Source organism: Aethina tumida, chromosome 1 (assembly GCF_024364675.1).
Source record: "Aethina tumida isolate Nest 87 chromosome 1, icAetTumi1.1, whole genome shotgun sequence".
NCBI classification, from domain to species: Eukaryota; Metazoa; Arthropoda; class Insecta; order Coleoptera; family Nitidulidae; genus Aethina; species Aethina tumida.
In genome coordinates, this window is record NC_065435.1 from 73,970,915 (window position 1) to 74,245,720 (window position 274,806).

Below are 274,806 nucleotides of genomic sequence, written 5' to 3' on the forward strand. Positions count from 1 at the left end.
TAACAGAACGGATACATTTTTAAATATTTTTAAAAATAGAAATTTAACTATTCAATTAAAATTTTTGTAATTACCTATTAAATTATGTATGTATGTATGTAATTACATATTACTAATAAAACTAAGAACTTTTAAATATAATATATGTTATTTAATACTACAATATATACTTCTAAATATTCTTAACAAGGTTATAATTGTATTCATATTCTGAAACAATATACTAATTTGTCAATTTATATATTAACTTTTTTATTACTTAAAATCAAAATTCTAAAATTGTGACAAACAATTTTTTATTTTTTTATGTGTATAAAACATGAGTGACAAAAATTATCACAATTAAATTTTATTATTCAATTACGAAATTGAAACATTAAAATTAATTAATAAAACTAACTAATTAATAAAACTAACTAAGAACTTTTAAATATAATATATGTTATTTAATAATACAATATATACTTCTAAATATTCTTAACAAGGTTATAATTGTATTCATATTCTGAAACAATATACTAATTTGTCAATTTATATATTAACTTTTTTATTACTTAAAATCAAAATTCTAAAATTGTGACAAACAATTTTTTATTTTTTTTATGTGTATAAAACATGAGTGACAAAAATTATCACAATTAAATTTTATTATTCAATTACGAAATTGAAACATTAAAATTAAGAACTTAGAGCAAAGATTCCCAACGTCAACAAAAGATAAGTTAAGTTTAAAAGATTTTATTTACCTATAATATATTGTGTAAAATAGTTGATAATAATAATTTTCATTGTGAAATAAAATAATATATACTACAAAAACGTTTATTAAAGGATTAATTACAAATACATTTCTAAAATTTGGTGGCGCAGTGGTTAAAAATCACTGAATATATTATATTTAGGTTTAGCATTTCAGACAAGTTCTAAATTTAATAAATAAATAAAATAATTTAATATTTTTTTAAAAGTAAATAATATTTATTTTATATAATTCGTCACATCTCTTTGAAGTTATTTTAATCTTTATTTAATCTCCAAAAAATGAAGGACCCAATTACTGAATTATACCATTAAAATTGGTATTTTTGAAACTGAAATTTCATACTTTATGTGACTGAAAAACAAGGAAACATTTGATTTGAATAAAAATATTTTATTTAAGTTTTTACTTTTTCTAAATTTTTTGTTATAATACATTATACAGTTACAAATTACAATTTTAAAACTATATGTAAAGTAAATTACAACCTCGATATGTTTTCCAGCGTCATATGATTCCAATATATGAAGATTCAACCACAAATATTTTAAGCCCTAACAGACAAAGAACGAATAACTAATAAAAATATTATCATAGAAAGAAATTTAAATTTACTACAAAATTTCTATATAGATGAAACCATTTCAATGAATTTGATGAAATAGCTTCGACATAAACATTTACGTTTTTTGTCGAGGGAACCTCCTCTCACAGAAACCTACAATAGTTCACCATCATTCATTTAGGGGAACCGTTACCCTTGGTTTTTAACGTCCAAATTTTGTGAAAAGGTATCCAAATTTCTGAAACAAAAGTTTATTTTAATTGGCATATATCTTTGTAGCAATATTAAATATGACTTTCCCAAAAAATGAAACTTCTTGCTCTTAATATTATTTAAACTCACTGTCGTTATTAAATATATGAATTTGGGGACCATCAATAGTAAGAGTTTTTTAGGTCGTCCTTAATACTTAACAGTAAAATTCAATAGACATTTAGCACAGACCAAAATGAAAAATATTGTGATTCAACATTAAATATATTACAATTTCTTCTATCTATCATAATATATTTTTATCATTCAAATGTTTGAGGATACTGAAATTATACGTTAGAAAAATATCTTAAATGAAGGAAATCGGCAAATATTGCAAGAAATGTGAGTTTCCATCAGCTGCAATATAGTTATTTTTGATCCTATCGAAACAAATTGAGTAAGGGGGCGTAATTTAATCACGAAAACCTTGAGCAAATATATATCTCTTTAAAATTTGAAATATATACAATTTTTTGGAAACCATAATCGAATTTTCATTATAAATGTCACTTGTCCAAAAATATATAATTTCTGATATAGTAAATTATCTTCTGTTAAGATATCACGAAGGTTTTGATAAATTTTGAGATATTTAATATATAATATTTGGTTAATGTATATTAGCTATTGTTATTTTGTTTAAAAATTTTAAGTTATATTACATTTTACCAAATGACATAAATAAACTACATTATCAAGTTAGTTTATGTTAGTTTTTCTCAATTCTCAGTCTGTACATAATAATTTTAATTTTAGATTATAAAATCAAAAATTATTTTTGTTTTTCAAATAAATTATTTTTCTGATTTTCGGTCGACTTTTATTTTGTTATTGATATGTCTTCAGGTTCAAGAGTTCTCATTTTTAATGTAAGCTAATGTAATTTTTGACTACATTTTCATGCAATTGTTTACTGAAATTACTTATTCAAACACAAACACAAACACAACATCGTATTTTAATGCACATGTTTAGATATAGCTATTTATATTCATATATTTTTCAATTTAACGTAAAAAAATGAAAACAGCCTCAGGGATTTCCCCGAGCCGAAATAAAGTTACGACGAACGATTGGCAAATAAAGAATGATAATCCGAAACAGAACACATCATTTCATAATAGTTGTTTCTTTCCCATTTTTCTCAAAAATCGAATCGTAAACACCGCAATGAATATTTGTGCGTTTCCATTCCCTTTTTCCAATTCTAATACATCCGAAATAGTTTTTCCCCGGCATCGGAATTCGGAATTGACTTTTCGCGATGCATCGATACATATGTGATTCCGATTGATTGAAAACAGGCAACGAACGAGACAAGGAATCACTTATTCCATATTCGAATGCGAACATATAAGTTAGTCGGGCTCACGTATTCCATTCGGAGGCAAACATTTTTATTGTAACTGCTGAAAATTGACGGCGACGCCATATTTTATTCAGCGACTTTCCTATTGCCTTTCGGATGAGTTTCGATCACATTTTATGAATTGATAATGATCCGCCTAACAAAATTTTATTTCGACACGACATTTCAACATTCAAATTTCAAACCGGACTTTTTTATTCACGTCTTTCGTATTATTTAAAATCACAATTTTCATACGGCCGGTGGATGCGCCGGCATACATGAATTTAAAGCCGGCGCATTCACCAAAAACTCGCGTAGATTTCACTACGGCAATTTGCTCGTGTCCATAAAACTGCCCTTAAAAAGATATACGTCGGCCATTTTTCCGTTTCGGGCTCGCGTTTAGCATGGTTTATCTTATCTACCTGTTAGTAGTGGAGCTCGAGCGTGAAATATGAAGACACTTTTGAAATTTGAGGCATTTAAAGTGCCCCGGGCAGCCGTTCAGTATAATCGGGTTGCTTGCAAATGAGTTATTCATTTTGGATTTATGGGAGGAGCGCCGTCGAACATTCTTTCTCGCCCCCGGAAAATTCGATCAGGTTTTCATGGTTCAGCAATGTTTTCGACCGACACGCGAGTAATTTTTGATGAGGGTGCTATTAATTCGACGAAAATTACAAGTGGAAATGAATAAGGAAAGTTTTAATTATTGTTCGTAGTCTTGCGCGGGCAAATGGAATTATTTTTTTCGGCTGGAGCTGAAAAAGTACGGCGAAAAGGACCTTAATGAAATTATGTATAATTCATACTTGATGGGGATTTTTGGATTATACAGATTTAATCTGCGACTTAATTATAAAAGTTGTTTTATGAGTTTTTGGTTTTATTTCTTCATTTACTAATTATAAAGTCTGAATTGTTTTTAAATAATTACCAAGTTATATAAGCGAAATTGGCTGCGGGAATTTCATTTGCAGATTACTTCTCTTCCGCTTCTTCATATTCACGCTGTCGAATGAACAACCCTTTTTTTCTTATTCTTTTTTAATTTTTAACTGGAAAATAGCCTATTTTACACAAGCGTTCATTTTTAGTCTTTTTAATTTTTTTCATCGTTTTAATTAATTATTAATTTATTACACTCTTTTAAATGTTTTTCCATTAAATTCATAAAATAAAACACTGGCTACTTTTAAATAATCTTTATTTAATAATCGTAAATTATTGTTACGATTCTTTTTCGCATTTTTTGCCTTTTTGAACAAATTCAAAAAAAAAAAATCAATCAGGATATAAATTGAAAAAATATATATTTTTTAGATACAATTATCACAAACAAAACGAAATTTATTTTATTTTAATAAATTAAGTAATTTCGGAGGTATGAAATTTTAATACCGCGACCGGTCTCGGGTCTCGGAAGATCTGCTGAAGTTTTCAGTGGCCTAGTAGTGTTGTGTGCCGTTTAGTGAATATTAACAATTGATAAATTATATTTGCAAGGTATATAATTGTCAAAATGGAAAAGGGATTTCTACTAGGTGAACTAGACAAAGATTAATTATTATAGTAGCAAGTCGTTTTATATATATTATTCACTCTAAGATTAAAATAGTCACACTGTAAAATAGAGATATTTTTGTATGTACAAATTTATTATGCATTATATGTAAAAATTGTAACCGTGAACCTAGCTAAACTGTAAATGGAATAAACTGTCAAGAAATATTTTTTATTGAACTATGTACATAACTTTTAAAGAAAGTAAAATAAATATACTAATTCTGAAGTACTAAAACTACTATAATGTAGTTAAAGTGCAACAAATTTAAATAATTGCTCACAAAAATAGGATAAATTTTATATATATATATATATATATATATATATATATATATATATATATATATAAATTTAATTGCAAATGAAATGTGTTAAAGCATGTTTCTTCGTGAATCTAAATAAAATTCAAATGTAATAAGATTTTTAATTCATCTCGTATTTAACTTTTAAATAAAATAAAATAAAATAATATTTTCTATCTCTGAGATGTAAATAAAATACAGTTAAATAAGTGTCACAAATTTAAATTAAAAATATAAAAATTACCTCAAAAGAGCTTTATGTTACTTTTCGTTTTCGAACGTTTTCAAAATTGTCACCTATTTCAATAATTTTAAAAATTGTGAAGCATGAGCGCTACAGAATAAAATAGAATGGTAATATTAAAATTAGGTAATGAAGAAAATAAAAAAATATCGTTTATTTTATTAATGAATATTTGCTACATCAGGTATTATATTTTCTAAACCCACTTTTTATACCAAATTCATGGATTAATTAAATTACTATTTTCCTTTAAATCACACCTCACCATTTTGAAATATATGAATATTTTTCAATTAAGCAAATAAAAATATTTCGATTATGTCATATTATGTATAATATCATTAATGAATATTTGATACAACAGATATTAACTTTTCTGAATTCATTTTTTATACCAAATTGATAAATTGATTAAATGCAATATCTATAACTTCTCACGATTTCGAAACATTTTCTTCAATTAATCAAATAAATAAATATCCTTTTTGTCCTCATTTGATACAACAGATATTAAATTTTCTAAACGCACTTTTTATACTAAATTCGTGAATTGATTAAATTGCCATTTTCCTTTAAATAACATCTCACCATTTCGGAACATATGAAGGGATATTCTCGGTTTCGGTGGTGGCGGTGGTGGTTGGAGGCGTTCTCCCGTGGGAAGTCCCGATGTATTGCCCGTCAGGATCGTTTACTCGTTCGCATCAGTCGCGGTTCGCATGCAAACGGCGCCGCGGCCCCGAAAAGCCCCCCAGGACCTGGGATTTATGGACGCGAACCCGGATAATCATTTCCTAATGCGACCGAAACCGAAATTTTTTTTTTTTACGGCCACGCACGATTTATGCGTGGGCGGGAAGTTTTGCCGCCCGCGAAAGCGAAAGTATGGCAGTGTGTCGATTAGTTCGCGAACGCGATTAGGGAAAAGAAAGAGGTGGCGGACTGAAAATCAGGCGCGGGAAAAGTCTGGAAGTGAGTTAACGTTGTTTAAGTTGGAGGCTTGTTAAGGATGGGATGGGATTAAAGGTGGTTGGCGCAGTCTTCGGTTGTTAACTGTTAACCGCATCAACTTGCCACTAGTACAACTAATTCGGGTAATCCAGTTTGCGTACAGTTCGACCAGAAGCGATAACGGATAAATCGATTTTCCAAACTTTTCACGATTTGTCCATTATACGTTGATTTTTTACACCATTTTTTTTTTTTTTGTTCGTTTGTGTGTGTTGCACGATCCGGGGGGAAAATATGGAGGATTGCGTACAGAAAATCACTGGCAAACTGAATATGGGTATAAAAGTGTGTAAATGAAACAAAATTGTTGGAATCTAATGGTAATTTTGTAAAAGCATCAGATCAAAAAGACTACCAAATTGATATGCAATTTTGTCGCGAGGATATTGAACGTATTTATAAGCAACAAAATGTTACAAATTATCAGAAATTATATTTTAAGTCTTTAAACTCAATAATATCATATAAATATATTAGGTTCCTTCATTATGCCCTTGATTAGTTTTTATTTTAATTCACTGCAAAATATTTTTGACTGCAACAAATTTAGGAATCATATCTAATTTATAACATATTTATATTATACTGATTTATAAATAGTGGAACATGAAAATTGGTTATTTAAGTTTAAATCAACAGTTTAATACCAACATACAAATAATTTAATTCCTTAATTAAAGATCTAAATATTTAAAATAAAGAAATTTACATAATGTAAATTAATTAATTAATTCTTTAGTAAATTTTTAAAAATTTAAAAACGTAAGTTGTTCATTTTCAAAATCAAATATAATTTTATCACGTTTATATTTTTCCTTAACATAAATAGCATTTAACATACTATAATTGTTATTTAATTAACAAAGAATTTCATGTAAACATTCAAGAAAATCAATGGGAGTCCGCCGGTGAAATTTAGACATAATCGACTTTCATTCATTTATTGTCCATCAAAGGCGAAAGTTCATAATACCGAATTAGATTACATTGTTTCAAACGGTAAATAAAATGGGACCTTGAAAAATTCTCCATTACAAGTGGGTCCTTTCGTGATTAGATAGAGGAAACTTTTGGAAAATTTCTGTTGCATAGAAGTCAGGCCAACGACCGACATCGACGATGTGCCCTTTTCGGTTGTCACTAGCTGGGGACGTGTCCCAGTAGCTGCGCCGTGCCAACCTTTATTGCATTATCTTTGAGCGGCTTTGATTTTAAATTCCATCCATTTCATTGTATATCGCTCCTCCATCTCGCCGCTCCATCGCCGTTTGTTTCCCACTTCGCAACAACATTAATTACCCTTTTTTTCCATTTCAAATCTCCGTTGGAAAGAATGAATTCGGTTAAGGGTGGCGTCCGGTTACGGTGCCGGATGCGGGTCCGGGTTTCGCAGCACTCGATTCTCGCAATCAGGCTGCAATTTGATTTGGTCGTGACTTGAATCAACTCCTTAACCGCAACCAGTGACAGAACGAACATTTCCTCCGCACAAAAAATACAATTTGCACATCGGAACAATTCTACAACTACTTACGGAACATTTAAATTACTAAATTAAACTTCATATTTATTTTTAGACGTAGAGTTTCTCTGCACTGAGTTTTTGGAGGCAGTATTTTAGGTTGTGACGAACCAACATTGGCTGATAAGAGATGTAAGTGGAGAAAACGAATTTATTAGTGTCGCTAGACTACACTAGATTGGAGCAAATTGATTTAGAACTTTAGCAACGTAAAGCCTGATGCGGTTTATTATCTACATCAAACAGTCCCGGAATTTTTATGCGGCACCAATTTATTGTCACTGAATTCTGTTAGAAATTTAGACAATTTGTTGAAATTAATTTAAGTATGCTTTATTTTATGTAATTAAATGCTTTTAAAAAAAAATGTTTGTCAATTCGTTAACAGGTAAAAGTTTTATGTAGATAAAGTTAAAAGTCACGTTATTGAGAAGTTGAATTACTGTTAATGTGGAAAATATAGAGGAACAAATACAATGGAAAAATAGTAGAGAAGTGTTCTTAGGGGGCTGGTTTTAAAGCCGGAACGCAGTCGAATCGAAATCGCTACTTGCACCATAAATTATGCACGGGCAGATATAAAAGTTAAGCTATTGGATTAGGCGGGAGGCGGCGGCCGCCGTTGCACACAACTCCCGCCCCCTTCCCGTACACCCCTTCCATCCTCCGTCTAATTCAGCTTAATTGAGGAGCCGTCTGTGGTGCATTTTTACCAATTATCCGTTTGCTTTAGATGTTTACCCGATTATATTTGCATTTTCGATTAACGCCATTGTATTTGCACAGCCAGTGGCGCACGCACCATTGTTTTAACATCAAGTCAAGTCAGTGTTAATATTTACTCGGTACGAAACAAAACAACAGTGCAATCGTGGGTATTGTGCCGTATCGGGAGGCGGAAAAGAAAAGGGCGAAAGCCGCGGATCTTCCCGTCTGATCCAATATCGTAATTCGGTATTTTATCAAGTGATTGGGACCACGTCCCGTTCGTTCGTTCGTGGATCCGTGAGTCGGAGCCGATGGTATTGCGCCCGAGGTATGAATAATGAATAAAGTTATCGTTTAGTTCATATTTTTGATGGGGTACGGGTAGAGGAAAATGAAATTTGCATTTGTAAGAGATATGGCGAGATCAAAGCCGACTGTTCGCCCGCTCCCCTCACGCGCCGTTCCGACCCGTCGACTTTTTGCCGTTCGTTCCTCGCTGCCTTTCCCGCACGCCCGTTCGTCTTCGGTCCAACTAGGCGCTTTTTCCACTTTCGATAACCTTATCTATTTACCAATTGTTTCTCATATACATTATGTATTATATATGAGTCGGCGCTTTTATTTTTTTTTTCTCTTGAAGCTCGCAGAAGCGCGCGCCTTCTGCAACTCGATTTACATTTTTTATAGATGTTACGTCCGACAACATAAAGTGATTCTGATTCGATTGTTATTGGATTTTAAATTGGCTATCATCATGTTGTATGTATAAATTGTACCTAATACTGCTGTGCTTTTACATTTATTTTTTTTTTAACATTTTATAAAAAAAAATGGACTTTTGATTTCTTAATTCTGGACCGAGATATTATACAATTGTTAACTGATGGTTATAAAATTTGAAAGTCTAATCTGCCAACTAATAAAATAAACGAGTTTTTAGATAAACTGATAATATTACAAAACTATTGTGGAATAATTCTAATTCTCAAGATAACGTACTATTATTAAATATGAAACTTAAACATTACTTAATTTATATAATTTCTAAACAAATAATTTTATTCACATAATTAAATTCGGATTCGGCAATATAAAGTCACCTATCGGCCAAATTATAGAAATATGAATGTATCACTAATGTTACTTAAAATCACCTACATTACCGACTGCAATGTTTAAAATAATACTCAGTAGATGTCGTTATAAGGTCTTTTTTCAAATTTTTTATCTATTTAAATTTAATTTATAGAAAATAATTTTAATCAATATTTTGTAATATTTCTAATCACGAAAAAATTAATTTGATCGATTTTTATATCATTTCTTTAAAAATAATGCTTATGTTAACGTGCACAATATAAACTTGTTATTCCCAGTATTTAACAAGTGCCTCCGTGGCGCAATTGGCTAGCGCGTTCGGCTGTTAACCGAAAGGTTGGTGGTTCGAGCCCACCCGGGGGCGGCAACTTTTTTTACCAATTTCTTTACGATTACAACTGATACACTTCCTATTTTCACCACTCACTAATTTGTTGCTGTTGTTTTTTTATTAATTCCCATTCATTTGTCGAATTCAAAATTTATAACAATTATAGAATTATCGACGGAGGTGCGGCAACGCCGAATGAAAAAAACACGCGTTCCCTTCCCCAACCACGTGTACAGTCCCAGCAACAAGTGGTCGCAGCAGGAGTAGCAGGAGTTGAATGAGCTTTCGCGTTCGTGCAATTTACAACGTACATAAATCAAACACATTAAAACCGATTTATAAGTCTTGTATTCGTTTTGAACATTCATTCGGTTGGATCGCAAAGCGAGTGGAAACCGTTACAAACAAACAACTTTGGGTTCTATTTATAAATGTTGAAATGTCCAGCGATATTCTGTGGGTGGGGATGACGTCAAGTTTAATCGGACTCAACATTTTTCTGATGTGAAATACAACTTGTTTTGTAACGTTGGATATTTATATTTCTGGGGTTTTATTAAGAAATAAACAGTGTAATACTTTTAAATTGATTTATTAAATGCACACAATGGAAAGACTGGATGTTTCAGCGCACAAGATATTAACAGTCTAGAACGTACGCAACAATTAAAAGAACTCATTGTTGTAAAATGTCAGTCGTTAATTGTTGCCAATATCGAAAAAGTTTCACTTAAAATAAAACCAAATCGCAATCGTAAAAAAGGCCACTCTTTTAACAACAAATTAAGTCGTTTGTAAGTGCGTGTCGAGCACGAAGCGCGGCGCACGGACCGCGGCAACAACGCAGACAATCTAGTGGCTGCGCAAAGCGGGCGGCCAGCCACAGTCCACCTCGACCGGGACCGACGAGTCGGTGCCTCCGTGTTTCATCTCGTCCGAGTCGCGTCGCCTGTTTTCCCATTGACAGAGAAAACCGAATGGAAAAGCGGACGTCGAGGGCGCGTCGCCCCTTACCAGTTTCGCATTTCGCCGGGGCCTGCTGACGGGAAGTTTTCCGGGCCCTTGTTCGCACGTGTCGACTCCCTTGTTTTTGTTTACGGTGCACACGTGTTCGGGTTGTGTTTGGTTCTTGTGTGGAGCACTCTCGTTCGTTTGGCCGGACGGTGCGTGGAACGGTCGGTGCGTTCGCCTGTTCCAAGAACGGACAGGCCGTGGTTTTGATGTAGGTTTGTTCGAGACATCCTTTCCTATATATAACCCTTAAAATTATTATGCACACAATAACCTGTCGGAATTTTTGTACTGATGTCAGATACAATGCGTCCAATTTATAACAACAACCAAAAAGACCTAGTGTCGCCTGAAAAAAAATTTCTGTGTCCAATAATCAAGTCGGTAATATACAGTGTGTACTTCTTAAATAGTATTCAAGGTCAAAAATTACGCTTCTTTAAAGTTATTACAATTATTTTAATATGTACCAACTAAAATCTCTAATATTTTATCTTATTCTGATTGTTTGCTCTAGTTTACATATTTACGTAGTTTGTTTTATAAAACGTTTATTTATGATTTGTAATTTCATGTATAACATAATTAATTATCATTTTTTATACTATTTAGTGCTAAACAGACTATTTTGTATTAAACTCGATCGATTCCATGTAATCGATTTCATGTAAAGTAAAAACTAACAAAGATTGCAGCTAGAATTTTTTACATTTGATTGATTTTTATAATTGATACAATAAATATTTAGTTAATACCAAAAATTGTAATATTTATTGAGTATTAAGTAAAGTAACAAAAAACTGTACCTAATTTAGAATTTTTATTATATGGTTATGATTAGTATTAATAAAAAAGAAATTGATGGATAAAATACAGTAAACATTTATTAATTAAAAGATACCAAAGGTCAAAATTACGTTTTTAGACTTAGCTTGGTTAATATCAAAAATTGTAATATTTGATAACTAGCTTTAGCTAAAGTAAAAACTAAATAAAAATCGAACAAAGTCGATGCTTTATAAAGACAAATTATTTTATAAAATACAATAAAACTAATTAATAATCAACAGGTATCACAAAATTAGTAATAGTCAATTTTAGATAAAGCAAAAACTATCAAAAAATGGCATCTAATTTAGAATTTTTACAATTTTGATAATCTAATTATAACATGTAAAATTATAAATAAAAAAGAAAATAGTTTTGAACAACAAACTAATGAATAAAATACAATAAAAAAATTATAATCAACAGATATCAAAGGTTAAAATTACGTCTAATTTGTAAACGTAAATTAGATAATAACAAATATAGTAAAATTTAATTAAAAAAATTAAAGTAAAAACTGACACAACGTCGCAAAGAATTTAGGATTTTCTACATTTTATAATAAACTGTCTATTAAGTATTAATAAATAACGTAGTAAAAATATATTTTTTAAGTTAAAAATACCATAAAGCAAATAAATTCCAAGGTCCATTATCAAAACATTGACTCACCTAAAACAATTTTGTAAATTTTACGTCCTTCCTGGAAATTCCAAAACAACAAATACAACCCAATTAAAAAACAGCATACGTAGGTTTTAATAATATTTTACAATTAATCTAAAACAACAGATATAAATCTTGTTGAATGTGAACAAAAGTGACGTACAGTTGTAACAACGACAAAAGTAAAAATAGCTGACCTTCGTTTTGATAACTTGAGTATCAGTCTTACAGAATGGTTTCATTACAAGACGTTTGATAAGACGTGTCATCAAAACCGCAAAAGTTACAATAACTTTTGGTTAATAAAGCAATGGAGTAAAAACAGGTGACCTTTCCGGTAAACCTAATGGCGTTTCAATTTAAGAAAAGGTCACAGAAGAAAAGCGTTACATAGTTCTGCGGGCAGCAGAAAAATTGGTTTTATCTTGTTGCTGGTCGGAAACGCAGGACTAGGCTCTCAAGGCCACAGTCAGTATGTGTATCACGAATGCGATTTAAATAAACATAAATCGTATAAATTGACTATTGACTTTACTTATGTAACATGCGGAGGAATTTACTGCTCGTTAAGCCGACCAGAATTCCATAAACTATACTCCTTTCTTCATGCCAGTTTCGGTCGTCTATTTTTGGGCTGACCTTTTGTGCTTGACGATTCAAGGACGATTTATTTTTAGTGCACAATTAGAAGACACCGTGCTTATTAAAAGCTGGAACGTTACAAATTACTCTTTATGGTTTCGAATTGCCAACTTCCGTTCAAAACTACAATTGATAACGAACGCATTCTAGAAATTGAACGAATTTAACACTACAGATATAAAATCCATGATGGTTTTTCCTTTTTTTAGTATGTAGTACAAAACTATTAACTATTGATGACATAACAACGAGATTGTTTGCCTTAAACGAGACGCACTAATCATGTCAATGTCTCGAGATGCAGTGGGAAAAATACCGTAATCTACTCAATATTTGATTTTGATAAAGGTTTATCATCACATTTTGGGACTGTTTTTATGTATCGAGTCAATTTGAAAGTGGATAGACGCTAAGATAACTTTCCATATTAAATAGTGTCCGTGACATTTTATCTTAACATTGTTTATTTTCAGTTATTTTCCGATTTAGTTTCGTCCAGCCCTGCATTAATAAATATTTGCACAAACACATACGTAATATTTTGATTGATTTTTAGCGTTCATTAGGACATATCGATCAAAACACCTCAATGCCAAGCTTTGTTTAACCATTAGCTTAATTAACGGGATCCACGTACGCTACTGTCACATCTATTATCTTCAATTAAGTGGAATTATTACTTGAATACAAAGAAAAATGTTATGTCCAAGGACAGAGACAACAAACAGAGTTGGTCGACTCCTTTCGGGTACAAATCAATGTCTTGATTTCATTCGCGGCGAATGAAGAAGAGGGAACAATTGTGGGCAGATTGCGAATGCATTTGGCCACAATCCCGAGCGGGGTCTAAAAATAGGTCCGCGCCACTGTTCCTCGGGCCCCCTCGTCGCGTCCTTGGACGGCGCCTTCTTCTTCTCAACGCTTGTTTTATCATAATTAGATGCCCATCGAGCCTCTCGCCACGGTCAACGCCAACTACTTGTTCGCTTGACACTCTGTTGCCACGTCTTGGGATAATTTTTATCTGTTAGAGGAGTCTCTGGTTCATTAAACGACAGTGCGAACGTTTTGTGCAATGGTCGGATTTCGAGTTATGATAATGAGTGCGTCTCCCTTTTATTTCGGGTATTGGGGGGACGTAATAAGCAAATCAAGTTTTCTGCTTTGATTGCCGACGATTTTCTGATATCGATACGAACCGGTCAGTTGTGGTTTGTGTCAGCACGTGCGACGTTTTGACGTAAGTCCACGCAATAAAACTGAAAATTATTCAAATTTTTCTTTGAAGGGCCACTAATTTGTCACGCATAAGTTTTGGAAGTATACTAATTTTTTTTTATAAAAACCAAAAACCAAAAAGAAATAAAACAAAATATACGTACGTAAGTTGAATTGTTTGTACTAAAATTTTTAGCACTCGATTGTAATGAATTCCAGGAAACTATGAAAGTTAATCAATTAACAGTCAGAGAGAAAATGATTTAATTGTCTAGTTTAAAAGTCTAAAACAAATATACAATTAAAAATAAATTGTATGTATAAAAATATACAAAACATCGAATAGTACATTATAATGAACATAAAAATGTTTTGATAATATTGCAATTTAAAAATAATTTGTATTATAATTTTTTATATTTCTAATTTAAACTTTGAGTGTTATTTAATTGACCAAGTCCATGCAGGTCGCAGAAAACGTGAAGTCTTTGCTTAAATTAAGACATGTCACATAATTATTAATCTATGATTCAATGTAGTTGAATCCATAATATACCACATTGATTATATTACTTTAAATATGTAATGTGTAAAACAGGACCTTGAAAATTGCCACAATAATAATACTATTCACTTTGATCTATTAAAAATTAAAAAACAAAAATATTTGATATGAGCATGCTCTAACTACTATAACATATTCTGGAACATTATTAAATACGTGAAGAATGTAGACAGTTCATTTCATTTTTTAAATATTTTTTTTACGGTGTGACCCATTTGAAAGCGGAACGAACACCCTGATATAATTTGTTTTTTTGGTTCAATTTTAACAAACTTTTTGTAAAGCGTGAAAATATGTACTTATTGATAAAATGTCGCGTTTTTTATCCATAAACCAAAACCTACTGAGTAATTTTTTTAGACATGAAAATAGAAGAAATCATACTACCAGATTTTTTATAGTAAATATATCTACACCACCCCCTGAAATGGGTATATATCAAATTTCATAAAAAAATTATGCATATTCATAATTCGGTGAAAAAATAGCACATATTTTTCAACAATATTGGAATATTATATATATTATATAATTACGAAAAAGATATAATAAATGCATTGAATTGGACAGTGGATTGGACGAAGCAAACAAAATTTGGGACATCATGCACGACAGGCAGTGAAAGTCTGCAAATTGGAAATCTTTTACTGTCTCTATCATGCATGATGTCTCTCTCAAAATTCAGTAGGATCAAACGCTTTCAGTATATAAAAAATAGTTAATTATGAGTCGCAACTTAATATTGGAAAATATTAATATTAAATTACTGAATTCGTTTGGACAATGACTTAAGTATCTCCACTGTTAAGGGGTAACGTCAAAATGTATTCAATTTTGGCCTTAAAAATGGAAGGCTGTTGCCTTCTGATACAGCAGAATTTAGATCTTGTTTATGTTTCGTCGACATACTACCTCCAATTAATTCTTTTAAATATTCTAACAATATTTGCAGAGCGTATTTTCAGAAAATGTGTGATAATTATGAGAGTCTTACTCCAATGAAAACAAATTCTATTTATGTAATATAAAATAAACCATAACCATATATAAATAAAAAATGTATGTATGTATATATGTAATATCCAACAAAATGAGGAAAGTGGGGCTTTATTATTATAATTACAATATATACTAAGTATTAAAACTTACTTCATTTTTTAAATTTATTGACAATTTTGTTTCTACGCAAGAAAATTACCAATGAATTATAGCTTAAAAAATGAAATACTAATACCCGTAATATCTTTTAATAATAACTCCCACATTTTGTTGGACGTTACATTTTTTATTTGTGTATGCTCATTTTTCATTCTAAATTATATAAATAAACATTATTTTTCATTAAACAAAAGGTAAAATTAACTAAATTTGCATATATCCTATTTAAACACACTTAGTTGAGTACGACGCTGGTATATTATTAGATTTTTTAGAAAATATGTCTTAAGAATATTATGAAAATTTTTAAAAGAATCAACTGCCGATGAAAAGTCTAAAAGATCTAAATTCTGCTTTAGTTTCCTGGTAAATGACTTCTAATTCGAAATTAAAGCCAAAATTGATCAAATTTGGAATGATTTTACCCCTAACTATTGTAGATTTTTAATTGAGTTTATGCTTTGAAATTAATTATCACATACATATTGTCAATAAACCTGTTATAAGAAATTATATAATAAATAAAATAAACAATGAAATATTTAAAATTTACATGTATTTAATATTGTCCTAATATATAATATAGAGCTCGTATTATTTAAAATTTTTAGCCATTTTATCTTAAGTTAGTTATGATACTTATTTTTTAATATAAAATCTACAATTGTAAAATTCGAAAATATCTCATGTGAACGTCTTGGCCCATTTAAGATGGGAATACCTTTTCAGTAACAGTTTTATTTATAATACAATTTTAAGTTGAAAAAATAATAAACACTCATTCGATTAACGTTTTTTATAAAATGTTTACTCAAAAATAGAGAAAATTAAGAATTATAAAATTCACAAAAAAAATATTGGATATTAAATTTTAAAACTAAATTTTTAAATGAGTTTGTTCTTAATTATTATGTCAAAAATATTCCATAATTTCATATAGTGTGTGTGACGCATTAGTTATCACAATTAATTCAATTCTTAGTAAAACAAAACGCACGAGCAACTCAAGTTTCACTTATGACACCACTAAAGTATTTTATATCAGTAAACTGATTGTAACATGCGTTACTGCATGATACTTTTACATTTAATTCTGCAATTTAATTATTGATTAGATCTTGTATGTTTAAAAAATAAAGTGATTTTTTATTTCTTACATATTAATATATGATATTTTTTGTTATAAGCCGATTTATTAAAATTCGAAATTCAATAAATGAATTCACAAAAAAAAAACATTTTTCTTATTATACAAACTACCACTATAACTATACAAAATGTGGCATACATAGTTTTTATTGTAGTGTATCTTTTGAGCTATTAATTAGAAATATAAATAAAAAGGTTACACGGGAGATTCCAGCCTAAATGAGTCACAGTGTATATATGTATATAAAATTATAAATTCACCTCGTTAAAGACTTTTAAATATCTTAAATAAATTATAAAATATTCGTTATTGTTGTAAATGGTCAATTTTTGGCCACAACATTTTTTGATTGTTAAAATTACATAATTTAGCATGTGGCATTTTTCATCGACAATTACCAATAACTCTGGCATTGGCAAAACGAGCACACACCAAATTAACAGTGAAGAATGTTTTGGGTGCAGACAACCCGATTGTAGGAATTTTGGCTTGAACACGGCCGGCTATATTTAACATGGAAAAAACAGTGCCATGAAAACGAAAACCGCTTATTTATTACCAGGTTCCATTTATTAAAAGCGGTAATTTGTTGAGTGTGTGCGCGTTTTAACATTCCCGACGTTTCTAAATTATCAACAACTCGTGCCGGTTGTTTATTGCTATTCGCGATTTTTGCGGGCGAAAGTGATTTCACATTTGAAATCGATACTTGCGTTTTGATCACTGGAATGCGATACTGCTATTTTAATATCCGAACAAAGCATTTTACTTATCGTTTGTTTGATAAAAATGAACAATACTTTAGATTTGATGTTACTACTTTTATTTAATTGTTTAAATAATATGAAATAGTCTTGAACAGTTATCAGTTGTTACAATATGCAGGCGTTTATACAAAAACCAGATTGTTACTTAACGAAATTGACATTTATTGCTTGTTTACAGTTTATAATTTTGCGATAATCCAACAGTTGATTTATTGCTATTGTGACTTATGCACAATCATTGATAACATTGACAACGTTTGTAAATCAAATGTTTCAGTCAATAATCACTTTCACTGTATATTTCTTTAGTTAATAGAAAGAGAAACAAACTTTTATTGCCGTTTACAAACTGCAACTTGTTTGTCACAACCTTAATCAATGGATGAATGAACTGTTAACAACTGTCATCATTAAATGATAAAACTTCTGCACGACCAAATAAAAATAAAAACGCTTCGATATCATTTGCTTAATGAGTGCAACTTGTTGCAAAGTTCAAGGATTTCATCTATTTATAGACGATTCAATTAACATAGGTATCGAATAATTGGCATATTAAGATATAACGACCACAAATTCGGAGGCGGAATCGAAATGGATTTCGTTGCTTGATAACGGCGTGGTTCAACAGTCGAATTTCATTTTCAGCAACCGCAAATTACTTGTTTCTTTTTTGGGAAGTATTGAACAATCAATTAATCCCCCACTAATAAATCAGTATTTTCTTGTTGGTTGTTATAATCAGTTAGTTTATAATATATAATAATGTTAATTCCATTTGACGCAACACCAGCACAATAAAACCATTAAAACACGTGTATGTATTAGTTCGAAATCTTCTTGGCGAATTTATCTGACAATAACAATTCTTAATCTTGGCGCACAGTTGTTGTTTATATACTTTATTGCGGTTGTATTTGGCTAGAGTACCGTTATAAAATTAAGATAAATCTGTATCTTGTTGCAGGTCACGTTACCGATAAATGCCAGGACACTCGAGCAGAAAACACCGAAAAAATAAAAACCAAAACAATCCGCACTAATCTAATAATAATCTAATCGAGTATCATAATTGTTAGTGATGCGAACCGTCGCGGCGACACGACAATTCGCACCGCGGACCTCCTGAATCAGCTTGGCGCCGCACCAAAAACCGGGAACGGAACCGTTCGAAAAGCCCGTCGCGTGATAACCGAGTTTATGCGTGTGTGTTTCGGTACGCTGTGCTTCTCGTCGGGCATTCGCGACGAGGAAGCTCCACCCAGACTCCAGACGCCGCCCGTCTATTCAACGATGGCCTCGCCGCACGAGGATCTGCGCGCCCTGCTCGCCCACAAGGACGAGAAGATCGAGGAGCTGACCAAACTGTTGGAGAACAGGGACAGGGAGATACTGAATTTGCGGTCGCAGCTCGACAAGTTCCAGAGCGTGCTGGTGGTGTGCAATCCCGCCAGTCCGAAACACGTCGGGCTCAACAACAACGTGGGGCTCAGGCCCAGGAAACAGAGGGCCGGCATTTCGGCCGAGCCTCAGAACGAGGCCTCGATTTTGGAACTCAGCAAACAGACCTTTCCCACCATCTACAAGGAAGAAAGGTACATATTTCAATTTCTTTTATTAATCACTCTCGTATTGATAATTAATTCATCACATTTTTGTGGTAAAGACAAAAGGCCAGTGTGTTATTGACAATATTTCTAATTATAGATTATTTGGAATTTGCGAGGTTGAATATTTGTGTTTGTTTGTCTCAAATTTATTGTTTTCCTAACAAGACTTTTAATAAATTTTAAAAATGTGAAATGACAAACGCAATGTTACTTGTGTATTATCATTGAATTTCTTTCTTTTCATCATACCTTTTCGATTTCTTTCGAAAATGTCGTTTATTCATCCTTTTTCCTATGTTATATATCTTTTTCAATGTGTCGATCAGTATTTAAAACGCTGATAATAAAACACTTTTAAAATATCCTCTTAAATCTTAAATGTGCTTACAACATAACTTTCTACTAATAATACATACAAAAAAACTCGTTAAAACTTCATAAACTTGATACAAAAATATGAATTTAATAATTCCTCATCAATATTTAACGTTTAAACATTTCCTGCACGTAGACAAAGACTAATAAGCAATTGTGAATAATCGCACGCAGTAATCGCAAAACGTCGTCGTTTGTTATTCCGCAAACATTCCTAATAAACTTATGATTAATTAAATCTAGAACATTACGCGATTGCATTAATCATGTTCCGTTGTTTGTTCGTTCGCATTTAATAAACCGAAATCGCTGGAATGTTATCGTAGCGAATTATCAATTAAGATAAATCGCGGCGTTCAATTAAACAATTACACACCTGTTACCGGTGATTTACACAATCCGCTCACGAAAATAATTCAGGAGTATTTTTACATACGGAAGCGAGAAAATTTCGACAAAAAAAATTGTCAGAAAATAAACCTTGACACCTGAACTGTTTTCGGTTTTGGCAACCCACCAGTAATTGTGGTTTCAACAACTATTTTCGCATCAATTTTATTCTGATTAAAGAACTGTTTATAATTGATGGCGGTAATTAATATTGAATCTGCTAAATAAATCATTGCAGGTATAAATATCTACGTATAATATTTATAATGGATGTCTTATGAATAAAATATGATTACAACCGGTTTACGTCGCAAAACTAGACAAAAACCAGATATCAAATGTACAATTTCGCCGTGTAATCTGGGTTGCCTATTCGTCAGGTCTATTTCAACGCGATTGATAATTAATATAACAACATAAATCTAAATGATCGGACTATTTAAGGCGTTGGCATTAGACAAATCGTTTGCGGCCAACCACTAACGTGCGAAACATTAATTAAACGACGTGTTTTCAAGATAACGAAGTTGTGTAGCTATTAATGAAAATTATATCGGGCAATTACATGATTTAAAACAACGAAGTGTTTTTTTAAACAAGATTTTTTGTTGTTGAATCGTTTTCTAATCAATTAATTTCTTCTAAACCATGTTTTTCAGTGAAAAATTATCTAAACTAATGGGACAAAGTTTTCAGTTTGGTTTATACATAGTTATACACAATGATTATGTAAATATAATAAATGATAAAAGTAAAACGAAGTTATCTAACCAAAATTTAAATTGATACTGCAATAAATAAACATACATAACATAGTTTAAATTTGTACAAAAATTTATTTACTGTTAGCAAAAAATTGTGTGTGTTGAATGTTTGATTCGACAAAATTTTTCAGTTATGTCAGGTATTATTTAAAGTATTTCAAAAGGGATACGACTAGAAAATTACACATTTTTTCAAACCACTTCAAGTAGAAAATTTAAGTAAATTGGATTCGGGAGGATAAATAACAAGAAAGAAAGATGTTTGGTCTATATATTATTATATTATTGCACTCAAGTTTTACTTTTCCATTGGAAATTTTTAACCAATTTAAAAAAAAATGTGATTATAGCTATTACCTAGTATTAGATTATACAAAAATTGCAAAAAAAAAAATATTTATTATCTTGAAATTCGTCGAAATGTCATTTGAAAGTATAAAAAAAATGCGCGTGTAAAAACAAAGGGAGCGTCTGCAGACAAACGAACGCGTCGTCAAACCGACGTTTAATAAACCGACATCTGTTTCCACAACAAAATCACAAATATCCAAGTACAGCCAGAACAACTTTAGCTCCCAAATCCTGCGTGCATCTGAAAGTAAATAATCACCAAGTAAATCACCAGTAACCGAAAATGACGGACCGTAAGGCAGTGATCAAGAATGCGGACATGAGTGAGGACATGCAGCAGGACGCGGTCGACTGCGCCACCCAGGCGATCGAGAAGTTCAACATCGAAAAGGATATCGCGGCGTACGTCAAGAAGGAGTTCGACAAAAAATACAACCCGACCTGGCACTGCATCGTAGGTAGAAACTTCGGCTCGTACGTCACTCACGAGACACGTCACTTCATCTACTTCTATCTTGGACAAGTCGCTATACTCCTGTTCAAGAGCGGATGAGCCGGCCCCCAATTTTTAACATACCCGATTGCTCTTATCGATTTTTAACAATTTTCATTCAATAAAGATTATGTAGATGCTTGAATCAGTTTATTTTTTCTATAATTGTGTCATAATTTGATTATGACAATTTATTCGCGAAATTTGACAATTAATTGTAGAAGTTGCTTCAATCATTAGTTCAGAACGGGTCGCACTGTTATTCCTGAAAGGTAAATAATTCAACTCTTAAGTTGGCTTGTTTTCGAGCAACTGTATCGCTAGACAGCGTAAGTTTAGTCCCAAAGGAATAATAGATTTCAACGCAACTGTTATTAACCAATTAGAGTGTATATAATTACAAGAGTGGCTTTATTTTTGGTTGCGAAGAGCTAGATGCACGTGGAAACGGAGCGTCGAAAAGAGTAGTTTTTGTTGAACCTGTGACATTTGATGTCGGTGGGTGCCCGGTTGGCGATTGGCTGATCAGTCGAACCAATATCGCAAGTGCGGGCAATTGTCGGCGACCTCAGTCGCCGGCTAATTTGCACAAGCCCTGGCCCCGTTATCGATACGAATACGGAATTTTAAACCGTTTTCTCTCCTGCCCGTTTTATCCGATACGTTATGATTATTGCTCGCGTATTCTGACAGCCCGACTCCAATCGTTTCTGATGATGTTTAGAAAAAAGGCCACGACGAAGAAATTTTATAAAGGAACGTTTGGCACTGACACATTTCAACTCATTGTCACTCTTGGATAGTGTTTTTACTCCTCGACGGACGAAAATGTTCAAAAGCGTTCTCGGAATGGTTGTCGGACAAATTACCACGCTGATTGGCATGAATTAGACGCATCGTTCTATTTCGGTCCACGTACGCCTCTCCAATTATCCAATCGCGACTATTTAAAATATAAATAGAACCCGGACAATTTACTTGATAATATTGTATTTTTAGAACGATTAAAAGATGAAAGAAACTGCAACCTCGAGCCTAAGAAATCGTAAAAATCTCCGCACCTCCAACGTTATTTATTGTTTTGCTAATTAACATATACGTAACCAAAAGAGAGAGAGAAAAATGATAAGTGGGTTAAAAGCGCCGCCCAAATAATTAAGTTGTAGAACGAAAGCCAAAATGTCAGACACCGAATTCGCCATGATCTCTTTTCTATTGCCTTTCGATTGTGATTCGCCACAACCTTGGAACGATTCCTCGAATCAACCAAAAAATGATCGTCACAGACGTTAATAATTTCGGTGTTCCAACATAATTGAACGATCTCTCCTGAATCATCTCCCAATAAATAGACTCCCGGTGTGCGACGAAAAAAAAAGCGATGATTACGGTCGGGTCTCACAAAAGCGTACAGTAATTACGGCCATTCATACAGTGGCATTATTAATGACGCACACGAACTTGCATCAATCAAGTTGTTATTATCTATCTTTATTAATTTATTTACTTTAATTTGTCTCGTACACGTTACTAACACGCGTTTTCGTTTGTTTCGGATAAGAATCTGTTTGAATCGATTTGAGTGCGACGCCATTGGAATCTTGTTAAAACATCAAAGGTTGTTGTAAAAACACATTCACGTCAGTTTTCTGTGTACACATCATTAACCAAATCGTATTCTAAACGATTCAAATTACGAAAAATCGATCTGATCCAATATTAATCACGCTTGTCACCAAGTCGGACGTGATTAATTACCGGACATGTCGACAAGCTTCACACTAATCAATAACAAATTGAGTTGTTCAAAATGCAAATGATTTTTTTCCTAACGAAAATCTGTTTTATAGTTTTGTTAATTGGGTTGCACGGCATGCGTTTTAGTTGGTATTCGTATGATGGTTAATTGGATTTCATTTAATCTCTTGTACGGATTTAAACGGTGGAATTTGCAACCTGAAAACGCATAAAATTCGGGTTGTTAATTAGTGGTTTTAAGGTGCGCCATCCTCCTTTTTGTCACATCCATAAAAAGATTAAGCTATTATCCATAATTCTTCCAGCGATCATCGTTATTTATATAAGATTACGGTGAATGAATTTACAATTTTTAACCGCCATTAATTATTGAATTTACTGCCTTAATCGCTAATGTATTCGAAAATAGTCGAGATAAGACCGAAACGAGGTGGTTGTATTTCCATATCTGTAACCTAGTTCAAGAAATTTATATATTTCTGTTTAAAAACCTCCCATATATTTTTTTATTGTCCGATCGTAAAAAAAAATGTAATGGTCACCCGAGGCGTTTTGTCCTAATTGAATTCGAAGGATATTTTCGTGTTTTGCGTGTTGGTAAATGGACGACGTTAATTTGGCGGGACCTCCCCGAAATTGTGCACCTTTAAAATGATGCCGAATTAATTCGGAACGCCTCCGAATCACGAATGTTTTCGATGTTTTAAAAACAGTATTCGGATGGTAAATTGAAAGATTTTTGTTGGCTTTTTTTTTATTGTGGTGAAATTTTTGTCTGCGTCTTGCTGATTTTTTTGGACTGATGATCAGTGTTCGGATATTCCTGCTATTTTTTAAAATTACTACTATTAAAACGTTACTTCTCAATGGTGGAAATTGTCAAGTTTTATGTACAGCTGTTGTCTTTAATGATTTATATTCTTAAATAAAATTAGTATTAAACATTAAAATCTGTTAAAAAAACAGATGTGGTTAAGTTGAATAAATTTAGATTGGCGTGCTACAAAAGTATGTAATTATTTGGCACACATGTAATTATATTTCCCCATGTAAATCATGTAATTAATTCTTGTTATAACAATTAAAACCTCCGCATTGAATACAAAGCTCTTCTCGATTTGACGTTTCGCAATAAATCCGATTGCTGTGTGTTGTATAAAATGATGTAACGATGTTAATCACCATTTTAATTGCAAAAAAAAAAACTTTCATAACACAACCTTCTTTTTTCTGTCCTAAAATGTTTGTGTGTTTTCGTAGCTTTAGGCCACGAAATTAATGATTAATTAATTGCGACAACCTAAAATAGCGAAATTTTTTTTAAAAGCGGTAGCGGTGTTTATTGATATTGTTATTTCGTTCGGTAGTAGTTTCATCATGTTGTTGTGTTGTTTATCGCCCGGTCTCATGCAACAGGCGTTTTGCGTTTGTAAACCAACATGTACGTAGTAAAACCGTCGAGGTGTGAGCGTAATTAATTGAAGACGAAATGGAAAAACAATCCGTGAAACCTGTTTAACAAAACGTTCCGGTGCGATATCGCGAAAACGGTCCGTACAAAAGGATCACGTCCAAACGCACGCTTAACTATTTTGCCCGTAAGTCCGTAAGCGACCGTAATTTGCATGTGCGGAATAAAAATAGTTTTACGATCGTTTTATGAAACGAGTCAATAAAATTTTTAACTGCCACTTTCAGTTAAAACAATCCCGCTTTAGGTAATAATACAAAATCGAAGGCGGATCATAAAAAGGCACTTAATATGGCTCGCGCACTGTCAGGCAGGTTGAATCAACAATGGCCAACAACTAATAATTTGACACCGCACGGCTCTTCAACGTGTTGAAACTTTTTCAACTTTATTATCACTATTTAATAGTGATAACTGTTGATTACACAAGCTTCACAAAGCACCCTGCAATTACTTTACATTATTTGAACCGTTTTTAGGTCACCATCTACGATAAATTACTGAATTTAAGCAAGAAATAATTTATTAGTTTTGGATTATTCACTAAACAAAGGTTGAAAATTTGCTATAAAATAATAACACTGAAAAAGCATGGCTTAAAATTAAGATTGGACTTATAGAATACACAAATAACATTCAACCCTCCACTTCTTAAAATGGATTATTGATGTATAAAATAAATTTATTTGTTCATTAAAGCTTACACACACATACAACCAATTTTGTATGCCTCTTATAGCAAACAATTTCATCACCTTCGTTGAATGTAGCCTTTTATTCAATGATATGATTGCCGAAGTTTGAATCTTTATTTTTTAAATGTTCATTGATACTGATTTCAAAATTTCTTTTTTCAATATTCGGCCAGTGTTTAATTGGAAATGGTATTGTATACTATTACTTGTATTTTTTTATTTTATTTTAAGGATATTAAACAACTCAAATAGGATTTGGAATAGGATGATATTATGATGATTTAGCACATCCTTTCCAATTAAAATTTAATGATATTGATCCACAAAAAGTGGATTTTTTGCGTTTGAATAACAGTATGAAGTCTGAAACATCGGTACAAAGACAATCCAAAAGGAGGCAAAAAAGGAGAAAAATCTTCATTACAAAGTTGTGGACAAATACTTTTTTGATTAGTAAAAAAATATTTATATTATATATTCTTTTTTGAATTATGAAAATGGATTGTAGTTTCATTCATCTAACAGGTTGCACTCAACACTTTGGCTGTTGGTCTCTCGATCATATTGATGTGACGTTACTAGTTACAATGTTATAAGGGAAGTTTTTTTTCTTCTTTGAATTTCTTAACAAAGTATATCAGACTCTTGATTCAATTATTGACAATCAGTCAGTTCTATTTACTTTGGAACATACCTTGTATGCATATTGTAAATAAAGTCGAACTGTAATAATACGAACTATTATTTATCAGGAAAAGAGTTAACTAAAAGAGAAGTTGATAAACTGAGAATCAAAAGTAAGAGATTTTTATGCAAATTTTACCTTTTTTTACATCAACAGTAAGGGGGAATAATATGATCAGTCATAAATCTGGCAAATTATTATTTTATGTTATTATTTTTGTTTAATTTCAAGTTCTTTCAAAGATATAAACTATCATTTTGGTGTTTAAATTATCAGTTAAATACAGTGTCAACTTCAGCTTTTGGAGACTAACATGACCACCCTATGAAATTAAACAAATTGTTATTTTGTGCTATCATTTTTGTTTAATTTCAATGTCTTCTCATATATTTAAAAATATACAATCATTTTAAATTATTAATTAAATACAGTACATGACTGCAGAAAGTCATAAAATCCATCGAACAGAACGTTAATATAAAGGTTAAGGCTTTCGTGAACATTATTTCCATTTCTATATTTGTTCGGATTTATAGATTGACGTTTGTTGGAATTATTTCCTGACGTTTAGCTAGCACGAGTGGCTAGCATCTTCAGAGGTCCAAAAGTTCGATAAGTTATTTTTACATCAGGATTTAGAGAGACTAATTTAACCAATCTATAAGATTGACAAATTGCTATTTTGTGTTAATTTCAAAATCCTTTTAAATATTGTTGCAAAAAATATAAACTTATATTACAGAAAAATCCATTTAACAGTTAACAAGGTTATTAGGGACCCTCTATAAAAATTTGATCATTTTTACATCAAATTATTTAGAAACTAATAAAATGGGTCCCTATAGAATTAATAAACTACTATTTTATGTTAATATTTTAGTTTAATTTCAAAGTCCTTTCGAAGATTTTTCCAAAATTTGTAAGCTGTTATAAATTATCACTTAAATGCAATAGCTGAACCCATCCAGTCCATCGAACATTTAACAACGTTCCTAATTCTCATTTAGAGAGACTAATAGGACCACCACATAAAATTATCAAATTGTTGCTTAAAGTTAATATTTTTCTATAATTTCAAAGTTAAATACAGAAATTTTTAAAATTCATCAGTTAATAACTTTCTTAGAAACTCCTACCTTATCAATTTATCGAATTTAGTCCTAACTATTCATTTAGAATTATCAAGACATTCGAGTTATGAAAACTTTATTTTACAGAATTTTGATTGTAGTTTAAATGCATATTAATATTAATATTATATTTGCTAAATGTGTTGAGACTTTATATATTACATATATATTTTTATGATTCTTAATTAACTTTTACTTCCTTAATACAATTTTATGGCACCCAACCTATTACTAAAATACCTAAAAGAATGTATTCGAATTTCTTTCATAGGTGTAATTTTTCTTCAATCTGCGCTTGGAAATAAGATTTCATTATCATTTACAAGATCGAAATTAGTTCGATTTCCAAACATTCAAAAAATTGAATGCATTTGGTCAACGCCAAGTGGTGCGGTCGATCGGACGTGTTTTCGACAGCTAGTGGTGCGGGCCCCTAATGCGAAACCGAAAATCCGACGACCGCATCGAATAATCTCTCTCGCCCGGTGTATTTTTAATTGAACCCGCGGCCCGTCAATCAAAACAAACACGCCGAAAATAACACATCAAGGTCGCGCCTTTTGAATTATTCATCGTTTTTATTTTTCCTCGACTTTTTGGGGGGCGCTTTTGCGACGTTCCAGCCATTTCGCATCGGGAATCACCAAAAAGTTTTGTCTGTGCGACTTCGCTCTGGGTCGAGTAGCGCGCCGGAGCTTTTGGCTCGCGCGCTCGTCGCCGTTTTAGTTCCATGTAAACCGTCGTCGCGTTCTAACATAAAATCGATTTGGTGCGTGTTTCTTCAATATTTTTTTTACCTCACAGTTAACTTCGTGTTTCGCCACCGTTTCTCGGCCGGGTTGTTTCGGGTGTTTCGGCAACAGGTGCGATTTTGCTACACGGTGGTTTGTGATTGTGGTCGATTTTTTTTTTTTTTCTTTTTGAGAAAAGTTTTGTCGATTTCATCGCCCGACAATATTTTCGGCATGTTTTTTTTTTTTGGTTTTGGTCGTGTTCCACGGACGCCGTTCGAATTAAACGTTTTAACATTTTATATCGCCTGGTATTAGATTCCCTTCGTAACAAAAACAACATTATCTAACAATTTCCGCAAAAGACGATTATGCGCAATTTGCATTGTAAAAACCGGGGGGAAATTATGCAACGTAAAAATTGCTTGTTTAATTAATGTTACCATCACGGACTTATTAATTATTAACATCATCATTATTATAAACACTAAAGAATTCAAAGCTATAATGATGATTGGAGGGAATGATTTAATTGGAAATCTTCGCCGCGTAAATCGTAATAAATTAATACAGATATGTTGCTCGATCAGTATTTAATATAATGCGATAAGGCTTTAGTTACACACAGCTTCTCGGTCATGCCGTCGGATTTACATCACGGCGTTATAAACTCGTTTGCTGTAACAGCTATTGAAATAAATCGTGTTTAATTTAATGTCTCCGTCGACTGGTGTGTTTTTTTAAGATGCGATTGATCCGATTGATGAGGTCAACAATGTACAGAACGTTGACGCAGAGAACCGTCAAGACGATACGAAACGCAGTCGGTCACACACATGTGACACGAAACATTGGTAATTCGCATTGAAGATTATTAAAATTTTAAACCCACAAATAAACGGTTTAAACACCGACAATTCCCATACATAATGAACAGGTCCCATCCAATTATACGGCAACGCAAACAAAAATATTTATGGCTCAATTACAGATGTAAAAAAAAAACGTTTGAATGGGCCCATATTCGTCCAATTACCGGGCAACAATGGTACCAGAGGCCGGCCATCATAACCGTCATAAATTCGTAACGGGTGTGGCTTGTGAAAGTCACACCGTTTCGTGTCGGTGCGGTTTTCCACCATCGAAAGATGGAAAAGTATTAATCGTCGCGGATAATTTCTTCATCGGCCGGCACTTAATTAACGCTAACGATTGCGAAGGGAAAAAAATGGCACTAACGGCCGATTGAATTTTATGGCGCAGCCGATGTGCGGGAAACTCATCAGTACATTAATTCGCTTGTAACTGGTGACTCGTACTAAATTTAAACCCATAAATCACATTGCTTTTGTTTGTGTGTTCGACAATTAAATCGCAGATGCGGGAACGAAACACTTCACACTTGTTCCGTTCCTTTAGCATCGTCATTTTCTCGTGCGAAACAACAACAAACACACTTACCATACAATGTGCAGGCACGAATTGCGAATATTAATAAAACGACACGCGCATACGAAATGTAATTTTCATCCGGGTGAGATCAAAGCGATGCCGCCGTTTCTTCTTCGGCACGGGGGCAAATTAATTGGATCGGTTTCGATTCCCAGAAACGTAGACCTTGGAACAAAACCCGAAACACGAATGAAAACATCAAATTACACGCGACCTTACGGATAAATTAATAATTTAATTAGTTTATCGTCACCGCGACCTCAACTAGAAACAATTAAATTGTAATAATTTTTGTGCACGACGAAAATCATTAACCCAATTATGCAAGTGTTTTTTCTTTTAGTATTTTAGTACACCTGTACGTTGCACAAAACTTTATTGTTCTCTTGTACACACGAGCATATTAAATTTGTTCCAAGACTAGATTTAATCCACACTCGGATCGTGCATAAATGTGTCAATTGAATTACGGGCGTCGTAAATCTTTCGCGATTTGTTAACTATTTAATTATCGTTTAACCGATCTAAGTTACAGTTTTTCACAAGCCATTAATCAACGCGTGCAAATAAATTCGTCGTTGTCAGTTGAGCGACGCAAGATACACCTTTAAAAATGTACGTGCCGACCCAATTAAAATATGCAAAAATTAACATTTCAATCCCTTTCTTCTTCTTATTTCTTTTCTTCGTCGTCGGTCATTTAAATTGCACGGTCGCTCCGAATCCTTCATCTCGTTTCCAGGGCGAAGATTGATGGTTGCCACCTCCGCATTTATTGTTCGATCATAAATACCTCCCATTGACAAGAAAGTTATTAATGTTTTCTTAGAATTTTATCTAATATGTGATCTAAATTGTTTTTTGAAAGTGTGTTCGATTGTTTTTGCACGAGCCTAGGTCACTTTTATGCCGAAATGTACGTTGTAGGTCGTGTTGCGTTTCTCTTTACACATTATTCAAGATAAACTCTTATTCCGGAACGTTTTGGTTCAAATTTACATGTTTTAAAACCAACACTTAAAAATTTAAATAACAAATTTCCTCAATTGAATGAAATTTGTTGTTTTGGAAGATTATAGTGTGTAACTACCCAAAATGGTTGTTGATAATACTTCACCATTGACAGTCGTAGCATTAACAAAATATGTACAGATAATTTATTCTATATGTTTCTAATTAAGTAAATTGAGTCGTGTTTTTTTTCTAAGATTATTCTGAGATATAAAATCACTTTTTTAAAACAGTTTGTCCCAAAATTACAAATTCTAAATTATTTAAGAATATAATTCATACATTTATTAAATTTAATTTTAAAGTTTTAGAAACTTGTCACTAAACTGAAATGGTACTACTGTACTTTAATAGTATTCATCATATTTAAAAAAATATCTATAATGAATAATGCTGTTTGGTTGTAATTAAGCAAAATAATTCATGTTTTTCTTCTTATATTATTCAAAATAAATAATCTATTTTAAAAAGCTTTTATTTAAATTTGTTGTATTTTAATAATACTTAAAAATCTTCTTTAGTGAATGAAATTCAAATCAGATAACACATCACCATTGAGAGATATAACAATTTTGAAGTCTAAAGTAACATTATTTACGTTTCCGTCACAGTATTTGAAATATAAACTGCATTTGGTTCATATTTACCTGTTTTCAAACATGAAACTAATCTAAATGTGCTTAAATAATGCAATTATAATTAATGCAATTTAGATGTAATTTTATAAAGGTTTAATTCAAGTTTTCCAACTTTTAAAACAAATTTGTATTTAAAATATCAAATAAGAAATCTAAAAAATGGAAACAAACTGAGCAGTCACTACTATGAGTGACATTAAAAATATATTTAATTAATATAGGTTTGACTGTAAATAATTAAAATTATTTATATATTTTTCAAATATTCGAAATAAAAATTCTATTTTAAAACGTGTGTTGGTTCAGTTTAATGTGGGATAAAAGTATTTTCTTAAAAATTCACATAAGTCTCCTAGAATGAATAAAATTTGAAGATTAAAACATGAAATTAAAATAAATAGTTATATAGTCTCATCATTGAATGTTCTAACTTGAAAAATACAATTTGGTTGTAATTAAGTAAAATTTTTTCTGTTGTTTTTCTTACATAATTCACAATAATTATTCTAATTTAAATGTTTTTGTTCAAATCTACAATACATTAAAAATACATTAAAATACAAATCTGCTAAATTGAAAATAAATAAAATGCTTATAGTTATTGAGAATAGTGATAATTTGTAATTATTATTCAAAATAAAAACTATTCTATATCATTTTGTTTCAAATTTATGTAATAAATTCGGTAAATTGGATGAAATTTGTTGCTTTAGAAAATTAAAATTTCAAATTATACGAAATTGTTATAAATTAATTAAGAATAAAGTCAAAAAATGTACATCATTAACAAATTCAATTCTATTGTAAGTAAGTTAAATGATACAATTTTTTTCCTTAACTTTATTTAAAATAAAAAAATAATTAGTATTGATTCATATTCATATGTTTAAAATGAATACTTACCTAGAAGGAAAAAGATTAAAACACCGAATCAAACAAAGTGGGGGGCATTGATAATACTTCACCATTGACAGTAGCATTACTCCAATTACACATTTATTAAGATTTCCCATCGAGATTAATTCAAATGTCGTTCGACAGTAATTAGATCGAACCGGTGGCATGTAAATCAGCGATACAAATTACGGCGAGGTAAAAGTAAACACCGCGTCGTTGATATGACGTGCGGCGATTTATCGTTATTAGAGCCGCCATTAATCCACTTTGCCCCGTTGTTCTTGGGGGCCTTTACAAGCCGGCTTAATGGTCAACCGATCTGGACCAATAATGGGCGCAGCTTGTATCGTACCGGCCAAGATATACGACTCCTCCAACATCCTGCGGATATTGTTAAATGCAACAATTCTCTTAATTGTGAGCCTTAACTGCCAAACACGGATCGTAATTGCACAACCGGCAATCAAGGCCGTTTTATTTCAATCGTGCACGTTCCAATTTGACTCGACATTTTTTTCCCGTTTCCACTAATTGCACCAATTTGTCTGACGGATTCGTTGTAAACATGCCGAAAGTATTGCCGAATCAAATCGAACCGCGGTCACAAACCATTTTGCTCGTTAGGATGGCGTCTCTGTGAACATCATCAATGAGTTGCTGCAACTTCATCACCAAGCTGCTCCACCGTCCCAAGAACGAATCGAAAGAGATGCCAGGCGAACCGGACTCGATCGCCGGCCTGCGGACGCTTCTCGACGACAAGAATCGCGAGCTGAAGCTGAAAGATGATCGCATACACGCGCTCGAACGTCAGCTGGACGACAAGGATGCGCTCATCAAACATCTGCAGAACGAGATCGACAAGTTCAGACAGGTCGTTAAGCCGATCACACAGAAGATCATAACGAAGCAGATCAACCTGGGTGACGAGTTCTGGCCCGGGCCGGGAGTGGAGAACACCAGAATCCTGCCGGTGACAGAACCGAGAATCAAACGGCAGGCCATCAGTGCCGAACCGTTGAACCATCAGGGTGGCGACTTGCAGATACAGAAAATCGCCAAGTCCGCGACGTAAGTAAACGAAAATTGCACGGTCCGATTTCCGAGAAGTGATTTAGAGGAGGTTGGGCGCTATAAATCCCAGTTGGAAGATTAATTCGGCCGATAAGCAAGAGGCACGACCGACGTTCGGCTACTTACCAATTAAATCGGCCGAATTTCTGGAAATACGAACCACTTAAGTCAACGTATTTATCGCCTGCGATTCCGTTAATTGGAAAATGATTCACGTCAACATTTTTTGCACGTTTCAATAAAGATTTTCGTAAATTGCACGCCCAAAATAAATACGATTGAATTACGGCTTTCATCTAAAAATTGCGGCCGAAAATATGATGCATATTAATCTAATAAAACCTTCGCTCGCATAAAATCCTCACATTTCTCCCAAAACTTCAACACATCAAAAGATTAAATATTGTTTTTGGCTTGTCATCGGCGAAACATAAACAAGCGTCGTTTTACCGGGCCAATAAAACGCCACGCTTATACATCATTCCGTTACGTTCAGCCGCCAATTAGATTCAATAACATAATAGCTATTAAAACGGCTTATAAATATTAACACGTTCGCATGTAACACGCAACATAAAAGGACATAAACCGAATTAATCGCGAATTAATTATGGTCCCAGACAAGACATCCATTAATCGGTCGCTCGTCGAGAATTCGAAAACGAACTTGTTACTTTTTTTTAATATTATTATTTGGTGCACTTTAATTTAAAATAGCCCGATTTGTGTACAGAAAGCCGTCGTTGTTTTATTGATCGTCTGAAAATATTTATTCCGAAACTATTTCGGGCTGTTTGCTGTTTTAACGGGCCGATCGATCACTTGCACACCATCAATTATGAAGTTTTCGCTAACCGCCTCGCTTGATAAATTGCACCAGTTTTAAATTGTTTTTTTCATTTATTATTTCGCTTTTGAATATTTAAATTAAGCGATGCATCATCCGAGTTCGAATCGGGGCGGCAACGATGTTTTTGATGGTAATTGTTTCTGTCACATGTTAATCGTGAGGGAATGACGAAACGAGGCGTAATTTAATTTAATTTCATTTTTTGCGATCCTCTGCGGCAATTTTAATTCAAGTAGATTATGCTCTATAAATCAAGATCACATCAAAAGTGCGCTTGCAAATACTAGCTAGACACATGCGTGTCATCGTTCCATAAATAAAACATAAAAACAATCCGCCCACCAGGGCGCACAGGTTGCAACAAGTGGATTTTAATTAACACGAGCGTTTCGTTTCAGTTCTCGTGAACTCATCAAGGCAGCGATCTTAGATAATGATTTCATGAAGAACTTGGAGATAACGCAAATCAAGGAGATTGTCGACTGCATGTACCCGGAGGAGTACAAAGCCGAAAGCATCATCATCAAGGAAGGAGACGTCGGCAGCATAGTATACGTACTCGAAGGTAAATTTTCACACAATTTATCTAAGCTCCATTGTTATATTTCAAATTCGAAATTGAATTCAGATGTCAATTTTTTTTTTCTTGTGTAATCTGGGTTGCCTACTACGACATACATACACCTTTGCCTACATATCACTTTTTGGTGTTGTGGATTAAGATTGTATATTTTGCAGTTTTCTTACACCTGTTCCATACACGATTAACAGATGTCGCGTTGCACATTATTTATAATTTTAAAATGTTAATTTACTAATTACGATTGATGAAAGTTTTATTGTTTCATATTTACATACATTTCGAATAATATCGATAATTTTAATTATATAATTAGTGTAATATAGTAAGTGTAATCATAATCATCTCTATGAGTGTGAATTACTAAAAAATTGTCTCAAAAATTAATGAGACAAAATTCAACAACTAAACCCTTTTGATAACATCTATTAATTTGCTGATTAAAAATAACTAGTAATTACTAAAAGTTATCGACCTCAGGTTGGTCTATAATTAGGTACATTGTTTTCGTCTGGCATTGTTGTTTTGTTACGTTTCGCTTTGCGCTCACTTCATTCACGTATTTCGACATTGATTTTCGCATTGTTCGCCGTCAAACTCGAGTCGAACATCGACTTGTCATAAAAAAGTACAACTTATGAAGTGTAGGTCGTCGGACATATCTCAGAAACTGCTACTCAGATTGGTCTATAAAAAATTAATATAAATGGCACTAAAAAGTGGTAAATTAAATTTTTTTATAATTAACATATTATAGTCACGCCTTTCTAATTTATCAACAAAAAATGAAACTGGCCGAACATAACTTAATGTAAGAAAGGGTTTTCTTTGATCTATTCTAATATTTTCTTCTTTTTCTTTTCTTCTTTTTTACATTAGACACTCTTAATAAGTTAAGTGTGATGCTTTAACAAAATTCATCGAACGGTTAACAACGAATTAGAGATTCAGAAGTTCAAGTTATCACGTAAAATCAAAGGTAATTTCTCATCCTTGAGCCTAATGCCAATTTGATTCAAGTTATCAAACCATTAAATTACTGAAGTTAGACTGTATTTAGTTTGATTTTTAAGATTTAGGCCCCTTTAATTATTTTTAGCGGCAAAATTTATGTTTAACAAAGTAGGTTGACAAAATCGAATAAGACAACAATAGGAAGCAAATAAAATATATAACCTAGATAAACTTCAATTCAAAAGAGTATTTATTTGTTTTTTAGGAAATAAACACTATTAATTGAGTTCGTCTGCTAATTAAATTAAAATTCTCAAATTAACATATGCTAATGCCATTCATTAACATATCCAATCAACGATAAACTCCGGCTATAAAACATTACGGCAGAAGAAACGTTCGTGTGTTTCTTCTCCGAGATTACCATAACAAAATGCTGCAACAATTAAGAGAATAAAGCAGAACCGTACAACATACAGAAACAATTCAATAATGATTATAATTACATATTATTATAATGATTATTTTTTTCGCGGTGCCAACAATATAAAAACTAGTTCAAAACGCGTTTGCCGAGTGAAAGTGAATTGAAGTAAATTTTGTTTTGCATTTATAATTACAATTCGAACTGGTTGAAAGATCAAGGACAAATTATTTTTGTCACATTTGACATAAATTAATCAAACATGACGTACAAATTGAGAATGCCGCGAATGATGCGAGAGGGCAACTTGAAAGTGGCGGTGAAGGGCTGCGCGTTCGTCCTCATCGTGCTCCTGCTGTGATTCCCCGCGCCGAGGAATCCCACACGCAACAGACGAAGCGTTGCGAAGCTCCGGACCGTTCCCCGGACCCTGGTACAGCGGGCGACCTCGACGGGGATGCTGGCCGAAACGAAACCCTATCGTCGCACCACGCAAACAATGCCCGTGGACGATCGACGACGAACGTAACTTTCTATGCCCGTGTAAAATTATCGGTTTTATTGCAGCAAAAAAAAACGAAAGTATACGAAACTGCCGTTTTGAACGAACGGCAGGAGCGTAGGTCCTGATCGTCGGACCGTTTTATTTGTTTGTTTTTGGTCGAACTTCAAACAAATTATTCGTGGATTAATCACTTCTCTAATGTCAGTTTTATTTTTAATAAATATGCCTTGAACAGTGAATGTTGTTTTATTAGTTATAGTTAAGTTTTATGACTCGTTCTTTAAACATACATTTCCTGTCGATTTGGAAGTTCAGTACGACTTCCGGATACGGCAGAAAAAAACATTGAACACACAGACACATACACACACCCATAGATCGCGCACCGAGAGATCGTCGGGCGTCTCGTGCACGTTTCCTGCGGGCCGGCGGCCTTCTTCTCCTGCAGCGACCGGTTCAGTCGTCAGGCGCCCTCGCACGCGGACACCACGTCCTGTCGCGCTCTTCTTCGGCCTCGTGTATGCGCGTTTGTGGTTCCTGAAATGTAGTTCTGTGCCGTAGACATTTCTTCACTGTTTTACGTTGGAGTTTTAATATTGTTTCGAATTGGTGGTGATTTTGTGTCGATGTAAGTCATGTCCGTAACATTTTGGATTGTGCACGGCAGATTTACTTTCATTTACGTTCCAAGGTGACCAGTCGTTTGTTTTATTTCGAGTGTGAACGGTCTCTGGTTTGGTTGTGGACTGAAGCAAGAGTTTAATGTTAAAGCAAACGGATTAATAAGTTTCCTCCTGCATAAACATTCTATTTTAAATTTAAATGGTTGCTGGAAATATTCAAGTAAAATGCCTTGACTATTTTATGTTGGTTTTGGAAACCTTGAATGCATCAATCACTCAGTTATTGATCAAAATGCATCTGCTAACGTTAACAAATGTTGCTGACAAAAAGTTTAGTTTAGGAATGACGTAAATATAATACATATATTCATTCTTTATTAAATATTTAAGCTAAATCAAACAAGATCATTGACAAAAATAGATCAAAAAATCGTTGATAAGTTTATCTTATGAACGTTTGCAAAATTTGCTCATTATAAATTAAGTGCATTAATTTATTATGAAAGCAAACTTAAAATAAATCGAATTATATAAGTAATTACATAAAATAAAACAGTTTTTGCATTAGATTTCTATATTAATTTATTCAAATTAATTTTCTAATTAGTTTCCAATCAATACATTTATTGAAAAGTACGTTCGGAACAAAGGCAATAAAGTTACATTGAATTGTAAAATTTAAATCTGTCCCATGAATAATTTGTACCAGGAATTTGGATTATGCGTTTAAATTTGTCATCATTACGAATATACATTTGCCAACTGGCGTTTCAAATCTTGCGAATCTTCCACTTTCCAATGTTCATATTAAAATTTCAGTTTTTTTTTTTAATTCTAATTAACAAACTTGTTGGATTCGCCCGGGGCACTTTTCCTGCTGACAGGAAGTACAATTTAGGAATTTTACTGAAACCGTGCATAATTGCATTATTGACCTTTGACTTATCGTGCTTCTAACACAATGAAATCGTCGAGAAAGTCGTACAAATTAGGAAACAATTTTAATCTCGTTAAGCCAGGAATCTTCACTTTTAGGGCCTGATTCGGACATTCTCAATTTGGTTAATCGGTTGTAAAATTAATTTTTTTGATACTTTCACTGTTTACAAGAAAAAATATTACATTCTACAACCACATAAAGCAGTTTGTAATGTTGTACGTGATTCTTCCTAGAAACGAAATAACTGTGCATAACATGACAGATTAACCAGAACTTTGTTGGAAAATTATGGGAGTCGCTTTCATTTTTTTGTATTCTTGTATTTTTGTGCGCAGAATAATTATAATCTCGTTAGAGGTTAAAATATATTTACACTTGCTACAATGGTTCAATTTCTTATCTGAAATACTAATTGTGATGTTTTGTAACGCAGCAAACAGAGCAGAATCGAATTGTATAACCGAATATTCTATTTTTCTAAAATAAAAACCATAGAAAACACGATACATACGGACGACATTGTGTGAGGAGTCGCGTTACGCATTCACAATAACAAGCGTAACGAAACTGTTATTAACCGACATAAAAAGTCAATTAAGATAAAACAGTTTCCATCATTTTATATTTCTGCCAACGGCTAGCTAATCGTTCTTTTGTGCTGCATTTTGCAAATTCAACTTCTCATCATTCGTAAACTTCTCAAGTTGATTTTCAACTATTAGAAAGTGTGACGGTGACAATAATGCTATTGCTGATAATGTCCTTTGTTCCATTTTATTTGTTATTGGTACATTAATCGTTTCCTGGTTTATTGTAACCATTCACGTCTATGCTAGTTTATATAAAAAAACACATGGAGTGGCAATGAACTTTTATGTAGTAAAATTCGAAAATGTTAATGAAATTTTTTCTAATCTCAATTTTTGGAATATCGTCTAAATGTCATATTTTTAAAATTGGATTACATGGAGGCACATTTAATCAGTAAAAGTGGTATTTTTATAGAGTGTGATATTGTGATTTTTTAATTGTAGAAAAACATTCTCATTTATTTTCCTAATCCACAATCATTAGTAAATTCCCATAATTATACGGCTTTTAAAAGTCAGTATGTGACTCCATGTAAGATAGATCAAAATCACAGATACAAACACCGAAGGCACAACATACATTTCATATCATACTTTGTAAAATTTAATCTGTTGGCATAAATGTTAAACTAAATCGTTAGTTTTTTGTATTATAATATGTAACTATGTAAACGTATAATCCATTTATCTATTGATGAACACTTTGTGAACTACGATATCGAGTTCCCAATATTTATTACTCTTTGTTCTTATACGTGCTAATTAGTGAACGGAGGTTATTAAAGCTTACAAATATTATAACTATAGGTCTTACTAACCACCCACTTTTCGTTTCAAAGTTTACTTTCTTATAGTCTATTAGTATAAATAAACATTAGCTAGAGAAATTCTGCAGACCTCAATTACGGTTTCTGGAAATTTTTACAAAATTATTTATAGTGGTAAGCCTACCTCAGTTAAATTGAAAGAAGGTCTAGAAGAAACGTAATTAGTTACAAGCGAACTCCAGTCGTGAAAGAAAAAAAAATAAAAATTATTATTAAAAAACATCTACCATTATCCATTCATAAGGAAGTGAGATGGAGTACTAACCTAACCTTCAGAAATAATAGTAGTAGTTTATATAGGTCGATTTGTCAGAGGAAGATCCAAATAACTTTAGAGTGTTTCAAGTACTAAATGTTTAATTTAATTATATTAAAACCTTAGGGTATACTGAATTACTCTGTGTAATAAGCTGTACTGGCAAGTTTTTAAAGATTTTTAATATTATTATTATTTATTTGTTGTGGAACACGCCACTTTTATTCATATTTTATAGTAATTGAAATTTAACCCTGATTGCCATTGAAATTAATCAATAAATGAATATTTTTTATTCTATGTCAAATCTCTCTCAACTAGGCCTTAGTACAATTTTCATAAATATTACTTTTTTGTGAAAATTTCAGGAACAAAGGCCAACATTTAAAAATCATTCACATATTTTAATTCTACAGAAAAATTTTACCCTAGGGCACAACAGGTACAAAATATAAGTTATAATGTCACAAATTTGATAAGTTGTTCACATCAAAATTTGCTTAATTAAAAGCATCTTTTTAAAGAAAGATGTTTTATACTAATTATAAATTTGTTACTTTAAAAATAACGATAAAGGTAATAATTTAAATTGTCCAAACAACAAACTTTTAGAATTTATATAGAATATTTTATTTTTAGTATTAACAAATAAAATTTGCGTAAATTTTATTTTTTGTTGATATCTCTGGAGCATTTAAAAACCATTGACATATTGTAATTCTACGGGAAATTTTACCCTAGAGTTTTTTTTTTTGGAGAACGTGTGAAATTTCCAAAATCTATAAACTAATGTTATTTATGATGCCACAAAGATTTATACAGTTCCCAGTACAGTTTTCGTTCGAGAATTGAAACGCAAAGTTTAGATCTGTGAGCAATTATTAAGTTGTAATTTATCGCTTTGGACCTCTTGTACATTTTGACACGTGGGCGTTAAAACAACTAACGAACCTCATCTCCGAGTGCAAATTAAGATGTACGCCGGGAGATTCGAGATCGGTTGCCACGCGATACGTGCACGACAATCGATTAAAATAAAATAAAAAACTTTTTCCGCCCATTAATTACTGCATAATAATATTTATAACCAATTAGAATTTAATATCGGTCGTTTCGTAACAAAATGAAAACTGCTTTCTCCTTATTTGCAGGATTGTTATTAGAATAAATGCGCTAATGTCTAAATTAATCGTTGCTCATCATCACTGATGTTTCGACACGAGACTAATCCGTTTGAAACGCAAAATTTATGGTAAAAAAAGTAAAAGTGCAAACAAGAAGCTAGACCTCTAATTTTGCGTTGACAAATATAAAATTGTGGAAAAAAATGAATATTTATTGCGTGGTGCCATTTGAAATATTGCACGGTACTTTCACTGTGGCAGTGTTGCAATTATTCACGTCGCACACACAATGAACGGTTCTCCTTCGATTAGATACTGTATTTTAATCAGGCCAACGACACAAGGAAGAAAATCCATCTATTAACGAATTATCGCGTCCAATTTTAACTGTTGTTCGGATTATCCGCTCGATTTGCTCTCTCCATGGGAACCCGAACCCATTACCGTTTCATACAGTGCTCCCGGTATTATCGACCGTCCACCGTTGCACTAAAAAGTTTCTCTCTGCATTTTTACTCGGAAGAATGTCGATAGATACCAAAACAAACTGTTGAAATTTAATCGAACGGTTTCACTGCTCGTCCCGATTTTATCGTTTTTTTTTTTTCGTTTTAGCATAATCCGTGACCCGTAACACTTTTCCCGCGCCGAAACAAAGATAATCACTGGGTCAATAAATGAAATCGAGTTTTTCTGATTTGACCCGAGGAGGTTTAACTTCCTCTTCCATTTCGTCATCTCCAATTAAAACTATTTAGTGCGGTCGGTACAATTTCGAAACTGGGGTTCAATTAAATTTGATGAGTGATGTTGTTTGCGCCAACACTTAATTAAAATCATCTTTCTAAATTATAATGTTTTTTAAATTTAACAATAAATATCAAAATTTAAATTGAACAAAGTACTAAATAAGACAATTATAAATATGAAATAATAGATTTTTATATAAAACTTAAGAAGAAAGACGTATAACAATAATTTTATTAAAAAAATAGTCTTAAACAAAGCTAAATGTTTATTCATATTTAAATTTAACACTGTTTATTTTTTACTATTTATTCCATGAATTTTTTAGTAGTTATTCCATGAATAATATATAAAAAAATTGCACATTTAAAAATTTCCAATTAAAACTGACAAATACAGTTACAAAATATAAGTTACAGAGTCAAATTAAATTTGATGACTTGTTCACATCAACACTTACTAAATCTTTTCGTGGGTACGAACTTAGATGAAACTTTTAATGCCAAAAATTTAAATACATCGTATAAATTAGAAAATATGCAAGAATTAGTTTTTTTCTTGTAGGGGAAGAGATTTAGGGGTTATTTTAAAATGAGTTTTTCTCTTGTACAACTCTTCTAAGATTTGCAAGTCCTCTACTGCACCCTTATCTTCTTGGTCAGATTGAATTTCATTATCTAGAAGGCCCCAAAAATATTCCAATTCCGCTTCTTGTTGTTTGGGACCATCAAGGTCCCACCTTTGAGTCATCACAAATGTTTATCTCTGAGAAAAAATATTTATGCACAATATTTTTGTAATTAGGTCGTTTATGTATAAATAATTTATAATAAATGTGAAACACCCCCTTAAAAATTCTTCCCAAAACAAAACCGTGACATGACAACCTGTTATATTTACAGGTCTTTCCATTATTAGACATGCGAAGGAAGCCATAAACCAACTATAAATGCAGAAAATAGGTTTAACACTTACCTTTGTCAATTGTTAAAATTTTTTTCACTTCAAAACACCATTTTTTCTTCCCAAAAGCACGGGTGCTTCGGTATTATCTTATTTCAATCACTTTTTTAAAACTTTACAATGCCTCTACTTTATTGTAATTTTACTTTGAAGTTTAAAATTAGATTGGACACTATAAATTTAGAGGATAACTTTTTACTAGGGCCCACAAAAAATTAAAAAAAAAATGTGAAAAAAATACTTCCCAGCGCCTAGAAAGGGTTAATTAAAAGTATCTTTTTAAATTGCCATACTAATTTTTCATTACTTAACATTAAATTAACAATAAATGCCATGATTTAAATTGTACAGAAATAACAAACATATAAAAAGATATAAAAACAGATATTTTTGCTTGAATATTATATTTTAGAATTTATATCGAATATTTTATTTTTAATATTAATTACATAAATAAATAATATTATTTTTATATTAAGAACAGTTACAAAATAATATCAATCAAAGTAAATTAGATAACTGTTATTGTTTGGATCAACACTCGTTTAATTAAGGGCTTTCTAAACCACAACATTAATTTTAAATTAACAATAAATGTCAGAATTTAAATTGTTCAAAGTAAAAAACTGAATTTGCTACCACAAGTAATATTTCAATTATTATTTAAAAATAAACAAAATATATATTAAAAAATGGAAAGTTTGTTTAAAAATTGTAACAATGCTAACGACAATTTTATTCAAATAGAAATTAAAATTTATACCTAATACTTTTTATTTTTTAGTATTATTAGACCATATTTATAAACAAATAATAAAAAAATTAAAGATTAAAAATTTCCAGTCAAATTAAATTAGATAACTGTTATTGTTTACATCAACATTTGTTTAATTAAAGGCATTTTTCTAAACTACAGCATAAATTTTAAATTAACAATAAATTCCAACAAATGCATGTAACAATAATTTTATTCAAAAAGTAATTTAAAAATTAAAAATTTAAACTGGAGACTAATAACCTTAAAACAAAACTAGATGTTTATTAACGTTTATACTTAAAATTTTTATTTTTTAGTGTTATTGCAAGAATGCTATAAATAATATACAAAAACAATTTCCAATTAAAACTAACAAGTACAGTTACAAAATTATTTCAATTAAATTAAATTTGATGTGTGTTCTTATTTACGTCATTAGTTGGGAATGTTGTTACTTAAACATAATTGAAAACAATGATAACTGTTTTTTACCTCGACATTATTTGTAACAATTCTTTTTATCGTCACAATACGTGATGAATCTGAATGAAGTTCCTTAATCTGCTCCGAGATCAAAACAACAAACACGCAGTGTTTATATATATATATATATATATATATATATATATATATATATATATATATATATATATATATATATATATATATTTAAACAAAGACAGGATTTCTAATCGCTAGAAGAGTTCAACCTTCGCGTTGTTGTGTTTTTCCTGCACCTAATTTGATGTTGATACCATTTAACGAGTAATTTAACCAGATTATGAACATTACGTCAGCAGAAACGATAATTATCCGAGTTTCTTATCCTAGATAATCGAAAAATCAACAATACGAATTCAATTTTCACTTTCTTGCGCTTCGTTTCAAGGCCTGGCACCATTAATTACGATTACGTGCGTTCAAATTCATTGTTGTCGATTTACGGATAAATTCTCACGGATAATGAATTTTTTTAGACACGTCTTTTGAGATTATTGTTGTAATTCGAATAGACTCGAAAAAAAAATTAATTACGCCATAACCGTCGATTTCAGCATCTGGTAAACATTGACGATTGCTATTTTTAAACCAGTCCTCGAATAATCGTGTTTATTTTAATTGCAAGTTGAACCGTGTGAAAAACTAGCTACTGGTTAATTATAACATGCGTAATTAATATGTTGTAAACGAATTTTCTACGGTGACTCATCAGTTCCACAACCTAATATTTACCTAAATCAGCATGTGATTCATCTATTGACAGTGTATATAAATCTGCCGTGCCCCAAAAATCGCCCATACTTCAATAACACCTAAAATATTTTAGTATAGCAATGCAATGAAGATAAAACACTATCCTGGCAAGGCGGTGATAAACGACCCCGCCTGGTTGGAGATGGACATCTCCAATCAAACCAGAGGTCGTTTGTATGAGGCAAACTGGCTAGACACACAGAAGAACCTCTCATCAAACTCCTCCGCCTCAAACTCGTGGGACAAGTATAGTACTGTTTCTTCGAAACTGGGACAGTATCAGAACATACTGCAAGAACTGAAGAAGGACAACGAAGACCTGTACGCGGTGCCCAACAAACTGAACAAGGTCAAAAAGGAAGGTAGCGTCAGGTTAAAGTATCACAGCGACAAATGTTTGTCGAGGATTAACTCGAAGACTAAAAAGGATTTTGACGAAGAGATGATCAAATATTATTTGCCGTCGCAGACGAAGATACAACGTGAGAGAAGCTTCAAGCAGATCGACGAGAACAAGCCGGTGAAGCGCGAGAGAAGCTTCAAGAAAATCGAAGAGCCGAAACCGGTACCGAAACCGCGACAGAACAAGGAGCAAAAATTCGCCGACGTGATCGACGATCTGCGCAAAGAGATCAAGAAGTCGGTGCGCTTCAACGAGAAGAGCACCGAAATAACCGACGGCAAAAAATCCAACTGTGATAACGAAGACGAATCCACCGACGACGAGGTGACGAAGGAACGTGTCAACGAATGGGTGGTCGACCAGAACAAATATCTGTCCGATAGCAGCTATGTCACCGAAGAGCCGCATAAAAATCTGGACCGCAACGACAGCGGCTACTACGAGCACACGAAAAAAGTGCGGCAGCGGCTGCCCCCTAGAAACATCTACCCCTCGTCGGACGATGAATCGGAAACGTCCCGCGTGTCGAATGATGCGTTCAACGTGTACAAGAGCGGAGTGACGAAACAGCACGTGGTCGTCACTCAGCCCCGCAGGACGGAACAGGTGAACAGGAGGACGGACGGTGATTTTTCGATACCGAGGCCCAAATTGATTGTGCCCGTTCATACTTACGCCGTAAGGAGGAGGAGAACGGGGAATCTGCAGAAACAAAGTGTTTCGGAGTCAAATTACGATTCGGATTTTACAGAACGAGAACAGCAACAAGGCAAGAAAGGTAACGTCTTTTTTCTTTTTTATTGTCTGAGATTTGTAGTTGAGTCTTTCTTCAAGAGCCGACGGGTTAAGCATTCTGTACCTGGAACATTATAGTTTTATAGTTGGAAATATTTTTCTTTTAAAGTGTTTTTACGGTTGAATCAAGTATTAACAATCCTCTTTTTCTTTAACAGCAAAATTACATGTTGTAAAGTGTTTAAATACTTTCTTTGTACAAATTACTACATGCGAAAATAAGGTCAAACTACTATGTGCAAATTCTAGATGTTTGAAACGTTATAAAACACATCGAATGAAACAAATGTAATAAAACGGTAATTTTTATCCATTTAATTAATTCATTGCAACTATTAATTTCTATAAATCACGCTGTTTAAAAATAAATACGTTGAATAAACGCTCGTCTTTTGCAATAAACAATCATCTTAATTGTTTCAATTAACCTAATTAGCAAATTGGAAGATTACGCAGCGGCTTGTTTGCAAAACAGCTGATTGGAACGAAGAAAACGGATAAATGCATGTGTTCGTTGCACCTCCTTTCTATATTATTATTTCGTTATATAATCCAGGAAGTATTCGGCCTGAACACCCGATTTTTTTTCTGTTCGGCCAAAGGTTTAACCGATTTTTCCTTTTAAACTTTCCACAGTTAAAAAATCGATAATTGATCCCAGTCGCGTGTTTTTCTCTCATTGTCAGTTTTTTGCACCTATACGGATCGTTATAAAATGGTTTTTAACGCTGTGCAATTTCACATTATCAGACCATAACTAATTGTGATGCAAACGCCCGGCAATCGGCTTAATTGGGGCATAAATTAAAATATCGATTTTCACACGTCTATTTGCATAAACACACAGACACGAAGACGTTTGAAATTGAGACCGTTAATCCATGCTTCTCTGGTTCGTTTGATGGTGATGGTACGAGCCTTGATATTTTGGATTTCGTTGGAGCATTTCTAAAGTTACATAATTTCTTTTTTATTTAATTCTTGACGCCTTTCCATAACCGTCCAATTCCTAAAAGATGATTAGTTTCAGTATTAAATGAACATAAATGTGAAGGTCATATATTTATATGCAACAATCTATTATTATTATTTTTAAGATCTGCTAAATGTCACCACTTGGATCCTTCAGTTAATTAGTCTAATCTTTACTAAATCATTGCACAAATGCATCATCAGCTAAAACAATCTAAGGTTAACATGTAAAACTAATTGCTATTAAATACCTACATCGATTATTCAACCTTGATTTGTGCAATAACCTGGCGATTTGTAGCAAAAGCCTAAGCAACATCATTAGATCAGATTATAACTTCTGAAAACAAGAAGATATAAATTAAACAATCGTATTTTTTCTCATTATTAATCGTTTATTCAAAATTCATTGGTCCTGTTGAAAAATCAGCATTTCTATCCTTATCCACTTTGAGTGGTACAATAACCAGCAACCCAATTGGGCAATTTGAGACAGAATCCTGAACAACAGTATCCTTGACTACCATCAGGTTGACAGCCGTTTCTATCCGCAATACATTGAGCAAGTGCTACGTCTTGGAGAGCCACAATGGCGAAGACGACGAAGACAATTAGTCCAATAAATTTCATGGTGTCTGTAAATTTAATTTTCAATTCTTTTTAATCAAATAGAAAAATTGAGGTGCTTACCTGATTGTTTTGCCGGTTGAAAGAAATGATGCCTTTTTGGTCTTTCGTTTGATGTTTTATACTTGAATCGTGACGCAGGATTTAATTGTTAAATGAATTAAATTAACAATAATTGCGCATTATTGAAATATTATCAAATTAAAAAATAATAAATAATTAATATTAAAATTTTTGCAAATTTACTGCTACGATGAAAAATTATGAATCATTTCCTTGCGTTTAATTTGGTCAACTTTCGTTGGTCTCCTTTTATGACAACTACGAGGACAAGTTATAAGTTTTAGGGGTCATTGGTTTGATTACCTTTCATTGTGGATATCTTAACACATTGTGAACATTTTTTTTAATTTTATCATCCATATAAGCTCTTGATTTGATTATTTTAAGAACCCAGCAAAGAAAGTGTGATGAATATTAAAAATTTATTGATTCTCTGTATGTATATTGGATATAAGAAACTGTTTTAATTGGTTATGAAGAAAAAATGAGCAATTTCACTTCAATTTTTTCAGCATAGTTTTTTTAAAAAATAAAAAGGCAAACTAAGTTTTAATATAATATATAATATATAATATATAATATATAATATATAATATATAATATATAATATATAATATATAATATATAATATATAATATATAATATATAATATATAATATATAATATATAATATATAATATATAATATATAATATATAATATATAATATATAATATATAATATATAATATATAATATATAATATATAATATATAATATATAATATATAATATATAATATATAATATATAATATATATATATATATATATATATATATATATATATATATATATATATATATATATATATATATATATATATATATATTATATTTTATTGCAACTTCTGTAATCATATGTTATGTTATGATTCTTTTTAAGTTACTGTACATAAGTTAAAAATGTTTGATATTTCTCATTTATATAAAGACATACGTATTTTTATGATGTGAAAGTTTGAACACATCTGTCTTGAATTTTAATTAATTAACATTTATTAGAACATCAAACGATTAAAATTTAATCGCATCATATAACTTTTTGTTCAATTACATTTAAAGTAATCAATAAAAGGATTTATTTTCTATATTATAATAGTTTATTTAAAAACCGTTGGTACAAAGGTGTTTGTAAAATCAACGTCCTTATCCATTTCGAGTGGTACAATAACCAGCAACCCAATTGGGTAATTTGAGACAGAATCCTGAACAACAGTTTCCTTGACTACCATCAGGTTGACAACCGTTTCTATCCGCAATACATTGAGCAATTGCTACGTCTTGAAGGGCCATAATGGCGACGACAATAAATAAAATTAGACCAAGGAATTTCATTGTTTCTATAAAAAGTGTCATAAAAATTATAAAATATATAACAAGTGGAAAAATTAATGACTTACTTTGTCGTTGTTTACTGACTTTATGGCTTTGTTGAACTTAATTATTGTTGTGAGTTTTGGTTTTTATACTCCATAAGTATCAAAATAATTGTGATAATGGATGAATAAATTAATTGATAATAACTATTAATAATTAAAAAAGCACAATTAACATAAATAATTATTCATTTTGAATAATTATTTTCATACCTTACACTATATAACCAGCATTCCGTACTAGTCTTTAGTTTCAGCAATTCACAAAGTAAAATATGAAAATTGCTTATTCATAAAATATTAACATTGTCTTTCGAAATTGTAAATTTAATTTCTTACATCTAGGACAATGAAATAGTCAATATGCGGTTGGTGGAAGATTGTACTACAACTTTTCCTGTTGGGTGTCTGGTTATTGCACCATCAGACAGACACCAAACATCACTATATATTTATTTTTAAGACATAAACATACCAAGCACTTTATTATTTCGTTATATTGCCACAGTTTTACGTAAAATTTTACATGCACAAAGACAATGAGTTCGAAATTTCGTTTTGCAACCGGAGGAAAGTGACGCAATCTATGGATTTCTTGAACTTGCAAGGTCGCACACTAACCGCTTTAAATGGACCCGAAAATCCGGGTTAGTCATAACCAAATCATATGTGTTGGTTTTAATACCAGTCGTTTGCCTTTACATCTAGTAACTTGTTTGTTATATTCTGTTCCTAATCCAACAAAGGCCGTTTGACACGAATACCATACGAAAAAGATCAAAGCGAATCTGGAGCGTACAAAGGCAATTTTCCGTTGAGCCCACACTCGAGCCCATTTGAACTTTTCAACAATGGATAAGTGAAACGTTGGCTTGGCCGTTGCACCAGACGTTCGCGGTTGTTGCGTGGGCCGAACCGCGAATTATTCCGCCGATTTACGACCTCACTCGCGAAGGTGTGCAACTGCACACATTGTTCGTGTGTTGCCTTTTCTCCTTTTACTAAATGATACAATGTTTAAAATGGTAAAGGTTTATTAGAATGCAGTCCCGTTGGTGCAGTAGCCAAAATACCACGTTGGCAGTTTGAGACAGAATGTCGAGCAGCAAATTCCTATTCTTCCGTCAGGCTGACAAAGGCTTCCATTCGGAAGGCACTGGCTTAGAACTAAGCTTAATGAAGATATTATAATTAATACCGAGAGCTTCATCGTCACTAAAAAGAACTCCGTTGTACTGTGATTGTAACTTTGAATATTACTTCAAGTTTTTTATATTACTTTTTATCATTTATTTTGACATATGGATTGATAATAACAACATATTCAGTATAAATATAAATGTTTTATTGAGCCGCAGTTGTGATTAAAAATACAACTATCCAACCTGATTGTGCAAAAATGACTTTAACATCTTTCATGAACAAATTTTACAATTTTACGACAAAAATTATAAAACTTGAAGAGAAGAATTGTTTACTGGCTTAGAACTAAGCTTAATGGAGATATTAAAATTCAAACCAAGAGCTTCATCGTCACTAAAAAGAACTCCGTTGTGCTGTGATTGTAACTTTGAATATTGCTTCAAGGTTTTTATACTCCTTTTTATCATTCACATTGACATATGGATTCATAATAACAATATATTCAGTATAAATATAATTTTTTTATTGAGATACAGTTGTAATTAAAAAACAACTATCCAATCTGATTGTGCAAAAATGATTTTAATATCTTCCATGAACAAATTTTACAATTTTACAACAAAAATTATGAAGCTTTGAAAAGATTAGAATTTTTTTTAATTAAGATTTTTTAAAAGAATTTAAAAAAAGTTACTTCTTTATTTTTTTATTTAAAATATTTTTTAGGATAAATAAAATTCGAACCAAGATTTACCACAACATTTTGAAACCTATAAAATATGTAACATATAATACAATCAATATTATTATTATTATTGTGTATTATATTATGTAAGATTTTATTTTAATGCAAAGAACTTGTGTTTAACAAAAGGATTTTTATTTCCATTTTCAAAAAAAGCTACCACTGAACCATTCCAAGCTCCATAGCTTTGTCAACATGAAATATAAGTTTTATCGTTGTAGGGATCGTCTGTAAGACATTTAATTGAAAAAACACTTATTAATATGTACTCCCATTTAGAATTTAGGATGTTGTAATCATCTCATCATAAAGTAAATGTAGTGTAGTGAATTTTCGGTATTATTCTAATTAATCGATAATTGGTCTTAGAATTGTGGTAGACAGGCAATGCCGTTAGGGGAAAACAGGTATCATCGAAAAGAAAAAATCTCGAGGAGTTTTAGTTGGGGTAGGAGAAATTCGACTTATCGAAGGTTGTACCAAATATTTAGTAGAAGTTATCGACGTTCAATTTATAGAAGTTCGACTGTATTAACAAAATTCGATTCAATAAAAACAAAATATATAAAAATAGATTTCCTACATTTTACAATACTTGAAAATTGCAAATAATATTGAAATTCAAGTTTAGAATATATATATATATATATATATATATATATATATAAAATCAGCAAAATTCTACACTACCGTATCACTGCTACCAATTTTATAAGGCAAAGTTATCGAAATGATTGACGTGCACTTCGATAAAGATTCATTAAAATTTTACACCCACAATTGCCCAACAACAAATGCACAATAAAAAAAAATGGTGTCTTCACCGTTATGAAGCGAAGAGTTTCACATGCGACATGAACGTGTCGCAATTATGGCTTGCAACAGAGTCTAATGCATAACAATTTGCTACTTAACCGTCCAAAACCACTTACGGATGTAAATGGGTCCATCGAAACGGTTTTGTGGCAATTTTCGTGGTAATTTCTTTTTAGCTTTGAGCTGTTTAGATCCGTGTTCATTGTTTAGAACACATGTTTATGCTAAATAGTTGTATAATGGTTTAATTTATACCATTGGGGTTTTGCGGTGTGATGAATTATGTATTTTAACAGCGATTTTTGGTGATAAAAGTCAATGAACAGGGGGAATTAAGTTGTGTAAAATTACAATGCCAATAAATTGAGATAAGCCAGGATATGAATAATTACGTACATATATTAAAATATACATTATCTGTTCCTGTGTTTGTTTTTATAATCAGTTTTCTCTTTCTTTCCTCCACTAAAATTGGTTATTACCGTAATAAACTGTTTTATGGTAATTACGTTAGAAAGTGCAGTTTTGATAATCCTCCGGACACAAAATCAAAACGGCAATTAAACATTTCTTTATTAGTTCTTTGTTCAAACACAAAATCCATTTGTGCAACCGGGAGAGTTTGCATCGGATAATTTCTAAGTGCTTGGCAAGTTTTCAATTACACATTAATAATGGTTCTCGAGATACACAAACCGGCCATTAAAACCCCCCTTCGATTATTTATTAGCCGGCCAGATGATCCATTTCGATACCGGTACTCCACTGGCCTTTTAAACCGGATCCCGCCAAACCTGAACCAATTTCTCGAGTAATTTTTTATACGAGCGATGACGAAGGAGTTTTTTATCGGGCGCGGAAAAAAATATTAATCAGCAAACAATTCAATTTCCGCAATTAAAATCGCGTGGAGCACCGTGAGAACCCGATCGTTTCGGAGATTTCCTGGCGTGAACCCCGAAGGTTCCTCTTCGTCGTTACGTAAAACCGGTGGAAAAAAAAGACATGCGACGGTTGCATAAACCGAATCCAGACACTTCAATGGAAAACTGGCCACACGGATCGGACGTTGGCAGACCGACGACACATCTCGGATAGTTTTTTTTTTTTCTTTTATTTTTATAAATTAAACTGGTTCTCCGGAACGTCGAGATGCCGGGAAGCCGACACGGCCAACCTTGGGAACGGCGCGCGTAAATCGAAATTCTGTAATTGTCTTTTGACTCGTCTTTCATCACTTTGAGAATCATGCGTAATTAAGAGAGGGTTTTGTTTCTGTCTTATGGTGATTAATATCTTTCCTCTATAATGTCTTCAATAATATTGAAAATATGAAAATTTGCAGAATTTAACTTTATGCTGGGAAAATTTCTTTCAAAATTATACAATTTTACGACACAGATCATTTTAAAAATTTGAATATTTTTTTCGAACTTCAAATGCACACATCATTAAAATTCCAAAAATGTTACAATATTAAAAGACAGTTTTTGAAAATGACATTTTTTGACTAATTTCCACATACTCACTTTTTATTTTTTGTTTTGAAAAAATTGATAATAAGGCAAATCAATATTCCTCAATTGAAATACAGTACAATTTCTATAACTCGAACCATGACTTACTTATAAAACAAATTGAGTTATCAAGTCTTTGAGTTATTAAATAAAATACTTATATAGAAATTTATAAATGTGTATTTATCATGTAAGTATGATTTAAGCTAGATATTACAAAAGATACTGCTAAAGTACACTGCTTATCAGAAATAACCTATAATATATATATATATATAGTACATAATACAATCAATATTATTATTATTATGTATTATGTAAAATTTTTCTTTTCATTTTCAAAAAAACTATGGTTAAACCATTCCAGTGAAATATAAACTTTACCATTCTAGATGATTAAAACATTTAAATGGAAAAACCCTTATTAATATGTGCTCCTATTTAGAATTTAGGATGTTGTAATTATGTAAATAGTATAAAATAAGTTTCCAGCATTATTCTAATCAATCGATAATTGGTCTTAGAATTATTGCTGACAGAGAATGTCGTTTACCTGAGACAAGAGAGATTCAACGACTTATCGAAGATTTTGTCAAATGTTTAGTTTAAGTTATCAAGATATTGAAGTAATCGAGTTATAAAATAAAAATTACATATAATTTTCACCCCGGGATTCTGGGATTTAATATTTTGTAATTGTTGTTGTAATGTCCATGTTCAACAGCGATTTTCATGCTGAAAATCTTATTTACTTCCCGTGAAATTGACGTGGTTGTACAATAACATTTTCACCTTGACAACATTAAAAGGTCGACATTCCTCCAATAATTGAACTTTCCCTGGTAAATATCAATTTTCAATAAGAAACAAGTATTTGGTCCGATCATCTGACGTTTCCTGCCGCAGGAAAGTGAAACTAGCAAACATATTAACGTGGGAAACGAGCAAGTTATGCGAAAATCCCCATGTGCACATCGATAAATTGCAATTTATCTTGATAACAATCAAACGGGAATCGCAATTAATGATGTACCATTCATTCAGTTTGTTACTTTTTTCGGATTGGTAATCATGACAGAAACAGTTTCGTGGTACGAACAATAAGGATCAAAACAAGCCGAGTAGCACGAAAGAAACTGGGTTAGAGGATCATTAAAACGAACTGTAAAATCGTTCGGAACAATGGCATCGTTGTCTGCTGCGAATCGCTCGCGTTTCTGCATCCGAACGGATTGTTTACATAAATTGTAACGCTGCCGATTACAAGATAGCATTATTCCACAACACTTGCTTACGACATGCCAAAGAAGATCGGAAAATCTTGTTAGCGGCCAATTAATCAACAATATCGAAAAAATTTGGGTCGGCGACATGTGGCGACCATGGGTAACGGGCCGGGTGTAATTATAACGATTCGTGATCGATTTTCCACGGATAAATCTTCCAATGGCGTCAATGTCATTAGAAGAATGTCCGACACGCACGTACCTCGGTACCATGTGTGTTTGTATGTATCATACGGTTAAATTATACGGTTGGCGTTTTTACTTTCTTCCTTGGCTCGATTAAATTTCAACTTTTACTGTTAGACCATATGTCCACCGCGAAATTCCGTTATCTGCAAGCCGCAAATTTGTATATACAAAAACATTTTAGGTTTTCATTAACAAAGCTGCGGTTTATCACTTTGTACATCTCGTGAATGGATAAGAGGTAATTTAGGAACGTCAGTCAGTGCTTCACAGAGTAAACCATCAATTGTCAATGATTTACGGATTTCCACCTTTCAAACGCCGCTTCAACAAAACTGGATTTTCTTCGAAAATGATTTACAAAGGTTGTGCCCGTTTCTTTTGTTCGTATTTCGAATCCAAAGGAGGTGTTGTTTTCCGGCGATTATTGCGCAGGGCGTTCGACGTAAACGGACGCACACACTTATCTCGCCCATTGACGGTTTCCGGAATCGTTCTTTCAGCCGTCAGAACAAAGACTTCGTTGCGTTCGTCCTTGTACGTTGGAATGTGAGTCGGATTTTTCCGAATCACGATTGGAAATCAATCGGATAATGAGCGCTTTCTATTATTTATGCACAAGTGAATCCTCCTTCGACGATTCGTATTATGGTTTCGAAACTTGTGTTTATTGTCGACCGATAATTAATGTGGGCATTTTGCTTTTCACTGTTTCGGATTTTGTGGCGAACGAAAGCAAATATGAATTTTAATCGAAAACTTCGTTGCATAATGGACGGGAACGAATTGACGGAAAAAAGTGTGTCTCCTTTCACTTACGCATGGACAATATTAATAATTTCCGGAGACCGATTTATTTGCTCGATACTTTTAGTTCTATTTAAAAAATCTTGCCCATGGGGACTACATTATCGAAAAAGTACTACCTTGATGAAATGACTAGCCTTGATTAAAATTTGTCAATGAACGCGTTTATTTTCCTCATCGTTCCTTTGTTATTGTTTCTTGTTTTTAATTTCTCCCCATCTCGTTTAATGTAAATGAGTGAAAACGATCGCGTCGATACCATAACACGTACTTGTTAATTGAAAATGAAAAAAACGTGCAGTACGGCGCATTAATTATTAATAAATTTTTTGCCGACGATTTCTAATGTCGTTAAAATGTTTCATGTGTGCGTTTTTCGTCAGAGAAAACGTAGGCATACATGTAGAGAAAACCCGCCGTATTTATTGACTTTGACACACTACTTATACACAGTGGTCCAGAGTTACATTAGAAAAATTTTTACTCGAAAACGAGACAAGTTTTGTTGAATAACTGGCGCCCGGAATGTCGTAACTTGCACACGAAAGTGGCCATCAATCTCCGTTTTTGACCCATGACACCGCAGATTCCGCGGAATCTCGTGAATCTGCGAGCCGCTCAGCTCAACGAAAGTTCCTTCGTGATTCTCATCGTCGACCTTTTTCTTTACATTGCCAAAGGTTATGATCGTACCAAGTCGAGAGGAACATTAATCGACGACCGTAGAAAGTCTCGTAATCATAGATGATTTACTGATTGTTGTCTCAGGATTAATCGAATATTGTCAGATTATGCAACTCAGATTACATGAGGGGTAGTTGTTAAGGGCTGATTCAGTTGGCAGCACTTCACCCTTCTTCACAGTTTGTAAATAAAATAATGTTTTCTTAGGTTATAAAAATTGTAATGTGATAATAACAACTAAATTTATTTATTTATTTATTGAACGTTTCTGTGATATGTAATTATAGTATGTATAGTCTGAAGAGAAGTTATTAACAAAGTTATCACAAAAAAATAAACAAAGGGTTTCATAATGTTGCCAATATTTAGACTTATAATAAAATTGTACGAGATGGTTATTTCTTACCCCTCTAAAGTTCTGACTATAATGTACAAGTATTTCCAGAAGAATGATAAATATGAGGGTATAAACTTTCTATTAAGTAACTGATAAAAGACAAATAGTAATGTATTCATTGTTATTTTCAGAGGGTTGTGTAGAGGTGTCCCGCGAGGACAAATTCCTGAGTACCCTGACGCCAGGCAAGGTGCTTGGTGAGCTGGCAATCCTCTACAATTGTCAGAGGACTGCCACCATCAAGGCAGCGACCGACTGCAAGTTATGGGCCATCGAGCGGCAATGTTTCCAAACTATCATGATGAGGACCGGCCTCATCAGACAAGCCGAGTACACCGATTTCCTCAAAAGGTATATGTATTACATTCCAATCTCACAAAAATATACTAATTCCCAAATTTTTTTAGTGTGCCGATATTCAAGAACTTGCCAGAGGACACCCTCATAAAGATCTCAGACGTGCTCGAGGAGACGTTCTATGCGTACGGCGACTACATCATAAGACAAGGCGCAAGAGGCGACACCTTCTTCATCATCAGCAAGGGACGCGTGAAGGTCACGAAACGGGTTCCCGAATCGCAGGAAGAACAGTACATCCGTACACTCACCAAGGGCGATTTCTTTGGCGAAAAAGCCTTGCAAGGGTAAATCATTGTAATCTCATTTATATTGTTTAAAATCAACATATTAAAATAATAAACAGCTTGGTAACCATGTTGTTGGTGTTTTTATAGAGACGATTTACGTACTGCAAACATTATCGTTGATGATCCTGAGGGTGTTTCTTGCCTTGTAATCGATCACGAAACCTTTAACCAATTAATTTCGAATCTGGACGAAATCAGAACCAAATACAGGGACGAGAGCAACGACAGGAAAAGGTAACATTAATGTTTTATTCTCACTAATTAATTACAAATAAAAATTAACGAAATCAATAAATATTTGGTATTTTTATAATTACAAGCATAATTTGGACATTTAGTAAGTATACTAAACTCAGAATAATAATATTATAATATTAATTTATATGGTACATAACACAAGGTTGAATAATTGTTGGGTTTTTAGATTAAATGAAGAGTTCGAGAATGTGAAACTCTCCGACCTGAAGGTGCTGACAACTCTCGGCGTGGGCGGATTCGGCAGAGTCGAACTGGTCCAAATCGTCGGCAAACAGTCCCGTTCGTTCGCCCTGAAACAGATGAAGAAGGCGCAAATCGTCGAAACTCGCCAACAGCAGCACATCATGAGCGAGAAGGAGATAATGGGCGAAGCGAACTGTGACTTCATCGTGAAATTGTATAAGACGTTCAGGGACGCGAAGTACCTGTACATGCTGATGGAGAGCTGCCTTGGCGGTGAACTGTGGACCGTGCTGAGGGACAAGGGCTATTTCGACGATAGCACGACTCGGTTTTATACCGCGTGTGTTGTGGAGGCCTTCGACTATCTGCACACCAGGAACATCATTTACAGGGATCTCAAGCCGGAGAATCTGCTGCTTGACGTCCAAGGTATACATCTACTTATTAAATCGAGTTTACAAATTAAATCTCTAATCGCCCTGTTTGTGTTTTATGTAGGATATGTAAAATTGGTGGATTTCGGCTTCGCTAAGAAGCTGCAATCTGGCAGGAAGACTTGGACGTTCTGCGGCACACCGGAATACGTCGCTCCAGAAGTTATTCTTAACAAAGGTCATGATATTAGTGCCGATTATTGGTCTCTGGGTGTGCTAATGTTCGAATTACTAACTGGTAAGTTTTATCAATTGAAATTTAATTGAAGATTTTATTTTATTTTATTTTTAAAGGCACTCCGCCATTTACTGGTTCCGACCCAATGAAGACCTATAATATAATCCTCAAGGGTATTGATGCAATCGACTTCCCCAGGAACATAACGCGTAACGCTATGGCGTTGATCAAGAAGCTTTGCAGAGACAATCCGGCCGAACGGTTGGGCTATCAAAAAGGAGGAATCAGCGAAATACAGAAACACAAGTACGTTTTTACGATGTGATTTTTATATTAAACAAACGTAACGTATACGTGTTTTAGGTGGTTTGATGGATTTAACTGGGAGGGTCTGGTGAACAGAACCCTGACGCCACCGATCTTGCCCCAGGTGAAGCACGTGACGGACACATCGAACTTCGACGACTATCCGCCGGACGCGGACGGACCTCCCCAGGACGACCTATCCGGATGGGACGCGAATTTCTAGCCAATAATTGATCAAAAGTGTATTAGGAGACTGTGCCTCGATTCGTTTTGCGAAACTCTGAAAATGGCTTTTGGATTATGTCGCGCCATGTGTGCCAAATCTCTTCCATGTTTTGTGATTTGCGCGAAAGTTTTTTACATGACACTCGTTTTTAAAATTAATTTTTAGTACTGATATGTGGTCGTCCCCTCTAATCTCATGGGTTAATTTGTTTTTAAATCGCGTATGTTTTGAGTCGTGTGCCATTTTACTTGCAATTAAGTTTTTATATGGATTTCAGTTTTATCGCAGTTTTGATTAATTGTAATTTACTTTAATGACTGTACATATACCAGAAAGTTACCCTGAATTGCTTTTGAAATGTGTATAGTAAATTAATGAATTATAGGGCAATAAAATATTTTTTATAAGCTAAAAATATTGTGAATAGATAATTGTAATAAATTCGATTATATTGTATATTATAGACAATAATTAAACAATTGTTGAAATAATAGTGTGAGTTATTTAATTACCTCTTATAAATATTATATAACCAAACAGTTTACTTTAATTTACGTACAACATTTAAGGCTACTTGCAAAAATTTTCTTATATATTTAGGTAAAATTCTATATTTTTCTATATTGAAAATTATTTTTTATTAACAATGTTAAAAAACCAATTGTCTTTGAGACAACATCTGAAAAATGATATTTTTTATTCGATTTTAACAAACTTTTTTTTTATTGTACAGTTTGAAAATATTATACTTATAGACATAATTTCACGTTTTTCACACCCAGATGCAAAACCTACTGGGCAAACTTTTAACCATGAATATTGAAAAAATTAGCATAAAAAGAATATGATTTTCAATTTTTTAAGACAATTGTGCACAATTTTTATAAAATTTGGTATATATCCATTTAAGGAGGAGTTTAATCGAGTTTAATCTAGTGGTGTACTTAGATTTTTTATAAAAAATTTGTTAGTACGATTTCTAATCACCCGGTAGGTTTTGGTTTTGGCCATAAAATGTGACAATTTGCACATATTTTTATGCTTTACAATTAAAAAAAAAGTATGTCGGACAAAAAACACGGGATGTCCCACTTTCAAATAGATCACAATATATATAATTAAGGTTTTTATATTTGAATTTCAACTTTCATTCGTTTCGCGTTCCCCGACTTCCTAACTTCTCGTGTGTTCTTTTTATACTCATATATACCTACCTCCAAAAATCCCTTAGTTTAGTTGCAAACACCGTATTATTATACTTACCGTTTAATGTTTTCCCTTTGTTCTTTTATTTATGTAATATTAGATTTTAATAAATTTGCATGATATATGGTAATTTTTATTGCGTTTCTTACTATTACTGCTATTTTGTATGACAATCCATAGGAATAAATTAAAATTAAAATTTTGATAGGCTTATTAATAATTCTAAAAACAATAGATTATTTTAAGAACCTCCAATAAAAACAAAATAATGTTACTCAACAATGCATGATGAAATAAAATTAGGTTTTTTTTTAAATGAATATCCCTATTTATTTATTCATTCATTATTTTACTTTCAGTTAATTGACAGTTTTAAGAAAACCGTAAAGATCTGTATATAATAAAATGTGCTAAAACTAACAATTAAGAATTTCACATACTTCGTTTGTTTTTAATTTTGACAGTAATATCCCCGCGTCAAAGAATTGACTAGCGGTGCTGCCATAAGGCGGCCAATACGAAAAAGTATTAAACTCTAAATTGTTTATTCAAACGTTATAGCGCAAAACATTCAAAATGGACAAATACAACAAGAGAAATTTAGAAGAAGAATTAATCGACGACTGGTGTGCCTTAATGCATACAACCTATGACGAGTATTACGAACCACTTGCAACGGAGGAGGATATCTATTTCCTAAAAATGTGCTGTGATACATTTCAAGTGGATATTTATGTTTTCATATTGAGCTTAGAAATACTGGAGAAGTACTATAGGATTTGCTACGTAAATAACATAGCAGTGATCGATCGAAGTTTGGCAGGTGGGATCGCATTTTTAACCGCTAATAAATGCACGGGTGCAGAAATTTACATCAAAGTACCAAATATTTGCGACTATTTAAATTTTAGGAAAAAAAACATTTACAATCAAAACCTAATTCGACAAGCTGAACTTCACATATTGAAAACGATAAATGGAAACATTCCCATTACTACTAAGGTTGAGGATTTGATGATTGTTTTGGAAAAGTTTTTGCGACAGTCGTATCTAAACATCGACCTCGTAAATATCTCTTTAAAGGTGTTGGAAATGATCTACATGTTACGTCACAAGTGGTTTTTTAATTTGAGAAACCATTACAAGTGTACTTCTGAAACAATGCTAATTTTTAGAAATTTAATGAAAAATAAGTTTTATCTGCCCATTGGAATTTTAGTAACCTCCATAAAACTGATTGGAATCCAACACATTTTGAACATACAAAATGTTATTAATGATCTGTCACAGCAAGGACATATAGAAGAAATCCATATTGAAATTTTATTGGATAATCTCAGTAATATTATTATGAAATTTTTTCCCATTATGAACTTTAACAAATTAGTATAGGAATATACTAACTGTGCAATAAAACAACTATTTAAATATTATTATTTATTTACAACCACTTCACTACATAATAATTCCTTTTGCCTACTCTTAATAGTGAAATATTATTGGCCATTCTGTGCACATTCATATTCAATATTTCATTTGGATTTTTTGATTTCTGTTGATTAATATAAAATCCACCTGCATTTATTATTCTTACAGCATCATCTGTAACAAATTTAATAGTACATTAAACATTAACAATTTTTTTAATTACTTACTTATAGTGGGAAAACATCCAACTTTCATACTCAAATCTAAAATAGACTGTCCAGCTTCAGGTAAAATTTCAACAATAGTCGCCCCTTCAAACAACTGACACACTTCAGCAGCATTCATTTGTCCAAGTGCTTCAATGCTTCCACCATACATGACTTCTGAAGCTCTTTGTGCTTTTTCCAATCCATCTTTTCCATGTACTAACAAAGTAGTTTGTTCTGCCAACCTTTTATGAGGTAATTTGAGTTCAGGCTTTTCATTGTGACGACGCATTAAATCAGAAATTGCGCCGACGGTGTCGAACGTAAAGAGTTTCAGCATTTTTTCAACATCTGCGTCGGTTTGCCGCATCCAAAACTGATAATAATTGAAAGGGGATGTTTTTTCCGGCGATAACCAAACAGCGTTTCCCGCTGACTTTCCAAATTTATCTCCCATTTCCGTTGTAATTAATGGAACAGTCAATCCAAAGACTGGTTTCTTACATACTTTACTAATAAGTTCATGACCAGACATAATGTTTCCCATCTGATCATTTCCTCCTATCTATAACAAATTCACCTATAATTATTCATATAAGAATGCATAAAAAAATAATTACCTGGAATGAACAGTCATATTCTCTGAATAAATGCAACCAATCATATGCTTGAAATAACTGATAACTAAACTCAGTAAAGCTCATGCCAGTTGGTGATTGCAATCTGGTTTGTACACTTGTTCTTGATAATAAAGTTCCCATTCTTAAATGCCTTCCAACTCTTCCTATTAATTCAGTTGGTGTCATTTTTTTGTACCAATCATCATTGTTAAGTATTCTAAAATGTTTAATTGAATGATTTGCTTAAATGTTGTAAAATATGTTACCTTACTGGTTTAAGTTTATCTTCGTCCTTCCAGATGTATTTTTCATGATTTTCAAATACTGTTTTTATATTTTGGTAAATACCTTTCACATTTTCATCTATAAGTTTCAATTTCATTTCCTCTCTTTCAGTTGTTCTACCACTTGGATCACCTATTTTTGCTGTGGCACCTCCAACCTTAAAATAACAAAATATACACTTTTTTATTTAAATAATTAACAAAATACATACAAGGGCCAATGGTTGATGACCACTTCTTTGCCAGTGTATTAAGTTAACCAAAACCAATAAATTTCCAACATGTAAACTGTCTGCTGTTGGATCAAATCCTGCATAAACCGTCTGTGTCTTTGCGTTCATTAAATCTGTGACTGAGTTACTGAAAATCAAGTTTAGGTATGTAATACTATAAAAGAATAAGTTATTAACTTACGCCGCAGTATCAGGAAATATATCCTGGAACATGCCTCTTTCCTTTAATTTTAGTATGTTTCTGTTGGAATAGTGCCTTTTTATTTGTAAAATATTGCGAGAATCCCATTTTCTTAAGATTTTTATCAACATGGTAATTTGGGTTAAAATACATAACCTCTATTGAACATTTGAACTATTATTTCTATTAACTACATCGCTTCAACCAGAATTTCGTGAACTATTCTCTTGGGTGTACGGTTGGCATAGTAACGCTTCTAACCTAAAATAACATTGAAATTTAAATTTTTAAAAAGTACATCCTCATTTATTTGATTTAGACGTGACCGCTGTTATAAATTTGTTTACCAGTAAATTTAAAAAGAAAATGAAATATATTTTCGGTTCTTGATTGTTTTGCATTCCATGGGTCGTCAGATACATCACAGATCAAAATTGAATTTTAGTACAAATGCAGTTTAGAAATATTTTTCATATTCATATTTCATAACAAATTTTTATGTATAAAATTAATTTAATTTTGTTAGTGGGATTACCACGACAAAAATTTGTAGAAAATATATTTAATTGAATTTCACGGAAATATTCAATTTACAATATTTGTAATTTTACAAATGAAATAAAATCTAAATACATATATCAACGAATTAAAAAAAAGAATTTATTTAATTAAATTTGAAACTAAATAATCAATACAATATGACTTATTTATTAACGTAACTTGTTGGTACGAAAAACAGAAACGGAGTATGCTGGCAAATAATCACAAACAAAATGAACTTAATAAATAAAAAGAAAATATGTTGGTAAATTTAAGTTAAAACAAGAACAAAACTTCTTAAATCGCTATGTTTACAGCGCTGAATTGAGAAATACCAGAATTTAACGACTAAAAGTAACCTTTGATTTGCGAAGATCAGATACAAAACACGGTGTGACCTCTCTGGTGATGTCGCAGTTATTTTTGAAATCTTTTATTTACTGCGGACGCTACTCTACTTGACCTGTCCCTACTCCATCAAATTGGCCCGTCCCTGATCGGGACTGTCACTTCAATAACATTGCACTAACACTTCACTGACCCTTAACAAATAGTAGAACGTCACTCTTTGGTAACACTCACTAGCATTTCAATAATATCAACAAAAAAGTGAACTTCAAAGGTTAATTGACTGAAATCTAATCGAATAATTAACTGTCTTTAAGAACAAATTTCTTGCATCTTTCCACTCAATCAATGATGAAATATTTTATAATATTTATTATATTTTCGATATTTGAAACAGTGCGAGTTTTTAAGATTTCGTTTAGTATTAAATTCATTAATTCAAGAGAATAAAAACTGAAATGAAAACTGAAAATTGTTGGAAAATCAAACGTTGAAATAATCATTATCTATTTCAAATTAGTTTTCGAGGATATCACTTGTACCAGTGAAGGATAAGTGAATAAATTTCAACAGTAATGTGAACGTCTTAAATGCAGATTGTAAATCTAATAAAAAACATCTTGAAGTAGAATTGCCTTAACGAAGATATACTGCGATTGTAGCAAAAAATTATAATAAAATTTTGTATGTATTTTGATAATGAAGAAGTGGTACCGTGGCAAGAAAATTGAGTTAAAAAAAATTTAACTTTATTAAGCTAAATAAAGTAATATTAAAAATCTCATAAACATAAATGTAATGTTAATATTATATTAACACATACTATTTACTATGACTATTAATAGTTAATACTAAAAATAAGAATAGGCATGGTTAAGGTATAATAAATAGTAATAGATAAAAGCATACGATGCTATTTTTAATCAGTGCTTGAAAATTGATCGAAAATTGAATCATGTTTATAAATGACCATATACTATTTATTGACCCCCTGGAATTCAACAGATTTCAGGCAAAATCATTACCTGTCGGTTTTGGTCCCACTATCTGATAGTTTATGAGCCTCAAAAATCTGAGTGTGGTCGAATCCTTTCTCCTTAAATGTGCTGAGTCATACGACCTGGGGTGTATTTTTCACTTACGACTTAGGTAATAACTAACTGAAATGTTCAATGTATTCAAGAATAACACTAAATCAACAATCCATGTTGTGGTCGTTAATTGACTGAATTATAGATAGTCATAGGGGTGGGGTATTTATGATCCATTGTCATCAACTGGGCATGAACTATGACTGACTGAGTGAAAATTTGTTTATATATTTATGAAAAAACTAAAAATAATAATTATATACTTATTTAAAAATAAATAATTAATAAAAGTTTTATAAACAAAAGATCTTATATTTTTAATATAAAAAATTACGATACAATGATCAATTTCATTCTGCATTACTTATTTTAAAAACAATTTTATCCAAATTCAGCAAAAAACGTTTTTTTATTTAAAAATATACGGATCAAATAATATCATTTAGGTCAAGGGGAGAAAAATTGGCTAATTTAATTGTTCTCAAATGTTTTTAGAATTAATATAATTCAAGATAATATCGAATATCCCTCGTAAAGTAAACTCTAAACTACGCCTACTTAGAACGCAAACAACTCCCGTAGCACCAATGTATAAGTTAGTTGCCTACATCGTTAATCAAAATTTTAAAAAAATATTATTTTTTTTTAAGTATTAAATTGCACAAAATATGAATATGAAAAATATGAATTAAATAAATAATAGATGCATAATGTTCGACATAAATCAAGAGACAATACTAAAGTTGGCAACATTAGTGACATATCCAAATCCCCAGTATCATTGACACGTCCGTATCACGCCACCCTTATTTCTCTTCAACATAAGGTCGAGAATCGCAACGAAAACCCAAACACTGACCCGTCAATTGTCTCTCTCCGATCCGTGTGCGATAGACAGAGACGGTGCGAAAGTTTTCATGACAGCCATTTCAACTTGCCGTTGGTTCGGACAGTCGTGAAATCGGAATTTGAAGTGCGTTTTTTTTCTCGATAAGTAACACGGGGTGTGGGTGCGTGCGTTGTGTGAACGGCGACGACCCGAGCATCGCAATGGAATAAAATTTCGGGCGTCGCTTGACGGTGACATGAGAATAATATAGCGCGATGGCCTCCAATTCCACGTTCGAGGTAAAGGTGCTGATGGCCAAGGGCAAGCGGGCCACCGCCGCCTATGTACTGGCCAGCTGCAGCACCACCACCAACTCGAAGCCCCTGAACGAAGTGCTCGACAACGTCCTCAACCCCGCCAAACCGATCTACGAATGGGAGACCGTCGACTGGTGCAAGTGGCTCATGGCCGGGGGCAGAACGCCCGACGAATTCAGCAATATAGGTAATGCACAATCAACGCAAATAATACGATTCATTTTTCAGTTTTTCATTATTTCATCCGTCTATTTGACGTCTTACCATGCGAACGGCCTTCGAAGTACGTTTCTTCGGGACGACACCGTGACTCACGTCAGTTTTGGTTCGCGACACTGTTTCGTTACATCATCGACGGATTTTCTTTACGAATCGTCCAAATTCTTTTCTACCACACATTTTGTTTTGTCCCGAAAAAATTATTCACAAACATTTTTATTTATTACTTTGCCAAGTCATTAGAGAAAGTTACAGTTGTTGTTGTTTTTGTGATTGTATCTTTGCATCATCATAATGAATATCTATTTTTTAATTATTTTTGAGGTCTTTCACTAACAATTCTCTCTTAATTATCATCATCAACAATAGTTTTATTTAATTAAGTAATTTATACTTTAGTCTTCAACTACAGTAAAGCTCAGTTATAACATACCTCAGAAAGAAGGAACTATTTATTATTCTTTGATTCTTTGATTTTGAGTAAAATAATTTTATTTAATATAACAAAGCCAAGTTTTAACCATCTTAATAAGGAGATCTTAAAAATAGAAAGGTTATATCAGAATTTCATTAAAAATCATGTATATTCTTGTTGTTTTTTTCTGATAAAAAAGAAACACAGTATATATTCTGATAATCGAATAACACATGATTAAAATAAAACTATTGTTTTATTATGTTGTTATAAAGGGAATAGTAAAATAAAAAAATAATACGTTAAAAAATACATGTAATTAAAAATCTTTTATTATTTGTTCTTTGTATTAGTTTGAACAAGGAAACTATGAGAGGTAACTAATAACCAGGTGCTTTATAAAACCTATTTCTCGATTAGGTAGTCCAATAAGGTCGGCTAGAACTTGTTACTGATTGTTGTTCGAAATTTTTAGAATTTAGATTAAAAATCTCTTCATATTTATAAATATTTATATCTCAATTTTGTTTATCAGAAGTTATAACAAAATGCTATTTAAAAACATCTTTTAAATAATGTGCGTGTTGAATTTTAGCAAGTATTAACTGATAAGATTATTATCAACAATGCACATGTAATCATTTTTATTTACATCAAAGAGGACAACATAACTTGTTGCGCAGTGATTTTCGTGTTTGTTTTATTAAAAACTACTTCCATTCCCATAAAAACTTCTTAGTTAATTTTTCACTCCTTATTTTCAGATTTGAAATTACAATCGTTTAATTACATATTTATCAGTTGATACACGTTCACATTAGTGAAATCAGGATTCTCTAATGTCGGAACATTCAAAAAAATAAAATTTAACAAAACCGATGAACTTCAAATGCCATCTGCGACGAAAAATGTCCGAAAACGCGACGTTCGGTATTCCATTCGGAATGGTGCGCCTCCGTTTCAGTTTTGCGCGATAAAGGTCGACGGCATTTTCGGGGGGCCGACGACCTCTCGCACTCTAATCCGTGTACCGGAGTCGGAACGTTTTTCGTTGAATTTTCCTTCCGGAATGGACTCCGGATTGTGTGTTGGAGTTATTTATTTATTTATTTATTTTTGGCACGGTTAATTGATGCCGAGGAACGCGGAACAAAGTAATGTTGTCCGGTGGAATTCCCTCCCGAAAATCGTACACTTTCACCTAACGAAACAATTGTCTGCGTTTTGTTTTTGTTTGGCATTTGTTTAAGGAAAAGACAAGATTATTTAATGAGAAGTGTGAATTTCTTTACGCAACAATTATCGAATATTATTTCGAAGTAAAATTTTAATTTTGTAAAATAAATCAGGCGAATTTTCGACTGGTGATTGTTACAATAGATTAGATAGAAACGCCAGAACAAAAGTGAAAACGGCCATACGCATTGGAGGCACGCACTCGCGTGAAAAGTGACTCGTCAACGTCGCATCTGATCTATCTCTTCTCGTCTGGTGCTGCCGTTGTTTGCGGGGTCGATGACGTCGATCTCTGATTTTCGGTGTGCAAGGTTAACGGCCTTTTGTTCCACAACTCCGGATAAACCGGACGAAATTTATGCACTTTTATCATTATCACATCGAACGATTGTGCCAATATAATTGTTTCTTATTTCATATCCAGTGAGAGCATACGATAACGCGACGACTTGCGGTTTGGTCTGGACGCCGAACTTTGTCGCGTACCGATGTCGCACGTGCGGCATCTCCCCCTGCATGTCGCTGTGCACCGAGTGCTTCAAGAAGGGCAACCACCAACGCCATGACTTCAACATGTTCCTGAGCCAGGCCGGCGGTGCCTGCGACTGCGGTGACACGTCGGTGATGAAGGAAACCGGGTAAGAAAACCTCCTCACTCACTCCCCAACCGCCTACAATTCTCATTTTTTTCAGATTCTGCGACCGACATGGACCTAACAAGGCGTCGAGCAAGGGCAAGGCGCCGTCAGATCTAATGTGCGTGGCGGAGGCGATGATGCCCCGTATCATACTCCGTCTCATACAACATCTGAGGGAGAACAGCCGTTCGGCCAGCACGGACGCTTACAAGGCCGCCATCCAGGACGCCGAAATGTACATCACGATGTTGTTGGAATTCAACAATATGGGTGGACTGATGCGTCGCGTTATGACTTCCGCCCTCACTAATCCGCAGGTACAGACATTAATCAAATTATACAAGATAGATAAGGTGTCATGGTTTATTAAAGTTTCATTTGAAAACACGACAAGTTCTGTTGCACTTTAAATTTGTTGGATCCATTCGAAGAACATGTACAAAAAACAACTCACGAGAATCGTGTACAAGATTATAATTAGGATGTCTGATGTCCACATTAATGTTGCGAATGACACGTGTCAAAATTGTAATTTACATAATTTGTTATGAATATATAATATAATTTTTTTAAAAAACAAGAAATTGTAGATTTACCGTAGAAATATTTGTAAAATTACTTTGTTTTAGTTTTACTGTTTTAAAATAGACAAAAATAATTCTATAAATTAAAATAGCTTATTTGTATGCCAAATTTTACGTAAATATTAATCTAAAACGAGGATGATTTCAACGCTTTGAAATAGATTCTAATCGTCCAAAAATACTTTTTAACTAGACTATATACAGTTAAAGCTAAATGTGGCCTTAAAATTTGAAACGATATATTAGAACTTCAATAGAAGATGAATAAAGTAATGTGCTTGAGATTAAGACTCGAGTCTTATCAACAATAGAAAAGCTGTTTAATAATTTATGATCATCTAAATCAGAGGTGGACAACCTTTTTGCAGGCAAAGGCTAGTTAATGACAAAGTGAAGTAAAGGCGGGCTGCACTTGTCCATAATTTTGATAATCGATCTCTATATCCCATATAATACTTTCATTTACAAAACGGGCCCATTCCCGAACGTTGCCGACCGATGATCTAAACCTTCACAAGTAATGAATTTTTTAAAAGTGAAACTAGATTTTGAAGTCTCAGTACATGAGGACACTTGATACATTCTTTTTTCTTCTTTATCATCTGTTTCGTTATTGTCCTGAGTTTCTGATTCTTTACCAACATTTACAAGTTCACTAAAATAGGGTAAGCCAATGATGCCTTCATCGAAATATTACTTTTTTCAAGCATCAAATACTATTAGTAGCTAGAAGTGTTACAGCTATTTATTTTTTCAATTAAAATTTGTTTCCAGAAGTTCAATTTTGTGATAGAATTAAATCTTGATTCATAGGTTGTAGGCTAAAAAATAGTTTGGAGACAAGCGGCACAACTTAATTGTGTCTAAATCCACTATTTGTTAATTCCGAATATTTTGGACCGGACTCATTATTTTCTTTATTATCGTATTTTGTTTTGCTATCGTTCTGAAGGTTTTTAAGGGTATCAGTCTTCACAGCTTTCTAATTATTCTTCCGTATTTATAAGTTTCTAAAATGTGCTATAATTATTTTTAAGTGCTCTAATTTCGGCTAAGGAATTGGTCCCTTCTTTAAAATCATTTTCTATCTCCGTTGTTTTATTTGTTGAAGTAAAATCCATATGACGAGAACAATTCTGATTTGTTTTTAAGGACTACTTTTTTCTAGTATCAAATGCTTTCAGAAGTTCAATTTTGCGATATTGAGTCTTAAAGCATTTAATTTGTTTTTCATCCATAGTTTGTAGAAATAAAAAGTAGTTTAATTTGGTTGTAAAAGACAATTTAACGAAATTTAAATTCTCTATCTTTGGATATGAAGGATAGTTATTCATAAACTGGAGCACATCCTTATTGTTATAGTTAAATCCGAATATTTTGGCCTGTGCCCGTTGTTTTTTTTTCACTATAGTCTTCTGTTTAGTTGTCATTCTGAACATTCTTGAGGATATCAGCTTGATTTAAGTCAGGTTTTTTAATTCTTCATTAGTAATATTTACAAGTTTCTAAAATTTCTTGATCGATAGGTTGTAGAAAATACTCAACTTAATTGAGTTTTAATTCTCTATGTAGATATGTAGAATAATTATTATATAAATTCACTCATAACAAACAACTTTTATATGTATTTCTTTAAAAACATGTAATTAAAAATGAAAAGTACATCTTTGTTTTGGGAAATTTGCAAAATATTATTATTGAAACACATTAAAACTTTTTATGAAAAAAACTTTGTATTGGTTTTCTATCTCTGTAAACGAATTGCGTATGTTATAAGCGAGCTTTACTTTGACATCTTTTATGGTTTAATTCTTAATCGTATATTATTAAATTCACGCAGAAATACCGGGTTCTGAACGAGGTGCCAGAAAATCCTAGCACCGAGTACGCACAGTACTTGCATGAGTCGCGTACAATTTACGAGGAGGCATTGAAATCTCTGCCGAACCCCCAACCGATAGACGACTACCGCGACTGTCCGTCGCTCCGGGAGCAACTCGTCCACCGCACGCTGCTCGAGGAACTCGTTTTCTGGACGGTCAAGTTCGAGTTTCCCCAGAAGGTAGTCTGTTTGCTACTCAACATGCTGCCGGATCCCGATTACAAGGAGGCGCTGACAAGATCGTTCGTGCTACACTACAGTCGCATCTCGATGATGCTGGAAAAGTCGCCGGATCCGGACACGCTGAGTAATCGCGTGGTGCACGTCAGCGTGCAGCTGTTCTCGAACGAGGGACTGGCTCTGCGCATGACCGAACAGCTCAATCTTTTGCACGTTATGGTCGTCAGCCTCAAGTACATGATGAGCAAGATCCTAATACAGAATTTACTACACGATCCGCAAAAGAACTTTCATTTCGTGGTTGATTGTGGCAAGCCGGTGATGAAGGACCACTGCTATTGGCCGCTGGTCTCCGATTTAAACAATGTTCTCTCACATCGTCCGGTCGCCCTCAAGTTCATGGCCGATGACACGTTGCTCGAAATGTGGTTTGCATTCCTCGGCGTCTTTCAAGGCATGAACGTCAATCAACGCGAACTCAGTCAACATGTTGAATTTGAACCGAACACATATTACGCCGCTTTCAGCGCCGAACTAGAGGCGAGCGCTTACCCCATGTGGGCGCTCGTTTCCCATCTCACCGACTCTTCAACCGCCGAACTGACCCGCAGAGTTCTTACTGCTTGTTTAAACGAACTAAAAGACTGGCTAGATGCCATCAACTTCACTAGTCCCAGTGTGGTAAGTCTCAAACAAAACAACTCGACTCACGGTCGTTACAAATGCATAATACATTTTACAGAGCGACAGTTTGCAAGTGTCGTTCCATTTGCCGTTGCATCGCTACCTCGCCGTTTTCCTGTGCCAGGCGGTAGCAAAGCAAGGCATCACCTTAAACGAGGTACTTCCCCCGTCGGACATACTCAATCTGCTGATGATGCATCCGCTTCGCGTACAAGTTGCCTTCTATGAAATTCTGAACGGTCTGTGGGTGCGAAATGGACTGCAGATCAAAGGCCAAGCCATGACATACATCCAATGCAATTTCTGTAACTCTATGGTCGATGCGGACTTGTATCTGCTGCAGATTTGTTGTACCCGAATACCGGCTGATACTTTCCTGAACATTGTCATAGAAAAGTGAGTATTGTTTGTTTATTCAAAAGAATGTTCTTATAAATTATTAATTTAATTTCAGATTTCATATAAAAGAATGGATGAGTTTATCCCCATACCAAGCGCCTCAAAACGCCTATTTGGAAGGCGAACATGATACTCCGATGCTCGAAAGTTTCCTTACGTTCCTCGCGACGCTGGTGAGCGTGCGCACCAACCTAGGTTTACCCGAAACCGCCCTGAATCGTCTCGAAATGGTCACGTTGCTTTGCATGGGCGACAAGACACATTCGCAGCTGATGGAACTGATGCCCGAACGTTGCGGCACCTCGCAGAGCCGCGATTTTGAATCTCTGTTGGCCGAAGTGGCCGACTATAGGGCGCCAGCTTTGGAGGCGAGCGGCAACATGCAGCAGGGCATGTACGTGCCCAAAGCGAAAGTGTGGGAGCTCCAGTACGATCCCGTCCACGTTTTGTTGCGTGCCGTACACAGAAGAGACTTCCAAACATCTATGGATCGATACACCGAATAGTAAGCAGTCTACTTAATTATTTATTAGTTTTTGGTAAATGTGTTGTTGTAGTGCGAGGTGTGCCAATAAATTGAAAGCAGGCACGAGTCCCTGGCCTCCGTTCAGAAGCCCGGCCGAATGTGGCGAAGCCTACGAAGATCCGCGACATATTTTGAGGTCTAGGGTGTTCCACGCGGCCGCTCTGGTTGTTCTGTATAAGGCGGTGCGCGGACACGTCAACGAACACGTGATGGCTTTGGTCGTTTTCCTGTTGGAACAGGCTGTCATTGTGTCTGATCAAAAAGACGACAAAGACAAGAAAATGTGTCCAAGCGGACCACAACCACCACGCATGCTAGCCGACATGGATTTAACCAACTGGTTCGTCGGCGATTGTCTCTTCGACAATCTTCGTACAGAGATCAGCAGAGTATTCCTCTCGCAAGAACCTGAAGTGTCACCCATCACGTACAGCTCTGACAGCGATCCCGATTGGGACTCGACGGAAGCGGACGCCGAGATTGCGGAGATGGCCCACATAATGCTTAATGAACCGGCAGTCGGCTGGCAGGTCGACATGGTCCAAGATTCATCCGGTATAAGTGATGTAATGCTCTATCGACCGCCGGCCGACTCACCACGGCCTTATCCCGCTCTTCCTTCTTCATCCACGTCCACTTCGTCCGTCTCTACACCGATGGAGGTGGACCGCGTGACCACGGTCGCCACTGATGCTGACATCGAATCTCCCACCGCAGGTACTCTAATAATATTATTTTTAGTTTTTCGTTATTATAGTAATTTCTTTTAGAAACGCCGACCGAACGTCCGGCTCTACCTCCACCAGTTACTATTCCGGCATTGACATCCAGTTCGGAACGGAGGTGGCCCCAAGATTTGTCTGTACTAACCAGACTCGGTTCGGATATGGCACTCGTGCCGTCTACGTCGAAAGCACACCGAAAGAAATACCCGTTGAGACGAAGACTGACTGTCGAGGTAACAACACCGACAATTAAAGTTTTTCTCTATGCAACTGTTTTATTTGTTTTGATAGGGCGCCACGAGCAATCCGCCCTCGGTAAAAGTGAATGAAAGCGTGATATCTTTGCTCCTCCGTCTGCATTCGCAACTTTCCTGCATGCCGGATAGTTTTGGATTAGAAGCGGATGAAGGAGGTCAAGCAGCGTCGTCGTCCACAGAGGACGTACCTCCGATCGGCGACGGCACCTACTACATCGGCCGGTTGTTGCGTCGTATTGCGGCAGCCGACAGCAACTGTCTCCAGTATATAAGGGAGACGCGGATGCGGCTGTGGCCGTCGCAGGAAGTGCGTGAGGAGGCCAAAAAACAGAAGGAGAACCAGGAACGAGAGGAGAGAAGGAGGAGGGCAAAGGAGAGACAGCAAAAGCTAATGCAGGAGTTCGCCAACAAACAGAAGCAATTCATGGAGAAGGCGATGGAGACGGAGGAGAATGAGACTAGGACAGAAGGCGAGGAACCGATTCTCGTTAGCAAACAGGAATACGACTGTGTTATTTGCAACCAAAGGTACAACAATAGTTATGATAAATTGGTACAGTAACTTAATGAATGTTTCAGTACTCCAAGCACCGAAGATAACCCGATGGGTCTGGTCGTTTTAATTCAGGCAACCAGCGTTATCGGTCATAGGCGGAAGTGCGGTCAACCCGAGCGGTCCGTTTTGCCGACCTGCGAGGAGGAACGTGAACAACTTCGAAAAGACGACACTCTGGCGGCGGAGTTCGATCGCCGCGTCGAAGAGCTCGACTGCCACTTTGATCCTGTACGTAATTACTTATGGAATTTCGACTTTTAATAACGTACAACGTTTAATTTTCAGCAATCGTGGTTCCTGTCGGTGAACTCTGGCTGGGACGGCGGTGTGCACGTTCAAACTTGCGGCCACCATCTCCATTTAGACTGTCTACACGCGTACCTGTTATCGCTGAGGTCGCAGCAAAGACAAATAAATCTTTTACATGAGAAGTACGTGTCCGATATTGTAAAAATTTGATCTTAACAATTAACAACAATCATGTTTCAGGGGCGAATATTTATGTCCGTTGTGTCGACAATTGGCTAACTCTGTGCTGCCGTTGTCGCCACAACTCGGTGACAAGGCTCAAATGGTCAGATCCAGACCATCTAGCATGACTCAGGTTTTGGACGAGCTCAGTGAATTTTTAAAAGAAAACGACCAACGACCCGTAAGAAAATTATTGTTTTAAATTTCTAATAAGAACCATTTAACGTCAAGTATTTTCAGAGCAATTCGAATATGGCTGAGGCCATAGGCAAGGTGATGGAGGATATGTCCAGCAGCACTCAATTGAAGCCACTTTTTAAACCGAAATTCGACAAACCTATATCGCAAAGCCTGTTCCTGTTTGTCACGTCGATTGCTCGTACCAATTTGGAAGTCGAACTGGTGCAGCGCGGTGGTTCTCTAGTTTTATCGTCCACTAATCCGCCCAATCCGTTGCTGCCTAAACGCGACTGCATTGGTATGTGTATTATTTTGATTAATGATTGATTAATTGATAATTAAACTGTGATTCAATTTTAGTACCTTTATTGCACGTTTTGGCCGTCCATGCGCGTGTTGCGCGAGTTTTTGCCATGTGGCCGGCTTGGATGACGTTCCAACAGTTGTGCGGTCTCCCACCAAAAACTCCTACGACGTCTTTGGCACCGATTGAACGAGAAGTTCCCTTACTTATTCGTGATCCCACCGCTCTCTTGCTGCAAATGCTTTTACTTCTTCCACTGCACCTTGATCAAAGTAAGCATCGTGATATGAGTTAATTTTATATAAACCGTTTATTTTATATTTTTTATAGCGTATTTTACTACAATGGTCCAGATGGTGTACAATTTACTCTATTACCAAGTAGTAACACAAGTGTCCTTCGGCTTGACAAACGCAGAACGTATGCGAGCCGCAAACTTAAACAACGAAGGCGAATCGATTAAAAACTTGTCGGACGCTTTGGGCCTCATTAATTCTTGTTTGGGCGACACAGAATTTTATATGGAAGATGACAGTTCCGGTGAGAGTAGCACTAAACCCCAAGTAAACATTGTCGCCTTAGAACAACAGGTGAGTTTCAATTGATAGATTGTGATGTTAATATTTACATTTATCGTGTGGTAAATAGGTTCAAAAGTTATGTTTGCCGTTCCTGCGGATCGCCGCCCTTCTTAAGCACCACCTGTACCAACAACCGTTGCCCGACATCCGAACCCCGGCCAGCGAATTCGTTCGTCTGGTTTACTATCTGGAACTGGTGACCGAGTCGATGGATTGGGAATGCTTCAACGCGGCGGTGGCCCTGAATTGGCCGGCCTCGACGGACATGAGCTCCGCATCGCCGCGCAGCTGGTTCGCACAGTTCGGCGTGTTCTCCGCGAAGAGCCAGATCGCTGCCCAGGGATTTCTCAGCGAACAACATCTCGCCTGGCATCCGCCGCGGCTTCTGCAACTGCCTAGGGAGTACGAGAAAATATTCACGGTAATTAATTGGACGCGATAAATTGGATCGAGATAGATATAATGTCGGTTTCGTTTTAGTATTACCACGAAAGGCCGTGCAGCCAGTGCCACAGCGTTGCGCAGGAGACCAGCATTTGTTTGTTGTGCGGCACGATCGTGTGTCTGAAACAGAACTGTTGCAAACAGCAGAACGTGTGCGAGGCGGTGGCGCACGCCCAGGAGTGCGGCGCCGGCACCGGTGTCTTTCTCGTCGTCACCTCCACCTACATCATCGTGATCCGTGGTCATCGAGCCTGTTTGTGGGGCTCGCTCTATTTGGATGATTTCGAGGAGGAGGACCGAGACTTAAAGTACGTTTTGTGAATTGTTTATTTTTCCAATAATTTTACAATTACATTTTCTTTTAGACGTGGTAAACCGTTGTACCTCAGCAAAGACAGGTATCAGCTATTGGAACAGCAGTGGTTGGCACATAGGTTCGACCACACGAAAAAGACATGGGTTATGCACAGGAATGCACTGTAAAATATTAAGGACGATTATTGCGCTCGTTAATGGATATTTTTTTAACACGAAATAAAGGATAATTCTATTGATTTATGAACTGTGATACACAACTGTGCAGCCTAAAAAACGCTAATTCAATTTTATATACGTTTTATAACTAGGATGGGACTCTATGTATATTTACTTTTCGAGTCTGTATATTTGGTCTTTGTTTACTTTTATTCTAGTCTGTGAGTGGGTCGTTGCACATGCGACGAACTAACGGAATGTTTTATTTTATGTTTTTATTCATTATGGGATGGATTGTTTCCACTTTTTCTTTGTTTTGAGATTTGTATTAGTTTGTAATATATACAAAATTCGAGTGTATACATCGTAGAGTTGTCATGGTCAGAATTATCGTCTAAAAGCTGCGAATTTTAAAACGAATGATAAAATTTTAACGTATTAATTATAAATTTATTTTACTGACATCTTCGTATGCAATGTTCACACGGGGATTTCGTTATTTTGTTTGTTTTATTGGGATTATCCGGCAATAATTTTAGACAAAATATTATTGTAAAGCTTGTGATAAAACATTATTGTTAACAATGCTTGAATATTAATTATAGGTTCGTTTTTCTTCTGTCACTTTTTCGTTTAACTTTGCTGAAATTACAAACTGTTATTAATCTTTTCGAATAAGACATCTATATACTTATGACAATTTTTTGTTTTATACTGTTGTATATAAACTTGACAAATGAACAGCTGTAATAATCATTGTTGTGGTAAGAATTAAAAATATGTAAAATATTAAATGATTATATAATTTATATTACCCAAACTCTCGTACAACAAAAATTTTACATAATAAAACATCACGATTATCAAAAAATATTTATTTCAAATTACATAAAAAACAAATTAACAGTAATATTCTAACAAAAACTTCACTCATTAAAAAACATACAGAAATTCATAAAAAATACAAACAATGTTTATAAACTCAAATACAAACTTAGAGGACAATGATCTGACCCGAAAACTTTGTCGTGGATCACCACGTCACACACCTTATCCATAAATCGCTCAGAAACAATGAAATAATCCAAACGCCTGAAACAAAATAATTAGTAACAACACAGTTGTACAAAATTAATCATATTACCATCCAACGTTTCTGGCCCTGGCTTTAGCCATGTATGTCCAAAATGTGTAAGTATCCTTTTGGTCAGGATACAACTTACGGAATACATCGACGTAGCCCTTACTTAAAAATTCTGTCATTCCGTCCCGTTCCTCCTTCGTGAAACCGGCATTCTTGGTGTTGGCTTTGGGATTAGCCAAATCGATTTCCGAATGTGCTACATTCATGTCGCCACAAATGATGACGGGCTTCTTGTCGTTCAATTCCTTGATATAATCCGCAAAAGATTTGTTCCATTCCAGTCTTTTGGGAAGAGTGACTAATTTTCTGCCTGCATTCGGCACGTAAACTCCAACAACGTAATAATCATTGTACTCGGCCGTAATGCACCTGCCTTCGTCGTCTTGAGCCTCATCATCAATTCCAAATTTCACGTCGATTGGTTTGATTTTCGAAAAATAGCCTACGCCTGCGTAACCTTCCTTTTTGCCGACACACCAATATGAATGGTAACCCTCTATATTTTTAATCTGCGACACGACATGTAAAAATATGGAGTTATGACACAAAAAATACACCTCACCTCATTAGGCAATTTGTCTTCACTACATTTGATCTCCTGGAGGCAGATGATGTCTGGTTTCGCATGCTGAAAAATGGAATGTCCATCCTTCTTCACCCAGGCCCTCAGACCGTCAACATTCCAGGACGTCAACGTGAAATTTTGAACATTGCCTATATCAAAATCACCATATTAGAAATAAATTTATCTGATTAAAAATTATTCACCTTCTGCAGATACTCTTTCAGTGCCAAATTGTAAAGACCTCCATTTGGTTAAGGTCTCATTTAGAAGTTCTGAATGACTTGCTGCTTTATTTCCATCATCTTCATCGTTAGGTGGCTTTTCTTTTTTGGGTCGACCACTGGGTTTTTTTGGTGTAACCTTCTCCTTCACTTCTGCTTCCTTTTTGGCTGGTCGTCTACCCCTTTTCTTTGGAAGTTCTTCCTCAACTTCCATATCCCCAGTAACGTGTTCTACAGTTCCATTCTTCAAACCACTTCCTGAAGTTGGCTCAATTTTGTCTTTGTCTTTGTCTTTATTTACGTTTCCGTTCTCCGAGTCGGTTTTGGATTGCTCGCCAGCTTCTGGAAGCTTGTTCCTACCTCTGCCTTTCTTTGGCTTTCCTACTTTATCCGTATTTTTCGGTTCAACATCGGTTTTTTGTTCCGGTTCAGAGTTCTTCGCCTTACCTTTTCCTTTGTTCACTTTATCCCCTGGTGCTTCGGGATCCAATGTTTGCTCTTTAGCAGGCTTTCTTTGAGCCCTCTTTGGCTTATCGCCTAGTGCTTCGGAATCCGGTGTCGACTCTTTGGCGGGCTTTCTTTGAGCCTTCTTTGGCTTATCCTCTGGTGCTTCAGAATCTGGTGTTTGCTCTTTGGCGGGCTTTCTTTGAGCTTTCTTTGATGGTTTTTCCCCGTGATCATTATCAGCCGGCTCTTTGGCTTGGTTTCCTCGTCTCTTGGGGGCTGTTTCATTTTTCTCTTCGTTTGCTTTACTTGGCCCTCCCTTTCGCGCCAATGATTCCGGGTCGGTTGGTTCTTCCTTGGATTTTTTTGGTGGTGATATTTCGGAAGTCTCGGGTTCCGATTTCTTAGATAGTTTACGTTTTGGAGGCATTTTGATGCTCCACTCAAAAAGCTGTTCTAATCTGAAAGAAAACGGACACACAACTATCACCTTGCGCGACTTAAACGAGACTGGACGTGTGAGCGAAGCAAGCGAAAGTAACCGGTCGACTGTCAAAATTTATGGAACAATACACAGGAGAAAAGACCGGGTTTTATACAATGGCAGTTGGAAATCGCGCCAAAATTTTATGTAATGAAAATATCAACAAAATTTATAAGGCATGGAAAATGTGCAAATGATTTTACTTACCTAATCAATCGTTCAAACTAACAACTGCATGAACTGTTTTGAACAACTAAACAACTAGTTACGAAAAAACTTTCTTTCATATGTCACTAGATGATTGGCAAATGTTAAACATGTGTTACTATGGTTTAATTTTATTTATTTATATATTTCATTTTTAAGTTAAAAAATTAAGTAGGCTGGTAATTTTGCAGTTCACAATGTTAGTGTACTCGTTGATTATGGTAAAACTAACAAATATAATGATTTTATTAGACAACCACTGTTACATAAAATTTGAATTTACGTTTATTTTTATTGGAAATCAAAATTTATTGGACATTAATTGCAACAATTTTTATAAGTAAAAAATTAAATTCTTTGGAAATTTTTATTACACTATTTCCTAATATATTCAAATATTCATATTACATTATCGATTTGTTTGTCAAAAACAATATATAAAAGTAAAATAGTCAAACATTACGAGAAAGTAGGAATAAAAGTAATTTTTACTTGTAATAAACTATTTAAAATTTTCAAGAATTTTGAACTACAGTGGTGACCAGAGAAATACATATACACACAATACACCCATTACTATTTAATATTAATTAGGAAATACATATCTTTAATTAAATTCAAACAAAATATTTTATATTTTATCATATCAAAATAATGTCTACTGAAATTAAATCTTAATCGACATAAATGAGCAGTGTGGTTGGTCACAATCATTTAAGAAATATAAATTTGTTAAATAATTTTTACACAACACGTTAATTTGTTGCACCGTTTGTTCGGTGTCATCGTAAATGGCGAGACATATATTCAACATGATATCTGCATCGATTCACTACTTTTCAATTAATAACCACAATTGATGTAAATTTGATGGTTTTTGGTGTTTTAATCGAGACTTTATGATGTTCCTAAGTTTCCTATTGGATTTAGTTCGGACCAGACGCTGATCAATCGAGAACTTCAACATGATTATGTTATGCATAAATTCCATGTAACTGGTAATATATTGTGGGCAAATAGTTCTATTACATCTCTCTTGATATCTATACATGAAATGGTTTATTTCACAATTATTTTCTATAATGGTACTTTACCATGCCAATAAAAGGACCCCTATCATAACATTTCGTCCACCGTTTTTTAAAGTTTTTGTAATGCTTCTAGAAATTGAATTTTTATTTAAAGGGCGACGGACACATTATTTACCGTTTGATCCTATACTATTGAAGTTGTATTCACCACTCCAAAATACTCTTTGCCAAAATTCTAGAGGATAATTAATATATTTTTGTGCAAAATTTAGTTTCGCTCAGATATTATTTTTTTAATCAATCCTTGCTAATTTTCACCATTCAGTTAATGTCGGATTGCTTTACTAGAAACATTAATATTGTATCACTCAATTAATATAATTTTTATTTGCCTAGGAAGGATTTCGTTTAGAGATTATCATAATTTGTCTGTCTATGAAAGGTGTGGGACGTTTTCTTATTGCATTTTTATGATTGCATTGCTTAACATTTGTTAATAATGTAAATATATTGAAAGCTATTTCTTCGGCCTACCAAATCAGACTAATATATGCCATTAAGGTAATACCTACGTCGTTTTTAAAATGAGTACCATAGAAAGCAAACAAACGTATGATATTGAAATATGTTTTAAATATTTACTGAACAAATTTTGAAATAAATGAAATTTATATTTATAACTAGCTAACCCGGCAAACGTTGTTTTGTTATTATTATTATTGTTACAACAAACATGATTCATGGTCCATGTGGTTCTCTTAATAGTTCATCGCCTTGCATGGCAAATGGAAAATGTACTAAAAATTTCCCTAAAGATTTTATCAATGATACGGTCACAAATGTCGACGGATACCTAATATATCGTCGAAGAAATCCTGATGGTTGATCGTAGAAGGGTGAAAATTTAGGATTGTATGAATTTTTGTATGTTGTATCATAAAAAAATAGAAACTTAAAATTTTGTCTAAAAAATAAAAAAAAATTAGGGGTGGACTACTCCTAACATTTAGGGGGATGAAAAATAGATGTTGGCCGATTCTCAGACCTACTCAATACGCTCACAAAATTTCATGAGAATCGGTCAAGCCGTTTCGGAGGAGTATGGGAACGAAAACTGTGACACGAGAATTTTATATATAAGATATGGAAAAAAATGTATAAAGAATATGTTACATTTTATTTATTATTGAGTGCGAAGGGGACTGGTGGGATGAGGGTGAGGAGTGTCTTATTTAATAGGGGATTTCTTGAAGTTTCATTTCCCCCACAGTCAATAAACATCTTCTATTGGATCTAGGAGCAGCGCGCATTTACCTGTAAGGTTTAGTTCTGATCTCAAAACTTGATGAACTGGACTTTGGTGATGTGTGGTTCCAGCAGAATGCAGTCATAGCCCTCAATACGCGAGCATTGAAGAATATTTTAAAAGAACACTTCCCCGTCTTATCTCCTTGGGTGGCGCGGCCCGGTTTGGTTCCGTCCGATTTTTTTGTGGGATTATCTCAATCTATTCTATACTCCGATTGCCTTCGGACCCTACCTCACCTGAGCCATCGTTAAAATATTCGTTTATATGCTTCAAAGAGTTTAGCGGAACTTAATCGGGTAGTATATGTATTAAAAATAGGTGGTGTGATCTTCGAAACAATTAAAAGAATTTAAAATTCAGTTCGTGTACGACTAGAATAAAAAAAATATGACGATATTTCCACTACTTTTTTTTAATTACCCATTTAAATCAGTTTTTGTAGATTAAACGTTACTTTTGTCGCTTCATTGCTTAGATGTTTAAAAATCGACAGTCGGTAAACTTAACGGCTTGCATAATGAACTGGTACGAGTATGTGATACTATACGGCTGTCTAAGCCAATACGGACGAAGAGGCAGGATTAATACTACAAGATTATAAAGAAAATACCAAATATATTTAACTGTATAATTAATTAGAATATAATATTTAAATAATTTAAGCAGCAAGATCAAAAAATCTATCGATAATTAAAGACACTTCATCCGGCTTGTGTTTAATATACTTTTCGGGATTCTTGGTGAAATTTAACACAGAATACCTATAAATTAACAAAATTAATATATTTTATAAAATAATAGTTGCAGCATTACTTATTGTAAAATGCGTTGTATTTTGGAATTATTAACTCCTTGTTGTCTCTCTTGATGCTTTCTCTCAATTGGATGTCAGGAATTGAATAACCTCTTTGTACTTTTGATATTTCCTCGATTTCTTTATTGAAACCCTTTTAATAAATATTTATTATAAAATAGTTTTACAGAAAATATCAAACTTACAGCAAATTTTTCTTTAATAATTGCTCTTTCCTTGTCCTTTAATTTATCCCCAACGATCGGATCATCGCAGTTTATATAATGTAATAATTTATTCCAACTAAAATAAAACTATTACACACAAAAACGCAGATAAAAAACTATTGTAAACCTTTGAGAATATGCCTGTTTGTAATCATCCATAAATTTATAATAATATTCTTCACACTTTGGTTCAGAAATCAAATACAACTCCAGTAAATTCGTTCTTTGTAGTGATTTCAAAACATAATTATTATTATTTAATCTAAACAGAGCTTTCAAAGCACTGTCACTATATTGTTCACTCTTGCTTACTAATGTGTGATTCAGCTGGACCAAAACTTTTTCTAAAATCAATAATTAACATTTAATATTTACAAATATAGGCGTACTTACTAATATATAGTCCAAGTAGAGCTTTATCAGTTCCTTTGACTGTGTCCAATTTGTCTAAAGCTCTAGAATAATTTTGTTCAACAGATAGAACTTTACATATTATATCAGTATAATCCAATAATTGCTCCAAGAACATAATAACATTGCTAGTTAATTCATGTACAGTTCCATCACTTGGCAACTGTGTTACAGAGTCAGACCTTAGACTTTCAATAAAATCTTCCAGTGCTTTTGTTCCCTGAATTAAAACTATTTTATTTTAAATTGCTAAGATAATTTGTATTCAATATCACCGTTGATTGTAACAGTTTGAGAATTGAATCGAATTTGTCCTTAACATGAAGGTGATATTGCTCAATTGTTTTTTCAAACTCAGGTTTTAAAGCCATCATTTGCTTGTATATTGGGAATACAACCAGAACAGTTCCAAAATCGTGCCTTTGAATGCACTTCTTCGCTTTCGCAACGATATTCTGAAATAATATCAATAGTCAATTGATCTGTTATAGAAAAATAAAATTATAGTACTTCTCCATCCTGGACAACAGTATCCATCGATTCGCGAACGATAAGTTCGAAAACTCTGGCTTGGTGCGCCGAAGTAATGATGTCTTTCATCAAAGCCTGCTCGATTTGCATTAATTTGTGCAAAGCCATCACGCAAACTAAATAGTTTTCCATTTCCTGTTCATTGTCAAAATCTTCCCCATTGTAAGAAGAGTCCAAATGTGAGGCTCGCCTTGTGCCTAAAGTTAAACCCGTCGAGTTTTCAAGTGTTTGTGAGGCTCTCAGAAGCATTTTGTTTGCTTTTCTCTCAAACACATTTTGGAGACGGCGAGTTGATGGTTTTCTTGTTGCCTCATGACGGTTTTGAAACTTTGGTTTCTAAAATTTTATTATAAATTGTGGAAGATATTTGAATGAAGATTACTCACCAGCATTGGGGAACTGCTAACTCCATGAACACTTCCACCACTTATTGATTTTTGATGGTTTCTTAACATTGTTAGTGATCTTTGCAGAACTCCACCTCTCACTTTGCCATAAACTGTTAAATATTCATCACGATGATTATCCAAAAGCCATTTGGCGATTTTTATTAAATTTTCCTTTGCATTTGGTGGAATTTGAGATGGAAATTGTTTAGGATCTTTATTTGGAACATCTAAAAAAAATATTTTAAGGCATAATTTGCTTCAAATTATCATTTTACCTTCATTTATTAAATCCAACAAGACAACTGGTAAAATAGGTGTGTTGTATTTGTCTAAAATTGTCTTGAACTCAGAGTTTAACTTATCATTTCCCTTATGGAAAAAGGATGTCTGAAATATCAAAACTGTATCCAAAAAATATTTACTTATAGAGGAAACTTACAACATTAATTAATTCAACACTTTGGGGTATATTTTTCTCAAAATATTTTTGTGCATTGCCTAAACGTTTTAATGATTCAATGTAAGTATCTAAATCAATGGCACCTTCACCAGGTCCTCTTTCAATAATGTTTTCAACTTCACTAGACACTTCATAATAACTTATAACATTGTCCAACAGTCTTATTGTCTGATCAATATCTAAAATTTAATATGTTACAACTTGTCATTTAACAAAGAACAATCTTACTATGTTGTGCTTTTTGTAAACGTTCAGTATCATTATAAACTGGCAAAATTGTGTCCTCAAGTCTTGAAAGTCTCTGTTCAAAAGAATTTAGAATATTACCAATTCCCTTTGTAATACTGGCACTTTTATTAAGACGTTCCTGCAAAAGTTGCAAATTTTCTTGTTCTCTTTCTAATTTGCTGTTTATTTCGATGTTTTTTTCACCTAAAACATTCATCGTGAGTTGAAAATATTCTGTTTTGGGTGGCCTATTGTTTTGACGTTTAAACGTCAAATTCATAGATAGATTGTATAATAGAAAACCAAAATTATTAGATTCCTTTACAACAAATCTTTCGTACATACTATCATAGATGGCAGCAGCTAACGACCGCCAATCTTTGAATATAAATTTATATATTTTAGATTTTATTTTCGAAACCGCAAACAAATACTTCTACATACCAATTGGTTACCAAATACAAATTAATATTTTTTCAGAATATTTTCATATTAAACTAATATCAAGATATTTTCTGGATATCTCAACAATAAAACACTCAAAAAAGACGAAACATTTTTATTTATAACTTTTAAATATCCATATAATTATTAAAGGAATATAATCAAACAGCCTAGCAAATATATTCAAGTCATTGGCGGGGCTTCGCTGAAATACGGGGCAGACGATTTGACTAGTAGGGTGTAGCATACATCACAGACCTTTGACGGACGCTGATTCGGACCGCTCGGCACCGTTCTCGACAAGCACGCCAAACAAAATATTTGACCGCAGTGTCGACAGTGAGTCTTCTTTCTCGAACCGCCTCCCAATATGTTCTTGCAGGACGGACATTCGTCCACGTCTTCTTCGTGTTGCCATCGAACCACCGTGTCAGACTCTCGAATTTTCTCCAATTGCATCTGTTTTTATTTATTTTTTTTTTTTAAATAAAAAATGGAAATTTTTATATTTATTACCTGTAGACTTTGTGAAAGTCTGACGAAATCTTTTTGCACCGTTTCCGTGGTGTCCAATTCTTTCTGCAGTGAATGAGCTCTAGTTTTTAGTTCGTTGTTTTGACTCTCCAACGTTTTCTGTAACATAAAACTTATATAACAATCACGTATCACACGAAGAAACTAATAAACGCACGATAGTTGCCGTAAGATCAGTAATTTGTTCGGATAACTCATTGATTTTTGCTTGTTGAGCTTTGTCAGCATTTCTCAATCGTTCACAATCCTTTTCAAGTGCCCTTTTTTGTTTCCTATAACAATATAATTATGTTATCTTAATTCAGGCCAATTAAATAAAATAGTTTTACTTAATTTGCATGTTTTCAAGAGTAATATTATCCTCCACGCTTTTCCATTCATGCCTATCACCTTCGATTTGCGTCTTAAGTAGCACGTGTTCGCTTTGCAGCGAACTTAATTTACTTTCCGCCGCCTCTTTACCAATTTTTTCCTTGATTAGTTCCTGGTGGTTTCTCAAAATCAATTCGTGTAATTCCTACAATGAAATACTCAATTGTGCATTATATATATTTAAAAAATTGTAATAATGGTCAAGACCTCAACAGTATCGGGAAGATTTATAGCTTCGCTCTGCAAAATTTCCGAATGAACCGTGTATTTTCCCGTCAACATATCGTTTTCTTCTTGTAACCTATCAAAAACACATTGAACAATAATATCAGAAACTAATTAGCATCAAATTACTTGTTCAACTCCTCGTAGATCTGTTCTCTTTCCATGCCCAACTTAGCGATATTTTGTTGCAACTCCGAAACCGACGCGTTAAAGAACTGCCTTAGTTCCTTTAAATCTTGTTCCGCGCATTCGGTGCTCCTTGTCAATTCTGCCACTTGCAACTTGTGCTCTTCCTTTTTCTCGTTCCATTTTTCCTCCATTTCCTTTCGGAAGCCGATCTCCTTCAGCAAATCTTCCTTGTGACGTTCTGCGGTTTTTTCCGATCGCAAGACACGATTCTCAAGCTCTTGCGCTTGTTGTTGTTCCTTCACTAGTTGGGCCTCATAGTTGCTGCACATGTCGCAAGTGCTCGCTGGCTTAGAATCGAACGACGTGTTCGTAGACGTAGTGGTCTGCCCCACAAGCTTCTAATTAAGAAAAATATTGATGCAATGGATATGCGTAATAATGAGCACACTTACGTCGTCGGTAATGTGTCCGCATTCTCGGCATTTCTGAAGTTGCTCGTCGGTGTGACGTAGTTTCTCTTTAAGCGCCTTGATTTGATCTTCCAGCGGTTCGACCAGCGATCGCAAATCCTCCACATCGTCTCCCTATAATCCACACGCAAAATCTCATGTTAAACATTTGATTTATTGATGTAGAAACTCACTCTGCACATATACATTGTACAGTCGCGACAGGAAAATGGATATACCAGACGTAAATTCACGATTTTGTTATCACGAGCTGTTTTATCAGGACTAACATATGGTCGCGATAATGCGAGGAAACTTGAGCCCTCAATAACGACAGGGATGAGTATGTTAATTAAGGAGTTGTTTGTCACGTCGCTTCGCATTAAATTTAGAGCCAATGCTGTTAATTACACTCTATTGAGTTTGGATAAAACCGTGTTTGAATAAAAAATGATATAAACAAGCAAAATGAACAAAAACAAATTCGATACAAATATTAATAAATCTAAATAAATTACCATAAAAAATTACCTTTTGAGAGTTTTCGTCCTGTGATGAGAAGCTATCAGCGCCCAACTTCTTCACGATGCCTTTGGTGAGCGCATTCAATACGACACTGGGTGCCAAGCTGCTGTGCTCCTACAAAATAAAACAAAAAAACTGAATGTAAAAATGTATAAAAATGAAAAATTCACCTTTATATAATCGAGTACGGGTCTCATTTCCCATTTGCGGTTTGTGTTTTCGCAGATACAAGTAATTACTCAGTCAGTTGGTAATGATTAAAATGCTAATTTGCCGTATTTGTTAACCTATTTGCGCCCGAGGCGACGAGTTACTGTACTGCAGTCAGTTATTTTTGTCTACTGCGAATTTAACGATGAATTGACATAAGAAAACTGATGACACCAAAACATATCAAGTGAGTATTTTGCTTTTATTTCTAGTTTAATGTGTAAATTATATGAAGTTAAGTTGTAATCATTGTTCATTATTAAAATGTAGAAAAGTGAAATGTTCATGTAAAGGTAGTAATCACATTACATACTTGTGAAGTATGATGAGGAGACTGTTGTTTTTGCGTCTTCAACTCAGCAATTTCGGCGTGCAATTGCTGAATATAATACTGCAACTTTCTCAGTTCATTATCATATAGTATTCTAGTTGAACTTGATTCTTCAACAGTTTCTGTAAGAAAAAAAAAAAATCAATTTCAAAATGTGTAACAACATAGTTTTTTTCTTTGTCTCTACCATGAACAACACGCTGAAGGGATGCAATTTCTTCATCAGCTTTCCTTTTTTCAACTTCAAAATTTGATTCTCTGGTCATACTATCGACTATTAATTGGCTTTTGACATCATCCAGTTCGCGTTTAAGATTGTTTATTTGTTGCTTTAAATTATTATTTTCTTCAGTTTGTCGAAGAAGTTCAGCTAAAACTAAACTAGTTTACACAACTTAAAGAAGTTGTCTGATAGGTTTACCTTCTTTCTGCAAGAACAGTTCTTTCATTTTGGCCCTTTGGACGTTGAATTCGTCCTGGATTTTCTGTTTTTCGATTTCGACAAGTTTTGTGATCTCGTCTTGTTCTTTAATGTTTAATATTTTTTTATTGTGATGAAATACAGGGTGGTAAACAAAACTTACCTTTGTCGTTTTGACAAAGAACAGACGGTGGTTCGGTGTGCTCCATATTTTTAAGTTGCGCTACGGATGCATAATTCAAAACACGAAAACTGACAAAAAATCTATGCGTAATAATGCTATTTTTTATAGATTTGACATTTATAATAACCTTAAAAATTATTACTTGTCATTTTATTTGTCAACTCGACCACCAAGTGTACCAACGTGATACAGTTTTCTTTGTTTTTAAACATCTTTTGTTCAGCATATATTTTGTATTTTTTTCTATATATTATTACAAATTACAGTCTGCAAAGAGCAAATATATTTACAAAATAAAGTTAACGAATATTTTAGTGAATAAATACGCAATTTATGACGTCACAAGTCCGCAGAGTCCATTTTACAATATTGGTAGCCCTTAGTACCCGGAGATTTAGCAATCGGTGCGCCACCTGTGTATATACATTGGAAATTGAGTAACGTGCCCAGTAATATCTTTTCCCCCACGCCACTTTTGTATCTCTTTTACACCCGCACTCAACTAACGGACGTTAAACAGAGATACAGTGTCGACGTGGGGATGCGTTCTTGTCGATCGGAAGATTGACAAAAGTTCTGTGCATCGAATTCGGGAGGTCGTTGCGTTGAAATGTTAAATTTGGCTGCGCCACGGAGCCCCAACGCACGCACCACCGTTCATGGGCAATAAACAAACAAGAGAGACAGCAACGAGTACCAGTGTGGACGGTAACGTTACGCGACAGGACCGTTTGGAGAAGGTGAGTGTTTGTGCGTTTCCCGTTCTGTTGTTCGAAGTGCGTCACGTAAAAATTTCGTTTGTCAGATTCGGGAGAGCGTCAGCGCGAGTTTCAGCGCTACATCGTTGGGCAGCGTCAGCAGCGGACGGTCAACGTGCAGCGCTTCCAGGCCGTGGTCCAGGGTGTCTAGACGTAGGTATGTGCACGCGTTCACGAAGTGATCGCTGATTGTTGGTTTTGTGTTTGTTTGGGTTTCGGAACGTGGTATGTAGGTTAGGTTGCGTCAGCATTTTAGTCATTTTCTACCTGGGTTCTTTGTTCTGTTTGGGTCAGGTAAAAATTTTAATGAGGGTTTGGACATGTTCTGATACTTCCTTTGTTTACATCTGGACAATGTGTCAAAGTGACGTTCGTATAATAGCCCTTGCTGCCAACCTGAACATTCATGCAAAACAGCTTAATAAATGTAAATTTGTATCCTTTTAAATTAAACTGTGTTTCAAATACCAGTTTATCACTTATTTCTTGATGTAAAATTAAAAATTTAACCATGAAACATATAAAACCCAAATTTCTTTTTGTTTAATTTTAAAATTTTGGTATATCATTTCAAAAATGAAATATAAATTAGGAAATTGTGTAGAAGAATGTGTTCTAAATTATAATGTACAGCTCAGATGCAATTTTTAAAACACAGGTATTCAAATATTCAGTCACCCATTTAATTGAATATTTAATTCCAATAAAATAAATGTATATTTTGGAAAATTGTGTTCTATTAAAAGAAAATTTTTATTTAATAAAAATTTAACTTGAGTAAAATAAATAATCAACTAAATTAACGTTTTTTAAGGTGGAAGGAGTCCACATTAACTCTTCCGTACGAGAGCAGCAAAACAGCTTGGCCGGTTACACAAACAGAATCTTCGTTTTTGCCAGAATTTCCGATCACAGCCACCCATAACGAGAAACGTTTCGAACTTGTGAAGGAAGTCAGCAAAGGTGCGTTTGGCAAAGTTTACAAGGTGAACGATTTGGAACGGGAACAGTCGTTTGCCCTTAAAGTTCTCTCCAAATCTAAGGTGATTAAGGACAATTCTGTGCAGCAAGTTAAGGACGAGGTGCAGATTCAAAAATTGTGCGGACATCATCCATTCATTGTTGATTGTCCATTGCACTGGCAAAGCAGAAAAAGACTTTATATTGGTAATTTAATTATTGAAACATGTTTTTTAGATTTACTGATTAGTTGTTATTTTTTAGTTACTGATTTTGTGAATGGTGGAGAGTTGTATGATTTATTGAAGGCCTACGTTACGTTTCCAACTGAGTTGGTTAAACTGTATGTGGCTCAGATAGCACTGGCTTTAGGTGGGTTATTCTTTGAAATAATGTAGTGAGACATTTGTAAATTCGCCAAATTAATTTATAGATTTCTTGCACAACGCGGGCGTGATCTACAGAGACCTGAAGCCGGAAAACGTACTGCTGGACGATGATGGCAACGTCCAACTGATCGATTTTGGACTATCCAAGTGGTTAAGGCACGGCGCAACGACCAAAACAATCTGCGGAACGCTCAGATACATGGGTATGCTACTACAACCACACTACTAGACACAAGTATCGACAATTTCGCAATAACTAAAATAAAGCGGGATTTAATTATTAATTAACGATAAAAAATAATTAAGAAAATGAATGCGAGATCACAGACTTTCGAACTGTCGGTGGAGGGCCGACAGGCCGACGAGGTAGTGACGAGCCTCTTCCACACGATTCTATTTCACCGTTCGCTCGGCAAATTCATGTACAACGGCGACGAGTCGTATTCGGTCGGCACTGTCGGTTACATGGATGTTGACTGTGACTTCATCGATCTCACTTACGTCTGTTGCTCATCGGAGCGCCTGGACAGTAACATAAAGAAGGAGATCAGCGGCTTCAGCGACCAGTTGCGCGGCAGCGATTGCTCGGGAATGGGCCAGATCACCCTCGAATTCTTCCAGAAGAAGCCTCGCGCCTGGTTCACGCCCGAATGTATCAGCTGGGAGGTGTGGACGGTGCGGCTCGAGCTGATCTCGCTGAACAACGAGGGCGAACGGCAGCTGTGCAGGGAGAAGGTCAGTGAGCTGCTCGGCGAGAAGATCCTGTACATTGCGGAGGTGATGAACAGGCACGACTACCTGCCGAAAATGCCCAATCAGACGGAGCTGGATTACATTTTCGACACGTCGTATGATGACGTGCAGCCGTACTTGTTTAAGATTAATTACAATTTATCGGGACCGTCCACTAGTTCGTCAGTCGGCTCCACCGTGAAGAAACTGATCAGGGAGACTCTGCCTTTTTAAATTTTTTTTCTTTCATTCGAATTCCGGTCTTCAATTCGCACGATTGAACAATCAAAAGCATCACAATGTACGAGTCGACGTTCTTTTGACTTCTCTAATGTTTTTTTTTTTAAATTAGTTTAAAATTATCGTTTAGGTGTGCATGCGTTTATTACACAAATACTTATTTCGTCTCAGGTAGATTTAGTTTTGTATACGTTTTCGCGTTTACGTTTTTCTTGTAGCTAATTTTGTACATTTTTTTTATTGTTTGGGCGGACCGCCCGAAATTGATGTGATTAGATTTAGTCGGACGGTTCGATTCGTGTAGTAATCTTAAGACGAAATTAATTTTTAATTGCAAGACGTCGAAATTTATAGTTTTTAGGTTGTTGGACGTAGTTTATTTTGTTAAGACAGGACGGATGAATTAAAATAATTACCTGAAGTACAAAACAGCACGTTTACAATTTGTTTTTTTTTTACTTAATTTAATGCGGTGATGATAAATGCAATGACATTGTGCTCTGTGTTTTAGTGATTTATAAATTTTTCGAGGACGGACTGACGCACACAATCACATGGATATTGGTGCGTGCCGAAGGAACAATTCGGCGAATGAAATACCATTTTTTATTATTAATATTATTATTATTACAATTATAATATAATCGATCTTGTTCGTCCTAGTCAACAACGTTCTCGCCGAATTGGCCCCAGTAATTGTGTAATATGTCGGTCTGTTCCATTACGTGATAATTATATAACGAGGATTGATTCCGCGCTTCTCGATAGATGTGATACGGGAGTACATGTATTGGATTAATTATAGTTTTTGATGAGCGTTTCGGCACACACATTCCAAAATTTTAAGGATTGTGCAAACTTTTCAACATGCTGTCTTAAATGTAGTAAGTTTTCTTGTTAGGTTCGATTGGTGGTGAGAATATAAATATAATAAAAAGGATTAAGAGATTGATCGAATTGGTTTGTATTTATTGAGTACGCGTGCAAGAAGTCTTGTAATTTGCTGTTCTATGCGGTTTTATTTGTCACGAACTTTTCCCAAGCGTTTTTATCAATTAAGATCTTATTAATAAACAAGAAACATTACTGTACATACTTGTGAATAGTCTAGTAATATATAAATATATAAATGTTGTGATTTTGAGTCATAAATAAAGACTTTATTTATTTTACAAACGTGTTTTATTCAAGTTGCATGCAAAATGAAGACATTTTTCGGAGTTACAGGTAAGTTATTTGTTTCAGCTCCCGAGATTCTGGAGTTGCAACCGTACAACCACGCGGTCGATTGGTGGAGTTTGGGCGTTTTGGCTTGTCTGATGCTCACCAACAAAGTAAGTTCGAAAAAACATATCGAAGTCTTTTTGTTGTTTTAAATGAAGTTAGTGTTTACTAAGTTAATACGGAGTGTCACAAACTTATGGGGATGTAATATGGTCTAAAACATGAAGATAAACGTTCATTAACGTAGGACAGTTATTGATTTCGGTGATACCAAGAATTATCTCATTTAACATATTATTATATTCTGTGAACTCCTTTTCAGTGTTACAAAGCAAATTTTAAAGAGATGTAGGTTGGACTAAATATGAAGAATAGCGTCAATTAATATCAGTAATTCTTTTGTTTTGGAGATACCAAGGATTATGTTTTCTAACACCTTACTACATTGTGTGTATTTTTTTACTGGTACAAATGGATTTAGAAAGGACTAAAATATGAAGAAAAGTGTTAATTAATATAGGCCAGTAAGTAATCAGATTGGGAAATATTACAAAGAAAATCTTTAAGGGGATGTAGGATAAACTAAAGTATGAAAAAAAGTGTTAACATAGGTCAGTAACTCATTGTTTCGATGATACCAAGGATTATTTTTTGTTATGTATTCTCAGTATGTTTTTTACTGTTACAAAGTAAACTTTGAGGGTATGTAGAAAGAACTGATATTTCAAGAAAAGTGTTAATTAACATAGGTCGAAAATACCAAGAATTATCTATTTTTTGACGCGTTACCATAGTGTGTACTAAGAATTTTAAGATTATGTAAAATGGTTCAAAATATGGAGAAAAGCTTTAATGAGTATAGGTCCACAAGTGATTTTCCGAGACACTAAAAATTAGTCCATTTTGTCGGATCCTGTATTTAATTTTTATCTTTGGAATCTCCGAAACTGAACATTTACTGATTTCATATTTAAAACCTTTCAAATTTTAAGACACACGATGCGTTTTTTATAAAACTGAAAAAAACAGTATGATAGATATATTGTATATAATTTCTGGTATCATTTATTTGCAGACCCACTTTAACTTTTTCATATTTTTGTCCATACTTTACCCCTAATTCTTTATATGGAAATGATATTGTTTACAATAGAAATAAATAAAAAAAAAACTAATTGTTGATATATAAAAAGATTGGTAAAGGTTTATTGTTGTAGAAAATGTGGCTAGTAAGAGAGTAGAGGGAAAACCCGGTCTATTTATAGCCGAATCACCACCAGGTGAAAAAGTCGCGGTGCCCGATTAAGTTCTTAAATGATCCCCGTGCCGGTTCGCGCATCGTTTAACGACCGTCGTAAATGATTTTATTGCGCGCATAAATTCGCATGCTATAAAACGGCGGCGTGGACATCGCAAAAACATGTTCGGTCCACCGGAGTGCCATCCGGTGGCTCGTTCCTTTTTTTCCCCTGCCCATCTCGCGTGTGTGCGCGCTTCTACCTACCGTGCAACATTCCGCAGGTCCTTGACTCCGGGTCCTGCTCCCTCGGCCTCGTCTTCTTCAAACGATGCTCTAGCCACGCTAGCGCGCCGCCGTAAAAAAATAAAATAAAACACCACAGGTACATTTCGATATTTTATTTAAGTTTCAAGTGTGCCACAATTTACCCGTGTTCACCTGTATTTTAACATTCTTACTGAAAATCCTCGACACCATGGTCCTGGTGTTGCCGCGTTCCGCTTTCGTTTCCTCCATGAATTCCGTCGAGAACAAATCGTCCAACTTCTTGCCCTTCGGTATATGATCAAGCATCGTCAGTTTTCCGACCCTCCTCTTGCTGAACTTGACTGCAGGTTTCAGCTCGTGGCCGCAATGTTCGTCGACTTCGGCGAAACGCACCCGTTTCTTGCACCCGCCAGATCTAGTTTTCAAACTTGAGTTGAGTTTTTGTCCTTCCAGTTTTTTGTTCTCTTGCATTTTCTCCTTGATCGTCTTCAAAATGTGCATATTCTCTTCGCTCAATGATTCCAGTTTCAATTTGTTTGAGGCGTGCTTTTCGCTGAACAGCACTTTCCAAACTACTTTGTCGGTTTTGAGGCCTTTGTAACCGAAAATTAAATTCGTACCGGTGGTTGAGTCTTCATCAACATTCCGCTCCTCCAAATACGACACCAATGTTCGTTTTATGTTCGGAGTGTTTTCTCTCTTGGAGTTGCCCAAAAATATAGATCTGATTCGGTCCTCCCTAGATAATGATTTTCTTAGTGATCTCTTAACGATTTGAGTTGTTTTGTGGCCACACAAATTGAGTTTTCTGAGGGTCTTAAATTGGTTTTCCGTTTCCATAAAATTAAACTTCTGAACAAGGTCCTGGATAATGAGCAAGAATAAAAGTGACGACAAAAACAACAAGGGACCTACCAAGCTGTAAAACCTGAAATGAATGTGAAATATAACTGGCGCATTCGCCAAAAATAAAATATAACTTACCCGAGCGCATAAAATACAATGACCAAGAATAAATTTGAGGCACAGATCGATATTATTGATCTAAGAACCCACAAGCAGTTGCATATTGAATTTGCTGCAGATTGCATCCTTCTTGCGTCGCTTTGTCGTGGTTTGCTTATCCCGACGGTGGCATTTTAACAAAAATTTCGCATGATTTTGATTAATGAACATTCCAAAAATACATGATCAACATTTTGTCAGTTTTGGCATTTGATAGATATTGATAATGGACATACGTTAACCTTGATTGTTTTTATATGTTTAGACGTGAGTGATTTTGGAGTTTATTGATTTTTAAAAAGTTCTTGTTCCGTTCCTGATTCATCACAATTCGTAACCGCTCCTCCATGTGCCACTCTAGTAGTTTCTTCTGCTCGTCTTTGATTTCCTGGTAGATGTCTTGCAACGAATCTCGACTCTCGATTCTATAGAACATGTCCGACGATTGTTTCTTAATTAATTTGTCTAAAATACCCTCGTACTTTTTAAACTTGTCGCAGTTTGTTCTGATTTTCTTCAATATAACTTTCGGACAGTCAGCGCTCTTTCGTCTCCTAACTGGTCCTTTTTCATCAGGTTTCTGCGAAATTTTTTCTTTGGCAATGCTGGCCCTCTTGGGTTGTAGATCTAGAGTGATTTTGACTTTTTTTGGTGTTATTACTTCTCGTTTTGGCATGCTTTTACGTTTCGGTTTCGGTTTCTCTACGTTTTCCTTCAATGCTTTGCGCTTAGGCGATTTTGGTTTCGATTTCGTAACTTTTTCATCGCGATGTTTCACTTGTTCCAAATTCGTGAAGGTCCAACTTTTATAAACATCTTGTTTCTGTTTAGGAGGCGGTTCATCTTTTTTCTTAGACGCACATATGGTATTTCTACGTTTCGGTCTGTTAGCGTATTTTTGAATCAATCTCTCGCTGACATCTGTATCAGAAATTGCTTCATTAAGATTTATTATATTTGAAGTTGAACTAGGTATAGGTTGATATGTTTCCGAAGGTGTGGTGTGTTTAAATTGCTCTTCATCAAAACAATTGTTGATTTGTTCCAAATTTTGTCTTCGATGTAGATTTGATTCTTTGTTTATAATAGAAATATCAACATCTGAATTTAATCGTACTTTCACGATGGAAGTAACCATGGACGGACAAGATCCTGCGTACTCCGTGGCGAAAACTGAAGCCAGATTCAACAAATGTTGAACGCCGGGAACGTTCTGGTTCATCATGTTGTTCATTTCTTTGACGATTGCAGTTTTAGCTGGCAAAAACAAGTTCTTTATTTTAATCAATTCATCGATCTTCTCAAATTTGGGGATAGTAAACGGTTTCATTTTCTCCCACGTCACAGTCATTTTCGATTGCAGTCCTTCCAGTGTTGGCGACGATCCGTTTTTTATGTCACTGTTTTCACTACTTTCCAATGGTAAGTTTAAGTACGACTGTAGCGATTCTAATGTTGGAGAAATTGGCTTTAATCTGTCACAATTTTCGTAGTTTTCTATAGATTGTAATGATTCAAGAGTTGAAGACTGATTTTTGGTGTCTTCGGTGTTTTCTATGTTTGAAAGACTAGTTAGATGTAGTAATTCCACACATGGTTTCTGTGTTTCATCTAAATAATCCACAGCTCCTAATGGTATGCTTGATTCCTCATTTACTTCTTGATTCTGATCATTTTCTAACGGTTTATTAATAATTTCTGTCGATTTCCATGTAGCTGTATTATTTTTTTCGTCGAGGTTAGTATTTTTCTTAGGCTTACTAACTAATTGAACTGTTTCAAAATTTGTCATTTGTTTTTGAGTTTGGTTGAACTGCTCTCGAGCATTTTTGGATCGTAATGACATGGAAGCCAAACTTCTAGTTTGAGTCATCTCTAATATCAGCTTATTTGATTGTTCTGCTTCCAAAATAGAATTAAATTGTGTTGCTTCCTGTTCAACATTTTCTTTTAATTCTTCTGATCCCGAAGTAGAAGCCACAATATTAGGACTATAACTGTTTGTATCGTTCGACGAGTCTTGGGAAGAAATCGAGTTCATTTCCTCGTTTAATTTCACTGTCGAGGTATTTTTGCCAGATTGAGGGCGTTTTTTCCTTATCAAGGATGGATTCAAGGTTGGAAGTTGAATTTTGGATAGTACTGTAGGGAGCATTTTTAAAATTCCTGAATCTTTTAAAGTTGTGACACCGAATAACTCATTAGACATAGTTATTTTTATGTCTGGTTGTGGGTGTTTTCGTGTTTCTTCACCGTGATCATTTGGTTGTTCTATAGCCTTGTCCAAATTAATTTTTGGTGTTATCGTTATATTGTCGGGTTGTGAAAAGCTATTTTTCTTTGATTTTTGGCTAGACTGATTCATTTGTAATACTTGCAAAGATGTGCTGTCTCTACAATCAATATTGTGTTAATTTTGATAGATTGATGGCAATGGTTTACTTACTCGAGGAACGGAGCAACCATACGTAGCAAGTTTTGCCAAGTATTTTCACCATTTTCGTCGTAATTCATACTTTTCATAACTTTTACTAATAATTTAATTTAGATCATCGTGACTTTGACGACTGATTGACAACTTAACCTATCGGTAGTACAACAATGGTGACAACAAATAAAACAATGTAAATATGTATAAAACTTTATTGAAAGCTTTAAATACATAGAAATAGATCCTTACTAATAGAATGTATATTAAACACTGCGTGATTTACTTAACTGTACCAAATAGATCCAACAATTAAAAACATTACGTCATTCGATCTGTATATTTCACTCGATATTGACAAGAAAACAATGACAAAAATACAAATAAAAAAACAACGGTTTTTACAACAAAACACGACGACTTTCGTATTTACGATCTGTAAAATTGAGCACACATAAATAATATTTAATATATGAGGTCCGATTGTCCCGAATGTTCTACTGTTGTGTTTAAATAATTATATTTTTTAAGTGGACGAGAACACAAGGGCAAGCAAACCTCCTCAGTCATTTCGTTTTTAAATTATTAATAATTAAAAAAAACTGCACGACGATTTAAGAACTTGCACTTGGTTCTGGCAATTTTTCGGGCAGCTCCTCCAGTTTCGGTTCGTCCTTCTTCGGTGCCTCCGTCGCCTTTCCATCTTCAGCTTTCTCTTCCAGCTTAATTTCGGGCTTCACTTCCGCCTTCTCTTCCAATTTGATCTCAGATTTCAATTCGGGTTTCGCTTCTACGATTGGTTCGACAGGCAATGCTTCTGATTTTGGTTCGGCAGGCTTCTCTTCCGGTTTTTCCTCTTTAATTTCAGGTTTCTCTTCCAGTTTCGGTTGTTCTGGTTTCTGTTCAGGTAGTGGCTCTTCGGACTTGGCCTTCTTCTCCTTCTCTTCCGGTTTGGCTTCGGCGATTGGTTCGGCGATCTTCTCTTCCGCCTTTTCGGCGATAGGTTCTGGGAGGGCTTGAGTGGTTTTCAATTCCGGAACCTTTTCTTCGGCTATGGGAGTCGCCTCGACTTTCTGTTCGCTGGGTAGTACGACCTCCTCTTTGATCTCGGTGGCAGCAGCTTTCGGTGCCTCTTCGATCTTCGGCAACTCCTCGGATTTCAAAGCGGGAAGTGCGACCGGCTTTTCGACCTCTTCGGTTTTTTCAGCTGGAATTTCGGCTTTCACGGCGGGTTCGGCGGCTTCTGGCTTGATCTCTTCGGGAATGGATTTTACTTGCGGTACCGCACTGTCAACTTTGTCCTCGACCGGCGCGCTCTTCAGTTCGACCTTCTCCTCAGGTTTAGCTTCAGCGATTGGTTCTTTGAGTTCTTCTGGTTTTTGTTCCTCGAGAGGTTCCACTAATTTGGGTTCGTCGCGTCTTTCTTTCTTTTCTAGTGGCTCTTCTTTAGCTGGCTCTTGTGGTTTTTCTTCAGCTTTCACTGGTTCCAAAGGTTTTTCTTGTTTTTCTTCGGGTTTTGGCTCGACAGGTTTCGGTTCTTCAACTGGTGCTGGTTTTTCCGACACTTTTTCAGCTGATTCTTCAGAGGATGAACTCTCGTCCGATTGTGGTTCACTTTGGAGGACCTGTTCCAGTTTCTTCTCGGCGGGGACGGTTTCTTCGGCTTTGGCGACCGAACTGTAATCCGTTATGACTAGAGGTGTGCCGTCCGGATTGTCCACGGGGTACGCAGCGGCGGCCGCCACCAAAACAATAAGCGCCAACAATTTCATCCTGTAACAAACAACACAACCGTCTGTTAGTTTTTTAATAATTTACACAAGTGATGATTTGTACTATTTTGAGGCGCAAGTAACTCGCTAATTTTGAAAAGGATCGCACAAAAGACTTGTCATTTCTCACATCCACAACCGGCGCATTCGCCAGAAACCAAACGATTGTTGTCTTTGTGCCCTGATAACAACGAAATGATCCCGCAGCGTCGTAAAACCGATTATTTAAAACGTTACACAACATATGAAACCGTTACACAGTCACCTTGACAATCTCGGCGGCGTAAAAAAGGCGCGCGATCTCGATCTCCTTCTTCCCGTCATCATTCAATTGACGCGGACGAAATTCAAGCGCAATTATTCAGTTTGTTGACCCGCGAAACATTTTTAAATGAAACAAAATGTAACAAATCTCAAATAACGAATTGAACGAAACGCTGGATGCGAGTGGAGCGAGACAAAAGCGTTTGAGCTCGGGTGGGGCTGTTGAACCCCCATCGGCCCGTAACCGGTTGCATCATTAAAACACGATGTTATAGAGGCGATCTAAGCATCGTTTCTATGTGTCTCGGCGGTTCGCGAAAACGGAATGAAGAAAAAAAAAAGGCTGAGGTACTGGTTTCTCGGCCGATTGGGAATGCATCTCGTTCGCGATCTTCTCTTTTCTTTCTTCGGTGGTTGGCCGTTTCGATTTTTCGTCATTTACATATTACAATAAACTTTCGCTTTTTGATTGATTTTGTGCGGTTATATAAAAACCGTATGCAACCGGTAACATTTAGAAAGATGCATCTTATATCATCCCATTATGCAAAACGGTCAAAGGTTAATAGAAAATTAACATATGCGTGTTTAACTGGGAAAATTGAATCGGAACTGTTATTAATAATTATAATCGTGCCTAATTTTAAATCTGTTATAACTGTGAAACTGTTAACAGTAAAATCGCGGGATCCAAAACAGTTATAATAGTTTTGTAATATGTTGTCTGGTAATGGTTAATTTGTTTCCGTTACAAAAGGAAACGCGATTAGTTTTTGGACGGGATTAGAATAAGAAATTACCGGTTTACGCCCTTTGAATTGTAAATTTATCACGTTTTGCGCGAAGATTTTTGTCTTTTCGCCGTAACTTTAGATGCATATGCAAAAGTTTCAATAATTTTATTTGATTACGAAGAAAAATTTTGATTTAATGAGGAGATTTTAATGGTCGATTAGAAAGGAATATTTGAAATTACGGAATTATTCAATTTTTTAATTAAAAAAATATAAAAAATTAATAATTTCAATTAATATTTGCTTGTTTGATATTGTATAATGTCATCTATTTTACAAACAGTTGTTTTATTCCTGATAATAATTTTTCTTGAGAAAATCTCGGGATTTGTACATGAAATAAACCATCCTATAAACTAAAACTTATTAACTAGTCGATATTTAATATTATTTACACATTTATACACAGCACACATCAACCATAATTTTTTTACTTTTTATATAAATTTATTTCATGTTTAAATTCCCGAGATTTTCTTAAGAAAAATATATATATAAATATATACTATTAAAAATTTCTAAAACATTTTTAGCAATTTACACAAAAATTTTGAAACTGTGTAATTATTCAAAAGAGATCAACAGCATACCAAAAATATTAATTTCCTTTTTCAAAATAGTTTATAATCAATAAAAAAGTAACAAAAAATAATAAAATATGGAAAAATATTGTTTATAAAGAAGATTTAAAATATTATTACTGCTGAACTTTATTAAAAAATTCAACAGACTAAAATTTTAAACATTTAATTTGTTTTTGCTAATATTGAATTAATATAAATGTAAATCATTAAATCTAAAATACAAAATAAATTGATTACATATTGTACATATTAAAATTTTTTATAAAATGTTGAAATAAGTTTTCCTCGAACTGGAAAAATAAACGTGTAATAAAATTGATACGGCTGAGTAAAATGTATACCAATTAAATATGCAAACATAAACTAAGAATTATAAAAAATAAATACGCCTTCTGCAAAGAACACGCATTCCGCACAGCCTGCAATAAATAACAAAGCATGATGCAAACACAGTAACAATTACCCTTGACTAAACTGACTGAAACACTTATTCTAACAGCAAAAAGAAAAAATAAAATACACGCGACTTAAACAAAAATGGTAAAAAAAAATAGTACCACTATTTTGAAATGGAAAATAAAAGTCGTGCACTCACGATCACATGCGTGCGGACCTACCTTAATGAGTCAATAATAAAACTTTGCACTTGATTTAAATTGGTTTAGTTGTGTGGATTAGCACGGCACTAGTACACAAAAGAGTTTGCCAGCACTTGGCGCATCTATGGCTTATATAGAGGCCCGGCGCCCCACCACAAGACCGGACCGACGAGGGACCACCGTTCTATGCCACATTTGATGGGTGAATCTTCTTCTCTGCCAACACACACGGCACATCTCTTATTTAACACAATATTTTCCTTTAAAAATATTTTCGAAACTATTTTGGCTGTGGAAAATGTCTTTATACCAATAAAACTATTCGTATTTTTTAATCCCAAAAATTTGATGGTTTTGCTGACATTTTATATTATTCTTAAGTACATTTTGTTACTTGTTTTATTTATTGTAATCATTCGCAACTTTTTAATATATTTTTACGAGTGTAAAGTACAAGAAACAGAAAATTGTTGTTAGATATATTTTGTGTATATTTTTATATTAACAAACTTAAGTGAAGAAAATTGCTGAACTAGAAAATAAAACACACGTAACAATAGAAAAATTGCAAGCTAAGTTATAAACGCATGAATTCAATTAATATGCTGACTTTAAGAAGTTGATTGGGAGGAAGCAAAACATAAATTTGCTCATTTAATTCTCAATGAAATTTGTTTACTACCAAGGTCAAGTACATGCATTTACTGGAATTGTAACAAATAAAATGTCCCTCGCGAAATGATTCGTTTCAATAAAACTACAAACACGAAAAAACGGTTTTAATATCATGAAAACAAGTTCGTTCAAAGTCGCTTGTGTTTTTGATGGCGAATGCGATGATCAAATGCATGTTATTTTGTTTAACATTTCAGGAAATCATTGACAAGTTAATTTGTTTAAACTTTAAATGTGGCATTTGACTGTGTTCGTGGAGTTTTACAAGGATGAAAATTGTTACTAACGTTTCAATCTCAAGAGCTAATGATCATCACATATTATACGTTGGTTTTTACATAAATTTGTTTGCTTATCTATATTCGAATGGTTATATAGGGATGAACATCGGTATAAACGTTTCAATTCCTAGAACCAATAGCAGCATAATTTAAGTCGGTTTCCAAATAAAACGGTTCAAAGGTGCAGTTTTATTCACAAATCAAATGTAGTGTTTGCTTGCATTCGAGGAATTTTACAAAGATGAAAATTTTATTAATGTTTGAATCCTAAGAACGTATAATTCAAAGATATATTTTGTGACAACAAAAATGTGACTATTGTCTTTGTTCGTAGGGTGAAAATTGTTATTTAGTACCAAGTACCTATGATAATATAATTTAAGTTTGGTTTATAAATAAATTTAGTAACAAATTACACTTAGCACTTGTCTCTGTTCGTGCAGTTTTGCATGGTTCAAAAAAATTATTAACTTTTTAATCCAAAGATTCGATGATAGATAGCATTGTCAATGTTAGTTTCCAAATAAATTTATGTTAAAACAACTCAAAAGGCACATTTTTACTAACAAATTAAATGTTATATTTTTCTTTGATAATGGATTTTTACATGTATAAAAACTTTTATTTGTTAATAAAGAAAATATGAAACGTTTTTCAATCTCAAGATCTAATAATATTATAAGTTGGTTTATAAATCAATTTATGTTAAAATTAAAAATGATGTGTATATGTAACATTTCAATTTCAAGAACCAAATATCCTATAAGTAGTAGGAACTTATGTTTTTTACTAAATTTATGATAAAACAACGCAAAAATAAATAAATTTTCGACAACAAATTAATTGTGGTAGTAATTTAAATTGTTATTAACTTTAATTCCAAGAAGTTCGTTTCTAAATAAATTTATGTTAAAACAATTCAAAAACACATTTCGAACAACAAGTTTCTGTTTTGTCTGTGTTCGTGGAACAAAGATGAAAACGTTTCAGTATAAAGAATCATTGGTCGTATAATATAATTGGGTTTTTGAAATAGTTTATGCATATATATACCAACGAACACAAATCAAATGTGGAATTTGTGTGCCTTGGTACATAAAGGGAAATGTTATTAACGTTTTAATCCCAAATGACCAATGATAGCAGAATTTAAATTGTTTTCTAAATAAATTCATGTTAAAACAATTCGAAGACAATTTTGGCAACGAATTATCATAAAATTTGAATCAGTTTACGTGGTTGCCACAAACCCAATTATCCTCTTATCAGAATCTTCGACCTTTTTTCAAATCAATTTTTTACTTAACAGGTAGTTTCAGTAATTGAAAATGTATGTTTTTCGACCAGGTAAAATGGCAAGAAACAATCTAATCAGTCGAGATTATAACTTCCTGGTAGTTAAGGTAAAAATTTTAAAACGAAACCAAAAAGTAAATGCATTAAATTCACACAGTTTTAAATTGAGATTGCGTGCGTGAGATTGAAGACCGTAATTATGGTGAATTGAATTTATTATGGCAAAGCAGACAATAAAAATGTCTTCCTTAATAAAATTAAGGAGTTATTATTCTATATGCATAAAGCCTTCGGGCTGCATTCAGTGCATCACTCTTGATGTATGACACATATAAAATTATTTGTGTGTGTGTGTGTGTGCAGATGAGAAACATATTTAATCATTTTATTTATTATTATTGTTGTATGTGTGTGTAATAAACTGTGCTGAAGATACGGATCGGAGTTATTGTAAAATTCCACCTTGATGATGAGATTACCGCACTCGGTTTATAATTAAAGATTACCAACACAAATTAGAAAATTTATTGTTAATGACGCCGTATGAAATGTTAATTAAAATTTGTAATTATTTTATCCAACACACTCATACAACTCTTAAGTAAATTGAATGTGTTTCGGTAATTTTTCTCAATTGCAAAAACGCAGGAAATGGCTCAGACGAAAAGGCAACTCGTGCCCTAATTCATCCTGCGAGATTTCGTTTTCGGGAAACAGTGTCATTGTCAAGGACCCGCGACCGTTGAATACGCACGACGACATTAAAAGGAAACGTGGTCGGGCTCACAAAATGCACTCGCATGGGCGTAGGATCACGCCGCTCGATTCGAATTGCACGCGCACATTGAAAAAATGATTTGCAAGTGATCGTGCGTCATTCGCAGCACACCCAGAATTCGTAACGATGGATTAAACTATTTATCGATCGGATTTGCGAATAAATGTGCGGAAGTGCCTTTTGTCGATGGCTGATTCACTGATGAAAATTCGAGAAAATCTCATTGATTAAACTATTAGTCATTGTAAACGATTGTTATCGCAAACACGGAAATGTCGTGTTTAATTGTAATTATCATCCGCCGTTTGTGACAGCGATGAAAAACTGACGCGTTTTACAAGACAATCGTTTATTAGCGCAAAAATCAGCCAAGGCTTTGTTTTTAAAATGTAATTACTATTATTAAAATTTGATTACATATAATGTAACACTTCTACTATCGTGTACCACGTAATTATTAATTCTAAGGTTAATCTGTGCACTTTTTATTTCTAAGAACTACTTAAATTTGTTTGTTCTTACGTCTTAAAGTATTTAAGGACATCAGTTTAAACAAAACACTTAAAATCATTAAAAAAATTATTACACACCATTAAAGCTCTATTTTCTATATTCAAAAAGAAAGAAATTTTACTCATGAAATTTGAATCACGTGAATCAAGTGATTATGTACTTGTGAAAGTGTTTAAGGACAGGGTTGAAAGTTGCATAAAAATTTTAATCAAAAAGAAAAAGAATACCCTTAAAATTCATTTACATTTGAATAGTCCGAATTTGAATTATACGAGAATAATTTGAATATTGCAATATTTATATATATGCTCAAAAAAGAGTAAAAAGTCACAGAAACTGTACATCGCGATAATGTTCGAATTCAAATCGAATACTTTGAATGTGAATTAAATGAGAATAATTCGAATATTGGTATATTGGAACTTTTAAATACACATTCGGAAACAAACGGGAATTATTTGAATATTTCAATACATGGACTTACATCCGTCCAAAATACCTGAAGTGGTTTTTTGGACGGATGTTTTGTTTTATTTTATAATTTACACAACACATTTTACTCATTGGTAAGAAAATTATATTCAGAAAAATAAAGAAAATGCTGTATATCACGATAATGTTCGAATTCAAATCGAATATTTTTAATTTGTATATTGGAATATTGGAACACTTAAATACATATTCTGAAACAAACGGGAATTATTTGAATGTTTCAATACAGAGACTTACATTTGTTCAAAATACCTGAAACGGTTGAAAATTTTGTTCGAGTTCAAATCGAATATTTTGAATGTGAATTATTTAAAAATAATAATTATAATAACTCTTATAATTCTTATTTATTTATTTTAGTATTTTAAATAAAAATTATATACTTATTTAAATATTTGAATAATAATGCATATATGCAAATAATTGAATATTCCATGAATGAGATTATTTTGAATCTTTTAATACAACTAGAAAATTTGTAAGTTGGAATAATTCTGTAATAATAAGTTTGTTTTGTTTTTACTTTTTAAAAAAATTTCATTATTCAATAATTTTATATTTGAACAAATATATTAACATAAATTTATATAAAACACTTGACTATGCACGAAAAATTAGTAGAAAATACTTTTAAAAATTGAAGCACATAGATAAGAACTATGAGTTGATATTCAATAATTATTTAATTTAAATTTAATAAGTCGTATTTGATTTCTAGAATATTCTAAATACGATAAATAGTAAATGGGAATAAACGTTGGTTTTACTGCAATTTTAAACAATTTGATTATTCAAATATTGAGTATTGGTATATTCAAATAACTCAAATATTTATTCTGCATAATTTTAAAAATTACATAATCTAATCATTATTCACACATTTTTTTTTACTTCTCACTAAATTATTTTGATATTTCAAGTGTTTATTAATTATTGTAAATAAAATGTAGGTTTTTCGCATCTTTATTTACTGCAATGTTCCAAGCACATAATCATAATTAGAATTACAAATAATTGGATTATTTACACAGAGGTCGAATCAAGTACGATTGAAATGAAATTAAAATTGTAATTCTAAAAAATAAGTTTATGTAATTTAGTAATTGTGTATGCTCAAAGTGTACGCCTGAGGTTTGAATCTACCAGAAACGATTTATTTCTGTTACCGCGAAAAGAATCATAGTAATTTAACCGCGATATTTAATTTTTTTCTGTTTTACACGAGTAATCGTAACCATGAAGAACAGATGTCCCTTTTAGATAAACGCTTTATTCATAACTATCCTTGTGCAAAATTATCATAATGCTTATATTCTTCTCTCGGTAATTGTGTTATTTTAATGAAATGTTACCCTACACTCAATTACACACGCAAGTGACATTGAATAAATCACATCCTTTCAATTTCATTCATATTTATTTCCTACAAATCAAATTCTGTTCCGTCGCCAATTCGTTCATTGTTCTCGCAGCGAGATATGTAGATGTGGAACGTTCTAGAAGAAGAGCTCGACGTAATTATCTTATTTGTGCGACGCGATAGGAATGTATTTATCCCATTTAGCAATAATACGGTTACTACACAATGTCGCCGGATATCCGAAACGGTTTAAGTGCATCTAATTCATCCGACTTGTCAGCGGGGCGAACTTTTAAATTGCGACCACTCTAAATTGATCTCGGTCGGTGCCAGCAAAGATTTTACTTTTACAATCGATTTAATCACGAACCGAGACAATGAATATTATTGATACGAAACGAGTGGTTATTTAGTGTAGGTCATGAACTGGATCAACTGAAAAAAATTCCGGTCGGACACGTTTTCTACCTGAATTTGGCAGAAATGTCGACTCAATAACTGACCAATTTCGTTATCTGTTAAGAATTTCAAGCATTCAACGTTGTTATATTGTGTGCGGTTCAAGTTCAGATCTGGAGGTTGTTCGCAACATAAACCCGAAGGAAATTCATTTGCATCCTATTATCTATAATTATCCCGGTAAGACTGATCATTTTCATCGAGTCGAGCACCTGTAATTTACGAAATAAAAAGAACCTAACGAGCAAACGATCGGTTTTCGTGCACATGCCATTTCGGTACAAAAACGACCAAATGCAGTAGGTGTAGCTGGTTAATTGCGAGAGAAAAACCGCATGTAATTACATGGTGCCCGATGCAAATGCATTTCCTTCGTCCGAATCGTAACGGAGCATGGCTTTTTTTGACGCCGCACCGACAAGTGTCTGCACCCAAAAGCTGCTCAAAAGCAAACCTCTGAGATTGTCTAAAATGCAATGAAATATATTTTTTAAGTGGAAAAATATCTGAATGATCAGCACCAGCTAAAAGAAAGTCACTCGGATGGCAGTGAACTTAGTCGACCATCGAATGCATCTCAAGAGATAAAAATTTAATTTGGTGATGGTGGTAGAAGTGTAATAATGCATGTAATTTAATGAAATCTAAATTTAATTCATCTAGCTTATTTTTTTTTTCTTTTTTATAGACATTTAATTTAAAATTAATAATCAACATTTCACTTCGCACATCATTTATACTTCGAACATTCTCCATATGATAAAATTTTATTATTTTCTTTATATATACATCATTAGAAAAAAGCCTCACCAAAAGTCAATTTCAGAGGTTTACCAAAATGCAGTGAAATATTATGTATTTAACATAGAATTTGAAAAATGAGTACCAACTAAAAGAAAATCACTCAGATAGCAGTGAACTTAGTTGATCATCGAACGTTTCTCCAACAGTACTCCAGTGGCTTTGGCGTGTAGATACGATTTACACAGATATAAATTTAATTCGTCGATGGTAGTAGATGTGTAATTAAATATAATTTTATAAGATCTTAATTAAATTCACCTACGTGTATTATATTTTAGGTATTGTGACGTAAGTTAAATAAGTACATTTTCACCTAAATATTTTAATGTTCCCATGAAGAATCTTTAAAATTTGGGGAGTGATATAAACTTTCAAACATTCTCCAAAAATCGTGTGCAGACAAATCTTTTCCATTTTTATTCTAAATACATTTTACAGCGATTTAAATTTTATTTTTCTATAATATTTGAGATTTTTATCATAAGAAACTTATGTTAATTATGGTTTATATTTTTATTTCTAAACTGATACATTTAACACTTGTTGTAAATAAATGACATTATTCAATATTAAGTTTTAAAATTAATCTATATAAGGTGTGTTAAATAATAATGGTAATAAGGGGAACAAATCTTTATTATTGATTTTAGAATAATAGTTGATTATGCTTTATAAATATACAAAAATTGTGAAAAAATTTTATATTTAAAAAAAATATATTACTTAATGAAATAAATTAAACGATATAAAATACAAATATATGCAAATAAGCCAAAGTTTGTAATCTGATATACTGTTTATACTCGTCATTATTCTTTTCTATAATTATAATAATTAAATTAACTATGTATATCCAAGTATAAATTTTCACTACATATTTACTCAGATTTATCTTGTAAGTCAGCGACAATGTTTTAAGTCTAATCTTATTTGCTTTGGTTTTAATATTGAAATTTACAATAGGGATATACCATAATAAGTAGAGAATTATTAAATTCCGATACACTTATGCAGTAATCAGAATACATATATTTAAAATTAGTAAGCCTTATTCATTCGAAACAATTTATTCTTTTTAATTTATAATAGGTAATTACGATAGCAATAGTGTTTAATAAAATAATGTACTTAAAAATTAAATATTATTGAATTATTTTTTTTCTTCTGTTCGAATAAATCATGGCAAATATCTGAAAGTATCAAGTAAATTAACGTACCACTTCTTATAATTATAGTAATTTTTAGTGTCAATAAAATCACAAATTCAATTTTGTCTGATGTATGTATATTCGCAAATGACAACACTCAGTTATACACTTTTAAAGATATTTTAATAAGTACTAATTTGATTGTGAGGTCTAATGTATTAACTTAACCCCGTTAAGTCATTAGTTGATGTTCTCAAATATTTTTGATTGTATAGTTTAGTCGGTCATTTACTACTGTTTAAAAAAAGTCATCTTAAGTAAGATAAGTCATATTGTAAGTCGACTATGTGAAAAGACATTATTAATTAAGAGTTACATTATTTAAAACTAAATAGACACGTTACTGATAGAAGTTTTAAATTGTTAGTTTAAACCAGCAAAAAAAAAAACAGCTAGAAATAATTTATATTAGCTTATTGGTCCCAATACATGTGTGTATGCCGTTTTTGTTCGTTTCAATTCCAACCAATCGATTTCGGCCACATTTGGAATGATTTGTTTTATAGAACAGAGGAGAGTAGAGGTAGAGGATGGCTATGAAGTAGAAGAAGCAGCAACCCGGCCCTGAAGACACCGGACGATGGTATCGCGATGACCTTGTCGGGTCAATGCTACCGATCGCGGCCCCCGAGCTCTCGGACCCTCTTCCACGCGATCGCGGGCGCGGAGCCCCCTTCGGGAGCGCTATATAAAGCCCATGTCTGCTTGTCGCTTCTCGGAAATCGGTCGATTTATCCGGCCGGCCACGTAGCCATTGTCCGATTTCTTTCTACGATTCTGGCTACCAGTTTTTCCCGGCCGGCGCGCCGGTCTATTTCGCCCCATTTCACCCGCGAATCAGCCCCGATTAACCACATAGCAATCATTACTGGTTTTGGTTTGTTTTTTATCGATGGTAATTGCCGGCTTGATGTCGCTATCGCGGACGGAAAAACGACCAATTCAACTAATTACGACCTTCTTGGATGCTATAAATAGGTTTAAATGCGGCGCATCCTGAAATTACATTATTAATGCATCTTTTCCGCGGAATCTCATGCAACAAAATTCTATTTAATTGCCAACCATTAAACATGCCAATCGAAAAGTTTTTTGGGCCACATCAAACACATGTGGTGTTTCGAAAGGTTGTTAAACTGCCAACTATGCGAAACGTAAAAAATCCATTTTGCACGTTCATTATAACAAATTGGTAACAACAGTTAACCACCTTAAAAATACACATTCATCCATTTTAATACAACACCAAAATCTTATTCATAGACCTGTTCATAGACCTGAAGCTAATTTATTATAATTTATATAATATTATTTAATACAAATCGACTTTTAATTGTACAACAGTAATTTGCATGTTTCCTGCTTCCGTGAAAATTTCAAAAGTGCAAAAAATTCGTCGGTCACCATTAATTTTGTAATCCGAAACTGGATCCGAATTGGTGCCCGGGACCAGTAATGCCTACATTCCCCACGTCTGCGACGATTTTTGCTCCTTTTTTCGACCACTCGAGCGCTTGCTGAAGGTCAATAGGCCACAAAATATTGTTTTGGGACCAGGGACGTGCCGTAGATATTCTCGCCGACCGCACATAATCGTTATCATTGGCAGGTAATTGCAGTTGGAAACGGTGAAAAGATGAGGCGACCGGGGCGGCGCCAAAACTGGTACCGAGGCGCCAGTCGTCGCAAAAAAAGTACGATCTTATTATATTCCTCCGCATCATCGATGTGACGTAAAAATCGCAATCGACCTTCCCGCAATCATCGTTATTATCGTTCGCCTCGTTTCGCTTAGTCTGTTGAACAAGCTCTTCTATCTACCATCAATTTTTGTTCTTCTGGACATAACGCATTTAGTAAAAAAAATAATTCGCTTAATTCCATACAAAGCATCTGGTTATAAATGACATTTTTTCCTGCTGAATACAGACGGATCAAGAGAAGTGGACCGATAAAATAATCGGATCGCACAGGATGCTCGGAGTCTGCCTCAGGAGCATCGACAGAGGATGTGGCGTGCCTTAGACGCCTTTCTATTTATAGTTCGCGCGGAGAGGCCTGCGACCTTAGATGGCCTTAGGCCATCCATGTATCTGTTGCAAACGGCTCCAAACGGACGCAAACGATTCCTACGAATTTACAAAAAAAGTCTCTGAAAGCAAAAGATTTTGCAACGAAAAAAGTGTGGCAACTCGACCTAAAAATATTGACATATCGAATCTTCCCACAATTATTATTGATTACACAACGAAAATCTAAACGTTTTATTATGGTTGTCTCTTCCTCTTTATGGGACCATTATAGTTCATGGTAGTATGTGGAAACTATATAAAAATACAATCCATCGATTATTATCGCCTTGATTCACATTTTGCTTTGTAATTTTTAGTTTTGGCAACGGATAATTGTCGTCTTACACAACATTAACAAAAATTCCATCATCACAGACATATTTCCTCATGATTCAATCGCGGTGGAAAATTGTTGTTCATCCTTGATAGTATTGACAAACAGTAATGATTCACCTTGGAAAAGGAACAATCATTCAAAATGCCGGAATCGTCTTCATCGATTTGAATAACCGTTAGGAAATCTTCGGAAGACGCAATTTACATCTGAATTGTTTCTTAAAATAGACGAATTCGTGAACCAAATCGTCAATTGGGAACTCTTAACATACTTTAAGAACTGTTCCACATGCAATTGACCTAACTGCAACTCACAACTTTTGTTCTTATATGTTTTTAATAATTTCACACGTAGATTATAGGAAACAAATATATATAATTAAAATCATTAACTTCTGACCCAGATCGTAAGAGTGGCAGACAGAATACTGAGCGGGTCTTTGACCCATTGCAACACCTGAAATCCATCAATTTTAATTGTACAACCGAACGTATCATTTACTCAATTCATCTCGGAGACCTTCGTAACAATTGCCTTCATATCTTTTCAATTATTTGCTTACAAATTATAATCCCCGCTGTTCCTCATTAAACAACAATAAAAACCACTATTTGTAAGTTTTAAGTTATACGTTTGCAATTTTTGTTGTTAAAATTGTAAAAACGTTGATGTCGGAGATTTCCTTGTCATCCGGACAAGTGAATAGTGGTTTGTGGCGCGCTGGAGGCGATTTGCGAGTTGAAATATGTGTAATAACATGTCAAGGATGCAGGGGCACACCAATTATTACATATGAACCGTCTCTGTTGCGTTTCGTTATGCATTTATTCAATCGCCGCGGTCGGTTTGCGCTTGTTTGACTAACAACCTGCATTTCTTCCAATCACCATTACCGTCGCCGTTTGTAGTTACCAACTACTGGTTTTTGTAACGAATTCTTTTTCTATCCGACAATAACCAAAAGGAAATTTTCCAATCGCGTTGTACAGTTAGGATGCACCGCACCTACGGACATTTATTGCCCAACCGATGGCAAAACCGATAGATATTATCTGTCGGCAGCGCCTCATTCAAATGCCGATCGTAAATAATTCCGATGATGTGCTTAATGGAACATGAATATCTCTGGCGTCGATCAGTTCAAAATTTTTGCCGGTTCCCGTTAATTCGATCGGCACCAAAAACCCAACACGTATGTCAATCATACAGATCATACAAGAAAACAAAAGAACCAAACAACCTAAGAAATTGTGGTTTGAACTCGTCGTACTCATGGTAAACTAATTAAATCCATTCCTGGAACTTATCTAGGCATAACAGTACAGTTATCCGATGGATTTTTGCGTCAAGCACCCAGAGACTAGATGCTAATGCGTTCCGCCATAAATAAACCGATACAGTTTGTTTTACAAATAACCGCCCATAATACATGTGTCCAATTAAACCATTTACATAAATTATTGACCAGATCTTAATCAAATAAGTTTGTGCATCCACAACCTCGATTCTGTTATGAAAAGTTAACGCTAGCGCACCGTTGGAACACTCCTCCAGCAACGTCGACCATTAAAAAAATTAAAATATTATCACCAGGAACAGATCATACCAACCAGGAAGCCGATTCGATTATATTCCCCTTAAATCCATGAATAATTAACTGACATGAGACTAAGGAAACTTGATTGGAACACAAATGGTTGTACCAACAGTGCGGTTTGAGCAGTAGAATGTAACCTGTGAATAGAAAAAACTGAACGATACGACATCAATCTACACAACAACCGTTAGTCATTTTACTATGTCTATTTTAATTTCATAGTATTCTAATTAGCGGGCTAAATATAGACGCTATTCTATCAAAATATTGCGCAATCACCTCGGAGATTTTAACGTCTGCATCTATCTATGATTGATTACTTATATTATATTTGATTTGTTCTTGTCTTAAGGGCCGAAATACCGTTGCTCAACAATCTCGACTATAAATTGATTGTATAAGATATATGAGATTGATAAATTTCGTTTTATTTCAGTACCCCGGGGGAACGATCGACGAATCAACGAAAACGTACAGGGGCCAAAAACCTGGAACACTTCCAACCAGTGTGGATCTGGACGTTCCCAGCAAAGATCTCCTCATGAGGTTGTTAGAAATTGAACCGACAAAGAGATTGAGATCCTTGAGAACGCTGCAAACAATAGCGTTTTATAAGGATTACAATTTTGATCATGTAAAAGAGAAAATGATCAAGCCCAAGGAGTTGCTTATGCAGTTCTATCCGAACGGCCCGCCCAAAAATGAAGATTTTTATCCGGATTTTGATGAACTTATGAGCGTTGAAGTTTAGTCAATTATTTTGAGCCTCAGATCAAACGAATTAATAGGAATATACTTAGAACAATTTTAAATTTAATTTATTTAATACCAAAATTATTATTTTATTTAGTGTTGTGTATTAACAATCATTTGAAGTTTATATAAAAGATTTGAATCTCTCCAAGTTGCTCAAATGTACAATTATAAATCATACAATTGCAAATTTAAAACATTTTTTTTTAATTAAATATGTTGATTGGACAAAATATATTTTTTACAAACCTCCTTTATATTTGGTATTAACATTATTTTGTAACTTTGTTTTAAAATATTGAAATAAATTTTATCTTACATGTGAATGTGTGTTTTTTTTATCCCTATCATATTTTTTCCCACATCTAAAGCTCATCTAGTTACCTCGATATTTTTTATTTCAGATTAACAATTTAACTGTTTTTAAATAGAAATTCGTTGTGAGTGTTTATTAATTAGTATTAAAAATCTTAAAATGTTTACGTAGTTATTTTCCTATAATGTTAATTGCCCTTCATTTTTCAATTTTATACTTATTTTATTTGAAGATTAATTAATGTTGAATCTTATTTAAAACTTAAAATAGCATTTTCCCACATCATTCAAAGTTGTTTTGATATTTTTAAATATTAATATATTACTGATTTCTAAGATGTAGATAATTTTGAATTTAATTGTCAACTATTAAACACTTGAATGATTTTTAATAATGAACGCTTACTGATCAGTATTAAAGATGTTATGTTAAAAAGTTTTTTTTAATACTGTTATTTTTTGGTTATTTTATTGTTCTTTATTTATCATTTTTATATTATTTTATTTGAAGAATAATAAATGTCAATCTCAACTAAAATTTATTTAAATTATAATAATGATTTATTTTAGACACATTCTTACAATAAATCTACGAAACCACAATTTTAATTATTATCATCTTTATAACACACTATAGCGACACAATGGTTTAATTTGCGACCATATGAATTTGATGGCAAGTGCAAACAAAAATGTGGTAATAACTAGTTCAGGATGTGAACTAATGAAGCCGTCGCGACGTCCATCGATTTTCCCGTTTGCTGTGCGCAATTCCCGTTTTTCCACAATGTCCCGAATTCGTTTGTCCTGAGAAAACATCGCACGTCTCGTACGGTCGCATTTTACCACTTTTCTTTCCGTGTTCTTTTTACTTTGCATTTTCCATCGTTATAAACAGGGTGAGTATTTGTTGCTTTTGCTTATTTGTGTGTACCGATTAATTGTACGTTGTGTGAAAACATTTAATATTAAAGGTTATCGACTGGAGAGGATGTATGATGAATTTCCGGTAGAAAACAAACTACAAATTGTTGTAATTAATTTGTTGCAACATAATATTGTTGTTGTACAGTTAGTGGGTTTCCACATGTTGTAGATTTTGCTTCCATATGGAAACGGCTGTCAAAAATTTTCATTTGTGCCTCCAAAAATAACGGTACTATTGACCGGTTTATATTTTTTCTTTTCTTCATTAGACGCGTAATTGGATTCTATTTCTAGAATTTAATTGAAATTATGTCAGGTTTCTCAGGCAGTTTTATGAAATTATTTCCTTTCAATTAAGATTTAATCAATTATGAATTCAGTTTATTGCCATATTTTATTGGCACTTTACGCGAAGGATATAATAGAAATTCATCCCGTAATTATTTCAACAATTTACGACTTTAAATGCACATGATTTATTTATACGTTAAATGTTTATGACAATGATTCATGCATTATTTATTCGTATTCGTATGCTTTTTCAGACTCAGCAAAAATGCCAGGATCAAGGAAAATGATCCTGAAACACGTGATGTCCGGAATTTGCACGAAAATGAACCGGACCAAACAACTACCATCAGACATAATGGAAACCCCATTAAATCGTTGTTTGAACACTTTCGACATCACTCTTCTGGGTAAGCAATCAATTAATAATCCCTTGAGAAAAAGAATATAAAGAAAAATGAACGTATAGTGAATACGTTCTATGTTTGTTGAGAATTTTTACATCAATACTGTGCACACGCGATATTGATTTATTTGATTGTTTTTTCTTTTGGATTTCGCACAGTTTTACGAAAAAAAAAAAAAAAAATATGTTAGAAAAATTATCATATCATTTAATAAAGCATTACGAAGTATTTTAATGTTTATAAAAGAATTCCAATAAAACTTGTTAATCTAAAAGGCGGGTATGACTTTTAATGTGTAATAAACGATAAATATTCATTAGAATTCAATTGCATTTTTACAATAACTGATTAATTTAATCACTTTAATTGTTCGTGACAAAATTCATTCTTGAAATTATTTAAAATATTGTATTGGTAATTTATAAAGATGATAAATGCTTATGACTATGATGAATTATATAATGTACCTACTTATAGGCAACCAAGACTACACAATCTTAGAAAAATTTTCATTCCAAATGTTCAAAAACTTGATTCCCATTATTTTAGGTGTCGGTCATATGGTTGGTGCCGGAATCTATGTCCTGACTGGCACGGTGGCAAAGGACAAAGCGGGACCGGGAATAATAATTTCTTTCCTGCTCGCAGGACTTGCCTGTCTTCTATCGGCCCTTTGTTACGCCGAATTCGGAACCAGAGTGCCCAAAGCTGGATCCGCTTACGTTTACACATACATCTCGATCGGGGAATTCTGGGCGTTTGTCATTGGCTGGAACATCCTGCTCGAACATATGATCGGTGCTGCTTCTGTTGCAAGGGCCTGGAGTGGCTATGTTGATTCCTTGTTTGGGGGGTTCATTAGTAATACCACTATATCGGTGACTGGAGAGATGCATGAGCAGTTGTTGGGCAGATATCCGGATCTTTTGGCATTCACCGTTTGTTTGGTATACGCTCTCTTGTTAGGTATTGGAGTCAAAGGATCGGCGATTGTTAACAGTCTTTTGACTACAATTAATCTGTGTGTCATGAGCTTGATCGTTGTCGTAGGTAAGTATCAATTAATTACGAAACTTATAGGGTAAACTAAATTACACAACATTATACAATTTGAATGCATTAAGTAAACTAGGTTGCATAATTTTAACGCCAAGCAATATACTTTCTTATTTTAAAGGATTCATGTATGCAAACGAAGACAATTGGACTGCCCAAAAAGGCGGTTTTCTACCATATGGTTTCGGAGGTGTGATCGCGGGTGCCGCCACCTGCTTTTACGCCTTCGTGGGTTTCGACAGCATCGCCACCTCTGGTGAAGAGGCCAAGAACCCTTCCTTCTCCATACCCATGGCCACCGTCATCTCCATGGGCATCGTCACTTTGGGTTACATTCTTGTTGCCTCTGCCCTGACACTCCTAGTGCCATACTATGAGATAAGCGAGACTGCAGCTTTGCCCGAAGCTTTCGCCAATGTCGGAATGCATTGGGTTAAATATGTGGTGTCTTTGGGCGCTATATGCGGTATGACCACCACGTTATTTGGGTCATTGTTTTCTTTACCGAGATGCATGTACGCTATGGCAGTTGATGGACTACTCTTCGGATTTTTGGGGAAGGTTAATAGCAAGACTCAATTACCCTTAATCAATCTGGTCATATCCGGTATTAGCTCGGCTATTATTGCTTTGCTCTTTGATTTGGAGAAGCTGGTGGAATTTATGTCGATTGGTACTTTGTTGGCTTACACGATTGTCAGCGCTTGCGTGATTATTTTGAGGTATAGGCCAAGTATTGAAAGCACCTTGCCTAAACCTGTTACGACACCAGGTTCCGAAGTTTCTGGTTCGGATATGACAACGCCGGCGTCAGAAATTATTAATCTTGCAGGTATGTCAACAATAAGTAAGTATATATAATAAAAATATATTTATTTAATAAATTTCAGGTACTTTAAGAGCTCAATACAGTTGGTTGTCTCCACTTTTTGGAAAATGTGAACCAGGTTCAGTTGTAACAACTTGCGTGTTTATTTACACTGTTTTCGGAGGTGCTTTGTGTATTCTCTTTCAAGTCTCAAGTAGGGATTTATCTAATGGAATTTGGTGGACTGTTATCATGGCAGGAATCTTCATTCTTATTATGGCAGGATGTAAAAAAATCTAGCAACAAATTCTAACAACTCATAATGAATTGTTACATTTTAGGTATGGTGGTAATCATCGCCCATCATCAAAATGATAGTGGCCTAAGATTCAAGGTACCAATGGTACCGTTTATACCGGCATTGAGTATTTTATGTAACATAGAATTCATGGTGCACTTAAACGTTTTGACCTGGTTGCGATTTTTTGTCTGGATGATATTCGGAATGTTGGTTTACTTCCTTTACGGCATCCATCACAGTAAAGAGGGCGAGAACAACTCCTCTTATTCAATTTTGATGACGACTTCAGAAGCTGTTAAGGAAACTTGGGGTTCGACCACGAGAACGAACATCAAGGGGTTCGTGACAAGAAGGGGAAGTTCCCCGGGAGATAGAACTGCAATTATTGATGATGACGACAGTACTGATTAGATTTTAGTCCGATGAGTATAATGTAAATAACTACAAGAACAAAAAAGACTAATTTATTTTCGAAACGTATTTTGGGATATGTTGTTTTTATCATGGAATGTATTAACAAACCTACTGCTTATGCTCAAATGTTTTACGTACAATTGTACAATTACTATAATTGCAATACCAGCAAATGTTACACTGATTTTATTATAGTTTACTATCGTTAATCTTTCATAAAGGTTTATTAATATATTTGGAAGATTCTATATGTACCAGATTGAAGGATGTGCTTATTTTATTAAAAACAAACTTTAGTCAATCTATAGAATAAAATTGTAAATATCTATGGAATAAATGAGATATATCTACACGTAATTACACTTATTTCCTGTCACAACGTATCATTTACGTAATTAAGAGAGATTGATAATAAATTGGAAAGAAACGTTTTATAAAAAAACAAACATTTCACTAATTGAACATCGCCGAACATAAAAAATACTTTCGTGTGGAGATCAAATAAATATATTCAAGACTTTTTAACTTCCGCTTAGGAAAAACGCGTCAATTCATCGGGTACCATATGCTACTCCAGAATAAATGAGACAAATTCGTTACGTAAAAAAATGTGAAAGGCAAATCAGTTAATTAACAGATTCAGTCTGCAAATGGAAAAAATCTAGGAAACCAAAATGCCTTTAGGTCTATTGGAATGCTCATTTCATGAGGACTGTAATTGGTTATTAAAAATTACTTTCTTCAGTTGATTGATATCATTCCTATTTGGAGAAGTTATGTAGGTAATAAAACATCGAAAATTAATAAAATCAAGTTTGGGGGAAAAAGCGCATATACATATTCGAAATTCGAATTTGTAAAACATACCTGAACGTTCTAAAACCATTATACTTGTAAATCAGCTGTTATTTAAATAGAAACACATAAATTAATTCAGCGCATCAAACGCACATTTGTAACTCGAACATAGAACCGCAGTAATTAAGAGCACAAGCGTTATTTTTTTACATAATTCATGAACTTTCACGGTCCTTTTGATCGTGTGCATGTACGAAATGATAAAAAATCGTATGTGGAGCGCTCCCTTAAAACCACACCTAGTCATACTAATCAAAAAGTCTTTGTTCAGCGTCACGATACATATTTTCAACGCGCTTTTGTAGTTTTATCCGTTTAATGTCGGTCAGTCCGTGGATGAAAGACGTTCCATATTAATTAAATAACCGCCGGGGAAACGATACAGGTGATAAGATAAGTCGTCATTAGTAGCAAAAATTTTGACAATAAACCGAGGGCTCGAACCTAAAACAAAAATCAACGAACGGTGCAGGAGAGCGAGAACGGAAGCATAACTTCCTGAGGGCAGACCGCGACCGTATCGCACACTCGCATTTCTCCTGCCGGTCGGCAAGTCCTGCAGTTTTGGCTTTCAGTTTCAGTTTCTTCGGCGTATCGGTGAGACGCGGGGTCTCTGGTGGTTTGCAGAATTGCGGGATTTTGAAAGTGTGGTTTTTAATGGAAAAGCAATTTATTTCAATATTCACCATCACATAAAAGTGACTAAGTGTATGAATTTCATGTTCTGTACAATTTGTGAGTTGCAAATGTGATAAGGATTACGAAATTTTATGTCTGTTAGGAAATAGTTTGTTGATAAGGTTTGTAACATGTAAAAATCATTTGTAAATAGAGTTTGTAAATTTAATTTTGTAGAATTAAATGATTACTCGAAGCAGCTGTTCATTATTTAAATAATTCATTTATTGTCGTATTTATTATTCGATTTAGAATATTTATGTAGTAAGTTATTTTAAAATTTTGTATTACATAAATATTCACATTCTAAACTGCTGAAATTGTTAAACGAAAACCATAAAAGTAAAATCAATAAACAAAAAGGCAAAATATGATGATGATTTGTTTTGTTGTAAGTTACCTAAATTGTGTCTTACCGATTAAAGGCAAAAAACATTAGATATTTAGAGTGCGTTGGATAAAAACGCAAAAATTCAACTTTCCAATCGGAATAATGAACTTGAATGTATGTTTGGATCTTTTGTGAGGCACCGAACCGTGCCGTAAATAAACGGACACGAAAGTGTTCTGATACGTTTAATAAATAAATTACATTAACACACATTAAACCGAAAGTTCAATCGACAGTTCGATTATTGCTAATCTCGTTGTTTTGTAAATTAATAAACAGCTGTTGGAAATATTTTCGTGTGCGGAGAAATCAAATATGATTCGTTTGCATTCGCAGTCTGACATTAAAAGTCCGATTGAATAAATCAGAATGAGAAACTCCGAGTTTTCAGTCTGATAATTGCGAATATAAGAGTAAATTGGTAATAACATAAAACAAATGGTAATATGAAATTACAATAAATGAACGAGTATCAAGGTTAATGGCTGTGAATAAAAAATAAAAATCTTCAGTCCATTATTTATTTTAATTAGTTAAAAATGCACGATTTTCCTTTAATCATTTATGTGGATTCTGCGTCATCTTTAAACAATCAGAGCAAAACTAGAAACAGTTCAGTTTCTATCAATTAACATAACGTAAAAATTTTATTATTAACATGTTGACGGTTTCTAATAACTGTTGCCACTATCATTACACACTTTGTTAGAGCCGAGAGTGAGGCCAATTTGAAAGTAATTACAGAATTAAAAAATGGAAAGTGTTCGTGTCGCATAATAATAAATATTAATATCCATAATTTTATTAGGGAAAATGCTTATCTGATAAAATTCATTTCTATCATGAATGTCAGACAAGTCCCAACAATATGACGATAAACACCGGAAAGTGCGATAAAAGTAATCAAAGTGACGGACAGCAAAATGAACATCGACGTCGAGATGTTTCAAAACGGAGCGCAGTTTTTTCGCGATAATTTAAACGAATTTAGAAAGTGCATTCCACAGTGGCCGTGGTCTTGCTTATCGTCCGACGTAAGTTTTATTTATATGAATTATTTAATAAAATAATGAGAATAGGAGCAGAAAACCACGAAAAATATATATCAGCACGGAAAATGTCACAAGTTAATTCGTTAATATGTTTATGAAACATATGCAGAAATATTAATAATTTTATAAAGTGTGAATAGTGTTGCTTATTTCTAAACACAGTTAGTGCTAGATTCGGAATAAAATCAACCTTAAAAATTTCACTCAGTCCAATTAATTTCACCGAGGAAATGCACTTAATAAAAGAACAACAATAATTACAGTTCAAGGCGTTCAGGAAGACAATGCACGTCCATTATCGTTACATAATTTTGTACTTTCTTTCATAATTATGAGCAGCACTTATTACATTGTCTTGACTGAACGAGATAGAAAATCTTCGGAAATATTCTGTTGCAAAACCGATTAATCCACGCATTTTCACATATTGACTTAATCGTTTCGTAAGACCGTAATTAGAAACGTGGAATTTCGCTTTTACCTTATGACAAAACAAACAGTTTCCCTTCTATATATATCCACCCCTATTATAGATGCAGGAAGTGGATGCACGGTTTAAGATCGTGTCTCCTAGTCGTTTCAAATTGCAATTTAAACAATGAACCGCCCACAAACTAAACGGAACGAAAACCATTTGCAATCGTTGCTGTGATAAATTAATTGGATTATCTATGCCTTTTATTTTTAGGACGAAATGGACGCGGACATTACAGTCAAGGCCAAACTTTCTGGTTATCTAGAGAAAAAGGGGAAAATGGTAAAGAGTGGTAAAGAACTATTTTCCTTTATTGTTTTGATTATTCATCGATTTTCAGAAAATGATGTCTACGTTTAAAAAATACTGGTTCGTTCTAGAAGATCGTCTTCTGTTATATTACAGGTCAAAGGATGAATACGATTCATTGTCACCGTTTAAAGGTTCGATAAACTTAGGACCTCCATGCATTGTTAAACCATTAACCTCGCAAAATGGAGTCTTTCAAATTGAAACTAGACGATCTACAGTTACACTTGTAAGATGAATGTTTATGTTATTTTCTTGTTGTTGAAATTAATCGTCTTAAATGTTTATAGAGGGCTGAAAATCGCGAAGATCAAAACAGATGGATGTTAGCAATAATGTCAACTTTAAACCAAAATAGTAACAGTACAACCAGACTCAGTCATTTTAGATACTCTTCTAAGGATATTAACTTAATTGAGTCACAAACTAAGGTACAATTTTTCAGTTAAATAGTCTAATTATTTGACATTAATAATTTTCAGGATGGAGACATTAACAGCGATGCAAGCAGTCCGTTAACTCCGTCAAAATCACCACCTTCTTCACCGAACAATCCCATTTTGGAGAAATTGCAAAAATTAGGCGCACAATCATATTTGCACAAATTTAACGAATTTAATTTAAAATCCACCGAAAGTGAATTTAAATTTCCACCAAGGAAAGCTGTAAGCACGGAGAAACTGTATGGTAATTGCGTTATTCTTGAAGGTGATAAAAATATTGATAACAGCTCCTTCAAGAACAAAATCAAATCTTTAAGTATGGAACGACTTCCTAGCATTATCATAGAAAATGACCAGTATAAAATAATAGACAACGATATATATCAAACGGCAACAGCTAACTTTGGAGGTCATATCTACGAACAACTTCCAGTTAATTCGCAATTAATGTCAAAAGATGATGAAAGTGGGATACCAAACATAGACTACAATAAAAATGTTATGCCCACTTACATTGAAATACCTGAGAAGTTGGAAGATGTTCAGAAATGCGACGAAGAAAAGGAAGACGCTAGTAAGAAAAAGAAAAAAGAGAAACACAAGGATAAAACCAAAGTAAAAGAAAAAGTCAAGGAAAAAATCGAAAGGAAGCCAAGTTTAATAAATCGAGTATTCGGTTTAAAGCATAAGAAGAAGAAAGTAGAAGACGAGGATAACATTTACGAAGAAGTGGACGTTCCGTTTATCATGCGAAATGATAGCGACACGATCCAAATATTACAGCAGCTCCAAGATATTTTAGAAGCCAAAAAGAAAAAATTGAGAACCAATGTCAACGCCAATGATGAACAAGTTGTGAACAACGAATTATATTTATTAGAAACTGAGATGAACAAACTAAGAGCTGGAGTGCAGTTGAATAATGAGGAAGTTGAAGAAAATGATTTGTATAATCTACAATACAAGTTGAATAATTTGAAAGTACATGATAATGAACAAGTTGAATACAATGATTTGTACATAGTTCAATCCAAACTGAAGAATTCTAAAGTGGATATTAACGATGAAAAAGTAGAAGTTAGTAATTTGTACGTCTCAGTTGATGAAATTAAAGCCAACTGTAAGTATCCAAAAATGTTTTTAGTAATTTTAATAAATATTGATTAAATTTTTCAGCGGAAAAAAAATGTGATTGTCCTCTAGTCCCCCCGAAACACCAAAGAACTGAATTAGCTTCCCCTTATCATGACGTGCCGAAAAACAACCAACCGATCGAAAAAGTCCTCCTCCCTCCTAAAAAGAAAACAATCCAACAAACAAGAAGCGTGGACCAAATAGTGTACGACTTGGAGCAACAACAACAACAGTCCGACGAATCTGAAGGACAAGGCAAGGTTAAAAAACTTGTGAAACAATTCAGCACCCCAACTGTTCCACCGGATGTGGTTTTGAGACCGAAGATGAGTTATGATCCGATCTCAAACAGATATTCCGACGAGTTGACAATGTTACTAGAACAGTTAACTCAAGTGACAAATGCTCCGTTATTAAATCCTGGGAACACTTCCAGTCTGGTTAATCCAAATCTCACTGACGATGAGGTAAGATAAGATTTTAGTTATAAAAATTGTTTGTTGTTATTAACAGATAAACCTCATGTTTACTTATGAATAGGAAATAGTGATAAGGCTTCAAGTACTTGTGTTTGTGTTTGTTTTATTTGATACAACAATAAATTTAAAACATTTGCACTTGTAGCTATTGAAACTCCTTCCAACTCGTCAAAGAAGATTATCAGAACCTGACTATGACGTTCCAAGGTCCCACAAATCTTTAGTTAACATCCCCAAAGACACCAACGAAAATCCTATACAAGCTACAAGATTTTTTGGAGAAGTTCTACCAACAGAACCTTCAGAGTATGACTGAAATTTACATTCGGTGTGTTTTTTATTTAAATATAATTTTTAGATTGCCTTGTAACAGCATGACCCCAGATTCACTGGAAGCTGATTTGGATTTAAAATCACAAACTGAACTACCCATAAAACAACAATCATTAGACGACGATAAAAATCTTTCTTACTCATCACATGATTATTACAACGATCGTAGAGAACTTTTCCTAACAAAAAGACATAAAAGTGATTTGGACAATCGTTACCTTAAAGAAGTAGTTACCGGAAACAGGAACTCTGATGATTATATTGTCAACAGCGTAATTTATGCAAAGCCGAAAAGAAGAAGCGATATTTTACTAAACTTTGTACCTGAGAAGGACATTTTAAAAGATAATTATAATGTAGACAATTTGGTTGACTCTCTAGAAATGGAAAATGAAGCTGCAACACCATTTTAATTGAGATTTAAGAGTTCTCACGAATTTCTTACCAGAGCTGCCATTTTATTGTTTTGTAAATTTTTTGTATTCTTGTAATATATTTTTCTCCTGCCACAGGAAGAAGTAAATCAAAAAGTTTTAATGCTTTGTTTCACCAAAGATTTTGTACCTTATCAAAAATAAAATATATAAATGTTACATATTTGAATAATGGAATAAAAGTTTTCACCTGAAGATAGCGTTTTAATTAACAGAAATAAAACCACTTAATAACATACATATTTTTATTTATTTACAAAACTAATAAATTAACAATAAAAACTGTCATTAAGTACTGCTCCTAAAATTTGACATGATTATTTCTTATCCTCGTTGTTGAGTAAATTCTGTATCTCCATTAAACTTCTTCCTTTTGTCTCAGGTACAGTTAAAGTTATAAAAATAGTTCCACATCCCAAACATGCAGAAAATAGCCAAAACGACATGGCCATACCCAAAGACTCGGTAAGAAGGGGGAAGAACATACTAATCAAGAAACCCAAACTCATGCAAGTACAAGAGGAGATGGTTGATGCCATGGATTTAACATTAGATGGAAACAACTCTCCCATTATCGTCCAAGGAAGAGGTCCAATTCCTAAATTAAACATAACGATAAACAGGATAAGACTTGCGATTGGTAACCAGGAAATAGCATTAACTTCGACTCCGTTGTTCTTAAGATAGAAGTACCAACCTAGAGTTATTAAAGAAAGACAAGATCCGATTGTAGAAAATAGTAAAAGTATTCTTCTTCCGAGTCGGTCAATTAATGGAGCAGTGAGTCCTATAGTGAACAACTGAATGACTCCAATGCAAATAGAAGAATATTCTGGAGGTAAGGTCATACCAGTAGCGTCGAAAATTGATTGCATATACGCCAACACGGCGTTGATGCCTGAGAACTGTTGGAAAACCATCAGACCACAAGTGATCATCAAACCACGCATCAAACCTCTGGACTGGATCAAGTCTGTGAAAGAGCCTTGATTCTTTTTAGTTTCAGCAACGCATTCGCTGATGTACAATGCTTCTTTTTTTATGTCACCTTCTGATTTACTTCTTAGTTTCCTCAAAGAGTCCTCCACTCCTGTTTGATTCTCTATTCCTGCCAGGTAATACGGACTTTCCGGCACAAAAATACCAACTAATGTCACAAAAAGTAACATAGGAACCAAACTTATAAAACTCAACATTTTTATGCTAATAAACGGACCGACGGCGTAATTGAAAAGTACACCAAGATTACACATGACGGGCATGACACAAAACAGCAATCCTCGATTGTTGTCTTCGGCAATTTCCCCGATATAATTTGGAATAACGGAGAAACTGCAACCAATACTAATTCCAAGCAAGATCCTCGCAATGTAAAATATATGAACGTTGTTGGCGAAGGCGCACATCAAATGCGACATAATTATTGGCACCGAAAACGCCAGAAGAGTCTTTTTTCTTCCAATTTTTTCGGACAAGTAGCCGGCTATGATCGGTCCGATACTAGCTCCAATGCTGATCAAAGATGCGATCCAAGATTCTTCGACGGTTGTTAGTGGCTCTGGCAAAGGATTGTTTTCAGGATTCACTTTTCCGTTCAATTTTGGAATGACAGGAGAAGCCCAGGAAAACGCTCCACCAGAGGAAAAAGACATGAAATTCACTGTAAAGTAATTGTTTTAGTATTTGAAGATATTGAAATGAGTAAGACTTACCAGACAGTGCTGCGAAATAGACGAACAGATTCGTTTTTGACTCCATGTTACTAATTTTCGTCACTAACTGAATTTTAGCTGGGTTCAGGTTTTATACGATAATTTCACAGACGTTTGAATGATGTTTAATTGTTCGAGGTTTAATTTAGCAAATAGCAATTGTGCTGGCGTATTAAAACTACAATAAATAATACATGATACTTCCTCGCAGTTTACCACCTTATCAGAATTAATATAATTACAAATAGTCTGGCAGCAGTTGTAAAATGGATTTAATGTTTAATTTAATTCGATTGTGGTCAAGTCTTTTGGGAATCAGCATGTGTAGATTATTTTGAGTGATATACATATGTATCTATATTTAAATTTAATTAAAATGTAGTTTAACGTTTTTACTTGCTACATAAATTACTGAACAACGTCCTTTGTTATGCGTTTCTAAAAATAAAATTCTTAAAGTTTAATCTTTTATAAATTTACTTTGTAAATAGTTGGAAGAAATATATATAAATATGTTCTTGATAAATTTAATTACATACGCAATTTTAATTTTGCAGAATGTTAATAAAAGGATGTGTAAGTACAAAATTTTATTATAAACGTTACATAAATACAAGTCTAGTCAATTACAAACTTAAAATAAATAACATATAAATAAATGTTAATTCCAGGAACTTTATTTTTCTTCATCATCTCAACCACTTAGTATTTTTTGTATGTCCTCCAAACTTTTACCTTTGGTTTCGGGTACTAAAACAAACGTAAAAACAGCGCCGGTGGCACAGAAACTTGCACAAAGCAAGAAAGTGCTAGCCAAGCCTAAAATTTCAGCTAAATGTGGAAAAAACATTGTAATACAAAAAGCTAAAACTAAATTAACCATAGACGTGATTGATGAAGATAAAGATTTAACATGAGAAGGAAATAGTTCTCCTAAAATAGCCCAAGGAATACAGCTTAAACCACTGTTAAAAACTATTATATAAACTATCAAGCTAACTAGAGGTAACCAAAGAATCGATTCTACATTATAATTATTGGTATTGAGATAAAAATAAACACTAAGACAAACCAATGACAAACTAGAGCCTATTGATGACAACAACAAGAGAAACTTCCTTCCGACTTTATCCACTAGTTGTGTTGTTACAGCCGTTGTTATTAACTGCACAACTCCGACAAAAATTACTGAATATTCAGGAGGATATGAACTTTTAGATGCTCCGAAAATCGTTTCCATGTAACATAAAACTGCGTTTATACCCGAAAACTGCTGAAGGACCATCAGTCCAATAACTATTATTAAGGCTCTTGTGATTGGTTTGGTTGTTAATAAGTCTTTAAGACTTCCCTTGCTGTTTTCCATTTCCATAGATTTCACCAGCTTCGCAAATTCTTCCTGGAGATTACAGTTTTTGGATCTAAACAGTCTTAAGACGTCTTCAGCTTTTTTTCTGTTGTTAGTTTTGATGTGATGCTGAGGTGTTTCTGGTACACTACCACCAAAACACACCAAGAACATAACAAGCGGCACTAAATTTAAAAAGCTCAACAATTGTACACTTACAAACGGTCCAACAGCATAAACAAAAACGTTACCGAAAGCAATCATCAAGGACATGGTACAACCGAGTAGACCGCGATTCTTATCCTCTCCAATCTCTGTCACGTAGTTCGGAACGATCGAATAAACACCCCCTATTCCGACACCCATCAAAAACCTCGCCACCAAAAACATGTACACTCGATTGGCAAAAGCACTGATCAAATGACACAAGATCATCGGCAGGGAGAATGATAGGAGGGCCCTTTTCCGACCGACCCTTTCGGACATGAAAGCGGCCAGAAACGGGCCGAAGATTGCTCCTAGATTGATCAGTGACGTGATCCATGAGTCTTCAAGCGTTGACGTCGGTTCTGGCAGGGGGCTTTCGTTTCTTTTTAGTTTTGGGATGACCGGAGAAGTCCATGCGTAAGCAGATCCAACCGAGAACGAAATTAAGTTGACTGAAACAATAACGGGAATGATGATGTTGATTAAGGGCGATAAACTAACTGACCAGAAAATGCAGCGTAGTAGACGAAATAATCTCCAAAATCCAACAACATTTTATAACATTAAAAAGCGCACGGACCTGTTTTATTCAATCAACTTCGCGGAATAACCATTGGTAATTATTATTGCATGGGAACTGAATGATTTGCCCCACTTTTTTTCTAAACCAATAGAATTGATTGAATTTGCTTAGAATCCGACTATTAGTAAACGGAATGTTTTCGTTGCATAATTAAGTTTTTATAGATTTAATAATGTCTTTATTCGTTAATATACAAGACAAAATTTGTTAATGAGATAAATCGATAATATAACAAAATAATATAACAAGAAATTCTCACAATTGCAAATTGTTATAATAAATTTTATAGAATGTAGAATTTCTTGGAAATCAAATCAATATGCAAATTAAATCTTTTAAGTCATGGTATTTGTATTACATCTTTATTTCTTACACAGTTTATGATATAAATATTTTGTGTATAATTTTAGCACACGTAGAGATTTCTAATGTAACACCAGTTGGCATTGCGTCTTATCAATAATAGCCTATTGTCTCATTTAATTTCATTATTTAATTTACAGTTACCTAGCAATTCAAATAACACGTACCCACAAAGGTAATCATTAAAATATTCAATTATTATCATAATTAATCAGTCAAACAAGATTACTACAGATAATAACCGGCTTGCTATGCTAAACATTTAATTTTTTTTCAATCGTCTCCTGCCAAATAGAAATTCCAGTCTGATGTGCAAAACATTCAATGCCAAGTTGTGCAATTCAATTTTGATCCAAGAACAACTTTTACCTCTTGTCCTAAAATCGCCACTGTACAGGTCTTAAAAATTTGATTTACTGCACCTGATGACGCCAAGACCGACGTTGTTCATTCAGTATTTACATTCCAAAACAATACTAATCCCAGTATTTATTTATGCAAATATTATCTTTGCAAACCAGTTTACATTAGACGGTGATCGTCTTTGTATTTAATTTTTAACCAAAATTTTTAATAATCTATATATTAATTTTTGTCGCATTTCAATATATGTATATCAATTTATTTCCTTTAATTTTATGGTAGTTTGTACAAATTAAACTATCTTGTTCTTTCTTCGTATTCTCAACTGTTTCAGTAATACAGTTCCTTGCATATTTAAGTATTTTTTCATATATGAAGAGTTACTTCAATTCCTTCAGTTTCAGTAATACAACTCCTTGCATATTCAAGTATTTTTTCATACATGAAGAATTATTTCAAGTTCTCAAGCGGTTCAAGAATCCGGTAGTGTACAATATGTATAGATAATACTAACATGATGTGAGATATAGCGGGATAGTGAAAACTAGTAAAAATTTTTGCACCCGTTTCTTTTGATGGAAAACCATTGAAGGTCTATCTAAATGTCGTTATAAAAAAAGCAAGAAAATTATTAGATCCATTTTATCTGCAGTTACTGGTGCAGTTAGTGGATTCAATGAGGTCTCTTTTTTCCTCACCTTCAATAGAACTAAAAACATAATAGTATTTAATTACCTGTTGAAAATATTTCTGAATTGAACTTTTATTTCATATAAGAGTTGGTACTTATCACTAGTACAGCGAACTGTACGACTTATGAGTTGGAACATTTGATCGCAACGCAACATGAGTTGAAGTTTTTTGAATACATCACTTAGGTTTTTACACTGATAAATTGTTTGTATAATGAAGAGCTCATAAATCTTTGGCTAAATACTTAAGCTACAACTAAGTTTAGAAATTTAATTGTTTCGTTTACGTAAATAAAGGCATTCTTTTAAAACTAACTTCTAATAAAATATTTTTAAATAATTTTAATATTTATTTGAAAATAATCTTTAATATTAAGTTGAAACTCGAATATTTGTAATCTTTTACAATATAATTTAAACTATAAAAATATTCACATTTTTTAAATTACTTTTTTTAAATATGGCGTTAAAATTTAGACCTTGGAAATATATATGTATAAATAATTATGTTTCATTATATTCTCATATTCTAATATTTTCTTGTTTTGCTATAATTACGATTTTAAAAATCATAGAAAAACACAAAAAAACAGATGTTAAAAATATATAAAATCTTTAAACTTTGATTTACTTAGTGCAGCTGACATTTTCATAGACCGACGTGGCTTGTTCTCGTACATTATAAAACAATACTCTTTAATCCCTTTTATTTGTTTATGCAAATATTATCTTTGCAAACCAGTTTTTCTTTGTAATTAGATTTAAGATGGTACTTAAGAATGATACGATCAAATTTCTAATAAAGTTTTTATTGTAAGATAGATTGTTTTTTGTTGTGTCCTTCTAAAATCGCTTGTATTTCCTGAGAGCTCTTTCCTTTCGTTTCTGGTACTATAAACATTGTGAAAAAAAATCCAGCGATGCAAAAACCTGAGAACATCCAAAACGTGCCGGCCATACCAAAAACGACGACAATAGAAGAAAATATTTGTGCGATAATAAAACTTATAGTTAAACAAACACAAGAAGTGAACGTGGAGGCTAAAGATTTAACATTTGAAGGAAACAACTCCCCCATTATTGTCCACGGAAGAGATGCAAGTCCAGCATTATATGCAACAATATAAATCATTAAACTAGCAATCGGCAGCCAAAAAATTGAACTAGTGTCATATCCGTTATTGTTAAGGTAGAAATAAACTCCTAATGTAACCAACGATATAAAAGATCCAACTGTTGAGAACATAAGCAAGATTCTTCTGCCAAGTTTTTCTATTAAACTGCAAACGAACAATTGAACTATTACTTGTGTTATTCCTACGAACATTGAAGAGTATTCTGGTGAAATACTACTACCAGTAGCTTCGAAAATCGTTTGCATGTAACCCAAAACTGCTGTTATACCCGAAAATTGTTGCACAACCATCAACATGCAACTAATGATCAACCCTCTTCTTAAATACGTCAACTTGAACAAGTCTTTTACACTACCTTGTGCTGCCTGCGAATCTTCAACTGTTTGAATGATGTAAACTAATTCCTTCTGCACATCTGTTGAAGATTGGTTTCTGAACTTCATCAAGCAAGTTTCTAAATTATTTTTATCGTTGCAACTAGCAAAATAATACGGGGTTTCTGGCACAAACCAGCCGAAAAGCACAATAAACAAAATGATAGGCACCAAATGAAAGCAACTCAAAATGGACATGCTGACAAACGGTCCGATGATATAATTCGACATTATCCCAGTTGCAAGAGCGATCCCCATGGTACAGCCCATTATTCCTCTGTTCTTGTCTTCAGAAATTTCCGTGATATAGTTCGGTACGACCGCGAACACACAACCTGCTCCCAAACCACAAAAGAATCGAGCTGTGTAGATAATGACTAGAGACTTTGCAAATATCAACATGACATGTGCTGTAAACATCGGTATTGCGAAAACTAGTAAAGTTTTTTTACGACCGATTCTCTCTGACGGGAAACCAGAGAGGATTGATCCGAATATCGTCCCTAAACCCAGCAAGGAAGTTATTAGGGATGACTCATCTGTAGTTGCTGGTAAAGGTAGAGGATTGTCGTTTGGATCTTTCAAACCGTTCAACTTCGGCAAAACTGGAGATGTCCATGAATATAATGCACCAGTTGCAAATGATATTAAGTTAACTGTTGAAGAAATTGCTGCATTAATAAGTTTATATTTTAAATAAGGTTTAGTACTTGCCAGTTAAGACAGCGAAGTGTACGAAATATGTGTTGAAAAATTTGGTCTGCATGTTGTGGTTGTTCTGTTGAATTAAACTTTTTGAATACATTGTCTGAGGTTTTTATACTAATTACTGATTTATGTAGTATTTGTAGTGCGCATAAAGCTTTATTTAACTAATTACTTAAGCTACAACTTATTATTTTATTGCCTTACTTAATTTATTATAATCTTTAAAGATTACAATTCTAAAATTAAAAAAAAAACTGATGTAATAATTTTTAGTAGTAAATTGGAACTAGGAAAGTAATAAAAACCTTAATGCTAACGACATTTACAAATTAAAATATTTATTATTTTCATAAATTTAAAAATAAAATAAGTATAGTTTAGGTTTCATTTTAGAGAAAAAAAAAACATTTTATAAAAAAATATTTTAATTTATATAAAATTCAGTAATTTCTCTAAGATTATAATTTGTATAAATAATTATTTATATTATATTCACATTTTTTATTTGAGTTACGAATGACAATTTTAACATTTGAAAAAACCTAAATTTTTATTGTCAATTTATTGTTCAAAATACAATTCGAACCTAGTAATTACATCATTAATTTGCATAGTTTATAAAACTAAACCAATAAAACAAATGTTAAAAATATTATTTTTTTTCTCCTAACATTTCCTGGATTTCTTGGAAACTCTTCCCCTTAGTTTCAGGCACCAAAATATAAACAAATCCAGCTCCAGCAAGACAAAACAGTCCAAAGCCCCAAAACGAGCCGGCCATTCCCAGAGTCAAGGAAACTTGAGGGAAAAACATCGTGATGATAAACGCCAAAGCTAAACAAAACGTTGTGGAAATTGTCGAAGCTGCTGACTTGAGATTCGAAGGAAATAGTTCCCCCATCATTGCCCAAGGTACGCAACTTAAACCCAAGTTGAAAACTACTATGTAAACTACTAAACTCATGAGTGGTAGCCAAAATATCGAATCAACTCGATAGTTGTTATTTTTTAAATAAAAATACAGTCCCATGGATACTAGAGACAGAAAACTGCCAATCGTTGAAATAAGCAACAAAATCTTCCTTCCGAGTCTGTCTATTAATTGTGAAGAGACTACAACAGTCAACATTTGTACGATGCCTACGAAAATGGTTGAATATTCAGGGGGGATGCTGCTTCCAGTAGCTGAAAAGATCGTTTCCATGAAACCCAAAACCGCGTTTATACCCGAAAACTGTTGTATTATCATTAACCCGTTGACGATTATTAGAGCTCTCAAGCATGCTCTAGATTTGAATAAGTCTTTAATACTTGCTTTGTTCTCCTTTTCTATCTCTAAATTAGTCACAAGTTTCAACAGTTCTTTTTCCACTCCTTTGGTACTTTTTCCTCTAAGTTTCATTAATGATGCCTCCGCACCTTGTTTATCGCCTAAGCTTAGAAAATAATATGGACTTTCCGGCACCAACAAACTGAAGAGCACCATGAAAAGTATAATAGGAATGATGTTACCAAAACTTAAAATCTTTATGCTGACGAAGGGTCCAATTAAATAATTGAACAGCAAACCACAAGTGATCATAAGTGTCATGAAACATCCTAGCAAACCTCTGTTACTATCCTCCGAAATATCACCAACAAAATTCGGCATGACTGAATAGACACATCCACAACCAATCCCAACCAAAAATCTGGCCACAAACAACATTTCAATGCGAGTTGCATAGGCCACGATTAAATGTGAAACTAAACTTGGTACTGAGAAGATCAGGAGCGTCTTTTTTCTGCCGATTTTTTCGGCCATTATTCCAGAAAATATAGGACCGAAAACTGCTCCGAGACTTGTCAGTGAAGCTATCCATGATTCTTGTGTTGTGGTCAAGGGAGAAGGAAGGGGTGATTGTGTTTGATTTTTAAGTTTTGGAAGAACTGGAGACGTCCAAGAATAAGCACTACCAGCACTAAATGCTATTAGGTTTACTATAACAAAAATTATATGAATAGTTGATTGGACAAGGTTATAAGAAATTACCTGAAAGTGCTGCCAAGAAGATGTAATAACTGGTGCGCGAACTGTTCTCCATGTTGACCAAATGTGATTTAGAAACAAAAGAAATTCTTAAATACGGGTGCAACAGTTTAATTTAGGATATTTCGGTCAAATAATTAAAATAAAATAAACAATCGTTCTTTATCTTCAATATTTTAATCTCTGATAGTCATAAACTGATTTTCGTCAAAACTGTAAATAAAGTCAATAAAACTAAGCTGATTGTTACTCGTGGTTGCAATTTATTTTAAGATAATGTTGTTATATGAAAAGAATATTGTAAATTAAATAATATTTTTATTGTAATTTTATTGTACAATTATTTATTTTTCTTTCTGTTTCTTCTTTTCTTTTTACCTTCTGTGCTATTCACTTTTGTATCTTCACCTTTACCGCCTTCTTCTTTCTTACTATTAACTTCTTTTAGAGTAATAACTTTTTCGGACTCATGTTTATTCTTAAATTCTTTCTTCTTCTTGGTAATTTTTTCCGGAGGAACATTAATAGCATCTCTTTGAATACTGATAATAGATTGTCTCAAGAGTTTTAATTCAGATAAAGCGTTTTGAGCAATGTGACCTTCAGGACTTCTTTGAGGCTCATAGAGCAAATATTTAGCTGCCGTTTTCAATGTGCCTTCAGCATCAATTAAACGATTAATTAGATCATTAATAGATATTTCCTTATCACGATATTCTTTATGAGCCAAATCTATTTCAGTAGACTGCAATTCATACATTGTAATTGCTCTAAGTCTAGAAATTCCAGGTTCAATTTTATCCAAAACTTTTAACAATCGATTGCAAAGGTCGACCTTCCTTGCCAAATTTCTCTTGCTCGGTATAGATCTTCCATATTGGCTGATCAAGTTTTGAACCAAGTCCATTATTAGATAATGCTGAGGATGGAACGTTCTCTGAAGCTTTTCTAAAAGTTCTTCCATCATTTTCAAGTTTGACAAATCAACATCTTGAATTAATCTTTTCCCTTCAGCAACAGTCAATCGAATTAATCCTTCAGCGAAAATTGTCTTGCATCTGACACACTCCCAGTTTGTTTTGATTTCGTGAGGTTTTGCAGGTCTTATAGTACCCCTGATACATTTATGACATTTTAATGAGCTCAACTCTGAACCCAATTCCGTAGGATCCTTGCACCTTTGGCACTGACATTCAAAATACTTCCCTTCCCTTAAATGTTGCTTTCTGTTGAAACTTCCTTGAAGGACATTTGCATAGTTGAAGTAAATAATTTCACCTTTTGGTATGTCTACGCTAGCATGAACGGTCATAACAAAACTGCTATCAACAGATAAATGTGTATTGGAAAGACAGTCATGGGTCATAAGAGCCGCTTCGAGATATAATCCTCTTAGGCATTCAACTTCAGGATTGACGATACTTGTTTCGGTTTGCGATGGTCTGACTTCAAAAGTATTCACGTCCAAAATTCCGCAGATCCTTTGCACGATCTCTTCGGTCACATCTTGATCATTTAATAGATTTAGAGACTTTAGTGCATCTTCCACGACAATTTTGTGACGACGCCATATTGGGGTGTCTCTTCTAAAGTTCATGTGGGGTTCCAGTTTCATAATGTGGGACCATTTTTCCGGATTATAGAATTTTAGAAGCAGAATTCTAAGTGGGAATATTATTTGTTCGTTATTAACTATATCCTCGCCTTTTAAATGACTGTCTTTAAGTTGTTGGCATTCCAAATCATTGTGAAATCTTCCTAAAAATTCGATTGGGTGACTTAAAATTATTAATAAGGTGTTTGCGTTTTTACCTGTGCACTTTGGATTGCAAATAATTGCAGTTTTGCAATTAGGACAAAAAATGTAACCGATTCTTCTCAGATTTTTACAACAGTTGAAACAAACCATAGAACCATTTAATTGTGGACCGATTAAAGCCGGGCTTTCCTTTAATATCAACTGACCCTGCTTGAGATTTCTAGCCGCAACAATATAACTAGAAAATATTTTGAATAAACCTAAAGTAACAGTTGTAATTAAAATTAATGATTACCGGCCAAAAACATCGTTGTTTAAAACGTTGTACACCGTCACAGTCATATTTACTACTGAAATTTAATAGTTACATTTGGAACAGTCTAAATTTAAAATTTGCTATAAATAGACCACACTATTTACGTTTTTGTCCGCTTAAAATAATTGTTTTATATACTTATACTTTTTTTAAAAGATAATTCTATAATTTATTGAAGAATAAATCAGGTAACTCTGAGTTGTTAATTTCTCTTTATCAATGTACGCAAGTTTTAATTAATATTAATCAGGTAACATTTTTACTTTTTTATTTTTATTAGAAAGAATAAAAACATTATTTATTACCAGTTTCAAATAAAATTTATACCAATTGTCAAAATGTTAATTTTTTAAAATAACTCAATTACTGAATTTTAATTTTTCGAATATTAATTTTGGGCAATTTTAAATGACAAAATATTAAAAAAATTATATTTAAACGAAATATTTGTATATAATGGTTGTAAATAAAAGACAATATAATTTATCGTAATAGTTATAATAATGTATACTCACAATACACAGTATTTTTATATATGTACAAAATTTACAGTAGTATAGACATCACAATGTTCCCTATGTTATTATTTTTTGTAACGCTGGCTATTTTTATACTTACAGTCTAAAAGTACACTGTACAGAACATCTTAACCTCAGAAACTCAGAAAAGCTTAAAGTAACAAACTAAAAACTATATATTCACATATATATTACATTGTAATTTAAAAAATGATTGATTTCATATAATTATATATGCTACATATTTATATATTATGTCTATATGCTTTATCTTTTATAATAGCCATATTTCAAACTACAGTGGGTAACGTTTTTATTTCAGACTTCCGCGGCGCGCAACGATGCTAAAACAACATCGGTGCGCCCCTCGAAACGCGACAGAAACCTCAAGTCTAAATCCGCACTACATCCGCTTGAACATTTCGGCACTCCCAACGAGATAAACTAATAAAATAATATTAACAAAACACTAAAACTCTTCGACCATAAAACTAAAAAAGGTTCGAAAGTGCTGAAACGTTCCGAGTGCACTTTCCGCACACCCATCCTGGGATAAATGTGCGGGAATCGAATGCGGTAGTCAATAAATAAATTAACAACAATATATTTAAATATAAAAATAAACTAGAGTGTGGCGATCTAAACTTGACGTTCTTTAAACGAAAGAAACATTCTATAATAGTTTTTTATCATTATACCAAAAGAACTGTAGTTTCTCGTAGTATCCTTGCAAATATTGCAAGAATAATGCCAGAACACCGAAAAAAAAACGAAATTTACAAGATGTTTATGAAAAATAAAAATCTTCTAAATAAAAAAATTACATAGCTAACTTTGTATGAGATCTCTTAATAGGTAGTAAGTTATTTTTATCTTTTTTTAATATATTTTATTTTTTAATAATAGTTAATAACGTTTTTCAGAAATCACAGTGAAACTTTTAAATATTTAATATTTTTTCTTTGCTTCCTTAAGTAAACATTTTTTGCGTGTGACATTTCGAGTTTTGTTTTACCAAAAATAAAAACGGCGAGAATCAGGTTTCAAGTAGTAGGTGTTTCACTCAATACATTCGTCTTCCCGTCCCATCCGGACGCTGGAGACGCGCCCGGCCCCGGAACCGGGACTGACATAGAGAGAAGGACGCGTTCTGATCGATACATCTGTTTAGATCCAAATCATCCACGGTTGAACGACACTTTTGGTATCAAACGGTGGTGACAACGATGAGCAGGTGAGCGATATCCGCTACTCTTTCCAACAAGTTCGGCGCAATCCGACGCAGATTTTCGTTCACGAACTCGCACGATGGGAAGATGTGAACTACATAAGCGGGCTGCAAATAAAAACATTTGTTTAAAAACGGAACGTTTAATGAGAAATGGTGAATACTCACGGGATGCGTGGTTCCCGGCGCGGCTACGTTAACAATGCCGGCCGCTTGTTTGGCTTGTAAATACTTGATGAATCCGGTGGTCAAATTAGTGGATTGTTTGAGGACGTCCATATGATCGTGGCCGCAGGGCAGCGCGAGTAGCATGCAGTGTTCATTTTGCATCTGCATTTTACGCGACACTCCTTCAACCTGCGGCGGTTCCAGTCTCATTCTTTGGAATATTCTTAAGGGTGGTGTTGTTCCGTCGGTGTTCTCCGGAAGGCAGTCCTTTGCCACCGTCGCATTGCCCGAGACGAAGTACATTTGGACTGCTGCCTGGTCATTCTTCAGGGCCAAAAGACCTTGCCACATACAGGGATATTGCTATGGAACAAACAAATAAAACGTTAAATGGTCATCAGACTTTTGAGTTGAAAATTTGTTAGACGCGAGTAATAATCTCGTTTGAGTTAACTCGATTTCAAACATCACTCTAAATGAAAGAGGAACTTACCTTCAACAGCATGAAAAGACTCTCGGCTTGTGGTGGAACTTGACTGGCGTGTGGAGGTGTGGCGGCCTGCAACCCACGTTGTGTGGTGGGTGTGTCGGCACCGTGATGTCGGGCTACCGCACCCATGTGATTGCCGGCAGCCCCCAGTCCCACGCCCATCATGTGACTCTCGTTTATCGCCTTCCTGTCGGATGGTATGTGACCACTCAGCGGCCTTTCCGGCACCAGGTGTGCGCCGGGCGGAATGTGGGCGCCCAGAGCACGTTCGGGCGGTATGTGACTGCTGAGTGGCCGATCCGGAACGACGTGAGCGGCGCTCAACGGCCGTTCTGGCGGTATGTGACTGCTGAGCGGACGGTCCGGGTTGCCCATTGGCATGTGCAGAGGACGGTCGCCGCCCATGTTGACCAGCGGATGGCTCGTCATCGGACGATGAGCCGGAGGCGGCTCGTCGAAGTAACGGGCCGCGTGCGCTGGTGTCGGGTAGTGCTGCATCCGAGCCGAGTGCACGACGTTGTACATTTGTGGAGAATCTGAAAACAAAGTTATGTAACAATTCTTGACGTGTGATTTGATGTTACTACCTGTTGTTCTGTCATGAGGTGAATGTAAACCATGTGGTACGGTCGTGCCTCTTCCGGTTAGCGGTAGTCCAACGTTTGTACGTCTCAGTTCTAAGGGAGGAGAAGTGACAGGTGCTTCTTCACCCTCTTGCCCATCCGATTTTTCCACATTTCCCGGCATCATAGGAGACCTAAATGCGAATGATTCATTAAGTATACGATAACAAGTGTCGTCGTTTAGGTCGTACCTTGGCAGATGGTAGTTTGTCGGTCGCATATATTGATATTGGGGTGGAATAGCGTGATGTAAATACGGTGGTAAATCGTGAATTGAGCGTATTGTACCTGGTGGGAAATGTGCTATTTGGTCGCCCTGAAAACAAGGATGAAACATTTTAGCGATATGTAAGTTGCAAAATGTGTTACAAACAAAAAATAATCTGAATTAAATAAATCCGCGAACAAGTATTCATATTATCGAGGGATTGAAGTAATTTACTGATTGATTAATCAAACGAAATAAAACAAAAATGAACAAAAAGTAAAATCAATCAAATATAATTGACAATCACCTGTGGGGAGGGGGAATTTTGATGGGCGGGAGGTGGACTTCTGTGTACTCCGTGCTGCATATTAGTAACGAAAATTTTAATGTTAGTAGTTGAAACTTAACACTAATCAACTAAAAAAGGAAACTAACGTGAACTGAACTACTAATAAAAACTGACACGGTTAGTTTTCCTTTTGATCAGCATTAATCTAATGTAAGTAAAAAAACTTACCAGTGACGGCTCGAAGGCGATGTGTCGAGCTTGTCCTTGCGGCGACAAAGTTGATCTGGCTCCAATGGGGATGTTGCCGAGCGCTACGTCCACCTTAGGCGGTTCCATGACGCCTTTGCTTCCGGGCATGGGTCCCTGGATGATCCTGCTGCCAGCGACCATCTGCTGCGCCTTAGACAACGGCGGACTGCCGACCGCATTCGAAATGATTTGCTGATGCATCTGATGTACCGGTTTGCTCTTATTTATAATCACAGGCGCCTGCTGTTGTTGTGGCTGCACCTTGGACAGTTGTTGCGGCACGTTTTGGTGCTGTTTCATGTGCGCCATTTGAGTATTGACTACTTGCTGTTGGTTCGCCATTACGGTGGATAAATGCGCCTTGTTCAGTTGAGCTTGTTGCTTGCTGACTTGCAACATCTGCTGCGGGTTGAGTACGACTTGATTGGGTGAATGCTGAGGAGCTTTCACCTTGGTCAAAGTTATGCTCGATCGGGGCGAATGGTGAGACGGAGCCATGTTCATTGCCATGCTGACGTTCACATTCAAATTTTGAGTAACTGGTTGAACTGGCCTTGCTGTTACAGGAGGTAAATTGCTGACTACCACAGGCGGTTGGCTCAGCGGTGAGGTCTTCGTTACTACAATACTGGGCGCCACCGACTGCATAACTTGTGGCGCTGTTGTAGTCTTCACCGGGTTTTGTTGTTGAGATACAACAGCTTTGGCGGCCTGAGAGTTCAAAACGTGAGCCTTGAAGCTTTGTGGCTTGGGCGGTTGTACCACCATGACTTGTTGTGGTTGAGTTGTAATCACGCTCGCTTGTTTCACTTCCGCTGTTGATTTAGGAGGCAATCCTGATTGCTTTTGTAACATAGCATTTCCAACAATCATCACTTTACCGTCTCCAGGCATGGGAATGTACTTGCCTTCTTCACATTCGCGCATCGGTGTGAGTAAACCAGTTACAGGATCGATGAGAGTTGTTGGTTCTTGACTCTGCTCGTTCTTCAGCCTGCGCAGCATCTCGGCTTTGACGCCCACATGTGGTACTTCTTTGACGGGTGGATCGGGCTTCTTTTGCTCCACCTTAACTGCTTCTTTAGGTTTCTCTTGTTCCACTTTGGGAGGTTCAGTTACGATCGGAGTGGCATTAACTGGCTCCGGATCTTTAGGTTTTTCAACATCGGACTCATCTGTGGCCTCAGAGGCCCTCCGTTGATTCCTTCTGCCACCTCGGGGTGATTTCTTAGGTGTCTCCGGTTGTTGCTGTTTAGGCAACACCTGTCTGGTGGACCTCCTGGCTCCTTGAGCTCCTCTGGTTTGTACGGTGTTCTTGACCACGTCCTCGATAGTGTCGTCGACCGTATTTCTAGAAACATCGCGTTCCTGCAATCTCTTGGACTTACGGGTGTTCGACACCGGCGAAGCAAACTCCTCTTTATTGTCCACTGTTTTGACGGATGGTATTTCCTTAGCAGCCACCGCTACTTCTTTGCCTATCTCTTTGGCACCATCTTTAGTTACTTCCTTGACTATGGCGGTCTGGGTGTTGCCACCTGTCGAAACGGCAGGCGATTTGATCGTCAGGATAAGTCGCGGACGCTGCTCCTTAGAGCCCTCATCGGCCTCATCCCTGAACTCGTACACATCTGTTGTGGATGTGTCCGATTCAGATTTGTGGACCTTGCGCTCGTTCTTGGCGCGGCCTCCGCGGCCTCTCTTAGCTGTCACTAGAGTCGTGGCCAGAACTGGTTCCTTGGTGACTTTGACGCCGCGTCTGGTGAGAATGCCGGTGCCTACTCCAGCCCCGCGCGCTCTCCTGCCACGACCACGGCCACCTCGTCCTCTCGGTGCCACCTTCACCTTCTCTTTTTCTTCGTTTTCAACGCCTTCATCGATGGCGTCATCGTCCAGTTTGGTGTCAGGTTCGGATTTCTTGTCGAGATGTTCCGATTTGTCGCTTGCATCGGATTTGATTGATTCGTTCGCTTTGGCATCATCGTCCCAATCGTCCTTGCCCGCATCGCTGCTGTGATCAGACAGTTCGTCGGCTGAACAAAGGGTCTTAATGACGGAATCAATATTGACTTCTTTGGCGGACCAATAATCACTATCCTCTTTGGTGTCCAAAGGATCGTCTTTTGATAATATATCGGCACTCGACCTTTCTTTACTGATATCTGAGACGATACTTTCTGTATCGGCCTTCTCTTCATCAAACTTCTCGATTTCTCTGATAACCGATACATTCTCAGCTTCCTGTTTGACTTTTTCAACGGATTCTTCCGTCTTGATTTCCACTTTTTCTTTGTCCTCTATGGGAGGCGTTTCAACTTTTGGAGGTACTTCAACCTTCTCCTCAACAATCGGTTTCTCCTCTGCTTCCTGAGATTCTCTCTTGAGAGTCTCACTCAATTGTTCGCTAATCGATTCCATGTTCTCCAATACTTTGCCCACATTCTCTGATTTCTCTTCGAATGTAGGAGGATTGACTTCAGGCACTGGTTCTGGTAAAACTTCTTTGGGAACGGTCATAATAACTGGACTCGGTGTGGAAGTTGTCAAATTCTCAGTAATAACCTTTGTAGGATTTTCATTGACTTCTGGAGTCTTGGAAGCTTCCGGCATGGTTTGTTGCAACGGTGTTGGTTGTTGTTGTTGTTGTTGCGGTTGTTGTTGTGGAGTTGGAGGTGTCGTTGGAATATTTGAAGGCAAAATTTGTTGAGGACTAGGTAGTGACAGTGGTTGTAACAGAGACTGATGAAGTTGTGATGGTGTGGTTTGAATAGTCTGTGGTGGCATTTGCGACTGAGCAGTCGATTGGATAATACTTGGCTGGTGGACTGGAGGTTTCGATACTGACGAGGTTTCGTGAATGACGTTCATAAAAGGTTTTTGAACCGTATGAGCGTTAGGAATGTAAACAGGCTGTTGTGGTGTTTGATATCCAGTAGAAGGCGGAACGCTTGTTATTGGGGTTAATCTCAAAGCGTCTGCTGAATTGATTTTATCTTGTTGCTTTTCTTGCAATGATTGCACTGTATATAAGTTAGGTGAATTGTTAGGCAAGCCGTAACTGCTAGGCACTAGTAGACCTGGATGATGAGGCAAGTTACGTAAATGATTCTGCATGGTGGCGGGAACAACCATCCTGGTGGGAGTGCAAACGTAACCAGGATACTGATTGGATTGTATCGTGGATGTTTGCAGTACGACCTTTGGGATCTCCTGTGGTCTCGGTTCACTTGTGGAGACAAGCTTAGGCGGTTCGAGTGTATGGGCGGTCTTGGATTGAGGTAGAATAATCGTGTTCGGTTGTAAAGGTTTTGAAACCATGACGGATGTGATTGGCAGCCTCGCAGCGTTAGATTTTGGCGACAATAGATTAGGATCTTGCGTCGATTTCATCTGCACTGGAGAACGTGCCGGTAAATTGTGCATTGGCGTCGGCGACTTTTGTTGTTTGACATAAATAGGCAAGAGAGGTAGAGTTGTCTTCTTCTGCTCCATGGTCGGTGACTTTTGTTCTGGTTTCGAAATAGCAGTCAAAGGTGGATAAGCTGGTTCTGAAATCTTCACTATGGGAGGTGTAGAATAAGTTCTGAGAGGTGCAGTTGTTACAGTAACAATCTGTTTCGACTGCGATTGTGTAACGATAACTGGAGGCTGAGATATTTCTGGAGTTACCTCCATTTTTGGAATGGCAACAGGTTGAATCGTTTTCTCCACTGGACTAGAGATAACCCTCTGTTGTTCAGGCAACATGGGCATACTCTTCGGTTCGTTTTCGAGAGCCGGTTTCTTAACCTCTGCAACAACTAATGGTGGAGGTTGGCTGGGCACTGGCTTTGTAATTGGGGCTAATGACGGAGGACTACCAATTCCACCCGCCTTCACAATAATAGGAGGATGTGTAGCACTCGCATCAGTATTACGAAAGTAACTGGGAATGTCGGGCGTTTTGGGTGGCACCAACAGTTCAGGAGTTTTAGGCGGCTGGTCGAATCGCATGCCGATATCTTCTTGTTCTTCAGTGTCTGTATCAATTTGCAACTCGTGCTCGCTTTGTGGGGTATCGGGCTTTGCGTCCAAGTCGGAAACGCTAAGACTTTGCACAGCTTGTCGCATTTCTTCGTCATCTTGTACATTCTCTTCGTTCTGTTGGGACTGTTCGTTGTTGCTGTTAATCTCATCTGTGTAGCACTCCTCAAACTGTTCAGCACTATTGAAGCTTTCACCAAGAAGCGCAGCAACGGCATCCTCGGTTTCCTCCTGTGAAATAACGACACGAGGCTTTTCCTCAGGTGATTCCGTGGCAACTTCCGTTTTAATTTCCTCTTCCTTGATGGTAGTCTCTTGTTTGACTGGTTCGAATTCGGGTATGGATTTAACTGCCGATTCGTGTAAGTTTTGATCGACCAGACCCAAAATGAGTTTGTCCCGTTTCTTGTCCTTGGAAGTAGTGGGTGTCTTCGGAATAGGGCTGATGAGAGGTTCTCTGTTGATTGGCGAGATTGAAAAATCCAATTTATTAGAGGATTTATTCTCAGGACTGTACTCCAAAATAGTGGGCATGCTCTGATTCTTGGGTTCCTCGATTTCGATTTTGATTTCCTTTGTAGGAGTCGACTCTTTCTTGAACTCTGTCTTGAATTCACTTTTTTCGTAATCAGTTGTAACTTCAGCAGGAATCTCTTCCTTCTTAAGTTCGGATTCTTTCTTGAACTCGACCTGTTCTTTCTTGAACTCCGGAGATTTGAGCTTGTTCTTTTCGTGATGGTGGTGGTGGTGGTGTTTTTGTTTCTCCTCCTTGCTTTTCTTTCGTTTCTTTTTCTTTCGCTCCTCTTTGATCGTTTCTTTGACCTCCGAAGTTTCGTTAAAGGCGAATGAATCGTCGTTGTTATCTGTCTTGTCGACTTCATTTTTAATTTCTTCCACGGTTTCATCTTTGATGTTGGCTTCAAGTTGCTTACCCATGTCGGCAAAGTCCATGCTGTTTTCGTTGGATTGTTGTGCGGCAGCTGCAGCTTCAGCCGCTTCTTGTAACCGCCTCTCCTGTTTTTCCTTTCGCCTCTTCTCCTTACGACGCTTATGCTCTTCTCTCTCGCGTTCTTTTTCTTCTTGAAGCTTTGCCCTATCCATTTCCGACTCGCTATTGTAGGCAGACTGCGCAGACTCGTCGACGAACTTAGAACTTGGCACAAACATGGTCTTGGGATGTTCGATGTTTTCTTTCGCATCTTTAGTCCCGTTCTCAGAGTCCTCGCTAAGCGAACCGAACAGATTTTCGACTTTGCCACACTTATTGTCGCTTTTCGATTCAGATTTGTTCTTTTTGGATTTTTTCGTTTTGTCACGCTCGTCTTTGGATTTATCACGTTTCTTGTCCTTTTTACTGTGTTGCCGTTTCTTCTCATGGTGTTTAGATTTTTCGGTCGATTCGTTGTGAATTCCATCTTGAATGGTTTCCATTTTATTCAAGTCTTCGCTACTGAACGAGTGTTTCTGTTTCTTTTGTTTCTTTTTGTGTTTTTTGCGATCGGTTCGTTCCTTTTTCAGTTCCATCGTGTCCTCATCTGAGGTATTTTCTGGGAACGAACTTTTGAACTTTTCTTTTTCGAGCAACACAGGCGTCGAGGTACAAGAACCTGAATAAACCTGAGTGTTGTTTTCTTCTTGGTGTTTGCTATTACGACGTTCTTTCTTCGTTTCCTTTATACTCTCAATCTCATTAGTAAAAGGTTTGCTTTCAGGATCGGCCATTTCCTGGTCGTCTGAGAAAGCATCCGGTCTATCCTTGGTTTTTCTGAAATCATCGTCAGATGTGTCACTGGTGATTCTCGATTTAGAACCTCGGAAGTGTGTATTCTTGGTGCGGATTCGATCGTCGTCGGAAATTGGTTCAAATTTATTCTTGTTCAGTCTATCCGAATCTGAATCGGTGTCGAGATCTTTCTTCTTTCTGGGTTTCATATCCTGCTCCTCATCTTCGGAACTGACAATGCATAATTTCGAAGAACGTTTGAGTTTGATGAAGTCATTCTTCTCAACGCGGTCTCGTTCCGAATCGGAGTCTTCGTCCCACGAGGTCGATCTCTTTTTCTCCTCGCGTTTCGCTCGACTCTGTTTAAGCTGACTAAACTTAGCCTTGATCTTCTCTTGCCTCTTTTCTTCCTCTTGTTTTTGCATATTCTTACAGCTCCTGGCCTTGACTTTGTCGTACATGGAGATGTAAGCTGGTTCATCGTCGACAATATCGAATATTGAGTGTTTCTTTGGTTCGTCGTCGTCGGTATCTGTATCAGAACTGTTGGTGATCTTTCGAATCCTCTGTTGTTCCCTCTTGTGAGATGATTTGCGTTCGTCGTTCGATTTGGGAGTGTTTTCTTCCGGTCTAGCTTTTGAAGATTTCTCACTTTCTCGACTTGATTGATGTTGTAATTGTTTGTCTTTGTCTTTTTCTTTCTTGACTCGATCCTCGACTTTTTTCTCGTCTTTATCCCGTTTTTCGTCTTCGGTACTGTCTTTGCGTTTCTCTTTCGACGATTCCTTCTTTTGAACTTCGTCGGTAGCTCGCAAATCCAGTCGAGCCAAAAAATCTTTGTCGGACAGAGGACTTTTGGGTGTGGTTGGCGATTCTCTAGACTCCTTTTCTTTACTCTTACTCTTCAGCTTTTGCTTTTCGAGTTTTTCAAGTTTGTGTTTCTTGTGTCTCTCCTCTCGATCTTTCTCTTTACGTTTCTCGTCTGATTCTTTGGCATTGTTATGTTTGTCGTGTTTGATCGAGTTGTTTTTGTGTTTACTCTTGATTTTATCTTCAGATCTAGTACTATCCTTAGAGTCACGCCGTTCGGATAATTTTTTATGGTCTAGCTTTATTCGCTTGTGATCATCACCGTCGAGGCTCTCGTGCGAGCTCATGCGTCTCTTGCCGAGATTCGCAGGCAAACTGTTGTTTCGTTCTTTCCTTTTGCTCGGATCTTTGCCCACGTTAAAGAGAGAATTTTCGAACGATTTCTTGTCAATGTCTAAAGACATATGTCTACTCTCGGTGGTGATAAGTTTGTCTTTAGATTCTTTAAGGTCCGATGTGAAATTTTTATGTTTGTCGTGAATGTTGTTGTCACGGTTTTCCTTAATGCTTTCTTTTCGTCGTTCTTCATCGCGCACATGATGTCGTGATTTGTCGTGACCGTGCGACTCTCGTCGACAATTCTCGTGACTGTCTTTCTTCTCTTCCTTGGATTCTTTGGTGCTTTTCTCGAACAAGTGTTTCTCCAAGATGTTCTCCCGATGCTTGTTCTCGGTCTTTTCGCTGTGATTCTCCCTATGTCGGTGCTCGTCTTTTCGTTTCTCGTGATTGTCGTCTTTATGTCGGCGATCATGATTTTTCTCTGCTCGTTCTTGTTCTTCTCGTTCTTTACGTTGAGCCTCCCGTCGTTCTCTTTCCTCTTGTTCTTTACGTAATCGTTCTTCTTTTTCACGTTCTCGCCGTTCTCTTTCCTCCCGTTCCTTGCGTTCACGCTCTTTACGTTCTTTCTCGAGTTGTTCTTCGCGTTCGCGCCTTTCCTTCTCTTCGCGTTCTCGCCTTTCTTTCTCCTCACGTTCTCGCCTTTCTTTCTCTTCGCGCTCCTTTCGTTCGCGTTCTTCCTTCTCATGCTGTCGTCGCCTTTCCATTTCCTCTCGTTCTTTTTCTAACCTCTCTTTTTCTATTCGTTCCTTTTGTAAACGTTCCTTCTCTAGTTCGCTCTCACGTTCCTGTCTCTCTTTGTCCAGTCTTTCTTTTTCTAAACGTTCCTTTTCCTGTTTCTCTTTCTCCAGCCGTTCCCTTTCCACACGCTCCTTCTCCGCCTTCTCTTTTTCCAATCGTTCGTTCTCGAGGCGGATCTTCTCGAGTCGTTCCTTCTTGCGTTCCTCGCTCCGGGCGCGCTCCTTGCGGTGCTGCTTCTCCGAAACGTCACTATCGTCCGACGGTTTACGCGCACTCGCATCACTGTTCCTGCGCGAACGCACGTCGGCGGGGGCGGCGCGCGGCGATCCCCCGCTGTTCGAGTCCCTGCGGCACGCGATTTTATCACTGACACTGCCGTGTTTCGTTTTGTCACCGCCGGGAATGTTGTTCGACGTAGATTTATCACTGCCCGATGACAATTGCGCTTGGGCGTTCTTGCCGCAACGATTGCTCGGCACTTTGCAGGTTCTCGCGTCACTCGCGGCGGTGGCGGTGGCGGCGGGCGTCGGGCACGGCTCGGGGCACGGTTTGAGTCTGTTTGTGTCACCGTGCGCGTTGGCCGCTCCGGACCGGGCGCTCGTCGTCGTCGTGGCTGTCGTCACGGAACTGATCGTCGTCGTGGCGGTGTTGATGACTATGGATGTTGCACTGGTCGTCAGTGACGCTGATGGCGGCGTCAAAGACGCCGATGCCGTCGTCGTCGGCGTGAGCGGTGAGGGCTGCATCGGCGGGTGGCTCGGGAAGGGGTATTGCAGGCCTTTCGCTGCCGCTATCGTCGCACCTACGTTGGCAAAATCATTATCAAAACGATGCAACATTTAGTTAGTGTAATGTAATATGTCTTGATGCTAACGTTGGAAATGAGTCTCCGGAACTGTACAGAGTATGTGTAAATTTACTGATTCAAAGAACAATGAACAGTTGAATGATACACTCATCCAACATAAATTATGAATATGTTAATGAATTATGAATACTAAATAATAATATTATAATTGTCACAAAACGTATAATAATATTTATACCCACACTCTACAAAGTAAATCTAACGGTAAATATATTTTGTTACCTATTGTTGATTAGATAGTATTAATTGGTCATTTTAAAATTTTGATTCTTTTTGAATTTGTACTTCATTTCAGTACACATGCACATTCGGTATTGATACTATGCGCATTCTTTACCACGCATGCGCACAAACTAATGATAAATCAGTTCAGGATTAATTTACAATTGTTCACATTTATGTGAAGAAACAAAGTCGTTATTATGATCAAACATATTAAATCAATAAATTTTTAATAATGTGAGAAAAAGAAGAACAGATATGCATACCCGACGATCTAGGCGAAAGCACGATGGTTTGCTGTTGTTGCTGCTGCACTACCACAGCAGCGGCGCCCATCTTCAGCTGCGGCTGTGTGGACAGCTGCAGCGCAGGTACTGATGTAAGAGTAGCCGCCGTCGCCGAAGCGGGCACCACGGTGGCGATGGTGGGTGCACGCCACTCCTTCGGCTCGTATTTCTCGCTGACATTCTCGAGACGTTTCAAGTCCTCGTCGAACACGGATCGTTTGGCCAGCACGCTCTTTACGATGTCCGACGGCGGCACTGAATTGATATCCGAGTCGAGGACCGTGCTCTTTATTCGAAACTTTTTCTCCACCGGTGGCGGTACGTCAGATGCGTTGCGCACCGAATGGATTACTCGCGAACCCGACCACTGTTCGTATCTAAAAAGCACACAATATATAAATAAATAGAATTGTTTCACGATCAGTTAATGTTAGGTACTTACCGTACGTCGAGGTCCTTTATCCGTTCGTCCAAACTAGGACTGGCGGTGTCGCTGTCGCTGCTGTTCGAAGACAAGCTATGCGGCCGTGGAGGTGGGCTGGCTGGTGGCGGAACAAATTGTACCGGGCTCGGCGGCCGCGGATTCGAGATCCTTGGACTGGTGACCGCTGGTGGTGGACTCGACATCAAGTTGTCTTGTCCTTTAATGCCCGCCACCGATACTCTACCCCTGTTCATTACCTGAGCGGCAAACCTGTACGAAAAGTAAGTTAGTTCTGTGGCGATAAAACACGTACACGCATACATACCTTGGTAAAGGTAAAGTCAGAGGTCCCTCCCTATCCCTGGGTGTCCTACGTGGTTCAGTCGGCTGAAAGTTCTCGGGCCGTTCGTCAAACAACGGCGTGCCCGGCCTGCTACCTCCCAGACTCTCCGAACCCGAATGATCGTATTGGTGCTGCAACCTCGACGAACTATCGCTACCACCGGTCTTCCTCCTTTTACAAACGGCGTGCGGCATGTACGTTGTCCTGTCGTGGCCCGCGTGCTTCCCCGAATCAATAGACGGTCGTCGTGACGAATGATGCTTCAGATTGGCGTCGGAGAGCCGTCGCACTTCCATTACTTTGCGATGGTCGCGGTTCGCCTCGATGATCACGTCGCTGTCCAGTTTGAGACGTTTCTTGCTTGGACCGAGGAGTTCGTCGCCGCTGCTGGGACACTCCTCCAGCTGTTCGAGTAGGTGCACCTAGCGGGTTCGAGTTTCAGTTGCGTTTTAAATGGTGCATCGGACATGGTGGCTTATAGTTTCACATTAATCAATCCATGCAAAGGGGTGCAATTTTACGGAACACAATGCGAAATTTATCGTTCACTTTTATTTACAATAAAAAATATAGATGCAAATAAAATAATTAACTATAAACGGCCATTTCAGATAATATTTTTTTTGATATATGCTCGTCGGCAACAACTGTTAATTGTTCACAACGATTTGTACAACATATAAAAACAAAGTAAAAAGCATTCAAACACGTACCCTCTCCTTCTGCAGGTTCCTGATGTTGTCCGGCTGATGGTAACCGGTGGTTGCGTCAACGCTCTGCAACGATCTGCTTTCGACCATATCGATGTGGGGCGCTAACGGGCTGTGCACTTGGTAATATTCGGCCTCGTAGTCGTCGTGCGAGGCAGGCGAACCCTGACTATAGGCGTCGTCGTAGGCACGAAAGGCGAGCCTCTCAGACGGCACCACGTAGTCCACCATCGACTGATCGTAGTAGTCATAGCGGGATACAAGGCGGGAACGGCTACGAGGGGTGGCCGATCCAGGGGTGCACGCACCACCTGGCGATTGCATGGCGGACGCCGTCGCCGATGAGAGTTGACTAGGGGCGGCGCCCGGCACAGATGCGCCAGACCTACCACCGCTACCCGTGTACGAGGAGGTGCGCGGCCTCGTCGGCGTGTCATAACGACTGAAACAAAATTAACATCGTTAACATCCGAAATTGTGTGATGTGTGAATTGTATCTTTACCTTGAGTATCTGGCAGACGCGGACTCGAAGGCTCTAGAAGAAGAATCACGACGTACGTCGTCGAAGACTCCGGTCCTCTCAAGCTCGGCGCCCTGTTTCTCCAAGTGCTCGAAGAAAGATTGCTGACATTCCCTGCTGGCGAAATCCACTTGCACCCTCTGGCTTTTGAGTGCGAACCCACGCATCTTATTGACCGCCGTCTGGGCACTGACAACTTGCTCGAAAAAGATCAACGCTTGGCCTTTCTCCCTGTCCACGTGCACTTTGCTGATGGCTCCGAACTGATCGAACTGCATCTTCAGGTACTTTTCGCTGACGATGTCAGCAACGTTGTCGACCCACACGCAATTGGTGGGCATCGATTTGCCGAAGCCCAGTTTAACACGATTGAGACCGACGTGTTCGCCGTCCATTTTCCGGATGGCCTTCACCACGCTCACGATGTCCGAGTACTGACAGAAGGCGTACGACGAATGCGTGCCTTGTTTCTTGATGTCGATCTCAATGATCTCGCCGAATTGATCGAAGATCTTCCTCAGATCGCTGGCGGTCATGTCCTTCTCCAGGTTGCCGATGAATAGAGTGCGGGTGGCCTTCGGATGAAACTCGTCCAGATCGGCCTCGTACGGCCTCTGGTCGTTGTCGACCACGTCATAGCCCTGGTAGGGCGCCACCTCGATTTTGTGTCCGAAGAACAACTTGTCGTAGCTGACCTCGATAGCCTTCTCAACATCCTCCGGCTTCTTGAAGCACACGATCGCGTGCCGATCGGCATTCTGCCCGACCACCTTCACCCACGTCACCTTGCCGTGTTTCTTGTACTCGTGGAAGAGGCCGTCCTTGAGGGACGTATCGCTGCTGCGCAATGGTAAATTCTTGACGCAGATCGCCAACGGTCGCCTGTCGTCCGAGTGGACGGCGCCCTGGTGATGGGAATGGTTCGACGATGAGTTCGCGGATGAGGCGGTGGTCGCCTGTCTGCCCCGCGACTTCGGGGAACCCGTCGAACTGGTCGCCCGAGACGTGCTCGAGCTGCGGGATGATGTGCTGCTACTTCTCGATCTTGATCTAAACGAAATATTTAATTTTAGAAACAAATTCAATGAAGAAACACGAAAGCGGCATCAACGTTTCTGTTTTCAAATCGAGTGCTACATATTTATTACATCATCAAAATTTTATAAACCTAGTTATTTAGATTTCTATGTCAATAACCTTTTACAATAGAACAATTTTATAGCCATAGTTTCTCCGGCAAGCGTGTATCACTTCCTTCTTGGAATAAGCTCGCGTAAGACGTAAAACGTAAATAACACAAAATAAACATTAATTTTTACAATTTGAAACCGTGACGATTTTCATTTATTACTTATTAATTCACCTCACTTTTAAACAAGGTTAACCCACATTTATTTAATTAACATACGCTCCTAAACAGACCCACAAAAGTGGAGAATGACGCATTCCGTTTTGATCGCCATCCGCTTGTGATACGATCTTAATTACACCCCATCAAGAATAAAAACTCTACACGTGACATTGCACATTATACAATGGCAGTTTTCCAATTAGTCCAGTTACAATAGGCAGAATAGGTGCGTTTCATTAAAACGTAATTTTTCACGTTCGTGCAGTCAGAGATCGATATCTATGTTAAAACTGAGTGAATTTTATGAATATTTCGGGGTGATTTCGTTAATGAGTTGCATTATTTTAGACGTAGACTTAAGGACAGCCACACCTGACATTTACGCTGCAACTGCAAATCGCCTGAACACTTGGCAAGTCACAACAACTTTTTCAATCCGTTTTTTATGGTATAATCAACCGCAAAAATAACTTCACGGCTAATTTATCAACAAAAAAAAGACAGCAGAGCGAAACAAGAGACATTTATTTGTCCTCCATACCGTCCGGGTCAAAAACCTATCGATTTTTCCTGCAGTACGCACCGTTAAATATACCGACGTGTGTTTGTGTGTGTGTGTGCAGTGTGCAGTGTGCAGTGTGCAATGTGCAATGTTCAATACACACACACACACACACACACAAACAGATCTCCGACATCGCATTACTGTACCTCGCATTTACAGTTCGCCGCACGGCTCGAAAATTTATTCGTCGATTACGCGAAATGCGCAATCACGAAACCGGCCAGGCCATTTATTTATTAGAAACGCACGCGGGCGATCGGCGACGCTAAATTAGATTTTAGATTTCCGAGCGATTTTTCAATCGGGCAGGAAATTGGCGTTTTTGCCGCACGATCGTACCCGTTAATTAAAATCGATTGTGTCGGACGCGTGGACGCATTCTGCGACGACGTCGTCATTACTAAATATAAAAGTTCGCGTTTAATTGCAAGAGCCATCGTTAGCTCGACAAAAGGACCAATTATCCGAATATAATTGCCGTTTGTAATCTTAACAACAATGGCCAGATAAACGCACGGACCGGTGACTAAAATGACATAACAACATCATGTAATCATAGTCGTAATGCGGCAATTAATATAATTATTGTTGATGGGTTTTAATGAAATGAGTAATATTCAAAAATATTCAATTACTCACAGGTACACGGTACATATAACAACATAAAACAGTTCAAGTCTCGGTAAACACACGACCCGCAGTGTCTCATCGATTAATCACTGTCGGATCACCATTAGATTAGATTATTAAAAAATTATAAGGGGGTGGATTGTTACCTTGTTGGAGATCTGCTAGACGTGCTGCCCGACGGACTTGGCGTCCGCGAGCCGCTCCTCGACTTGGTCTTGATGGTCTTTTTGGCGGCCGCGTCGGAGCTCCGCCTATCGATGACGTCGCCCCCCGCGGCCGCCGCCCCATATCCCGAGTCCGACTGCGATGTGCCGGTGGTGCCGCCACCGCAGCCGCCCGACGATCCCGATCCGCCGCCCAAATATCTGAAAAAACAAACAAACAAAATCAGTTTATTATCGTTCACGACTGGGTGATTCCACAGTTAAATAAAAGGATGTTATTTAGAGCAAACATTAATGAGCGGTTGATATGTAAATGGTCTCGTTAAGGCAGTTTCTAGACAGGTGAAACGACGATTAAAGACCACCACCAGGTGATAAGGTTTTAATTGTGGCCTAATTCCTTTTTAATTTTCAAACAATTTTCCTTCAACCGCTTCGTGTTTGTTTGCACGAATCATTTTAGAAGTTAAACCATTAATTAATAACCAAGTCCAATTATTCAAAGACCTCGGAATAACTTTTGACGATCTTTTTCTGACCACGTAATATTAATATATCCAAATCAACTTGTAGATCGTTGGAGTTCACTTTAAAGCTGATACATTTGTATATTTATTACACTTACATTTTTCTCAAAATATACTAAACATAACCAAATCAGCTTCCAACTTGTTAGAGTTCTTCATATTAGAATTGTTGTAACTTACCACGGAAAAATAAGAACATTCCACAGAAATTGAAACTGCGAAGTTGGTGTTTCATACTTTTGTAGTTTTGTTACAATTATCATTAATTATAATCATTATTATAATTATTTGATCATATAATAAATGTACCCAAATTAGCTTATAAATCGTTGGAGTTCATCACAAAAATGTTTAAAATAATTTAAGTTAACTTTTTCTGATCAAATAATAAATATACCTAAATTAGATTCTAGATCGTTGGAGTTCTTCTTAGGAGAATCAAAGCACTTGACTGCACTACAGGTATTGAAATTATGAATATGCTTATGTTTTATACTTTCGTATTTATTTTTGATAGTATAATAGAAAATATACACAAAGTATCTAGATTGTTGAAATTTATCATAAGAGAATAAAAGCTAAAACTATGAAGTTGATGTTTGATATATTTTTGGACCTTTAATTACAAATATCTTTTTCTAATCAAATACCAAACTGAGTGATTGAAGAGAAGTGAAGGATTTCACCGGGCCTTGAAACTCTGAAACTGATGTTTTATACTTTTATATTTTCATATTGCCAAAAGATAAAAGATATTTCACAATTATTTTTTATTTCTTTAGAACAATATCCAACATGTAAGAAGTTCAAGATATCACAAATTTATTTCAATTTAAAGGCATCGTCAACTACATAGGTAACGTCAGAATTTTTTGTGAAACCTACAATATACTTTATACATTGTGTGTTTTTTATATTTATTTTGAGTTAAACTAGACTAATTTAAGTAACTTAAATTGCATTTATTTGTGTTGAGGTAATAAAATGATGATTGCAAGCAATTATTACCTTCCTCCGTTCGGTCCGCTGTCAGGTGGATATCCGCCCCCGGGCAACGAGGCGGCGTTGACACCCCACGGTCCGGCGACATTCGCCGTCCGATGTCGGTCGACGATCGGATTGTAGGGGCCGTTGCTGCCGCGGAACGCTGACGAGGACGGGGTGGTGGAACCGCCGCCACCGCAGCCGCGGTCGCGGACCCGGCCCCGCGACGACTCCGACGGCACGTAGGAGGTCTGCGACGTCGACGAGCGACGCAGGAAGTCGCCGACGCCGCTGTCCGAAGAGACGCGCGACGCGCCCCTGTCGTAGAAGCGGTCCGGAAACGGCTCGTCCGACGATCTGTAAAAAAAATTCAAAATACAAATCACGCATTTATTAATGCTGTCGAATAAATCGGTTTTCGAAAACGAAAACCCATTGAGAAACTTTCCACAACTGTAACGCGAAACGTTCCATTGAACGTTTCGCCCGAGACCCAGATATGAAGTTGCACATTAGTTATTTAAAGTTGCGAACTCGACTTTTAATACCCCTCCCCGACAACTTCTGCCGAAATCGATTTTACGTCCGCGCAAATTGTTCGTCGTGTAAATGAACACTTACGCTTGTAAACTAGTTTTACGCTACACACAATATTGTTTTTTAGGTTTCGTGTGTGAAGTTTTCGAGAATGATATAAAAACACCGGAAATTTCAACAGGCTTAATTTTAATTGGAGACTTTCAAGAGAATCCTTGAAGGAGTGACAAATTCATTTTCGCATGGACTTCGACTTTATTTATGCATTTATACGGAATCGGTAAAAAACGACAGTTTTATTAATGGTCTTCAGTTAATGAAACGTGCAAAATGTCGAGTCGTGAATATTCAATGTAGTTTGATATTTAATGAACACGTCGCATAACTTGATTTTGGTACTTTTCTTGGGCGACACAAAATTATAATATTTTAATGTGACAAATATTCAGAATATGTATAATATAAATTTATATATTATACAATATAATATGTAATTGTAAGGAATGTTTATTACAACAACTTTAAATATTTAAATCGACAATTATTAAACAATTAAAGTATAAAAATTCTCTGAATTAAACAACATAAAGTTACTTGTCATTTATATAAAATTCTTTTACAGGGGAAAGTAAGACTAAATTTTATAACCAACATAAGCCTCAAATTACTCACATTTCCAGGAAACACTATCATAAAACTAATAATATAAATTCCAAGAACTGAAATTATTTAATTTCTATGATAACAATAATCAAACATTAAACAATAATTAATAATTTTAAATCGGACTTTAACTATCTTTTAGCACTGTTTATTTTTATACCAACAAAAATAATGATTATTTTGCAGTTGTGTTCCCGCTTAAATTATTTTTAATGTTTCTTTATGCTTTAAAAAGTATTTTTAAACTAGTAATGTAAAATAATAGAGTTAATGAAACAATAACTTCAAAAACGATTTCTTTATTTCAAAACAGCAGAACTCATCATTACTATTAATTATCTTTTGCATATCCTATACGGTATGGTTAATATTAAATACAATTTGTAAGAAGCTGCACGATAAGAACCACCAAAACATTAAGCAATAATTAATAATTTTAAATCTGACTTTAACTATCTTTTAGCACTATTTATTTTTAAACCAACAACAAAAATAATGATTAGTTTTCCATTCTTTTCCACTTAAATTATTTTATGTGAGAAAATATATTATTTTTTTAGATTTCCTCATGTTTTAAACAGTATGTTAAACTAGTAAGATAAATGAATAGAGTTAATATAACAATAACAAACTTTAAACACGATTTCTTTCTATCAAAACAGTAGTACTCATCATTCCCATTACCTTTTGCATATTCTATACGGTATAGTTAACATTAAATCCAAATTTGTAAGAGGCTGCACGACAAGAACCACCACCAAACAACATTTATAACCACCGACGCGCAAAACTTTCGACAACGAGCAAAATGGCATGCATAAGAGGGTTGGCGAACGACTGCCCCGAAAATTACTACGTGCCGCTGTGAAAGATGCGGCCCAAAAACTGCACCCAGCAGGTAGATTTCGGATTTCTACCTCGTGTACCCGAAAACCATTACGGTGTTTGTTTTGTACGCGTGAGTTCGGCAACAATGCCAAATCGTGACTGAGGGTAGTTCTTGGTAAAAAGGGCCCTTTAAAGGGGATGTATCGTTTCGTTTAAGCGACAAATATTGTTGCCCAATTTTCAAACATTAAAAGTAAACAATCATTAAACGATTTATGATAAGGTCTAATTGTGTAAATGGAGATCGATTTTTGTTTTTATCTGGTGACACTAATTAATCTAATGAATCATCTATTGACTGGCAAAATATTTGTTTATCGACGCGAATGTTACAAACCCATTGTTATCTGACATTGTTCGATTGATGGAAGGTCGAGCAAATTTAATATGTATTTAGTTTCATATATAGCACATATTCTCTTTTATTAATGTTCGACATTATAATTTATTCTTATGTTTAAAAAAGTCACAGGATTAGATAAAATTTATTTTAAAATTTATTAATTACTATTTTATATTTTAAAAAAAAATTGAAACTAAAGTTCAAAATAGAAAAAATATCATTAACAATTTTTTACAGATTACCAAATTTGTTTGATATTAAAATGTAAAATAAAAATAATAAAATCTAAAAATAATATTGATTCGTAAAGAAAGTATGATTTGAAATACACAATTTGATTGATGATGATTGATGATTACTAATTTTAAAAATGCATTTTTAAAATATCAAATATACGGTATACATATTATAAAAACATCTAATAACCAGGTAATAATTTTATCCAATAAAAAAATTATAATTAAAATGCTGAAATAATAGATAAAAAAGCATGAGTGATCAATTTCATAAACGTATTACATTATTATTAAAAATTAACGTGTATCGTTCAGAATACAATTTTCTTTAATAAAGAAACTATAAATTAAAATAATCAGTAAAAAAGAAACCAATTGGGGGACAGGAAGTAAAAGAGTATAGTGTATTTTTAGTAATTCCGAGATAAACGAATGTTAACGTGAACGTACTGGTACTAAACTTTAGAAAACTTTAAAGGTGAAAAAACATCACAATGTTCTTTGTTTTTCTAATTGTGACATTCTGCACTTTTAATCATTTATTTAAAAAATACTCTTAACCCTTTTACTTGTAGACCCCTCAATTAATATTTCTTAAAAATTATACATAATTTTTAAAATATTAATAAATATTAAATATACGAGTAAATAATAATAATAAAAATAAACTTATTTAATAAAGAAAATATTATTTTAAAAGGATTAAAAATATGTTAAATTCTGAAAAGTTTTAAAATTGAATTTCTACATTTTTTAAATATTATTTTTTTTGAACAATATTTACTTTAAGTTATTATATATTATATTATAATATTAAACATGTTAAACCGATTCGAACATTTAAATTTTTACTACATTCTTAATAAAAATATACATGCATACAAAATTACTTACTAAGTATTAAATTAATTTATTTAAATAAATAAAAACCATATAATCTATTCGTTGAAATATATGTTTAATGTTAATGAAGTTAGAACTATACATTTATTTGGATAAATATTAACATTCTTCTAGTGAAGGAAGGACCAATATCCAAAAAATGTTTTACTTAGGTTGAGAAACGTCTTTTTGAAGATTAATTTTAAATGTAATACAATTGAACTTCAATAACTCGAACCATGATTTACCACAAAAAATCGAGTTATTATGACTTATTAAATAAAATAAAAATAAAAACATATATTTATGTTAGATTTTCTTAGTGACCTTTTTCGACTAAAAACGAAATATTTTGAAAAAAATTACTATTTATTTAAATAAATGTAAAGTCTTATTATTTTTTAATTAAAAGATCCACTATACACACAAGTAGCATTTACATATATTAAACTCTTTTTAACAGAAAAGATTGCATCTTTGAACTTGGCGTCTGGAATCCCTCAAACAAATCTCAGTGCAAAATCCTGGTTCACGGACCGTTCGTCGGTTTGTCGACGTCAAAATGCAAATCCGACATTGTTTCTTTGTCCGCGCGTCAAGTAATCACCGCACCTGTCGCCCGTTCTTGCACAACAGGTGTTTTAGTCCATCGGCAGCGTATCGACGGATCAGAAAGAATCGATAAAATTCCAAATACAAGTCTCCACCTCGCGCAATAAAGCACCAGAAACGCACACACGCATCGACAAAATGGTTGTCTGGTTTTGTTTATTTTTCTTCCCTTTTTCATTTTTATTTTTAGTGGACGCGTCCGCCACATGTTGTGTTGTTGGATGCACATGGCTACGGATCGTGATTTTTCCATTGTCTTTTGTGTCCGGCCGGATTTTTACGCACCGCAGAACATATTGCGACGATCTCCGGGTAATTTTTGTCTGTGCGATTCAAAACAGCGTTCCATTTTGTTTGTGGCTTCCTCTTTCACACAAACATCCAGCGATAACTTATTAATTATTTTGTGATATGGTATTGACCGCAGACAAAATTGAACTCTCGTGCTAAATACCCACAAAAAATCGTTCAATAATTATTCCGCATTTTTCACGTTTATTAGAATGCATTAAAATAACCGGGTAACAGTAAACGGTGACCGTTAGGCAAAAACAAAACGTCGAGAAATACGTATAAAATGTTGCGCCTCGAGGCGGGACTCGATCGTAGAAACGAGGAAATTGTGTTTTGGTGTATGGCACATTGGAAACAACCCCCGCTCACGTATCGTGTTTTCTCATTAAATATATGAATATTATAATTCACTTTTTGTTTATTAAACTAAATTAGTTTAGACGTTTATATAAAATTTTGAAAAATTAATAAATATTATAAAAAATAAATAATTCTTTGGTTATTAGAGATTTTAAATTTGAAACCTTAATTTTGTAATTATCATAATATATACAGTTTCTGACGTCCCTCAAAGAACGATTTAAACGGATTAAATGCTTTTCGATCTGTAGATTAGCTGAAACTTAATCTACATAACCAATTTACATCTTATGTAGAAGAGTATGATTTATTTTCATAAATTTGTGTTTATTCTTTATTTTAATATTCAACAATAACCTTAAAATTGGAATATTTTACTTCATATTTATAAAATAAAGTCACTTTTTAATTATTAGACGTATTTATAAAATTTTAAATGTTTGTAATTTAAAAATATACAATTTTTATGATATTTTTATTTATTATTTTTTAGGAATTGGAAGTTTTTTTCTAAATTTTGAATTAAAATATTGATTCCCTCACCTCCAAGTATTTGAAATTTTAATTTTACAATTATATTAAAATATTGAATAGTTTGTATAAAGTATTAGTAGTTTTTCCAAAAAGCTTTAAACATAAGATTATTCAAAAACATTTTATTTTACAACAATTAACCATAAAATTTGTATATTTCACTTTATTAAGTAAAATGAATATTTGATTATTCAAGGTTTTTAATATAATATATATATTTGAGAGTGATTAATAATACTTTCTTTATTAAGTAAAATAATAAATTAAATTTAATATTAATAAAATTAAGTAAAAATATTTTGTATATATGTTAATTATATTAAAATATAAATTAGGAAGACTTATTTTGAAATAATGAATTTTGAAGTTTGTTTTTTTATCTTCATGTTTCTCATATCTTTTCGAGATACAGTTCCTTGTCGGAATATCTTTTATACGTAATTATGAGATTGAACAGAATGAACCATTAAAAAAATGCGGTTTAATATTAAACATTGTTATCGATGTTTATTATTTTTTAAACTCGACCATAGAGACGCGGAAATAGTATTTCGGTGTGTGACACATTGGAAACGGTCCCCCACACACGTATCTTAACGCCCATACCAACCAACAACCTTCAAGGGACCAAATACGAAATCGAAACTATGCAATAGTAATTAAACATTATGGTTCCTGGACACCGAACACCATTAGTTATTCTAATTCATATAAAATGTGGAATTTCCTGCACGACAACAATTGTGAAACGTTCCAGAGCCGAAGTAAAAAAGGCATAAAAGCGTTTACGAAACTCTTCGAACGGCAGCCGATTGTATAATTTCATTCACTTTAATAAAACGTTGCGTAAGAACGGAGCGCACCTGTTCGATTCTTCTCACGTTTGCAAATCCGATGTGTGTAAACAATGTTTCGTTATGGAAAAAGAGGCTTTTGCAACTTAGCGATTTTAACTCTAAAGCAACGTTCAAAATATCCCGAACGGCAATTAAACATAAAACGTTGTAACCATTCGCATTTGAATGCTACGGTCCGCCGTTACGGCGACGACACGGGCGGGATTGATCAATCGAACCGGCACGAAACCGGGTTGCACAAGAACATCGTGTGCACGGGATAGGTGTGCCACGGGGGTGCGCCCCGTGCACAATTACGCTAATGGAATCGCAACACCTCTCCGTCACAGACTGAAATCGTATTTGGCTGAAATTTGAATGCGAATGCGGGAGGAAAACAATGGTCGGGCAGCAAACAGGATGTGTTTTCTGTGGCGGGTAGCCGTTCATCCTGCCAGGATGCCCGGTATCCTGTCCTGTGTGAATTTCGTCCGAAACAAATCGTACGAGACAATTCGAATTAATTCGTAAATTAGCATAAGTACAGGTAGGTGTTTGAATTGAAACGTTCTTATTTACATTTTATGGTTTCGTCGCAACATCTGAAACGTGTAAAATCGCGATGCAGTTTCAGTTCTGGGAAACGCTAGGTGCAAATTACGCAAAAATCACCGTCACACAAAACCAGACGTGGAGACTTTCTGTAATTACACACCGTCTTAATGCGAGCATCGCATGTTGCGTTTCTTCTCGTGTTTTCGCTGCGAAATTACGAGAGAATAACTCAAGGCGAAACAATATACAATGTGTCTGAATAACTCTCCAAGTGGTTCAATAAATAATAAATGTCGACAGTAAAATGTTAAACAAATTTAATATTACAACGAACACTTTTTATTTAGATCCTTTTGTAGTTGTTAAATATGAAAATCTGCAACAAATATCTTAAAACTGATACGTGTGGTATTTAATTGTAGATATAGAACACGAGAAATTGTTTTCTGTATAAATATTTTTAAAGTTTTTCGGAAAAATATCATTATTATGCAGATTTTTCAAAACAAACTCACATTAAAGATAATTATTTCAATATAAATTTACTAAATCTTTATTTTTTTTAATAAAGATTATTATTTTTATTCATATCTTACTTATTTTTAGATTATTAAACATTTTAAACTTGAAAAAATGTCAAACAATCAATTAATAATAAATATAAAATTGCCAAATAAAATATGCAAATTTTCAATTGAAATTTTGATTCAAAATATAATATCATTCACAAAAACTACTAATCTTTATCTTTAAAGTGTTATATACAGTCGAACTTCGAACCATGATTTGCCAGAAAAAAAAAACAAGTTATCATGATTTCGAGTTGTGTAGTAAAAAATTACACAATTTTCAACCTGAACTGAATCAATTTGTTTCGAGTTATCAAAAATACGACTTATAGACGTTCGACAGCATTCAAAATTTAATTTTATAATAAAAATTTAAATAATAAACAATTTATTTTTAAAGTTTTTTGGAAAAATATTAACACTGCACTATATTAACAATACAAAACAAACTTATTTCAAAATTAGTTGTTCTTAGCAACATTGTTTAATATACAAATAATTAAAATTACTACAATTAATAAAAATTTTAATCAATACTCAAAGAAATATTTTAAATTAATAAATTAATATTCATTTCTTATTGATTAACATAATTACAAACATTCATATTTACAAATATGTCATTTATTCAAAAGAAAATATAAAATAAAATATTCAAATTTTTAACAAGAATGTAATTTATATATTAAGTATTAAATTTAATTCTTTTAATTTTTAACTATTCTTAAAAAAAAATAAAAGTTTATAATTATTAAATATTTAAAATTTAGTCTAAACTTAAATTTAAAATATTACATAAAAAATTAAATAATATGAATAAATTTATTATATTTTAATTGAAATATAATTATAATTTTCTTTATTATATTTATTTTTTATATAAATCAAACATCAAACATTTAATCAATTTGCAAAATTGTATTTCAGTTCCGTTTAAATAGTAATTTATATTTTTTTATAATAGTATTTTATAGTATAACATGTAATAATACAATACACATTTTATAATAATAAAGTAAATAATTAATAATTTAATTTACTTTATTTGTAAATTGCATTTTCAATAAAAGAGAATTACGCATACCACGTTTATTTATATAAACATATCGTTTTTTTAATTATTTTAACTCTCATTTCAAACATTAAATCATTTTCCAGTTCAATCCAATTTTGTTGTAAAATTACAATATTATAAATACACTTTTAATGTAATACATTATTTATGAATATATTTTAAAGATAAATTATAATATGCAGAATTTTTTTATTCAATTTTATGTTGTAACATTTGATATTATTAAATCATTCAAAAAAATATGTTAATTATTATGCAAAAAGGTGAATAAACGTCAAAAATAAGAATTTTGTACTATGTATATATATTATAAGAATTAGGATTTTGTCCAACTGTTTAATAAAAAATTATTCAATGTTTTATTAGAATTTAATATTGGAAAAACATTAATATAATAATAATGTTCTGTTCACTTTCTTAATAAATATTTAAACATTTGTCAGTTTAGAAGTTAATGGATTGTTTGTAAAGTTTTATCATATTATATAATTGTAAAATGTAACATTTTCTAAACTAATTTAACAGTAAAGAAGAGAAAAATGAATAAAATAAAATAATGTTTTACCCGTGCCCATTGGGAAAACGGTTCGACCCGGCCGCCGGCGAGGTAGAGTACGGGGATGGCGTGTGCTGCGGCGACGATACTGTGGCGGCGGCGGCGGCGTTTGCGGCCGCCGACGCGGAGGACGGAATGGCGGCCGGCTCGTAGTACTCGGTGTTCAGGGTGCGGTCGTCGATCTTGAGCTCGCTGTTGTGCGCCTTGGACGCGCTCCTGATGTCCATGAACGCCACCGTGCACGCCATCGAGATCTCGCCCGTCTCCTCCTTGGCGACCCTCGGCAACAATTTGACACTCTGCACGCGGCCATACCTGCGAACATGCACAATTATAAAAATACAGTAAAACAATGCGATTGGTGAAAATACATCGAATATTTATTACGTTACTGACGGAAAATTATTGAAATTTGTATTGACATTGAAACGTTTTCAAAATAACGTGTTTAATAACGTGTATTTGGCAAGAACATCCTGAAAACCAAATATAAATCCAAATGTAACAGTTTCGTGTAAACATTTGCAAACGTTAAATTTTTGGCAATAACTCCAATTATATAATTGACCATTTTCACAATGCCAAGGCTTAAAATAACGACTTTTACTCAAAGCAATTACAATCAATGACACACTTAAAAAACAACACCAAATTATTAATAATAATTGTCTTCATTTCCTGTAGACACAAATTAAAAATTTAGCTGGCACGATACAATTTATTTATTATATTTAACGTACGTGAAAGTAATTCTGAAATTCTATATACTAATAATAATAATAATAAGGTATCGACGTGGAAGCGGGATGAATAAATTATTTATGGAGCTGTTTCATGGTCACGAAGCTCCGACAACCGAAATAAACAATTCAATCGGTTCACGCTTCGAAATTGTTTGCGAAACAATCGAAAACTGTCTTATTAATAGACGATTTTAATGAATTTCCTTGACTCGATCGACCTTCGATCCATCAATTACGCACAAATCTAATTTTGATACAAAGTATCACTAAATACCGAAAAATAATTTGAAAATGCAAAAATATTACTTAAACACATCTGACATAATTATTATAATGACCAAGAAAACATTAATGCAGCAATACCTTCATTTTAATTAAATATTACTGGTTAATCATAAAAATCTATATAAATCTTCGGACTATACGACAGAGGCTGTATCATTTCATAAAACCGTATACGTATTATTAACCGGACACTAGACAATCAGTATTATTGATAGTTTTTAACTCTCGAGAACTATAGACAATTTACAATCTAGTTACAAAACATGAAAATCTCTGTAACACAATTTGTATCAAAAAAGTTGCAAAAATTTTGTAATCACAATAGTGAACGATTGATACTTACCTCTAATTTTCACGTTTTCAACAATTTTTTAAATAAAATGAATAATAAGGGTTTGTAACCACTGACCAATTCCTCCTTGGTTCTTTTCAAATAAAAAGAATTAAGTATAAGCATTTTTCATTATTATTCAATAATAATGTTTGGAAATATTTACTGGACTATCGATCAGCATATATTCACTCAAACATCGATAATTAGAATTTTTGAAAACGGTTGATATAAGATCAAAAGTGAAAATTATTTGTAACCTTTAATAGATAAGAATTTTGGATAGAATCTGTAAATTAAAATTATACAAATTGTCATTTTCCTTCAAATACGAGATTAAAGTTGCAATCATATGGTCAAAAATATATGAAATGACATTATCATCGAAATTTTTTTGACAAAAGCGTAAAAACAACACCACTTTAACAGATTTATTTTGAAAAGCCTGTTTTAATCAATATTTTGAAAGAAACTGGATGAAATTGCTTTGATTGCTCCGTTTCAAATAAATTTTGAAGCTTAGAAAATGGCCAAAACTGTGCAGTATGTAATGACTTTCCTTAATCGAATAACGACATGGGAATTTGCTACAGACAAAGATATTGTCGAGTTTCGTAGATCTGACAGTGATATGATGGACGGCTTTTGCAAAATTGCGACTATTCAAAGGAATTTGTTGAAAATTCATTATCCGTTTTGTATTCCTCTATAAAACATGTTAACTCGAAGTTTTGACAAGACGAATTTTTTTCATGATCAATTATGGTTCGAGTTATCGACCTTAGACTGTATATAATAATATCGTTTCGAATACTATCAATATTATTGATGGTATTATCGTCTTTAGAAGTATCAGAAATTATCGATGGTGATTACTACGGATAGTGTCCGTTCCATTAATACGAGGTTTCTTCCATCATTAAAAATAAGTACTTCCTAATGGGGAAGCACTGATAGATATTACTTAAATGAATTACTTTTTATATTAATTCCAGAGAACTAAAATGTGATAAATGTAAGAATTGACATAGATCAATGACAATTGTTTAAAAACTGTTTCGTGGATCTTAATATATGGTTTTCATTATATAATATTTTTATAAAGGTACAAAAACAAAATATATTTTAATATATTCTCTTTATGTTTGTATTACCAATTAATACAATTTCCAATGTACAATCTGAGAAAGTATTTATAACTCTAGAACGAAATAACATGTAAATCATCTCAAATTAAAATAATGTAAAATATTGTATCTCCAACCAAATTTTGCTAAAAATTTAACGTGTATCAAATAACCCGATACCATATGGACACTATTAATAGTTTTTTAATAGTTGAATAATCATTTAAAAGGTATTTTTATTCTATATTCAATGCCATTTTATTGGATGAAATCTAATGAGTAGTTACATCGTTATGAGTGATTTAATATGACAGATAAATTTATAAAACTAAAATAATTACTAAAAAGTCCGATATTACTACTAAAAATATGTATTACTGGTTATATTTACACAACTAAAGATAAGCACCTCATTTGCTTCTAAATTGTTGGTTGTGTTTATAATAGTTCCAATAATAGGGAGAGAATTACGACCTCACCATATAAATTGTAAATTGTTCGTGTTTTAATTTTTTAAAATTAGACCATTGGAAAAAAATGACATCGGCCAAATATGTTTAGTTGGTTTTCCAATTCTTAGTTATAATTAGAAAGAAACAGAAAAAGGGCAAGGGAATATCACTGCTTGTGGTTACACCTTTTTTCTTACAAGTTTTGGCCATCCAGACGTTGTGTTGGTAACTCAAACAGAAATAACATTGGAGTCCCAAATTAAAAATGAAAAAAAAAATAGAAAAACAGGTGGGAACGGCAAAAATCCGTTTGGCATTCCTGAAAACGCCACTGTTTATTTATATTAATCAGCGTGGGCGAAACTTTCCCGAATCGGCCGCAATCAATCGCGGCCCGAAACTTTTCTCTCTCCTCACGTCCGCGATCGATAAATCCCTTCTCCCGTACACGTAGTACGTGAAACCGACGTCCGGCAGTTTTGGGTAGGGAGAGAAACAAAAGGAGGGGGTCTGCGTCGCCGTACGAGACAGCAGGAAAGCGACTGCGAGGCCACTTGAGCGACAGCCATCGAACTGCTAGGACGTCGTCGTCGTCGTCGCCGCCGTCGACCGACAGGATTAAAAAAGGATTGATTTTGGCAGGATTTTGTGTTATTTGAGTGTGAACATGCAAACGGGGGGTGCTGTAAATTTTGCAGGGCAAACGAACGAGTGAGTGCGGACTGAACTGACTAGAAAAAAACAGTTTCGAAACGAGTACAAAAATTAGAAAATGGATCGATCGCAACGCGTTGCCACGTCTCCGCTGGAGGGGCGTGACGTTGCCACGTCTCGGACGGTGTGCGACGTTGCCGGAGCGTGTACGTGACCGGCCTGAACTCGCCGAGCGGGATCGTACGGGGTGTCCGTCCAGTCCGACCGACCGACCGACCGATCGTCCGTCCGTCCGTTCTTTTCGTTTCTTCTGCCCCCAGCAAAACGTACTTTATATTACACGCACACCACGCACCGGTTGGTTCGCGATTCTTTGACGCAAGTGTTTTTTCTTTTCTTTTTTTAGTTGTTTTGTGTTACTTTTTTGCAGGCAGCAGGAAAATGGATTGGTGAACGATTGCTTTTTCTTTAATGGGATTCGATGGAAATGCGATTTGGTTGTATGGCTTCGGTGTTTTTATACGGTTCCTCACAAATGAGTCCTCGTTACGTTTTATATTCCTTCCATTTCTGCGCAGAAATTCAGTTTTATGCTTTTCGCGAACATTTTCATTTTATTTTTGACGTGGATTACTAGATTTCAAAAGAATCTTTAAATCTAAATTATATGTTTATTAGATTTACCATTTATATTTATTACAATGAGTAATTTAATTTTAATTTTCAAAATTTTATTATATAACATCAAATTAGTTTTTATTCTTATAATAATTAATCTTGGAAAATATCTATTAAAACCCATATTACTTCGATTTACTTCATGAATATACTTTATCTGTTTGTTTTGAATATTAATACCATACAACAAAAAAGAAATTTATGATGTAACATATGTAGTCAATAAATTTTTTAGGAATCAATGTAATACTTCGATATAATTATATCTAATAAAATAAAATGTAGGTATTACAATAATTTAATTTTTATTAAGATTTCATTTAATTTCATTAAATTGTTACAATTCAATTCTAAAACTAGAACAACTTTTTTACTAATTATTTAATTGTACCTAAACGAAAAATACAATAAATTAATAATTGCTTTTCAATATTATTAAAATATTTATATTATTTTAATTAATTATTAATTTCCTTTAACATATCTCAATTTTAAACCAAATTTAAATCTGCCAAATCCATATATATGAAAAATAGAAGACATACCACATAGATTTTTAAAAAAATTAATGAAAAAATAAGTTATATATAGATATATAATCTATATATAATTAAAATGAAATTCATTATGTACTCATATTTAATTAAATATTCATATATTTCATGTAAAATATTTCGATTTTACATTAAATTTCAAATCTTTATCATATCAGTATCATAGAATATATAATTTTCGAAATACTAATATCACACAGATTATAACAAATCAAATATATTATGTAAGTTAATAAAGATTTTCCGAACTTATATAATATTTTGGTATATACACATAATTATAGTTTCACCATAATTCAATTTTTAAAATAACTAAATAAAAACTGATTTTTTATTGAAAAAATATTAATTTAACATAATTAATAATTAGATGATAATATTAAAACGAATGATTAATCAAAACATTAATATTCAATTACATTAAAAATATTATAATTCAATTCTAACGGTTTACTTACAACTTTAATTATTCACTTAATTGTACAAAAACGAAAATAGAAACAACAAATTTCTACAGAAACTAATGAACAATACAGATAATTGAAATAGTTAATGTACACAAGTCACATAAATTAATTATATATTTATATTTAGTTAAATATTAATTTTATTTAAAATATTCCAATTCTATTCAAATTTCAAAAATCCTTAAATTTACTTAATTCAACAAAATAAACGTTTCCATTTTTTTTTTGCAAAAACTGTTAATACCACACAAATTTCCACAGAAATATTAATCAACAAAAATAAATTTTACAATTAAGATTTTACGAATATACTTATGCTTTGAATTAGTAATATACACAGTAAACATTTATAAATTATATTTATTTCTAGTTAATTTAATAAACTCATTAAAACATTTTCAATTTAAAATCAAGTTTCAAACTAATTTAACTTATAAACGTTTTCGTAAATTTTTACTACAAATACTCATGCTATACATAGTTTTACAGAAATTAATGAAAAAAGTAAAATGTTTCATTTTTACCATTTTGTCAACTTTGACAAATATTTATTAAATTAATTATATAATTCCAAATATTAAAATTAAAAAAAATTCTTATTAAGTTTTAAAATCTTAATTTTTCACATTTTATTGAAACCTAGTAAATATTTTATTTATAAAATTATTATTAATCATTCATTAAAATAGCAAGCACAGAAAAATTAATGATGTTACATAAAAGATAAATATACGTTTTGATAAAAATAATAACACATACAATTAAATTTTAAATGTTTCAATAATATTTCGTTTTTAATCAATTGAAATAAATTTTTACAGGGAACCATTTATAAACACCTAATATTCTTCGTCGAATGAGCTAATAAATTTTTATAGAAAATGACGTTACAACGTGATTTAAACTTGAAATATTCAAAAAGCTTAAAATTATTTGAGGAATTGTTGAATTAAAAAAGTTTGAATTTTTGTATAAATCAATTTTAACTTTGTAACATCGAACATAAATTATAATTGTTAAATTTTACTTAATTGATATTTAAATAATTCTAAAAATAAATAAATTTTAGTAATATTTATAAATAAATGTTTGAAAATTACTCATTGTATAAATATACTTTTGATACGAAGTTACATAAACTTTACAAGTTTACAAGAAATAGTAATGTAATAATAATAAAACTTTTAACTGAAACATATCATAATATGATAATTAATTACATTAATAATTAAATTAAGTATTAATATTATATAAAATTAAACGTTTTTCAGAAATATATTTAGAATACGTTAGTGAACATATTACAGATTTTAGACATAAATTTGTTACTTCTTGAAATTCACACAATAAAAAATTATAATTTTGACGTTGTTAAAAACCGTTTAGTCGAGTTCAACAATCTTCCCGAACAAACAGTGTCGTCGATGGCCCAATGAAATGGTTAAAGCAACGATAGAAAACAGCTAGTTTTCTATCGTATCCACAGAATGAGTGCGGACGAATCCATTTCGACTTTTATCATCGACAACTTTCCATACCAGTAAATCTCCCGTTTACCAACGTATGTATGTATCAGTTTGTTCGGTGGCGTGTTTACGTTTTATCAAATCGCGTTTATTCATTATTTAGAATGAAACATTAGAATTTTGAAACAGCGCACTGTTTATTGTTTATCGTGGAACGACGCGACCTTCGCCCCCTCCGCCAATATTTTCGTCCAAATCGCCACGACCGCATTACGTTTTCGTATGACGGTTGCACGTGTTGCTCGCTTATTATCGCCATTACATAATTTCAGTGCCGTTAATAAAATCCCGAATCGATACCAGTCAAGGACTGCCGGCCAGAAATCCATGCATCGACGTCCGTGCCCGAAAAATGAACCGGATTTTTCCACACGATGTAAATAAACCCCGTTTTATCGTCGGCCAAGTGTCCCGCGGACGATAACGCGTAAAAATAGGACGACACGATAAGATAAAGATATTGTTGTGTTCGTACTATACGGAAAAATCGCTTTTTTTTACTAAATATACACGATAAACATTGTTTTTGGAGTCGTGACGTCAATTTATCAAAGTCGTAAGTTTAAATTATTTTCTTGGTGTTACGGGTGTTTGACCATTGCGACCTGGAATTTCCACGCACAAAGCGGCGTTTTGCGTGGCTCGTAATGCCCTCAGTTATTGCGTCAGCGTGCATAAGAATCGTATTAATTATACTGTCGATGTGCACACGAACTGTTTGCGACACTAATAAATGTTTTTCTCGAGATTGAAAAGAATTCTTGTAAAAGGTGTAGTATTGGTTCAATTATAAAGAAACTTCAAAGATAAATGAGCCTTCGAGAAGGCTACGAAACTAGAAAACCATTGATGATGAAATTGGTTAACATCTGTTGTATGACCAACCCAATTTTTGCCCTTTAAAGCACTAAAGAGTAAATATTAATCCAGACCTTTAAATAGTTTCTCTTAATTTCGTGATAAATCTATATAAAAGGTGTAATTTTAGCCCAATTATAAAGACTTCATAAACAATTGAGCCATACAAAAGGCTAAAAAAAACTGAAAAACTATTGCTGATTAATTTGATTAACATCTTCTGTATGACTAAAGATCTTCGTAAACTTATTGTTTTCTAGAAATGTTTCAAAGCAGTAATGACTAAATACGTTTTTCTCTTAAGTTTGTGATAAATCTTTATACAAGGTATACTTTTATTCCAACTATAAAGATTTAATAACAATTGAGTTTACCAACAAAAGAGTGGGAAACTAAAAAATTATTACTGACTAAATTGATTAACATCTCTTGTATGACTAAAAGTGAAATTAATTAAAATTTTAGTGTGACTCAATTATAGAACTTTCTAAAACCAATTTTTGCCTTCTAAAAGGTTTCCGAGCAGCAATATATAAATACCAATACATGGCATTAAAATGTTTCTGTTAATATTGTGATAAATCTTTATAAAAGGTATAATTTTAATATAATTATAAAAAGACTTCATAAACAACCAAGTCTTTCAAAGGGTTGATGAACTAACTCATGAATGGTTTCATCAGTGTATTTTTGAATAAGAAATTACTAGAAAATGGAATCAATTTTATTAATACTTTACTTGCAACTTTTTATTGCCATTTTTTGCTTTTCAAAAGTTTTACAAAAATGAAGAGAGACTGAATATAAATGAATGTTTCGAAGGTCTAAAAATCAAAATTACTGTTGGCGAAAGGTTTCATCAAAAGCTTTTTTATACTAAAAGATATAGAAAATATATTGTTATATGTTGGTACGATTTATGCTTTACAAATATTAAAACCTCTTAGGGCCAATCTTTATCTTATTAAAAATTTTGGTCAACCAATTATTAAAATAATTGTTTAATAATGAATCGTTAGAAAAGGTAGAGTTTTAGATCAATTATAAAGAGCCTTGAAAAATGATTTAGTACGTTAGATGATTGTAAAATTACTAAATTAAGTCTTTCAGATGAACTCTCTTACATTCCACCGGTTATTTTCGTCACCAAAGAGATCGTACCTCATCAATTGAAAATCACCATAAGAAAAAATCATGACAAAAATGATACATAATGAAAAATACCAACAACATTTCTATAATGTCACGCCACCCACATCAACCTTGACAACTCATGTAAAACACAATCCACGTTTTTATTTATTATAATACCAGCAATGCAATTTTATACGTTTGCAGGTTCGTATTCTCCAGCTTGCGAGTTTTCGTTTCGAAAACTGTTACATCACAACATTGGTGATTTCATTGTTTGCTTTTTAAGGCCGGTTGAGTAATTTTTATTTTCGTATTTTGTGCACCCGGAACGTTTTGATTTATGGCCGCCGGATTTTGAAATGTGGAAACCTGTTTAAGTACACTATTCAAATATTGACGATTATCCAACTGTTATACAATTAATGACATTCCTACCGATTATAAATAAATCTATCTTCAATGTGTTTAATCATTTTTGTTTCGTTTTTAGGTGTAAACTGGTATTAATTCGAAATATCACGTTTTTATGTCGGTTAGTGACTTTTAAAATTTACAAGTTTAACATTTCAAGTTTAATTAGGCAATATGATCTAGATTCGATTTATGAAACAACCAGTTTTTTTTTTTAATCGAAATGAAGACAACTGAATTTTTAGTTTCCAATATGAATTTGCGTTCAAGGTTGTCCGTGTCACTCATTTTAACATAAAAAGTAATTGTTTTTAATTTTAAATTAACTATAAACGGATTTGGAAACAGTAAATGACAGAGCGTTCAATTCTATATTGAGGCGACCAGTTCTGATTCTAAATCCTGTCTTCAAGGTCTCGTATTCCGAGAATACAACAACAGTTTCGAGGCAAAACATCTCCATAAACCAAGATAAATTTAATCTACATATAAAACGGTTTTAATGGACCCATTCAGATAAAACAGGCAATAACACACATCCATATATATTGGTCTAGTTCGTTCGATTGAATTTTATTTATGTATGTTTTATGTAAAAACAAATCAATACCAACACCATTTGCTAACAACGTAAGACGTATAAATTTTGTGCCAGGTTTATGGATGGACTTTTGACTAAAAGTTGGGCGCCACATGTTAACATGTTGTCAACGAATACCGAATAACTGAACCAAAATTGCTTGTTTGGCAGTGTGTGTCGTATTTTCAACGGAAATTACGAAAAGTACGTGTAAGAGCGTTGCAAAAACTGTACGGTACTATGTTGACGCGTCCCGGTAGAGCGTAGCCACCACCCGCCCCTCTCTCTATCTCTCTCGCTCGCTCGCCCGACCCCCTCCCCGCAACAGAAATATTACCCAGGCTACGTGACTTAGGTGAATGGACGGCCGTTTTCTGAGTAGCACTTGTTTTCGCGAGGCGTTCCACCGTCCGACCGGGGCGATGTCGTGGCGCTGACTCACGCCTACTATGCGAACCGAAAACGTCGGCGGCGACGACGACGACGTTCGGGGCCGCGGCGGGCGACGCTGCCACATGTCGCCCGCACGGTTTTCGTTTTTCGAACGTTCAGTTTGTAGGCCGGCTAACTGGTCGCGATTTCGCGAATCGGTTCCGCATAAATTTGCATGCGATTAAAACGTTTCGTACGGGACGAGTTGTTTCGGGACACGAAATAGTCGCGCACGGTCAACAGGAAACGCGACAAACCGCCTGAAAATCATTTACCACAGTTTTAATTGGAACGCGACTGTGCGAGGTCGATTTGGACGTGCACCGCTAAAATTTAACTAATGGGAAGCGTTAATTAACAAATTAGATTACCAACTGAACCTGCACAACTCTAATTCGTCGTCCTCGACGGAATAATTGAAGTAAAAATAGAAAAAAAAGCGGCAATAATTAAGAGGGACGTGGCAACGTCGAAGGTGGCCTGTTCAATATTCCGAGTTTCTCTCATCTCGGGGTCTCCGATTGAGAAATCTCGGACCGAGCAGCCTCCGCCGAAACGGGGTTATACAGTTGTTTACCGCCGATGGGGCCGAGATAAATGCGCGCACACACACACACACACTTGCTCGCATACAATACGACACAAGAAGAGAGGAATCTTACCGAGAGGAGTGCCGTTCATTCCATTTGCAAACACATCTCGCAAAACCAACTTTAATTTCTTAGGGAAACGAGACAGTCTAGCTATTTTGGACGTTGCACATGAAAAATAATCTATTTTTAATAACATTCTTATTATTATGTAAACCTCTATATATTCTATATTCTATATCCAAAAGTAAGATATATAAAGTTTTTATTAAAAAATAAATTATAGTTTAAATATACTAGAAGAGCTAAAGTTTGTTAAACTTTATGTATGTTGATAGATGTACACAAAACCTATTTTACCATAACCCATTGAAAATACGTCCAAAGAGATATACACCCTGTATACAACACTGCAAAGGAAAAACGATTGAACAACCTCAATTTAAAACGTCCCCTTAATAAACATAACAGTAAAAAAACTCGAAGCTGGCAAAAAAAAATCCCTCCGAAACCAATTTCGTCTCTTCTGAGATTTAACGGACATTAATTTCCATAAAGCCCGGCGAAAAAAACCATTTCGGATGTGCCGAAAAATTAGGACGAAGCAGAGAGGGGGGGGGGGGTCAGATCGTATCGGGGATTTCCTGCGACGAACAAAAAGGAGCCCGGGACAGATAAAAAGTGACGTGGGGTGAAAGAGAAGAGAACGAATATCGAACCTGCCTTCTAGAATGCTCGTCCCCGAATAAAGGAAAAACGGAGGGGAGGTTTCTCTATCTGGGTTCAAAACGTTACACTAATTACGGCTTTTCGATTTTGATCGTGGGAGGAGATGTGGCGTGTTACTCTAGGACATATCGAGGGTAGTCTTCTAAAATTAAGGTGTAGACGTGTTTTATACATATTTTATTTTTGTTTGTACGCTGATCACTTTATTTATTCCTTTATTAGACAAAAATTTATCCAACTTTTGTTGTGCCTGAAAATACATAGAAAGTACACAGAAGCATGATAAAATATAATCAGGCGCATTTCGAAATTTCCATCCGTACCGAAAGAATCCAATCCAATCTTCCACCATCACTACAGGAAAAAAAGAGAAATAATAATAATAATAAACCCTCCAATGGCGTCGTCGGCGACACACACACTCTCGTCGAAACGCGGCACCGAAAATAAAAATCGACACTCAGAAACTCGTAGCCGAGTCGGGCACCCGCTCCTTCCGCGAGCCATCAATCTTGCGGCGGCAACGTCGCACAGACACACACACATACACAGACACGTAGAACGGCGGGGCAACGGCGCACTGTGGCCAGATGGTTAAGCTCTAGCTGCCACTGCTCCCAAAAACCCCTGGATTAAAACTACTGGTCCGTACTGAGATGTGGACGGGTTCGAGGCGAGGCCGACTGGCTTCTGGTCGTGCGACCCCACGTTTTTTTTTTTCGGTTACGGATGGAAATTTGCGAAAATCCGCCGCCACGTGTGCAAAACCGTTTTCGTGATGACAAACGATTTAATGTTTTATGTTTACTTACGATCCCACAGTTTTTGATATTCCCGCTGGAAACGTACCTGAAACAAGATAATAACTGTCAGCACTGTTATTAAAACGAAACGGAAATTTATTTTACAGTAAACGGTTTATGGAATTTTATAGTTGTTCGATGAAAGTTTAATATTAATTATGCGGCTGTAAAAGTCACTTAGGTTATTAGCAAATGTTTATTTTTATATTGTAAGTTTTTCAAGAATATGCATTTACAACATTTTATTTAATTTACGACAAATGTGTGTATAAATACTATTCGCATAAACCTCAACGTTCTACGTTCAGAAAATGTCATATTTTACTTTAACTCTCACAATTGTGGCATGATGTGACTTTAAAATATTATTATACAGGTTCAATTATCAACTGGATACAAATGAACCTTCCAAAAAAATTATTTAAATAATATAATTTTTGAATAATTAAGGAGTACAAATCATAGAATGTACGTTAAATTTTACTACATTTTTCTTTATAGTTCTGTTGAACTAAAACAATTGTAGTTAAAATGTGCGAAAATTTTTAAGTTTTACTAAAATTTCTCTTGATGCCAATTTTTGTTTTTGTAACCATTTCATTTCAAACCAGGGTTACAAAAGACGTTTTTTTTAGTCTTAAAATTTATGATAGTAATATGTATCCAATTATTGAGTGGATTCAAAGACAATTGAGTCTTAGAGAAGACAAGAAAAGTAAAAAAAACTTTGCATTACATTTTAAATATCCTGAAGCCAATTTTTATTATTGGAAGTATTTTATTGCAAACCTTGAATTGAACGTTTTTTGTATTTGTGATTTATAGGCAATTGAACCGACCAAAAAATAGGAAGATTATAAGAAAATTAATAGTTAAAATATTTAACATTTTTTTATTATTGAAGACTTACTCTTTCTGAAATCATTTATTATTATTGGAAAGATTTTATTTCAAACCTGTATGAACAAATTGAACGCTTTTTGACCCCATTATCAGGTAGATTCGAAGACAATTGAGTGTTCTAGAAAGTAGGAAAATTAAAAAAGAATTAAAAGTTAAAATATTTAATATTTTTTTATAATTGAAGACTTACTCATTGTGATTTTTATTATTGGAAACATCATTATTATTTCAAACCTAGATTGGAAAATTGAAAGTTTTTTTACCCTATTATCAAGTAGCTTCAAAAACAATTGAGAAATAGAAGAGAAGAGAAAAGAAGAGAATTAATAGTTAAAATATTTAACATTTTTTTTATAATTGAAGATATACTCCTCTTGAAAACAGTTTTTCTTAGTGGAAACATTCTATCTCAAATCAGTAACAATGTTTAAGTACTTTTGGTACAATTAAAAAATAGGAGCATAGAAAATTCGCTAAAATTTATTAACATTTTATTCTTGGGTCCATTTTAAATTTTTTGAAGTTAAATTTTGTTAATGAAAACACAACAATGTACGTCTTTAAATTACATTTCTAATTTGGTTATATATTTTTGTAATAAAACAAGTAGGTATAAAGTAAGTTTAAAGATAATTACGAATGCACGTTTTATTAAAATATTTTATAAAGACATCTTATTCTTCTCGATTATACGTAAGAATGAATTATTTACACATTACATTACATTATTTTATTGAAGTGTTCCTGGTTATAAAGCCGTAACTTTTTTTATTATATTTACAATTTATAGGGATAAGAAGAGAGGACCATGATTAAAATAAATTTCCTCTTCTTCCTATTGAATGATTTTATATCAATCCCTCCGATTCGCCATTAACTCAATAGAGCACACATCCTTCAACCGTCCTTTCTCCCCCAACATTAATCCTACGTTCAGAGAGCGTAAGCCGCATTAGCAGTTTCCTGGTGCAGCCGAATTTACTGGACAAGAAATAATAACCAACGATCGAGCCCATGGCAACAAAACAGAAGAGGCAACAGCGCCTCGGCGATTATTCCCGCTGCGTAGATGAAACAAGTGCAAAACCGTGACTCAATAATACGGTGGGCGTCGTGTGTTTGCTCTCACCTGATGAGTGCGTCTCGCTCCCGTGCGTTCTTCTTTCCCGCTCGCCCCATTGTCTGCGAAATTGACAAACTGCAATTTCTCCGAGTTTCACTGTTGGTGCAGCAGGAAAAATTTTCCGCTCGCGACAACTCGAAGATCGGCAACAGAAGGCGGCTTTTGTTCGATCATTTTCTATGGTCCGTTCCGTATTTTCCAGCAAAGTTCGATAGACCCAAACGCACAATGGGCTTACGGGTCTATTGTCATTCAAATTCTAAGAAATATCGATATAATAGTCCTGGATAGTATTTTTGTGAACCTCGCGTTTTTGTTTGGGACAGAATGAATGGTTCGCTTCGAGGCCGGATCAATAAAAATGCCACTTTTGTTCTGTTTTTCTCTTGTCGGGCCTCCAGAACGCGACCACTGTTTCTAGAGTCACCTTGAATAACCACGAGATTCAAAAAATCTCAGCTTGGTCTCCGAGTTGTAGTCAATTGTTTGAAGAAATTAATTTTCTTATGTGCCGGCTCCCTGGAAGACAACGTTGATGGTGCTCAATTGTTCAGCCTTGAGTTCCATTAGAAACAATCGCGGCAAGAACGAAACTCTCGAAGAGGGGAAATCGTCAATTTGGCCGTGTTCAAGTGAAAAATGACCTCGCGTTTCTCGACGGTTGACAACTTTCGACATAATCGGTCGCGTCGCCTGACCCCAATTCCCTCCGTTGTTTTCTATCAGATTCTTTAAGTTGGGCATTGGAAACGTGAAGGGGAATTAAAGGAACAAAGGGAAAAGACAATTAACTGCAAGGGGTGGATTATGTTTCTGCGAATCAATGGATGGGAAACGTGTCCGGACGAGTGGCGTTGATCAGTTTCGGTCGAGCGTCGAAGAAGAGATATGGCGAGATGGTAAACAGGAAGCGTTTGTTAATGGAGTTAAGCGAACCATTCAAGTGGACCGGTCAAACTAAAACGGTTTAGAGGAGAACGTCTATTTTTATACGGGTTGTTAAGTTTAGAACAGTCATTTATTAATCTTGAATAGAATAAATCCACTTCCAAAAAGCGCGGAAATTTTCTACGTAGCTCTTCCGATGACCGTTCGCCATAAAAGTGAGACACAACAAACCGTACGTTCTCGTTGCTAGCACATAAAATGTCCAGTTAATTCCCCATAAAGCAGTGGCGGCCGTCAAAGTCCAAAGGTAGGCGTATTAATATATGGTTGTTATTTTTTTGTGGCCGCTATGATGCAATCGCGTTTCAAATAAAGCCAATTTACGAAACCATTCCGGTTTGTCGGGCTTTCGAAAATTTATGCGACGATTCGGATTGAACCGTACCATCGATGTTAATTAGCAATTAAGAACGATGCGTTCGGGAATCGGTCCCGTGTCAACAGATGTCCAATTATACGACGCGAAGAGAAATTCTAATTAACGTCGCGTTCAAGATTCAAGACAAATGAAAAATCGGAATTATAAATGCAAGTGAGGAAGATGCAAAAACCAACGACACGAGAAAGGATGCTGATTCCAATCACAAAGCGAGATTTTCATACATTTTTTTCATTAAATCAGCAAGGTCGTCAACCTTTTGCGTCGAAGGAAATAAATTAAAAGTGTAATGATGGTTGAAACAGTTCCATTTTCTTTCGGGCCAGTGGATGGATGGCATTTGCCTCGATTTAGTCTTGACTGCGCCGTTCGAAACATCCCCATTAATCTCCGCTGGATAAAAACACCTCCGTGGCAGGATGAAAAGAAAGGAGCGAAGGGTAAAAATTTATATCTCGAGTTTTCCGCCGAAATGCCGTTAGAATGTGTACACACATACACATATACCTATGTGAAAATGCTAAAAATAGACGGTCGCCCGCTAGTTTGATTTATGTCCGCGGAATGTTCGCGGCCCCGCAGGAAAAACGGGACGGTTTTACGACCGGAGCGGCGATGATTTATGCCGGTCGAGAACGGTTTTGCGGGAACGGCGAGAAATCCGGGACGGAGAAATGCTGGAAACTCTGTTCGAACGTCACAGTTCCTCCGCCCGAATCGATTCGCAAAATTTCTGAGGGAAATTGTGACGCAAAAACAACAATCGAATTAAAATTAAAAGCGTTAATTAACGTGGAGGTGAAATGCGCAATATCATTTTAATAAAGCCGGATTATCTATTTTGATTGTTTTTATAAAATCATTAGATTAGGGATTAAAAATATACAATACATTTATAAATGTAATGAATAAATAATAAATGGATATCGAAAGGTTGTCAAATGCAACCGTGGCGGAATAAGTAAAAACTGACCCAGTTTTAAATGTTAATTTAATTTTGTTTTATTTATAATTTTGATTGAGTGACAGGGAGAAATTAGGACAATTCAAATGGGCTTGTGTTTACCACGAAATGTACTTTAGTTTTGTGTTTATCTATGTCCCAAAATAGATTTAAAGTTAATTAAAACGTTTATATTTTGTTTGATTGTGTCTTCATTTACTTAGGGCTCAACTATTAAATATATCGGTATGGGCATCGATGGCTGAAAAATTCCATCGTCGTTCTCGCCATCTGCCATCGTCAAAATTTAAGCTAATGTATCAGTATTATTTGATTTACTTGACTGATTATTATTATTTTTTAAATTTCTTCAATATCAAAAAATACTGTAATTAAAGTCAAACAGAAAATGAAATAATTTTTTTTATCTTTAGAGTTTGAAATCTAAGTTGAAAATAATAAATTAACTTGGCCTCCATGGCTGCCAAATCTGAATCCTGCGATAATTTGCGTCTTAGGGAACACCAGGAAGGATGAATATTTGTATTAGGAGCGTAAAAATTGGATTTCACGGGCTCAAGTTTTCATTAAAACCAATAATAATTTTATTATTTTTTTACCTCGTTTTCTGTTGAACATTTTATTATAATTTCTCATGTAACGGTGAGTATGTGATTAAAAATTATCGGATAAATTGTGGTGCACCCTGTATAGATAATCTACATTTTATGTTTTCCTTATGTTGCGGGAATTACAATAAATGTAAAATAAAAATACACTGGTATTTAATAATTTTTTTATTCACTACAACAAAATATAATATGGGTATATACTGTAAATTATATTGTTTTAAAAACTGTTTTATGAATTTGAACTAAATGATTGAATGATATTTTTATAAAACATTCTTAGCAACCTTACGCTGTGTTGGTATTTCTCTTTGCAAAAACCCCTTGAGGTGCAAATAACGGGGAATATTCATTCCATTTGTTAATTTTTGTTTTTTATTATACATTTACCTGCGTGTTGTGTAATTTATTTATTTGTTTTATATTCAATATTGTCAATTGATACTGGCAATGTATGTAAAAAATAAAAATTGATTGACAGATTTGTAGATTTATAATATTTAATTACTTTTACAAGACACTTACTCTTAAATAGTAGTACAACTTTATCAAATTTATATAAAACGTTAAGTTAAAATGAAACACATTACGAAATAATTACTAATCGAATATTTCGATAAAAAACTTAAACAAAAATAAATTTCGATTAAACGAAATTAAATTGGAGAATATTTTCATTTATGTGCAACGTGATTCATTAACTTAATTAAACTGAAAACTTATACAATAATTTTAATTAATTTAATAGTCTTTTTTATGGGTGTAACGTTAATGATTTTACTGTTATTTATCCAGTCACATTTATAATATACACACTTTATAGAACCTCGTAAAATCAAATTTATAATTACATACTTGATTATTCGCATCACCTGAAAGAAGAAAAAGGATAATAAATGGAATAGAATATAATTTTTCGCGGCGGAAAAAAGCGCTCATTCGATTAAACCGGAAAACGCGCGCCATAATTAAAAACGTGAAAATGAAAAAAGCGGCGATACAGAATTAAATTCGTGGTCGGAATGAATTCGTTAGGTCGAAATTTCGCTTGGTTGCCCGAAAGAAATTTGCATTCGCTGTTGCTCATTAATTTACGCTGGAAAAAGGCTTTATTTTTTTTATCATTTTGAATAAAATAATACACATTTTTTAAATTTGTTTTTTATTTTATTTTTACAATAATTCATACATTTTCAACATACTACAAATGATATAAATTAAGAAACAGTAATGATTTTATTTTTGCTTTACACAAAAATGAACATTTAAAAACATATTTTATTCTTTTCTACAATTTCACTCGCTATCGATTATAACAATTTTTTTTTTTATTTTTAATTATCTTGTTAATGAAACATTGACAAATGTACTGGTGATATAAATTTAATTTTTTTTGTTCTGCATTTATCTTTTATCATATTATGAATATTTATTAGTATCAATTTATTTATAATTTACAGAACTTTTGACAGTTTTATTTAATTTTTAATAATATTTATTATTTCATTATTGTAAAAAAACTTTATTTACTTGTACAAACAAATTACACTACAATAACAATGTAACAATTTTCATAAGCTAAATAGGAAAATATTAATTTCTAGAGAAAAAAGTGTGCATATATTTCGAAAACAGTAATGATTTTTTAAAGTCAACTCCACATTTTGAAATATTTACCAAAAAGTCATTTTTATGCAAACTTCCTGTAATTTATAAAACACATTTTATACACAAGTAAAAGTTCATAACTATAATAGTTCAGTGACAATGAGTACTTTAATGTAAAGAGAAAATTAGTAGCATGTAGTACCACACATCCCGTAAATACAGACATTTTTGAGAAACTGAGTATTAAATATTTCTTTTTTGTGTATACAGTGTGTAAAATGTGTATACAGAAAATTTATTTTTGTATTTAGGATACACCTTCTTTCCATAGTCACTTGTGAAAACGTTCACCTTGTTCAATTTATTTTGTTCCTAAATTAGGAGAAATCTATTCTATAGGAGAGTGCAGGAAACGTATTTATTAAGGACATATTGGCTAGTATAGCAGACGTAGTTTTGTAGTAAATTCTGAACAATTTTTACGTAATTAACGTAGTAACCATGCACAAGAGCTTTAAATGACAAGCAAGGTCTTGCGTCATTTTCATTTAATTTCTGCACAAATTTGTCATGTCTTTCTACAACGTCTTACGCAACTGAGGGCCGTCAAAAACATACCTTTCTCAATTTTTAGACAACAATGATAAGGTATTGAAATGCGGTGCCACTAACGTTATTTTCTTTATGTAATATTTTATTAGACAGATTTATATAGAACAGACGTAACAAGTCTGATACTGACGGATTAGCGACATTTATTTTTTTTTTTTTTTCATGAATCTTTAAAGTTTGAAAATATGGAAAGCCAGATAAAAAAATAACCACTTAGGACCAACTAAAATCCAGAGTTCCAAATTTGCCACAAACAATAGAATTCATACAGAACATTTTTAAATTCTACAAAACCCCAAACTATAATTAATGAAGTTTAATTTTAATTAATTTTCTTTTTTATTAAAATTTGAAGATCATTCATAATTTTGGTTTTATATATTAATTGATGATATACAAAAAAACTTTCCTATTTTAACTTTTTCTCAATTTACATCTTTAATAACAAATAATTTGCGATTTTAAATCTTTATTTTCTCATTTTAACTACAAATTTTCAATTATATTTTTATATAATTTATAAAATTTTTACCTTGTTTAGACATAGACGTAATTTGTAAATAAGTTTATAATATTTATAACTTTAATAACAAGTAATTTTCGATATTTGCAAAATATTTTGTTAATTTTTAAAATTTACAAGGTTATTAATTACTTTTTTGTTTTCTTTTTATAAAATTAATAATACATTGTTGATTTTTATTTATATACTTTTGAACATTTCTACATTACATTTAATATAAATAACTTAAAATTATTTAGCTTTCTAATATTAATATAAAATGTATTTATTGTTTTACTACTTACTACTTTTTTTAGTTTAAACGTGATCACTAGAGTATTTTAAACTTTTTTTTATAACAAAGATTCATTTCCATTCAGCATATGTCCATTTTAAATTTTTAAAAATTTTGATTTCAAAAATTAGAGGAAGACTTTAATAGTGGCAAAGTTCAGATTGATTTTTTGATCGATTGATCGCATGATCACTGAATTCGGCATCCGAGTAATGCGTTTATAATAACCGACCTCACGCGGACAAACGAGAAGAGCTCAAGGCCAAAAAACAAATGGAACCGGTCATGATTTCAACCCGGACCAATAACAAAAAACCACACACACATGCTCAAAATTATGGAACATCACAGACCTGTTTCGGTCCAAACTTCAAAAACCGGAGGGAATCGCACCGAATGAAATTAATTAGACAGGATCTGACCGAACCGTTCGGTATGGCAATTACGTATACACAAATATGAGAGAAGGAAATTCCTCTGGATAAATTATTAAATAACATTTCTCGGAATTCCAAGTAAATTTATTTCGAAAAGAAGAAGAACTCGAGATGGATATAAAAATAAATGGAGATGTGGGTGGGTGTGCCTGTGGAGGAACGGAACATCCATATCGGTGATTGAATTTACCTTGCCTCGAAGACCGTGATCCGGTCATAGTAGCAGGACCTCAGGTCCATGGCGGTCCGTCGCGACGGTGCCGTAGCCGTAGCCGGTGCCGATGGCGTTGACGCGTCGCCGCCATTCAAAAAACGCACATCCGAACCGTCCGGTGCGAACGGGCCTTCTGGCCCCGAAGGCCCCTGGAAATCCGGATTCGGAGCGGCACACGGCAACCGGGCGCTATCGATTTCGGCGCGGTTGCCGGCGAACGCGCGCCGGAGAGTTGCCGCAGTGACGGTGACGGAGACGGCTACGGCCACGAGGTGCCACACACAACTTACAGATTGCCACGCACCGTTTTACTCTCTTCGTTCTTTTTCTCATTTTTCACTTTTTTCTTATTTTCTGCTGCTTTTTTCTTTTTTCTCCCTTCATTTTTGATTGATCGGTACCGTTTGTTTTATGCATGTGTCACGTTTCTGTTTAGCGGCGACGTGCAATTTTCTGAAGTAATATAAAGTAACGCTCGAATCATCATGGACACGAAGTTGTTGCCAATTATTTTTTTCATACCAACTTCTTAGATGAAACCTCTTTAAGTTATTCCATTTTCTTCTGCCACTTTTTTTTTAAATATAAAGTTTCGATTTATTAAAATATAAAATTCACGATTAATTATTAAATATTATGTTTTTGGAATAATTCTCAGAAGAAAACAAAAAAGGTAATTAAAAAAAAATTAATATTTATATTTCTTATTTTCTTAAACTTAAGTAGATATTTTGTCAATTCTAAAATTTTCGGGAATTTCTTTAATGATTTTACATTAAATATAATAAAATACGTAAATAATGTATGTGTCTTTGTTCAATCAGAATCTCCACCATATTTTATTGTTTTTATCACGATAAGTCGCAATAGATTTTTTTACTGTTTCTAAAAATATGTGTAAAAATAAAAATACTAAAATAATTATTTCGTATAATTTTATAGAAGTTTTTTGGTATTTGGTATTTTTCATTTTTGGTATTCTTCATTTTTCTTACTTATAATTATTATAATTTGATTTTAATTATTTTTTAACGAATTTCATAATATTTTAAATATTTTCTATAATTTTTTGTTTTTAGTGTGTGTATTTATCATTCATTATAAAAAACTTGAGGATATTTAATGTCTATATTTTTAAATATATAATAATTTCAGAAATGTACGATTAAAAAAATATAATTTTATTACCTTTTTAAAAATATTTAATTCTTATAGCTATAATTCAACAATTTTTAATATTATTCTACAATCTAATCATTTTTTTTTCTAAATACAATTGTGAATATATTAATAAGAAATTTTTTAATAATAATTAATATATGTAATTATTTTTTAACTTTTGACATTTTAATAATTTAGATTTTTAAATATAATTTTCTGTATTTTTATATCTGAAATTTAAAAAGAATAACAAATTTTAGTATTATTATATAATTTGTGTTTTCTTGAAATAATTCATATATTGTTTTGATATTTTTATATTTTTATTTTTCAATACAAATTTTAATATATTTATAAAAAAAATTATATTTTTTCAATATATTGTGGTACATTTTTATATTTAAATTTCAAAAATTTGAACAAATTTTATTAATATATAAATATATAATAATAAATTTGTTATTTTTATTAATTATGAAAATAAATAATTTACATTTTTTTGTCATTTTTATGATTTTGTTTACTTTTCAATACAATTTTGGATGTTGTAGTTTACAGTTTTTAAGTATATTGTGTTAGATTTTGATATCTAAAATTACATAATTTTAAAAATGTTTTTTAAGTTTATTTTTCAATACAATTTCAATATTTAAATAAATAACTAATTTCGACATCTTGTATTATATTAATACATAATATTTAACAATTTTAAAAGTTTTTCCTAATTACAGTAACCAATTTATAGGTTTTGTTACATTTTGAAAATTAAAATTCAATTTTAATTTTTAAAGAAAAAAATCGTATTAATGTATAATTTATAAAGAAAATTTGTTTATTTCCTTAAGTTAATTAAGTTTTTTTAATTTCTTATTATTTGGTTTATTTTTCACTTCACACTTTTCAGTTTCGATATTTTAATAATCAATTTCTATTTTTTCAGTATATTATGTCCTATTTTTATACTTAAAATACAATATTTTTAACAAATTTTAATACAATATGTATGTGTGTGTATGTTGTGGATAAAATTGAATATTTCACGTTTTTCCCCATTTTTATTTATTTGTTTATATTTTAAGATAAGCAATTTATGGTTATTAATTATTTTATTTTTTAGAATAGAATATTATACTTTCATATCTAAATTCAATGTTAACAAATTTTACTATTATCATATAATAATAAAGAAATTTATTATTTATTTAATTATTCAAGCTCTGAAAATAAATATTTTACGTTTTTCTGTCACTTTTATGATTTTATTTCATTTTTAATAAAATGTAATATTCTAATAAACAGTTTGATTTTTCTATAAATTTTATAATATTTTAATAATTTTGGACATGTTTTAAATTGTTACATGTTATATTTATTTAAATTTCGATATTTTATCCAGTTTCAACAATTAATTAATTTTATTAACATCGGTACGATTATTAGCTACTACCATATAAAACAAATTCAATTTTAAAAATTCTTAAAATTTTCTATTATAGATTAAACATGACATGAAAATTAGTTTATCAATTTAAAAATGATTATGCAAGTGTTCAAGTATTCATTTGCATCTAAATTTGTTATTATACACTTTGTAAATTGTTTTTAGGTTGTAATTTAAGCTAAATTTAGTTAGAAGGCGTTTCTAATGTCTTTTAAAGTAGTCGTCGTTGCTTAATACTAAAATCTACGTTAAATAAATCGTTTTTCATGGTGAGAGAAATTGTTGTTTACTTTCCAGACGTATTATTACGTACTATAAGAAAAACCAAACTTTTCAACTCAACGTTTTACATAACCCCCATATTTTCGTAACTGGCGTTTCACAGCAATAAACAAACACAGAAACATTCACACATGTGTGCGAATTACGAGGCCAAACATCCAACAATTAAGACAATTTCGAAACGAAACCTTTCAATACCCCCGCAATTGCACAACACCAATTACTTCCCCTATATAGAAAACTGGGGAGCGCTCGCCGATTTTTCCATTGAAAAGCCGGCCGCGCCAATCAGAAATCGCGACGGATAAACAAACAGGCAGAAACCCACCCCCGAAACCCGAATCCCGGTCCCAGGAATTTTTTCCGCAATTCGGGCCCTCATTAAACCCCCGGCTACTGACATTGGCCTTTTTCGTAGCCGTCCTCCCCACTACCCCGCTCGCACACACACACACACACACACACACACACATATACACACACGAAAACGCAGAGCTCAGCGAGCCACCCCCGGCGATTTGGTGGCGATGTTGCCACAGTCATCGCACAGTGGTGGTATTTAGGTTAATTTCATTCAAAACTTTTATTTGGTTATCTTAATTAAATTATGAATATTAAACAATGCTGTACAAGATTGTTCAAAATTCATATTTAACAATAAGTATTATTTGTTGGCACAATAAAAATCATTTTTTCTTTTTTAATTAAGAATTTGTATACAATATATGTATATATATTTGCAACAAAACAAATATTTCGAGTTTAATATTCAAAAAAGTGGAAACGAAATAGCGACGTGGGGGCGGCAACGGTGCCGTCCACGTACCGGGAACTTCGCAAGTCCGCTTCCTTCGCGCCGCCAACTCGCCCCCCCGGTGGGGGCGGAGCTCGATCTACGTTGCGTTCGGGGGTGCGGCCATCGCGCGTCCCGAAAATAATCGTGCCGTTCCGTCGCTCCTGACGAATGGGGAATTCACAACTCCAACCCCCCCTTCGAACGCACCGTGTGCACACACACACACACACAACCCTACGACCCTACGACCCTACAACCCTTCCGCGAAACTTTCTCGGCAATCAATCAGGCCCTGTTCTAAATTATTCTAATTGATTTTCAGACGTTTTTTTGTTTTCGATGTTTCAGAAAAGTACGACGTTCTGTGATTCACAGACGGATGTTAAGTTAGACTTGCCGTGTCGCGTTTCGATGGATCGGGGCATGATTATTAAATGATGCGGGAGGCGTGAAAGGACGTCGTAGACGCGGCAAAGGCACGCGGGGGGGCATAAAAGACAGACAGACAACGGAAATAGTAACGCGAGTCGTTAAAATTTTATGCCCCCTCGTAAAAGCCCGGCCACATAAAATTTCCACGTCAGACTCTTTCTTGCCTCACACCAGCGTATCGACTGGTTCTTGCGGTCTCTTTCTTTACTTTTCTACTGTTCAATTGTAAGTTTACGTTCGAAACAAGGAGCAATCTTTGTGGGCTTCCCCCAATTAAAAATTACAAAGATACAATCGCACATTGTCCCCGAAATTGTAATAAATTATCGCCGGTTGTAGGTTCTCGCCCTTATTTTTAATTAAACGCCCGGATCGCTCGTTAATTTTGATAAAGGCTCGCCATTGTCTTGCCGCCTGTATTTTTAATTATTAACATCAAAGGGTTACGAAACAAAAACGACCATGTGAAATCAATGCGACGGTTCAATCGAACGGTCCTGAATGTTTTAAAAAGTATCACGATTGTCGTTTATAAAATCGATGGTCCAGTTTAAAAGGGTGGTTAATAAATTATGGGGTGTTCTAGGAAAACGGGCGCAATCAATTTTCTGTTCTATACGGAATAGCTAATTTTATAACATGTAATTTTAGATAGGTCATGTCGTTTCAAATTAAAAATCAATTGTATACGATTGATCAGTTGTTGGATGTAAAATAATAATAACTTCGATTATATTCGTCCAAATAATAATTAAATAAGTCGCTCGTTGTATTGTGCTTGTGCATTGTTTAAACATAACTCGAAAAAGATAGACAAAGTTTGTTGATCGAGATAAAAAGAGTGACGCTGCGTCAATTATTCATCTGCAAAGCAAGAGACAACAAAACAGTTCTTTGTGTCGTTGCACCAATTAAAGAGCAGAGGTTTTTTCGCAGTTGTCCGGCCAGTCCTTGAGGCCGCTGCGACTAATTAGTAAACATGAATTCCAAGGCGCACTGATATTGCTAAGTACAACGTTCTATTCATGATTAATGGACAAAAGCGCGTGTCTGTTTTTCGTTTCCGACTTTCGATAACGGTGACTCACATTTTGAAAACTCGACGGCGACGGTTTCAATTGAAATGGCGCTGCCCACAATTAAGAAACGTGCCCGAATGTTCGTTCATAAGTAATTTTACCACTTTCCATGAGTTAACTGGAATCGTGTTGTGCTCTATCACGGCGCTTCGTTCGATTGTTGTTGTGTTTTCAACCAAACCGAAAACCTTTGCCACACGCGACTGTGCTCTCTTTAGGGTGGTGCACATGTGAATCCCAGACGGACCCACGTGATATTTATGTTTTCTTTTTTTTTATTTTTAGGGATTTCAAATTACATAATTGTATTATTATAAATTGTGTAAGTGTTTTATGTTCGAAAAAATAGTAAACAAAGAAAAATTGTTAAAATAAAAATAAAAAAAAATAGTTAGAAATATTTGTTAGGAAATCAAACAAATTCCACACAATATATTTAATAATGATAATTTAGCTATTTTATAAAAGGATTTATAAAAAACAAGAATTATATTCATTAAAATTGTAAAAATTAAAAGAAATTGAATATTAATTTAATTAATTAATCATCATAAAAAAATTAAAAACTTATAAATAAAAAAGTTATATTTTAAATTCTGTAACATACCATTAATTATTTAAAAGAAAACGTATATCTGATAATAACAAAATAGTAAAAAGAAAAAATGGGTGTTAAAAATAAAGACAAATGTAATAAAATTTTAAAATATTCGTTAGTAAATGAATCACATTCTGCATAATATTTATAATTATCATAATTCAATAATTTTATAATTGTAACTCAAAATATATTGGTTAAAAAATTGTAAATATTAAAAGAAACAATAAATATTATTAAAATTTTATTGTAAATATAATAAATTATTTAAACAATTCTGTACACACCTAAAATACATATAAAAAAAATTATATATTTTGAAAAATGACACAAATTTTAAAATTATTCCTAAAAATGTCCAAAAAGATGAAAAATATAATGACTTGAAAATTAAATATTAATTTAATATTGAGTAATTTGTTATAAAGCAAAAAAAAAAATGAATTGGATAACTGTTTTTTTTTAAATTGAGATTTAAGGTACGCTTATTATAATTAAAAAGCTTCCTAATTAAACAATTAAACAAATATTTATAATGAATAAAAATCGTAAGAAATAGATTTAGAATAGTTAAAATGTAACGAATATTTTAAATATTGTTGAGACATAAAATTAAATAAAAAAAAAATTGTAAAAAGAAGAAAATTCTCTTATAAATATTTTACTTCTTCTTTATTATATCTTAAAATTATATTTTGCAATACGGTTTTAAAAATACTTCTAAAAATCTTTCAAGGACGTAAAAAAAGAATATACTTAAAATTTCAAACTATTATTCACTATAATAATAAATAATTTTAACAATTAACATTTATTTTTTAATGTAAATGAATATATAATCAATTCATAAAAAGTCTGATAACTTTTGAATGGAATGAAATATTGACCTCAAATAAATACCAAGCAAAATGTGCCAAATTATGGACCGTATCGTATGAGTACTATCAACAACTTTTTATTGGAAAAATTGATTTTGTGATATCTCATTTGAAAAGTATTTTTATTCTTTATTCAACGCTATATTTCCTGCTAAAATTGTATGAGTAGTTACAATGTTATGAACGACGATTCATTTAACGTGTCAGATAAACTTAAAAAAAACTATTGTGTTTATTACTAAAATATTCAATATTCTTACAAAAAATAGTTGTTACAGGTCAATATTTACACAAAAATAAAAATAGTATCTCGTTTAGTTGATTTGTTAGTTGAGCTTAAAATAGTCATCAAGAAGGGGAACGTTTTACGACCCTACAGCATAACGAATATTTTTAATCACAATAGAAAACTTAATTATAATTGAACGTATAACGTTAGGGAAAATTTCCAACCCATTTTTTGTAGTATTTAAAAATAATTTACATAATTATCATACATTTCCCATTCTATTTTAATTAAAAGTCGTAGTATAAATGAGTATATAATAAGATTGTAATTTTTTTCTATTGCGATTGTCACGATTTCCGATCCAATTTAACGATAATCACAAACCACATCTGACCTCAAAAAGATTTGCAATCGCCATTCGTAAGGTCAACGTCGACATAATTGATTTTTGCATCCAGGAAATTAATCAGGCAACCGACATAAATCACATTTAAGGTATGCACGAAAACGATAAACGTCTTGTTTATAATAATGTTCGCGTCCGTTTATTTATAGCTCCGCCAAAATAAGTGTCGAAATGCGTTTTATTATTTTCGCGCGGCGTACATAAATCACGTTTTGAGGTGGCGCTCAAAAATAGAACGGGATGCGAAAATGTGATGCAAACATGCGACCATTTCAAATTAAAATTAAAAACGGCGAGACGAGATAAAAGATTAAAACATGAACGGGCATAATTTATCAAACGTGAATTAGAACTTTGTCTCACACGTACGTCACATTTGTGATAAACAAACATATTGTTGCTCTTTTTATTTTAATTCGTATCATACCCAGTGAAAAAAGGAAAAATAAAAACACACGATAGAAATGCAGAAACGCAACCGTTCAAAACAACAGTGATTAATAAATGATGCTGCAATTAATCACTTGTACGTACGTGTTTGTGATTTTTAATGTGCCTTTTTTTACTTACAATTATCTACACCTGGTTAATAAATCGTGAACAGATGCTTACCTGAAAACAAAATAAAATTAAATTATTACTTTTATTTATTACCAAAGAATATTTTATGCAGCTGACTAAACGCAGTTTTTCACAAGTTTATATTTAGATTTGCGAATTTTTCTTTCAAAACTTGTTGATTAACAAAGAATTTCAAGCATAAACTGAAAATGAATTGTTTGTTTATGCCATCTAACCAAAATATGCGAAGCTGTGAATATTTTATTAAGTGTGTTTAATTTAATTGAAGATTCGTGTTAGAAATGATAGTTGTAAAACGAAAAAATGATTACAAAATATATAGGAAATATAAAAATAATGATTAATTCACTATTTCATTAAAAATTGATTGTTTTTCAATAATAAATATTTTTATTTAGTTTTTGTTTAATAATAATTTTTATTTCATTTTGGCTATAAAGTATTGAAATTTTAAAATTGAGAAAACAAACAATATTAATTCGTCATCACATAAAAAATATTGTTGTCTAGTTTAGAAATATTTCATTCATTTATCTTTCATCCCCAACATTGTATTAAATAAATGTTAAAATCAATAATTAAAAGACGATTATACTAAAATGTGTGCAATTAATTTAACTTGAAAATGTCAAAATTTATATTGGAATATGTTTTATTAAATACCAATCATAATAAATTTTGTTTGATTTTCGTCATAAAATATTTTAAAATTTTTAAAATATACACTATACGCTACACAATTATTTAAAAATAATGTTTAACTACAAAATTTCTCAATTTTAGTCAATTTACAAACAATAAAATTTTAATTTTGTTTTACTAAATACCAATAATAGTAAATTAACATCAAAATGTGTCTCGTTTTTATTCATCAAAATTAGACAAAAGAGTGGAAAACTTCTAAAGAATTAAAATTTTACAGTTCTAATTTCCATATGTATTTCATAAACTATATAAATATAAATAATAAATGATATTTATTTAATTTTCGTGGTAAGATATTTAAAAAATTCAGACATTATTAATTAAAAAATATATTGTTTTCAGACATCAAAATTTAAATTCATACAAAAAATTGGTAGAAAACTCATATTATAAATAATTAAAAAGGGGCAGTCTTCAAATCCAATTTTCATTAAAGTATATTTCATAATAACAAATTTTGATTTTCGTAGAAAGGTATTTAATAATTACTGACTTTATTAATTAAAAAAATACAGTATAAAGCACACAATTAATTATATAGTATGTTGTAAATGGAAAATGTTTTGTTTCTATTCAGCAAAATTAAAAATAAATCAAAAGAAATTTTATTATTTATGCAGACTTCACTAATCAATTTTATTTGATTTCCAGTAAAATATTAAAAATAGACATTCGTGTATTGAAATTTAATAAAAGACACTTAAACATAAGCAAAAATACACAATAAATTTATGGAGTTAAAATTAAAAATTTAAAAAAATTATAAATTATTTTCAATAAAAAGACTTCATTAAAACATGATTTAAATATGTTCTGTATTAAAATTAAATAAAATAAAATAAATAAAAAGTATAGAAAACATTTTTGTATTCACCAATATTCAAAATTAACCAAAAAAAAAATGTTACTCTGTTTTTATTTATTCAAACTTTCATTAAAATATTTTTTATTAAACGTCAACATTAATAAATTTTATTTGATTTTCGTAGTAAAATAATAAAAATAGAATTTTTAATTAAAAAATAGACAATAACTGTATGGGTTAAAATTAAATATACTTTCAAACTATAACAAAATCTGATTTTCGTTCTGCAAATACAAATTAGGTAAAAAATTTTAATAGGTTATCAATCAATATTTTAATAGTTTTCAATAAAAAACTATTAAAATATTTCATATTAAATACGTTTTACGTTTAGTATCATGTATATGAAACTAATACATTTATATATATATATATATATATATATATATATATATATATATATATATATATATATATATATATATATAGGAAGTAAATCAAAAATTATTTTTTAATATTGTTCGTATTTAAGTTAAATTAAGTTATTCTCATTTATGTTTTCAGTTCGAAAATTAAACAATGCTATTTTAATGAAAATCCAACAACGTTAATTAATAAATTCCATTTGATTAATTCCCATTTATTCAAAAAGACTGAAAAATATCGCACAACAAAAGATCAAATATTTTTGTAATTTCGCACGTTGCTCGCGTACGTTTCACTTTAATTAAATTAGAAAATCGTTTTCGCCCCGAATTTCAAAAGAGCGCACAACATTGTTTTTCGCAACACATCCGCACACAGACATCCCAAACGAACCGAAGGAAAAGAATGGAACGGACGAACGGACGAACGGACGAACGAACGAACGAACGAACGAATCCCAAATCAGCTTTACAGTATCGTGTCCGTTTCACCTGAGAGACTCGAACGAGGAGGCACCGGCGGCAACGTGGCGCGACGCGGCAACGCCGCCGCTCCGGAATTATATAAGCAGCTGTGCTGGAGTTTCGAGAGACCGGCTGACGTCACGCATACATCAAATTTTCTCTATGTGTACCTGACTGCCTCCTCTCTTCTCTTCTACTCATCGTCCCTTCCCTCTTTTTCAACCGGGTTCTGTTTTATTCGTATCGTATCGCCGCATCGTCGTATCGTCGTATCGTCGTGTCGTTTGTTTGCGTTCGAACTTTTCTGGTGTGTTTCTCCATTAATTTCTATCGATTTTTTATTTTTCATTTGAAAAAACGTCTTTTTTCTTTTGGGAACTTCCTTAATTATTCCTGTGATTTCTTATTTTATTGATTTATATCGATAGTTTTTCTACACAAGGTTTTTGTTTAATGGTTAAAATATTTATTGGATTTTGCATAATTAGGAATGTTGTAAAAATATTTCGGCTCGACTGATACAGGCACAAAATTCCATCATCGGCATAAATTACACCTAAATATCGGCATTGAGACCGATGTTATTTACTCGATTAAATTACTACCGGGTTTGTTACTATTTAGTTTCTTCTTCTGTGAACTGAAATATAAATTTAAGTTTTAAATGTGTTTTCCATTCATCATAGCTAACATAAATTGTGCTCTTCTACATATAATATATATTTATTATTAATAAATATTTTTTTATTTTATTATTCACTAAAAATATAATATATGTATGATAGATGTTATGTGTATACTTTCTATTTTTTTTTAAGTTTTAAAAATTATTTTGAATCTTAACTATATCATTGATTCTCATTTTATAATGTATAAATATAAAACGTGTGTTGGAAATTTTCTATTACAAAAAACCTTAGACATAAATAACGGGGAACGTGTTATTTATTAATTTTTGTTTTTTATATTATACCATATAATTTATACATTTGCCTTATATGTACTTTATTTTTATTTTAATATATACGTTTTATTCTTCTGTTGTCAATTAATAAATATCATGTGTATATCTGTAATATATAGAAAATAAATTTTTTGACAAAATTGTATAAATTTTAATATTTTATTAATTTATAAATAATTTACGTTTATATGGTAGTGTAAATATATATAAATAGTTTCATTTCATCACATAAAACTTAAAATATCTTCTTGGCCTTCTCTTTAAATATTTATCTGATTTTACATAATCAGAAATATTGTATGATTATACATAATTTTGTGGCTACTTTATCAGTAATATTTTTTATATATTTTTATATAAAAACAAAAGCAGAAAATAAATATATATTATTAATCTAATTATTTTGTTTCTGTGACATATTTGGAAAACAGAAAATACTTAAAATTATTTAATATATTTAATATATTTGTTAAACAGATTAATATAATTGTTATGTTATTGTGATGTCGAAAATGTATACTTAATAAATAAATTTTATTAATAATAAATTTTTGTCTAATAACACATTAATAAGTTAATAAATAAAACACAATCAAAATATTTCAAATGAAACATTAAATATTTTTTATTTTCATAAATTTATTATTTTATCAATTACTTAAATAAATATTTTTTTTATAAAATAACCGACTAATCTATATTTTTTTTTTTTGTTTATAGAATTATAGGACAAAATTAAACTTAAATATTTAAACAAATTTTTAATCTTATTTAATGTATATAAAAGTACCTTTCTCATGTTACTTTTATTTAATTTTAATACTCTGGTGTCTGTATAAGAGATTTTTTAAATGCACGAATTGAATATAAAAATAATAGAATATGTTAATCTAGAAACAATGAAAAAAAAATAACTTTCAACGATTTATACTTGTAACAACAAATGAAATAATATTTAACATAACAAAAAACATTTTCTTGAGTTTATTAATTTCAATGTATATTTTTATATTACGTTTGAATGTTGAAGTTTTTAAATTACAATAAGCGCTTTATTTAATTTCAAATATGCCTAATTATTTTGGTTCTCTGAATTTGAAAAAACTGAAACATTTGAATTTGATTACAGTACTTATTTATAATACAAGGTTCATTTGGATCCTTCACATTTTTTACAATAACTCTTCAGATTATAATTTTCGGTACCGTTTTCTTGACCTTGTTTATAAACAAATCGTCCATTTTCGACATTTATCATTGAAGCGGCGAAAATACCGGACCGGTTTCACGAACCGGCGCAAAAAGGACGACCGAAACGAAGCAGAATTTAAAAAAAAAACACACTCAAACCCGTTCTCCAACTCGTAATAAACGAAGGGAAAAATGTGGCGAGTCATCGATAGAAAACACTCACTTTAATATGGGAGAAGGAACAGAAAACTATTATAATTTGTGGTCGAAGGTTAGATAAAAAAATCTAAAACAATTCCAGACACCGTTCGTTCTTAATGAAACACGACAATTATTATTGTTTACAGTTAGCTTATTTATTGCACCGATCGATGCGTTTTTTTTATTCGAGAGAAAAATACCGGAAACCGTGCCGATTTGCATTTCACATTTGTCATGTCCAACTGAAAGTCTCGTTTATTTATTAATGATTATTTATGGCTCGATTTTATTTATACAATTACAAAAAGTTTGAAAAATATAATTTCTATTTATTTATAATTAACATTCTAATACTTTTTAATAGTGTATTAATTGATTTCTTCGAATTAATAAATATTATACAGCATAATAAAATTTGTATGCTGTACAGTTTTATTTGACTGTACCATCTGACAGAGATATAGTATATCATTTTTACATATAAAAAATGAGAAAAATTAACTAGGAATTTTTTCTTGAAAAAATAAGATCCCCTCTGAATTTAGCATTCGAAGTAATTCGAAATTTCATGTTTCTAATGAAATTATATTTTTTAATAAACTAAATTATCTAAATAATGGTAAAATAAATGTGACAAATATCTAAATTCTGATATCTGATATTCTGAAATATTCTTGACATTTTTTATATGCATATTTGATCAGAAGACAGAAATTAATCAGTAAAATATGATTTTTGATTCCCCCACAGATTTAATTTAATATGCAATATTTTTGTGAAATTTGGTCTATGTAATTCGTATGCTCTTATTTATTTTTCCTATTTTTTAGATGTTATAATAGGTATCTATTGGGTAACAGGAAATAATTAATATGGAATGCAGAGAATTTTTTGTTGTCTATATTCTTCACTAAAATCGAATAAAAAGGATACGTGAGAGTTTCAATTTTAAGAGGTGAAACTGTATATGTACAGTAACATACGTGTTAACACTTTATTATACTCAAATGATTGTTGCAGCAATTAAAGGAAAAATACCACTTTAATTATAATTGAAGGGGTGCCTCTACTCATTGACAATCCCCTACCTATACCAATCTAAGCACGTTTAAAAGCGTAGATATTCCAACGTTTTCAACGAGTACCAATTCTACAAATAGCCAAAGAATAATTATATATATTTGTAAATAATTTAATATAGAACACTCCCTGGCATGGTGGTGAATATTATGTCAAAACATACATGGAAAATAACGAAGTTAATGATATTTTAAGGTGTTCAAAATTAAACGTAAATAAGGAACAACCCATATAAACTTTGGGAGTATTAATAATGGCTTCTTATAGGTAAGATTATCCTTGGTTAACTTGCTAAAAATTAACTCAAATTCTACTGGGCTTAGTTATAGTAAATGATGTAGTAATTTTATTTGTAATTATATACAGAATTTAAAATCCAAAAATATGTTTCATTGAATGTACATAAATAAAATCTATTTTATCAATTTATTATTACTATTTCTATTATACCGTACGAAAAATGCTCTTCGTGTCTGGATGTTGTAAGAGATGGATGCACGACAAAGAGAGAAAAGTTTTGCCCGGTAGTAAGAATCCCTACTCTCAGAGACAATGCGCCGTGCTGGTGCGCGCCGGCGCACAATGTAAATTAATCTTTGCGAATGCATTTAGTAACTCTCCGTATGCGTAGGGATGTAGTTCGAGTTCTTCGGATGCTCCATTTAAATTCCGTAACTTTGTATAATTTTCAATCTGTAAATTGAAATATTTTTTGAGGGTATATCAAAAACAAAAATAAGTATTCTAAAAATAAACTACTTTTTTCAAAATAAAAATGTATCCCAAAAATTAAATAAAATATACTAAAAACAACGTCTGCGGGGACGAACCGCATGCTAAACGCAGCAAACCCAAATGATCCCCTCCAGTCAGTTCGGCCCGCCCACATAATTGCATGTATATCTTTCCTTTTTGTTTACAAAGGGGTATTGATGTTCCGTCTCAATATGCGAGTAGACACGCTCATCATTTTTGATACGGTATACTAAACATAACATATTTATATTTTCTTTATTCTTAGTTTATAAATATTTAGTCCAAGATTTTAATAATTTTTTTTATTAATTAAAATAATTTTATAAAACGACAGTAATATTCAGTGTTGTTGTTGTTGTTGTTAATTATCTTTTATAAAAATTCTTTGAGACGTAAATAATGAGGAACGTTTTTGTTTTTTATATTATGTTATATAATTTATACATTTGCCGTATGTGCAATTTATTCCTTTTGTGCTTATGTTGGCTGTTAATATCCAGCGTACCTATATAATAAATAAAGAATGTTTGTAAATTTGAATAATTCATATTTTTTGCCTTTATAAATCATTTACATTCGAATAGTAGTGTAACTATATTTAATGTATATATAATCTGTTTTAGTTAAACTCATCGGTCAGCGGCCATCGGCATTGGAAATCAGTTAATTAGACAGACAGATTACGTGCAATATTGGCATCGATCGAGCCCTAAATAAAATATATTGTAAAACATGAAATACATTTTGTATATATCTTCTAAAAGTTTATTATACAAATCATAGTTCAATTAATAAAATTTACATCAGAAACACATACGATTAAAAATATATAAATTATGTTATTGTTATTTGCATATTTAAATATATATTTCCTGCGTATTTAAAACTGACATAATTGAAGTTTATTTATTTTGGCGAACAAAACGATTTAGAACATTTACAATCGGAACGATGAATGTGCATTTAGTTCAATCACATTCGTAAGCGTATCAACGTTTACGTCACTTCTGATAACGTTATGCGTCCGCAATATCGAAAAATAAAATAAAATAAAATGCGATAGCAGTTCTGCTATTTCATTGGTACTGTATTCTTAAAATGTACGTACAGTTGACAGAACAAACTAAAACCGGTCGTCGAACAAACCAAGAGGAACTTTCTAAAAAGTACGCACACACAGACCAACCAAATATTGACATTACACCATTGTCGTATTGCCGATGATAATTTATGTTAATCAAGAGTGCCGTTCAATGTAAAACACACACACACACACACACACACACACACATACACATAGAAACGCGTCGTCGTCGTCGTCGTCGCTGTCGTCGTGGTCGTGTTTTATTAGGAGACGGTGCACAAAACATTCGTACGACGGTTTGGCGGTTTCGAAGCCGCACATACGCACCCCGACAAACACATTTTTTCCTCGGTTCCAGAACGATCGCGATTCGAAGAGGCGACGCGCCCATTGCAAAAGGTCTCCAATTAAACGGTGCCAAACCCCCCGACGACCGTAGGGGGTGGCAATCGATCGGGTGAACCGAGAACCGAGGACCGGGAGAGGAATACCGTTGGAAAGCGGTAAATTTAGGATTTGTGCGAAGCGGACGACGTTATTTTCGTTCCAGGCCGTGACGAACGTTTCTCGCCCGTCGATTATCGATCACCGCGTAAATGAATCGGTTCGTCGGACGAAAATATTTTATTAAGTCGGGGAACATTCAATTGTATGTAATACACGCCGGTGTTGGCCGAGCAATTGTAACGTTTAATGGTAATTCGTTGTCGTTGTGTTTTGGCACATCCGGCCGTTGGAAGATAACAATAAGGTCAGCGGTAAAAAAAACAGGTGCATTCGACCGTTTTCTATTTTGGCGTGTAAACCGATCTCGAAAACGACATTCGATCGGTGCTCTTTGTTTTCGAGCGTGCACTTTCGGACACACGATACATCGAAACCGCCTACCGAACTGAAAACGACTAAAAAAACGAAAAATTTAATACAACGTTTGAAATCGTCACGTTTTCGCGTTACAGGTATTGAACATTGATGTAAGGGTTAACAACTACAATAAGACCATTACATCAGTTTTAAAGAATAAAATATAGAAATAATGATAAACTTTTTCAAAATATTAAAAATTTTGTGTATACAATCGTAACTTCTATAATTCGAACCATGATTTGCCAGAAAATAAAATCGAGTTATCAAGTAAAAATTACACATATTTTTCAGCCTGGACTGAATCAATTTGCTTCGAGTTATCAGAAATTCGAGTTACAGTCGAACAATAGATAGTAACAATTGGGACTCGATCGATACATCAGTATCCTCGACGATGATTCAAAAGATCCAACCATTAGCCTCACCATCTGCCACTGGTAAATTTTAAGCTGATACATATTTACTTGCATTTACTTAATTAAACTGACAATTTTGTCTTAGCAGTTTTATGTTTCTTCTTTCTATTAACTGAAATACATATATAACAACGTATAATTGATCAACAGTCTACATGGATAAACTGCATTCCATATATTACGAGTAACATAATAGTTTTCTTTTACATGTAAATATATATACAGGGTGTTTCGCAACTTATCCGAAAAATTTTAACCACATACTCACTGTTAGTTGTAACTTTGTTTTAACATTATTTTAAACGTGCTTAACATTCGGTACAATGGTATGTATCTTTTTACAACAATTCTTTGAGACATAAATAATGGGGAATGTTACTTTTTAATACTTTCTTTTATATTATATCGCATAATATGTACATGTACAGAGAATATATGGAAAATTTATATAATTTATAATATTTATCACTTTTAGTCACTTGCATTTAAATAACTATAACTATATCTAACTTATATATGTTTCCTCATGAATAGATCCACCTTGTCGTGGTCCTGGGGCTCAGTACCACTCCACAAATTAGTGGCGGTGAGAAGCTAACGGATCCAATCACAGTTCCAATCCCTCCCCAGAAAGATCCTTCGAATCTTTTTCTGATTGGTCTTGTTCTCCCGAACTCGGTCGACAGGGGGCTAGAATCCTTGCTTGCCTTTCAACCTCTGAATTCGGCACACCTATATATGCCCTGCATATATGTCATCTTTCCTTTTTCTACCCATACATGAGTTTTCTCATATATGTCACCCAATTGGTTATGACTCACTGAAGTCGGTACCATGGAGGGGAGCTTTTAGTCGTTAAAAATCCGACACTATTTTCGATTCAATCAGGAGATACCTTTTGAAGATAATCCCCAATTCATTCCAAATATTAAAAAATAAAAATTCCTCATGTATGTCACCCATTTGGTTATGACTCATTGAAGTCGGTACCATGGAGGATTCCACCAGGTGATGTCTTTTGAAATTGTCAGCCCTTCTTTCTAAATAAAAAAAATAGGCAGTGTTTTAGGTAGAGGCAAACGGTTGACAAATGTCCGAAAATGAATAGTATAATATAATAAATAAATATATAAAATAAGAATTTCTTGATATATGAATTGAAAAAATAATTATTAACAGAAAATGTGTTTGTACCTAATGTAACAGAATTATTTTTAAAATATACGAAAAAATGTATAGAAAACTCGCATAATTCGCAATTTGTATGTACAATAAAAAACTATGCAAATCATAAAAACTGCTTTTTATATCACCTGTCAGAGGTCTATTATATTTTTAGTCAAAAATGGGAAAACCAGACTGGCGTATTTTTTATGAAAACCCTTCAAAATGAATGTATATCAAATTTCACATAAAACCATTGCATATTAATAAATATGTGGCTGCATTAAAAATCAAAATTTAGTGCCAACAAGACGCCCAAGTTCATATTTGCCTGTTGCACTAAGCCCAATAACGAAGTCACGTTTAAAAAATTTTCAAATGGGTGGCAAAATGAAAATTCACATTTGTCTAATGATCTTTTTCTAATCAAATAAAGTATAGTAACTTAACATGTTACTTCTCATAATTAGTTTAATTTTTAGTGCAAACATGACACACATGTCGTTAAGTACGTTAAGTTAGTGTCTAACATTTTCAGATCTGTTTTACATTTTATTATAAGTTATAGTTAAATTAATTGGTCGGGAAACATATTTTTTTTAGAAAAATGTGAGTTTTAATTCTATCACAGACTGATTAATATGTAATATTATATATGGAATTTGGTATGTACCCTTTTTGAACAACTTTAATTTTCATAAAAAACCTACCAACAAATAAATAATACACAAATAGTTATATACAAAAACAAGTTTAAATGTACGAACATCCATATAATGGAAGAAATAAATAATCAACAATGCATGATAATTCATGCAACTTAATTTATAATATATATTTGTGTTATATTTTTAGTTTAATAAGAATTGTGTAGTAGATGTGTGTCCCTTTACTCATTAAATACTCTCCCTCTATGTCAATATTGATATGTTTAAAATGTAGGTTCTCCCACATGTTTCAACATATTCCACAGAACCCAAGGGAAGTGCCGATTTTAATAACTAAGACGTTTGTAGAACTCCGCCAGTGAAGTGTCGTCAATAATTTGTGATAAATTTTAATAAAGGAAACAAATTTAAAATATTAATTTAGCGCGATCATATTTATTTTTAAAATGAAAATTTTCTATTTAATTACACACATAAATAAAGTTGAAAATTATGTAAATTTAAGCCTTATAGAGGTAGTATTTTAGGAAGAAATCTTCAAATGAAATGCAAATTTTAAATTATCATCGAAATAAAATTAATTAAAAGTTTTTTACACAATAATAAATTTAAAATATAATTTAATAATTCCATATAGACAAATGTTTATAGAGGCATTTTGTAATAAAACAATAAGTTTATAAACATTTGATTAGAGAGAATGGTTTCGTAAGATTTATAACTGTATTCATTAAATAATTAAAAAGAAGTGTATGAAGGGAACGTTAATTAAATTGTTGCATCTTAATTTCGGTCCTTTAATGACCGCACACAAGACGAGTCAGCCAGTTATTCGTACCCATTCTTGTCTTGTCGTCCACGATTTATAAATATAAATAGACCGTCCGTTCGAAAGCCAGACGCGAATATTTCCAACGCACCCAATTATATAAAACCGTTTCTCCACCCCGAAAATAACGCCGCGATGGATTTTTTTAAAGCGCAAACAACATTCTCCTAGTGCTATTTTCGATTTCTGCCAGAGCACAGCTGATCAGACGATTTATTATTTATTTCGCTTTGATATTGTACAGGTCGGACTTTTGGCGGGAGCCGTGGGCGAATTTTGTTTACACCGCGCCGCCGATCATTTGTAAACATTTTACGAACGCAAATTCGGTTTGAAATTTTCGTCCTGAGCGGAACGGATTCGTTCGAAATTCCACCGACAGTCACGAGATAACAGGACAATTACATGCATAGTTTGTTAGACTGTTTTTATCTTATCACGGTCGATATCTTGTTTTCCCAAAATATCATTATTATCTGCGTCTCTCGAAACGATTAAACCGTGAAAAAATGTGTCACGTATTTGCTTGGCTTATGATTTTAGGTGAGGTTGTAGTTATTTTGCTGATGCTCGAAAATACGAACCACGTGTTTGGGTTTCGGCTTGCAGATTGTATAATGTTTTACTTATTAAGAAAATATTTTTCAATCTCGTGACATCATGAGAAGCGAGATATTTGAATATGTGTTTATAATACAATAAAAGATAAACGATAATATTTATATTAATTGGATTAATAAAACACAGACGAAATGAAAAATGTTAATATAACGTAATAAAATGTAAATCCACAACTTTTGCTAACATTTGTAAAAAACATAAACATAAATATTATTAGAAAAGCTTAAAATTTTTCGAAAACAAATAACACAAGGAACAATTTAAATAAATGCGTCTCTGTCAAAAGCATAATTGTAAAAAATATAATTGACTTTATGGAATAAAACATTGAACAAAAGTAGATATTAGTACTTACAAATATTTCATCAAAAACAAAAATTTAAATAATTCTGTAAAAACTAAAATAATTTTATGATAAAATCCAGAAAATGACAAAACATTAAAATAAAGTAATAAAATCAAATCCACATAACTTTTATTAGCAATTGTGGAAAAATATTAACTTAATTTATAAATAAAAAAGGCAACAAAAGTAAAATTTAAATAACTGTGTGCGAAAAATTTTAAAATATTAAAAACTATTATATTTTTAATAACATTGGATTATTTTAATTTTTGATACGTTTTAAATATCTAATATTCAGTGATTTTTAACATGTGTAACAAATTTTCTATTTTTATCATATGCAGGATATAAATTCTTAAGTTTTCATGGTATTTAAAATTTTCATATGGAATTTTAAAAATTGTTTCGTCTAATGAGAAAAGTTGAATCGTCTTAAATATATAGTTTTCAAATTTTCCTAATCTTTAATAGGAATTCAAGATTTCATTACAAGGATATTAATTTTCTTAGAAATGTTTTAAAAAAATTAAATTTTTGATAAAAATTGTTACTTTTTCTGCCAATTTTATAATTTTAAACAACATACATTTTTTTCACAAACCTTTCGCATGAATTTATTTGAAAAATGTTTTATATTATTTTTGATCTCACAGAAATTTATCATTAATATTAAAAATGTGAAAGAAAATCACAATTCACAAAACATAAAATAATTGATAAACTTTTAACTAAACTAAAACTGAACAAATATAACTAAAATAATTTAATTCCCTAAAAAATAGTCAGCCAACTTTTAATTAAAAAAAAAACCAACAAAATATTGAATAGTTGAAAAGAGTAGGCGAAAAAAATATTAATAAACAACAAGAATGAAGAAAGAATATTCGCAAGCAATTATAAAGTGAACAAACGTGAACCATACATGTAATATATCGGTTAAGTATAAATATCGTTTCGAAACGGTTTTATTTTTAAATAGAAATTGCCTCTTGCAAAAGAGCACAAGCCGCGGCGGCACACCAGCACCAGCAACACCACCAGCCGGTACGTTGACCTTTTTTAATGGAAAACTGTGTGTCTGTGTGTTTGCAGCACTATTTTTTTTCTCAAATCAAACCCACGTGACGTGATCGCGATTCCGCTCATCATACATTGTGTTTCAGTTTGTGTTGAAACGAGGAATGTGTTAAAAATATTACAAATGATAAAATTATATTGATGTACGACAGATTTAATAACTAAAATGAAAAGGGATCTCTAATTAATTAGAAGAAGTTATAGTAAAATATGAGCAAAACTCTGAAATCAAATATTTGCTAGGTAAAAACTAAAATGAAAAATTATTGCCGAGTGGATTACTAAATTTATTATTTTTCTGTGAACTAAAATACAAATACCTAATTGATAAAAAAAATGATACTTGAATAATTCTGTAGTCTACATAGATAGATACATTTATCTGTTTTACATACATTATGAGTAATACAATAAATTGTTTTCTCCTACATATATAACGTGTATAAACATATAAATAACTTTACTTCATTTTATTTTATTAATTTTTACTAAACAAACGTGTATAATTTCTATATTTGATATATATATATATATATATATATATATATATATATATATATATATATATATATATATATATATATATATATATATATATATACTCAATTATTTATTAATTAAAAAAAGTAATGACTGAATCTTATTTTATTAGTTTTATAAAATAAAAAACATTCAGTGTGTTGATAATTTTCTTTTATAAAAACACTTTGAGACGTAAATAATGAGTGTGTTCATTAATTTTATTTTTTATATTATAGTAAGTAATTTATATTTTTTATATTCAGCTTATGCTTGCGTCATCAATTAATACTATTTACGATGTACAAGTAGACAGAAACTAAAATTTTCTTGTAAATTCCTATAATTTATAATATTTATTAATTTTATTGCGCTTACGTTTAATTAAAATACCATCAACACCGGCGTCCGTACTATTATTAATATAAAAACACATAATAATACCAAAAATGAGTTACAAAATTACAGAATATGATTAAACAAGTCAACTTTACTGCATTGAAAAGACCTTTTCGCAGTTTAAACAAAGAAAAAAAAAAGACCAATCCATCATTTCCCCATTGTACCATTGGCAACCATTTCAAAACCATTCCCTGTGAGTCGCATGTTTTCAGGTCGGCGCAGTTTCCGACAATTTTCAAAACGACCCTCTGGCCAGAAATTGGGGTGGGTAAAATGCACACACCGTCGACTACCCGGTGGGCATAATGCAACCCTTATTATGTCGTAAAAACCACCCCGAAAAGAACTGGCAACGTCGACGTGTCGGTTCGAGGGTCGGGAAATTAAAATTCGGGTTTTCGGTCTGGGTTTTATGGGGCTGGTTTATTGCACCGAACGATTGCCTTCACCCAACACTTTTTCTTCTACTTCTGCTTTTCGATTTTGAAAAAATATTTCGAAAGTTAAATAAACTAAAAAATTCAGAATTTGGAAATGAATAAAAATGACTGATTATAATATTAAAAAAATTACAATATATATTAAAATATAAAAGTTTAGAGAAACTTATCATTAGTTCGTAATAAAAAGTTTATTTGTATTAACTCGACTGTCTTATGTAAATTTAATATCAGTGCTATTATCAACTTGTATGAAATTCGTGGAATATATCAATAATTTTAAAAATAATCTAAAGCTGTAACAATCATATAAAAAATAATTAAATTTTATTTCTGGATATTATACTAAAAATTTATCCAAAAAACACAAATAAAATAGAAATAATAACAATTGATTTTATAACTAAAATACAATTAGAAATAAATTGTGAAGAATTTTAATATTGTTCCATTTTAATCAACATAAAGTAACAAATTTATTATCAGACATTTTGTGAATATAGTTTAAAAAGAAATTGAAAATTTAATTGTCCATCAACTTTAATTAGTTTCTAATAGTTTAAAAAATTAATTATAAAATAAATTTAATATAAATAATTCCCAACATTATTTGTTTAACTTCACACAGAGTAATATATTTGAAAATAATTAGTAATGAATAAAAAGCTCAAATGACACGAACACGCATAACTTGATTACGCAACATTCAATACCTTGAGATATAATTAGACGTTTATTACGGACCATTGTAATAAAAAAACAAACATTCATCTATTCAAAACACTAATGGAACCCAACACGTTCGTATTATTTCTATTTCTGTTGTTATGTTTTTAACCAAAATATTTCGGTGGTTTAATAAAAATTAGAATTATTGAGGAATTTGTAATTACATTTTGTATTTATTTTGGATATTAAAAACGACATAAAATCTTCCCACATAAAATATTTTATTAGATCGTTATTTGGTGAATTGTGTTAAAAAATTTAAATTGCTTTAGAAATACATATTTTGATATAATAATAAAACAGAAATTAGCAATTAAAATTGTGAATTTTTAACAGATTAAATTTATCGAACACATAAAAATATTTTATTACGTAAACTATTTATTTAAATTCTTCGCTTAAAAAATGTTTTCAAGCTTCATCAGAATTTTGGAGCCTTTCCTGTCACTGAAGAAATTTTAATTTTAAATTTAAATTAATGTTTTATTACAAATTTCTTTCCAATTTACAATTAAATGCAAATTGATTGCTTATTTTACTTAATTAAATTGCAATTTTGTCCAATTTTAAACACTTTCAATAATTTTTTCCTTAGAACATTACAACTACAGTTAAATTGTAGGTCAAACAAAACGTAGCACGATAATAATTATCGAATGTCCATTCGAAACAGTTCGAAGTTGACGTAAAGGTTGTGCAAGTCATGCAATTAAAATTAAATTTCGAATAGCACAGAAAACAAAAATTTTGCACCTACACAATTTTTAAATAAGTGCAGATTAACAACTGGCACAAATAAATAAAAACCAGTAAGTTAGTTATTAACATTATAACAATTGTAACGATTCAAACCGTTATTTAACAAAAAACCGTATCAGCAAAATAAATATTCCGCTGAATGTGTCTGTTCCATTTCCTAATTAATTGTTATATTATTGATTTATTTTTGGATTTGCTTCCTGATTCTGGAAAATGTAAATGTTGCGCTTTGTCCAATCAATGTTTGTTTTTATGGTCGATTCATTAACGTCATTCGTATTTTTGCTATTGAAATGAAAAAATAATTAACTATTGAATAATAAGCTCGTAAAATTTTATTTACATCGGCGTTTTTGCGTAGCACGGACGCATTTACTTGTGATTTATTTGTTACGGTTATTTCGAATTACTTCCATTTTTTTTCTTGCAACATTCCAAACTAAATAAATTATGATATAAAAATAACCGGGCGATTTTAATAAGTAAACTTTGCCGAAAATAAATTTTGTGGGTTGATCATTACCTAAAATATATAACACTTATTTCATTTATGTGTAATTTAGCTAAATTTTGGAGGAATATTGAAAACTTAGAAACGAGGAGGTTTATTAAAAAGTAATAAAAATATATTAAATAAGACAAGTGTGTAGGCTATTGAAAATAACTTGAAAAATCAAATTTCATTAGAAATTTAGTGACTCAAAATTTATTTACATATACCGATTGTAGTAGAAAATAAAAGTAAATAGACCTTTATCATCTTATCTAGACTCAAACCAATGTTTTATATATTTTATCTAATAACTGTTATATGGTTGATATGATGACACCCGTAAAAATATATATATTTTACGATTAAGTAATTTTAATAATAATTTTTATTTAGCAAAATAGCCACAGCATACAATGTTATAAATAGTCCACACAAATACATATAATTAACAACAGGTACAACTAACAATATATAACAAGCAATGTAAAAATAAATACAGTTATACAGACAAACAAAATAAAATTGTTAAAATAGACGTTAATTATTTTATAAAAAGGCAAATTCAACAATATCTATATAAATATGGTTAGATGTGAAGAAATATTTTAATTCAATATAAATGATTTTAATAATATATATCTAATCTTTCTTGAACCGATTATGTTGTTATGTTAAAAAAGATCAAAACAAACATTGTAAGAATCAGATTTTTTGCAGTTTAGAATATCTCTTTTTAACTTGAAATATTTCACTTAAATACTATACATACTTAATACCAAAACTTTTAATATTAATACGTATAGTATATTTTGTTGACGAGTACGTGACAAATAGTGTTGAAAGATAGAAAATTAAGATTGTAATGCGAATAATAATAAAAATTTGAGTAAGTATAATTGGACTTAACGTTTTTAAATAGTTTATATAGTAGTTAGAGAAATAGTATGAAAGTACGTGAAAACGTGGTCGAGTACATCCCTGAACAGTACATCGAAAAAAATATATAATAATCTAAACACAACAAACAAGATTTCCAAGTTGGAACGGTTCAATGTCGCAATTACAATTTACTTTTTAAAAACAGGTTCCCGAACGATTTCAGCCCAATGTTTGTAACGTGTCTCTCGACCGAAATCGACGCGACAACGTTTCACGACGAATAGATACGCAATAAACCATTTATCGATCATTTTCGCTTTTCTGGATTTAATTCATGTCGCACGCGTATTTTACTACATTGCTAGTGCACAAGGCGGCTGGAAGGAAGAAAACCATTTGGGAAACGGCAAGGTAAGGTGTGCTTTTGGAGGGGTTGCTTTGATATTTACCGTTTGAATTGTTCTCGGATGCGATCCTCACGTATATTTTCGGGTAAGTTGCCAACCCACAGATGCCTAGTCTCTCTCACCATTTTGCATTAAACACCACATTAGGAAAACGTTGTCTTTTGGCGTCACAAGCACAATTTCACAAAAAAACACAGCCGCTTCAGCCGCATCTTCCGGGGGCCCACGCACACCAAATAAAAAAAAACAACAATAAACAAAAATACGGGGCGCGGACAGAGACGTGAAAAACGAAAAAATTTAATGAGGAAAATGAACTGATATATAAAATCGGGGGCCGGAGCTGGTGGGGAGTGTGCGATGTGATGTACTGGGAAAAACACACTTTTACTCTTCTACCCTTTGGCCACGCACTGCACGCACCCACACACTGATACCAACGCACATCATTTTAACGTAGCACTGGCCCACCCCATGCACTGCTCTCATGGATATTCTTTTTTGGAAATTTTTTGAAAAAAACACTGCTCCTCACCGAATTCACTCCATGCCTCACTTGCTGGGTACTGACTGTACGAACGGCTACGGAGTCTACGCTCCGCCTCTGTGCCGCTAGTTCGGACGCACGGACCGCATACGTTCGTTGCACGATGCGCGAGACGAGGACGACCGCCCCGGTTTGTCGTCACTCGATCGGACGGTTTCGTGTAAAATTCTATCGCTTTCCTTTATATTTCGTCTCCTTCCAGCCGGACTTTTCGGTCGCTCGCCATGAAATACTACCCGTGCTGCGAAACTACTGCCGCGACCGTTTTTTAACGTTAATCCACCATTAAACCCGTTCGGATTAACCCTCTAACAACAATTACGGCATTCTCGTACAATTGCCGATGTCTATTTTTCGTGCATCCGATGCGGAACAAAAATAATCGCGAAAAACCCCGCTAAAATCGTTGAAACCTTCGCTTTAGGTCTAATCCTAGTTTTTTTCGTTTTCCCTGGTCCAGGATGGGAATGTTTTGTTATCCATCGAAAATAACTCCGTTTGAAGTAAAAAACAAAATAAAAACGTGATGTTTCTAAAATAAACACGTTGCCTATTGTAAAAGTGTTGTTCCCAGGTCTGCCATCTTTTATTTTTGTGTAAACGTATTTTTGTTATTTTTAACTTTCCTACCAGTTTTATTAACTCTCATTCTAGTCAGAAAAATATATTATTTGCCAACATTTACTTTGGTACAAGATTAAGTAACATATTTAACTTTTATGTGTTAGCGATTTTAAAAGAGATTCCACTACCAAATGTTATCTTATGTTTTATTTATAAAATAATTTTTTAAATAAAATTAAATAATTCATTTATCACTTTGTATTAGCATGGGTATATTACAAATATATATATATATATATATATATATATATATATATATATATTGTGCGTAACTAAAAAAAAACAATACTTATTATAATTCTTTAATTTATAAATATAACAGTATATTGTAAATCAATATTTCTACAAAAAAATATATGAAATTTGTGAAATTTAAAATAAATTCGTCAAAATCATGGAATAATAAATATTACGTCGAGTCTGTTATTTTTTTAATATAATAATAAATAATTATCTTAATAAAAACAATTACAATCGTATAATTTATTAATATATTATATTATTTAGAATAAAATTGAAATATTCAAATATGAACAGTAAAAAATTTTTTGAATTTTTGAAATATAAAATGGATTCGTCAATATTATAGTAAAATTTTATTTTAAATTTGTCGTTATTATTAATTTAATTGCAAATAAATGTTTAATAAAAATTCTACACTTTATTACCATTATGTAATTTATAAATTATAAATTAATTAAAATATATTTATATTAACACCATAATTATTCAAAAAATATAAGTAGATATTAAAATTACTGAAAATAAATTTGTGTAAATTCTAGAAAAATAAATTAATTCAAATCTATCATTTTCGTTAAACTTATTATAAATATCTTAAAATATTTTATGTTTACATATATAATTGTAAATTTTATAAGACTATTATTATTAGACCACTAAAATTAAATATAACTTTATTTATATATATTTAAAATAACTGTTTTTCAAAACATGTTTAATTATTGATAAATTTTAAAATATAATATAAAATAGTAAAACACACATATCTATTATTTTCATTAAACTAAATGAAATGTATATTCTTAAGAGAATAATAATTAATAAAACAACTATATAACATGGGCAATAAAAATTATAAATGTTTGAATTATTTATATTTATTTAATAAAATCTTTTTATATTTAAAATATTAAATATAGAAATTCTACAAAAAAGTAGATTTTTTTAATTCTTAATAAATTTTAAAAACCTATGTAAAAGCCATACCTATTATATTATTTAGTATATTTCAAATCTGCAGTTTCATTAAACCATTGAACTATATAAATCAATCTTATATTATCAAATAAATAAAATAGAGTTCTTTATGAAATATCGTAAAATTAACTACAATAAATACATAAACAACAAGTTCTTTACAAATAAAAATAAAATAATGATATAATAAAATTATCAGTTACATTCGGTTTATCAATTAATTTCAACAACGTCTCGCATATTTTTTTTTGATACGCAACCATGGAAAACCCAAACCAAAATACAAACAAATCGAAGTTTTGAAGAGTGGCTAAGAACAACACTCCGTGCATCGCACGAAACCTTTTTAGAACGCGTAGTAGGCTGTTTTAATTGAAGTACGGACGAGTCCATTCGCGTGGGGCGCGAGGGGCGGCCGCGTTCTCACAGGTCTAGAAACGGTACAAATGCTGCATTTCGTACAATGGCTGAAATGGCTCGGTTGTTCCGTGCCCGAGCCATTGTCCAAATCGGCACGGATAATGGATAACAAGTGTTACGTTCGTACTGTGTTTCGATTCGGGTCCTTTTCAATTTTTATGGTGACATTTTTCGAGTATTGTTCTCTGGTCTTTCGTTAATTCGTCAACATACGAAAATGTAAACTTTGATCATATTGTAACGGCTGTTAAAATTAAACTAAATAAACACTTGATAAGTCCGAAAAATTGTTTTTCTTATTTGCACATTTCATTTGTTTTTGTTGATTGTAGAACGGAAACTGTCCATTGGAGCGACTCTAGCGAAGTGTTTGCTCTGTGATGCGAACTCCCAAGTCGGTGCTTCCAACGCGGCAGCAAATCAATACTCATCTTTTAGTAGCCATCTGTTGGTGGGGTACTAGTATTAATGGTAGCGTACTGAAAGTTTATGGAATGTAGTGTAGTTGATATGTGCTAGATGGAGCTGTAATAAAGAAATTTATATTATTATACAGAAAACTGTAAATTATTTAGCTGTATTTTTTTTATAAAAATTTAATAATTTTAATTGAAAATAAACGATGAAATAAGTTACGTTAAAATAAATATTTGAAAGAGCAAGTATTATAACTATAAATTATTAAATTAATTGGATTAATAAATTTTTGATAAAACAACATGACATACATTGAACCATTATAATTTTTCAGAATAAAAATGCAACCAAGAAACCAAAATGGCCAATAAAATTTGAAAATATAACAAAAAATAAATTCGATCCAATAGGAATTCTAATCAAGTGAGCAGATGTCAAAACTTCGACATGACAAGGTGCATAACTACAAATCCACCAAAAAACAATAAATAATAATAAATGCAACCGTCAACCGCTATAAAGTGATGCCGAGTACAAATTTCCAGTACAACAGCCCGATTTGAATTGGACGGACGTAGTTTTTCACAACATGCCTTCGAATTAGTGTCCGATGTTCAGGAGTAGAAGTTGGTTCGGGGGCGGTTGGGGCCGTCCCAAGAATCCCCATTCGTTGGAACATCTCAAGTATTTGTACAACGTGCTGTCTCGAAACCAGACCGTTTCTGAACACAACAGAGGTTTGCTGGTCGAGACACTGAGGTCCATTGCTGAGATACTCATTTGGGGCGACCAAAATGACTCCTCTGTTTTTGAGTAAGGTTTCTTTTTCTATTATTTTATTGCCATTTGTCAAATTTAATTGATTTGGTTTCCTTTTAATGTCACATGGTGTACTTGTTGATAAACATGCTAGTTGTAACAGTCACAAAGTACAGTATTATTAACATTTTAGTTATCAGAAACTATGAATATTAGTCTGTCTTTGTTTGATACAATGTAAATTAGTATGTGCAGTTTAATTAGGACGTTAAATTGATATTGAAATATGTATTCTATGTATTTGACCTTGATAGTTTAATAACTAAATCTTCATTATCCAGAAATATATTATGTATTTAAAATATTTAATTTGAAACTTCTTGACAATGCACCTTGTCCTCAGATTATTTTTATAGTCATTTATATCACTAATATTACTTTATATAATATTAAACCATAATCACTAGAACAATGATGTTATTAATATTGCTATTTATTGCATTATAAATTAAAAAATATATTCACAAATTGTAAGAATTATTTAATAATTTATATGGAAATGTTTTTCCTTAGTTTTTTCCTGGAGAAAAATATGTTATCCTTTTTCCTACGAATAATGCGACAAAGAAGCGGCGGCAGTAGTTTCGTCTGTGTCCAACTTCTACAAACATTAAATATTTTATTTGAGAACATCCGGAACGAAACTTCTTTGTGTAAGTCACCCAATAAATCCTATAATTGAAAAATTGTTAATTTTATCGTACTTTTCAGATTATTTACTGTCGAACAATCACGTGAACTCGATAATCGTGCATAAATTCGACTTTTCCGACGAGGAAGTTATGGCTTATTACATTTCATTTTTGAAAACGCTAAGTCTAAAACTCAACGCTCACACAATCCACTTCTTTTACAACGAGGTAACGACTGTTTACGAATTGTCAAATTTATTACTATTTTTAAAAAATAATATTTTAAGCATACGAACGACTTTCCGCTTTACACGGAAGCGATAAAGTTCTTCAACCACCCAGAATCGATGGTTAGAATAGCGGTGCGAACGTTAACATTAAACGTGTATAAAGTGGAGGATGCCAGCATGTTAGCATTTATCAGAGATCGGACCGCCGCTCCCTATTTCTCTAACATCGTCTGGTTCATTGGCAAACACATCCAGGAATTGGACGCTTGCGTTCGAAACGATGCGGAGTAAACATACTTGTGTAATATTTTGCCTTTTTATTAATGGTGGATTTTTAGTCATCAATCACAGAATCGTCTGGCGGATTTGGTGGCGGAACATTTGGACCATTTGCATTATTTAAATGACATTCTGTGTTTGAACATCACTGACTTAAATCGCGTTTTGACCGACCACTTGTTGCACAAGCTTCTGATTCCGATGTATATTTGTTCGTTGGCGCCGCAACATAAAAGAACGAACGACAGCGTCAGTCAGTCGGTCAGTCAAACCGTCGCCAAGATATTAAATCAGCATCGGTCTCCCGAAGGCAGTCCTAAACTTGAATCTTCAAATGGAAAAGTAATTTTACCAGACTAATTAGGCGGCCACTAAATTGATTTGTTGTAGGTGTCTTGCGTGGTCGCCTTATTCCTGTTATCCCAAGTGTTTTTGATAATATCGCACGCGCCTTTAGTACAAACATTAGCTTGGATCATCCTAAAAACAGACCGATCAGTTTTCGAGAAGGGCGTGGACGTTTTGTTGCAGTCTTATGAAAACGAACGACGAAAGTCGGTGGTAGAGGAACAGCAAGAGGAGGGTGAATGCAGCTCGTCCGATAATTTAGTGGAGGACAATACTAATATTACGGACGAGGAGAAACAACGACTTGCCATCACACCTACTGATGGAAATTTGGAGAAACCGTTTCTGGAAACTGTTTACAATGCCCTGGATTGCACCGAAAACGATTACGTTGCTTTGTTCGCTTTGTCCTTGCTTTATGCCATGGCAAATAATAAAGGCATGGCTCGTAATAAAATGTTTACTAACGTATTAACAATTTATTGTTTATAGGTGTTGCCTCAAGTGTGATAGAACAGGTGGTAAAGCCGAAAAAGTCCTTCATATCGAAAACGACTTCGGCTACGTCGAAGGACGTGCGTTACTCCTACAACTCTCATCTAGTGGACAAACTGTTGAACATCATCACGTTAACGTGTCAACCGTCGTGTCGGGTCAGACTTGTAACGCTAGAATTAGGTTTGAAATTGTTTTTGGACATTGTAATGTGCGATGGAAAGAACATTTTATTGGACGGGCACCGAACGTTAATCGATGCCGCGAAAACTCAAAGTACAGCGTTGCTCAGGAACTTTTATAAAAGCGAAGAAATATTTTTGGACATGTTCGAACATGAGTAAATCAGTTTCACTGTTTTGTTTACAATGAGGTTGTAATATTGATGTTTTAGATACTGTGATATGTCAAAGGGGTCGTTGAACGTTGAATGGCTTTGTATGGACAGCGCGATTCTGTTGCCTCCTACCGGTACGCCGATGACTGGAATTGACTTTACTAAACGGCTGCCTTGTGGAGAGGTACTCATCTAATTATCAAACTAATTTTTGACGAAATTATAGAACATTTCTTTTAAATTTTAACGTATTTGGGTGCGCAGAACTTCTATTCATTTGTGGTATTTACCAAGATAACATTGTATTTGTGTTTTTCGATAAGTAATGGAGATAAGGGGCTTAAAATATTTGACGATATTCAAATTATTTGTTGTTGGAAGGAAACTATTTAAAGAACGAAAACGGCTGAAAATCGTAACAATTGTATGGTATTTGGAATTTCGTATTCAACGCATCCAAATTAAGTATATTTTACATCCACTTGATGTAACTTAACGCATGGAAAATTATAATTAACGTACAGGTACAAAAAGCTCACGTTGACGTTCTCTTAGTATTCAGAGATATGCGCAATGGTACTAACACTAATCTAACTTCACATTCCAATAATAAATATTATTGCAGTATTATTCGCCTTCTGGCCGTTTCAAGGAAACAAACCACGAACATGAGAATTGAATAAAATCATAATTTTTTGAAATTAGGGACTACTCTGAGCTTTGTCATTGAGAACAAGAAGTATATGAAATATTTGACTATTTTAAAGTAACTGGTTATATTAAGTTGAAATTAAGTACGACCTTTCCATTCCTAGCTTTACTACTTTCATGTTTCTAACAATTGTAACTATATATACACATGTTTACTGAAAATTTTCATTTTTTTTTTAATTACTAATAATTTGTACGTTAAGTCACGTTAAATAGATGTATACGATTCTTAATCTTTTAAAATCGGAAGTCAATTTATTAAATGATAATTTAAAAAAATGTTTTTTTAGGTGGAACGCGCTAAAAGAGCGATCCGTGTCTTTTTCTTGGTTCGGAACGCTGTGCTTCAGCTGAACGGCGAAATTGAAACGCAACTACCTCTAACGAATCCACAGAGCTGCGTCCAGATCGACCAGGCTTTGGACCTGAGTATATCTCGTTGTGTGTCTTGAGTCTGAATTGCGACGCGGAACTTTCCACAATCACTCCTTTAAAAAACAATTGCAAAACAATAAAAAAAATAGATGTGAACGTGTCAGTTGTATTTTCTTTCCAGTTTGCGGTTTTTTGACGGGGTGAACGAAAGATCTGGGTCGCGGTTCGGTTTGTCGTCGTTGATGCCGAGCGGACGCGTGGAGTTTTAGATGCGTATGCACTGCTTTAAAACCACTAATTAAAAAGTTCACCATTTAGAGGTTCTGATACGCATAAGCTATTTAGACTCTAAATGTCTAAAGTCCACACCAAAGTCATATTTTTGTTAAATCAGGTTAACTGATTTGAAAATTTGTATAACGTTTGTTACCTGTTTGGACGGAAATTAAGTGTTGAATAAGAAATAATGACAAAAGTAGTTATACTGAAGACGATGATACCTACAAAAATATATTTGATAATACTAAATAAAATACCTTCTAAAAGAAAAATATAAATTACAGTAAGTCAATTTAGTGATAATGTAAGTTCGTGTTGACTGGAATTAAGAGCGACCACAGTTGGAACTTCAACATCAACATCTCTAGACCAGACATTCTCGTTCGGTCCGAGTGCCGTACCTCTTGGTTAATATGATGATTATAACTTAAACTCTTAAAAAAGTATAATAAAAATTGCTTTAGCTAGATTAGTGGCTTATGTTCGGCTTCAACGACATTTTCGTTCTAATAAAATTGTGATGTTCCTATTGATTCGTAGATAATTCGGATTTGATTGCTTGCACCGTTACGTGGAAGGATGGAACGAAAATGCGCCGTTTCCTTGTAATAGACGTGCTGCAACTGATCCTTGTAGAACCCGATTCTAAACGCTTAGGCTGGGGCGTGGCGAAGTTGGTTGGTTTTTTGCAAGACATCGAAGTTACTGGCGACAAAGACGATTCTAGGTGCTTGCACATCACGATTCACAGACCGATTTCTGGTGCCACTACTAATAGGATACCCCTGCTGAACGCTAAGTTTGTTTTCGACGATAACATCAGGTGTATGGCGGCAAAACAACGTCTAACAAAAGTACATACGGTTTCATTCATTGGTTTATTGGCATTAGAGAATGTTTTTGTTTTTAGGGACGATTGAAAGCGAGACAGAAAAAGATGCAACACATAGCAAGACTATTGGACATTCCGGGTCAGTCGGGGCCACCTAGTCCGGCTTTTGCGGGCGGCGGTTTGTACGCGAGGAACACTGGCAGAGGAAGCAGGGAAAGACCTCTATACAACGTGCCAAAAGTGCCAGGCTTCGCCGCCCCAAGGCGTGAAAGCTCACCCGGTGTTTTACATAAAGCGGAGGATAAAAGACATAGGGAAGGGGCAAGTCCTAATAGGTAGAAAACCGCACAGACACCCACTCCCCCATATATATCGACAAACCTAATAAATAATTGTTGTCTACAGGTTGACGAATTTGAAAAAGGAGACGAACGGACGAAAGGACGCCCGATCGAGGGAGAATTCGACGAACAGGACGAGGTCAAGGGAGGGATCGCCTAGGATGCCTCGTCCACGGAGCGAGGAAATTCCGTTGGAATTGATTAAGAAGGCGCCGAACTCGTGTTTAGATATGGCACCGAAAATTAGTATTTTGCCTAGGCCGCAAACACCGCGAGTTGAGGGCGAAGCTTCGACTTCCGCGGTAGAGGGACAGAATAGTACGGAGGTGAAAGACACGGCGAAACAGCTGAACATTAGCTCGGAGGAAACGTCGTTCATTGGGAAAAAAAAGGGGCTGGTTGAAACTATATAGTTGTTGTGTTATTTCGTTGTTTTATTTATTGATCCGGATCGCTGTTCAAGCTTTATATCATTGTGTAAAAAGATTAAATATTATTATTATTAAAAAATTAAATAATACGTTTTGTTTTTCATTTAACCTTTTTTTTTCGGTGTGTCAGGAATTGACATGCCTTGATGTCATTGAATATATACAATTTTTATTATCTACTTTTAAAATGGACAGTACAATGGGCGTAAGCGTAAACAAAATTAAAGATATCTTAGAGACGAAACAAAGGTCGAAAAGGACCGAATCACACAAGGCTAGCACACATGGAAATGTCACTGAAATCATACAAGACTTTAGCTCGCTGGAAGAGTAAGTCACAACCCAAAAATGTTCTCTGAACAAATACAGACGTGTTTACACAATCGTTTAGACCGATTTAGGTATTTACATTAATCCCATCTGCAGCAGAACCGATTTAAAAACCAGAACAAACATGGAAACAACCGTATATGGTGTTGAAGCACATCGCGAATACCTAAAACATGTGTATGTGGATTTTAGCGCGTTTTTTTTGCAGTTACAAGTGACTCACGTTGTCGATCCGTCATCTGTGTGCCACTTAATGCGCGACTGTGGCGAAATATCTTCGCGCATCGGTTACCGGACGAAATTGTGCGGTTTCCAAGCCATATTTGGGCAAAACGAACATATGTTATTTTATTATTGTTTTAATACGCTTTCTTAAATTGTTTTAACTGATATTTTTTATCTGGCATCAGTGTTTATTTTGACTCTTGTTAGTGGATTGTCAAACAATTGTGCAAATGTACACAATAAAATTACAACATTATGAATAAAAAAATATTTATACAATGATTCACAAGAATTCTATTGTACGATTTTAAATATTTTAAGCATTAATAAAATATGTGAACCATTAACAAAGAAATTTGATTTATCAAGAAAACCGCATGTGATATGATCCAATTTTAAATGGTGACACGTCGTCATAAAATGCGATACAATTGAAGCATATGTAAAGTCAGTCGATCGTACAGTTTAAAATCTAGGTTACATTCGGCTTATTGTTTCGAATCCACTTTGTGTTATGGCAGTTTTTTGAACTCGCTCCGCGCTGAAAAATGAGCAACGCTTGCGGTTTTTAAGATTTGTCAACGAATTTTTGTTCAACAATTATCTAGTTCGATTGTCAGTTGATTTCCATTTACTCATTCGTTTACTTATTATTAAATATAATTAATAATTTCAGCGCTTATGTCATCTGATATCTAAAAATAAATGATTAGATAGTATATATAAATAAAAATTCAAATACTCGAACATGTCGTTCGAGAACAGTTTGTTTTTATACGAGATGATCCGATGTTTAATATAAATCACGTGACTTTCAAATATTCAAACGCTCAACCGAAAAATCCAACGTTTTCGGCGTTTTTATGCGTCGATCAGTGTTCAACAAGTGTCGTTTGTTGAAACGCGCTCTTTTCGAATTCGCGGCAAACGAATCAGTTAAGAATGCGCCGTTGCCGGATTACCTACTATGATTGGGTTGATTATTAAATTCAAAATTCAAATTATGTTGTCGCGTTTAACCGCAAGATAAGAGGAAAAATAAAATCTAAGCAATTACAATAACTAATTATTATATATTGTTTTTAATCGAATCGCCATCGTTATATTACGATTAATTAAATAGTTTTTGGTATAATTTTCAATTTTTCCTCGAACGCAGTTAATATAAAAATCATTTCCTTTCTTAAGGAAAATAATTTTGAACTAGGAACTCCTGTTTAAAAGAGTAGATTTAGATTGAGATTTTTAGTTTAAATATTTTTCTTGTTTTTCTAAGAGAAACTGTTAGAGGTTGCGGATTAGTGTCCACGGACACATGTTCATAAGTACACATGCGTTTGGCAGCTGTTAATAGCTTCCAATTGCTCTTCGAACAAAGTCAATATTAAAGTTTTGTCAATTCATTTATTCAAATAGTTAGATTAATCAGGGAGAATAACTTTTTTCTTTCTTTAACAGTTGGGCTGAAAAGTTCGTAGGCTAGCATAGATAAAATCTTTTTTTTTTCATAGAATTTGATTTTATTATTCAATATAGTTGCCTTCGAGAATGTCCTTTCGGATCAATACATTTGTTCCAGCGATTTATCAATTTTTTGAAAATTAATTTTCCGGGAGGTCTGAAAAAAATACTCCTCCGCGAGCTGAATTTTTTATTTATGAGCCATTTTTTGAGGTTTGGGAAGAGATAATAGCCGATGGAGCTAAATCTCACGAATAAGGTGGATGAGGAAGCAATTGGAGCCTTAAATCGATGCTCTTGTGTGCTGGCGTATTGTCTTGCAAAAACAATTTCTTTTTCGCTTCATGTGAGGTCGTTTCGCAGCGATTTTGGACTTCAATCGCTCTAATAATGCGCAGTAATACTCGCTGTTGATGGTTTTTCCTTTTTCGAGGTAGTCCACGAAAAGTATGCCATGACAATCCCATCGGAGGCCCTGCCACTATGGACGTCATCGGCAGTGGAGTTTTCGGCCACCATGAAACTCTCGAAACCAATATTTCACGGCATAATCTGAAGGAACATTAGCCCCATAATATTTATCCAACAAGGAACAAAAATTATGAGGCGAAACACTTAATGTTTATGTTCTGATAAGTTTTTTGGTAAAATACGTTCTTCAAACAAAGTTCTTTTAAAAATTTTGTTAGTTCATTTCTTACAGAGAATAATGGTCGCTAATGTTGTTACGCAGTTTACTTAAACAATATTTCTTCTTTCGTTTTATTTCATGATATATTTAACATATTCTTATCATTTGCTTGCTATTTTGTTTTATACAAAAATAAAGTTTGATGATGGATCACAGTTTAAGATATGAAGATAGATTGTTCATAAAGTTGATCCCTTTATTTAAAAGAATATTTTTTATTCAACTTATTGTATTATGTATTTAATATTATGTTTTAATAGGTTTTTTATCAGGAAGAGGCGTGCGTTTCTATAAATACGCTTGCGTCTGCCGTTTTATAATAGTTTTTAACCTTACTTGATTCAAAGCTAATATGAAAATTTTGTCATTTATTTTTTTTAAAGAATGCGATGATAAACCGTAATTTAAGATATGAAGTTGAATTGTCCAGGATGTAGAACCTTTTAATATTTCTTCCTTTAATTTATTTTATTATGTATTTAATATTATGTTTTAATAAGAATGATTGAGGCTGAATCCTACTCCTTATTATTATACATTGCGAAAAGAGTTTGATCCATCTGAATCCTAAAAGAGATATCATGTACAGTCGGCTGCAGAATGGCATTACCACCCTAAGGTCGAGTTTCGTTTGCGACCTTAACAAGCGGTCTCGCATAAATTATCCCCAAATTTACATTTATTTGTATTTTAGTAAGTAACAATTTTGTGTGACCATCTCAACGCAATAATTGTAGAACATTTCTGTAAATTTAAAAATTTTTGAGTAGTAGTATAATTATATTATTAAAAAATTATTATTTATAAATTTACATCGTATATATATATATATATATATATATATATATATATATATATATATACATTTTGTGCATTTATATTTGATATTTATAGATGAAATAAAATTACTAAATATAAACTAAAATTTAAAATATATAAATTTTATTAAATATATATAAAATAATTATAAATATAATATATATATAATATATATATATATATATATATATATATATATATATATATATATATATATATATCTCCCACTATGTGGCAGACTTTTACTGTCTCTGTCATGCATGATGTCACTCCCTAAATTCAGATGGATTAAACGCTTTTCCTACAGTATATATGACAATTAAAAACTGAAACTGTCTAACGCATGCACATTGCTGTTCCATAAATGCGTTTTCTTAAGTACGCATGCATATGATGGCTTTTTACTACTACTATAATCATTCATCGAACAAACTTAATTTAAAAATGTTGTCATTTTCAGAATAATGTTCTATGTTGGACAACATATAAGATATGTACATAGATTAATCAGAAAGTTGTCCTATTTATTTTAAAAATATTTAATTCTTCAGCTTATCTTATGTTGAATTTATTATTATGTTTTAATAGTTTATTAGACAATGTTATAAGCATTTTCAATTGTCTTGGAACGATGCTAATACAGAAATTTTGTCATATCATTTCATAAAAAGAATAATATTAGATGACGAACTACAGTTAAGATATGAAGTTAAAATGACCAGGAAGTCGAGTATTTTTAACATTTTTTTAACTTCTTTTATGAGGTATTAAACAAATAATACTTATTATTAAATGACGATTTAAAACTAACAGAAACCGTCAGACGCATGCGTGTTCCTGTTCAACGAATACATTTTCACAAGTACGCATGCCTCTGGCGATTTTTAATAATTTACAATCGCTCTTTAAAAAATGTAGTATTTTTTTTAAGAAATTAATTCTCAATAAAAATAAGTAATTTGAATTGATCAGGAAATAAATAGTTATTTAACAACAAAATAATATGTATACAAATTAAATACAAATAATATTTTTTTCCGAGTGCAATAAAAAGAAAATACATTGCATCGAAACTGTCAGTTAGGTAGATTAAAAAGTGAGCTTGTACTCCACCAAACAATCGTAATTATAGGGGCTATCGACAACATCGTAGACATGCCGCAGCCGTACTGCTTCTGCGCGCCCACCGTCTTTTGTGCGAGCGTTCCATTGGCATCTGTCACTAACACAAAAACACATCTCGTAGTTGGGTTGCGGACACAGAAAACGCCGACACAAAATCCGTAACGCGCTACTCCCCCCGCATCGTAACAGACCGAGAGACAAAAAGGCGCGTGTGTTCCTGTGCGTGTGTAGATGTTTTGAACGGGTTCGGTTCGGTTGATTAAAAAAAAAAGGGGACCGTGACTGGTTAAACCGAACGAGTGACTATGGCGGCCGACACGGACACCGCGGCCAAGGAGCGCTACGATCCCGAGCTGAAGTACTTGTATGTCGACAGGAACAGCTACAATGATCCGGCCACACAGGCGGAATGGACGCAGAAAAGGCTCGTGTGGGTGCCGCACGAGAACCAGGGCTTCGTCGCCGCCAGCATCAAGGGCGAGAAGAACGACGAGGTGGAGGTCGAGCTCCAGGACACCGGTAAGAGGACCTTCGTCACCCGGGACGACATCCAGAAGATGAATCCGCCCAAGTTCGACAAGGTGGAGGACATGGCCGAGCTGACTTGTCTGAACGAGGCCTGCGTCCTCCACAATCTCAAGGATCGGTACTATTCCGGTCTGATTTATGTAAGTTCCGTGCGATTCACCCTTTTTACAGGTCGGCCGTGCAATTTCTTTAACGTTTTCACAAAACACACCCCTAATTGGACATTTTTGAGGTTATACGTATGCGACCGGTTTTCGGTTATAACGGACACCGTTTCACGATTAGTCATACGTTTCAACAACGTCCACACCAACAACACAATTTCTTTTGTTTCCAAACTAATTATAATCAAGCCTTAACCCTAAACTGTTAAAATGTATCTGATAAGATATTAGTCGGCAGTAAATTTTCAACTTGAGACTGAATCTGATTGGACTGATTTAAGTGCATTTATGTTATGGGAATTTCTATTGGTCATGTTTTTCCTGTGATAATTGTTACGAAGATTTTAATTGCTAGATTCTTTGTCACCAAAATTTCAGTCATTTGATTGATGATTCTTATTAAAACATGAAAATATTTATGTAATTGGTCAGTTTTGTGATTCACTTGTCATGTGGATTTTTATTGGTCGATTTTTAGACGTGTCGTGCAGTTTTATAATTAAAATGACATGCACAGTTTTATTAAAAAAGTATTTTGCAAGGCTGTTTCATGTGATTAATTAATATGGAATTATTTAAATGAAATTGTTGTTATTGATTAATCTATTCCAATTGGATTTTATAAAGAAGGTTCTTGAGTTTGGTAATTAGCCAGCAGAAATTTAAATATATAAATTAAATAAAAATATTTTAAATTTGGTAATATCAGTTCAACAGATTTGTCTAATTAACAAAAAAATTTGTTGTTTTCGTCATTTAATACTTAAAATAACATAATGATAATGGATTTTTGTTGAAGTTTATTTTTCCATTAGATTTCAATTAGTTATCTAATCTTTTTAAAAGGAATTTAAAGAAAAGTTAAGAAAAAAGGCAGCTCAGGTTTGGTTTAAAGTTAAGGATTAAGATAAGAAACTTAATGTATTTTTTGGTTTTGTTTTTGTATTTGGCAACCGATAGAATATATTTGCTGATTGCAGGTAAAAAAATAACAATAACAAGTAAATAATCGATTGGTGCAATTATTTGGTTTTTGCCCATCAATCAATTATATAGTGTCACTGATAAGACTAACTGTTAATATTTAGTAGTAGCAATTTTTGAAATATTACTATCAATTTCACTTTAATTAAAATATTATCATCATCTTATACTTATTATATAACTGGCTCTATGTCAAACAAATAGAGACCATTTGTACAATGTAAGTCATAAAAAACTGCACAGATTTCAAGAAATTTAAAATTTGGCACTAGTGACATGAACAATGTCACAAAATATTTTTAAGAATTAATAAAAATTGTTTTTACTTAGTTAAATAAGTTTTTGGTCACATTTAGAGCCAATATCACGTCAGTTTCATTTGTTTTCAAATCCAACATTTTTTAATTTTTAGAAGGCTTTTAAAATAATCAACAATTGCTAGACTTATCAGCGACCCTAGATTATAATTTAATGGATGGAAGAATTAATATTTAAACTGTTGATATTTTCATGCTCTCTTACGTAGAAACTTGGTCACATTTAAATGAAATTATTGTGGAGATATACAGAGTGATAAAACGGAACGCGGCTTTATATGGAAACTGGTTGTTACTGCGAAAGAGACGAACACAATCGGAGTAGTTTCATGGTTTCGATCGTACGGTAAAAACGGCGTGATGCAACGCGAAATGTGCATGTGCAGTTTCACTTTCAAAACTGACGGGCAACATTTTCATTAAATTGTTGTTTCGATAATTTTGTAATTAAACATATTTAAATATTTAACTGCGAAAATTGTAAAACGAAAATTAACGGATTTTGTTCCGGGTAAACGTTGACCAAGAAATGGGAATGTGGGCTTAAAAGGAGAACATCTTTATCTGAGAAAGATAAGAGCCAACCACTTCCTGTCGCTGTGCAAAATTGGTTTGGGCGTGGTTTATTAAAAACCCACGTTGCAGATTGAAACTGATTCGAGATTATTAAATTATCTTTAAATATAACAATATAGTAATTTTTTTATTGGTATAGCCGTTATTAAATGTAGGAACGAACATATTTGTTTAAGAATTTCAACCTTAATTGTTTAACAGAAAAAGAGTATTGTTTTAAAAGTAGAATTCTTAAAAGTGTGAGTCACAATAAGAATTTGTCTGAAATATTACCATTGTAAAGATTGCCGTTTCTGGTAATTACTTATTTTTTTAAGCTATAAATATCTAATCAGCATGTTTTATGTTTAAAACTATGATTTCATTGCATATTTTTTAACAAATATCTTACGTACTTCTACCATAAACAGACATTTAAGTTAATATTTATCTTTTTTAAATGATTTTCCGGTTCAATAATTGTAAAAGAATATTTTGTGTTAATAATTGTTGATATTTTATTTATCGACTGTCAAATAGTTTATTGATATCAATAATCAATAATGATAAAGCTCTTTCATTGTATATAATATTGTAAATAAAAAAGATAGGATAAATTCTGCGAATTGCCGATGTTATCCAACGATATTAGTTTGTACATGTTATTTAAAGGAGTGGTGCAGGGAAAATAAGTTGGAATTATGTCATCGCCCAACGCAAAAACGTAACGCGGTTCCATTAACGAAATCGCAATGCTACCGATTTAGATCCGGCTAAAATTAAAACGGATTTTGCATTTTATGTGAAGCTTAAAGTTATCTAAACACAAAGTACATAAAAATAAATGTTTTATATCTAAAAACAAACAACGCAGGTATTTGTATTTTAGTGTATTAACAGTCTTGCTTTTAACTGTAGTGCTGATAACCGGCTATTTACAGGTTTCATTTTATAAAACTTCCGATGATAAAACACTGTTCTCGGAAAACAATGTGAGTCAGATTAACCAAGACAGGATGTACGAATCCGATTCCCCTAAACGATCCGATAATTATCGGTAATCAATTAGTGGATTCACCGTCTTGCATACGCAATTTTGTTCGGTCAGTTTTAGCGAGTGTGAGTGCTCTTAGTGGTAGTATCGTTTCAAAACAGTCTTCACAAATGTTGGAACGGTTGTTATCCGTGGCCCATTTTTCCACCGAACGCATCCGAGTCACCTTGAACTCCAATTAACCCGTCGGAGGGAAACGGACAACGTTGCCGGACAATTTCGAACTAGCCAAACTTTTTGAAAACGACAATTTTACGATTCCTTCGTTCATAAGCTGAATGTTGATTTTGGGTCAATGTTTTTTATCATAATTTACATCCTTTTATGGTGATAGTAGTAGAAACTCTTGCCAAATACCCAATGATTCATTTATATATAGGGACAATGTCATGGACAACATTCCAATTATCTTTTAAAATAAAAACATTATACAAAGTAAATGGTGGTTTTCGTTCATATGGACAGAGAGTAATTCGTATTCAAATCACATGCCAATTAAACCTGGCTGTTAAATTAGGAAACTTGTCTAGTTCAAGATCTTACAAAAAAGTACACAGTATAGTTTTGAAGTTCTATTTTTGGCTCGGGACCCGCTTTTTAAGAACAAAGTTCATCGTGAAATCATCCATTAAATTTTGAAATTTTGTAAAACAATTAAAAAATTCAAAATTTTGTAATTTCAAGGCAAGAGTCGTTAATTATTCACATTTTGTGGAAACATTTTCCTAAGAATGTTCAAATAATCTAAACTCTCCGAATTACTTTGAAAATTGAATTTCTATAAGAAAATTCTAATAATTTTGCAGGTGTAGACCAAAGGTATTAAAATTCACAAATTGTATATTTGTAAAAATTTTACAATTTAAGGGATAATTAGATCGGAATATTTCAATTTTTAGACGCAAATAGTTGAAATACAGAAAAACAATTTTAAAGCAAAAATCATGAAAATTTAAAAATTTTAAAATAACAAATAAATTAATAATAGAAAAAAATAAAAAATTTGTCTTTTTCGATGACATAAATAAGAAAATTTTTCAATTTTTTACAAATTATCAATATTACATATGTTTTGATGGGGAATGTATTATTATTATAAAATAACCTTTCGAAAATTCCTACAGGAATTAAACAAAATGCAATTTAAACACAAAAATTGAGTTTGAAATAAGGAACAAATAATGTTTTCATGATAAATTAATTAAAATTAGAAATATTTGCAAGAGATAGAGAGATATCTTAAATTTTACATTTTTTCAATTTTGTTATCAAAAATTCGTTAAGATTTGAATTTTTTTTATGTTGTAAAATTTTAAAAATTTTACATATTTAAAGAAATAAATAATCAAAATTCAATAAAATACTTTGACAATTTGAAATTCTATAAGAAACTTTCAATATTTCTCTCAACTTTGATACACAAGTGATCAAAACTACACTTTTTAATAAATAAAATTTTTTCAAAATTACTCAACTTGAACTAAAGTGAATTTTTTCAAAGATAGAGACTAATACTTAAAATTCATCATTCAAAATAATTTTGAGCAAATTGCAGTTTTGAGATAAAATATCTAAATTTAGACTAAAATATAAAATTTATAAAATTGATAATTTTAACAATTTTAGTTATTTAATTTTAACATCTTAAGTAAGAAATCACAAGTGGACTTAGGGTGTATTATATATTTAAAAATATACCATTTGTAGCCAAAAATTGTAAAAAGTATAATTTGATTGGGGGAAAATTGGAAAAATTGAAATGTCCTTTGCCGTGGCCCATTTTTCCACCGAGTGCATCCGAGTCACCTTGAACATCCAATTAACCCGTCGCGTCGTAAGGAAACTTACGAAAATGTCGGAATACATTTACCCCGCACTAACGGACGAAATTAAAACGACATCGAGCCGTGTTGTTTTTCGGACGAGTCCGTCTTTTCTTGTGATCTTGTGTAGGTGAGCGTGGCGGCGGGGGCGGGGTGTGGCAATGACCCTGGACCGCGCCGCATTCCGAACGCACTCACCGGACGAATGTCGCCCGACAACTTGCAACCCGATCCTCGGTTGGAAAACAACCACCGGTGCACCGGCGGCACGAAAATCGCACGCTGAAAACCGGTCGATTGCCCGACGACGTCTGTTTACGGTCATTTATAATTAGCGTTTTTTTTTTTAATTTTAAGTAATTAATGCCGGCCGATTCGGCATGCTTTCACTCCCTTAATAAACGGATATTTGGGTTAAGGCAACGCTCAACGGAGACGGAGAGAGAGAGAGACGTTGCGAAGACGACCGCACTCCCCCTTTCGATTTCTGGCGCGGCCGCGGTCGTTCACCCCGCCTTACTCGGTCCGCCGTCTCCGGGGAGCGGTCCCGCTTAAAGGGGATGGTTTCGTCTCCGATACGAATTAATTTTGACTGGTTGCAACAAAGTTGTTTTCGCATCGAATATCTGGCCTAACCGTAAACCGATGCACTTCCTTATCTTTATGGCAACTGTGGCCCCAAACCATGTACAAGTTCAGCGGCGAATCGTGGCAAAATGTTTAATCTTATCTGTTAGCTAAATTACGTAATGTGGAATATCGATGACAAGGCACTGTAAGCGATAAATACCGAATTTTATGTTTTTTTTCCTTGATAATTTTTCTCTAAATCAAATATTTGTCACAGTTCGAAAGTAGAATATAAATATTTCAATAAAATCAAGTTATTTCTTGAAATTTTATCGAATTTAGACACATTGTCAGAACTTCAAAATATATTTTGTCTTTTGTTACCTTAGACATATTTTGTGATTTTTGCCAAAACATCGTTATAATTTTATATTTTTACCTCGTTTAATTTGGAATAAAATATAAACGTGCCATTTTTCACTTGTGGCGTTAAACCAAACTTATTAATCAGCGACATGATTCTGAAATGCTTACGATTATTTGTCAGTAACAAACAGTAATGGCCATTATTATAGAAACTTTTTATAATGTTAAATGATATACTGTTTATATGCATTGCGTTGAAGGTTATTGTTTTGATAATATTGAAATTAGGTGGATAAAAGTAGCATAATTTTTGGAAAAATATATGTAAATATGATTTCTATAGTCACTCCATATCTTTTAGGAGTTGATCTAATTAATTTAGTAATAGTCATTGGATCTATGCTTATTTTAGTACGAATTCTTCATGATTCCGATAGGTATTTCTTCTAACTTTCTGATCTAAAATTTCTCATAGATTTTCTGTAGGGTTAAGACCCAGAAATTACAATGACGACTCCAATGCTCTGACATATTCTCCTGGAAACCATTGCTTGACAAACCTGGATGTGCGCTTTGGATCGTTAACTTGCTGGAAAAATTGAACATAACCACATAACATGTCACCATTTGGTTTTCCAAGATGTCTTTGTATTGGAGTCTGTCCACATGTTCTATTTTATGGATCAATGTCATAACCAGAAAAGCAGCCTCAGATTATTGTCGACCCACATCTATGTTTCACAGCAGGACACGTATACTTAGAGCTGATGCTTTCCTTGTTAAGACGTCTTATCTAGGTCATACCATCACTTAGAATTTTGCTTCGACAATCCATATTATTCCAGCCGTTCCACTCAATGTGTATGTGATCATGTGAAATTGAAAAGGGTTCTTTTATTTTTTTAGATAATAAAGGTTTTTCTGCCGATTTTCTACCAAATAAGTTATCTTCTAGTAATTTACCTTTGACAGTCCTAATGAAGTTTCTCCAGCAAAAGGCTCTCGTTCTTAGCAGTTTCCAAAATTCAAACAGGGCATATTTTACCAACGAAAATTTACAAATCGTAAAATACACATTGGAATTAATTTATTCTCATCATTAATACTTTGTTTTTTTTTTTGTTTTATAATTTCGACGTGACCAATTTCCGAATATACGACATGTAGGTATTTTTTCAAACTTCTTTCTGGAAATGCTGTAAGGAGTTCGTTTAAATATGTCAAATTTGTTGATTAGGGTAATCTCACATATTTTGTATAAATTTGATGTCTGAATATTGTGAAGACTAAGGCAAAAGAATTTTTAAGCAATTCGTTTCAATTTTTAATTTGGTTTCTTCAATACATGGAAGAAAATTGTGATTTATAATATATCTCTATACATAAATAAGTCCAGGTATCCTTCTATACTATGAAGAGGGCCTACACCAGATGCAAGGAATCAAACTGTCATTATTTTGAATTAGTAGCTAAAAACTAATTTCTTCTCACAGTCCTTAAACTAATTTCAGCAAGCCTCATTTCCTCCAGGTTGGTTTTAATTTGATTTGACGATAAGATTAGATTGGTCATTTGAATTATCCAGTTATCGCTTCTTATATTTCCTGGTTATCACTTGCCCAGTTTCTCTAAATTTGTCAATAATAAGGGAAACTATTGAGTTATATAGTTGTAAACTCTTAGCGACCTCTACTTGTTTCTCTGGTTCTTCGTAACGCTGCATTATAATTTTTTTACAGCGTTTGAGACAATTTCACTATAACTGTTATTAAATAAATAATTATACTAATATAAAAACAATTCATAAAAAAACAATTGAAATTCATACGGAGAAATGAAATACTAAACTAAAAGGTTGCTATAATTTTGTCCCACGAAAAAAAAAATAGTGGCATCCAATTCAGTTAAGTAGTACACCTCTTATTTTAATATATTTTAATAGGTTATTATAATTATAGTCCCTACTACTACTGTACATGTTAGATGTTTACGATAAAATTTGGTCATAATTTTGGAAATACTGTTTTAAATCGCAGAAAATAAAATTAATGTCAGCAGATAATGAAATTCACAGTTCGGCTTAAAAAAACGAATTTGGTAAAAATTGCCGTCTTACGACGTTTTATCAAATAACCATCGATTCGTGCCATCGTATAAATCTCCTGCGTTTTTACAATTAGACGCGCATTCTCTCATTATTTTTAATGGCAACGCGTTTTAGGTCCTTTGTCCAGTTCACCTCAGTCTCGACCCAGTTGTGTGCAAATGCCAGCCGTTTCACCTCCAATTAAACACAACAACAACAACAAACACGCAGATCTTCACCACGTGGGCGTATCCCGTCGGTTTCCCGCTCAGTTTCGCTCAAAAATCGTTCGGACGTCTTGAAATCGTGAGCGTTGGGTGGTGAACGATGATTAATTAAAAGTCCGGTGATCCTATGTGAAATCTCTGGTGGATTTAGGACGAAGACATGGAACAGCTGATGATTAACCGGTTGATGTGAACGGATTGGAAGGAGAACTTGTCGCGAAAACGATTTCGCAATAGGCGTTTCGTGCAGTTGGTCAATTTTATTAATACGGTCTTGTTCTTGATTGCTCTTTCGAACGCCGAACGCTTTTGCTTTTGTTCGACACGTTTTATATGGATCAAGGAACAATTATTATTATTACCGATATTTTCTATGTGGCACTTGCACACTTTGTTTTAAGTGAATGCCTGTAGTGTTTTAGCCGAATGTCAACATATTTTATGGAATTTTACGATATTCTTGTTCATAAATTGATTGTTGATTTTGGGTCAATGTTTTTTATCATAATTTACATCCTTTTATGGTGATAGCAGTAAAAACTCTCGCTAAACACCTAATGATTCACTTTATTTACGGACAATGTCATGGACAATTATCTTATGAAATAAAAACATTATATAAAATAGATGGTGGTTTATGTTTTCTTGGTGTGGGCGAAATAGTAATTCGCATTCAAATCATATGGCAATTAAACCTGACTGTTAAATTAGGAAACTTGTATAGCACAAAATCATACGAAAAAGTGTACAAGTATATCCACCTGATAAAAGTTCTATTTTTGGCTGCGCTACTTGCAATGATAAACATCTGTAAAATTTTATCAAATCAATTTTTTAAGCAATAAAATTCTGTAAGAAAATTAATTTTTTATTTATTATAAGGGATTAAAGTGTTTTCAATGTTTGACACGATATATCAAAGTTTAAAAATATCAAATACTAAAAAAAATTTTCAAAATATCCAGAAAAGATTAAAATTTGAATGTTTTGTATAAAATAGGAAGATGTCTATAAAAATTTTGCTATTTTGATACAAACAAACATATGGAAATTTTATTTAAAGATCGTCGACCAAATTTTCGAAATTACAAATCGAATAGGAAAAAAATTTATTAATAAAAGTGGTCTTAAAAATATGTAAAAAGTATTATTAATTTTTTATGATGATCTGTGATGATCAGATTTTGTTGTTATCTTGAGAATTTTTGACATATTTTTATCACACTATTCTTGACAATCTTAAAATAAAGCGGTGATAACACGTTAAACATATAAAACCTATGTAACCAGAAGTTGAAAATTTAGCAGCAAATGAAAAAGTTTTCTTTGAACTATCTTCTATATTTTATACACTTTTTCAGGCATTAGAGTGATTAGTGACTACTATATAAAATTGACAAATTTTAATTGTTTTGTTTTAAAATTCTTTAGTTATTAAAAAATAATGGCAAATAGCTATTCTCCATTATCACTTAAATGTAGTGAATAAATAGAGTCAACCGTCGAAAGGAATTAGGGATTTCTTCACAAATTAAAAATGACTTATCGAACTTAGTGCCAAATAAACATTTAACCATATTGACAATCAATTTCATTTGAGTTATTAAAGTTCGTTTAAATTATAAAATTTAATAAAAACCTAAGCTTTTTTCATAAAAAAGCGAAAGTTTAAATTGAAAAAAACAACATATCCTTAAATATTTTACAATTTTGAGAAGAAAATAAAAAATAAAAGGAATATTTAAAAATTTTTAATACAGTAAAAAAATTATAAATTTTTGTAACACATTCAAGATAAACCTGATATTTTTAAAAAATATCAGTGTACATCAGTTATGTGTTTCAAGTTTTTAGATTTAAAAAAGAAACTAAATAAGAAATCGTACAATTATCATATTTATTCAAGTCGTCTCAATTCTTAATGATTTTTGCCTTTTTACATATCTTAAGGCGTGAGTTCTTCAAGAACGATGACAAATCAAGTCTTTTTTCAAATAAATTGAGAAAAGTGCACGTGCTAAACATGTTTACTGGGCAATTAATACAGTAATTAGCGACCCGTAATATATTATTTTGGTGGACGTTCACCTCGCCTGCATAGAACCGTATCGTCGAAAATTTGCACGTACCAAATAATGAAATTCACGCGACTTTGCCCGTTCTGCAACCGGACACACGAATATCGGATTTCTGAAACCGCGAAACCGAAAAGGAATGCGACATTTTTTTTCCACGAGCGCGACTGATTGGCTGAATTGGATTGTTTTGGCCCTCGACTAATTCGAGTTCGTTTAAACGAATTAGCAGGCACTCGTCGTTCCAATCTAATCGTCGGACGAATTGAGATTCTTCGTTTATCCCACGACAATCGATATGTTGATTGTGTCGAAAATTCGAATGGGGACCGTTGACGCACTTCCGTGCAATGACTAATCTCAGAATCCACATTCTCAACGGAATTCCAAACTGGTTTTTCGTCTCGTATTAGTGTACCAGTTTTCTTTTTGTCCAGGTGAATCACCACATTCGAACAATTTGTGCGATTTGATAAGAAAAAAATGAGTCAAAATGCGATTGGAAAATTGTTTTGAATCATTGCTCATTGAATTGTTTTATTGGTGAGAATAGTTCACCCACAAACCGATTATTCTAAAATAGGCGATGTGCTCCCGCTTTGGTCATTGAACGAAGGTCGTTTCTCTGTTTAATGAGCTATCGGTAGAATCGTCGTGGAAAAAAATTCGCTTGTGTAACTGTTTGAATAATCAATCATCGCTTATTTTTAAATGCTTGGAAATTTCATTAATTTATAATTATTAATTTAAGTATTTATTTTTTTTTTTCCTTATTTTATTAATTGTTAAATTTTTTATCCTAAAAATTTATATGTCTTAATAAGTCAAAAGATCATTCATTATTTAAATTTTGCATTTTTACAATGTTGATAAGATACTTTATCATTTTTATTACAGATTATGGAGATTTTAATTAATCTTAATTAGTATCTTAAAATTAATAACTTTATTAACGTTAATGACTGATAAAATTCATGTCATTTCAATTTTAATTTATTACAAAATTAGTATCTATTCAAAATTTTACAATCAATAATCAAAATCTGTTTTAGAATTTTAGATAAACAACACTAATATTTGAAACTTTCTAGGCAAAATTCTTCACAAATGCCTACGAAAGTTTTAAATTTTATGAATAATAATAATAATAATAATAATACTTCTATAATTAATTAATTAATAATGTTAATAAACGTAAATTAACATATATAAACATATAATTTTAAGGAAAAAAATATTATTTTATACGTTTTTTAAATTAGATTAGTTAATAAAAAATACTAAAGTAAAAATCAGTATTTGTTGAAACCTGAAAAATCATATTTTAAGAATTGACTACCTGCACATTATAACTTTCTGAAAATTATACATTAACTGTGCATTTATATGCATATAATTAATTGGATAATTTAACATTAATAAATATAACATTTAAAATATAAGAATATAAGTTTAATTGAAAAATTATTAATATTATAATAGGTAATATAATAAAAAAATATTTTTATAAGAAAATTTTCAATACTTGATATTCTTTAAAAAAATGGAAATTTCCAATTTTTATGGCAGGATTCGTACAATATTTGAAAAATAAAAATTCAATTTTTGTAAGAGTTTAATACCTCCAGCATCACTTCTGAAAATGTTAAATTTTGTTAATAGCAACAATAATGCTTTATTTAGAAGAAAATCAGTTATAAATATACAATATATGTGTATACATATAATTAATTGAATAATTATAACCCAAATAAATATAAATATAAATATAAATAAGGTCATTTTAGAAAAATATTGATATTTCATATGTTTTTAAATACATATAGAAAAATCAAACCTATATGATAATAATAATAATAACATTTTTTACAAGATTTTTTAAACCAACCTTTTCGTTCTAGTTTTTCCAATTGAAAATGGAAGAAAAGTCTATACTTCATACAAAATTATAAAATGTCGAATATGATAATTCAGCCGTACCCACAGTGTATGACTGATATAAAAAATTAATTAAATTCTTTACGAAAATGTGAAATTTGGAAAATCTAACGGTAATCAAGAATTTCTTAAAAATAAATTGACATAAAATGTGTGTGAAATTCAATCACTACAATCCTAAAACACAAATGCATCGACGGCCAAAATCGGCACCGCCGATTGCACCAATCGTTTTAACAACGTACACAAACCGAATCCGTAGCCCAAACACTTTTACTTCTCCTATTATGGCCTGGCCATATGTTTGCCTTATTTTTTTTTTACTTTGCTTCCATACGGCGGCATTTTGACGCCGTCATTGCTTATATGGGTCTGCACCGATTGTATAATTGATCGTTTCTAGATCGCGGATGATTGACGGCGAGAAACCCGGCAAATAAACGATGAGGTAACCGGTGGAAAAATGGGTTCAGCCTTCGAATTAAGTGCGTAATAAAACGCACCGGTTATTCCGTATAAGGGCTTAGGCACTTGGATCGACAACAGATGCGGGTACGGTAACGGTACCGGTGGTAAACGTGTAACACCGCGATCGGATCGCCGTCCGAAATTGTTGTGTACATGTTTGACCTTATTTTTCCGCAAATTGATAATCGAATCGTAAAAACTGGCAGAACACGAGCAATAAATTTTAACGACTCGATAAACATTCCGTCCGGCAAACGTAAAAATCGGGAGTCTGAAACATGGAGTACGGGTACACCTAGTTACAAAACGCCTAACATTAAACCGCCAGAACGTGACGCGAGATACATATTTATGAAGCACCGGCCGGAATTTTAAGCAGCCCGAAATCGGTCTGACTAATGCGCGAAAACAGGATATTCAAATACAAATACACGCTGTGATAATCGCGTCTGTAAACAATTCGCCTTAAAATTAATTAAAATCAATTTGCCATTTGGACGATGAAATCTCATAAAATTTTATCAAGACATGCGGCACTTTTGATGTTTGTTATTATTAATGTGTTTTCACTCGGAGATTTGCTATAAACGCACGTAATTATAAAATGCATATCGTCGAGTTGGTTGTCTAACGTCAGCATTTGAACTGTGCCTCCCTCTTTTGTTCCCGAATTGTTTTCGGATAAACGATTAGTCACAAAAAAATGGCAAATTGCATTTTATGGTAATCTTGTTTTTACCGTTTTAATCCGTCGCGGCGACGTCTTTATTCGCCTCGGCTATTAATACGTCCCGATATTACTGAAATAGACAGCCAGTCGTTTTGTTTTTCGTTTTCACGTGCAATGCACTTGTACGAATGTGGTTGGACAATTTTACCGAAATTTTGGCCACGATCCCATTCAACAATATACAATGATATCATAACGATTTTCTGGAAAGAGACGTCGGTTTTTCTCCACATCGACATATGTTTACACATTGGGGGGCAACATAAACACAGCAGCCGATGCGATACTGTAAACATCCAACGCTGCGATTCTCTTCCTGTTTATTCGCTTTTTTTATTAAATCGATTTTTAAACGTCTATGTCCGTTTGGCCCTCATAAATTGTAACGGCCGACCTCAAACATTAACCATGGATTTCGGTGAGAAATCTTGTAAATTTTGTCCTTTTGACTAATACACGTTTTATGTTACATTTAGACCTACTCCGGACTTTTCTGCGTGGTCGTCAACCCCTACAAGAAATTGCCGATCTATACGGAAAAGATAATGGAACGTTACAAGGGCATAAAACGTCACGAGGTGCCGCCTCACGTGTTCGCCATCACTGACACCGCCTACAGGTCCATGTTACAAGGTAAAACGTTCCAGCCCGGGAACTGTCCGGATTATTAATACGAGTTTTTCGATTGCAGAAAGGGAGGATCAGTCGATCTTGTGCACGGGCGAATCGGGAGCCGGTAAGACCGAGAACACGAAAAAAGTTATACAGTATTTGGCGTACGTGGCCGCCTCCAAATCGCCCAAGACAGCTGGGGCGGTAAGGATTGAACTCCATTAATGTTTTTGTTGTTTTTCACCGTCACAGTGCACCGTATGATCTACTATAAATGAAGTGAAGTCAATAGATTAATCCCTATAAACCACGACGATTGACGATTAAAATGTTGTTACTATCTGTTTGCTGTTGCCTGCTTAACGTCGTCTGTCGAATCGTCATTTTTAACTTGATAATATTTTATTATCTATATTTATTAATCGTGACAAAACATAAGATTTTTTAAGTGTAAAAAATGACGAGTCCAATGTAGATATGCATGCATCCGACTTGACAAACGTTATACCGAGTCATTTTTTGATTAATAACAATTATTATTTAATTACTTTGTTGTCGAACATCAGAAAAGATCTCAAATTGCTTGTTTCCTCATAATTTGTATATGGATATGGTCAAAAGGTGAAGATTCGAAGACGATCTCGTCAACGTTAGTGAGGATGTTCTTGTGTAAATAACGATACTTTTATGAGTTTCCTCTATATTACCTTTATCTTTTTTTCTATTGACTTCATTTTATATTGTAAATATTATTTTGGCATGCCAGCACATTTACCATTAGTTATTCATCCAATATTTATTTATCATCTACACTTGGTGACTTGATTTGATCTAATTTGTGTTTTTTCTATTCTTCTTTGCATGTTTTTCGAAACTTTGTTTGGACAATACAGCAGAAAGATCTTATCGTAAGTAGTTCACTATTTTATTTCTTATTTTCTGTAATTTAAGTCGTTGTGAATCGGTTCAAGCCAACAAAACTTGAACATATTTACTTCGACGCAACTTTGTACAAAACTGTTTATTTATTTACACCGTTCTTATAATATTAATCTCTTAAGAAACTCTTGATTAAATATACAAACACACATACACATTAAAATGACTCATAGATCGATAATGTTTGTGAGTAATATTAACGATATTGTACAAGGTTACTTTTTATCGAGACTCTTCATCTTGTGTAATTTTGTAAATACCTAATGAAAAATTTTATTTTAAAATGTTTTGGTAGGCGAATGATTTGCAAACTGTAATTAAAAAGTAGAATAGCTTGCGCTAGATTATATTTTTCCTCATCGACAGTTTTATTTTATTTTAATTATTTTTTTCCATGCAATCATTGCCAGAGTCCGACGAGAGAGTTTGCGGTACGTAAACCAGACAAAAAATGGCTACAAATTGGCTCATTATTCATTGATTGGTTTCATTATTGTCTCTGTTTTTATTATTTTTTAATAAATTTTTAGCAGAAATAACAAAATAATAGTGCCATCAAATGCGACAAGTAACCAGCATTTATTGTGTTTAGTTTTTGACGTTTTCTTGAATGTTTATTGCTATCACACCGAAGCATGGTTCTCAGTTTCATCGAATCATCGTCAAAAACGAGGGATAACTAACACGATCGTCATTAATGGTGTGATAGCAATGCAACTAACATTTGGTGTGATACAACAAGCCTTTGTTTAAATATTAATATAGTGTCGTTTTGATGTTATTTAGGGTGGGTTGGAACAACAGCTTCTTCAGGCCAATCCGATTCTTGAGGCCTTTGGTAATGCTAAAACAATCAAGAATGACAACTCTTCCAGATTTGTAAGTATATTTACAAAAACTAGACGTCACGTCATCAATTTATTTTAAAAAATATTATCAATATTTCTAAATCATTTACATACATAACAAAAAACATTGAATGTTTTGGTTAAACGAATGCTAAATTTGTTTGTTTAGGGAAAATTCATTAGGATTAACTTCGACGCCTCCGGTTACATCGCCGGCGCGAACATAGAAACGTACTTATTAGAAAAATCCCGTGCCATAAGACAAGCGAAACATGAACGCACCTTCCATATTTTCTACCAACTCCTCGCCGGCGCATCCGCTGAACAGAGAAGTAAAGCAATTCCCATTTCTTTCCAATTTCCAACCTAAATCTTTCACTATTGCTTACAGAGGAGTTTATATTGGAGGACGCGAAATCGTATTCGTTCCTCCGCGATGACAATCACATCGTGCCCGGCGTCGATGACTCGCAAGAGTTCCAGGCGACGGTCAAAAGTATGCACATAATGGGCATGACGGACGAGGATTTCAGTGCCATTTTCCGACTCGTCTCCGCCGTCATGTTGTTTGGTAAAATGCAGTTCAAACAGGATCGTACCTCGGACCAGGCGACTCTACCCGACAACACGGTTGCCCAAAAAATCTCCCACCTGTTGGGCTTAAGTGTCACTGAAATGGTTAAGGCTCTACTCAAACCTAGGATCAAGGTGGGCAGGGATTTCGTCACGAAAAGCCAGACGAAAGAACAAGTCGAGTTTGCCGTCGAGGCTATTTCGAAGGCATGCTACGAACGCATGTTCAAATGGTTAGTGACAAGAATTAACAGGTCATTAGGCAGAACGAAGAGACAGGGCGCTAGTTTTATCGGCATCCTCGATATCGCCGGTTTCGAAATATTCGAACTGAATTCCTTCGAACAACTTTGCATCAATTACACTAACGAGAAGCTCCAGCAGCTCTTCAACCACACCATGTTCATACTTGAACAAGAAGAGTATCAACGAGAGGGTATCGAGTGGAAATTCATCGATTTTGGGCTGGATCTCCAACCCACGATCGACCTCATCGACAAGCCAATGGGAATTATGGCCCTTCTGGACGAAGAGTGTTTGTTCCCGAAGGCCACTGACAAGACCTTCGTGGACAAATTGGTTGGCTCACATGCAAACCATCCCAAATTCAAGAAGAGCGACTTCCGTGGAATTGCCGATTTCTCAATAATCCACTATGCCGGAAAGGTCGACTATTGCGCCAACCAATGGTTGATGAAGAACATGGACCCTCAAAACGAGAACGTAGTCTCCTTGCTGCAAGGCTCTCAAGATCCATTCGTCGTGCACATCTGGAAGGACGCAGAAAGCATCGGACGTGCCAAGGGCATGATGAGAACAGTTTCTTATTTGTACAAGGAACAACTCAACAACCTGATGGTTACCTTGCGCAACACCAATCCCAACTTCGTGCGTTGTATCATCCCGAATCACGAGAAGCGCGCCGGCAAAATCGATGCTCCTTTAGTTCTAGACCAACTGAGATGCAACGGTGTACTTGAAGGCATTCGTATCTGTAGACAAGGTTTCCCCAACAGGATTCCTTTCCAAGAATTCAGACAACGGTACGAGCTTCTCACACCGAACGTAATCAACAAAGGTTTCATGGACGGTAAAAAGGCTTGTGAAACGATGATTAAGTGTTTGGACATGGACAGTAACTTGTATCGCATCGGTCAATCAAAGATCTTCTTCAGAGCCGGTGTACTAGCTCACCTCGAAGAGGAGCGCGACTACAAAATCACCGATTTGATCGTCAACTTCCAGGCATTCTGCCGCGGTTTCTTGTCCAGAAGAAACTATCAAAAACGGGTCCAACAATTAAACGCTATTAGAATCATCCAGAGAAACTGTTCAGCCTACTTGAAATTGAGAAACTGGCAATGGTGGAGGTTGTACACCAAAGTCAAGCCTTTGTTGGAGGTGACGAAACAAGAAGAGAAACTCATGCAGAAAGAAGATGAACTTAAACAAGTCAAGGATAAATTAGAACACCACATTAAAACGGCCCAGGAGTACGAGAAGAAATATCAGGCGGCACAAGAAGAAAAAGTCGTACTTCAAGAACAACTACAGGCTGAAGTGGAGTTGTGCGCGGAAGCTGAGGAAATGCGCGCAAGATTGACCGCACGCAAAGCAGAACTGGAAGAGATCTTGCACGATTTGGAAGCCAGGATTGAAGAGGAGGAGGAGAGGAATACTGGTTTGTCCACCGAAAAGAAAAAATTACAGCTGACTATTCAGGACTTGGAGGAACAGCTGGAGGAGGAGGAAGCTGCCAGGCAGAAGTTGCAACTGGAGAAAGTCCAGTGCGACGCTAAGCTGAAGCAGTTAGCAGAAGATTTGGCTCTGAGCGAAGATACCAATCAAAAATTAGTTAAGGAAAAGAAAATTTTAGAAGAACGCAGCAACGACTTGAGCCAGACTTTGGCTGAAGAAGAAGAGAAGGCTAAACATTTAGCGAAACTTAAAGCAAAACATGAAGCTACCATTGCCGAACTGGAAGAGCGATTGCTCAAGGATCACCAACAAAGACAGGAATCCGATCGAACCAAGAGAAAGGTAGAAACTGAAGTTAATGATTTAAAGGAACAATTATCTGAAAAGCGAACGCAAATCGAAGAAATGCAACTGCAGTTGGGCAAAAAGGAAGAGGAACTGAATCAGGCAATGGCCAAAGTTGATGAAGAAGGGGCCCAAAAGGCACAAGCTCAAAAAGCTCTCAGAGAATTGGAAAGCCATTTAACTGAGCTCCAGGAAGACTTGGAAGCCGAGAAGGCCGCCAGGAGTAAAGCAGAAAAGATGAAGAAAGACCTAAACGAAGAACTGGAAGCATTGAAAAACGAATTGTTAGATTCCTTGGATACTACAGCGGCCCAACAAGAATTAAGATCGAAGCGGGAACTGGAATTGGCTACACTGAAAAAGAAATTGGAAGAAGAGACGCAACAACACGAAGTCGCTCAAGCCGAGACAAGACACAAACATTCTCAAGAACTGGCACAGTTGAACGAACAATTGGAGAACATCAAGAAAGTTAAGAGCACTTTGGAAAAAGCGAAGCAGTCGTTGGAAGCGGAGAACGCCGATCTGACCACCGAATTGAGAAATGTAGGCGCTAGTCGTCAAGAAGGCGAACGCAGACGGAAACAAGCTGAAAGTCAGCTCAGCGAACTCCAGGCTAAATTGGCTGAAGTAGAACGTGTTAAGAACGAACTCCAAGAAAAAACGACCAAACTGCAACAAGAAGCGGAGAGTGTTGCTCAGCAGTTGGAAGAAGCCGAACTTAAGGCGTCGACCGCGCTCAAAAACCAAGCAACTGCTGAGTCTCAGTTTAACGAGACCCAGGCAGCTTTAGAGGAGGAAACAAGGCAAAAACTGGCACTTAGCTCGAAACTGCGTCAACTAGAAAGCGACAAAGAAACTCTCCAGGAACAAATTGAAGAGGAGGAAGAAGCCAAGAAGAATTTGGAGAAGCAACTGGCTACTCTAAATGTTCAACTGGCTGAAGCCAAGAAGAAGGCGGAAGATGAGGCCGAACAAGCAGTTATTTTGGAGGAGAGTAAGAAGAAACTAGCCAAGGACTTGGAAGCGTTGCAAAGGCAAGTTGAAGAATTGACTGCTGTTAATGATAAATTGGAAAGGAGCAAGAAGAAAATTGCCGCTGAATTGGAAGACGCCAACATTGATTTGGAAACGCAGAGACAGAAGGTCTCCGAATTGGAGAAGAAACAGAAAAACTTCGACAAAGTTTTGGCCGAAGAAAAGGCAGTTAGTGAGCAGTTAGCCCAAGAAAAAGATGCGGTCGAACGCGAAGCCAGAGAGAAAGAAACCAGAGTCTTGTCTTTGATGCGAGATTTGGATGATTCGAACGTCAAAATAGACGAATTAGAACGAATCAGGAGACAGTTACAGGCAGAGCTAGATGAATTGGTGAATAACCAAGGAACTGCCGATAAGAACGTCCACGAATTGGAAAAGGCAAAACGTTCACTCGAAAGTCAATTGGCAGAACTCAAGGCGCAGAACGAAGAACTGGAAGATGAACTTCAGCTCACCGAAGACGCCAAACTGCGACTTGAAGTCAACATGCAAGCGTTGAGAGCGCAGTTCGAGAGAGACATCCAGGCCAAAGAAGAGCAGGCGGAAGAGAAAAGACGAGGAATCGTCAAACAGCTTAGAGATTTGGAGGCCGAACTGGATGAGGAAAGGAAACAGAGAACCGCCGCCGTCACGGCCAGAAAGAAGCTGGAGGGTGACATTAAGGAAATGGAAGGACAAATCGAATTGCAGATCAAGGTGAAAGAAGATGCCTTGAAGCAGCTCAAGAAGAGTCAGCAACAGTGCAAAGAAGCACTGCGAGATGCTGAAGAAGCGCGGGCCGCAAGAGACGAACTGGCAGCCGGAAGCAAAGAGGCTGAAAAGAAAGCCAAACAATTAGAAGCTGAAGTGTTACAGTTAACAGAGGATTTGGCTAGTTCAGAACGTGCAAGACGAGCGGCCGAAACCGAACGCGACGAACTTTTAGAAGAGATCAATAACGGATCAAACAAAGGTAAATGTTTCTATTTCCCATATGTTCAGGTTGTATGTTATGTTATTATGACTTTTAGCTGGTCTTTTGATTGATGAGAAACGTCGCCTGGAAGCCAGGATAGCCACCCTCGAGGAAGAAATCGAGGAGGAGCAAAGCAACGGCGAAATTCTGGCAGACAGAGTGCGAAAAGCCCAACTAACTATCGAACAGCTCACCTCCGAGCTTGCGAACGAACGTTCCGCTTCCCAGAAACACGAATCGGGACGGCTGTTGCTCGAAAGACAAAATAAAGAACTCAAGGCGAAATTAACAGAGTTAGAAACTGCCCAGAGGACCAAAACCAAGGCCACGATCGCCGCTTTGGAGAGCAAAATCGCCAACTTGGAGGAACAACTTGAGGTAATATCTAATATTGATGTTTATTAAAATAATCCAATTTATTTTTGATAGGTTGAAGCCAAGGAGCGTTTGGCTCAACAAAAAACCAACCGCAAGTTGGACAAAAAGGTCAAGGAGTTGGTCATGCAATTGGAGGATGAACGCAGACACGCCGACCAATACAAAGAGCAGGTAGAGAAGGCGAATCAGCGCGTCAAAGGGCTGAAACGACAGCTCGACGAGGCGGAAGAAGAAATCAGCAGAGAGAAGGCACAGAAACGAAAGGCGCAACGCGAATGCGAAGACATGCTTGAAGCTCACGAGTCGATGAGTCGGGAGATTAGCACCTTGAAGAGCAAGCTTAGGTAATTTCTTTGTAACCGTTGTGAATGTAATATGGTTGCAGTCTGTCAGATTTATGCTTTAATATAGATTTTAAAATATTTAGCGAGTATAGACTGTAACCAAAGTGTGTACTGTTTAATTGTACTACAAATGGTGTAAATTTTCCAGTGTAAAATGATTTAAGCGAATTCCGTCCGACCGATTAGAAGTAAATTAATGTGGGTATGTTGGTGGCCGCTTGTACATTTTGGCTTGTTTAACAAACCATTGGCTGAAATAGTAGAGAAACACCAGAGTGAAATTCTTCAAAAAATATAAACTTGCAAGCGGATTGTACTCCATATTTCATATACATATGTATCTAATAATAAATTAGTAATTTATACAATATATATATTTGTGCTTTTACTGTTGTGTAACCGTGTGGGATTTTTGTTGCGTTCCCAAATATAGTGTGATATTTTTTCTTAAAGCCTGTCGCAAATTAGTTGTTCGCCGGCATTTACATCGAACGAGCAGCTTCAATCTAGCTTGCCAGATACGGTTAAGAAAATGCGAGGTTTCTCATACGAGATTATGTAAGTCGGGGTGAATACCTACAGCAAAACATTCCCGACTCCCGAAACGCATGTAAAAAAAAAACATAATTCCCTTAATCCGTGTGAGAGTTGCAGTGCTTACTAAATGGTAACAATTTAATTAACTGTACACGGTCGAATTGTTGAGGAAAATAAGCTGATGTGCGATTGTGTTCTGATTTTAGGCGCGGCACCGGAACGATGGGTTTGACGTCGTCGAGATTGAGCTCGACGAAACGCGGCTCGCTGAAGGTGGACGCGTCCAGTGGCAACGGATCCGGCGACGATTCCACCACGCAGGACGAGGCGATGGATGGCGACGAGATCGCAAACTAAATAAGCTTTGCCGACGCCCCATTTATCGAATAATTAATTCTATTTTGGTTCCAAAAAATCAGTTTCCTAAAAAATTACACATGCCTGTTTATTGTATATAATTGTTGTTTATGGTACTTACGTTTTCGTTTTTGGAATTATGGAAATTGCGCGTTACAGGGTACGTGTTTGTATGGCCTCTTGGACTGGTAAACTTGTTTCTCTGATAGAATTAATTTATTCAATGCCTTGATTTGCATTTTATTTATATAAGTACTTGTTTTTTGTATTTTTTTTTCAATTTTGTTTACTTACTTAACTAATGAGCGTCAGTCTTTTTTATATTATTAATCATGTCGGGTATATAATACTATATTTAATTTTTTACAATATCGTATATCACTAATAAACAATAAATTTAATAGAGATTAGTTAAAGCTAAATAACAATTTTGATACATAATATTGTAGAATATATATTTTGTAAAGACATCTATTTTTAAGGCGTTTTGATAAACATTAATATATAAGAGTATCTCCTGTGTAAAGAAAGAGAATTCTTGCATTTTTTGTATATACATCTTTATTATTGGGTTTAGGTCCTCATTTAATTATACTTACAGAATTCAATAAAATTTATAAACATTACATGTGTTTTATTATTTACATTAAATTAGTTTCTAAATTGTCCCTTATCTTTATGACTTCGTGCGTTATATATACCAATCGAAAACTCTTTGATCCGACTGAATTTTTAGAGAGATCATACACGATAGAAAAGGTAAAAGTTTGCAAATTTGCTTCGTAGTAAGAATCTTTTACCGTCTCTGTCATGCGTGCTATCTCTCTCAAAATCCAGTAGGATCAAAGGCTTATATAATATACTGTTAAGTATTAAATTTAACTTTAACTATTATAAAAACTTCTAAAAACTTAATGTTTATGTGCGGCAAATTAAAGAAATCAATAAATGTTTCATTTGGAATAAATATATTTTAATCGTTTTATTTAATATATAAAGTAGTATATTTGATTAATTAATAGATAAAATGTATTATTCAATCCTCTTCTCCTTGTGTCATATCTTCAATGGTTGGTTATCCATGTATTCATTTTAATTTAATTATAATTTTTATCGATCTTGATCTCTTCATTCAGAAAATCAACAAAAATTATTTCCTAAACATTTTAATTAAAGGAAGAACGCAGACATACACCGCAATAACATTTATAAAATAATTGTCATCCATTGTATATTTATATACACGCTTTCCATTATTTCAAATTTACACCTATACATTGTTACAAATTAGATTATTTTGGGAATATTCTATGAATAAAGTGTGGTGTCTGGGAATGGAAAATATTTGAAAATGTAAAATTACTAATCTTGTAAGCTAATTTATAAAAAGGTTTCAGCATCCAACTATGTTATTAAAAATATTTAAAATCGATATAAACCTTTTTTGTACTTCCTGTAACTTCAATAAAAACATTCAGAATATGAGAAGGCTGAGATATTCACGAATCATTTTAAAAATACTTTTTCTCTGGACCTACTTTCATCAACTTGGTTAAATTATAATAAACAGTTTGTTCAATGCCTTATTCAATCAAAAGCATTGGAAGGATCCAAGAAAGGACTGATTTAAATGGATATTGAAATTTAATCAGAACAATCAGGCATTGTATAAAACTACAACAACTACAAAATCAAATATATCTCACCTCAAGTAAATCTGTGTTGAATTTCCACGGTAGAGAAAATACTTGAGCTAATATTAGACCAAAGGCTCAACTGTAATGCCCAGTTAAAAAGTTACAACACAGATTTGATTAATAGAGCGAGCATTTTTGTTCTATAAAATAGTGAATAGTGAAGTATTAAAACATCTACGATTATATACAGTATCAAAAACGCTAGACCCAGCTATTTGCAGATTGAAGCAGAACACTAATACCCTTTAGTAAACAACAAATAATGATATATGTGGGCCCGCCGTACTGATTGGAGGGGATCATTTTGAAAAAGAAGACAATTTTTTGAATACTTATTTTTGTTTTTGATATACCCTTAAAAAATATTTATTGTTACATAATGTAAATTTAAACAAAGTAACATAATTTAAATGAAGAATCCTCAGAACTCGATTTACAACCCAATGCGTATAGATAGTTACTAAATGCATTCGCAAAGATTAATTTATGTTGTATTATATTTACGGCCTTTGTCTTTAAAAATCCAGAAGTACCCTTTTCATACTGTAGACCCATTTTTATATTCGGAGTCCTTTTTCTAAACTATGGAAAATACTGAAACTGAGTAACCCAAATAATTCATTGTATCAATATTCTTTTGTAAAGAAAACTGATGTATGTTAATTATAATGAAAGTATATTTGGAAATTCAGATATATTCATTATATGTATGAAATCTGTTGGGCGCTCCTTCCAACTATAATATTTGTTTTCGTACACTGTATTTGAGACGTTTTTTTATAACAAGTGCATTACATTTGGAGAAGGTGCCGTGAGTCATCAAGTTGCACAATTTTAGTTTACCTGGTTTAAGTAAGTGACTTATTGTAATTTCATTTATTATAATTATTTAAATCATGAAATTCGTGATTCACGTATAGATCGGTCGATCGATTGGGTGGTGGTGTACGTTTGCCCCTTATATTAATTCTGTGGTGCAGTTCGCTTTATTGTGCGGTTGCTGTTTAGTGGGCTCTTTACTGGACATATTACTGATTTTCAAAGTAAGTCATTTTGTTTATAATTAAAATTAATGTTGAAAAATTTGTCTAAATTTGATTTAGTAACGTATGAACATTAATTGATTTAAAGTTTTTGCTTTATATTTAGTTAAAATCATTAGAATCATATATATACATAAATTTAAAAATATTTTTTAAAGGCACTGCATTAGAAAAGCTTGTCGCATCTATTTGTCAGAACACAATAATCTTTTGTTATTTTTAAATGCTGTTTTTATAAGTAAAATTTGTAAAAATAATTGCTTCGTTCTCTTATTATTTATCAAATTAAACTTGTTATCATTCGATAAATAAAATAAATAATTAACTCTAAATGTTTTAATTATTGAAGTTGTGAAACGAGAATTCTTAACAGTAAGAAATAAATACAATTAAAAGTATATCAAAAGAAATTTTTGAAAGTATTTAATACCTCCTTTGTATAAGTTAAATCACGAATCGATAATCTGAACGTGAGTAATGAATTGCTTACTGAATTTTCTTATAAATCATATTAAAAGAGCACTAATCTTGTAATCTCAGAAATGAAATTCGATGCTCACCTATGTATTTAATACTTGGACTGATGAAGTCGCAAGTCAAAGAGATGAACATCAATATTGAATTAAATGTTCAGTCTTCTTATAAATCATACTAAAGGATCCGAGGTTTTATAGATCGGTGTTTAACAAACTTTGAGTTATTAAATAAATAATTCTTCCATTCGTTATTTCTTCAGTGACAACATTTAGAAAGGATTTTTTATTTATTATCCTATTAATTCGGATAGGGAAAATAATTTTCATAACCTACTTGAATGCATTTGGGGAGTGCTGACACAGGGAACAGTATTAAAGGTAATAAATAATAGTGAATGAAATGAATGATGAAACAATTTTAATTATTCCAGGTAGGTGCAGAACGGGACTAGTAAATATGGAACTGGTGACGAAAAGTAAGTCTTCCAATAAACTAGGTATAACAAATTACTGACAGTATGACAGGTAAGACCGAATTAAAGTTTTTTTTTACTATATACTATATTTCTTATGTACAAATTGAGATTTTTAGAAAGTATTTATTCTTTATATTTTTTAGGTAAAAGACACATTTTCTTTTAGCTTAAAAATAAAGTGTGTTGGTATTATTCTTAACGATCATGTTTATTATTACTTATAATACAACAATACAATCTACGAATCAAAGCTAAGTAACTTCTGCATCTTAAAAGATTCATTTGTGACATTTTAAATTTTCTTTAATATGTATTTAAGAATGTTTATTATCTTTTGTATCACATTTAAATTAACAAACTCGTATTACTAATTAACCAATGTATCCCTTTTTGTTCGTCATGTTAGTGGCCAGTTAATTTCCTTAATATTCGTCATATTATTGACTAACAAATAACCTTATTATTCGTCATATTATTGACCAATAATTTTCCTCTTTGTTCCTCATATTATTAACGAACAAATTCTCTTTTTGTTCATTATAAACATCTGTGATCAGAATAGTCTGATTATTCCAAGAGAGCAAAAATGTATATAGAAGAGTAAGTGGTGGACGTCCAGGAGTAACAAATGCAAGGGAGAATCGTTACATAGCGATAGAATACAGTTTAGAAGAACATGTGGTAGACTGATTTCTGCACCCACAATGCGACGATAACTTACTGATGCTAGTTTAAGATCCAGACTAAGTTCACCTTCACGTAAGAGTGCCTAAATATACTAAGTAACATATAGCCACCAGTCTAGAATGGGCTCAAGAGCACATAAATTGGCTTTTATCGCAGTGGAGAAACGTCCTTTTTTTAGACGAGTTCAGGTCAAGCATAAGGAGATTAAATCCACCCACAACTCCTCAGGAGCTAATTGTAGTAATTCGAGACGAATGGGCCAACATTTCGCAAGAAGGCATCAATAACTTAATTCTTTCAATGCCACGCAGATTAATTCACACATAATTTTTTCAAATTTAAAAATTTCAATAAACTATTTTTTTATTTATAATTTCTTTATTTTTATTTCTACCAGTGTTACACCCAACCCTATATTCAACACAATTGATTTTATAGTTTATTTCTGTGTTCGACATCGTTCCTCAAAGCTAAAAATGACTAAAAGTGTCCATTTATTGATACAAATTAAACAGCAAATTGTAGAAAAGTTCCGGAATGGTGAAATCGATCATTTCGAGGACAATTTCCAATTTTAACAGAAGGAATACACTGAAAAGAGTTTCCAAAAGTAGTAGAAAACGCAAGACTAACAGAGTTGTGGACAGGAAACAAAAATGCTTGTTGTTCGCGACACTTTTATCAGCTCATCCCGCATAAATCAAGAAGTAAACGAACTCAGTGAGTTGGTGAGTATCATAAAACGAAGACTAAAAGGAGCTGGTCTCTATGGTATAAAACCAGCAAAGAAGCTCTTCATTTCTGCAAACTATAAAGCAGCGAAACTACTTTTTGCAAGAGAACATGTGAATTGGACAGATGAGCATTGCCCATTGGGCATTAGAAAACAATTTTGTTTTCCGATGAAAGTCGGCTCCAATTATTCAAATCCGATGGCATTTCATAGGTGAGAGGACCATTTAATGAAAGGTACAAGTACATTAGACTCACTGTGAAGCATGGTGGGGGAGGTGTTATGGTTTGGAGATGTTTTTCTGGGTTTGGCATGGGCCACTAGTTAAGTTAGGCGGGATAATGGATCGTTTTGTTCATTCTGTAGAATCATATATTTCCATTTGCCGAAGATAACATGAGTTTAAGGTGAACCTTCCAGCACAACAATCCCAAACACACGTCTAAGTTAAGGAATGGTTCGCTTCTCAAGGAGTACGTGTAATGTCTTGGTCAACACAAAGCCCAGACCTCAATCCAATTGAAAACCTTAGGGATGAAATTGATCGGAAAATCCATGCAAAAAGACTGTCAAATTTGGATGAACTCTACGAAGAAGTTCAAAATAACTCGAAAGAAATTTCCAGTTATTAAAAATAATAGATATGCTACTATATACTAAATAAAAGTAGGCTAAATGTACGTAAGGTTGTTTTATTTTATAGTTGCTCTACTTTTGATCCCTGAATATTTTATTAATAAATACCTAACTAAAGCCACTAATAAAAAATCATATCGATGTATTGTTTTTATCAGTCATACTACATAACTGACAATAATATAGATATTTCATTAAATTAATTCATATTGATTTAATGTATTTATCAAAATATTTAAGACATGAAGATTTATGTTATGAATCGTTTTAATACTATAAAAATTGAAAAAAGTTGAACAATATATTATTATGGTAAAATATTGCACATTTTCATTAAATAATACTTTTTTCTAATTATTCCAATTTTTAATACTGTGTTTTATTTTAACATCTTCACTATAACAGTCCTAACAAGCTTACACCGTCACAGTTTGTGGCACGGACCTTGAGTCGGGTAGGTAGAGCCACAAGGAATAGAGTTCTTCAGATTGTGACTGAGGATTGTGACTTGGATAACAATATTATAATTTTGAAAATTTTCCTTTATCCAATCTTTTAAGATTACCCCAAAACCAATTTTTTAGGCATGAAAATTGAAGAAGTAGCAATTTTTTTATAGACAATCTAACTACACCTCAGGAATAAGCACTTCTTGAAATATATATACCAAATATATATATATATATATATATATATATATATATATATATATATGCATATTCATATTCTGTGGAAAAATTAAAAATTATATTCTAATTATGAATTTATTGTTTTAATGGAATAAATTGTCAAACATAGCACAAATTATCTTATTTTTACTAATATGCAAAATTTATTTACTTCCACCAATCCACCTTTCAATTTTTTTGATAAGTTCGTGTTTATTTTTCTTAATTGTTCTGTGATAATTTCCGTACGTGATTAATTATACCACGAACTTCAAATAAAATTGAAATTTAAGTGTATAATATAATATTCCGATATTGTTGTAAAATAAGATAATATGTGCTATTTTTGATAGTTTATTCTATAGACTGCTTGATTAAAAAAATAAATTCATATAAAATTTTTTATTTATTTTTTTCACACAATTCAGGGTGTACTTAATCCAGTGGTGTAATTAGATTTTCTAAAAAATACTTGCTAGTATTCAATTTTCATGTCTAAAAAAATTACCCTGTAGTTTTACTTTTGGACCAAAAACGTAGCATTTTGTCTAAACGGACATATTTTCATGCTTTATAATTGAAAAAAAAGTTTATTAAAATTGGACAAAAAATACCTCGCTTTCAAATGGGCCACACTGTATGTGAAAATGTTTAGTTAAATTCTCTAAATATACGTATTTGAGCAAGGGGTCAGATACAATACTGTATTTATATATGAAATTTGAGTAAAAAAAAACAAAGATTAAAAATATATAATAAATTATAACTTCTATGAAAGTGTGATATTGCATCATCCTTTACTAAGGGATTCTTGACTAACTAGAACAAAGGAAAAAGTAATTGTTCACTAAACAGTGTACTACATGATTCCTACTGGAACGTGTGAGTGATGCAGTATTAATTTAAAAAAAACTTATAATATAAATTATGTTTAATATGCAGTATATATTCTTTTATTATTATTAATACGCCTAAACATATCTTTTGTTCGGTCTAAACTCCTCATATGACAAGTTTAGAGTGACATGAGTATTTCTTAAAATTTATTTTTACATTAACATACCTTTGTTTACACCAAAAACATGCTACCTGAACAATTGATCAAGAAATTTGTTTGAGAACGAATCCAATGTGCGAAAAAACTCTCGGATGTCGTGAGAATAAATACGACCATTCATATCCACTGTGTGTTGGTTTTCTGTGTGTGATCGTCCGTCCACAGAATTACTTGATTTACATCTGAATTTGTAGAAAAATATATGGAATGTGAAATTTCAGTGATAGCAGTGACATTTACCGGAATGTATATTTAATATTCTTCTAATATTCCTCTTCTATTCTTTTAATTTATTGTTTCTTGTAAAATATTGTTTTCATTACAGCTATTATCATCTATACATATATCATTTTGTTTCCTTAAAAGAAAATATTTTGCATCACTAAAATACAATTTTCGTTTTAGAATATAGTTTATAGAATTACTAAATATTTTGTCAGAATATAAAATAATGGAAAATAAATCACCATTTTAAATGTGATTTAAACAGGTTGCATGCATATTATAATATATGAATTATATTGATATTTCCTTTTACAAATTGCGGTAGGTATTTTGATGTTCTGTATCTCAACCGAATATAATAATTAATATAATATTTATAAAATTAAGTAACAATAAACAAATAGTAACAAAAATATTAAATATAATAGACTGATAGTTAACAAAAGTCAAGTTTCGCGCTAGTTACCGACCGAGCAAGTGGGCGGAGCAATTAAAATGGTGGGTTTTTCCCATTTGAATTTTAAACCTAATTCCAGAGAAATTAACACCGTTTCTATGTTTAAAATCGTTAAAGACAATTAGACGCTACCCCAAATAATGAATTACATTGCATCAAACCTCGTCTCGAGGCGACATTAAAATAAATTCTTTGTTTAACAGGATGACGCACTCGTTCGCGGACAGACGCGGCCATATTGCATCTCTCTGTTTATTGTATGCGGCACCCCGCCATTCCTCTCCGCAAATAATCGGATTTTCGACCAAAGTAGGCCCATCGGGGCCCCGTTAAAGTGAACGAGAGCAACCCCCGACGAAATCCGGTCGCTCGCTTTTCGATTTGAGGACGCGGACCTCCGGAATCGGTTCTAAACCGATCGAAATTGGTGCACGATTCCAGTCAATGGCTACCCTTCGCGTCCCCCTGTTCTAAACAATGACAGTGGCGTATTTCACGTGATGAATTCAAATGTGCGAATCTCCAGTTGGGATGTGAGGACGGCCTGAGATTTCGGGAACGAAATGAACACGAACAATCCTGATGGTCTGGCCGGCGGACACGGATCCTCCAATTCTGAGGTCAGTATTAAAATTGTTTTGCTTGAGTCCGTTTTGTTTATATTTTGATTTAATACGCGCGATTATTCTCTGATTGCTCTGATTGATTGGAATTAAATTCGATTTGGGTCCGGATAATCGGCAGAACGAGGTCCTTTTGTTTGAAACGTGATCTTTTTGTATGGCTTCGCTGCCAATAAATTGATTGATTGGTCGTCAAAATATTGCGACGAATTTTAACTCTGCCAACAATAAAAGCAATTTATAACGAATCATATTGGACAATTTATCCCTTAACCACACTTTCCAATTTGATTGATTGTAAAATTATATATATATATATTTTTTGTTATCTGTTGTTATAACTATTCTATCTTTCAAGTAATATAGATCCAATTATAATAATAGAAAAAATATAAAATAAGTTTTGCTTATGTTTATGAATTTTAAAAGGAAAGTAGCGCATCCACCAAAACGTATCTAATAGACGCACATACACAAACATATATAAACACATCTGTACAAAATTTGGTGGATTTATAAAACAAAACTAGCTATTGTTTATATGGCATGTCATCCCTCTTTATGTCTCAAATAAACAGAACGGAAAATAGCACATAACGTGATTAATCAGTTATGTGAACAATACTTCTGAAGTAATAGGAATGTAATGTTTGATAAAAATCCAATTAAGTCATTGTTTCACAAAACACATTAATAATCGAGGTGTGGTATCAAATATATTTGTATTTTGTGAATATAATTCTTAGGACTTTTAAATATTGAAGTAATATTTATCATGTATGCTTCGTATCCGTTGGTCCTGCCCATAGAAGTTTGATGGTTATAGTATTCGAAGAAACAAAAACATGTTTTAATGTATTTCTATAACATCACAGATATTTTGGACATGGCAGCGCTCATGGGGAAAAAAATGCATCTAAAATATTTCTTTTCCAAACGTTCTACTCCCAGTTATATGGTTTTCGAGTGAAAATATCGTTATAAGAAGGCCATTATATAAAAAGAAAAATATACTCTATTTAGATGTGTTCAATAAAATTAATTAAGGGATTTTATTGATGCAAATATAATAAAAATACTTGTGCCGTAAAACCTACTTTATACATAAAATAGTGAAAAAACGAATGTATCTATCGGATTCGTGTGCATGGAAATATTACAAAAGTATGTTGGGTGATTAAGCATTAAACCTGTTTTTCTAAACTTAAGAATTTACAGAAATATAATAATGTTTCAGTGTGGGTGCGAAATTTATCACCTTTTATTTGACCAAACTTGTGTATTAATATTTTAAATATAATTTTTGAGGTTTTTGTAACGGTAAAAAACTCGTTAACAAAATTTTAAAAGAATGGTATATTAGGAACATGAGGTTTACAGATAAATTAATTTAATTAATATATTTCAGTGACTCTTTTTAAATTATATGATCTGTTTTTCTTGTTTATGGTAAATATCATGTGATTTTCATTATAATTTGAATACTTATTAAGAAAATGAATGAACTAACTTGACCAATTAGAAAGTTTATTTTGAAAATAATGTTTTCTAATCGATTATTTATAACGATTTTGATACTAAAAATAAGTTCAATAAATTCCTAAAATAAAAAATTTGATAAATAAAATTATCAATTCTTTACAAGTTATTAGTTAGGAAAAGATACGAATTTAAAAGCTTTACTAATAAATATTTGTAGACATTTACATACTTCATTTACGAATATTTAACATAATATTTTCAATGGGCTTCGTTCCAAATATTGTTATAAATTTAAGACGCTAGGATTATAGAATAAAAAAAAATTTGGCAAAATATTTTGTGTATATTTTGGTAAATATTACATGTTTAATAAATTAAATAATTTTGCTGATTTTAGACGAGCACTCAGAGACCGCCGCCGGTGACAACGGTGCCTACAGATCTCCGCGTGAACACGACCGCATTGAACGCGGTGGCGTTGAGCAGCGTCGCCAAATACTGGGTGCTCACCAACTTACTGCCCGGACCCATTCCCCAAGTCTCAGTCTACGGTTTGCCAGGTGCTCGAGGCGACAACCAGGGCAAACTGACACAAGTAAGCCTTTCAGACAACACGTGGTCGTTCTTGAATTTATCACTCTTGATATTTAGGATGCTATGTTGGGTCAGCATGGTCTTCTGCAGGCAGATCCACTACTGTTGCCCCATAACTCCCAAATACCGGTCAGTCTTTCGCAGGGAGCGAACCTGGCGATACCAACCAGTGGGATGCAGCTAGATGGCCACAATTCCATTGCCGCTAATCACCAGCAACCGGATAACTTAGCCAATCAGAACCAATTAGGCCGTGACGTTCGAGTAAACATACTCCCATTTAACTGTTTAAAACCTATACAAATGTTGTGTTTTAGATGAACCACTCGCAGCAAAACCATAACGGCCAACAACAACAACAACAACAACAACAACAACAACAACAGCAGCAGCAGCAGCAGCAAAACATGGTACAAGTTCAAGTGCAGGACAATCTGGTGTCGGTAATAGAAGACAACAAAGATCAAAAAGATATAATATCGGCACAACTGGCCGCCCAATTGACAGAAAACGGTCAAATACCGCAACAAGGATTGACGGTCCAGCAGCTGCAGCATCTTCAAGTGCAACAGGTGCTCGACAATGTGGTGCGGATGGAGAATGCTGTTGAAAACGGCCAAAATCACACCGGTAACGGTAACGACCAAGATATGCAGGAGAACATGCAGATCGTAAAGGACGAGAAAGTGTTACAAAATTGCAAACTGTTGTCTGGGGCTGCGCCCTTTGGTGTGCAAGATTTGAAAGGCGGTTTAATGGATGTCCGAACTGCAGATGGGGGTATTGTGAAGATACAGACTAACATGCAGGAGCAAGAATTAGCTAAAACGTTAGGTGTTGAGATGGTGCAGAATATGTATAAAGTTAATGTTGATGATCTCAATCAGCTGCTAGCTTATCATGAGGTATAAATATTTTTTTAACGTTGAGTGAATGAAAATATATTATCAATATTAAAAATATAACTATCAGATCTGCTTCTAAATCCTTTGAACATTTTCGTTTTTTAATTTAATGGATTTCAATTTTATGCAAATTAACTTTAATTTTATAATATTTTAAACATCAAATGACAGAGATTAGTTATTTTTTTTCCACATCTTTGGAAAGAGTCTTCATTGTAAAACAAGAAAAATGTAGTAGTGTATAAATATACACAGTTAGTGTATGTTAAAACTTATTATTCCCAATATTTAATATATTATAAATCTATAAATTTATTTTAATTCTAAATTTGATTTACAGGGAAAGATTAATGCAAAAAAATGTATTTGTTGATTGGATCACAATCTTGAGACAGGTTAGAAAAAAAATTAATGCCATTTAAAAAGTTTAAAATTTATATGATTAATTTTTTTCTTAAACTGTCCATAAAATGAATGACATATTTTGGTAATTTTTATTATTTAAAAGTAAAAACAGAATTTTTACACTAATTCGTATTCTAAGAATAAAGAAATAAAATAAAAATTTATAATAAAAAATTTAGAATTTATAAAATTTAATTTTTCCAATATCTTATTTTTTATTAGATTTTAAATCATATTTCTATTTTTAAATAATAAATAACTACCTCAAAATTTGATTTAATTTGAATTTTATTCAAATTTCATTAAAAAAGTAAATAAATTGTATTTGTGTTTTAAAAGCTCTAATATTTTGGGAAATTTTTCATTTAAAAATAACTCAATTTTATTTCAACCCACAGAACTCATGTGAACTCATCTGAACTTCCCGTGCTTAAACAATTTGTTTGAAAACAATAATGATTGGCACTGAATAAATTAATTCAAATCAGACAGACTCAGATGAATATAAATATATTTGTGATATTTTTATTAAAATTTTACTATTTATAAACTAATAGTTATATAATTACAAATCTACTTTGTTCACTGGGACAGTGTTAACTAGTTCGGATCTATTAAGCAGAGACAGTTTGATATAAAGTATATAATCTTAAATTGTAACATTAAGTTTGTATATACATATATGAGTATGTAGTAGTTTTGAACTAAATAAAACTCTGGATTTTTTTAAAATATGATGATCGTCAATGATTATTTTTTAATAGATTAATGATTCTATTATTAAGAGATTTTAATAATTATTTTAAACTTTTCTGTCCTATTTTTTTGACTGTTAGTTAAAAATTTTTGAATTATTTTAATTGTATAGATAAATTTCAAAAAAGCTATGTTATAATTCCAGGTGTTTGGGAAACTCCAAGGTGAAATAACAAATAACAGCCAAAACATAATCCAAAACGCTACGAATAACATACAACCTCCAGCTTCCAATATTTCTATCGTTACAAAAGATGAGCAGGAAGCCTCCACATCAAACATAAACAACGAAAACATGCCGACTCCAGTTCCAGGCAATTTTGCGTGCGATCTGTGCGGTAAAATCTTCCAATACCGTTACCAGTTTATTGTCCACAGACGCTATCACACAGAAAGAAAACCCTTTACGTGTCAGGTATTTGATCAATCGAAATGTCCGTTTGGTTTTATTAATTTGAACAATTTAAGGTATGCGGTAAAGCCTTCACGAACGCCCAAGAGTTGAGCAGACATGGTAAGTGCCATTTGGGCGGCAGCATGTTCACGTGCGGCGTCTGCTTCCACGTGTTTGCCAATCAAGCGTCGCTGGAACGTCACATGAAACGTCACAGCACCGACAAACCGTACAATTGCAACATATGCGGCAAATCGTTCGCACGCAAGGAACACCTCGAGAATCACACCCGCTGCCATACCGGCGAGACTCCTTACAGATGCCAGTACTGCGCCAAAACATTCACTCGCAAGGAACACATGGTGAACCACGTGCGCAAGCACACCGGCGAAACACCGCATCGTTGCGAGATCTGCAAGAAGTCATTCACACGTAAGGAACATTTCATGAACCACGTGATGTGGCACACCGGTGAGACACCGCACCAGTGCACGATTTGCGGCAAGAAGTATACGCGCAAGGAACATCTGGCCAACCACATGCGCTCACACACGAACGACACGCCGTTCCGTTGTGAGATATGTGGGAAATCGTTCACTAGGAAGGAGCACTTCACGAACCACATTATGTGGCACACGGGCGAGACGCCGCACCGTTGCGACTTTTGTTCGAAGACGTTTACGCGGAAGGAGCATCTGCTGAACCACGTCAGGCAGCACACGGGCGAGTCCCCGCACCGATGCGGTTTTTGTTCCAAGTCTTTTACGAGGAAGGAGCATCTTATCAATCACGTTAGGCAGCACACTGGCGAAACTCCCTTCAGGTAACTTTGATTAAACTCTAAACAAACCAAACTCATTATCACTCAAATATTAAAATGCTTACGTTGTGATTACTTCTTATGAACGAACAGGATACACTAATGAGGATTGAATATAATTGAAACAAAATACAAGTAGTACAGTAAAGTCAAAATATTTTATATTTTATTTAAAATTAATATATTATGTTCTAATGTGCATTATGCATAATGTCACAGAATTGGTACAGGTTTAAAAAATATATATTTATAAAATTATTTATACATTACTTGTATATATATGTATAATATTTTGCGTGATACTCTTTGTTTGTTATAACTGCCTGCAAACGGCGATGCATAGTTTCAAGGAAATATCGGCAACGATTATTTGAAATTAAATTCTACGGTTCTTCAATGAATAACCTCGAAATTTGATGATAGATTTACACTTGGAGTTTGCGCAGGACAATCGACAATCTCAACGTTATTATTTTTTAATCAATTATGATCAACTTTGGACGCATGCATTGAATCATTCCTGGATAAAAGTCCATGTAATCGGTAATCTATGGTTGACAAATGGTTCTATGACATCTCTCATGATATCTCTATTACCAATTATTTTCTGCTTGCTAAGAATAGGAAACCCAAACCATAACGTTTTTCTTCATCGTCCTTTGAAGTTTTCGTTGTGTATTTAGGGTCCAATATTTTTGTTTACCATCTGATCCTATTCTATTGAACTTGGATTAGTCACTACAAAGTAATCTTCGTCAAAATTCTGGAGTATAATTAATATATTTTTGTGTAAACGTTGGTCTTGTTCTTTTTTGATATCAGTGGTTTCTTTACTGAAATTTGTATTTTCAATTCAGGGTTTGTTTTAAATTTATTTAACACTGTAAATTATTTTCACATCTTAAGTTTTTAGCGATGTCAGTAATATGATATTTATGTTAATTATTTCTCTCTCCTCTGGAGTGTAATATTTCTTTCCAACCACTTGAGTGAGTTAATAAAATAAAAATCTAAGAATAAATTCTTAATATTTGAGTATTGTTAAATAGTTTCACAAAACGTAAATATGTAAGATTTTTTCAGAAGAATATAAACTATTTTAAATTTATTAGTCATAATTTAAATAAAATGGCTGAACATCAAAATATATGAAAAAACAGAAATAAGGAAATTATTAAGATATTGCCAACCAATTTCATTCGAGTTATTGAAGTTCGACTGTAATTAGTTTAAGATATTCAATATTAATCAATTCTCTAATTAATGGAAACAGGGAATCGCACAATTCAAATTGAGGAATATATAGTATTCATGATATCCATTTCGTGACCTAAAAAATGACGTGAAAAATATTCCCCACCAAGTTTTATAGAATTATTACAAAAAAACTTTAAATCAATATTCTAGAATTTACACAATTTTATATTCAAATCAATAGAATTAATAAAAAAATAGTAATACAAAGAAATAGGTGCAGTTCAAAATAAATGGAAATTACAATAACTTTCATTAGGTAGCATATTAATTTACTTTATAACAAAACGTTTTTTTTTTAATATTTATTTTCAGTGTAAAAAATTATTATATTATAAATATTGATTTTAAACCTCCAACTTCAGTTCAGTTAGAATATAAATAGGACCTTTTTGTCATGATCATTGACAAACCTAGTGCGATGCGAATAGTCGTGTTCCTAAAATATAAATGCCAAATATGCCCTGCCAAAATACGGAAAACGTGCATCAGTGTAATTTAAAATGGCGATGAATATTTCCTTATGTATAATTTGGTAGATTTTCTTTAACATATTTGACACAATTTTTATTTCTATTTATACTCTTTTAACAACACAATGGCCATAACAGCTTTAACAAAAATATGAAGCATCCTATCTGGTATGAAATATTATTTCTTTTTCTTTATTTTGTGTTCATATTAGATTCATCACTTTTCGTTTATATTTCTGCTGCCCTTTGTCTATAAAGTTCTCTTATTAACGCCATATCCTGCATTTCATTCTTTTTCTAGGACGACTTTTTAATTTTTTATTGTGTTCCCGAATCTTTCTACGTAAGTTTCACCACAGATGTTCACTTGTGTTGAGATCTGTCAGTTGAACAGAGCAGTCTATCAATTTAATGTGATTCTTCTTAAAATTTTTATTGATAAATACGTAGGTATTTTGTTATAATTTTGCTTTCTCCATGTTTGTTCCCACTACATTTTTCTAATTGATTGGTTTCAACACATATATATTATTTTATTCAATTATATATATTTTTATTTCTTTATCCGTCTTTATTAAATATATAATTGACTTACTACATCAGCAGCTATACAGCCTCATAACACCACAGTAATACCGTCTCCATGCCTCGTTGTGTGTAAAATACATATGTTACACTAAGTGTACCAAATGTTTTTACGAATTACATTATTTTATTAAATCCTGGATATATCTTAAATAAAATAAATTTTCAATTAATAATTATCAAAACAAAAAGAAATAGGTATTTTAAAATAGTAAATATAGATAAAGAAGAATATAAAATAACGTATTAGATAAGTGACTGCAAATGAGGAGAAATAATGAAATTTTGCAAATTTTCTTTCCTCTGTGAGAACTTTCTGTTTGTGAACAATTATTAAACTTTTGCAATTGATTTTTTAATAGAATATTTTTATTAAAAACTAATGAATTTACAGACCATTTCCATAATATATGATAAATTAATTGGTAACTGAAGTAAAAAAATATTTTTCTCTTTTAGGTGTAGTTTTTGTCCCAAAGCGTTCACACGAAAGGATCATTTAGTGAACCATGTGCGGCAACACACCGGAGAGTCGCCGCACAAGTGCACGTTCTGCACCAAGTCGTTCACCAGAAAGGAACATCTGAACAACCACGTGCGACAGCACACCGGCGAATCGCCGCACCGTTGCCATTTCTGTTCGAAATCGTTCACGCGAAAGGAACACTTAACGAACCACGTCAGGATACACACGGGCGAGTCGCCACATCGATGCGAGTTTTGTCAGAAGACGTTCACCAGAAAGGAACACCTGACCAACCATTTAAGGCAGCACACGGGCGAGACGCCGCACTGTTGCAACGTGTGCTCGAAACCGTTCACCAGAAAGGAACACCTGATCAATCACATGAGAAGCCACACGGGCGAACGTCCGTTCGCCTGCAACGAGTGCGGTAAATCGTTCCCGCTCAAGGGCAACTTACTCTTCCATCAGCGATCGCATAACAAAGGTGCGGCGGCCGAACGTCCGTTCCGTTGCGACTTGTGCGACAAGGACTTCATGTGCAAGGGCCATCTGGTGTCGCACAGGCGGTCACACAGTGGCGAACGGCCGCACACCTGCCCGACATGCGGCAAAACGTTTGTCGAGAAGGGCAACATGTTGCGGCACATGCGCAAGCATGCAGCTGAGAACGGAACTACGCAGGGGGCGCCGGCGGCGATGGCACAGGGCGCCGCAACGCAGCAGTCCAGCGCCTTGGGGCCGGCCGCTCTGGGTGCTGCTTCGCTACAGATTCCTCAAGTAAACACTCCACAATTGCGGTCAGTTTCACTGTAACTGTTATGTTATTTTTGTAGGGCCAACAAACATCACAGACGTCCGCTCAGACGACGAGTGGAGGCGGGACGGGAGGCGGAGCAGCCCATTTGAATTTGCACGCGGGCGCACCCGGACATCCGGTCGTCGTGCCGACCGCGAACGGGAATGTGCTCGCGTCTTATTAGGTAAGAAAAATCGGGTAGGGTTTATTTGTTTGCCTGTGACCTCGATTTATGCTATTTTCTGTTGCTCGTTTTATCGGCGATTTGGGTGTTGTGGCGAAATTTAAGGTTTTGTTCTTAAATTTTTATTAGACAAATGTAAATTTTTGCCGTTTTTATAAACATTTCTTAAACAAAACATTTAATATTTATTTATTGTTTCATAACTATTTAGTATCAAATTTTTAAGTTCCATCGTTGTATAAAACATTGATTATATTATTTTTCGTTTTATTTAATATTTTCAGGGAAATTTAGTATTTTGTAAATTTGTGTCCTTAATCGTTTATTAAACATTTGTTTATTTTTACTTATTTAAATTAATTTTTCAGAACAATTTGCAAGTTTATTTTCAAAACATTTATGTACATGAAAGTTGTAATATGAATCGTTTAAGCTAAATGTTTATACAAATTATTTTTATTTATGAAGTTCCAGGCAAAAAATGAACACCTACCGTCAGATAATCGATTATCTAAAGTGTGATAAACGTGCGGGGTTCGTTTCGATATCCTGCACCTGTATGAGTTTATATTTTGATTAAAATCATCAGTATTTTACGTGTAGTTTTAATAAACCATAGTACTACTAGAAATTTTTGCGTATCGTTGGAAAAAATCGCCATGCACACTTTTGTGCTTGTTTCTTATGTGTCACTTGGGATTTTTTCTGCCGATAATTTTACTTTATTTTTGTTTTTTCTTTTTTTTTTTTTTGGTGCACCGATAAAAATGTAATAAAATTAAATGGAATTGCGATAAAAATGGCACTGCCCTTAGTGATATTCATTGAATCTCTGATCATTTTGAAAAGTGCAAAAGTTTTTAAGTTGTAAATTTAGCTGCAATTTAAAAAAGGGAACAAATCGTAACTAACGAAGTGTATGTTTTTCATATCCTCTCTAAAGCGTAGATAAAAACTTAGTGAAATTGATGTTGCTGTATAAAATTAGAATTTTATATAAAGATACATGTAATTGTATGATATAGTGTATATTTAGACTAAACTAGTACGAATTTATTATTTTCCGACTGAAAGTTTTTCGAATTTGTAATAGTTGTGATTGTTATTTGCTTTAAGTTTTAAATGTTTTAGGTCTTTGGCCTAAACGATAACTTTTTAATCGAAATATGCATTGCCATTGAGAGTTTATTTTTTATAACAGAAAATATACAATATGAAGAGTATAGGTTTAAAGTGTGCTAAATTATGATGGTTGTATTGTATGTTTTCTTTAATATATATTTTTATTTACAATTTTTTACATTAAAGGCAATATAAATAAATATAAAATATTTAAAAGCTTGCTTGTAAATATTTTTAAATATAGATAAATAATTATGTATATTTGTTATAGAAATTATATTTTCCCCCCCATTTATTTACAAAAAAAATATTTATTTGTGATTACAAATATTTATGTGTATATACTGATTATTATTGAATATTTGTGATTGCGAACGTTTTAAAGTAAAAAGAAGATGACAACTTTATAGATATACATATACATACTTAATTAATATTTTTAGTTTATTTTGTAATACAATCGAAATGTAATTTTTCTTTTTTTAATAAAATTAGTTGTATTAGATTGTTATTTTATTTCCTCATAAACTAATTAAATTAAAACTCGTTAACAATAACTTTATTAAACAATAAATAAACAATACATATTGAATATATTAACTAAAATCATTGGTTACTGACTACACATAGGTCGTTCTTACATTAATATAAACTATGGCATTAAAAATACATTAATTTTATCACAAAATCATCCGCATCAGAGCCTCAAAATCACCATAAACACCAGTAAAGCACAATTAAACACAATCGCGGACGCTCCAGCCTTTCCTATAGGATTATCCGTCATTCCGTGCACGTGATCCTCACCGTCCATCATAGTATGATCGTGCATGTCGGAATTATGCACGTGTACTTCCGGCAACATCTCATGCATGGTGGTAGATTCAGGTCCCATATACCCGTAGTTGTCGTACAAGTAACTCTTAGCATCGATGAAGGCGGTGATGATCCTGAAGTTCTCCTCGTTGATGTTCAGGCCGCCATACAAATACTTGTTCAACTTGTTCACCAGCACCGTCAGGTTGCCCCTGTCAAACGTGAACGAGTTGACCCACTGCAAGTACTTGGCATCTCTCGCAATCGATTTCTGCCCCGTTTGAAAGTCGGTGTTCGCGTTCCAACGGGCGATCGAATTCGTCGCCAGCAAATTGTAATATAGGTTGCCGCGATCGTCCATCGTCATGGAGACGGACTGCGACGCCTTCAGGCCGTGATCCGTGACGGTTCCCTGGTATTCGTTTCCGTCGTTCGCGTTCCTCTTGTCCTTCAGCACGGAGGAGTTCACAGAGTACAGGTGTAGGCTGGATAATGGCGCGTAGAAGATCTGACGTTCGTCGTTGATGGTAACCTGCGGGGTCGAACGAATGGACGGCCCCAAGGCGATGCCTGCTATGTTTATTGCGGCGTTTACTGTCACCTCGTTTACTTGGAATCGGGATGCTGTTGGGTCTGCCCGCATCGATGGAGAGTGACGGATTTTCCATGAGGTGTTTTCTTTGTACGAATAAACGATTAAACCTGGAAAATATTATTGAGTTTTATTTTTTGTGTTTCTCAATAATACAACAATTATTCACAAGTTGTTAATAATTATCGTCAATAAAAAGTAATTACATAACATAAAATTTGAATTGTATACTTTTTAAATCTGTAGAGTTGATTTATTATTCAAGATTAATATTCCTAATATGACAGAATGTACGAAAATAAACAGACAACCAAAACAAATTGTTATTCTAACAAGATGAGTCAACAAAATGGTCAAGATCCAACAAAAGAATCATCTAAATAAATATGTATGTATTTTTAACGTCGTCACCTCTAAAAAAATACAATGACAGAATTATGAAGGATTACTAATAATGAAGTTATAGTTATTTATTTAATATACAATTTTTCTTAGTTTATAATTTTTTCAATTTCATATATATATATATATATATATATAATTTAATTTTTGTTAAAATTAGTCAATATTAATGAAAAAAAGACAGTCAAAAAAATTTTTTAATCAATAACTAAATTGGATTGGAAAAAATTTAATAAATAATAATTTTTTAATAAATTATATAAATATAAATTTCGAATAATATTTTTTGTATTTAATTTCTCATTGTGTAAACATTAATGTTACAAATTTGTGCGAACAATAACCAATTTAACGGAACATTTCTAAATGATACCATAAGCCACGACAAATGGTAAGCACTCACCAGGATCACGTCCACTATTATCAGTAATATACGCGTAATCTCCATCCGTCAAATCCAAAACCAAGTCGTACAAATAGCTACCATTAAAACTGGCCACTTCTTCCGGAAACTCGTACGTCCTAACAGTTTCGTTTCTTTTAATATCATGAATGATCAACTTGGGCGGGCATTTAACGATGGGCTGGCTCAAAGTTTCAGTCCTGCCGCCGTCTATAATCCATATCCTGCCGCTCGGATCGATCTCTATATTCTGCACGTTTTGAAGCTTATCACAATCACCCATGTTCATGTCCCAGGAAGGGTACGGATCCAGGGGTGGCGCGGTGTCCAGCACTCCGCCTTCCGGCGCAGGAATCCTCGTCAGGGTGGCGGGTACGCCCGCTTTCATCCTGGGCAACGTTATATAATAATACCCGTCGTAGTATTTGAGTCCCGATATCACAACGTTCCCGGGAACGTATACACCGTCGTCCGTGGCCTTTAAATAGGACTCGTGGTCCGGCCATGTGAAGTTAACGTACTTCCATTCGCGTATCACTTTGAAACGAGGCGCTTGAGGCGTCGCGAGCGTCGCGACGGCCGCCAACACCGCCAGACCCAACGTCCACATCGTGCTAGGTAAGACTAAGATGCTGGTTTGCGGTGTGCGTTGTTTTATAGCGTAGTAGACGACGATGGAATGATGCACCGCGGAAAAGTTTCAATGTGGGATACTGTTCACGATTTAATATGCTAATTTAAAATGTAATAATTTATTTTTTGTTGTTTTGCAACATTTTTATAAGAAGCAATTTACTACATATTTTTATTTACTGGAATAACAATTGTTTAAAACAATAATTTAATGCTTAAGCGTTAATAAAATAATTCAAATTAAATAGGATAGTGCAGAAGAAAATATAGTGTACGAGGAACTTAAAATTAACCATAAAACATAATTAATATATTATATTTTTACAATAAATGTACTTCATTAAAATTGATTTTGTGATATTTTCTTATATAAAATGTATTAATTATGATAAGACTTTTAATATGACTGAACATATTTATCTTTATGAAACCATTGATATAAAATAGAGGGTGTTACAAAATTTGACATATAAATTTTAAGGGGGTATCCTTTGAGACAAAATAATATTTTCACCTCCCCCAAGCTATACTCACTCAATATTAATCTAGAAAAATAGATTGAAATTGTAACAACAATTACGGATTAAAACATCTGAAAATTCCATACTTCTTCCTTCTTCATGTCTTCCTCCTGCTATGATACATATGTGATAATCTTTTTTGCATGGAACGTCGCACACCTTCTAAACTGCCTGTTTATTATAGCGGACGATCTGGACCCAAAAGCTCTGGTCTCTCCTCATAACCACACTTCCAACATTTGTTTTATTCTAATTGTTGTTTATTAATTCTTTGTTTTATTTGTTTCGTATTTTAAAAATATTCTCACGATATTCTCACAAGATGGTCTAGATTTCTCGATGTAAACATAAAAGTTCAGTCGATAATTATTTGATTGGATAATTGTATCCTCCTTTTCAAATAACTATGTATTAAAAATTAAAGATAGCATAGCTGTTAAAATGCATTTTTGAACATCTGGACTGTTTAATGTTGTTCAGTTTAAGGAAATATCAAGGATTGAACTTTTGATCACGTTATTATTAGAACTACCTACATTTCTACGACTTAATAATTTATTCGTACCAAAAAAAGACAAATAATATCTCATCCAAGTTTTGAGGTTGTTGCTTTATTATTTTATCCTGAATATTTCAGACTTAATTACCTGGTATTTAGTTCACCTGTTTCCTTTAACAAAAACGAAAGTGGTTATTTTTTATTCAGTAATTACTGTCCTTGTTTTAATGTTTCGAACCAATATTTCTGTCTTTTATATTTAACCATTGAGTTGGTCAGTTTTATTTATGAATTATTTAACATAATCGTTGTTTTAAAACCCCAGAATACGAATACGAATATGAATAAATATAATTCAACGAAACAACACACGTTCAATATTTCTAAAGGTTGCGATTCCATACGACCAACATACAGATTGATGTAAATTATATCAACCTTGCATTAAACCATTGTAGACACCGATTCCAGCATATTAATTAAAAGAAAATGTGCTTAAACGTTATTTTCATCCTTGCGACGTCACGAAATCCAGGGTCGCAGATACGAATCGAAATTGTGCTGGTTCTTAAAAACCATTACTCGAATCCCCGGGTGGAACGAAATTTCACGTTTTCTTCACGGGTTCAAGGACGCAAAACGACGAATTTTGTTTTAAACTTCCAGCGGATGAAAAACACACGAGCACGTGATGTTTTTTCCAGCGCGTCGACGGAATAAATTTTAATTCGATAATGGCTTCGTTTCGTAACACAGTTTGTATATTCAGTTAGAGCGCGCTCGAGAATTATTATTTTTTTTAAAGAGGTAAAGATCACAACACAATGCAAACATGGGAGGAAACTTGGGCGTGTACGTCACGAACTCGATTTTCTTGCACAACTTATTCCATTTTGCATTTGCGTTTTACTTATTTAGTACATATTAACATTTTTTATTTCAACTTTTAATTGACGGAGTGTAGTTTGTCGTTTGATCAAGCGTTGAAGTCACTGAATTTTCGGCATGATTAATTATAAGCGGTGATGTGATTTAAAAAAAGTCAGTCAGGGTCTATTGAAATCTTTTAAGCCATATAAGTAAAAGCGTTGACAATTAGAATAATTAATTAATTGTAGGTAATTGAACGGAAGTCATTAGAATTGTTATTAAGGCATGTGGTTGACCGTCTTACATTTTACTTTCAATGCTTCGTTCATTTTTTAACGGGGACGAAAAACGAAAAAAAATAAAAAATCATTTTTTTTTTCTATAGTTTTCACCATTTTATATGATACTTTACAAATGTTACTATAAAATGAAATGTTAAAAAATTTATATGTACTTACATGCATTGGTGGCCAGAGAAATAGCACAAATTTTAAAATTAAAAATAGTGTTAAAGGAAACAATCTGTCCAGTACGTATGTAAAACATATAAACTAAAAGTTTAAGATGCTCCTGAAAAATGGTTAACAATGTTCTTAACAATAATCAAATAACACATAACCAGAGAAATAATACAAAATTTTGAAATTACATATGTATTTTGTGCTATTTCATAAAAGAAGTTAATTCAAATTTTGTCCAACCTGTATAAAAAATACATTTCAATATTTTATATTTTTTTTTGCCTCTAGAGAGAAGGTATATATATAATAATTGAATAGATGTTTAAATATTGCTGACGTCGCTACAAGCTTAAGATGCTTCCGAAAAATGATTCATAATATGATTAACAAATATGAACTAACACACTCACAATACACACTACAATAAAAAACGACGTAACAAAAAACAATCACCTTTTATGGACAGTCAAATCGGAAAATCAGTAAAGGAAATGTTTTCCTGTCTACCTGGCAAATAAAAAATGAATTAATTGTCTCATACAACATCAGTGTCTCAAATCTGCAAAAGAGATTTTAGTAAAGAAGCCACTGGTATCAGAAAAGAATATTCGAAGAAGTAAAGTTTACACATATATATATTATATATATAAAATAGATTAGCGACTGTTAATCTGTCTTTTTAGTTTGATTAAAACACTCACAATAATACGCTTTTTTACAACAAACGTACTTTACCCTCGACATCTAAAGCTTGACTGCCCGGTTCTTTCTTAAAAACTGCCCCGATTATCAAATATAAACCAATCCTTCAGATTTGTTTACAAAACAAAATAGTCTAAATAGATGTGAGCCCGTCGCATCGGTCCATCGGTGAAGATGATGACGTAAGCTAACATATATATATATATATATATATATATATATATATATATATATATATATAAATTATGAATTTACCTTCGAGTGATGAATACAAGTTCAATAAAATAAGATCAGATAGTAAACAATTCATTCATCGTCCTTAACAAAACACAAAATGAGAGATGTAATAGAATCATTTGCTAACAGTATTTTACTAGTCAAGATTTTTATGCATGCATAATCCGAAGCATACCACCAAAGTTGTTCAAAATAAGTTAAAAAGATAATCATGTTGAAGTTTTGAATAGGCCAAAGTAAAGGCTGGATTTAAATCAGTTGAAAATTTATCGAACGATATGAAGTCTCGATTAAAACACAACAAAAATCATTAAATTTAAATAAATTGTGGTTATTAATTAAGGAATTAATTTTAAATGACGTTGCCGATATTTCGTCGTATGACCACCGTTTATAGGCGGTTATAACGAACAAAGGATGACCAACAAAATA

The 274,806-nt window shown here is 33.5% G+C and overlaps 24 protein-coding genes and 1 non-coding gene across 39 annotated transcripts; 12 read left to right on the forward strand and 13 right to left on the reverse strand.

The window, feature by feature from the left end:
* The first annotated feature begins 9,672 nt into the window (after positions 1-9,672).
* On the forward strand, positions 9,673-9,746 carry Trnan-guu (transfer RNA asparagine (anticodon GUU)). The gene has a single exon. It is a non-coding gene; the product is annotated as a tRNA-Asn (tRNA).
* Positions 9,747-10,597: 851 nt separating this feature from the next.
* LOC109603865 (cGMP-dependent protein kinase, isozyme 2 forms cD4/T1/T3A/T3B) lies at positions 10,598-59,215 on the forward strand. 5 transcript variants are annotated; one of them, XM_049962001.1, is made up of 10 exons: positions 10,598-10,939; positions 18,686-19,313; positions 34,492-34,658; positions 56,622-56,841; positions 56,898-57,134; positions 57,225-57,371; positions 57,562-58,007; positions 58,077-58,250; positions 58,307-58,496; positions 58,554-59,215. In XM_049962001.1, exons 2-10 carry the CDS (start codon positions 18,919-18,921, stop codon positions 58,717-58,719), a joined length of 2,142 nt encoding a protein of 713 aa, XP_049817958.1. In that variant the 5' UTR covers positions 10,598-10,939; positions 18,686-18,918; the 3' UTR covers positions 58,720-59,215. The 5 variants fall into 5 exon arrangements, with proteins under 5 accessions (XP_049817958.1, XP_019875936.1, XP_049817956.1 ...); XM_020020377.2 differs by having other exon boundaries at positions 10,598-10,935; XM_049961999.1 differs by lacking the exons at positions 10,598-10,939; positions 18,686-19,313 and adding exons at positions 28,231-28,303; positions 32,794-33,240.
* On the forward strand, positions 21,343-21,846 carry LOC109603875 (dynein light chain 1, cytoplasmic-like). Its single transcript, XM_020020384.2, has one exon. It carries the CDS (start codon positions 21,492-21,494, stop codon positions 21,759-21,761), a length of 270 nt encoding a protein of 89 aa, XP_019875943.1. The 5' UTR covers positions 21,343-21,491; the 3' UTR covers positions 21,762-21,846.
* A 1,228-nt stretch (positions 59,216-60,443) lies between the features above and the next one.
* On the forward strand, positions 60,444-61,361 carry LOC126264997 (uncharacterized). The gene has a single exon (XM_049964995.1). It carries the CDS (start codon positions 60,505-60,507, stop codon positions 61,318-61,320), a length of 816 nt encoding a protein of 271 aa, XP_049820952.1. The 5' UTR covers positions 60,444-60,504; the 3' UTR covers positions 61,321-61,361.
* LOC109603488 (tyrosine--tRNA ligase, mitochondrial) lies at positions 61,351-64,939 on the reverse strand. Its single transcript, XM_020019991.2, has 7 exons — positions 64,794-64,939; positions 62,881-63,141; positions 62,679-62,826; positions 62,449-62,624; positions 62,183-62,399; positions 61,584-62,127; positions 61,351-61,530 (listed from the first exon to the last, which is right to left on the reverse strand). The coding sequence occupies exons 2-7, from the start codon at positions 63,009-63,011 to the stop codon at positions 61,370-61,372; spliced, it is 1,377 nt and encodes a 458-aa protein (XP_019875550.1). The 5' UTR covers positions 63,012-63,141; positions 64,794-64,939; the 3' UTR covers positions 61,351-61,369.
* A 754-nt stretch (positions 64,940-65,693) lies between these two features.
* On the forward strand, positions 65,694-76,840 carry LOC109603981 (E3 ubiquitin-protein ligase Ubr3). Its single transcript, XM_020020495.2, has 18 exons — positions 65,694-66,192; positions 68,300-68,513; positions 68,569-68,830; positions 70,938-71,840; positions 71,902-72,239; positions 72,298-72,747; positions 72,800-73,485; positions 73,539-73,726; positions 73,785-74,278; positions 74,330-74,534; positions 74,592-74,737; positions 74,796-74,958; positions 75,018-75,255; positions 75,318-75,533; positions 75,592-75,851; positions 75,910-76,263; positions 76,323-76,594; positions 76,652-76,840. The coding sequence occupies exons 1-18, from the start codon at positions 65,964-65,966 to the stop codon at positions 76,767-76,769; spliced, it is 5,736 nt and encodes a 1,911-aa protein (XP_019876054.2). The 5' UTR covers positions 65,694-65,963; the 3' UTR covers positions 76,770-76,840.
* A 780-nt stretch (positions 76,841-77,620) lies between these two features.
* LOC109602900 (DNA-(apurinic or apyrimidinic site) endonuclease) lies at positions 77,621-79,912 on the reverse strand. Its single transcript, XM_049962293.1, has 5 exons — positions 79,826-79,912; positions 78,673-79,595; positions 78,467-78,618; positions 77,905-78,413; positions 77,621-77,852 (listed from the first exon to the last, which is right to left on the reverse strand). The coding sequence occupies exons 2-5, from the start codon at positions 79,562-79,564 to the stop codon at positions 77,735-77,737; spliced, it is 1,671 nt and encodes a 556-aa protein (XP_049818250.1). The 5' UTR covers positions 79,565-79,595; positions 79,826-79,912; the 3' UTR covers positions 77,621-77,734.
* A 2,867-nt stretch (positions 79,913-82,779) lies between these two features.
* On the reverse strand, positions 82,780-85,464 carry LOC109603822 (exocyst complex component 7). The gene is made up of 11 exons (XM_020020334.2): positions 85,205-85,464; positions 84,956-85,155; positions 84,792-84,903; positions 84,514-84,743; positions 84,107-84,463; positions 83,872-84,051; positions 83,579-83,816; positions 83,313-83,529; positions 83,165-83,261; positions 82,979-83,112; positions 82,780-82,926 (listed from the first exon to the last, which is right to left on the reverse strand). Exons 1-11 carry the CDS (start codon positions 85,419-85,421, stop codon positions 82,824-82,826), a joined length of 2,085 nt encoding a protein of 694 aa, XP_019875893.1. The 5' UTR covers positions 85,422-85,464; the 3' UTR covers positions 82,780-82,823.
* Positions 85,465-85,748: 284 nt separating this feature from the next.
* Positions 85,749-89,196, reverse strand: LOC109603833 (rab GTPase-binding effector protein 1). 2 transcript variants are annotated; one of them, XM_049961262.1, is made up of 12 exons: positions 89,008-89,196; positions 88,845-88,949; positions 88,611-88,793; positions 88,406-88,545; positions 87,889-87,996; positions 87,361-87,492; positions 86,909-87,303; positions 86,762-86,855; positions 86,512-86,699; positions 86,340-86,454; positions 86,165-86,281; positions 85,749-86,107 (listed from the first exon to the last, which is right to left on the reverse strand). In XM_049961262.1, exons 1-12 carry the CDS (start codon positions 89,051-89,053, stop codon positions 85,832-85,834), a joined length of 1,899 nt encoding a protein of 632 aa, XP_049817219.1. In that variant the 5' UTR covers positions 89,054-89,196; the 3' UTR covers positions 85,749-85,831. The 2 variants fall into 2 exon arrangements, with proteins under 2 accessions (XP_049817219.1, XP_019875904.1); XM_020020345.2 differs by having other exon boundaries at positions 86,909-87,306.
* Positions 89,197-89,509: 313 nt separating this feature from the next.
* Positions 89,510-115,205, forward strand: LOC109602910 (serine/threonine-protein kinase S6KL). Its single transcript, XM_049961264.1, has 7 exons — positions 89,510-89,768; positions 89,834-89,943; positions 90,601-90,953; positions 91,011-91,118; positions 91,180-91,338; positions 93,353-93,441; positions 114,593-115,205. The coding sequence occupies exons 1-7, from the start codon at positions 89,688-89,690 to the stop codon at positions 114,905-114,907; spliced, it is 1,215 nt and encodes a 404-aa protein (XP_049817221.1). The 5' UTR covers positions 89,510-89,687; the 3' UTR covers positions 114,908-115,205.
* LOC109603855 (autophagy-related protein 101) lies at positions 91,300-93,283 on the forward strand. Its single transcript, XM_020020366.2, has one exon. It carries the CDS (start codon positions 91,445-91,447, stop codon positions 92,099-92,101), a length of 657 nt encoding a protein of 218 aa, XP_019875925.1. The 5' UTR covers positions 91,300-91,444; the 3' UTR covers positions 92,102-93,283.
* On the reverse strand, positions 94,955-98,392 carry LOC109603813 (uncharacterized). The gene is made up of 3 exons (XM_020020323.2): positions 98,290-98,392; positions 95,823-98,236; positions 94,955-95,766 (listed from the first exon to the last, which is right to left on the reverse strand). The coding sequence occupies exons 1-2, from the start codon at positions 98,364-98,366 to the stop codon at positions 96,097-96,099; spliced, it is 2,217 nt and encodes a 738-aa protein (XP_019875882.1). The 5' UTR covers positions 98,367-98,392; the 3' UTR covers positions 94,955-95,766; positions 95,823-96,096.
* Positions 98,473-102,384, reverse strand: LOC109603843 (neurofilament heavy polypeptide). The gene is made up of 2 exons (XM_020020355.2): positions 102,303-102,384; positions 98,473-100,044 (listed from the first exon to the last, which is right to left on the reverse strand). The coding sequence occupies exon 2, from the start codon at positions 100,041-100,043 to the stop codon at positions 98,886-98,888; it is 1,158 nt and encodes a 385-aa protein (XP_019875914.1). The 5' UTR covers position 100,044; positions 102,303-102,384; the 3' UTR covers positions 98,473-98,885.
* A 794-nt stretch (positions 115,206-115,999) lies between the features above and the next one.
* Positions 116,000-119,777, forward strand: LOC109603355 (cationic amino acid transporter 4). Its single transcript, XM_020019843.2, has 6 exons — positions 116,000-116,123; positions 116,697-116,849; positions 117,396-117,896; positions 118,024-118,734; positions 118,793-118,996; positions 119,052-119,777. The coding sequence occupies exons 2-6, from the start codon at positions 116,708-116,710 to the stop codon at positions 119,420-119,422; spliced, it is 1,929 nt and encodes a 642-aa protein (XP_019875402.1). The 5' UTR covers positions 116,000-116,123; positions 116,697-116,707; the 3' UTR covers positions 119,423-119,777.
* Positions 119,778-120,583: 806 nt separating this feature from the next.
* On the forward strand, positions 120,584-126,206 carry LOC109602920 (uncharacterized). 2 transcript variants are annotated; one of them, XM_049961261.1, is made up of 8 exons: positions 120,584-121,083; positions 123,093-123,161; positions 123,220-123,417; positions 123,479-123,619; positions 123,671-124,751; positions 124,808-125,232; positions 125,390-125,550; positions 125,603-126,206. In XM_049961261.1, the coding sequence occupies exons 2-8, from the start codon at positions 123,099-123,101 to the stop codon at positions 125,988-125,990; spliced, it is 2,457 nt and encodes an 818-aa protein (XP_049817218.1). In that variant the 5' UTR covers positions 120,584-121,083; positions 123,093-123,098; the 3' UTR covers positions 125,991-126,206. The 2 variants fall into 2 exon arrangements, with proteins under 2 accessions (XP_049817218.1, XP_049817217.1); XM_049961260.1 differs by lacking the exon at positions 120,584-121,083 and adding an exon at positions 122,231-122,386.
* A 36-nt stretch (positions 126,207-126,242) lies between these two features.
* On the reverse strand, positions 126,243-127,864 carry LOC109602931 (facilitated trehalose transporter Tret1-like). The gene is made up of 2 exons (XM_020019377.2): positions 127,724-127,864; positions 126,243-127,671 (listed from the first exon to the last, which is right to left on the reverse strand). The coding sequence occupies exons 1-2, from the start codon at positions 127,767-127,769 to the stop codon at positions 126,329-126,331; spliced, it is 1,389 nt and encodes a 462-aa protein (XP_019874936.2). The 5' UTR covers positions 127,770-127,864; the 3' UTR covers positions 126,243-126,328.
* A 436-nt stretch (positions 127,865-128,300) lies between these two features.
* On the reverse strand, positions 128,301-131,450 carry LOC109602941 (facilitated trehalose transporter Tret1-like). 2 transcript variants are annotated; one of them, XM_049969572.1, is made up of 2 exons: positions 131,323-131,450; positions 128,301-129,730 (listed from the first exon to the last, which is right to left on the reverse strand). In XM_049969572.1, the coding sequence occupies exon 2, from the start codon at positions 129,555-129,557 to the stop codon at positions 128,418-128,420; it is 1,140 nt and encodes a 379-aa protein (XP_049825529.1). In that variant the 5' UTR covers positions 129,558-129,730; positions 131,323-131,450; the 3' UTR covers positions 128,301-128,417. The 2 variants fall into 2 exon arrangements, with proteins under 2 accessions (XP_049825529.1, XP_049825523.1); XM_049969566.1 differs by lacking the exon at positions 131,323-131,450 and adding an exon at positions 129,784-129,881.
* Positions 131,451-132,072: 622 nt separating this feature from the next.
* LOC109602949 (facilitated trehalose transporter Tret1-like) lies at positions 132,073-133,596 on the reverse strand. Its single transcript, XM_020019397.2, has 2 exons — positions 133,504-133,596; positions 132,073-133,445 (listed from the first exon to the last, which is right to left on the reverse strand). Exons 1-2 carry the CDS (start codon positions 133,592-133,594, stop codon positions 132,088-132,090), a joined length of 1,449 nt encoding a protein of 482 aa, XP_019874956.2. The 5' UTR covers positions 133,595-133,596; the 3' UTR covers positions 132,073-132,087.
* A 396-nt stretch (positions 133,597-133,992) lies between these two features.
* On the reverse strand, positions 133,993-135,670 carry LOC109602960 (facilitated trehalose transporter Tret1-like). The gene is made up of 2 exons (XM_020019409.2): positions 135,530-135,670; positions 133,993-135,477 (listed from the first exon to the last, which is right to left on the reverse strand). Exons 1-2 carry the CDS (start codon positions 135,579-135,581, stop codon positions 134,150-134,152), a joined length of 1,380 nt encoding a protein of 459 aa, XP_019874968.1. The 5' UTR covers positions 135,582-135,670; the 3' UTR covers positions 133,993-134,149.
* A 99-nt stretch (positions 135,671-135,769) lies between these two features.
* LOC109602970 (SET domain-containing protein SmydA-8-like) lies at positions 135,770-137,627 on the reverse strand. The gene is made up of 3 exons (XM_020019420.2): positions 137,581-137,627; positions 137,339-137,523; positions 135,770-137,284 (listed from the first exon to the last, which is right to left on the reverse strand). Exons 1-3 carry the CDS (start codon positions 137,625-137,627, stop codon positions 135,867-135,869), a joined length of 1,650 nt encoding a protein of 549 aa, XP_019874979.2. The 3' UTR covers positions 135,770-135,866.
* A 453-nt stretch (positions 137,628-138,080) lies between these two features.
* LOC109602980 (protein split ends) lies at positions 138,081-213,471 on the reverse strand. 4 transcript variants are annotated; one of them, XM_049961480.1, is made up of 16 exons: positions 212,769-213,471; positions 165,613-165,918; positions 156,688-157,020; positions 155,135-155,353; positions 152,425-153,492; positions 151,925-152,363; positions 151,194-151,615; positions 150,887-151,138; positions 150,424-150,821; positions 141,354-149,869; positions 141,144-141,197; positions 140,820-140,944; positions 140,593-140,762; positions 140,009-140,541; positions 139,516-139,878; positions 138,081-139,455 (listed from the first exon to the last, which is right to left on the reverse strand). In XM_049961480.1, exons 1-16 carry the CDS (start codon positions 212,849-212,851, stop codon positions 139,327-139,329), a joined length of 13,410 nt encoding a protein of 4,469 aa, XP_049817437.1. In that variant the 5' UTR covers positions 212,852-213,471; the 3' UTR covers positions 138,081-139,326. The 4 variants fall into 4 exon arrangements, with proteins under 4 accessions (XP_049817437.1, XP_049817393.1, XP_049817476.1 ...); XM_049961436.1 differs by having other exon boundaries at positions 151,194-151,633; XM_049961519.1 differs by lacking the exon at positions 141,144-141,197 and having other exon boundaries at positions 151,194-151,633; positions 212,769-213,470.
* Positions 212,615-222,153, forward strand: LOC109604215 (protein CLEC16A homolog). Of its 3 annotated transcripts, XM_020020749.2 has the most exons (14): positions 212,615-212,730; positions 215,871-215,989; positions 216,290-216,768; positions 217,288-217,427; positions 217,486-217,634; positions 217,694-217,923; positions 217,975-218,257; positions 218,306-218,702; positions 218,756-219,098; positions 219,153-219,279; positions 220,097-220,247; positions 221,001-221,314; positions 221,371-221,627; positions 221,698-222,153. In XM_020020749.2, exons 3-14 carry the CDS (start codon positions 216,566-216,568, stop codon positions 222,044-222,046), a joined length of 2,943 nt encoding a protein of 980 aa, XP_019876308.2. In that variant the 5' UTR covers positions 212,615-212,730; positions 215,871-215,989; positions 216,290-216,565; the 3' UTR covers positions 222,047-222,153. The 3 variants fall into 3 exon arrangements, with proteins under 3 accessions (XP_019876308.2, XP_049817773.1, XP_049817810.1); XM_049961816.1 differs by lacking the exon at positions 212,615-212,730 and having other exon boundaries at positions 215,489-215,989; positions 220,097-220,244; XM_049961853.1 differs by lacking the exon at positions 212,615-212,730 and having other exon boundaries at positions 215,492-215,989; positions 220,097-220,235.
* A 4,667-nt stretch (positions 222,154-226,820) lies between these two features.
* On the forward strand, positions 226,821-249,850 carry LOC109603890 (myosin heavy chain, non-muscle). 3 transcript variants are annotated; one of them, XM_049961709.1, is made up of 12 exons: positions 226,821-227,383; positions 241,077-241,233; positions 241,292-241,416; positions 242,106-242,120; positions 242,562-242,582; positions 242,938-243,030; positions 243,169-243,331; positions 243,391-247,605; positions 247,664-247,986; positions 248,038-248,330; positions 248,479-248,532; positions 249,074-249,212. In XM_049961709.1, exons 1-11 carry the CDS (start codon positions 227,021-227,023, stop codon positions 248,486-248,488), a joined length of 5,778 nt encoding a protein of 1,925 aa, XP_049817666.1. In that variant the 5' UTR covers positions 226,821-227,020; the 3' UTR covers positions 248,489-248,532; positions 249,074-249,212. The 3 variants fall into 3 exon arrangements, with proteins under 3 accessions (XP_049817666.1, XP_049817585.1, XP_049817618.1); XM_049961628.1 differs by lacking the exon at positions 248,479-248,532 and having other exon boundaries at positions 226,822-227,383; positions 249,074-249,850; XM_049961661.1 differs by lacking the exons at positions 242,562-242,582; positions 248,479-248,532 and having other exon boundaries at positions 226,822-227,383; positions 249,074-249,850.
* A 7,797-nt stretch (positions 249,851-257,647) lies between these two features.
* LOC109604035 (zinc finger protein 665) lies at positions 257,648-268,741 on the forward strand. Its single transcript, XM_049962329.1, has 8 exons — positions 257,648-257,999; positions 259,882-260,079; positions 260,136-260,342; positions 260,396-260,983; positions 262,290-262,559; positions 262,613-263,361; positions 266,130-266,913; positions 266,970-268,741. Exons 1-8 carry the CDS (start codon positions 257,943-257,945, stop codon positions 267,114-267,116), a joined length of 3,000 nt encoding a protein of 999 aa, XP_049818286.1. The 5' UTR covers positions 257,648-257,942; the 3' UTR covers positions 267,117-268,741.
* A 40-nt stretch (positions 268,742-268,781) lies between these two features.
* Positions 268,782-271,080, reverse strand: LOC109603283 (protein yellow-like). Its single transcript, XM_020019773.2, has 2 exons — positions 270,452-271,080; positions 268,782-269,756 (listed from the first exon to the last, which is right to left on the reverse strand). The coding sequence occupies exons 1-2, from the start codon at positions 271,059-271,061 to the stop codon at positions 268,936-268,938; spliced, it is 1,431 nt and encodes a 476-aa protein (XP_019875332.1). The 5' UTR covers positions 271,062-271,080; the 3' UTR covers positions 268,782-268,935.
* Positions 271,081-274,806: the final 3,726 nt, after the last annotated feature.

Coding starts and splice junctions, on each gene's coding strand:
- LOC109603283 (XM_020019773.2), bottom strand. CDS start 271,061: ATGTGGACGTTGGGTCTGGCGGTGTTGGCGGCCGTCGCGACGCTCGCG. Junction 269,757..270,451: donor TAATAGTGGACGTGATCCTG/GTGAGTGCTTAC, acceptor AATATTTTCCAG/GTTTAATCGTTTATTCGTAC.
- LOC109603813 (XM_020020323.2), bottom strand. CDS start 98,366: ATGAAAAGTATGAATTACGACGAAAATGGTGAAAATACTTGGCAAAAC. Junction 98,237..98,289: donor ATGGTTGCTCCGTTCCTCGA/GTAAGTAAACCA, acceptor TATTGATTGTAG/AGACAGCACATCTTTGCAAG.
- LOC126264997 (XM_049964995.1), top strand. CDS start 60,505: ATGGACAAATACAACAAGAGAAATTTAGAAGAAGAATTAATCGACGAC.
- LOC109602931 (XM_020019377.2), bottom strand. CDS start 127,769: ATGGAGTCAAAAACGAATCTGTTCGTCTATTTCGCAGCACTGTCTG. Junction 127,672..127,723: donor CTATTTCGCAGCACTGTCTG/GTAAGTCTTACT, acceptor ATTACTTTACAG/TGAATTTCATGTCTTTTTCC.
- LOC109602920 (XM_049961260.1), top strand. CDS start 122,276: ATGAACATCGACGTCGAGATGTTTCAAAACGGAGCGCAGTTTTTTCGC. Junction 123,418..123,478: donor GACGATCTACAGTTACACTT/GTAAGATGAATG, acceptor AAATGTTTATAG/AGGGCTGAAAATCGCGAAGA. Junction 124,752..124,807: donor TGATGAAATTAAAGCCAACT/GTAAGTATCCAA, acceptor TAAATTTTTCAG/CGGAAAAAAAATGTGATTGT.
- LOC109603875 (XM_020020384.2), top strand. CDS start 21,492: ATGACGGACCGTAAGGCAGTGATCAAGAATGCGGACATGAGTGAGGAC.
- LOC109604035 (XM_049962329.1), top strand. CDS start 257,943: ATGAACACGAACAATCCTGATGGTCTGGCCGGCGGACACGGATCCTCC. Junction 260,984..262,289: donor AGCTGCTAGCTTATCATGAG/GTATAAATATTT, acceptor TTATAATTCCAG/GTGTTTGGGAAACTCCAAGG. Junction 262,560..262,612: donor GAAAACCCTTTACGTGTCAG/GTATTTGATCAA, acceptor GAACAATTTAAG/GTATGCGGTAAAGCCTTCAC.
- LOC109602960 (XM_020019409.2), bottom strand. CDS start 135,581: ATGGAGAACAGTTCGCGCACCAGTTATTACATCTTCTTGGCAGCACTT. Junction 135,478..135,529: donor CTTCTTGGCAGCACTTTCAG/GTAATTTCTTAT, acceptor TTTTTGTTATAG/TAAACCTAATAGCATTTAGT.
- LOC109603855 (XM_020020366.2), top strand. CDS start 91,445: ATGAATGCGAGATCACAGACTTTCGAACTGTCGGTGGAGGGCCGACAG.
- LOC109604215 (XM_020020749.2), top strand. CDS start 216,566: ATGTTCAGGAGTAGAAGTTGGTTCGGGGGCGGTTGGGGCCGTCCCAAG. Junction 218,258..218,305: donor TTGAATCTTCAAATGGAAAA/GTAATTTTACCA, acceptor GATTTGTTGTAG/GTGTCTTGCGTGGTCGCCTT. Junction 220,248..221,000: donor GGACCTGAGTATATCTCGTT/GTGTGTCTTGAG, acceptor ATTGATTCGTAG/ATAATTCGGATTTGATTGCT.
- LOC109602970 (XM_020019420.2), bottom strand. CDS start 137,627: ATGACTGTGACGGTGTACAACGTTTTAAACAACGATGTTTTTGGCCG. Junction 137,524..137,580: donor AACAACGATGTTTTTGGCCG/GTAATCATTAAT, acceptor AATATTTTCTAG/TTATATTGTTGCGGCTAGAA. Junction 137,285..137,338: donor TTGCAATCCAAAGTGCACAG/GTAAAAACGCAA, acceptor TCGAATTTTTAG/GAAGATTTCACAATGATTTG.
- LOC109602900 (XM_049962293.1), bottom strand. CDS start 79,564: ATGCCTCCAAAACGTAAACTATCTAAGAAATCGGAACCCGAGACTTCC. Junction 78,619..78,672: donor TGAAAGAGTATCTGCAGAAG/GTGAATAATTTT, acceptor ATTTTGATATAG/GCAATGTTCAAAATTTCACG. Junction 78,414..78,466: donor AAGACAAATTGCCTAATGAG/GTGAGGTGTATT, acceptor GTCGTGTCGCAG/ATTAAAAATATAGAGGGTTA.
- LOC109603822 (XM_020020334.2), bottom strand. CDS start 85,421: ATGAATGTTTTAGGTGAAAAAAACATCGAAATAAACAGCAAATTAGAA. Junction 83,530..83,578: donor TCTACTTGGACTATATATTA/GTAAGTACGCCT, acceptor TATTGATTTTAG/AAAAAGTTTTGGTCCAGCTG. Junction 82,927..82,978: donor TACAACGCATTTTACAATAA/GTAATGCTGCAA, acceptor GTTAATTTATAG/GTATTCTGTGTTAAATTTCA.
- LOC109603488 (XM_020019991.2), bottom strand. CDS start 63,011: ATGTTGATAAAAATCTTAAGAAAATGGGATTCTCGCAATATTTTACAA. Junction 62,128..62,182: donor AATATGACTGTTCATTCCAG/GTAATTATTTTT, acceptor AATTTGTTATAG/ATAGGAGGAAATGATCAGAT. Junction 61,531..61,583: donor TGGATGTTTTCCCACTATAA/GTAAGTAATTAA, acceptor AATTTGTTACAG/ATGATGCTGTAAGAATAATA.
- LOC109602949 (XM_020019397.2), bottom strand. CDS start 133,594: ATGTATTCAAAAAGTTTAATTCAACAGAACAACCACAACATGCAGACC. Junction 133,446..133,503: donor ACACTTCGCTGTCTTAACTG/GCAAGTACTAAA, acceptor TTTCTTCAACAG/TTAACTTAATATCATTTGCA.
- LOC109603355 (XM_020019843.2), top strand. CDS start 116,708: ATGCCAGGATCAAGGAAAATGATCCTGAAACACGTGATGTCCGGAATT. Junction 117,897..118,023: donor GAGCTTGATCGTTGTCGTAG/GTAAGTATCAAT, acceptor CTTATTTTAAAG/GATTCATGTATGCAAACGAA. Junction 118,735..118,792: donor AGAAATTATTAATCTTGCAG/GTATGTCAACAA, acceptor AATAAATTTCAG/GTACTTTAAGAGCTCAATAC.
- LOC109603865 (XM_049961998.1), top strand. CDS start 44,723: ATGAAGATAAAACACTATCCTGGCAAGGCGGTGATAAACGACCCCGCC. Junction 58,251..58,306: donor AATGTTCGAATTACTAACTG/GTAAGTTTTATC, acceptor TTATTTTTAAAG/GCACTCCGCCATTTACTGGT. Junction 58,497..58,553: donor AGCGAAATACAGAAACACAA/GTACGTTTTTAC, acceptor TACGTGTTTTAG/GTGGTTTGATGGATTTAACT.
- LOC109602941 (XM_049969566.1), bottom strand. CDS start 129,832: ATGTTGTTGGATTTTGGAGATTATTTCGTCTACTACGCTGCATTTTCT. Junction 129,731..129,783: donor CTACTACGCTGCATTTTCTG/GTCAGTTAGTTT, acceptor TTATTGTTTCAG/TCAACTTAATTTCGTTCTCG.
- LOC109603890 (XM_049961628.1), top strand. CDS start 227,021: ATGGCGGCCGACACGGACACCGCGGCCAAGGAGCGCTACGATCCCGAG. Junction 227,384..241,076: donor ACTATTCCGGTCTGATTTAT/GTAAGTTCCGTG, acceptor TGTTACATTTAG/ACCTACTCCGGACTTTTCTG. Junction 243,332..243,390: donor CGCATCCGCTGAACAGAGAA/GTAAAGCAATTC, acceptor TATTGCTTACAG/AGGAGTTTATATTGGAGGAC.
- LOC109602980 (XM_049961436.1), bottom strand. CDS start 212,851: ATGGTGAGAGAGACTAGGCATCTGTGGGTTGGCAACTTACCCGAAAAT. Junction 153,493..155,134: donor TCTAGCAGATCTCCAACAAG/GTAACAATCCAC, acceptor TATTTCGTTTAG/ATCAAGATCGAGAAGTAGCA. Junction 140,945..141,143: donor AAAATTCCCCCTCCCCACAG/GTGATTGTCAAT, acceptor CCTTGTTTTCAG/GGCGACCAAATAGCACATTT.
- LOC109603843 (XM_020020355.2), bottom strand. CDS start 100,043: ATGAAATTGTTGGCGCTTATTGTTTTGGTGGCGGCCGCCGCTGCGTAC.
- LOC109602910 (XM_049961264.1), top strand. CDS start 89,688: ATGGGCAATAAACAAACAAGAGAGACAGCAACGAGTACCAGTGTGGAC. Junction 90,954..91,010: donor CAGAAAAAGACTTTATATTG/GTAATTTAATTA, acceptor GTTATTTTTTAG/TTACTGATTTTGTGAATGGT. Junction 91,119..91,179: donor TCAGATAGCACTGGCTTTAG/GTGGGTTATTCT, acceptor ATTAATTTATAG/ATTTCTTGCACAACGCGGGC.
- LOC109603981 (XM_020020495.2), top strand. CDS start 65,964: ATGGCCTCCAATTCCACGTTCGAGGTAAAGGTGCTGATGGCCAAGGGC. Junction 66,193..68,299: donor CGACGAATTCAGCAATATAG/GTAATGCACAAT, acceptor TTTCATATCCAG/TGAGAGCATACGATAACGCG. Junction 74,279..74,329: donor TGTGTTATTTGCAACCAAAG/GTACAACAATAG, acceptor TGAATGTTTCAG/TACTCCAAGCACCGAAGATA.
- LOC109603833 (XM_020020345.2), bottom strand. CDS start 89,053: ATGGAGCACACCGAACCACCGTCTGTTCTTTGTCAAAACGACAAAG. Junction 88,546..88,610: donor CCTTCAGCGTGTTGTTCATG/GTAGAGACAAAG, acceptor TTTTTCTTACAG/AAACTGTTGAAGAATCAAGT. Junction 87,997..88,405: donor CTCCTCATCATACTTCACAA/GTATGTAATGTG, acceptor TTTATTTTGTAG/GAGCACAGCAGCTTGGCACC.